This window comes from Oryza glaberrima, chromosome 12, assembly GCF_000147395.1.
Source record: "Oryza glaberrima chromosome 12, OglaRS2, whole genome shotgun sequence".
Taxonomy (NCBI): Eukaryota; Viridiplantae; Streptophyta; class Magnoliopsida; order Poales; family Poaceae; genus Oryza; species Oryza glaberrima.
The window spans coordinates 23850461-24134691 of NC_068337.1; the positions used below are offsets into that span (position 1 = coordinate 23850461).

Consider the following 284231-nt stretch of genomic DNA (forward strand, 5'->3'; position numbering starts at 1 on the left):
AGGAGATGACAAGAACGAACAGATGCACCCTTGGTAAAAATAGTAACAAAAAAGATAAAAATGAAAAAAAAAATCCGGCCCTCCGGGGCTTCGGAGAATAGAACACCGAACTTCCTTGCCTTCGTTAGCGTTGCTAAACTATAGAGAGGATAAGGGAGACGACCTCTTGTAATGTAGTATGAACTGTTGCTGGCTCACTGGCTGATGGATCTCGTGCGACCACCGCGGAAGCTTCTAGAGGCTTCTCTTATTCTCTCTTCTTTTTGTATTATACTACATCTATCCTAAAATAAGTGCAGCCGTGGATATCCGTATCCAACGTTTGACCGTCCGTCTTATTTTAAAAAAATTAGTCACCCTATTACGTCCTCCATACATTCTCTCTACGATTTTCCACTCTTCGGAGTTCATCAGAGTGTAGGGGAAAAAAATTGACCATTATGGGGGTAAGAGAGCAAAACTCCAAACCCTTTGCTCTGGCTTGAACAAAACAACACCACCAAAAAATCATTAATGATTAATGATTTAAGGGTCCGTCTATGGCTCCATCATGACAGGAACGACGACCTCGATCGCAAGTGTGCACCAAAAAATCATTAATGATTAATGATTTAAGGGTCCGTCTATGGCTCCATCATGACAGGAACGACGACCTCGATCGCAAGTGTGCACCAAAAAATCATTAATGATTAATGATTTAAGGGTCCGTCTATGGCTCCATCATGACAGGAACGACGACCTCGATCGCAAGTGTGCTCCTCTCTTCCTCAGATCCTCACCTCTCAAAGGTACTAATTAACAACTTTGTTGGTGATATGGGCCCGGGGGGTCCCCGGTCTAGGGGAAAGAAAGCCCTTTCCATATGGCACGTAGGGTGGGCCCAGTTCCCCCGAGTGAGTCGTGCCCTCGAAAAGGGAGCGACCATTCCCCCCCTCTCGGGCTCAGGGGTGCCCCGTCACACCCCTCGGGCCCGAGGGGTTGGATCGCCCTGAAGCCCTCGCTCGGCTGCCATGTGGCGGCTGTGTGAGGGCTTGAGCGGGCGGGAGCGCCGTGCGCCAGGCGCATTTATGGGTGGCGCCCCAACCGCCCCCGTCGCATTTAATGCGGCGTGGCAGGTCGTGTGCCGCCCGCCGATAGACGTGCGCTTGGCGACCGCTTTTTGACCGGTCTGTGACCCGACGACGGATGGATGGGACAGGCAGCAGTGCACCCACGTCCCGTTTCGTGTCAGGCGGCGTGGGGGCTGGTATGCCCCGTCCCATCATGCGCAGGGGAAGGACATGCAGGTCGCCACCTCCCACGCGCGTGTGCCCACGAAGTTGCCAAACATTTAATAGGGAATGACAGCAGATGTCCCCCGTATCAGACGAAAAGCTTCGGAGGGAGCCACCCAAGAGCGGCTGCGTGGATCGTTTCCGGCCCAAGGCATGAGATGTTTGTTAATATAGGCAATGTGGGCCCCTTTCCTGTGAGGAGAGCGTAGGGGCGATGCATGTGGTATCCCCTTCATCTATAAAAGGAGGACCGTGCCCAATGAGTAAAGGGAGGTCTCTTAGAAAACCGGATTCTGGGAAGAGGCCGGCAAAGCCCTAGCTAGCACTCCCAGGATCTGAAGTCTTTGTAACCACACGAAGAACATCATACAAACAGGAGTAGGATATTACGCTCCATAGCAGCCCGAACCTGTATAATCCCTCTCTCTCGCTCTCTCGCTTTCCACCTCGCAAGCTTGACCCCCACTGACTCACTTCGCTCGCACGAGAACACGCTCTTGAGTATTGCACCCGGTCCCCCGGCCGAACTCACAAAGGGGGGTCTCACGGCCTCCCGCTAGAGAGGGTCACCCCTCGACAAGCTTAATTTCCTAACTGAGCATTGCATTGCATTGCATGTCCTAGTATATCATTTCAATTGAAGAGTGAATTTTGCACTAAATACTAGAGAGAGAGAGAGGGAGAGAGAGAGAGAGAGAGAGTAAATTTGACACTTACATGGACACTACTGACTATGACATTTGGACCAACTGAGTCTATAACTGTGAGTCAGGATATCAAATAATCGAGCCTCATTTTATGAAGTGTCAAAAAAAAAGTTCTCAGAACAAAAATATCACAAAAAGTATTTGTTTTTTTAATAATAACAAATGTTTTACATCCTGACCTCTGCTGTAAGGCACACAACAAAATGGATTAATGTAAAACTATACATTTAACATTATATTTATGCGCGGGATGATTTGTTGATATTGACTGATTCTCATCATATATATGGAGATCGATCTCAAGCTCAAAGATGAACAATCAGCTAGCTGCAGATGAAGGGGAGGAGGACAAACGAATTAGCAAAGGATATCTAAAGATTAATGGCGTACACATCGAAATAACCCCTCTCTCGCCTCGCTTGAAAATTGGAAAAAGAAAAAAAAAGTCCTGCTTCTGGGGTTTAGAGTTTTTTTAAAACCCTAGAATCTGAAAAGAAGTAGGAGGACTGCAACACTGGTGAAGAAGAATATTGTGGAGAAATAACAAAAAAAAGGAAAGGAAAATAAATCGGGTCCTGATTATAGTAGAGTGTTTTTATGCATAAAACTTATGTGTAAAATTTCTATGTATAAACTAGGACAGTGTATTACGGTGGGCCAGGCACACATTGGCCAGGCTAAACGCATTTGTACGCCTGGATCACTCACAAATGCTCGCCCATTAGACCTACCTCCATTGTCAGATGTTTCTTTTTCAAAGACAATAACTTTTGTTGCCCAAAAAACTTATGATGGTACGAAATTGGTCCAAACCTAACGATAGGCCACTAGCAAGAGAGCGAGATTACTTGTTATCTCTATATAAAATGGTGCAAGGACGAATTTGTGAAACACTATCTTGTTTTCCCCTGTTGTGACTCCTCCTTGGATTCAGCGGGGCATAGCGATCGATCGGCATAAATTACCCATATTAGAGCTAGTCTTCATCATTACCAACTTCTCTAATAATGAAGGACTGAAGAATAGTTCATGAAGGACCTTCATCATATCATCATCGACATTTTGGATCAGTGAAGGACCAAAGAATAGTTTATGAAGGCTCTAAGGTACAAAAGGGTTGAAAAACAGTTTATGAAAGCTGCAATATCCATTTCATTTAGGAGTGGATGGATTCATTTTATTCTTCTTTCGGGAATTGCATGCTTCGATGATATCTTCAAACATGAATGACTTTGGATTTGTCCCTATGTGTCATTAATCTAGTGTGTGGTTTCAAATGCAATGTTATTGCATACACATTGTATTTGAGTGGGGGGTGTTAAGTAAATGTGTAGTGGTTCGTGTCAAGGGTAGTTGCGTCTTTTCTTGTTACAGGATATTCTTGTAATTATTACATATTAGCCCTAAGGGCCTCAATACAAGGTGTTGTTAAATCCCTTCTCTATAAATTGACATATACATGCTTAATTATGTACTGAAATAGCGATTGTTATATAGAATCAGTTATAGCTTGGTATTATAGTATGAAACTAGTATAATCATATTGCGGTGCTACTATGACAAAACAAATTAACTGTGGCTTAAAAATTACATCTTATAAACATATACTTGACCTTGTAGTGTGATGCTATATCAGTTGTTTATCTGTTCTTTCTTAACATGCTCGTTTGGTATAGTGAACCTTACTCGTCATTTCTCTAAAAATAAAACCAACATCTTACCGTGCTCGAGCTTGCTCAGCAAATAGGGTCCACTGTGAGATATTAAGTATCTTTTTTCACTAGCAGCTGAAATTGTTGTTGTTGTTGTTTTCGTCGTCTTGTTAGTATTATACTATGATTTTAATCTGACATTTTTATACTCATTTCTTCAAAATTGAATACATCATGTCAGTAAAGAAAAACAAAAGAACAAAATACTTAATATCTTTAAATGTTAGTGAATATTTTTTTCATAACATAATAGATAATATGTTTTTTACGTAAAACTTTTATCAGAAAAAATATAATTTTAGCATATTGAGCAAATAAGAAGTAAACAATATGCTATAATTATACTATATTAGATTCAATAAATTAGGACGTAATTATTCTTGCCAGCAATGACATAGTTGCATATTAGGGTTACAACATGAAGTTATTCATATCACTCGTGAGCAATATCATAGCTGATATTTTTTCTAAATCTAAAAGAGAGAATGATGGAGCCAATCAATTGCGTAAAATAGTATCGCGATTAGTGCTAGGAGAGGATGGACATCTAATACTCAATAAGATAGTTCCTCTATATTTTTACATGTATCATATTATTTCTTCAGTGTGGAGTTGCACCCACCGTCTTATTTAGTTAGCGATACATATCAGGTAGTAAATCTATTGTTTTATTGCTAGAAATATCACGATTTGGGTTTTCTGCACAACAACATTTGATATTTAACAAACTATGCAGAAATGGATAATCAACAACAGTAATGGACTTCATCAGCTGCAGGAACTTGATTCTTAACACGCCATTCCTGCTTCGGCTTCGTCTTCTTTAGCCGATGATTGATTTCTTGCTCAACCTCCTGAAAGCGCTTCCTGTTCCGGAACCTCTGAACCCTTCTCTTCTGATTCTTTTTTAAAAATACCATAAGGACACCATTGAGTCTTCATGTCTTCATTGTCCTCTTGACCACAATCTTGGTTCACCGGGCCCAACCTCTGATGAACAGAAACTCTTGCCCGCATTAGCCGATTGCTTCTATCATACGATCAGCTTGAACTTTCCGCAATATTGCCGCACCCAGGACAGTCTTCAATAGATGGTAGCCTCATACCTTCATTCTAGCAAAATCTAAAGAACTCACAACCCCAATGAGGATCAAAACCACTGTCATCTCCTTCATAACGTCTCTCCTGCTGTTTGTCATACTTCTTCTGATACTTATTGATAATCCTAGCCGAATTCATCTGGAAACCTCTTGCTCGACCCCCATCGGCTGTTCGGCCAGCTGTATGCACCATATTGACAGGAAAAGGATTGCCATCAACCTTCATCGGCCTCTTGGAGTCATCAAATTTGATCTTGCCTCCCTCAATAGCCGCCTGGATCTGCTGCCTGAAGACTTTGCAATCATTGGTAGAATGAGACCCGGAATTATGCCACTTGCAATACCTCCTCTTGCTCAATTCTTCAGCCGATGGGATTGTATGACCAACAGGAAGTTGAATCTGTTTCTCCCGAAGTAGCAAATCGAAAATCTTATTAGCCTTGGTAATATCAAAGTCATACCTCTCTTCTCTCCCAGAACTTCTCACCCATTGGCATGGTATAACCTTCTTACTTCTAACCCACTCGGCCGCTGCTTTTTTTTCAATGCTAATATGTTTATTTCTATTCTCGGTATCTTAGTTTTTAGGTGTATTATTTGATTTTTTATATTGTTGGTTTTTCCTGTTTGATATTGCAGTACATGTTGCATTTGCAAGCATTACCCACCGGAATTTATTTCAATGCTAATTCAGGATACAGTTGGATGCTAGCAAGAAAAGTTAGCGTAGCTTAGCAAACTGTTTATAATTAGAAAAAAAACTCGCTTATAAAGGCAAGCTTAGCTCTAATTGCGAAGACAAGCTCGCCCAGGACGGAGAGCCAAATTGGCTAGCCTCCATTGACAAGCATGTAACTGAGAGAGAAATTGGTACCATGTGAGTCTAATAACCAAACAATGTATCACCTAGATAACCAAACAAGGTGCTTTGCTTTTGTAGGCTATAACCCTTATGAGCTAGCTTGGGCTTGCTAGGCTAGGCAATGTGATCTTATTCTTTTATTATGTAAGTTTTATGTAGTTTTTCCTAGTTTTTGGACTGTTATTGGGCTTATACTATTTGTACTCTTTTACTGTACATGTTGCATTCTAAGCCCATATTTTGATGTTTCTCTTGAGAGAATGCCCCTCGTTTTTTGTATCACTTAAAAGTCAATAAACACAGAGTAAATTTCACAAAACTACACGTTTTGTGGTCCAAGTTACAGAAAACCACACACACTTTAACACTTGTGTTGATGTGGAAACACGAGGCCTGGGAGATCTGCTTAACTCTAGTGCAGGTCCGAAACTTGCCTTTGGGTGTATGAGCATGCCAGTTGATTTGATCATGCAATCAACAAGAAACAAAGACAAAGAAACCGCGGTTAAACCCATAAACGATAGCCGATCGGCTAGGTGCCGATGACATATCATTTATCTTTAAGCCGATGTCATATATGCATCGATCGATAGTCATTAATAAGTAAGAAAGAACTAAATCTACTCGATCGGCTGTAGATATTAACGATATGTAATCTTTATGTCGATATATACTTAAATCAAGTGATTGAGATAGATCGGTCGTCATGCCGAGACAGTATAAATCACTTAGATCGAAATATATACTAACGAGAAGATTGTATATGTTCATAGCATAACCGATCAGATAGATCTAGCATGTATCGGCTAATACTCCGATATCACTCTATGTTAATATATTAAAGCAAGTAAAATATATTAAACGAAAGCCTAATATACTTAAAAGCAACAAGATCTTAACATAAAGGGCAGATTTAACATATCAATGAGGCATATGAGATAAATATGGTTAAATCAGGTAAGATCGGCTGAAACCCCGATACTACCCTAATCGGCAACCAGGAAGCAGGCTAGAGTTTGAGATTCTAATCACGACTCATAAGATCAAACTCAACTGATGCAGCTATAAGTATGAAAAGAAGGACAATATCTAGACAATCAAGCCGCTGGATGTGTCATAGAGTGGTGGATACCTTATATAATCTAAGACAACATCGATATCTAACCTGATCGGCTGCCTTCTATTGACAGATGTTAGCCGATTGTGGGTTAGGCAGCAATATTGCCATAGATTATATAAGATATATGATAAACAAGATTAGAGTATCATAAAGATGGAAGCACTAATCCCGAGAACGCAAGCCGCCATAACAAGTTTTACCTCTTGTTGAAGATCGAAACCGATGCAGCTCAACCCGAAAGCAAGAACTCGTCGAAACAAAACGAAAGTAAAAAGGGTGGCGTTGCGCCGAGATTGTATTGAACGTGTGTTAGTTTGATTACATAGGGTTCGGGTCTATTTATACCCGAGAATTAAAAAATATGTCCATATCGGACACGACTCTTATCTCTAACAAACTCTAAGATACCATAAGTCTTTGCGGCAGACTTTTGCCCAAACATATCTATAAGGAAATTACATAAAATATCCTAATTAATAGATACAGTTGCCTTCTCAGGACTCTATCCATGCGTGGCAATCTGTGTGAAGCACATTAACTCAACTCAATGACGTACACCGAGTTGTATTGTCGGAATCGGCTGTATTGGCTAGCCCTGTCTGACTCGAACTCTGCCGATCCTGACTGTAGCCGATTTGGATTGCAGCTGATTCTTGCTCTGTTTCCGCAACGATCTTCATCTTCGATTCTGCTTCAATCTAGTCTTTATCTCCGACACTGATATTACCAAATTTGGTCGTTAACAACTTGGCACTTAAGTATATATATTTTGGTTGTGTAGTTTCATAAAACCGCACTATCGATGAATGGATTCACCCGCGAGATGACGTGGTTGTTTCACCTAGGACGAGGACATGGCATCCTAAACTAGCCATTACACGAAATTAATAGGATGCCACGTTCTCATCCTAGATGGAACAACCACGTCATCTCACGAGTGAATCCATTCATCAATAGTGTGGTTTTGTGAAACTAAACTACCAAAATATATGTACTTAAGTGTCAAGTGTCAAAATGTGTGTGGTTTTCTGCAACTTGAACCATAAAACATGTAGTTCTATGAAATTTACTCATAAACAAATAAAAACAAGTTAGTAATATAGATCAATTAGTGATATGTCACTCTAGGAACATGCAAGTTCCGTTTGATTTTATACAAGAAAAAAAATAACAAATTTAACTCTAAATAGAACATGATGCCCATTCTCAGTTTTGCTGGCATTCTCAGCTTTGGTGGCTCGGGATAGGTATTTTGTATAAATGTTTCATCTTATTATTAAGGTATTCTCCTTTAGTTTTTTTTTCTATCTAGAAGTGGAATAGAGTAACTCGGTTGAAGGGTAATGATCATACATTGGTAATGCATTGTATGCCATTGATTCTTTCCCAATAAATGAAGACTTTTCCGTAAATAGTGCGTATTTGATTCCATTATCATATGATAATAGTATGTTTGTATTTATTTTAAATATATAGAATAGAGGAATCTTGATTTATCAAGTCTCATGATCGTATCAAGTCCTCATATAGATTACTGCAAGGTGTTTCAGTCCTGTTCTCTTGTTTACCACTCGTTCTGTCCTAAAATATAAGAGATTTTGATCAGATGTGACATATTCTAATACTATGAATTTGGACAGGCTCTATATGGTGTTTGAGTAATCAATCTGCACAAACTCTCTGTGGCGTTTGACTAATCTAGGTTGTTTCTCTTTTAAGTTCCTACTCAGCCCTCTTAGGTTCATTTCTAGCTTGTACCCTCACTGACGGCTTCAGGCCACCATGTCTTTTAAAACTCAATTGCTTCTTTTAATACAATAACATGTAATCCTTTTATGTGTTTAGAAAAAGAAACATATAAAAACGAATGCATATTAAATTTTTTTAGCAAACTTTTTATAAGCACTGATATGTCACATCGTGGTTCAATCTTGACTTTTTTCTTAACTTCTAGTTGACTCAATCAAGCTGTTGAGATTTTCTTTAGTAAGAAGTTTATAAGAAATTTTTAGTTCGTGTAGCATTACTCAAAAACAGACTAGTCCATGAAGCTGTACTTTTCTTTATCTTAACGTGCTCTTATTATTAACTCATTGGTTCGGTGCGATCATGAACCACCAGCAACTTTACAGGCTCCGGGAGGGGGTCAGCCCAAACGGACATTTGACCTGGGTCCCAATTCACACCTAAACGAGCAATCTTATGAGCACATCTGCATGGATCATTGCTTTGATTTGTCTAACCCCCCCCACCCCCCCGGACCATCATAGTCAGCTGACATCAAAGCACTCACCAGAGCAAAAAAAAAACTGTCTCAATAGCAATATGCGAAATCCCATGATTTGCTTAGGCAAGCTTCTGCTTCGGCATTCAACGCATCATGCACAGATTCAATTCTCCCTACTCCTGCTAACACACCACTTCCTTCATGATTCCGAATCACAAAACCCCAACCACCAGTCTTGCTGGCATCAAAGAAAGCACCATCTATATTCAGTTTCAGCTCACCTTGGGGTGGAGGACGCCAGGTTCTTTGCACTTAGAAGTTTGCCAGGTTTCTACTCCATCCGTTTTATAATGTATGACATTCTAGCATTACCCACATACATATAGATGTTAATGAATCTAAACATATGTAAACAATACTAGAAAGTCTTACATTACAAAACAGAGGAAATATCATGTTTCAGCAGTGATATCTCCGTAAACCATCTTCGTTCCTCGGGAGTCCTACTCTCATCCTCAGCGTTTATCTTATTTCTTGTATCCCACCAGTTTCAAAGTAGAACCGCCGTGGTCAGCCTGTTTGCAAACCTCCACCATGAAGCTGTACTACTGCCCTGCATAAACAATGAAAGCAAAAAGAAAAAAAAAAAGAGCTAGAGATACTCTCTTGCACTTGTTCATCTGGACCGTCTATTTCAGATCCAACGGCGATGGTGCCCTCAGCAAAATCCCCCTTGCTCACCTCCCGACGACCAGGCCTCCTCTCCGGCCAGCGGCGGCGCGCGCGCGGACTCCGGCGACCCTCGCCGCCGCGATAGGACGAAGTACACGGTCGCCATGGCCGTGGACGTAGCCTCACCGCCATGGAAGGAGGCGGCTGGCTGGAGCTTCTCATCCGGCTCTTCGAGCGCAGGGGTCGTATCCGCCGCTGCGACGGCGAGCCGCGGGCGGGCCTCTTCTCCGGCTCTCGTCGGCCCCCTATACCCGCCTCCCGGTAAGCGTCCGCGCCCACACGGCTCCACCTCTCCCTTCCCTCCCTAACAGCTGAACAGGAACCTGCAGAAATGGAGATCGAATTTGTCTTCAACTAACACAAAGCATAGCTACGAAATGGCACACTTTTTTTTTTTTTTGAGATGCACTTGATAGTGCAGTGGCAAGGGGTGTGTAGTTTCAACTATAAGGTTCCGTGTTCAATCCCCAACACGCTCACAATTTCTTCTTAAAAATTGTTTGGAGGGACATGTTTTGATGAGATCTGCATTACCTGAATCCTTTTCTGCATGATGCTATCCAGTAGGCTAATCTGAATATGCATGATGCTATCCAGTAGGCTAATCTGAATACTAGGACAGGATAGTGCCATGGCTTGACTTTTATTGTGACATAAGGCTTGACTTTTGGTTGTGGTAAATCTGAAAAACCGAACTAATTTTGCGTTTTGAGTTCACTTAGAAGGTTGGGAGCTCACCGGGTACACATCTTTTTCAAATGATATTTGCATGACATCGGTACTACTGTGTTGCTAACAGGTCAAATATGTTGCTGATATAGCATTTTGTATCGACAAAAGTCCAACAGCAGTGGTAATCAATTCGTACGTAGCATCGTTTTGACCTTATTGATCATCGGCTTTTTGACCATATGAGGGATTACTTTCACATGGACTGTTGAAAGATTTTTTTTTTCCCTTCATTTAATATGCAAAAAGAACTTTTTTTTTTCTCGCCAAACTTATATTATGGCTAATTCATGTTTAATTTGTAAGGTTGGGTCGATGGTAAGTTTGGTCAAATTCTTCAGAGAAATTAAAAGTTTTAAAAAGAAAAACCAAACAACAAAAAACATTATGTTTATCCAAATAGGTTACAATATTCTGCTGGTAACTACTTCCTCCGTTTCACAATGTAAGTCATTCTAGCATTTCCCACATTCATATTGGTATTAATGAATCTATCTAGATTCATTATGAATGTGGGGAATGCTAGAATGACTTACTGTGGGGAATGCTAGAATGACTTACATTGTGAAACGGAGGGAGTAGTAAAGAATTAGCAGCTTGATATAATATTTAAGACAACTCCCTCTTACATCTTACCTGACCCATGGTTCACATCCATCCAAAAAGGAAGGATCCTCCTTTTGGTTATCCATCTCTGGTGGACAAACATCAGTTGGCTTCTGTTGCTAATCTATGTCATGATTTTAATTCTTTTGTAGCTGATAGCTACTTCTACCAAGGACGTACTTTTGTTTGAAAATTATTAAGGTTGCAAATCCTGTCCGGCAGGCTTCCTGTCTTAATTATTCTCTGAAGAACAGCAGTTTCACACCTCCTGAGTTAAGCCTTTTCACTGGTAATAAATAAGCATTAGAAGAAGTTGACATTGCCCTAGTTGAATTCCAAAAGCTAAAATTGCATTTGCGTCTTCTATTGTTAACCCAAACTCTCAGAATCCAAGAAGCTAGATAGCAAGCAAGCATGGGGAGAGGCAGCGAGATGCATGGCCAATGTTTGTTCATCATCGTTTTCCTCATCCATTCTGTCCATGTCCTCCCCGGGTGCATAGCTCAGTCTAGTGATGAGCAAACACTGCTTGCATTCAAGGCCGCCATCTCCGGTGACCCAAACGGGGTTCTTGATACATGGGTCACTACCAAGGGAAGCATGAATGCCACAGACAGCATCTGCCGGTGGCGCGGTGTGTCGTGCCGATCCAGGCAGCACCCTGGTCGTGTGACAGCGCTGGAGCTCATGTCATCCAACTTGATGGGTGTGATAAGCCCAAGTCTGTCCAATCTTTCCTTCCTCCACACACTCAACCTCTCCGGCAACCGTCTCACTGGTGGCATCCCGTCGGAGCTTGGCCAGCTACCTCGCATACGGGTCATCAGCCTTGGTGGGAATTCTCTGATCGGTAACATACCTGTGTCTCTCACCAATTGTGCTCGACTCACACATCTCGAGTTACCACGGAATGGATTGCATGGTGAGATTCCAGCGAACTTCAGCAACTGCAGGGAACTCCGGGTGTTCAATATCAGTGCAAACAGCCTGTCTGGTGGCATCCCCGCATCATTCGGGTCACTGTCGAAGCTTGAGTTCTTGGGCCTGCATCGGAGCAACCTCACCGGCGGCATCCCACCATCATTGGGTAACATGTCCTCACTGTTAGCTTTTGATGCCAGTGAGAATTCCAACCTTGGAGGTAGCATACCTGACACTCTGGGTAGACTCACAAAGCTGAACTTTCTGAGGTTAGCTTTTGCTGGTCTTGGAGGGGCAATTCCATTCTCGTTGTATAACATTTCATCCCTTACTGTACTTGACTTGGGAAACAATGATCTGTCTGGTATGCTGCCGCCTGACTTCGGCATCACCCTCCCGAGAATCCAGTTTCTTAATCTGTACAACTGTCGGCTCCAAGGAAGCATCCCACCATCGATAGGAAATGCGACGAAACTCCGTCGGATCCAGCTTCAGAGCAACGGTCTGCAGGGAATTGTGCCACCTGACATTGGTAGGCTGAAGGATCTCGATAAGCTGAACCTTCAGTTCAACCAGTTGGAGGACAAGTGGGACAAGGACTGGCCACTGATGGCTGCCTTAGGGAATTGCAGTAGGCTTTTTGCACTGAGCCTCTCAAGCAATAAGTTTGAAGGTGATCTGCCGGCTTCTCTTGTCAACCTCACAATTGGAATAGAGAAAATCTTTATGAATGAAAACAGGATAAGCGGTGCCATTCCCTCGGAGATTGGCAAGTTCAGAAATCTTGATGTTCTTGCTCTTGCTGACAATGCACTGACGGGCACCATACCAGACACAATTGGTGGTCTCAGCAGCATGACCGGGCTAGATGTCTCAGGCAATAACATATCCGGTGAAATCCCGCCAATGCTGGTTGCAAACCTTTCTAAGCTCGCTTTCCTGGACCTATCAGAGAATGACATGGAGGGAAGCATACCTCTGAGCTTTGAGAGAATGAGCAGTATTGCAATCCTGGACTTGTCTTACAATCGGTTCAGTGGCATGTTACCGAAACAAGTTCTGAGCCTCTCGTCTCTAACCTTGTTCCTGAACTTGTCTCACAACACTTTCTCAGGTCCAATTCCTTCAGAAGTTGGCAGATTAAGCAGCCTTGGGGTTCTCGACTTGTCAAACAATAGGCTGTCTGGAGAGATACCACAGGCGCTAGCTGGGTGTCAATCGATGGAGTACTTGTTTCTGCAAGGAAACCAATTTGGTGGCAGAATTCCCCAATCTCTTGTATCTCTGAAAGGGCTTCAACACCTTGACATGTCACAGAATAACTTGTCTGGTCCAATTCCAGATTTCCTTGCAACTTTTCAGTACTTGCGATACTTAAACTTGTCCTACAACCAGCTTGATGGACCGGTGCCAACAACTGGAGTGTTCAATGCTACGAAAGACTTCTTTGTTGGTGGTAACAGAGTTTGTGGTGGTGTTTCAGAGTTGCAGCTACCGAAATGTCCTGATCGCGCTGGTAAGGGCTCACATAGATCAAGAACTGTGCTGATTGTGTCAGTTTCTGTTGGATCTTTCGTGGCTCTAGTCCTCATCGCAGGCGCCCTTTTTGTATGTGTTCTGAAGCCAATGAAACAGGTTATGCAGAGTAATGAGACATCTCCTCGACCATTATTGATGGAGCAACACTGGAAATTATCCTATGCAGAACTACATAGGGCTACTGACGGGTTCTCTGCAGCTAACCTGATTGGTGTTGGAAGCTTTGGCTCAGTGTACAAAGGAGTTGTAGGCTCTGAAGAGGAGGAAGTCGCAATAAAAGTCCTGAATCTTCTGCAGCATGGAGCCGAGCGGAGTTTCTTGGCTGAGTGTGAGGCGCTAAGAAGTGTTCGGCATCGCAATCTTGTAAAGATCATCACAGCCTGTTCGACCGTGGATCACTATGGTAATGATTTCAAAGCTTTGGTGTATGAGTTCATGCCTAACAGGGACCTGGACAAATGGCTCCATCCGACCATTGATGATGATGATGAGAGTTTCTCACAGGTGTTAACCATGTCTGAAAGACTGAGGATTGCGCTGGATGTTGCTGAAGCTCTCGATTACCTGCACCGCCATGGCCAAGTGCCCATTGTTCACTGTGATCTGAAGCCAAGCAATGTCCTTCTTGACAATGACATGGTCGCCCATGTAGGGGACTTTGGGCTGTCACGGTTTGTGCTGGGAACAAACAACAATTCCATACAGTATTCTAGTATTTCAGCTGGGATCAAAGGCACTGTCGGATATATTCCTCCAGGTAATTAGGACTCTGAATTCTAAATACTACCACATCTACATGACAAACATTTCATGAAATACCTGAATAATAACGCATTGACGATTTTATTTCTGTTAATGTTTTCAGAATATGGAATGGGTGGTGAAATTTCAGTGGAGGGGGATGTCTACAGTTACGGAATCCTGCTGCTTGAGATGTTCACTGCAAAGAGGCCAACAGATGATTTGTTTCAGGGAAGTAGAAGCATCCGCAGCTATGTTGCAACGGCTTATCCTGACAGGGCCATGGAGGTTGTTGATCAAGCAATGTTGCAGCTTAAAGAGAAAGATATGTTTGAAAAGAAGACTGAAGGATGTATAATGTCAGTTCTCAGAGTGGCGCTGCAATGTACAGAGGACTCACCGAGAGCAAGGATGCTCACAGGATATGTCATCAGAGAGCTAATTTCTGTGAGGAATACTTATGAAGGTTAGTTGCATCTACACTGTTTTATCAGCTCTATGAAGGTCCGTTGCATGTCAGTGCTGAAACTTCTGTATCCATATGCATTCTCGATGCTACACTACTGGGGGCATATATGATGATGAAATAAAACCACCTAGTATAGCTGGAGAGAGAAAGATATAGAAAAATTGTAATAGGTGTACTCTTGATGCTTGTTTTAACAATTCATTTGTAGCCTACATAGTCCAATTTATGTACTATGCAGAAAACTCAAGCTTTTGTTAGAATTAGATGCTTCTCTTTCCTCTCAAAGGTGCAAAAATGTATGCAACCATTGTTCCTAAATAAGTGCAAATGGGCCCAATAAGTGGAGCACAGATAAAAGAATTACAGCACTAATGTTTTCTGCTGCCTGTGTACAGATACAGTGGATTATCCATGATCAACCAGATTATTCTGATGGCAACTTGGTGCTTGCATTTCCCTGAAATGAGCACTAATGAAGTAATTTCCAACCAAACAATTTCAACTCTTCAAATCTGCAAGGTTAGCTGCACCTGCCAAACGAACAAACCAGGTGGTGTTTGATTAATCTGGGTTTTGCATGGATTAGCACCTGAAGCTGTACTACCTTGCATAAACAATGGTCAATGCACATGCTCCTGGAAAGCAAAAGAAATGGTCAGTCATCATTAACAATAACATATTTACTTTGGTCTTGTACCATCAACACATAAGCTTACTAGGTTAGACCAATTCAAGCCCAGATTCTTCCTTTTCATACAGAACTTCCTTTGATTTAGATGAATTCAAGGTCAGGTTTTGTTTGCATAATTAATCCAAGTGGTTAATTCTTCTAAAGCCAAACATATTATATGCAAAGCATTTTTTCCTTCCTGTCAGATCAAGCTACAGAAACCTCATTCTTTACATCATTAAGAGCACACTTTACCTGCCTAATTACCTGCTTAGCAGCTTAGGTATCCTATTCTCCCATCATTATTTTTCACTCCCTTTCTAGCTGTCACGTTTCCATTGGATAATAACCTGCCACGACACCATTCAACGGTGATAGGCTCTCTTCAGAAAGTTTTTGAAAAATTATATGTCCTGATCTTCAAAAAAAAAACAAGAGAAATTTAATACAGAAAGGGAAATCCTTATGCTCTAGCGAGCTAAAAAGTAAAAAAGACAACATAAATTAATAAAAAAGAAAGTCTTGGTGACGAGGAAGTTTTCAGAAAGAACCAAGGATCGCTGGCACATCAAGCAACGGACAACACGCAGCGGTAAAGTCAAATTACAGGTGTTCTAATTAGGCACATAACCCGGTCATTAGCGCGTATTGACACTAAACCAAATTGCGCTCATCTGATTACCCATTTCGCGCGGCACGAATCTCGATGCGATCGGACGGTGCACGGCCGGTCGCAGGAATCTCGATGCGGAGACGTGGCACGTAGTATAAAGATTGGAGGAGAGCTTTAGCCTAGCTTAGCTTAGCTTAAGCTTAGATGTGAGATGGCAAAGGATTACGTGCTGATCGCCGCATCCATGGCGGCGCTGGTGGCGATCTCCGCCGTCATGCTGGCCTGCTCCAACCGCCGGCGACGGCGGCGGCGGCGGTCACCGTCGCAGCGGAGCATCGACGACGTGGAGCTCGGCCGGGCGGCGGGGCTGGACGAGGCTGTCCTGGCGGAGTACCCGACGACGGTGTACAGCTGCTCGTCGTCGTCGGCGGCGGCGCCGGAGGAGGCGGCGGCGGCGGCGGTTGATGCCGGCGATGGCACGGGGTGCGCGGTGTGCCTGGCTGAGTACGAGGACGGCGACGAGCTCCGGCGGCTGCCGGGCTGCGGCCACGCGTTCCACCGGCGGTGCGTCGACGAGTGGCTGCGGCGTCGGCCCACCTGCCCGGTCTGCCGGTCGTCGCCGCCGGCGAGGGGCGCTGCCGCCGCCGCCGCCGCTGCCGGTGGTCCATCGTGACAGCGTCCGGCCAATGCCCAATGGAGTTTAATTTGTTTGTGGCCATGCATTGCTGCAAAATGCAGCACGGAGAAAATGCTTTTTTAACTTCGCCATCGATCGTGAAAATGCTTTAGAGTAGATGATATGTACTCCCTCCGTCCCACAATATAAGGAATTTTAAGTTTTTGTTTATAACGTTTGACCACTCGTCTTACTCAAATTTTTTTTTGCAAATATAAAAAACGAAAAGTTGTGCTTAAAGTACTATAGATAATAAAATAAGTCACAAATAAAATAAATAATAATTTTAAAAAAATTTGAATAAGACGAGTGGTCAAACGTTGCAACCAAAAACTTAAAATCTCTTATATTATGAGACGGAGGGAGTAGTAATTAATTAAGTTTGTGTTTTGGACATATGTGATTAATGTATATGAAATCATTGTATAGATTAAAGTTTTCGTGATGAACAATTAGTTATGCAAGCTAATGATGGAAATGAAACTGGTGAAGTAGTGTTTTGTTTGGTGAAATATATGTAAGGGATTTGATGGGCCACTCAGCCTGACGGTGGTCGGCCTGTGTGGTCATATAGGGCTGCTCTATAGTCTGACCGGCAGATTTTTTATTGAACGTTTAGAGGTGATTGGAGTTTGGTTGAAAATTGGAAGTTTGGTTGAAATTGAAACGATGTGACGGAAAAGTTAGAAGTTTGTGTGTGTAGGAAAGTTTTGATGTGATGGAAAAGTTGAAAATTTAAAAAAATATTTTGGAACTAAACACGGCCTGAATTTGTGTTTCATGTTAGTTGCTTAATGTTTATGGATTATAGTTATGTTTCATGTACGTGTCATATAGTGTTTCTGTTTTTGTGCTAATTGTCACTGATGGGATCAGGAATCGACTTGGGTGAAGATAATGTCCAAACGATAAGATCGTGCGGAACGCTAAGGCTAAAAAACAATGCATATAAAGGTTAAAACTACATATGGCATAGGTTTCGCCTTGAAGTACGACTTATGTTTGAAAGTTGAGACATCAGTTATTTGGAGGCACTTAATAAACACATCTTCTTCTCTGACAGGCAGATACCGCGCTCAATAACAGTTAGAGAAGGGAGATTCAGCGGTCGGACAAGCAAGTCAAGGGTGGTCGGATTAGCGATAACAAGGCGATTAGACCAGGGTTTACATTACCGTCGGTAACCGCGCAGTTACCGCTCTTACCGCGGGGTACGGTAATAGAAATATCACGGTAACCTCCTTAAATTCAAATAAATTTAAAAAATAATTTGAATTTTTGATAAATTTTACACGGTTTTATACGGTTTTTCATGTTTAACGCTGTAACCGTGCTTACCGCCGGAGCGCAGTAACCCCGGCCCCGGCGGTTTGGGAAACCCTGGATTAGACCAGTGACTAGGAGGAAGGATTTGATGTACAGGGCGGCACACACCATAAGTGGGTTTGCAAAACCGCCGGTAACCGCGCGCGGTTACTGGGCTTACCACAGGGTACGGTAAAAGGAAAACCGCGGTAACTCCTTAAATTTAAATAAATTTTAAAAATAATTTAAAATTTTGATAAAATTTACACGATTTCGTACGGTTTACCACGGTTACCGTGGTTACCGTGCGGTAACCGTGCTTACCACCGGAGCACGGTAACCCTGCCTCAGCGGTTTGAGAATCCCTCCATAACTGGGCCGATGGACCCAGCTGTCCATTGCATGGATCTGCACTTCATTCATATGTGTACGTACTGAAGAGTGTACTTGATTCTGTAGGATGCAATGGAAGATTCAGATATATACGTACTGCTTGGTGCGAATTAAATTAACGATGGATGCAGAATTCTGTGCATGCTAGTATCGTGCAGATGAGATCATAACAGCTGGTCGATTGGTTTATATAGATAATGCAGGTGCAAATGGAAAATCTACTCGCGTATCATTTTGCATTGTTTTCCATTTTTGAGTGGCACCGGCACCAAGTAGCCAGGTGACGCAGACGAGAAGGGAATAATTAACTATTTACCACTCTTATGAGTGGTGCTAAATTATTTGCCATTATACCTACATGTTATAGACATATGAGGGCCCATATGTCATAGACAGCGAGTGATAAATAATTAATTGCCACATCTTAATAGTGGCAAGAAGTTAAATGTCCCGAGGAGAAGTTGCGAGAAACGGTATATTTATAAACGAAAAGTAATTTGTGAATAAAACTTTTATATGCATGTTCTTAGCGATCTAAAAGCAAAGGTTGAAAAATAAACTTCAATGAAAATACTTCAAAATCAGCTCCAAATTTAAGGTTGAAAATTTAAATTTTGGCTGATAAGCATAAGCATAAGAAAAAGATGAGTTGGTTGAGACATGGCATGGATAATAAGTAAAGTGCAATTGTTGGTTTTCCGTATCAAACATTTGATCGTCCGTCTTATTTAAAATTTTTTTAAAAAAATAAGTCACGCATAAAGTATTGTTCATGTTGTATCATCTGATAACAATAAAAATACTAATCATAAAAAAATTAAATAAGACGGACAGTTAAACATTGGATGTGGGTGAAAGGGCAAGCAACCTAGTGGTTGTAGTGACCTGAATAGCACCCTAAGGTCCTGAGTTCAAATCTCCATAGAAACAAATTTCAGATTGGGTTATTTGAGGGCTAAGTTCCTTATTTGATAGGCTAAGTTCCTAGTTTAAAAAGTTTCATAAATACCATACTCTAAAAAATAAGGTTTCATAAATACCCTTCTCTAAAAAAAATAGAAAAAAATGTTGAACGTGGAAACTCACAACTGCATTTAAAATAGGACGGAGGTAATACTTCCTCTATCTCAAAATATAAGATGTAGTGTTTATGGTAGAACTCATCGGGAAAGCCTGAGAGACGGTGGTTTACCCTGTGGCGGGTTTGGTAGAACTCATCGGGGAAGCATGAGAGACGGTGGTTTACCCTGTGGCGGGTTAGTTGAATGTGACACATCATAATACTATAAATCTAAACGGGGTATTAGGATGTGTAACATTCAATGAAAACCTTTCATATTTTGAGACGGGGAGAGAAAAGAACAAAGGAAACCAGTCAAAGAACGAGCACTCTAATTCTGTTCAAACCCAAAACTACCACAAAAATATATATTTTGGGACTGTTCGAACCCAAAACTATAAAAAAAATACATATTTTGGGATACAGAACAAAGGAATCCAGTCAAAGAATGAGGACTCCAATTCTGTTCAAACCCAAAACTACCACAAAAATACATATTTTGGAATAAGGAGAGTACATAACACCTAGGAATACAGTCAATGAACGAGGACTCGAATTCTGTTCCAACCCAAAACTACCACAAAACTACACACAGAAAACCAAACAAATGTCCAATCAATCAAGGACGTAGTAGTAGCATGAGACGCAGGGACCAGAAAACAGTCGGTGTCTCGCCATTAGTCATCAGTCTCCCTCTCCTCTTCTTCCACTTGCCTAGTAGCTGGAGCAGCTAACTTTCATGGCCCAATGCAACCACAGCCACTCACCCTCACCCTCGAGCTGTCTTGCACGCATCGTCGATTACTAATTCTTCCAATTATCCATCGCCGGAATCTTGGTTGGTTAGTTGATCAGCTCGCTCGCTCGTCGCCGGTGAGATGGAGGTGATGACCATCGTCTTCATGGTCGTCAGCGTCGGTGCCATCGTCGCCATGGCCGTCATGCTCCACATGTGCGCGCGCAGCGGCGTGCCCGCGGCGGCGGCGGTGGCGAGCACGCGGCGGCGACGGGAGACCGCCGGCGGCGGGGCGGCGGCGGGTGGCGGCGGCGTCGTGGTGGTGGTGGAGGCGGCGGCCGGTGGGCTCGACGAGGCGGCGATCAAGGCGCTGCCCAAGGTGGTGTATGGCACGGCGGCGGCGGCGGAGAGCAGCTGCGCGGTGTGCCTCGGCGAGTACGGCGGCGGCGACGAGCTCCGGGTGCTCCCCTGGTGCGCGCACTCCTTCCACCGCCACTGCGTCGACCCGTGGCTGCGCCTCAACCCGACGTGCCCCGTCTGCCGCACCTCGCTCGCCGACCAGCCCACACAATCATGACTACTACTCCCTCCATTCCAAAATATAAGGCACAACCCTCTTAACCCAAAGAGCAAGAAATAATTAATATTATCTTGTAGTTTGAATCATCTTAATAAATATAATGCATGCATCCAATAAAATTAGAGGATGTGAGAGTGAAGGATTTAACAAGTAATAATAATGAAGAAGATGCCATAGTTAATTATATACATGTATGTATACCTTATATTATAAAACATCTAATAAAAAAAGTGGTTGTGCCTTATATTATGGAATTGAGGGAGTACTATGTAATCATGTAAACCGAGCAGAGCATATACACTGTGAAAAGGGCTCGAAGACGAATTTGAAATTCAATCTCCCCCAAATTCCATTTCGTTCAAACCATCGATCTACAATGTTCAAACACAAGACACAACTTAGATTACATCACTACTAGTATTACACAGGCATTACCGGGGAATATATCCAAACCACCCTGCCTGATGGGTTGATGGATAATCTTAAATGGATGGATAAGAGGATGCACATCCACATCCAACCTTATTCATAGATAGCTAATCAAGTCATTACACATAATACAGCACAGGTACAAACACAGACAGACGGACGGACAGACGACGGTATATATGTCCTAAGATTAATGTGCTTACAGCAAGTTAGGCATGATAAGAGATATTATGAGCATGATGGGTAGGGTACACGTATGTATGTATGTTGCTGTGCCACACCACAATCATACCATACATACAAGCAAGCTAAACTGATGCAGAGCCTAATAACCGGCTGTCACCCAGCAACGTCAGTTCCTTGGTCGATTTGATTACACAATGCAAATGCGAATGATTCCTAAAGGGCGTACATCACGGACAAGGGGAGGAGGATGATGATTCGTTGGGGGGTTTCATCTTCATCTTCAGGTGCACTTCACGGCAGAGGCACCAGCCGGCAGCTGCCCGTTGTTGACAGGGGATGACTCCTTGGCGGGGGCGGCGGCGGAAGGCGGCTGGCTGTCCTGGTGAGGGCCTTTGTCCGCGGAGTTCTCTACTGGAGCAGCAGCAGCAGCTTTGGGTGCGGAAGGCTCAGTTGGGTTGCTTGGTGGAGCAGCTGCTGCTTCAGGTTCAGCTGGCTTTGCATCCTCTTTCTTCTCTCCTCCTTCCGATGGTGCTGGAGGAGCAGCCTCAGATTCAGCCGGTTTTGCATCTTCCTTCTCGGTTCCGGCTGGTGCTGGAGCAGGAGTGTCAGCGTCTGCGGTCTTGCTGGCATCTTCAGCAGTTTTCATCTCCACATCGGTGTCTTTTGGAGCATCTTCGCTAGGGGCCTCCTTCGCCTCTTCAGCAGGCTTTGTCTCTACATCAGTCTCCTTTGGAGCATCTTCGCTAGGGGCCTCCTTGTCAGCTTCAGCGTCTTTCGCTTCTTCATTTTCGGTGGCCTCCTTTTTCTCCTGCTTGCCCTTTCTGCCAGATGAGTTCCTAGAACGTTTCGGGATCTTCTCCCCTTCTGGGCTATCGAAAGCCTTAACTTTCTCGCTAATGCGAGCAGAGCGCCTTGGAGTATCACCTGTGTCCAAGTGTTTCTTAGATAAAGCAGAGAGACTGCTGCAGTCATCGTCATTTCTACTAAACCTAGTGAAATTTCAAGGCAGCACTAAAGAAGGAAATTTATCTAGTGGGTACCAGTTCCCCAATCAAACTCTGAGGATGCAGGGCCTCCAGGGTGTGCCTTCAGATACTGGCTCAGCTGTCTCTTGTTCTTAATCTCTTCTCCAGTTGGTGAAACAAAAACAATCTCAAATCTCCCCCCTCTCTGGGGAGTAAACTACAATAGAAAGAAATCAAGGATGTTAATTGATGCTATCAAATGATGAATGTAATACATATGCCTACAAACATTTCTTTGTAACATTAAACAAAATAAACACATCAACATGTCCCCAGCAACAGATTGCTGAACAAAGCAGATCCTAGTGCTATCCAATGCTTAATAGTGAATCGACAACCTTCTACGAGGCAGGCATCCTATTCAAGTCCCCCTAATATTGTCAGACAAAGCAAGCTTGCATGCTTGATACTACTTTTGAAGTTACATGGTTAACAAAGAATGCCACAAAAAGAATTAGCATTGCCCTTAGACAACTACCAATAAAGAACAATCCCGTAGACTTGTTTGTGCACAACAGCAAAATACCAAATCCGACTTCACCCATAATTACTGATACTTGCTTGTATTAAGACATCTTCTACCAAACTAGTGAAAGCTGTGGATAACTAGTGGCTATTGCCTAAACAGAAATTATAGACTAACAATAAAATGGTAAAATGTGACAATCTCAAGAAAATTGTTTTAAAATGATCCTAAAAAAAATACAAATCCAACTATATATAATAAAAACAACTGCCAGCTGGCAAACACTGCTGCCAAAGTGACCAAATTCAAGAATTAATTTAATTGAATAAACAGTTTCAGAAAGGTAAACCATTCTGCAATCCATATGGTTTACATCTCCAGAATTAATCATATGGACTAATACTTTCACCATGAATGATTGAATTGCACAAAACTAAATCTAATACTGGTATTTGGTGTTTCGACTTGGTTTCATAGGCAATATTGCTTCAACTTCTCAAGTTACTTCAATTAATTGTCTCCAGCAAAGTATATTAAAGAGATATAGTACATTACAGAATCAATAAGTACTAACCAGGTTGACTTTAACATGAATATGACTGCAGAATATTAGGGACAACAAGTTACTGCTATTAATGGTATTGCTTATCAGTAATACCCTACTTTATGCACAGTATGCACAAAAGGGCTCCTTTTAGGCAGTAAAACACAAAGTTAACAAAAAAAAGCCCAGATTCAGTATTGGGAAGTGACACTGGCTTCAAACACAGTTATGAAGAAAAAGAACAGAGTGAGACTAAGAACTCTGCCATGAGGAAAAAGAGATTTATCTCCATTTGTGAAACATAACAAAAGGCAACAGACATGTCGAAGGCAGCATGTTCTGCATTTGCAGTTATGTAATAAAAGAAAACCAATGCTTTTGTAGCACAAAAGCGCTGCTAAGCTTGTGCGGTTGTACCAACTTCAAAAATGGCACTTTCAAGGGGCATTTCACCAATTTCTAGTAAAATCACATAAATGTAAACAGTTTGTAAAACAGAACTTCTGGTGAAGTGGAAAAACAGAAACACCACAAGCACCAATGACAAGGTAACCACTAATTTGGCAAGCATGCCAAATGTCCACAAATTTAGCAAACCATTTTATTCCCCTTTCAAACAAAAATTTAGCAATAGATGAGTAAATGACAAAAGCACCAACCAGAATCCCACCTATATTGCTTTAAAAATAAACTCCAATATCCATCCATGTAAGCAATAATAGATAATGCCAACTATACCACAAAAAAATAGGTCGAGTTCCAACTAACTAACAAAACAAGTAGGTAATGGGCCTACCTGACAAATTTAGGTGTTACTGGCTGAATTCAAGTCACAAGCAACCTCGATCACCCAGCACAGTTATTATCCAGGGAAAATAGAAACAGATGGTAGGGAAACAGCCAAACTAAACTGAATAGTCTAGTTGATACATTATGCATGCTTCTTTTATCCAGTAGAAAATCCAGGGAGTCGAGTCACCATAAGCACACAAAGTATCAAGTAAGAAGTTAACAAGTTCCTGAACTCAAGAAGGTCATTGTCGCTGGGATTTTCTGATGCGACCCTAGAGGAATAGAAAAGGGCTAAAGAGAATATCTAAGTGGATGAGTGAGCAGAAGCATTCCAAACCGACACCTTATTTTAGACAAACATAACATATTCTCAGGGAAACAAATGACTGCCAACATGTGACACACCAGTGCCCTGCTCTGTTACATCACGCTTTGCATTTTTCAGATCACTCTGCTCAAGCAGTGCCTCCTTAACAGTGCTAAGCTCTAATAGTAATACTAAAACTAAACCTAAGATATTGCCAGATTCCAAAATAAAGTACAAATATGAATAACGATCTCGGTGCACTCCCTAATCCCACTAAATGCAATTGCAGCAGCTCACAGCAGCAGAACATTTCCCATTTCGGCTTCACTACAAATACTACACAGTTAAAGAGTTCGCTAATGAAGTACCCCATATGCTTATCCCCTAACAACAAACTAAATGGCAAAGCACTTCCCAACAGGGGCAGACCTGCACACCAGTACTCAACCAACGCCATGGAATATTCCGACCAACGATACAACCACCTCGTAATGCAGAGCGGCAGTACGAGCCGAAATTTGGGAATCAGCCTACTAGAGCTTAATCGAGCTCGGAAACTCTCAATTCTAACACTAATCACCCGAACAGCGTACGCTCCACCAAACCAAGTAACCTACTCACGGAAGTGGGTGAGACGTAATCCAACTATAGCAGACAAGCTCCAACACTGCTCGCCCAGCTCGCGACGTGTAGATACAGCTCCAATCGAGCTCAGCGAACTCACGTGACTAACAGATATACAAACCCTAGCTTAATCTTCCGTAGCTGAGCACGTGAACCCAATCGCACAAACCCTAGAACTGAAAAAAAAATATGGAACGACGTAAGCACCAAACCCCTAAATTCAAAACCCTAGATCCACCTCGAATTCGACCTCCAACTCCCTCAATTCCTCCCACCAACACCCCCCAGCCGCTCGAATTCCGCCCCAATTCGACGCAAAATCGAAGCGAAGCATAACAAAAGCAAAACAGCAACCGAATTAAAGCAGCAGTTGAAACCAAAGCTTAGCTATTATCTCGTCTCGAACCTTCTTCGTCCACCCCTCCGGCGCCGGCATCTCCACGGACACCACCTCCTTCGCCGCCGCCTCCGTCACCTCCGCCGCCGTCTGCGCCGCCGCCGCCTGCTGCTGCTGCTCGTCGCCGGCCGTGGCCATGGTTTCGAGTTTTCGCTTCCCGCTCGCAACGCAACGCACTCTCGCTTCGAGAAAAATGGAGAGAGAAGAGACGAGACGAGGAGAGAGAGGAAACGAAACGATAGACGTGTGGGGATTTGGGGATTTTTATATCCGCTTCGGATTTTTTTTTCTCTTTTTTTTTTATAAATAACGGCTCCATTTGGGAGGCCGTGAGGGGACACGCGCGGATAATACCCCCAAGTGACAGCTCCCCACCCCGGCCCTCCCCCAATGACAGACCGGTCCCACCGCCTTCCTCGGGGGAGGGGGCCCCACGTGACAGTGGGATTACGGGTGGGTGGCTGGGTGAGTGGGTGCTCATGGCGGTTCGGGACAGACGTGGACGGCCGTCGTGGGGGAGGTTGACGGCGTTGGACGGAGGAGAGGCTCTGTGGACGCGGTCCATGGACCCACCCTAGTGTGAGTGGTAGCTTAGACAGGGGGTGGGTGTGTGGTCCATGGACCGGGTGTAGGGGAGGAGACGGCGGGACTGAGAGGCGGGCGGCAAACCGGATTGCAGAGGAAGCCGTTGGAGTCCGCGGATACGGGAAAAAGGGCGCGCTACGCGACGCGGGGGGAGTGACACGTGGGGCCCATGGGCCGCCGGGCCCACCTGTCACGGGGATCCGCGCCTCGTACTGCCGCGTACGCGAGGCTTTTTTCCCTTCTCGGACGCCACGTGGCGGACCTCGGCCCGGATAACGGTGGGCCGACGGAGGCCACGTGTCCACCCCGCACGCGCGCGTCGTGGCCCGTGCCGTAATAAAAAAATATATTATTATTATACTATTATAAAAAAGATTTTTCTGACATAAACGTTCAGTTGTTTGACTGTTGACCACTTGTCTGGTGTTAGTTGGGCCTTGTGGGTTGGGCTTGGGAATTATCTGGGCCAGAATGGTGCAGTGTCAGGCCCATTTGATTTCATGTCAATGTCAATATGAAGAGGAGGATGCTCAGACCTACTACAAAATGTTGATGTGACTAGGGCGAACTGTTTAGTGGAAGAACAATAAATGGCATTAAGAAAAGTAGCCTGATTGGGGAGCTAACTGAGCAGAGATGGATCACCAACCAAACCATATGGATGATGATCATATCATAAGTTCATAACCCTGATGAGCCAGAGCTTGATTCTGAATGCTCATCACCATTTCAGCTAATTAACTGAGCATGAACATGATTGCTCATTTCAGTTAACTCTACTCACACTGACACTGCTTGAAGGAAATACACTAATTTCTGGTAATCCTCAGTCATTATTAACAGCTTTAACAACATCTAATCAGTGCAGGAGCTGAAGAGGAGAATCCAGTCATTCCAGGATTTCAAACTCATATGGACGAGGAGATCGGCAAATAAAATGGCGCACCGTTTGGCTAAGGAAAGCCTTAATACGCGTGCTTCTTCTAGCTGGATAGAGTCAGCACCGGAGTTTTTATTTTCTCTGTTATCAGAGGACTGTAATCTGGATGCTGTAATTTGAGTTTTCCTTGCTTTCCACTCTCAAAAAAAAAACATCTAATCAGTGCAGTATATGTTTGTTTGATACGGCATACATTCTTTTTTTTTTTGGGGTGATAACTGCAAGGCTCTGAAAGTGAAGGGAAAGCAAAGCTAAGGTGGTCAGTGGTTGGTTGCTTTCATTTCTTTACACTTAGTAGTGTTGGGGGTTCAGAATTCAGACTTTTTTTTTTATCTTGTTTCAGGACAAGTAGTCACAAGAAAGCTAGGGTTCCTCATGTCTCTATTGTATTGTCCTACCAGCTACAATTCAATCTATGGTTATGCAAAGGCTGATGCTGCGTCACATTCAGTCCCTGTACTCATACTGTGTTTAGGTATATCTGTGTACCAATACAAGTGTTATAGCTTAATTAATAAGGTTCAGACAAGAAAACCACTACCCTCTTGTGGAGGTGTACTGTGTGCCTGACTTTCTTCTGAAACTTCATCTTCAGAATATATTCTCTGACCATGATTATCCTGACTAATTCTTTTGTTTATTCAGAGTTTCAGACCTAGAATTCTTGGTGGTAGCTCTTCTTTTTTCCAAGAGAATGAACTTAAAATGAAGCATGTCACATGTATACTTACTTCCATTGAACTGAATCCATTTGCAGGTGCCAAGGTACAGTAGGTGTTGAACTGAATGCACTGAACTTTTCCTAAGCCAATAAGGTTAGCAACAGCTTTCAGAATGAAAAGTCATTCATCAGCCAAAAAAAGAAGGCACTCTGCACTTTTTCTAAGCCCTGCAATTGCCGTGGCAAGTACTACAGACTGACTGCAAATTTGCTTGGCAAAATCCAGTGTGGATTACACAACAATACCATGTTGGTTGGTAAAGCTCTGAACTTTCCTTCTCTTTTGCAGGTGTTCCCTCCTTTCTGAATGGAAATTAACCTGATGTGATTGTGGTGAAGAGTATCATTCAGAGATAATGCAGGTGTGGTCAAAGACCAGGAAAGGTTGAGATCTAGTTGCATTAAGAAATGCTTCACCTTTTGCTTTAAGAATCCAATTAGTAAATTAACTAAGCTGGCATCACTCGCTTTTCATGTTACATTATCCTTTGCTGCTTGATTAGATCACCTATGGCCCATCTGACGAGCATGCACACAGTTAGTAGTTGACCAGGGAAGAGAGTGCTGCCAAGTTGCCATTAGCCAGCTCACACTCTGCACAATACAATACTACAGCTTAAAAATTCAGAGAAAATTTTAAATGCGAAAATAAAGAAGGATTATATTCCATGTCAGAGCGTTTAAAACCATGCCAAATGGCCCTTGATTGGAGATTAGGCCAAACCAAAATGCATCTTAATTATTTTAATGTTTTTCACGGGTCACAAATACATAGTTTGACATTGACCTGTCAAATGGATTCACATCCAAAGCAGGCATAAGAACACAGTGTACGAACCCTTTCGGCTATTCATCTACACTGGCAGTTCATCTGTCGCATTCATGAGAAATATTTGCTTGACAATAATTCGTTCATTTTGATGTATTTTTTGTGTTTATTTTTTTTTTAAAAAAAACACGTTCTTGTTTTGTGGTGGATCGGCGTCGACCCAATACGGGTCAGTGCCGATCGTGCGCCGGAAAGGTAGGGGTTGACAATGAAAGGTTGGGTTCTAAACAAATCTTTTCACTGATGGAGACATTAAACTACTCATTATCTTAATGATTTTGTTTTATCACAAAGATGACAGACATTAATTCATTGGACACAAACCCAAAGTGTTATTGTCTAGCTCAATCAGTGTATTTCACATCTCATAGGACTAAATTTTCCTTGGTTCACACATGATGCTTCTTCAGTCCAAAATTTCAGAACCTTTGTGATGAACATGTGAGATTAAACCAGCAGGAACATGTATTAGAAGATAACAAGGGCTTAATTAACATAATGATATGGTTCAAGGATTACAAGTTGAGCACAAGCCACTTCACAGGTGAAGATAACTAGGAGCAAACACCCTTTCTTTCTTTACAAAATGAAAGCTCTAAAACCTGGAAGGGAAGGTGAAGAAAAGTAGAAAACATACACCGAAGGGGGGGGGGGGGGGGTCACCTATACTAGTCAGTTCATCATAATTAGACAGCAAAAAAACAGTGCAAACTAGAAACGAAGCCAAATCTTTGATCTGGTTCACTTCACAATTCGCCCTGAAAAAGAGGCTCTCTATATGTTAAACATTAGGGCAGGCACTTCCATGGTGAGTTATATGGCGGCGACTGCGGGTCCTAGGGTAACCTCCATGGCAGGAGGCGGCTCAGGCCAGGAGAACTCAAAGGGAGCTTCAATGGCAGGTAATGGAGCAGGCAGCGGGATCTCCTCGGGGCATGATTCGGTGTAATGGAACTCGATCTGGAGACGGTGGTGCAGTGGCGTCGATGCTATGATACCCTTCTTGATGTCGGCCTGCAGCTCGCGGATCGGGATGGCAGCCAAGAAGCTCTTGATGTACTCTTTGCATGATTCTTTACCCTTCGACACGAGCTCGCACTCTTCAGTGTCAGTTCCGCTGTCCTGATCAGTTGATGAGCTATCTGACGAATCCTTCAACCGCCTGCTGGAATCAGGGTTGGCTTCTTTCTTTTCAGCAGGTACTTTGTGAATTGTAGTGTTGTCGTCAAACTTCAAGATGTAAGCTTGGCTGCAACCTTCATACAGCCTCTCACCAAGTGTATCGATAATGTAATATGCGCCAGCCTCAACCTTGAGGACGAAGAAATGGTCATTCCAGCTGACAATATATAGAGTAGGTTTTTCAGTGGAGCACTCTGCTGCTCGGCTAATCTCATCCCATATGTTGTCAAATGACATTGCTCCATCAAGGAAATCGAATCCACTTCCATCCTCAGTACTTTCAGGCTGGAAGAACCCAATGAATGACCTGTTGGGGGAAACTGTGAGTGGGCGGATCTTGGCATGAAGGACAGTTTCAAGATCAAAGTGCTTGTCAGGAAATCGCTCTCTGTATGTCTCGTTCTCACAGAGTTTCCTCCATTCCAGAGACCCTTCTCGGATAAGGCTATCAAACTGCGAGCGGATTGGCATCAGATCCTGGTTTGCTTCAAACCAATCTGCAATGACAGCTACAAGTGCTGTACAGGCACTCTCCCCTGCAGCTCGTTCGCTTCTCTGGTCAATTGATGCAAAGAACACCTGGGTAGACAACCTCAGGTGGCCATCACGACTAAGTACTTCCTTTGACTCCCAATTCCCGACTACAAAATTATCATCACCAAATATTGACACCATACTATTGATGGAGCTATCTGATCCCTGCAGAGTGAGAAGATGATATGCTATAAATAATGAATGGTCCAACGATAATACAGGTCCAATATTGATGTCATATGATGAACAAAAAAATGAAACTAAAGACTCTTTCACAAGATATCGAGGAAATAAGTACCTCTAAAGCATTTCCGTCAGAAGTGGTCAATAATCGCCGATCGTAGTCAATGTCATCACCTCCCTCTTCGTCATTCCCCTTCTTCAGTAAAGGTTCCCCTTTATTCTTCAGTACCTTCAATAACCGTAAATTCAATTTCCTCTTCTTCTTCCAGGGAAGCAGACTCCTCCGCGATACTGAAACCACAGGTTCTTCAGCAGTGGATGAGGCCTCTTGCTCTACAGAATAACCCGCTTCAGATTTCCGGTGACTGTAGTATATCCAGTCCTCATGCTCTCCATCAATCCTTGCATGTGCATAAAGTAGGCCACCGGCATAATTCACAGACTGCAAGGAACCATAGCTGAAGGATTTCCTGACAGTTGAACCCCCTAAGCCATCATCCCGCTCTCTATCATCTAGATCTTCGTCGAGGGAGTCAGTATCAGAAGGGTATTCAGCACCATCACTGTGAACATAGCACTTATCCTCACTGCCATCATCATCTCGGTTAGTCTTTTTGGACCTCCGTGTCGACACTAGATCTGTGAGAATTTTTAGATTTCTCAGCCCCGCTTTAATGACAGAAGAAACCTCATCTTTGCTGGAAGGAACAGAGTCACCACTGGAAGGTGACAATGGAGCGGTAACAGCAGAACGCTGTGAAGCATCAGGTGATTGGTGAGGAGGTCCTAATTCCACCAGGCTCAAAGTGAGCTGAAAAAAGGATATTAAAGTCAGGAAATGGATGACCATTTGAGGAGAATCAGAAACAAAAAATAGTATTGGCATTCCAATGTAACTGGTTTATAGCATCGTATAACTGACATACATGAAGTGATGGGGAAGACTCGGATGAACCGTTTGGCACCGACAATGGGAGGATTATCTCGACTTCTTCAGAAGCAGATGTGTACTCTGCTAGGTTCAGTGAAGCGGTACCCAGAATCAATTCACCCTTTGGCCCTTTATTTGAATCCTGTAAGGACAAAAGCAAAACCAAGGAAGTTAGACTAAACTCAAGGGAGAATGCCAAAAGAAGTATTGTTCCGCTTGTTTATATAGATAACTGTTTGGTTAACAGCATGTAAAAGCTGAAATAACCCCCAGCTTTAGCTTTGTTCAAATAACGTTAGCTGTAATAACCCATAACTTTAGCTTTGATTCTTGCTCAAATAACGTTAGCTGTAATAATTCCCAACTTAGCTTTGTTTCTTTCTCTTGTCAGCAGAGATCAAATAATATTGAAACACGAATGACGATATATCCAAAGCAAACAACGCGACAAAATGAGAATCTCGCCTATCAGTCGAATCGAACACGACAAAACGGTAATTGCATCATAATAAAAATTGGCACAGGAAAAGACAATAATCCTTCACAATTCATGATTGGCTAATTTCACCTTTTGTTTCCAGAACAATAAGTAGATGTTTTTTGGCATTTCCTGATTTGCCGTCAAAACTTCTAAACGGATAAAACAATTATATGCTTTCTGATACATTGAACCTAATTTATGCTAGCCAAGCTATTAAATAAGCAGCATAATTGTTTGTTGATCCGAGAGGTACTTACCATACATCCAAATAACTCATTTTCTTAAAACAGAAACGATCTAGCTTGAAATGTTTAATTGTTTGAGGTTGTCATGTAAAAGTATAATGATCAAGGCACGTCCAATAAATCCACACTCTGGCCACAACAATTTGCTGATAACTTAATCATCGCCAACAAAAAAAAATTGTAAGAACCCAACCAATCAACCATCATATCATCGCCAAAGAAAGGTACAAAGCCAAAACCAACCACCAATATAAACCAGTAGCATGCAACACTGTTTCTTTAAAGCTCCTTAAATCATCATCTTTTTTACAGTGAGGACTGGTAAAAAATAAAACCAATTTAATATTATTTATGGTTCTGTTAGATCCAAGCGAATTGAAGGGAATTACCAATAAACCAATGAGACTTGACTTTTTCAAAAGAAAAGTCAAAACTTTCGCTGTCAATGTGACATGAATGATAAGATAAAAAATTATCAGCAAGAATCATTCAAACAACCAAAGCAAAACAGATTAAATTGATCATTGGACGAAAACTAACATGACAAACAGCAATTGTTCCATCCAATCAAACCAAAAGCACTCATTGAAGGCAAAATTTCGTCCTCTTTATTTCACACAACCAACCAACCAAACAAACAATGAAACCAAAAAAAAAAAAAAACCCTCCATTCTAGATGAAAATCCCATTCTAGGCAAAATTTCACTCTTTTTATTTCACACAACCAACCAACCAACCAAACAATGAAACACACAAAAAAAAAGTCCATTCTAGATGAAAATCCCATTCAAGGCAAAATTTCATTATTTTTATTTCACACAACCAATCAAACAATAAAACAAGAACAAATTTTATTCTACCTAAAAAATTGAAACGCGTCAAGGAGGCAAAACCAAGAAAGAGGAGAAGAGTGAGAAGAAGAGACGGTGGCTCACATTGACGAAGACGGAGAAGGCGAGGTCCCACGGGTGGAAGGCGGCGCCGGACTTGCGGTGCGACGTCGCCGTGAACGTCTCCACCCTCTCGAACTCCTCCTCCCACGCCACCGCCGCCTCCGCCGCCGACTCCAGCCGCGTCCGGTTGCTGTGCATCACCCGCCGCAGCGACCCCAGCGGCGACGCCTTGGGCCCCTTCCACCTCACCTCAACCGCCACCTTCGCCTCCGCCACCGGCGACGAGCTCGCCGTCGCCGTCGCCGTCGCCGTGAGCCCCTCCGCCCGCCGCACCACCAGCCTGACACGGAACTTCCTCGCCGGAGGCGGCCACGGCCACATCCTCGCCACCATCAACCCCCCCCCCCCCCCCCTCAAAAGAACTCCCAAATCTTCTCTTCCCTCCAAAAGAACACGCGATTTTCTCAAATCAAAATCAAGATCGAATTGGCGAGGGGGGGACAGCGCAAGAGTGGATTTTGGCGGCGGAATTGGGATTAGCGGAGAGGATCTGTGTCGGGGTCGGGTTGGGATTTGGGATTGCGAGGGTTGGAGATTGGAGATTGGGACGGGAGGAGGAGGTGGAGGAATATACGAGGAGAGGAGAGGAGAGGAGAGGAGAGATGCATGTGATGTGAGGAGGAGGAAGACGACCAAATTAATAGGGGAGGTTTCTTTTTATTTTTCTATTTTAATTATTTTATTATTATATTTTTGTTTATTTTGTTATTAATTGTATATGTTTTTTTTTGTTTTTATTCTGGGGGTCAGAGGTATCGGACAAGTGGGCCCCACAGGCCGGTTTTGCCTTGCTGTCGTTTTATTTCACTTCACCAACTTATTTTTTGTTTTGAATATTACCAATTAATTAATTCTTTATTAACTGCTTTTTGGATAATCCTGATTAATCCGGTTGATTAGTATGTTAGTTAGAGTCTGTTAATCGCGCCGTTTTCACTAATCTTGATCCTATCTTTTAGTAGACTCAACCAGGATTACCATTTTAGGTGGTGTTTAAAACCGATGAAATTGAAGATTAAGTTGGCACACGTAAAACAAGAAAATTTATTAGTACACGATTAATTAAATTTTAATTATTACAAACTTAATAAATATATATATATATATATATAATATTTTAAAGCAACTTATATATATAAAGTTTTCGCACCGAATGTACTGTTTAGTAATTTGAAAAACATAGTAATAGAAACCGAGATAATTTTAATCTGTTTGGTGTTGTGTATGTATAATGGGTGCTTTTTATGGATTTGTATTTTTTTTTATTGAGTTTAAAAATAGCAAGGCGGTAAAATGCAAAGAAAGGAAATACTTAATGAGGCGAGATTAAAATACTTATCTGAAACGTTACACACGCTCAAGGTAAGATAATGTGGATTTTTTTTTTGTTTTCTATAACTTCATCTCTGAAAATGGTCCATCAATATAGTAATTTCCTTTCGGCTGGTGTATTCGTTGTAACCACCAATTTGTGTTACACATGATCATACACTAATATGGTATAACAGCAAATTAAATGAAACAAATAATTCACTTTCTCCCTCCTCTTTTCATATTAAAAATAGTCGGTTTCAGGAAGCAGTTATACGGCACATGTGTAGTTTGTAAAAAAAAAGGACACATATTCCAGCAGAACTGCTCTGGAATGTAGCAACGCAAAGCAGAGTAGCAATATTCAATGCTCATTTTGTTGATAAGTACATGGTTTTATACTTGGAATTTAACTCAAAAATATAAAATAATGCCAAGAAATATTTAATGGTACTTATTATGGCTATACTTTCAACAAATTTTATTACGATAAAAAAGATAATTAAAGATTCTTAAAGGCGACTCTTATATACATTCGTGAGACTTGCACCCACCAAACAAATAGTTTCATCAAATCTGTTGTTCATGCATGATATAGATTCCTATCATATAGACTGGATGCGTCCACTTGACTGGCCGGTAAAACTACTTAAAATCAGTGGCAGAGGTTCTTGTTTGTTGGAGTAGTTTTTTTTTTCACAGTAATCTTTTCTCTGCTTTTCTTTTCGCATTTGGTTGTTAGAGAGGTTTTCTCCCTCCTGGTAAAGCCTGTCTTAATTGCGTTGTGTAACAAAAACATTTACTCTTCTAATATATTACTAACATGTAATCCTTTTGCGCGTTCGAAAAAAAATAGCAGAGGCAGCTATATATATATATATATATATATGGGTACACGCCTCAACCCCAATTTTGTTTTACACAATACCAAATATATAATTTTAATACTATAAAAATGTATACAAATTATACACAAACAAGAAATCTAGCTGTTCAAGAAAGTTAAAAAGTTATTTGTATTATTAGATTTAAACTTCCATAAATATATGCCATATTATAGACTCGTTTGATAATTTATTGATCAATATCACTATTTTCAAAATCATGCAATCTAATTTAGAGTCTGAATTCCTTGACGAAAATTCTCGCTCTGCCAATGCTTAACAACATGAAGGTATCTTGACCAAAAATTGAGTGATTGATTTAGAGGAAATGGAAATGTTTCTATCGTTGATGGGGAGTGATAATCGCTGGGTTGAGTACACCGGTTGCTGCGTTCGTTCTTGATTGTAGCCTTTATTTAACTATCTACCTTACAATGCACTGAACGGCGGGCACCATCTCAATTAGGGACAACAGCAAGCTAATCTCTTCCTTAATTAGCTAAGCTAACCTCACTAATTACACCATTGAATAATTAAACTTTTATGCCTCTTGTGTTGTATAAAATCATTTTGATTTCTTTCAAGGCAAAAATATATGTGCAACCCCTCTTTTCCACGTAAGTAGCCAAAATTTTCTTATATTTGTGAAAGGAGTGAGTAATTTGCAACATACATGAATTTTATACAATACGATGCAAACTAAGGATGTATGTTTGCTAATTAACAAAACAAATTAAATCGAGGTTAGAAGGAGACAAATTGGGAGTCTGGCTCTACCACATAATTATTATGATTATGTGGGTCACCTGGTCAAAAAGCTCTAAAAAGCGGCAATAGTAGAGCCAGCCAAAGGTCCAGGCAATTATTTTAAAGCTAAGCGTGTGTTTGTGCTTGTGGATTACTCTTGATGGTGATCTAGACAAGCCATTAAACTAATGACGTCGTGATTACAGGTGTTAAATTGGACATACACCTCGATCGATTCACCATACGGAATGATTACTTGTTTTGAATTCGGACCAGTACAACATGTATTATGTATACAAATCCACTCAAAAAAAAATCAGTCAAAAGATATAGTACTACTTTTTAAACAAAATTAGCTAGGAGCTTTGGCATTTCACAATATAGAACCTTGTTGCAGAGGTAAATAATAATCCCAAATATCCTACACATAGGTTATGTTCTTTTTAGCTGCTTCACTACACTATTGCCATGGATTATTTCATCCACAAAATTTACCCCTGAAATAAATTAGATAATCCGTGTCATAGTGTTTTACATACGTATTATCTCTATTATCTCTCATAATTAAACAGTTTATGGTACCAATAGTTTCCTTCAGTAAACAAGCACTACTCCTAGGTAGTTAGTATAGGTACATGAGGAATTAAAGGACAGGGATGATCTGTAAGGTTAAATTCTTGATGCACCAATAAACTGGTCCATGGAAGAAAATGCGATGGCCAAGATGGCAGCCATGCATGTGCATTTCACAGAAGAATTTTTCATCCCTTGGGTTATGCCCAGCTAGCTAGCTGGCCATATCAAGAATATGCCTGCCTGCACACAAAGGCTACAAGCAATTCCAAGCCAGGGAGTTGGTTTCCTTTCCAAAGGGGATTCATGGCATGTGTGGTACCAATGGTCCATTCCAATCTTGTTGCTTGCAATGGTATACATGTCAATGGTTCGGGAGAATGTGTAGCCTTTATCTTTCCAATATTATACAACTCTATTATTTGTTTATTGACTTATCAGTCGTTGTAACAAAAAATTGAATTTTAAAACATAATTTTAGAGTTAATTGTAAGATTTTTTTTAAAATTTATTTTTACCATTACTTTTTAAGTCGCTAAAAAAAATATAATAGTTGTATCCATTTTTTTCTTACTTTATTTTCCATGGCTTATTAGCTTAGATCAAACGTTAAGACTGATAGTGCTCTCCAGCCACATATACATATATACATATATATATACATATATACATATATATTTGCCATAATTAAGTTTACACGTTGGTATTAAATCCTATGGTTGACTCCTCTTTTGAATCAAGAGGTAAATCCAACCATACCCTAGCTTAATTGACTCGGCTACCATTGCTTGTGCCACACAGCTATGAGAAAAAAAATAGTATTCCCTCCGTCCAAAAAAGATGTATTTCTTGATATTCACCTTCAGTATAAACTTGTTACTTTACAAAATACAATATGCACATAATGTTCATCATCATAATTAATTTTGAGCAAATCCGTAACCAAGCTAGCTATTTTTATTTTTTGTATTACCCATGGTGGGAAGAAATTATTATAGACCACTAAAAGTGATGACACATCCACCACATAGAATTCCTCCTCTTGTGTTGCTGAAATCTTAAAGTCCTCAAAGGCGTGTACCCCACCCATTTTTCCTCATGCAGAGGTGTCAACCACAGCAAGTGTGATGGAGGGGTACCCAAAAGGTCAACTAGCACTACCACCAGTGTACACACAATGGTGACCTACACACAGTAGTTGGTGCCCATTTAATTTCTTGAGATTGTAGCAAAGCCCCAAGGATGTCATATGCTTGTCTGTAGCCATAGGGATATATGGATTGGCATGCATTTAGATGGACATGATGATGTGTTATTTTGTTCTTGCAAGCTAGCAAGTGTTTGATGGATAGGCAGGAATATACTTTTTTTTTCTTTTTATGGTTTCTTCTTTTGTTCAATATAATGATTGCGTCACGAGTAATGTTTTCCTCTAATAAAGACAGATGTCATATTCGTGCGACAGAAGTAGCATAATACGTGGAGAGAAAACTTAATGACTAGCTTGTTTGACAAAGGAGATCAATGGCATATTTTTGGCTCTAACTTTCCACGTTGATGTGGTGTGTGATAAGAATTGTATAAGTTTATTCATCATTTGAGCAATTACACAAACCATATGCCCTCCAGCTACATGTGTGCATGTGTGGTCTTTTACTTTGTTCTAATAATAATAAAAATAAGTGTCTAGTTATTAAATTGTCTTAAAACGTTTAAAAAAAGGCCCCAAACCTACTACTTCTACGTTCGGTATGACGAACGTTATATGGCTTATTCTGCTATAAGAGGATACTTATTTGTTAACAAGAGATGTACTTTTTTTGGATGGCTATATAAAAGAGCTTATGTTTTTTTTCATCATTAATTAGTTGTTTTTTTTATCTCTGGTTGAAATCAAAAGAGAAGAGAAGGTGAGGTGACAGCCATCATCAAGCTGAGTGAGGCAGCAGCCGGCGTTGGCGTTTGGAGATGACACGCGCCAATATCAACCAAATTAAATCTATCCAGAAGGGAGTATTAAGATAACATAAGTTTCTTACGTACATATAGCAGCCAAAGTTACAATGGTTCCTATTAATTAATTGTTTCTTTTGGCCTAAGTAAGATTGTGTAAGCACAAGCCTAGCACTACAATCTGTCTTAGCTAAGCTAAGCTAAAGGTGATTAATTTATTAGTCATCATTAGTCCATCACCTGATTAATTCCGTCGTCTCTCTGCTTTATTAATTGCCCTTTCCGCGTTCCATATATTGGATGCATATATACATATGGATAGATATATATATACATGTACTGAATCAGATAATATGGGGCGACAAGATAGTCATTGGTTAGTTTATATATGCTGATTAATTATGAGCTGTAACGCCTTATCAGGCAAAGATGTAATCTGTGACTAAAACTTTTATATTTATATATATGTAGTAGCAATTTAAAATCAAACGCTGAAAACTAAATTGCGATGAAAAAAAAAGCTCTACAATTAAGTTTCAAAATTCAAAATTTTGTTATGGTTTATAATTAAGTTGATGGGCAAACGATAGGAGTTCAAATCTATATATATATGTTCATTCTAATGTGATCAAAATGGTATCCATCCGTTTCACACTGTAAGTCATTCTAGCATTTCTCATATTCATATATGTCTAGATTCATTAACATCAATATGAATGTGGAAAATGTTAGAATGATTTACATTGTGAAACGGAGGAAGTAAATTAATAATTACTACTAATGGATTTCCATACGGTAAATATGTTTAATTGTATTTTCCATGGAGAATATTTTAGTTATTATTTTCATACACACAACTTAAGATTAAAAAAAATGCAGCTAGTAGCATATATGCATGGATATATTTGTGCCAATTAGCAAGTGGATCGTACAGGGAGACAAGACAATAACTATGACAATTCTACAATCTAACCGGCTGTAACCTGCATAAATATATGCTCGCAGGTCCATGGAGTTTTACTTTGGCCCAGCAATGATTCCGGCATGCAGCTAGCCAGCTATTGACATCGCTCCATATAAATACCTGTGTGTGGCAAGGTACATAATTTACTTGCTAGAATCTATAAATTATCTTACTTTTGAATTTTACTAGTCATCTTTACATATGAGTTAGGATATATCTCATCACTCGGTAGATATATATTTTATAATAAAACTTGGGTGTACTACTACCCCTCCGTCAAAAGATAAATAAACCCTGGTTTATATACCTGGACACATGTAGAGGTCGAATGTGAATCATTTCAATCATTTGTTAATTCATTCATTAAACTAGTAGAGCAATTAATTAATGAACGGTATTGCTATAAATATGACAACATATTTTTTCTCAATTCTCAGTCGAAATTTTTCTAAGCCTTTGATTGGCTGGAGCGCCGCTTTTTTCGGTGGCATTGGTCTCATCAATTGCATTTGATTGGCTCGAACACTGCTTTGACCGTAGATCGTTGGCACGTACTTTCACATAAGTAATCAATATATGTAATTTTCAATGCAAAATATTAGAAATTATATTGCACTTACATTATAATTACATTATACTTACATATGTAATTTAGAGACTTACATATGTAATTTTAGGACTTACATTGTAAATACACTAAAATTACATATGTAATTTAGAGATTTACAATGTAAATATATACCGACTATTTTTTGATAAAAAATATAGCGCTATAAATATAGTTACTCCCTTGAGGAATCAAGAGTTTAGATAAAATAATCCAATAGGATCAGGTGTGCGATTCAACTGAAAAATAAATAAGTTAATTAATTGTCTTGGTGGAGCCGAGATGATGAAGATGTTGTTGTAGGTCCTTCAGCCTGAGGTAAGGATTGAAACGATTAATTAATTAAAGAAGATATCACAAAGTGCATATCTTACATATCAACGACAACAGGAGAGACAAGACCTTCATCCATGTATATGCCCAATTGTCCAACGGATGATCATCATCTGCGTTGGGCCCACACGGCAGCGGCTATAGCTTAGCCACAAGTTCAGTCTGTCCACATAATTGCAATGCTCTTTTTTACTTCCATCCACATCTTAGCCCCCATTTAGTCATAGCAAAAGTAAAAAGGAAAAGGTTGCCTTTTGATTTGTGTTCTTTTTGCCTTTGTATGTTTCAAGAAAAAAGTGTTTATCTCAATTAGATATGTCATCATATTTAGTCATAGGAATGAGTGTATGTGTATTGTAAGCGCTTGCGTTTTTACTGTGTTTCTTTAAAAAAAAAAGATACAACAAGTCATTTATCTCTTAGTGTCCATCTACATACTAGTATTCACATGGGTTCACTTCTGTAAGTATTTTATGATGTTCGCAAATTGCTTGTCCCTCTGCTCATCACCATTGATTCATTGAACAAATGTTAGGGGTTTATTTTTTTTCTGAACAATTTGGGTGTGGTTAGCTATAATCGTCTTTGATCCATACATATGCTGAAAAAGAAAATGCATAGAATTAAGCTAGCTGTCCTGCATCTAAATATGAAAATAACTAAGCAAAAGAACAGACAAGTAATAAACATTTGAACATAGAATTCAGAAGTGGTATTCGATCGCGTGAGCAAACTAAAAAGTCAGACATGTCACATTCGTCCTCAAAACATGCATGCACGCATTGAAAATTCTATAATTTGCTAATTAGATATTTCTCAAAGCAAAAGACTTGCTAATTAATTAGTAATTGAAACATGCATCACGATCCAGTCATTTACCGGGATGTGACGCATTGGGGGCAGTTAGGCAACCTTTTTTCAAGTATTTGTACCTTACATCTGATCTTATGTACTGTCCCGAACAATAATAAAATTGCTATCTATGCACCTTTCGTCGTCTATTTCCAACAAATACTAGGAGAATCATATTTAATGCATGGGTGAAATCATATATGGCTATGTTTAGATCCAAAGTTTGAATCCAAACTTCAGTCCTTTTCTATCACATCAACATGTCATACACACATAACTTTTCAGTCACATCATCTTCAATTTTAACCAAAATCTAAACTTTGCGCTGAACTAACACAGCCTATATGTACAATTGTGAACGTACATTTCAGAGTTTTTTAATAATGGAATTTGGTTCCAGCTTTTACTTAATAACAAGTTGGGAACTTGGGATATGACGAGGAGTCCAAAACTAAATTAAACAGCATAGAAAAAAAAGACATTTAGTCAGAAACATTTGAGAGCTCTCGATTGTAGTTTTACTAAGTTCATGATTTTTTTAATCCCTGGTGCTTTAAATGGCTCAAATAGGAATTTTACAGGATTTTCATATGATTTAGGCCACACTGGTTTTGTATGGTTGGGAGAAAACTTTTAATCACACGTAAAATAAAACTCATTAGCACATGATTAATTAATTAGTATTAACTATTATAATTTTGAAAAAAAATTATTTGAATTTTTAAAGAAACGTGACGTTTACCAATTCAGAAATCGTGCTAACATAAAGTTGTCGTTTGAAGTTGCTGAAAAGAAGTCCATGTTAGTTCAGTTCCTCTCCTCCAGAATCGCTCCAAATTTCCTCCAATCCGAAGAACCCATGAGCGTGTGTAGAATCGGTGTGCACCGACTCTAACATATTTACTCTATCCGTTTTATATTACAAGTCGTCCGACTTTTTTATAGTCTTTGGGTGTGTTTAGTTCACGCCAAAATTAGAAGTTTAGTTGAAATTGGAACGATGTGACGGAAAAGTTAGAAGTTTATGTGTGTAGAAAAGTTTTGATGTGATGAAAAAGTTGGAAGTTTAAAGAAAAAATTTGGAACTAAACTCGGTCTTTGTTGAAGTGAGGTGCATATGTTGTAACTTGACAAACAGGAGAAAAGCCGGCCGGGCTTGAAAGCTGAATTGAAGATGAGCATGAACCACTACTGTAACACACACAGTTTTGCCTTGGTGGGGAACAAGAGGATATAGTGCCATCACCATGCATATGACTATCTTCATAGTACAACACCACCAGTAGCTAGACATATCTAAAGCTATTTGTTGCAGAGCTGTTTGGATTGGATCATTGGAGTGGATGGATGGATGTACATGTTGGATTTGATGGGTCGTCTGAATGTTTTTGTTGTTGGTTATGGTGATTGTTGCCAGCCTGCTTAGCTAGAGCCTAGAGGGCATACAATTGGACACTTTGGATAGACAGGCCAGACAATGCTATCCACAGATAGTGCTGGACTGCTGGTGTTGGCTGTACATGTACATGAAGATGATGATGTGCTAGGAACCTTTCATTTCAAAAAAATGAACTTGCACAAACATTTTGCATGCATGCTAAACCTAAAATAAATAAAATACCCCCCCCCCCAAGTTTTGTCTTACTAAAAAATGTGTAATGTAGTACCATTTATTTTGTTTTATCGAAGGTACTTTAAACATTAATTACTTTTTCTCATATTTACTTAAGCTTGTGGATAAGACGAGCGTTCAAACATATATTCCAAAATCAATGAAATCATACATTAGAAACTAGAGGGAGGGAGTATGTAGGCTGCTTGAAATAAAAAAAAAAACTAAACCAATATATCTACACACGCGGTGCGTACTAGCGTGTGGAAGCTCTATTATACTTCATCCATTTTAAAATATAGCAAACTATGACTATCAAAATTAGAGTGATTCACATTTATTTGCCCGCGAAAACAAAAATAATAATAATGTTATACTAGAAGAATCGATACATACTCGATGGAAAAGAACTAAAAGGCCCATGAGATTTCATTTCGGTAGCAAAGCCTCCCCAAGATAAGCCCATTAATATATGCTTATGCGGGCCTAGCCGAGAGTGCAAAAGAAGCCCATGAGAGTATTGAGCCCAACCTGGCCAGCGTGTATGTGAGTGATATCACGGGCCAGTCACGTCACGCCACGTGCGCACGCACTAATCCGTTTCCTCTGGTGATTTCTTGAACTTCCGGGGGGTGTTTTGGTAAATTCGTAGAGACGGGAGAACAGGGGAATATCCAATGGCGGATCCTCCTACACGATACCACCCTCCTCCCCTCGTTACTATCGCCAAACTAAAAATTTTCACTTAACAGCGCTGTCAATCTGTCATTCCTCTCTTAAAAAAATGCAGTGTCACTAGAGCAGCTAATGATACTCATCCGTTTCAGATTTCAAGTCGTTTTTGATTTATAGTCAAACTGTTTTAAATTTAATTAAATTTATATAGAAAAAATAACATTTTGAACACAAGATAAATATATCATGAAAATATATTCAATTATCGAATTAATAAAACTAATTTAATATTATAAATATTATACTATACTAGTAAAATAATACATGTGCTTCACTACGGATAAATTTTTTGTTTGGTTAAGTATAGATTAGAAATTTTAATGATAATTAAGATGTATAAAAACCACTATTTGCATATTGATATACCCATATTCTCATAATACTCAAGATGGGCATGGATGCCTTGATGATCAAATGACTGTGAGGACTGTGGTAGGATGTGTCCCATGATTGGACTCATCCAGTTATGGTGGACATTGGCAACGAAAAAAACCAGAACAATAGCGACAACATGGTCCCGAGAGAGAGAGAGAAATGACAACGGCGACCTCTGATGGTGAACACGATCGGATGAGTACATCAAAACGTGTTCCCGGACAAGGGGGTTCCGGTTTCTTTGAACGCGCACTATGTGACTCATTCATAGATGGTGACAGTTGGCAAAAAAGAAAACTAAAACACCGGAAACGCGACCGACCAGACGTGGTCCCAACATAGAGAGAAACAACAACTGCGAGCTTTGGTAATGGACATGGTCTGGTGAGCGCATCAAAACGTGTCTTTGAACGAGGGGGTTCCGTTTTCCTTGAACGTGCGGAAGAGAGGGAGCGCAAGGAAGAAGAGAGGCACTGGGAGGAGGGGCGCCAAGAAGGAGAGCAGCCGCGGAGGGAGGGGGATCACGAGGGAGAGATGGGGGCTTCGGGAGGGAGGGTGGGAGGCGGATACGAAGGTGTGCCGGAGTGAGTGAGGGAGGCGGGACGAAGCGGAAGCGGAGAGGTGGGCGGCGCGTGGGAGGGAGTCGGAACGGACGGATGAAAAAAGAAAGGAGGAAGCCTTACATATTTTTTAATTAGGGGTATAGGTATAGATTTGTATACAAACTAAGTTAAATTTGAAACAGCCAAAACGAATATTGGTTTACTTAAACGTCATAGGATCGGTGAGAAATTAGGCACGCCACGTCAGCTGTTTTTTCAAAAAAAAAACCCGTCATATTTTGTGAAGTAACACGCATGCCCAAATTCGCGTGTGCCATCCGATCTCGGTGAGGCAGGGATCCAACTGTACACGTGTCCCAGCATGGTGGCTGTTTCATCACCGTAGGATCGGGGAGACAGAAATGAACGGCTCAGATCTCCTCAACCGATGCTCCCACATAAACCCTAGCTAGCGTCGCTCCTCCCTTCCCCTCGCACGACCTGGCGGCGGATGCGCTATCCTGTTGCGCTACCTCCATCCCTCCCGGTGCGCCGCTTCCGCTGCTCCCCCTCCCCTCCACGCTGTGCTTCCTTCCTTCCTCCTCTGCACCTCTTCTTTCCCATCGTTCAGAGTCAGCGAGTCATGGTGGAATCGATACGACATGATGGTGTTTGTCCTGCATCCCAGCCCTTTCCTCAGCATGGATTTGGGCCTTGCTGCCGCCGCAAGTTGCATGCATTCGATTCAAAAAAAAAGTTGCCAGCGTTGATTCATTACCAGCATGAGGGCCTGCGCTGCGCTGGTTTACTGCTCCTTCGTCATCATCGTCCAAAGCACCATCAGCGACCAGGTAGGCAGCCTAATTTCCTCCCATTCAATTTATCTTTGGCTAATAGACTCCTGTGTGTCTTGTTGTAAGAAGAGGAATAAATAATTGGGGTGTCGCCAGTAAAATTATTAGAAGCAAATCTAAGTTCATTCTCAAAATACATTTGTTCCTGCAACTTTGTTAATTATAATGTCCTATATATTTCTTTTATGTCAGTTAACTTCAGCGTAGATAACTTCTCACTAATAATGACAGAATATTGTCAGGGATGTACAGGTTAAAGATTCTTACATGGTCCTTAGCTTCATAATGAAATCCTGATGTACATCGGTTCATGTACATGCCAATTTTTTCTGGAATCCTAACAAATTTGGTCTACAAGAACACATGCTTTGAAAAAATTCTGATTTTTTGTTATTCTCAGTTACACTGATTCAAGATTGTAGATATGAGTATATGGCATGGTACTACATGGCAGTTATGGTTTACTTTTCCAAGATATGCACTTCATAACATACAAAGTTATTGGAGAGTACAAGTTTTGATGTTCTTGGCTCCGCTGCCCTTTTCCTGTAGGAGTAGATGCTAATGAGTGAATTGTGTAGTAATGTCAGTATTCCTTCATTGTTTACCAGGGAGTAATATTTGGTGAATACGTCAGCGAGTTTTCTTGCAGCAATGGAACTTTCCTGTAGCCACCTTTATGTGCTTCTGTTTGGAGGTATGAATGTTTTCTTATTGTCTTCTCTTGGTGATATATGTGGCCTTCAGATTTCTTATCACATATTTTTAGTTTTTGTTTCATGATAGCATATAATGTTTATACTATGAGTAGGTTTTGCCTCAATTTCCTTCCCAATGCAGCAAATCGTATTTTATTTTTGAATTTGTTGAGCTCGATATTTTTACACACAGTAGAAATAAACATGCATTGATAATATCCTTTGTAGACAATATTATATTGGTAATAGTGATGCATACGTCATAAAAAAAATTATCTGTAGACCTGGCAACTTGGCATATGACCCCTAAATTTGGATCGTGCAGTTCTTTTTCTAAGACACAAACCAAAAGGTCTTTAGGACTCAGTATAGACTGATGATTGTGCCAATACTAAGGTAATGATATGATTTCATGGCGCAAGTCTTTTATCCTCATATTTGGAGACTCCATTATTCTACGAGTCATATCTTAATGACTAAAGTGGGCTGATGTTGGGTCTATAAGTCAAGACAGTAATCACATATGTTGCACATCTAGCAGAAAAAATCTCTCTCCGTTGAAGATTTCAATATTGGTAAGAAATTTACTAAACCACAGTAACTACATTTTTAAATCAGTTTAGGCTCTATTGTAACAAGCTAACACCTTTTCTTCCACTATAACCATTTCTAAGCTACTAATATTGAATATTTAATGGAACATTAATTCCATAGATTAGCATTGTTTGCAGGGTGTTTCAACAACACTCTACTATTTACCCAAAAGGATTAAAGCCACAGGTACTTCTAAGTTCTAACCTACATAGTACCATCCTCGCTTGATTTGTTAGTCCATACGGAATGACAATACATATGTGCCACCCCAAAGGTCCAAGCCTCCATATCTCTAGCTGTGTGGTACTCTTTTCTTCTTTGATCATAAATTTTTATTTTAATTTATTGGTGTGATAAAGCTATATGCACTTCAAACAATTTTAGATGAGACATGCCATATGTTCTAATAAGGACGCAATGTGATGTTATTTCTATACAAGAATTATTCCTGCTTTTGTTTTTTCCAGCTCTGTATGGTGTTGGAATTTTCTAATGACCCATCCTTCAAGATTGATTATTTGTTTTGAAAATATTCTTATAGAGTTGACTTCAAGATATGATTTCATTAATCTTTTTTTATTTAATTGATTAAATGTTCTGTTTGCCCTCTTCTAGGAAGACAGATATTTCAACATGGTTTCTTTGATGAGTGTTTTGTTCTACTTGCCATATATACTCATCACGTAGCAATATATGGATGACCTCCAAGCATGCCCTTAGACATGATTATGTAGGGGCTACCTTAGTACTCAGTGGCACTATGCAAAGGAGGTATCACTTCATGTACTAAACTGTTGCAAGTACGTAATGTGATGCGTTGTTGTTTTCACAGAACTAAGCACTAAAATTTTCTTTGCGGTGAAGTGCTATATATATATGTGAAAGATTCAATTAGTTAATGATGAAGATCTCTATGACAAAAAAGTTGAAATTCTCTGATCACCTAATAATTTCCTTTTGTCACACTGTTTCTTCTCTAATCTATACCCCCACATTATGTAAGCACCATTGTCCTCTGTGATTGTTATTTTTCTGTAAATGGGCATGTTTGTACAAACAATTATCTGAGCAAACGGATTATATTCGCATTTAAATGTTGGTGATATATAGTTGTAATGTGTATTCATATGTAAGTATGCTTCTGACATAATGCTTTTTTAGATAATGTTAGGATATATAATGCTTAAAAGTTGCAACTATATACACGTTGTTTTGATTATGATATCACAGCTTCAAACATTCTTTCCTACGCACGCAGCGTAGCGCGTGACTCTTGCTAGTTATAATATGAAATCGGAGGGAGTAGCGTTTTAGAGTGAATTTCAATAAGATACTTTTTTTTAAAAAAAAATCTGCACGTACATCACCGAGGAACATGTGGGACGCGTACGTCTACCATTTCTCTCTCCTTGCTGTAGGAATGACATGTGGGACCCACACTTGCATCCTTTCTTATCCGAGTGACATGTGGGCCCCGCTCGGTCTCTCTCTGGTTCGCTGCGACCCGACCCCGACCCAAGTCACCCAACCCGATCAGATGAGAGATCCGACTCGTCGCCGTCGTTGCCGTCATTAAACCGGCTTTCCATCTTTCGCCTCGACACCCCCACCACCACTCCTCTTCCGTTTCCTCTCCTCCTCCTCTTCCTTCTCTCCTCCTCGATTCAAAACCAAAATCAAATCAAAAAAGAAAAAAAAAAAAGGTGAAATCCCTCACGCCTCGCGTCGCCGCGCCGCGCCGGGCCACCGCGACGGGGCGCAGATCCCACCGCCGCAATGCCCGCGACCCCCGACGACGACCCACCGGCGGCGGCGAGCGAAGCCCCGTCGACCTCCTCCGCGGCGGCGGATGAGGACGACCGCGTCTTCCTCGTCCTCCACAGGTACGAACGAACCCTAGGGCTAGCCCTAACCCCCACCACCCCCCGTAGCTTGGATCGGATCGGGTGGGTGGCTGACCTGACCTTGGTGATGGGGTGGAATGCAGGTGGTGGAGGGAGGCGCAGGAAGGGGGAGGGATCGAGGCGGCCGGGGTGCCGTACGCCGCGGCGCCGTCGGGCCCGACCTCCTACGGCATCGGCATGAAGGTGCTCAGCATGTTCATCTCCGACCAGGCCTTCACCCTCCGCCGCGCCGACGACCTCCTCCAGCCCGACGCCTCCGCCTCCAACGCGGCCTCCTCCAGGACCTACGCCCTCGTCGCCGCCGACCTCTTCTCCAAGGCGCGCGCCTGGTGAGAAGACAAACACACGCTCGCTCTCCTTTCACCTCCACACGCGATGATGATAGATGGGTTTCCTATGTTTTTTTTTTACAACTTCTCCATAGGTTTGATCCGATGATCCTATCGCGCTACATTGAGAACCAGTCGCGAGCAATGCATAGTGTGTTAAAATCCATGGTTGATGATTACTGAAGGAGTAGGGTAGCGGCTACGTTGTACTGTTGATCGCCTCATGTGGTATTGTGAATATATGCAAATCGTAGCTACACTTGCTTCTGAAATCGACTCACATGGTGCTGGTTTCCTTGCTGGAGCTTTGGACAGGGGTTCTCCCTTGTGTTACATGTTTCTGTAAGAGGAAAAACAGCTGCACAGAACTAGATATATTAGATCGCTCATGGCTGGTCTTGTCATGACATATTCCACGTCCAGTTGTTTATCCTCGTGTTGATGTCTAGGGTTTATTACTATGGCACGACGTGGAGGTGGTTTCTAGTGGTGCGCCAACCATTATGGTCTATAATTTGTAATTAATATACGAGGCATCCCCATTAACTTCCATGATAACAAGTTGTTGCATTAGTGCAAGCCTTATTTTAATACATTCCCGTGAAGAGATTCACAATTAATCCTATGAATCAACATTCCCTAGTTCTCTGACATCAACTTTGCATCGAGGCATTGAAGCGGATAATTACATCTTCTATCTAGGATACTACTAGTAGCGGCATTGCTGAGTCTACGCTATTTAGTTTAATTTATCCATTCTATTAGAACTTAGATTTTCCATGCTGGCGACTTTCAGTGAAGGTTCACAATTAGGCTGTTGCATTGGAGCCTTCAACTGATTGATGGATCATAGCAAGAAATAATGCACTTCTTTGGAAATGTTTCGAGTCTGAACCATGTAAAAGTCTCTTCTTCTGAATATAAGGGATTAAACTATAAGCACTAATATGTCAACAGAATGCTGCATTTATGAGTTAGGGCTGGCAGCTATCTAAAATATGCACAGCTGCCAGGTACTATTACACTTCCTTTTGTTGCTTGCTTGCTCTGATGACTTTACTTTTTCAAAGCCTAATTGATTTCTTGATTCTTTTTTCATGTAGGCATATTGATTCTGGCAAGAATGCGGGGAAAAAATCATTGTCTATCGAAGAAGGATCTGTAAACATTTACCCTATAATGCTCAGAGTTTCAGTCACGCGAGATACAAATGCACTAACCGTGAAGATCAGCAAAAAGGTCTAGTTATTTTCCATTTTATTCATCTATTAATCACAGATTTTGTGTTCTGAAGGATGAAGTTTTGGTTTAGTAATCTATCCCTAGAAAAAACTTTTCACTTTGTTCTAAACATTTCAGGATAATTCTGCTGAGAACTTTAAACGGGCAAACAAGATTTTGACTGCAGACTCTGAGCCGGTATTTTTTTTTCTGATGATTTGTTTTTCAATAAGTAGGATGAATGCTCAAATTATTTTACTTTAACATGTCCATATTGTCTTTAGGTTCATATATGGGATTTCTCTGGACGAACAACTTTTATATTGATGAACGAATGGAATCGAATGCCCCAAGACACTCGGTCTTCTGATCAGGAGGTCAATCTTATTACTACTACCTTGTCATATTCTAAAATCAATTATTTAATTGTATGCAACTTCAGAACATTCTCCCTGCTTACTGTTGCCTGGATGTTTACTACTACTTAAGTTATATTTCAATATGAACTTAGTCAACCCCTTTCCACTCCCACCAATTTTCTCCAAATGCAGTCTATTTGCAATTTGATTTGCTGAAACTTGAGGGAATAGCTAGCAGGCTATCCACATGTCATAGCCAGGACCAACCACTGTATATATGCAGGCATCTAAATCATATATATATATATATGTATGTATTTCCGCATGTCATAGCCAGGACCAACCACTGTATATGCAGGCATCAAATAAGTATTTCCGCATGTCACTAAAACGTGTGGGACCGGTCTCACTCAAAACATGCAAAATGAACTTTCGGATGAGGATTGAACTTTGGCCCATCACTATATCGTTATATCCGGTAACAATAGTTACTCTTCCAATACACGTGTGCTGCTAGTTAATCCAGACTGACCAGGCATGATTAAGTTCAGATAAAAACCTGACATTTCTGAACTTATGGTATCTGCTAGGTTTTGTCCACAGTTTCGTCTTTCATTGTCACTAGCTACTACCTCCCATATAATGTTCTTCGTAGCATGTTTTTTTTTCTTATCCTTAATTCTTCTTTTACATGTTCAGATGCCTCTAGAAATACACTTCTATGATCTGTCAGAACCTACGGCAAATGGTACCAATGGGAAAAAAGATGAGTTAGCATTAACAATGAGTCGTTCAATGAGCAACGGCAGCATCATGGGCATGGATCTGGATTCAAGTGGAAGCTCTAAGCAAGTTGGCACTGGTTTAATAGGACTAGACAATCTTGGAAACACATGTTTCATGAACAGTGCAGTGCAGTGCTTAGCTCATACATCCAAGCTGGTTGACTACTTCCTTGGAGACTTTTATAAAGAAATAAACCATAATAACCCACTGGGGTTGAAGGCATGTTGAAATTCCTTTCCACATAGACATACTTCATGTATTATGCGAATTTATTATTTTGCTTCTTGAACTCATTAGAACAATGTGTTAATGTTAAATAGGGTGAGCTTGCGTATTCATTTGGGGATTTGTTGAGGAAGCTATGGGCTCTGGACAGGACCCCTGTTGCGCCTCGCCAATTTAAAGGAAAGCTTGCGCGCTTTGCCCCCCAGTTCAGTGGCTTTAATCAACATGATTCCCAGGTTAGTTAATTTTATTTTTGAGAATACACAGTTTTTCGTCACTTCCAAACACACACCCTGAATTATATCTTATGGTGGACCCTATTCTATGATTTGCAATTTGTTTGCCACTTAATCCTAGTTCCTACCTATACCAGCTTCTGAATCAAATACCCTAAATTTCTTAAGTTCTGGTGCTACTCTGCCAATTTGATTGATAAGTGCTCCAAACCTACGATTTTTAGGGTCTATTCTATTTCTTAAAAATATATTACTCCTACATTTCTATTTGGTATTTTTGTGATAAACTTACATAATAGACACCTAATACCTAAATGATTTTGTCTACCGATGGTTCTTTTAGGAGCTTCTGGCTTTCTTGTTGGATGGACTCCATGAGGACTTGAATCGAGTGAAATGTAAACCATATTCTGAAGCAAAGGATTCAGATGGCCGTCCAGATGAAGAGGTCGCAGATGAGTACTGGGGAAACCATATAGCCCGGAATGATTCTATCATAGTTGATATCTGCCAGGTTAGTTGCATATGATTGCAACGTCACTCACACACACAGAGAGAGAGAGAGAGAGAGAGAGAGAGAGAGAGAGAGAGAGAGAGAGAGAGGGAGAGAGAGAGAGAGGGAGGGAGGGAGAGAGGGAGGGAGGGAGGGAGGGAGGTAGGGAGGTATTGCTCAGATCCCATGTATATAAATTTCACCATTACCTGATTCAGATGAAACTTTACATTGTTGATTGCCATCTTTACATTGATTTGCACAAGTTCAGATATTCTCTGTGTTGATAATACTTGTCCTTTTGGATAAGGACACGATCTCCAAAAAATAACTTTGACCACTATTTTTTATTACAATTTATATAGAAATATCTATAAATATATGATTTTATTGAAGTGCTACCTCTGTTTTTTGAACCTTTTCCAAGTCAAACTTCTTTATGGTTTGGCCAAGTTTATAGAAAAATATAGTAATACTTTCAATGCGAAACAAAGGAACTATCAAAATATGTTCAATGTTAGATGTAATGAAACTAATTTGGTCGATAGAGAAAGGGTAGCGTAGGACAAATAAAATTCCCTTCTCTAGTATTTCTTGTGATACCATCGATATACTTGTACCCTTTTTGCATGTGCTGGGGTGGTTGTTGCATTATTGTTTCTTCTGCCAAAATGGACACATGTAAGTCACATGGTTTTATCTCCTGTTGATCATCTTTTGGTGCTCCATTGACAGGGTCAATACAAGTCGACGTTAGTTTGCCCTGATTGCAGGAAAGTATCTGTAACATTTGACCCATTCATGTACCTGTCTCTGCCCCTGCCTTCAACAACTATGAGAACAATGACTATAACAGTCTTCAATACCGATGGGACTACTGGGCCATCTCCGTATACTGTGAGTGTGCCGAAATCTGGAGATACAAAGACTCTTATCGATGCATTAAGCATTGCTTGTTCCTTGAAAGGCGACGAGCGCCTTTTGGTTGCTGAGGTATTTTCCTTTTCCCTACATTATCATTATAATCCCGAGTGCTACTGAATATGCCTTGCATACTTATTATTTGATGATCTCTACATAGGTCTACAATAGTGCACTTATCCGGTACTTGGAGGAACCTTCTGAAGTCATCTCCTTGATCAGAGATGGAGATCGCTTAGTTGCATATAAACTTCCAAAAGACAGTGAAGATGCTCCAATAGTGGTGTTCAGAAACCAACGGATGGAGTAAGTACAATCTCATTTTTTACGTTGTGTTGATCTAACTGTCTAAGTTGGGTATTAAATATATGAATGTTGCTGTTTTTTATAAGCAGGTCCACCCTCACTAGTTTTGGCAGAAAATCCTGGAAGTCTTTTGGTACACCCCTTGTGTCAAGTCTTCCTGACACAATCAATGGGAGTACGATCTTTGATCTTTACCAAAAGGTTATGACTCCATTCCGAGTACCAAAAGATGATAGTTCAGATGCTGACCACATAATTGGCAAAAGCAGTCCTGTGGAGGAAACCACGGACGTTGATATGAACTCTGATGCAACAGAGTCAACCGGCATAAACAATAACGATTGTGACGATGAAACAATGACTGAAGATGGAATGCAATTTTACTTTATCAATGAGAGGTTTCCAGACCAACGCATGAAGATAGAAATGGACCAACCTATTAGACTTACTGCTTCACAGAAGCGACTGCATGTGGTTGTGTGTTGGCAGGACAATGGACTAGAGCAATACAATTTTAGTTCTTTAGATAATCTTCCAGAGATCTACAAGGCTGTCCTATTCTCAAGGAGACCACAGGAGACATGTTCTCTATATGCATGCCTTGAAGCTTTTATAAAGGAGGAACCGTTAGGCCCAGAAGACATGTGGTATAATTTTTTTATTTTTTATTTTACATTTTTCAGTGTTATATTTTGTAGTGGTTCTACTTTTCCTTTCTTTATAAGATTAGAGATGATTCTTTACCCAAGTAAAGATGTTCTTCTTTCCTTTTGAAGTCTTTCGACGGATATAAATTTCCAATTTTCTTTGTACAGGTATTGCCCAGGCTGTAAAGAGCATCGCCAAGCTAGTAAGAAGTTAGACCTTTGGAGGCTACCGGAAATCCTTATAATACACCTGAAAAGATTTTCATACAGTCGATATACCAAAAACAAGCTAGAGACATGTGTGGACTTCCCGGTTCATGATCTTGACCTTTCAAAGTATATCGGTAGCAGGGGGCAACAGATTTCCAACCACTATCGACTGTATGCTATTAGTAATCACTATGGAAGCATGGGAGGTGGTCACTATACTGCATATGTTTATGTAAGTGTTCTTTCCCCCAGCGATCATTTTCTGTTACTATTAATGCACGCTTGCTTGTGTGACTTGCATACATCGGTTTGTATGATTGAGGGACTGGTATACTCTTTATTTTGACTATATTTTGCATTTGAGGTTTGAGCCAGAGCCTCTTATGATTAATTACTCATATTTTTGGTGCAGCATGAAGGTAAGAAAGGGTGGTTTGACTTTGATGACCGTCATGTGGGTCCTATAAGCGAGGAGAGTATAAAGACATCGGCAGCTTATGTTCTTTTTTATAGGCGGATACAGGGGGATGATAATAGGTTAGATGATACAGAAACAGGAATAGATTCTTCTGATTGTACAACATGAGTAGTGTCGGCGGCTTTCTTTCGAGTCCTTCCAGACATTGTATAGGGCGATTGGTCGGGGAGACAGTTTTGGTGCGCTGCTGCAAGGATCCAAAGCGGCTGATCCGAGAGTTTAAGGTAAGAAGTAAGATGGAGAGGAGCAGCAGCAGCAGCAGAAACCGTCGTTTTTGCTGCATCATGGGACAACAAGGGTGGGAAGAATTGAAGGGAGGGTGAAAACTGAAAAGGAACGGAGACAAGAAAGTAACAGATGGGAAGATGGATCTGCTTGTCATGGAATATGTGGGTACGAAGAAAAGGCGATGTGAAGAGGAGAAGCCGACAGACCAGAGAGAGCAGCTAAACTGTTGTAGTAGGTTTCGATATACCTGATACATGTGTTTCCTCAACCCAAAGATTTTTTCTAGGGCTGAGAAAGGGAGATACAGAATTTGTCGTCGTTGTAGTTCCCTTGCTGCTGCTGCTAACTCGTTTCTTTCTTTTTCCTTTTTGTTTCTCCATTGACTTGTCTTGTAAAACTGGTCCTGATAAATTTTGGCTCGTGCTGCCGAGAAAGGTGGCCCTGGAAATTCCAATACAATTGAAACCGATCGATTTTGGTCTGATTATTACTACCTGTCGACTGTTGAGTGATGCTCTGCTCTATATACTACTTAACCTGTCGATCTGGCGTTGTAGAATCAAGAGCAACTAGTAGTCGTACTAGTGGTTTATTCTTGTAACCTGAGCGGCAGCCACCAGGACAGCAGTAGCAGCTGCACAGTGGAGATGTCAATGGTGACAGGACCCATCAAGCTCAGCAACAGGGAAAAATGAAAGGGAAAAGGCTAAGGTAAGGTAGCTGCACGTATGCGTTGCGTGCGCAGCTTCCTCCCTCTATCTCGTGCACTCCCTCTGTAAAAAAAAAACAATGTAAAAGGTGAATTTGGTTCGTTATACTGGGTAATATCACATTCTAATTTGGGTTGGATTCTTTTCTTAGGATAAAGAGAGTTTATCAGGCGACACTATAGGCTGACGACATAACATGTTTGAAAACTCGAGATTATAAGAAACAGTAGCCATCTAATAAGACTCTAGGTTAATATTGTTCTGTTTGGTGGCTCGAGATTCTGAGAAGCAATCATTAATTAGTTAAAAAAAATTCAGACTTGTGGCTCTGAACCCATTTTCTATGTTCTTTAAAGTACAATTTTGTTGTAATCGTAGATAAAAGTCTAAATTTTTGGAGAAGCTTCAACTATCAGAAAAGAAAAGAAAAAAAAAAGAAGCCAAGGCGACTAGTGCACTGCTGTCACGCACGCACGCGTGCAATTGCAAATGTGCGATGCCCTGCTGCTTTCGCCGCAGCTTCGATGTACATACCGGTAGAGCTAAGATGGCTCGCTTTCAACGCCCATGTCTGCATCATCTGATACATACATGCACGCATACGGATACGTAGATATAGGCCGTGTTTAGTTCACAGCCAATTTTTTTTAAAAATATACGGACACACATTTAAAGTATCAAACAAAAACTAATAACAAAACAAATTACAGATTCCGCCTGTAACCTGCGAGACGAATTCATTAAGCCTAATTAATCTATCATTAGCAAATGTTTACTGTAGCACCATATTGTCAAATCATGACGTAATTAGGATCAAAAGATTCGTCTTGCAATTTACATACAAACTGTGCAATTGGTTTTTTTCATCCACGTTTAATGTTCTATGTATGTGTCCAAATATTTGATGTGACGGAATTTTTAAAAGTTTGAACGGAACTAAACACAACCATATACGCCACATGCATAATTGCATACGTATATATGCACCAGCTACTCTATATATAGCAGGAGTAGTAGCTAAAGTCGAAGAAGAAGACGAAGACACCGCCGTGTCGCATATTATCTCTGATCTCCGAATTAATCGATCTAATTTAACTCGGTATTTTCGATGTGCTGAAAGGGATTGGTTTTGTGCGAGCTGTTATCAGGGCTACAAAATACGATCGGTATTAGTCAAGATACAAGATATAAACCACTCACTAGCTCGCTAGCAGCTTCGTCATGATAACCGAGCGTTTACCGACGAAAATTGCGATATCAGGACAAAATTGCGATAAATCTTAGTTTGAACTTTTTTCAAAAAGAAAATAAAGTTTGTTAATTTATCGAGCAGTTCTTAAACACGGATCGGACCGGCTCGAAAAGACCGATAACCAAGCAGTTATAGTCACATTCACATTTTCAAAATTTGTCTGGTAGCTGGGATCGTGTGGCCAACTCAAATAATTACATTCACACGTCGCAAAAATATAATTACATTTATATTACATATACATAGTAGGGACGCAAAAGGGCCGACCCGCGAGTTTAAATAAATAATAATTTATGGGTTTTCGTATCGCAGCCCGGCTTGCCACATCTAAATATACAAGCGGATCGATCAATAAACCCATTTATAAGTCAAATTCATAGTTAACCCGCTAGTCAAACTCGTGGGTTATGCACTATTTCTACCTATAAGCGGGTTCACGGGTAAACCCACTTGCACCCCTAACATAGGTGTCTGTCAAGCCCAAATAAATAAATAATAGTATTTCTCCTAGATTAATAATTCTTTGACTATAATAATTTCTAAAATATTTAAGAAAATAGATTAGTACTAAAAATACTTTAAAAATTATATATTTATTGATATTTCTCTATCTATTATAATATAAAATAGTGGTTAAAATTGCTTTTTCAGATTATATTCTTGGTCAAAATAATAAGTAGTACTACCTCGGTTTCAGGTTATAAGGTTTTCTAGCATTGCTCATATTTATATAGATGTTAATGAATTTAGGCATATGTGTGTGTGTATATATATATATATATATATATATATATATATATATATATATATATATATATATATATATATATATATATATATATATATATATATATATATATTCATTAACATATATATGATGTGAGCAATGCTAGAAAATCTTATAATATGAAACGGAGGAAGTAGTATTAATTTAGAGGGAGTAAAAATGCTAGAGCATCTCTTATGATCGACATCTATCTATATATCTACAGGACTACACCGCTAGCTTTTAGCTAAGCCAGCCATCAGCATCGATCATCATCATCATCATCATATCTCGCCCATGTCGTCTACCTGATCTGTAGACTGTAGTGCGCTCTGCAGTCGATCCCTCCGATCCGATCCGATCCTTCAGGTCAGGTAATACCTTACCTAGTGACCCACTTGCAATCTTCCATGGTGATCCTTAATATAGGAGTAACTTCATCATCGGTGGGTGCCACTTCATTTGGGTGTCTGTTGGGAGCATAGTGGGGTTTCCTCCGCCACAAAATTCTCCCTATATATAAATATATTCACAAGTATCCCTAGAACCAAAATACTCTAGGGATCGGGTTTCCCTAGAGTGAACCCTAGGGAATGGCCCCTAGGGAAGCATTATACGGGAACAAACTGGTTCCCTTGGGTTTTCTTGGTAGAATCTAGGGAAAGAAGCTTTCCACGTGTTCCAAAAGGTAGGGATTGAATGCCACCTGAACAGAAAAAATCCAACGTGGAAAGTGGTACAGCACCCTAGGGAACATTTTTATTGGAGTAGTTCATTTAGAAATTAATACAGATTAATTTAGCTCTTGATTAATCGTTGATTAGTTTTATTTGTTTATTTTATTTCTTTTGCAAACAACCAGTAAGCATTCCAATCATATTTTCATCAACTTGCTTGAACAAAAAATATATATACTGCATTACAAAGTTAATCTCAACAGTAAAAATTGCGAGTACATGCAGAGTTGCCCATCGAAAAACAAAAGAAAAAAACACACACACGCATAGGGAGAGTACATCCAGAGTTGAAAATTGACGAACACTTAATAGATTGTGGCTTTGCTCTCTCAAAAGTCAAAATAAAACACAAATATAGCCTTCTGCAGTAGTTGTATCCAATTGAAATGGTACGTAATAGCACTTCCAGAAGTCATCAAGCTGCAAAATGAGTAGGAAGGTTGAAGAAAATAAGTACTTATGGAAATCTGCAGCTACATACGTGGGATTCTCTATTTGTTCAATATAATAAGCACATGATTTCTAGCTTTGATTACTAACCGCAGTAATATGATTCATATATCAAGTTTTGCAAGCGTAGCTCAAGTTCTTGACTTCTCGGCCTTACTGATCTGCATCAAGCACAGAATCCATCAAAAATCAAAACTTCAAAATATGCACAGGAAAATATCTGCTCGAGTACCTTTGCTAAATGCTAACTAGAGAGCAGCTCGGCAACACCACGCTGCACAGGTCGCCGTGGCCTTGATTCACCCCTGTCCCGGCGTTGCCTCTCAGCCGCAAACAGATGCAATCAGCCCACGCCCACCACGGCCTTCAGGAGTGCTGCTGCAACCACCCTCGAAGGTCGAAGCTCCTGTCGATCTCTACTACTTGAGGGTAGATTTGGTGGTGGAGACTGGAGAGGGAGTTGATTTGGGGAGGAAGAGATGAAAGAACATGTTGAAGGAAGAACAAAGAGGAAAGTTTAGCAGTTTGGGGTACTTTATTACTTTCCAATGGAAAGAGAATATGGTGCACAGTCCAAATTTTGGATTCACAAGGCGGGAGAAAATATTACAACCTTTCCACGTGGTTGGTTTCTGAAAAAGACAGTGGACCCTGCCACCGTGGTTCTCCTATCAATGCCAACTGTACTAGTTTCCCTAGGAGCAAGCAAAAACTCTAGGGATCATCTCAGTTCCCTTGAGTTTTAGTTTCGGCTCTAGGGAACTTATTATCCCATTGGGTTCTAATTAGGGCTCTAGGGAACATTTGAAAACCCTAGGGACCCCGTGGAATTCCAGTAGTGTGTGTGTGTGTGTATATATATATATACATACATACTTATACTATTAAACTTGCTCTTTAAGGATCATACACAAGAACCAACAAGTATTTACGATCGAAGAAAGTACACAGTGTAAGACATGGAAAATGGAAATTAAGGATCACCATTTTTTTTCTCACGAAAATGAAAAAAAAAGATTACACTTAATATATTAGAAAAAAAGCAGAGTTTTGGTTATATATACAATGCAACGGCCAAAAAGACTAGTAAAAAGTAAAAGAAAAGTTAAAAAAACTGAAAAGACTAGTAAGTTTAAACTATGAAAAATAAGTTGCTACTTTTTACTATGAAAATAGCAACTTATTTTTCATAGTTTAAACTTACTAGTCTTTTCAGTTTTTTTTTAACTTTTTTTTTACTTTTTACTACTCTTAGCAACTTATTTTTCATAGTTTAAACTTACTAGTCTTTTCAGTTTTTTTTAACTTTTTTTTTACTTTTTACTAGTCTTTTTGGCCGTTGCATTGTATATATAACCAAAACTCTGCTTTTTTTCTAATATATTAAGTGTAATATTTTTTTTTCATTTTCGTGAGAAAAAAAAATGGTGATCCTTAATTTCCATTTTCCATGTCTTACACTGTGTACTTTCTTCGATCGTAAATACTTGTTGGTTCTTGTGTATGATCCTTAAGAGCAAGTTTAAATAGTACAGCCCACTATTAACTCCAAATCATTTATAGTCAATTCATATAATAGCTGCTTACTATACTATTAATATCTGGTCCCACCTTTCATACACACATTACATCTCGGAGTCTGTGCTGCAGCTGGCTACAGATCTGTAGCCCGATGTTCTTCTCTCTCTTCCTTTATCTCTTTAAAATATGTTTATAGCTGGCTTATAGCATGCTATTGTACCTGCTCTTGAACTTTTTAAACTTGAGTCTTGGTATTCCTAAATATATTGGGTTTTGATGCACTAAAAGAACACATGTAGATGTGTCTAGCTACTGTCACATCACTGTAGTTTGAGTTAATGTCGTTATAAATATTTTACACTAGAAAGTAGGAGTAGTGATGAAAGTTGTCTCTAAGAGCAAGTTTAATAGTATAGTCAACTACTAGCTCTAAACCATCTAGAGCTAATATAATAGCTAAATCATACAATAGTTGCTTACTATACTATTAATACCCGGTCACACTTGTCATACACTCGTTACGTCTTGGAGTCCGTGCTGCAGCTGGCTACAGATTTGTAGCCCGCTGCTCTTCTCTCTCTTCCTTTATCTCTTTAAAATATGTTTATAGCTGGCTTATAGCCCGCTATTGTACCTGCTCTAACAAGACCATGCTGATGTCCAAATCGACTTGCATGTACGAAGGTAATACTATGAGAATCACACACTGTCAAAATAAGTATACAACTTAATTAATTACCACGCACGTATTAATTCAAGGGTGTTGAGATATATATGCCTCCGTTTCAAAATATATATAATCATTTCTAGGTTAATTTGGAAAAAATATCTCTTTTCAGCCACCTCATTAATCAAAATTTGATTTTTAAATTGATAGATTAATTTCCCAAGATTTTGATTGGTTGAAATTAATAATGCTTGGATTATTATGCATTGAAACTAGTGTATTAAAAAAATGCTGACATTGTGGTACATATTTTAAACATAAAAATGCTTATATTCGAGTATTAATGACTGAAGACATTACCCAATGATACTCACAGTGTTCTATAAGATTAATAAATCATGCATCCAATTAAAAGATGCAACGAAATTATCAATATCTGTTTATAATTGTGCCAGCTTTGCTAGCAACAACATCCATATAACCAACTAATAATAATTTAGTCTTGCAGGTCTAATAAGCTAGAAATTAAACTGAATATCTCGAGGCCCCAAAAATCATCGATGAGAGCTAGCAATACGAGTAGAGGTCATCTGGCGCCTGTCGCACTTATTACTGTATTAGATCAGGACGCGTCTATTGCATATTTATTTGTAGTTCAGGTCCAATGCAATTTAATTTAATTTAGTTATGGCAGTGGTCTCACATCTGTACTTGAGCATACATACGTCCACGTCGATCGATCGATCATCAGATACATATAGGAGTAATATAATTGATTAGTATAGATGATTTGATTTTGCTTGTAATTACTGGAAACCGTATGCTGCACTTGCCTAATTAATAATTTAACTAACTAACCCTTTTCTTTTCTGCGTTTTCACAGCGCTTTTCGACGTATCGTTATTGATATCGACATGCTGAAAGTTGCAGCCATGACAAGGCATCGATCTATATATAATAATATATCCGTATTTAATTTGCATATCGTTACTCATTGCTGACTCGACGTTGATGTGCCAATATCCTGTCTCCCATGATTCCTTTTTTTTAAGAATTGAGCTCTGGTCCAGGCAATAAGAATGTAAATGGATCGTACTTAGAGTATATTCTAATCAAAATCGTCCACATTTATTTAAAGAAACTCTTAAATAACCCATTCGTCCTTAAAAAAATCAATCTTTTTTTTTGAGACGGAGTAGTAGTCCTTAATTTTTTGGCAGTTTCTTCAACGTTGATATAACATTTATCTCGAAAACTATTTGTACTTTCTCCGTCCGGCAATAAATTTATTTTTATACCCTTCTATTTGTATCAAAATAAGTTTATTTTTAGAGTAATCATCACATCGAAGTTTGTGAAAGTAGAAAATAATTGTATTGGGAATAGAGAAAGTGATAGAATAGTTGTATTAGGATTTGATAAAGTAGGAGTATTCTAGTCTTTTTGTTTTTTATTGGTATGTGCGGAATTGGTAAAAAATAATCTTGTTTTAGGATGAATGTGATAAATAAATGCACCCACCTGTCATTAGTAACTTGGAGTAACTACTACTCCCTCCGTCCCACTTCCTGGTATATATCACATCCAGTCTTAGGTTTTTTTTTGACGGAGAAAGTACATTGTTTGCTCCTTGGCTTATTAGCCATAACCTAAATTTAAATATTAAAAGCTTAATTTTAGAGTCGAGTTTGATATTTTTTATCATATATTATTTTTCCAGTTGTTAAGAACAAATACATATTATAAAACTGTTACGACTTATAATCAGTTATATAAATATTTACACTACTAGCACCTAATAGGAGGTTATTGTCTGACAGAAAAAATAAATAAATTGGTGGCATCCAATCTGCCTGGAAATGTGGTGAAATTATTTCAACGTAAAGTAGTCAATGGAATGAGTAATATATATTGGCACACGCATGCACAGAGAAGTAGACAATGACATTATCACATTAACAAAGTGAACCTTTTCTTTAAGACTTAACAAAGTGAACTATACATATGGCTAGCTAGAGTGATGAGAGTAGAGGTGGTGGCTAGCTCATGAGCTGATGAACAGGGCAGGCAGGGGAGGGATCAAAACTGTCCTGTCGAAGTGACGCATCGTGGGTGCTGTCTGTCTGTGTACTGCATTTCCACCGGCTCACACATCCATCCATCACTCAGCCAGTACAACATTTCATTTCATTTCATCACTCAGCCACTGTGCTCCTGGCTCTGTAGCTCTTCTGTACACATGTCCCCCTCTTCTCTCTCTCTCTCTCACTCATCCTCGTTTAATTAGTTTTGCCTTTTTGCCAATCAAAAGTACTCCCCTCACTATCAAAATATAAGCATATTTTTCAGTGCTTTTCGTCAAGACTAATTAAGAGAAGTTGTGAAATTAAATAAGAGATGTGTATGTTTGGTTGAGACGAGAAAATACATAGCCGGAAAATTAAATGAAAGATGATTATGGTTGGTTGAGATGAGAAAATGTATAGAGAAATTATTGTAAATAATAGTTTGAACAGATTTTGAAAGATGTAAATTATTGTATTTTAGGACAAATCGGAGGGAGTATTGTTTGTTTTTTCAGTTCTGAATTGCGCTGCTTTATTATTAATTATTTTGTGTATGCACATTATTAATTATACCATGTGATTGATCTTATCGACTACGTACATTAATTCATGCACGTGTTGACCCACCTCTTCCTCTCAGATCTTATCTCTAATAGTATTCTCGCTATTCTTTTTGTGCATATATGTAGGTCATGCTAAGATCATCATTCGTTCGGCCATGTTGCACACGCTCACATCCTGGCTCAATTAGGCCTACGACGTGGAATAGAAGTAGACCACAACATGTTTTTAATATGTAATGTGATAATTGAAACTATGCAGCACCAACGTACTCGTTGACAGCGAGACGTCCATTGTGACTTCATCAATCTTAAGATATATGGCCCAGTTTTTTAGAGGTGCTCGTAGGGGTAGTGTCTACATTCATAGGGTTAAGTGTACGCGTGTTGTAAGTTTCTGTGCTTGTACTGTGTTTCTAAAAAAGGTAGATCAATAACACTTTAGCTACCATCATTACCTATATACTCCACCGAAACTAAGACTAGAAATATTCAAATAAGCACAATATTTATAAACTCGATCACACAAAAAAAGAGTCTATCTAAAATTAAATAAATCAAGATATATAGTCGATCTGCAATTGCATGGTTGGGTATACTGATCCACAAACGACACATGTGTATATATAGGGTGTGTTCGGCACCCCCTTTTTCCAACCACTCTCTTTCGTTTTCCGTGCGCGCGCTTTTCAATCTGCTAAACGGTGTGTATTTTACAAAAAATTTCTATACGAAAGTTGCTTAAAAATCAAATTAATCTATTTTTGAAAAAAAATAGCTAGTACTTAATTAATCGCACGCTAATGGACCGCTTCCATGATTATTGCTCCGGATGGGAACCCGGATGCCCGAATACAGCCATAGATTATAAGGGAAAAAAACCTTTCCCTTTCTCCCCCACCCTCAATTATTTTGTGGCCAAGATCAAAATTCAAAGGTGATATGGGATAGAAATGATTGCAAGCATTGAACACCAACGACAGGATCCCGTTGAAGGCAATATCAACGGCCCACAGAGACCACCACTAACTGAAAAAACGAGCTAGCTAGAGTGGTAGTCAACGTACAGGATCAGGCAGGATCATATATATACTACGTATATGCTTATATTGTGGTATATTGCGTACACACACAAATTGCATTGACTCCTCTGTCCATCGTCGTTGATTAAACTGTGCCTGTGTGTCCTCTCTCAACGTTCACGTCACAACCCACAGGTTCGTACATTAATTAGCAGATCTATCAGCTAGCTGCCTCTCTGCTTAATAGTATTGGCCAACACGATTGCATGCACAAGCTAGATAGGTGAGAGAAAGAGAGAAAGAATTGAACTTGAATGGCGGCATCATGATGGAAAATTGAGGTACACAGCGAGTACATGTGGATGCGTGTCTACTTAGGTTGCATTTGGAACAGATTATTCACTGTATTATTGTCGCATATAATCTATTTTATTATAGTGATAAATTAAATATTTTAATAAACAAATGAAAGTAATTTATTTTACGGGATGCTAAACGACGAGATCCTGTCCGCACTACATGTGCACGATATCGCCTTGTTTGTTTCTCATGCTCGTTGCTTCTCATCGTCCCCTCCACGTACCTACCACCGCTGCCCTATCCGTTGATAGACAAGCACCTCAGCCGGTCCTCAGCTCATACCGCTACATGGTCCTAAGCCCCACCTTAGCCTCCGCTCCACCACGTACGTTTTAGGCGCTTGTCTTCTCCTAAGAAACACATGATGGATGCAGGCACGAGGTTTATGTTGGGCCTAGGGAGGGGAAGACCAGATGCAATGAGATGGACAATGAGGGTGCTCACAAGCTAGCGCATCGACTGCGGCGGCGGTCATAGGTGGAACAGGTCAATATTGATATTGGCACGGTAGTCGAAGGTGGGAAGGGGAGCGAGCGGTGGAAGGATAGGGGAACAGCTCATGCTAGTGCTGCCAGCTGGAGGACATGCTCGAGGCCTCACCCCTTGAGGTGAGCACTTGAGTGGCTCCTCATGCCTCACCCTAGAGCTCAATCTACATAGATTCGCTAATATGTTTTTTTTGATCTATAGTATATATAGTCATCATGTTGCTTGTGGATGCTAGGTTGAGTCGAGGTTATCTCTTTTCTTTTCTTTTTTTCTTACGGATCTGCATGTACTAGGTCTAATATCTAGCTGGTACAAGGCCTAATACGTACCTTGGTAATAAACCCGATACCATATGTTAAATCTTATATTCACCTAGTATCATATCATTCGAGCGAGATACTGTAATTTTTTTATTATGATTGTGACGAGGTTCCAAACGTTAGTTAAAGAAGAATGAAGAGGTATGATGATTCAATTACGACGATGTCGCTACCTGGTTTAATATTTAGGTTTGAAATTCTGGGAATTTTGCTCCCCCTCCTCTCCTATAAAAAAGAAAAATCTTTCTGCAAACATTGAATTGGTTTAGCTAGAAGTCATGCAACGTCCTCGACTTATAGCCCTCCTTCACTATTCATAAGATTAGGCCCGGTACACCATAAAAAAAGGTTCCGTACATCCCCGATCTCCCTCTAATGGCATCCATTTCTATTCGATCTGCACCTGTTTTACTCTATCGATTGATCTTAGCCTTTGATCTCTGATCTGAGCGCTATAGGCTATGGCGTATATACTTGGTACTCCAAATTGATTTTGGAGGTTCAATTTTCTCTCCAGTCCTAATAACTAACTAACTAGCTAGGACAGGTACCACCATTTTGCACATGGTTATTCAATATATTCAACTGGTACAGACTCGCAATTAAATTTGTGTCTTACGGTTCATAAATATTAACAGTCATGTTTCAAATGGAACTTGTTGCTACTTATTATATGCATCCTATTTCATTTTTTTTTTGGTTTTTCTTGGGGTAAAAAGTAGACTGCAGTAGTTGTATTATTTCTTATTTTTTTTACTTCCTTCGATCCTTTTCAGTACAATGAATCTGGACAGGGTTGTCTAGATTCGTTGTATAAGAAGGGGTGATGTCACCTATTAGGTTGAGTTTTTTTTTTAACGGAGAAAGTATGTACGAAAGAACAACATGGATAACAGTATCTGTGACCCACAGCAGAAGGCCACCACCAATATTGCAGCAGATACAGGAATGTAGGAAACTAGCTACAGCCAAAAAAAAAAAGTCATATATCCTTCTCAACCGATCAAAGACTAATTAAGTATTGAGATGTTCTGTCTGGTGGTTGTACGGCACTGCCTCTGTTCTAAAGCATAATAGTCAATATTTAAAAATTTTAACTAATAGTTGAACTAATAATAAATAAGTTTAGCATTATACATGTAGTATAATTAGAGTTATCTTTAAAAATTATTTCCATATATTTGATGTTAATTTCATAGTCGTCAATATATACTATGTTATGAAAAAAAAATCAATGATCAAAATATAACATTGGAGATTTTGTAAAAAATAATACACCTTATATATATAATACTTAAAACAGAGTACTCGGCTTTGCATCTACGTAGAAAAAAAACATTGATATCAAAGCACTAATTAATTAATCTATACTCTTTAAAAGAAGGTAGTGATGGTAGTATTGAATCTGCTATCCACCTATTTCCATTAAAATTTTGCAAACTACCCTTTGGACTTCTTTTTTTTTTGCGGGGACCCTTTGGACTTCTTAATGTTAAGAAACAATTAAGTCTAAATGTATAGTCATACATAGATCAAATTATACATGGTTACTATTCCCTATGGGAGAAATAAATGATGGGTTGCACACTTCATGGTAAATATACTTATTTTTATGTATTTTAGTAATATAATATATATTATTTATCTATAACAAAGCACGGGCATTTAGTTAGTTATATATAAAACACGGAAGGGAAATATCCTCCAAATCTATATACTCCATCTGTAAAAAAAAGAGAATCTAGGACCGAATGTAACACATTCTAGTACAATATATGAATCTGGACATATATTTGTTTATATTTATAGTATACTATGATGTATCACATCCGATACTAAGTTGATTTTTTATGGGATGGAGGGACTATATAAGTTAGATTTCATCGGTCCTCAGCTATCCTTGAGGCTACAGATATCTATATAGATACGCAATTAATTAATACAGAGATGAGTCAAATTTAACTTGTTACCTTCGTAATGTCGTGATCACTACATTTTCCGTACGCACGTATATACTTGTTAGCCAGACAACCACAGTGGAATATGAAAGAATGGACAGCACAATAATAGCGATTATATTAATTCAACTAACTCACCCCATCAGCAGTTAAGTTAAAACCCTAGGATTCGTGTCTACATCAGAAAGGACATAGTTGTCCTCTTCACCGTCTGAATTAACCTTTTGACCTGTCGGCCAAGGAGAGCAACGTGTGATATATGATGTGCACGATTAAAAGTGAGAGAGACAAATCATTGTGTAAAAAAATGGATGGATTGGCTTATACATAACATGGGCAGGATTTTCGTCTTAGATCATGCGAATTTTAGACTGTTGGATCTTCATTTAACACTGCAGATAACTGATCGATCCTTATGCATGGTCCCCATATGCTAACTACAATCCAAGTTGTTCCTAATTCCTGATTTCACTAGTACAGATCCTTCCATCTGTGACGGCCCATAACAAGACTGGAATTTGCGGGCCGTCACAAGGAAGTAATCTCAATCGGGCCGAAGTTTCGCCCGATTGAGTATGGTCGCACAGCCATGGTATATCGGCATAAAACTAAAACCCGTCACAGATGACACTTATCTGTGACGGGCTATAGTTGAGGCCCGATTGAGATGAGGGTTCCATATCTCAATCGGGCCCTAAAAGAAGCCCGTCACAGATGAACCCCTCCAACTAGAGGCCCGATTGAGATAAGTTTATTGCCCGTCACAGATGACACTCTTTTTTGACGGCCTTTTATTAAGGCCCGATAGAGATTACTTGTATGCCCGTCACGGTTGATTGTTTTAGGGCTGTTACAGATATTTGTTGCACAGTATAAATACCCCCTACCACCTAGTGTAACTGTATCCCACTGTTCACTATTTTGGTGGGAGGCTGTAGGGGGCGATTTTTTGTCCTTTTTCCAAGGAAAACAGAAATTAAATTCCCAAAAGTGATCAAAATGGATCAATCAAGTGAGTAATATAAATCATTAATTGAGCAATTTCATCATGTCTTACTTTTGCAATACTGATCTTATAATATGTGCCTCTAATTTGTTTTTTTTGTAGCAATTGATCGAAGTTGGATGTATGTCAAAAATTTGAAACGTCATTCTACGGAGTACCGAAAGGGCGTAATAAATTTTATGAACGCCGCGGAGGAGGATCGGATAAGAAGAAACAATGATTACATGTGTTGTCCATGTGCAGATTGCAAGAACGAGAATATGTTTGATAGCGGAGAGGACGTACACGGTCATCTGATACAACGAGGATTCATGGAGGGCTATACATGTTGGGTGAAGCATGGAGAGCAAGAATCAGGAAGTGGAGCAGCAGCAGACAGAAGTGGTGCGCATAATCAGGAAGATGAAAATGAGCATGACATGTTTATACCTTCTCCATTGGGCGGTGAAATGGTTGATGTGGATCACGATCTGCTGCAAGACATGTTACGTGACGTTGAGGACCTAGCCCAGAATGAGAGAGATGGAATGAAATTCAGCAGGTTGGTAAGTGATTCCGAGACGCCTTTATACGCTGGATGCAAAGTAAAACACACTAAGTTATCAGTTACCTTGGACCTAATGAAGCTGAAGGCAAGTAGTGGATGTACAGACAAGAGTTTCACAGATCTTTTAGGAATTTTGAAGGCTATGCTTCCTGTTGAGAACACATTGCCCGAGACGACATACGAAGCAAAGTAGGTTCTGTGTCCACTGGGGTTAGAGGTCCGTAGAATTCACGCTTGTCCCAACGACTGCATATTGTACCACAAGCAATATGCGGACTTGGATGCTTGTCCTGTCTGCAAGGCTTCTCGATACAAGCGAAAGAAAAGTGATGACGAAGGAAATAAGTCAAAGAGGGGTGGTCCGGCAAAGGTTGTGTGGTATCTACCTATCATTGATCGTTTCAAGAGAATCTTTGCCAACCCGAACGAAGTGAAGTTAGTACGTTGGCACGCCACGGAAAGAGGAAATGATGGTATGCTTAGACACCCAGCGGATTCGATTGAATGGAGGAATATAGATCGAAAACACAAAGACTTTGCTGCCGACCCTAGAAACATGAGGATATGTCTTTGTACGGATGGCATGAATCCTTTCGGTGACATGAGTAGTACTCACAGCATTTGGCCAGTTCTTATTGCGAACTATAACCTCCCGCCATGGTTATGCTTTAAACGGAAATATATTATGTTGTGCTTGTTAATCCAAGGTCCAAGGCAACCCGTCAATGATATCGATGTATTCCTGGAACCTGTTATCGACGATCTGGAGATTCTTTGGAAAGAAGGTGTGGAAACTTGGGCTGCATATGGTCAGGAGAACTTCAAGCTAAGAGCTCTATTGTTCTGCACCATTAATGACTACCCTGCACTCGGTAATCTTTCCGGACAAACTATAAAAGAAAAGAAGGCATGCTCCAATTGCAAGGAATATACACGAAGCCGGTGGCTGAAGAAATCATGAAAGATGGTATACATGGGTCATCGGAGGTGGCTCCCGCTACGTCACACATTTAGAAGAAAGAAGAAAATTTTTAATGGTAAGAGAGAACTTCAGCCTGCTCCCAAAGATTTGTCCGGAGATGAGGTCCACAATATGGTCAAGGACATAAGCAATGAGTTTGGGAAGAAAAGAAAACGTAGCAAGACAAAGGAGAAGGGTATGTGGAAGAAAAAATCCATATTTTGGCGGCTACCTTACTGGAAAGATCTTGATGTCTGTCATTGCATTGATCTCATGCATGTAGAAAAGAATGTGTGTGAGAGTTTGGTTGGCCTGATGTTGAATATTCCCGGGAAGACAAAGGATGGGTTGAACGCGCGCCTTGATCTATAGGACATGAATATTCGCAGCGAACTCCAGCCCATACGAGATGCAGAGACAGGTAAAGTGTACCTCCCTCCAGCCTGCCACACACTGTCGAAGGATGAGAAGATCGCAATGTTATCATGCTTGAAGGATATTAAAGTTCCATCGGGCTGTTCAGCGAGGATAAGTAAGTATGTTAAATTGGACGATCTAAAACTTGTTGGAATGAAGTCTCACAATTACCACATGCTAATCACACAAATCTTGCCAGTTGCTATCAGAGGCATTCTACCACCGAAAGTGCGTCACACGATCCAACGTCTGTGCGCCTTCTTCAATGCAATTGGACAGAAGGTTATAGATCCAGAAGATCTAGATGGGCTGCAGACCGATATTGTGAATACCCTCTGTCACCTGGAGATGTTTTCCCCACTGTCTTTCTTTGATATAATGGTTCATCTCCCTGTTCATCTGGTGAAGCAAACAAAACTATGTGGCCCGGCTTTTCTAAGGGAAATGTGGCCGTTTGAAAGGTACATGGGAGTTCTGAAGTTGTACGTTCGTAACAGAGCTAAACCCAAGGGGAGCATCATTGATGGGTACACGACCGAGGAGGCTATTGAGTTCTGTGTCAATTACATGTCCGATGCCGATCCTATCGGAGTTCCAGCGTCTCGTCACGAGGGAAGGTTGTCAGGTGTTGGCACAATCGGAAGGAAAAGAATTAGGCCCGATCAAGCGTCGTACGCGCAGGCTCATTACGCTGTGCTCCAACATATGGCAGAAGTTGGCCCATACTTTGAGGAGCACTTAGCGAAAATCCGAGATGAGAACTTGGGGCGATCTGATGCATGGATTAACAGAGAACATAATTCTCGGTTCAACGAATGGTTCAAGAATCGTGTGACAATGTCCACGGATGTCCCAAATGAGACAGTACAGTTGTTGGGGATGGGACCGTCTTGGACCATAGACACATGGCAAGGATACGATATAAATGGATACACATTTTACACCGTCAAACAAGATGATAAAAGCACAGTGCAAAACAGCGGCGTCCGTATAGATACATTCCAGGATCAAGTTGGGTCAAACACATACTACGGCCGCATTGAGGAGATCTGGGAGCTAAACTACGTCAAGTTCAAGGTTCCTTTGTTCCGCTGCCGTTGGGTGAATCTACGCACTGGTGTCAAAGCCGACAAGGAAGGTTTCACTTTAGTAGATCTATCTAAGGTGGGATACGCCGATGAACCATTTGTACTTGCGAAACAGGTCGAGCAGATATTCTACATAAAAGACCCTTCAAACAAGAAGATGCACATCGTGAGGGATGGAAAGCGCTGAATTGTAGGAGTTGACAACGTCGTCGATGAAGAAGAATACAACCATAATCTTCATGTAAGACCTCACATTGACCTTGACGATGATCCCCAAGAGCATGTGGCATATGCTCGTTCAGATCGTACCGAAGGCATAACCTTGTGACTGATGCATTTGTACTTATCTATTGTAATGAATGAAGTATTTTGTTTTATTGCAAAGACTTGATATGTGTAGTCATTAATATGGCTAATTTTTTTTATTACAAATGACCAAAATAAAAGTTGTAGATCGTGATGAGAGGATCAACTTTGTTGTTGACCATATTTCAATTTGAAATCATTTAGTATTTACAAATGTTGTTAATTAGATTTGTCATATTGTCGAAATCAATTTCAAGCTGTTGGGAAGATCTTCATGCCAAATGCAGAAGATCAACGAGTATACGAAGCTATAGTAAGTGTCTAGTCAAACTAGATGTTCGCATTGTTTCCCATCGTGCAGTTTATTTGACCCCACTAAATTGTAATGCAGAAGGAGTTGGTTGCCGAGCAACAAGCCTCGCAATAGGCCTGCTCTCAAAGACGCGAGGACGACCTCCTCATGAAAGCGTTGGGCAACAAGAAACACAGTGGACGGACACGGGGCGTTGGGTCTTCTGTTCCATGGAAGTATGGATTTCCAGACTACGCGTGGCAGTACAAGAAGCGGAGTTCCAACAAGGCGGAGAAAGATGCACGCCTTGAAGCCAAGATCCGGGAGTCGATACGAGCTGAGCTGACATCTGAATTCAACGAAAAGCTCGAGTCGATGAGGGCCAAGATTAGGCAAGAGATCCGAGAAGAGCAACAGATCCCCCAGGCCGCCGCTGCTGCTGCGCACAAAGAGTTAGGAAGTCCCACCGAAAAACGCAGCAGTTGCGCATCAACTGAGTTGGCGAAAAATCCAACATCGGTCGACAGCGCCGTCGACCACATAACGGTAACCGTGAACTTACTCAATACATGAAAGACGTAACGAATCCATATGATATATAATATTCTAAAAAAATTGATTAATCTATCGCAGGAACCAACGAGCTGCACCCTCACAGTTAGGGTGATGTTGACCTTCACTGTTCCAGCAGCCGAGGGACTTGCGTACAAGCCGACCCCAGAGATAAGAGTGCATGGAGCGCAACTCAGAGCCAACTGTGCAAAAGTTCAAGTCGACTCGGTGAAGCCTGAATACGAGCTGTTCCCTCTGAAGTATCCACCGAACGACGAGGTCCTCTCACTAGGAAATGCCCGTGGTATCTTCATCCAATGGCCCAAGGACCTCATTGAGATCAGGGTTACAGCGAGGCCAACCACTGCACCAGGCGGTCGTCCACCAAAGAGACCCGCCTCTGCTCCTTCAGCCCCTCCTGCTCAAGATCGTCATGCACAATCTTACGATGTGCAGTTGCAGTATGACACGGATTTTGGGAAGGACCGAACGGAGGCCGACAGCAAGGCGATTCATGAACCCCCATCGATGAAGAAGAGCAGGAAGACGCACTCTTCCCCTCAGAGAATTACTCTCGATAAACCCGAAGCAAAGGGGAGAGGAAGGGGAGGAAAGGTGCAGGCCTCGCTTCTAGCTCCAAGAAAGCTAGATCTGGGCAAGGGCCAGGAAGAGACTAAGGGCAAAGAGGTCAAGAAGAAATACGTCGCTCCGCAGGAGTTCCAACTAGGCATGCCATTGGTTGAAGATGACGTGCTTGCCGCAATGGGCACCGCTTGTAAGGACCTTCACTTATACTACATGGAGAAATCTAATGCCAGGAAGCCAAGTAAAGCTACCGATATCCTTGGACAGCACGATGGAAAGCCATTCCTTGGTCCAACAAATTATATCGTGGTCGACTTCAAGGATCTTTTTGACCTCTACAGGCTCCGAGCGGTGGACACAAGCCTCCTTAAGTGCTACTCCTTGTAAGTATTGTCGCCCAACTCATTCTGGTAATAACAATCGGTTTAACTTGCTTACAAGATCGTTGATCCTGTGTGTAGGTTAAGTTGGCAATGGTGTCAGAAGCATGCACCGGAAGTTGCCTTCCTTGATCCACAAGTGGTCACTGTCACAAATCTCCAGAATGACCGTAAAGGAATGGTCAACTACATCTACGACACCTTGTGGTCCCGCCGAGACAAGGAGTACATTATGTGTGCCTATAATCAATAGTAAGTGTGTTAACTAAATATACACAACAGCATGACACATTCCTTGAGTACTTAATTAACTTTCACTATATTAATGCCGCAGTGCCCATTGGATCCTTCTGGTCATAACACCTAAATGGAGTACATGTCATTACCTGAACTCCAGAATTGATAAGAACGCATATGATTGGACCCCAATTCAACTAGCGATAGATGAAGCGTGGGCCCAATACGTGCAAAGAGGAGGCCTCAGGAAGACAGGACATGACACCCTCATCCACAAAAAAGACTTCCCGGTGAAGCAACAAATAGGTGACCAGTGCGGATTCCATGTGTGCCACAACATGCGACTTCTGTATAGAGAAAAGGTGAAGACTTTGGCTGAGTTTGAGGTCGGTGGTCTCAATTGTGATAGACTAACTACATATTAGTACTTATATATGATCGATCAACTAATCTGGAATTATGACAATGTAGGGCACAATAACCAAGTCTCTGACTACCAGCTTTGAGGAGGTTCGCGAGGAGATAGCCAGCTTCATCCTCCGCAAAATAATTAACCCCAAAGGAATGTTTAGGCTTAAACTAAAATGATGAACAATGTTGAACTTCTATGTTTAGGCAATGATGAACACTTATTATGCAACTGTGATGATGTAACTGTGATGCTTATATTTATGTATATATTTCATATGTTTATGTTAAGACTTGCTAAATAAATATTTGATCCAATTAACTCGGTTTTGCAGGTGAAATATGATAAATATTTGAATGGATGTGAAATATGTGAATGGATGTGAAATATGAGATGGCTGTGAATGTGTGGTTGTGTGAAATATGTTGATGTCTGTGTATGTGAATGCATATGTATGAATGGGTGATGCTGGAGAGCTGGAGATATTGGATATCTGTGTTTGTTTCTGTCATTTTTGCAGCGGGCATGGCTAGCAAAGGCCTGAGGCTAGCCAAAAAACAAAATTTATTTTTTTTGTGGATTATAGTCATCTGTGACGGGCCATAACTAAATGCCCGATTGAGATGAGGTCATCTGTGACGGGCTCTAGCTTAGGCCCGATTGAGGTCACTAGTCATCTGTGACGGGATCTAGTTTAGACCCGATTGAGGTCAGCAGTCATCTGTGACGGGCTCTAGTTTAGGCCCGATTGAGGTCATCAGTCATCTATGAAGGGCTATAGTTTAGGCCCGATTGAGATGAGTATCATCTGTGACGGGCTCTAGTTTAGGCCTGATAAAGGTTAGTAGTCATATGTGACGGGCGCTAGTTGTGGCCCGATAGAGATAGGTCATCTGTGACGGGCTATAGTTTGACTGGTTGTCTGGGTCAAAGCTATCGGTGACGGGCTTTACTTAGGGCCCGATTGAGATATATTCATTCGTGACGGCCGTTTGCCCGATTGAGATAACTCTTCACATCAGTGACTTCTAGCCTGTGACGGACGCTGTGCTCGATTGAGATGGGGCTTACCGCCCGATTGAGATGAGGGTATCCGTTCTAGTGTTTCCTTACCAGTCCATGACTGAGTCTCCACACCTTCTCCCTATCTCGCCACCGTCCCTCTCTGCCATCTCGAAGCTAGCCTGGATCGACTTGATGAAGCCTACCGATGCACGCAATATATTGTCGAAAAGTAAAAAAGTAAAATTACACTAATAGAATAGGTATGTATAATCCTGCGTTTTAATTTGTTACTTTAATAACTTGAACTTGACGGCAGACGTGTTCAAATTAACCACATTTAGTTCTTTTATTCCACAATGATATATATATATACAGAGCTATGCATACAATTGCAAAATTACGTCAAACTTTTGTCTAGCTGTAAATAAACTATCTGTGGTGAATATAGATGCCGTCTTAAAAAGTCCGAGTGCCGATATCGAGAGCGTACTATGAGCACGATCATTTCAAACCTCAAAAGTTTTACGCAATTACCCGAAAAAGACCAGGGTAATTCCTCAAGTGTATTTGATGGGAATCGATCAGTGGTGTTTTGTCAAGGTTGCAAAAGGGATTTGACAAGCGCCGTGGTCGATGGGTCATACACCATGACAAGATCTGATAGACCAATTGATAGGGTTGCATGAACTTATTTCTTGTGAAGATCAAATCACTTGCCATATTTGGGTAAGAGAGGAACTAAAGTCATCGTTGGGTGTTCCCTCTCCCAACAATCTTTCCACTTTTGGATACCCCAGCTTATCAAGAGGGTTAATTATGAGCTTTGGACTGCATCAACATATCTGTGAGTAGTCATCATCAGCATTGTCATCCACACAAAACTAAGCATCATTTAGTCACAGGTTTTAATTCTTGCACAACCTGTGTGTGCATGCATTCTAGAAACAAGAGAACACAAATAATGAAGATACTAATAAATTAAAATCATGAGACATGTATAGTTATTTATCTTGAGAACCCTTATTTTTTATTAAAAAAATAGATTACATCCACAGCCTCTGCCGTTAGACAACCGGATATGGCGAAAACCCCTTAGGAAGAGCATGCACAACTGATCATGATCACTATGGTGTGTGTAGTTGTAAACCCCCCCCCCCCCCCCCCCCCCCCCCCCCCCCGGGAATCCCTCCCCCCCAATACCCCCACAGGTTATGGAGGATTTATATATCTGTCGCTATAATTACTTCGGTAACCAATAAAACCATATGCCTATTATTTGCCTTAACTTAAAAGATTTTTCACCAACATGTGATATACATTTCGACGCGCTAAATATTAATTGGATTGAATCCATTCGATTCAATTTGCTGCAGGTAGTACTGGATGGAGTTATGGCATATATATATATATATGACCAAGTGCAGTGCAAGGAGCAGGGGGGCCCCAAGTACTGAGGGTATGTAGGGCCATGCAGAAAAGGGACTTGAATCTGCAACGATGTAGTAGTGCTGTGTGTGTGTGCTGGCTTTTTGCACTTGTGTCGACCTTGCTCATGGCCGGCATCATATTATGCTAAGATTATGTCAGGTAGCATATATAGTGATACATGCGTTTACAGTGGTTTTCAAATAAATACATACATAATATATTTTTCACGAACGCAGAAAAAGATCGCACATCATTAATTAGAAGATAGCAAGGTTTTAAGACACACATAATATATTTAAATTAAGAACCATCTCAATATATAAAATTATCTTCGAATCTGAAACTAAATTAGGATAATATATAACAATTGGTCATATCCAAATGTATACACACATATGTATATATGGCACGATTGTTTTTTTTAAAAAAAAATGTTGCAAAGCTGGAGAAGTGTCCACGTTAGATCCATAAAAGAAAAAACAATAATGTAAGCAGCACCATCAATAACATGTCTTTTCATCAGCTATTTTCTTTTTCTAAACAGTGGATTTATTTTTCCCTGTTCTTAATTATATAGGTGCTTGAACTATTTTTGCGCATGCAAACTCTATGAATTTTGATCATGTGTGACAAAAAGAGCCTCATGAATATAATATAGATATAGATATAAATATACACAACTAGCCTATTACATACACATGCATGTTACGACTTGTATAATTAAGCTACATATCTGAGTATAGTGTTAGATATTGATCTTGCATCTCATTCACTGCAAAGCTACGAACGTATAGGGCATATAAAAAAAACTTTGTTGAGATGTATAGGGCGTGGTTAACATAATTTGAAAGGGCCTTAATTAACTGTTAAATATTTAATTTATCCATATAATTAAATCAATAATCTGCTACAATAATAATCCGCTCAATGGTCTAAATTAAAATGGCCTTACTTAATTAAGTGAAATACCTCTATTATATTATTATACCTTGGAAGCAAGTATCTAGTACTCAAGTTGGAGCAAATCTCATCATTTTGGTAAGATCTTAGCCGATAGAGCATGGGTACTGTTGCGAGTAGCAGTGAGCAATCAGTTTGGTAACTCCAAATACAGTACATATACATATGAGCTTTGTATATACTATCAAATTGCCTATGCGTTGCAATGGCAAAAAAAAATATAAAAAAAATCATCTTATGCTCACTGCACGCTCATCATTTGAAGAATATGTAGACTGGTCGGCTCCCCTTCAACTATATGGGTTCCTTCCCTGTAGATCTTACCAAATAATATGGATATTATTTTTGTATAGATATTGTTCTTTTGGGGGGCGTTTAAATTTATTGAGCATGTAGGTTTCACCAACACGGAGGGTCCATATGTTAGTGATATTCACTGCCACCGCCACTACCTTTTAAAGTAGCATAGATATGAATAACAGACTTTCTAGGGTTCCTTGAGAAGGTGCACAGAGGTATCAAATCTTTTCATAAATTTGGTATCTCCACAGTGAAAATATATCACAAACTAGCACTGAAAATCACAATACTTTCTCAAAGACCGTAAAATCACTCTTAATATGTATATGGAGTTTAAGTTGTAGATAGGTAATACAAAGGAGGTGAAGGGTATCTGCTGCCACCACCCACTCATTGTTGCAATCATGGATATATAGAACAGCACAGCTAAGCTAGAGCATTTCACATGAGCCACAAGAAATAAAAGCACTTGCTAGCTATGCACTGTAGCAGCATTGCCGCTTTGCTTTGCTTGCTTGCCCCCACACGCTCTCTCTCTCTCTCTCTCTCTCTCTCACTAGCTAATTAGCTGCTACTACATCTTCCATCTCTCTCCTCTCTCTCTCTCTCTAGAAATAAGGAAGGAGAGAAAGAGAAAGAGAGAGAAAACCAGAAAAGAGGAAAGTGAGATAGCTCAATTTCTCCTTCCTTCCTCTCTCCATCTAATCTACACATGCACAAATGTTGCAGCTGATATATGGCTTAGCTAGCATATGCAAAGCAAGCCTTCCTGCAGTCTAGTCACCTCTCAAGCTACATACTCCCAGTACTGCTTCATCTAGCTCTCTCTAGTAGCTAGCTCTATCATCATCGATCATCCTCCTCTCACCGGCCGGCCAACCCAAGAAGAGATTATTCCTCTTCATCTTCTTCTTCCTCTCTGTTCATCACTGGCTTCGGTGGCGGCGGCCGCGGCGGCGATCGATCAGCTGTGAGAAGAAGAAGAAGAAGAAGAAGAAGAAGAAGAAATGTCTGCCCAGATCGCTCCGGCAGAGCAAGTGTGCTATGTGCACTGCAACTTCTGCAACACGATTCTCGCGGTAAGAGATATATATGTCCTGCCTGCATCTCTACCTGTATATCATTTGCATGCATCTCTCTCTTCTAATTTCTCTCTAATTTGCCTGCACATGTGTTGATGTGTAGCTAGATCTGCCTTCATGAGAGAGTTTCATGAAGTGATTGGTCTGGCTCATGCATCTGTCCTCTTCCAAGTCTTATGTGATGTGTGTATATAGCTTTTGATTTGAAGTGTGTGAAAATTTGATCATTCTTCTTGTTTTGTGTTGGTAATTCTTCTTGTTTCGCTTTGGTTGCTCCTTCTTCTAATTTGATTTCTTCTTTCTTTATCAATATTGTTGATTTCTTGAAGACTGAAAGATTCTCACCAAAAAGAGAACCATGCTCTCCCTGCCCTGCAGGATATTATGAATTCTTCTTTCTTCAGATTTCACTGTTATTCACAAATTCCATTTAATTAAGGTGGATTCATTTTCACTCCAGAAACATTTGCTAGAGAATCCACAATATATACAACATATAGATGTTCTTCTTCTTTTTCCAATGTTTCTCCTCTAGTGTTTTTCAGTCTTCAAAATTTCCAATATTTTCTCTTGTAATTTTTTTTCAGTTTTCTATTGACACAGTATTTTCCTCATGCATAAAACATCAGCATGATCCTTGTGTAGCACACTGTGAGTCGGTGGTTTCAAATTAATCGCCTTGATTTTTGAAACTAGTATCTGGAGAGAAACAGTGTTCCACACTAACAAACAAGAATCAAAATAAAACCACACAGTATTACGGTGTCTACACGCATGTGCCTGCTTGCGCCTTACTTGTGCATACATCTATGTGCACGATATTCCAAAAAGATTTTCATAAAATAATTTATTTTTACTTATCTTTGATGATCCCTTTCTTTTCCCACATTGCTTGCATGAAGGGCTCTTCCTTTATCTTCGCATTATTTTTGTCTCTTTTGGGTTGGAAATTGAACTACACATGAATTCATATTTTGTTTTCAAACATATATTGATTCATTGATTAGTAAGTTCCTATATGACATATATTGATTTATATTGTGTCTACAAGATATCTTTCTCAGAACTCGCAACCATGTCTAGGATGATGTTTTGCACACATGCCTAGCTAGATATATAAATAAATCTGGTGGATGGACTGATCAAATTAATTACAAGGATCTCTGATTTTTTTATCTGAACTATTCCTTGGTTTATTATCAGAAAATTCCTCAGTTTTACATGTGCATATATATGCAAGAGGTTTGAAAAAAAATCGACACCATGTAATAATAACACAGTATAATCCTATTATTGTTAATCAAGAATCCTCTTCTGAATCGAAGTTAACTGAAACACATCTTGCTATGCTACTGCTTATGTGCCAATATATAATTATTTGTGCATGAAAATGTCTTACAAGTTAGAACAAGAAGATTTAGAGGGGGATCGGATTAATTAATAAGATCTCATATAATATAATTTCAGAGAGAGTGGAAATTAAAGGATGTTTCAGTTGTTTTTACCTTGTGAATAACAATAATTAATCTATCAACTTATATACAAATCATCAGCAATACATCGATTTCGCACTATCACAGGAACATGCAGCTAGATTTGCATGCACGGCATATATAGATCGATGCATGTCAAGATTGTGAAATGATGGAATTAATATAATTCAGCCTTTTATTTTAGATGGAGCTTAGAAAATAAATTGAATCACTAATGAAAAAAAAAAGAGGTGCAATATAATATTCAGTATCCATGTGAAAACATGAAAACTATTGCAAACAAAACGGAGGAGATTATATATAATATTGTGCGAATGGATTTAATTTGGTTCCTCTATGATTAATCTACACATCATGCTTGCATATATACATGGTAGCCGATAAATAGAAGTGACTCTAGTAAGTGATGGACTGCTCAAAAGTGATCTCTCTTTTGTTCTTGGTTTAATTTGGTGCGAATATTGCAGATAGATCAACCTTAATTTTATCATAGATCTGGGTCATCAAGGATAACACATCATCATGATTTAGCTTTTAGAGTGATTTACATATAGTATATATAGATTGATAGTCTAATACACACGCGTGTTTTATTAAAAAAGAATAAGCTTTTTTTGACTTGTTGATGGGTTTCACTAATTTAAGCATGGCTCGAACAAACGCAGTAGTGTACCCGTCAGTGGTACGGTTAGTGGTGTTATGAACGATCAGATCTAATTAATTAACAGAGTGGCCAGTACAAATGTCGACTGGTAAGCTAAATAATCATGATCTAGTCAGTACATCTGGTACTGTGTGTATGCATGTGTTCAGAATGTATAGAAGGGAAGTTTTTTTTTTTGTTTTTTTTTCACACATTGTATACTACCCAACTAGCTGAAGTTCAAGTTAAACCTAGCTTATAAGACAACTAATTTAGTGTTAATTAAACATGAGTTTATATTTTTCATTTTATTAGCTAACTTGAAACTTGTCGTCAACCATGTTAAGTTTACTTAAGCTAGAACGCAAAAGCTGAAGCAAGATTTATGGTATGATTAACTAACTAGGGTTTACAGGATATATAGGATCAATATATGTCCAAGTTTAACTGTAACACTTATAACTACTGATTTTATAATTAACTAAGGCCCTGTTTAAATCCCACCCCGAATTTTTTTACCCTATCACATCGAACGTTTGAACACATGTATGAAGTATTAAATATAGACTAAAAACAAAATTAATTCCACATATTGTGACTAATTTGTGAGACGAATCTTTTAAGCCTAATTGCTCCATGATTTAACAATGTGTTGCTACAGTAAACATTTGCTAATAACGGATTATTTAGGCTTAATAAATTCGTCTCGCAGTTTACAAGTGGATTCTGTAATTTGTTTTGTTATTAGACTATGTTTAATACTTCAGATGTGACACGCCAAAACTTTACACCCCTGAATCTAAACACCCCCTAAGCTGTAATAAGATAGGAGTAGTATTTCTAAAGGACATGCACCACCAGGTAGGCATGCATAGCATAGAGCTATATATACTGTACCAATAGATGAGCATAGCATGCATATGCTATACATAGCATAGAGCTGTGAATGTGCAAAATCTTGTGCATGTGAGTGTGTGAAGTGGTCTCTGCATGAAGTGTCACTATCTGCTCCATCTTTTCCCTTAGTGTAGGGGACACACATCTCTGCTCCTTCACTAGTTTAACATATTTTGCCTTGTTGGGCTGAGAGATGGGGGCAGACATTGTACACTGTAGCTGGGAAGCCAATGAGCATACTCTTTCAAAGCAATGCATATATGAATTTTTACTTCTCATACTCTCTCTGCCAATACAGACATGGACTGTAGATGAACTTTTCAATCCATATCTTGGCCTTTTAATCAATTGTATGTGTATATATGTGCATGGGCAAATTAAATAAAATAGCAGCCCTACATACACAATGATTGTTAGGGATCATGCATGGGATAGTTTATTATTTGTTATGGGAGTGAGTGCCCAAAAAGAGATGAAAAGAATCAAACTGATCAAGCCATGATTCTCATCTATCTCAGCTAGATTGAGTGAGTGTGATCCTGCAGCAGCTGCATGCTCCCAAAAGAGAAAAGAATGGGGAACAAGAGAACAAAAGTGATCAGCTGTATGCAGGTATTATAAAAGGAGGAACCAATGGTGGTTCAGGCCAGAGGGTGCAAGCCTCTGATAAAAGTCATAAACTGGGTCAGCATAACATGTTAAAGCTAGTACTATAATAAAAACAACCACAAAATAAAAGTAGGGCAAGAAAAGTCACTGATCAACACAACCCTGCTGTGAATCTCACTATCAGTGCTTTTCAATCTACCTTGATATCTGACATTTATCCACTGCTTTTTTCTCTTATTCATGTACTGTTCTCATGTGGAACTTTATTACCTCATGTTAATCACACTAATCACAATGAACAGTGCCGCTTCTTCGTTTCATTAATTTCTTGCATGTGCTCACGCAGCAGAAGCTACTCTAGCAGCAAATACCCTTCATGTATTAAATGCCAGTAATCTAATTATAGCATGACTCTTGGTTAATTACTACCTCCGTCCCAAAATACTTGTCGATTTGAGTTTTTATTTTTAACTTTTGATCATTCGTCTTATTTAAAAAATTATGGAACTATTATTTATTTTGTCTGTGATTTGCTTTATTATCAAAAGTATTTTAAGTATGACTTAATTATCTTTTTTTTATATTTACACTAATTTTTCAAATAAGATGAATGGTCAAAAGTTACAAGAAAATAGTCAAAGCAACCACTAATTTAGGATGGAGGTAGTACTTCATTTGTATTAAAATATATTAACCCATTATCTATGAATCTGAACATTGTCCATAGATTCATAGTTAAAAGTTGGTATATTTTAAGAGATGGAGGACTATCTATATTCTGATTAATTATATACGCAGTAATTTAATTAATTAGCTACTACATATATATTAATTGTTGCATATATATATGATGATGCAGGTGAGTGTCCCAGGAAACAGCATGCTGAACATCGTGACCGTCCGGTGTGGGCACTGCACGAATCTGCTGTCAGTGAACTTGAGAGGACTGATGCACTCAGCCCCAGCACTACAAGATCATCATCATCATCATCTCCAGGTTTAATTAATTAATTATTAATCATAAATATTTCACCCAATGAATATATAGTAGGTGATGTGCCTACACTTGTTGTCTGAGTTGTCTCTGCTATCCATTATCTGCATATATACATAACCACACACCACACAAATTATAGTACTATAATTTCTGTAAGAGACTGTAATTAACCATCGTATCAGTTAACCACCAACAAGCTAAGCTAATTAGCTAGGACAGATTAATACGTATGTACTTGTGTGATCGATTGTGACATGTCATTGCACGCCAAGCTCCTATAGCAAATAGTAGCTTTTGTTTTTGTTGTTGATGATGTGTTGCTAGCTAGCAGAAAAAAGGCTACTGTAGATATGCCGATCGATGCTGCCAAGCATGCACAAGTCATGTCTACAGCGATTCTCATTACTCATGCTATGTTGCTAGTAGCTAGCAAAACAACAAGTTAATCTAACTACTGTAGCTCATATAGCTAGGCATCTATCTACAAGAACAACTTTGCATGTTTTACTGCACGCACGCATGCATAGATATGAATATCCATGCAAATATGACCAATTAATTTATGGAGATATGCATATGGACGCATACCTGTGTTTTACACTTTTTAATTTACTCCATATATCTAAATACTTAAATAAATTAGATAACAGCGCCCTCCATCCTAAAATGTACTCAATCCTTTCTAAAATGTTCTATTATTCAGTACTATAGATTACAATATTTTGATATGAATGGATACATAGTAACTTGTTCAGATTTAAATCTGAACAAATTTGTAGCTAAAAGTTACTGCCCTTTAGCATGATGAAGCGAGTATAAACATATTAATGTTAGATTTGTTTTGATTAGTAGTTTTGATCAGTCTTTAATTATACTGCAGGAGAGTGGTCTGAGCGGATGCTTCCGTGATCAAAGTGGCTATCCGGAGTTTGGTTTTTCTGCAGCTTCGTCGTCTTCCAAGCTCAGGCTGCCTCCTGCTGCTGCTGCCATGGTTTCCTACTCGCAGCAAAACCAGCAGCTCGAGCAAGCTCTCCATGCTCGCCGTAAGTTAATTAATTGCATCGATCTCCTTATATATTCTTTTCCTTATTCATTTCCCTTTTTTTTTTCTTGGCCTGAACCATGAAAATGTACATGCATATATACATACGATCATGAATATTGATCGACGTCCATAGTTAATTACTTTCATTGATGTTGATTAACAAGGGATGGGTATATATATTAATCGATACATGTGCTGACCATATATATACTCCAAGTAATGTAATGCATGTGATCGAGTTACTGGTTTTAATCCTCCAATATAAATATTTATTTCTACATCCTGGCCATCGTATACCTTCAGCCTGTAACAGATTTATTAAGTTAGTTTTTTCATACTATATATGAAAACAGCTCCAGAGAAGAGGCAAAGGGTACCTTCAGCCTATAACAGATTTATTAAGTGAGTTTTTTTTTTCACTTTACTTTGTGTTCATGCGTTCTCTGGATAAATTGTTAGCTATAGTTGACTGAAGCATCTGTGGGTTATTAATGTTTACTCAGGGAAGAGATACGAAGGATCAAAGCAAACAACCCCGACATTAGCCACAGGGAAGCCTTCAGCACAGCAGCCAAGAATGTAAGCATTTTGCATATATATGTTGTCATGTCAAGTATAGTGTACTTCCCTCTGTCCCAAAATATACCCAAGATTTCTTATATTTTGAGATGTAGGGAGTATATTGTAGCACGTTTAAATTATAGTCGTAGTGCTAGCTAGCTAGCAAACAAAACATATATTTGGGATTTGCCTCGCGCTGTTTAATTTTGTTTTTCTAGTTATTTAGTCACAATAATTTTGGTTAAATTATGTGCATATATATATCCAATCCGTAAGATATGGGGATGTCGTCCATATTTCTTATTGAGAAAACTAGCTAATTAACTAAAGTGAAAACAAATAGCGTCTAATCCATAATGCATAACATGATACCCAATGATCAATTTTTCACTTTGTCCATAATGCATCATGTGGGGTGCTCATACATAGCATCTCTTCTTTCAGCTGACCATTTATACTCCTTTAAAAGACACTAGTGGTGATTCACTGCCACCTACCACTCCTTTTGCAGTTTTTACAAATTATCTCCTGATATTTTCTGATATTATGGAATAGTTCAATATTTGTTTCAAACAAGTGACTGGCATATTTAAATAAGCAACTAAATGATACTAACATATTTGATAAAAAAATGTATTTTGTCTATAACATATTATAATATATTTTCTTTTACTAATAGCTAAGCATGTTCATTTTGCTAGTTAAATTAAATGTGAATAACCTGGATTCCATACTCACTTGGCTCAAAAGGGGGTTAATCTAAGAATTATGTTACTAAAAGGTAGTTACAAAGTGTGTCCTCACAAAAAGTTGAGGTTATGCTGGTAGATCTTAAACTTGTTTTTTTAAGTGAGCCTTCAATTTCTTGGTGCTAAGTTTCAACTAATTAATTCCAAAAAAAAAAGTCATCCTTTTTCAAGAAACAAATTAATTAGGAACTCAAAATTTTCATTTCTTTTGCATGCAGTGGGCACATTATCCAAACATCCATTTTGGCCTAAGCCCCGGCCATGAGGGTGGCAAGAAGCTCGTCGACGTCGACCCCATCCCAACTGCTCCATCTTCCAAGAAGATCCAAGGTTTCTACTCATAGATTGAGGGGATCAATCTGCCGACACCGATACCGCAAATAGGAGGAAGAGCATCAAGAGCACAAAACATATATATACTGTGAGTAAAGAAGCAAAGGAAAAAAGAAAAAAAATGCTGCCACCTTACCTTTGTTCATGACCAAAAAACTTGTGAAGACGTACGTCATAAGTACATAGAAGAAATCAACTCATATAGAGTGAAAAAAACATACAAAAAATCAAGCTACTATAGCTCATCGATCGACTGAAAGGCTGAATAAACCATTTGACCATAATGTTGTTACATGTATAAGTATGTTTGAAGCTAGCTAGCTGGCTAGTTCTTTATTTCCTCTTTATGTCTTCCAATGAAATTAATTTGCAAACATATTAACAGCACTGTCGACGGATGCAAATCAGTGAAAAACACAGTATTAATTCAGGTTTTTTTATCATTTCTTAATTAGAAAAATAATACATTTTTTACACATATGGATGGCTATCACTTTTGATTTATAGCTCTAGTTATTTAGCTAATAATGCATTATTCAAGATTCCCTAGGGCTCGCGACTATGGAGTTCGCTAGATTCATGTTCATTTGTTTGTACTAGAAATATTTGATCACCCACTCCAAATATTAATTTTCACCTCAAAATGCCTAATTCAGTTGGTGGGAAGTACTGGTATATACTAACACATAGATTCATGGATTAGATCTTTGCTTTAATTTTGTGTGTTATTTTTCTCAACTAAATTGATACCTATAACACCTCATAGGTATATCCATCCCACATTTTTAAAAATACAAAAACACAATTGTACCTTTCCTTATGACAAAAAAGAGATGAATTGGATGAGAAAGATGTATAGGCATGTGTATATATATATATATATATATTTCACAAGAATGTGCTTATCCACTTGTGTTTCATGTATAATCCATCTGTTCAAAAATATAGTATTTTGACTACTCGAAAACAAAGTTTTAATTGATCCTAAATTTCTCTTATACTATTTCGCTTACAGAATCATAGTAATATGGCCTAGTTTAATTCCCAATTTTTTTCCCAAAAATATCATATCGAATCTTTAGACACATGCATGGAGCATTAAATGTAGATAAAAAGAAAAACTAACTGCACAGTTTGCATGGAAATCGCGAGACGAATCTTTTGAGCCTAATTAGTCCATGATTAGCCATAAGTGCTACAGTAATCCATATATGCTAATGACGGCTTAGTTAGGCTCAAAAGATTCGTCTCGCGGTTTTTAGGCGAACCATGAAATTAGTTTTTTCATTCGTATCCAAAAACTCATTCTACATCTGATCAAACATCCTATGTGACACCTAAAAATTTTCTTTTCGCGAACCAAACACACCCTATGAAGTACTAATTTCAAACATGGAACAATCCAATAATACCATTTTTTTAATGTTACAATCAACCTAAATATATGTTATTGGATATTGTCGGTCAAAGCTCAATATTGGATCATCAAAATGTGTCTTATAATTCTTAACGCATGGAGGGAGAGCAGAACGATGATGAGTGTTTTTTTTCAAGATCCTAAGTCTTAAGCATATTACTCTCTATAATACAAAATCCCAGGTTAATTAAGAAGTTGGCTCTCTAGCTATTTCGAAAAACCCGGTCCCCAATACTTCCACTCAAACAATTAAACACCTCAAAACTGTAGCGTTCGCATAAATTGCTCTGTACTAGGCAATATTACCCCTGCAGGATCCCAGCAGCCAGATCAGAGCCTGTTTTGGAACATGGGAGCGTGTGGTTTTCTGAATCCTCATGTTCATCTGACGGTCGAGCTCATGCATGGCTCATTCAATGTGTCACAGCCGGCCAGCAGCAATGTTTCAGAGCTCTCTCTCTCTAAGAAAACCATACTACTAAACTAGGGATGAGAATAGAACGGATAATGCTAATAGCGTATTCATTTTTATTTTTTTACCAATTTACCAGATACGAATATGAATAGCTTGGATTCGGAAACAAACAGGAGTACGATTTATCTCGAATATGATCAGATACGAATACGAAAACATTTTTTTTTCTCAGAACACAGAAACCACCTCAACTTTTAATAGAAAGAAATATCATCTTATATAATTAGCTCGTTTTATATAAAATATAGCATAATTTATAAAAAAATTAAAAGTTTAAATAACATTAATAGTGTGGACTATTGTTAAGAGATGGGCTATACTAATAAAAGTCTAAAATGGTAGATTGAAGGTCGTATAGTTATAAAGAAATTAAGTATTTTTATGGCTTCAGCGAATATCCGAATAGCACGGTTTCACCGGATATCCGTATCCATCGAAATCCCTAATATCTTATATGTATTCGTATCCGTATCCGAACTATTTGTTCCAAAAGATATCTATATTTATTTTCTCCGGAGTGAACAAACACTATCCGCTTCGTTTTCATCCATAGACAAAACCATCGATCCTACGCGGATATATATATTGGCAATTGGCACCAATTAATCGATCCGGCCATGAGTAATTAAAAGTTTGCTCCAGTTGACTGCAGGCATAGTATGTAGGATTGCAGAGATTAATTAATTTAGTTTCTGCCAATTGCGTGGTCATCACCTAGCTAGCTCGGATCTCCATGCAACTGCCAAAACAAACGAAACTGTTGCAGCTACTCACTCCAACTAGCCACAGCCCCATGCTTGTTTCAGGTTCAGGTTCAGAGCCAGATGGCACATGGCATTAAGGTAGGTAGCTATAGCTGTACAGCTAGCTAGCTAGTACTCCTACTAGCTCCGGCACGCCGGCAGCTGGCTGGCCGGAGTACGGCCGGCCGGGCAGCCGCCGCACGGTCCCCCACACACATGGAAGATGATTAATTCCATCATGGAGATCGTACTATTGCATAAACTATTTTTTCGGATAAGGAAATCTCTAAATTGCAAGTGGACCATAGCTTCTACAAAAATCACTATTCCGGAGGACAGTTCAGCGCATGCAAAAATGCATTATCCTATGAGACCCCTTAAGAGACCCGCCTGTGATGATAGGCTATTTTCGTAGACATTAAGAGAGGACCGTATGCGAAAATCAATTTTTCCATACGGACATTTCTCTCCTCCGCATGCAGTTCACACAACAGTTACCCCTACTTATTTTTCTCCATGCACATCCGGCCTCTCCGCATCCCCTTTTTCCTCTCTCCCTTTTTTTCTTTCTCTCCTTGTCTTCTACTTTCTCTCCATTTCACTTTTCTTCTCCTCCTCCACTTTCCCCTCCTCCTCTTTCCTCCACTTCCTAGCGGAGATGGCGGCCTCAGGGACGAGCGGCGCTAGTGCGCGAATCCAGTGGCCTCGTGGCGGATCCGACGCCCCCGTCCTCAGGAGTGATGCCGGTGCGCAGATCCAGTGTCCTTGGAAGGCAGGAGTGGCCTCAGGCGGCGGTGGCGGTGGTGGCCTAGTTCTAGGCGGATCCGCCATCGGCGCCCACGGAAGCGACAAAATTGCGCAGTTCAGGGACGATGGGAGCGGCAATAGTGGTCTCAGGCGACGAGAGTGGCGGCGGCGGCAGCCTCGGACTAGGTGGATCCATCACCGGCACCCGCGAGAATAGATCCACCCAATCCGGTCGGGGACGGTGGGAGAGGCGGCGGCTGGCTTGGGCAGCAGGAGCGAGTGGCTCGGGTGGCAGCCGCGATGACGACAATGATGTTAGTGGTGGCGACGACGATGACGATGGTGGTGGTGGCGACTGCAACGACGACGTACGGCTTCGAGAGCTAGGGTTTCGAGATAATCACGGAGCTAGGGTTTGTGGATGAATCGGGGAGTTAGGGTTTATTGTTTTCGCAGGCGGTCGGCATAGGTGATCAAGATTTTTCGCATGCGGTTGCATTGCTCATATGGAAAAATATTAATTTTTGCATATACCTGGATGCAGGCGGACCACCTAGTTGCCTTAGAAAAGCGATTTTAACCGTCTGAAAAAAAATACTCAGTTTATTACTAGTGTCATCTTCTCCGGCCGGGCGGCTCCGACGCTTTCGGGCGACACACCTGCAGTCTGGCAATTTCTGAAGATTGCAAACAAACATACGTACAGGCCGGGTCTCGAATTAAAATCCTGATCTGCTCTGGTTGCTGTGTCATCTGCACTATTGTCGCTACTGCCTCGATATATATGTCAAATTTGAAGTCGATACGATCGATCTCCATTGATATCACATGCATACGCATGCTGCATGCGTTCATGGCCCAGTGTACTAGCACTAATAGTAGCTACGTACTCCCTCAGTACTCGTAAAGGAAATCGTTTAGGACAGCGACAAGGTCTTCAAAACATAACTTTGACTCCTTGTTTCTATAAAAATATTTATTGAAAAGTGATATATGTATATTTTTATGAAAGTATTTTTCAAGACAAATATATTCATATAATTTTTACATTTTCAAACTCAACATCTTAAAAGTTATTCATGATTTATATTTCCAAGGTTTGACTTAAACATTGCCATAAACGATTTACTTTGTGAGTATGAAGGGAGTACTGGAGTAGTACTATACCTCATCCAACAGAATTGAACAACGCATTCCTGAATCTCTGAATCTCTGATGATATCTGATCAACATATCTAGAGCTAGCTAGCTTCTGATATATACTGGAGTATATTGATCCGTGCATTAACTGAATCACTGATCGACTGCACGAGAGCTATCAGCTATAATTATGCTGATCGATGCATTGTGTAATGCATGTAATGCGCTTGCAGATCGATGATAATTATGCATCTTTCGGCGCTATATATATAGGATCGGAGTAGCAAGCTAGATGATCAATTTTAATTAATATTCTTGCTTTTAATGTAAATACTGTCTATGAGGCAGCAATGGCAGCATATGCATGTGTAAAGGCATGCACGGCGAGCAGAGGAACTAACGGCGCCTGTGGCATTGCACTCAATGCGCATGTTCTTACGCATTTTTTAGGATGTATGCAGATTTACTGCTGAACAGTATCTGTTTCTAATAAGTTAGACAATTAATGAAGTTATATATACCAGAGAGAACAGTATCTTAAATAAATTGTACTTACGAATACATTAATATATATGCAGATTTACTTCTGAATTCAGTTTCTGCGAGTACCAAATTTTGTTTCTGCGAGTACCAAATTTTGTTTCTCGATACCTATATCATGACCTATATTCCATAATATAGCATACCTATATCCCATAATATAGCAGTCCAGTACTTTCGATACTAGATTGTTATATTAGAGTCAGAGGTAGTAGTACTAAATAGTAAAGCTATATGCTCGTTTATTCGTCAAATCAATGAGTTGGGGAATCCTCTGTAAGGTACTGCACATGCAGTATGTGTCTCTGACAAGTGGGCTCGGAGCAGATGGGACCCATGTGTCAGTGACACCTACTACAAGCGCAGTACAGCGGACAATTTACAACCCCAAGGAGAGGAACGAAGATCAACTCGCTCAAGTCAATCAAGATCAGCTAGTGAATTAATCACTAATCAGTCAATCAATATGTAGAATCGTAAAGGGTATTTTCCACCCTAAAATCTAGCCAATAAGATAAGAGGCTTTCTCACTTATATTATGTCCCTTACTCTTTAAAAATCAATGAGGGACCATTTAACACAATCAAATAATTGGCTGCGCCGGCTAGCGACAGCGAGTGACCGATAGATAGATTTGACGTTTCATAAGGAGCACCAGTGATCAAGTGATGATCAGGCTACATTGCCCGCGTACGTGCAGCCTTTAGCCATGGGTGTGTACTGTCTGCGGCAACCACTGCTGATTTATCGAGCTTCGATTCAGTTGCATGTGTAATATCATGTGTCATTTTTTTCTCGGATCAAACTTTTAAAACTTCGAAAGAACATGGAACTCAAACTTCTCTGTTCCTTGGATTAATATTGTTAGCTAGAGACGTTTCAGGTAGGCAAATTAAGGATATTTCTGCTGTTGATAGATGTTCAAGTTTCCCTTTGTTTTTATTTTCTAAACCAAACGGTGGTTTTGCAGAGCTTGATGACCCATTCAAGTTTATTTCCTCTACTTTCATGTGCATGTAACTGAAGATGTAAATGGAGCTTATTTATTTATTTTGTTGTAAACTCTGAAGATAGTGAAATTCCGTTTCCTGCAGATTCAGCAATTGACAGCCTTTGGGACTTTCAGGTGTAGATGGTGTGGACAGGAGGACCGAAATTAAACTGAATCGAGAAAATCATGGTCCATTGGCAGCCCAGCCCATGACCTGAAATTTACCTCTCATTAATAGCAACCTCGGTGTGGCCCATTTGGTCATTTTTTGTGGGCCCATTTGGCGAACTTTTCATAGGCCCATTTGGATTAAAAATGTACATGAAGGCCCCTCATGTGGCCATTGAATTACAAAGTCGTCGCCTAACCGCAAAACCAAAAACCAAATATGTCATCTGTCATCTTACAAAACTAGATCATTTTTTATCTTTAGTTGGTTTTGATTCCGGTTTTATCCGATGTGGTAGCTGAGTTAACATGGGACCCACGTGGTCCCCACACGCCAGCCTCTTCTTTCCCTGGCCTCCTTCTCTCCACCCTCTTCCTCTCTCCTAACCTCTCCATAGGTAGTGGTCGGCAGAGAGCAGCTAGGCACGGCATGGCAGCAGGCTATTGCGGTAGGCGCTAAACCCGATGGAACTATTTTCTCTCCATTTAATCCTCCGTGGTGATGCAATTTTCACACCACCCCCGTCTCCTAATGGGAGGATTCACCGCGGGGAATCAGGGGATGGGGAACCATTGCCATCCCTAATTTGGGTGATGCATCAGCACTTCTCTCTCTCTCTCTTCCTTTTTTTTTTCTGGGCCATCTCCCGTTTCTCGTCTTTATATCGAGTTTAATCGGCACACAGTAAAGCCAATATGGCCACACACATGGTGGATAATTAGTAGACTCGTTAGCACCTGGAAGAAATAATTCTTTGCGTACATATATATATATATATATATATATATATATATATATATATATATATATATATATATATATATATATATATATATATATATATATATATATATATATATATATATATATATATATATAGGAAATCGATCTAGCTAGTCCAGCTTTATTTCTTTTTCTGGTTCATTAATCTCTGAACTTTTCTGCTAATGAAGCGCAGCACATGAGTAGCGAATGAAGCACCATCAAACCGTGCATGCATGTAAGCCAAACATCATTTCTGAAGACGAAGCTGGAGAGATTGGAGACTAAGAGCATGTTTGTACAGCTCTAACTCCTAAATTTAGCTTAAGGAATTAAGTCTGTAGTGTAGTTGTGGAGCTGCCTAAACTCAGCTACACAACTCTAGTATATTTTATGAGTGAGCTCCACCTAACTCCATTCCCAGTTTTGGTGGAGCTAAAACTGTTTGGCTGAGCTCCAGCTTCAGGAGGGGTGGAGCTGAAGCTGGAGCTGAGTCAAACAGACCCTAAAACTCCGATCCTGTTAGGAAACGATAGGCGAACAAACGATAAAGAACAATAGATCAATCACAAAAGACACGAGATTTAACGTGGAAAACCCTCCCAAAATAGGAGAGAAAAAAACCACGGACGCCAGCCAGCAAAATATCTTCACTATATCTGAGGTGAGATTACATCGCCGCACGGCGGCTTACAAGAGGTATATATATATAGTGGAATCCTAAAAGGGATGATGATCCGTACCGCGGGGGCTCCGCCCCCGCATCCCCGGGCGTCCCCAGGCGCACAGCCCAATGGGCCAGCTTCAGCCTTCGCTCCGCTACGGCAGAAGCTGGTCTTTATTAAGTGCAAATGAATTTGGATCACAACTCAACAGATCCGAGCCAGACCTCTTTCTTCTTCTCAAGCACGCTCTGGAAATACGGCTCTCTTCTTTTTTAGATAATGATGGCTTTCTCTTCTTCATCAGGAATTTATTCACGACAATAAATTGAGGCTAATAGATTGAGCAGATTTTTAAATTACTCAGCTATATATGGCAGGCTGCCATGGAAATTGGATTCGGAAATTAATTAACCTGCAAAGACAATGAGCCAACAAATTTTGGCCGGTCCAGTACAGAACTGTGCAGTGGGCAAATTAAAGTGGGGATCGGAGATTAAAACTCCGAACCTCTTGACTTCTTTTTTTCTCCCCACATGAATGCATGTGATCTTCTTCTCAGGCACCCATGCATGGCTCCCTTCTCCTTTATCGATCACACTCACGCATGCATCCACATCTGATCGATCGAAGCTAATATATATGGCCACTTACATGGTGAAGAAATCGATCGATCGATCGCTCATCAGCATCTAAAGAAATTAATCTTCGTATACGAAAAACCTAGCTAGCCCTTTCTTTCTTTCTCGATCTGGTTCTTCGCATTCTCTGAATTTTTTTCTGCTAATCAACAGGGCACGTAATTAAGTATAATACTATTAGTACCATTGACCCGTTAATTGCATAAGTGAGCGATCGAAACATCATTTTTTAAGCCAAAGGGGTCGGAGTTTTGAACTCCGAACGAACCCCCCTCTGACGGTCATCGGCAACCATGTTCGATGATGCCGGCCGGACTCAGGGGTGGAGACTGTGTGGGGGCGGGGGGCCTTAAAATACCATCAGAGTCTCTATAATACCTTTCTAAAATTCTAATCCATATATTTATTGATGAGGGATTAATATAGATTTTATTTAAGGTTGTTAGAAGGCTTAAAAGGCTAAGAAGGCCCAACAAATCCTAACCCAATCCTAAATCTCTCTTAGTTGCTCCTGGTTATTTTGATTTAGCCCCCGCTATAATTTTATCCTCGCTCCGCCACTGGCGGACTCATGATCGACTCGCCGGAACGTACGTAATCTCTTGCAGCCTTCAATGCAGGGCTCTAGCTTAGCTTCAGGTGTTGAAACGCATCTGGCATGCAGCTTTCTCATCCATGGATGTTCATTCACTCTTAATTAGCTCGATCTGTCGACTGTAGCAATGCGTCTCGACAATTCAAGAGGCCCTAGTTAGCGGGGCCCATGATTGAGACTTGCATGTTGAGGCCCATCACTATAAGTAAGTCTCACTTGTGTCATTCCTCACCTTTAAATCGAGTTTAATTGGCATCTCTAAACGGCATTTGCCAGATATCTTCACCCCCATATCTCAGTAAAACCATCCAAGTCAGGTCCCATGGTAATATGGATGGATGCTTTGTCTAATATGGTATTCTAGTCAGAAAAAAGAAAAAAACATATGAAACCCATATGTAAGTGTACTTCCACCTTACCCTTCTGGCCCTCTCTTTCCCATCTCTCCACCACTCCCCTCTCTTCCCCAGGAGCTCACCGGCGGGGAGAGGAGCGGCGGCCAGTAGGGATGGCAATTGTGCCCGTTTACCCGTGGGTAAAAACTCTATTAGGGTTGGATTTGTTCTCCATTTTATACCCATGGATATCTTATTAGGTCAAAAGCTATGCCCGATGGATAAATGGGTATGGGTATGGGTAATCACTACCCATGCCCACTTTGCCCATTTACCCGCGAAGTCTAACTTACATGTAGGCGAGGAGCAAAATCCACTAGAATACATAAGCCACGTTCTTTTTCTACGGTTTCCCTTTTATTTCCCTTATTATTTCTCTTCCCCTTACTCCATCGCCACCAGAGGAGAGACACCACACCGAGGCGGAGAATATTTGATGTTTTAAGTTCGATTCGAACTTAGAAGCTTGTAGACTTTTTGTTCCACTGCTTTTGTTGTGGCGGGTAAACGGGCACGCCCGCGGGCACAAGGCGCCCACAGGCAATGGGCATGGGAAACCATCCTTACCCGTCATGTAGTAATGGATATACCCACGGGCACAAATAATCTCATGGGCACGGGTATGGGTAGACACTACCCGTGCCCGTCGCGCCCGATTGCCATCCCTAGCGGCCAGTGAGCTTGTCCACGTGAGGATGGTGGGAGGTCGGCGACGAGGGGGCTTCAGTTGTCCGTAGCGATGGAGGAGAGGAGTAGGAAAGTGAGGGAGCCAGTCGTCCACAGCGGCGACGAGAAGGAATACACCTTAGATTTGAGATGGGATGTAGGCCAATCATGGAAGAAGCTAGATGCAGCCCCTTCGAACCTGCTCACACACCGTCCTCCGTGAGACTAGGGCTCACTCACACGAGAAGAGAGGGTAGCATGGGTGGACTCGGGAGGAAAGGAGCCCCATCTCGAGGAGGCGAAGAGATGGAGGGGGGAGTCCAGTGGTGGTGGTGGTCCTTCCTTAAATTGCTTCCTCGTCACCACTCCAGGCGTCCTGTCCCGTCCACGCCATGCGCGCGCGCGGTTAACCTACTCATCGGCAACGTGCGTACAAGGAGGTGAAGTGGCGGAGGGGAGGAGTCTGGCGATGGTGGAGACTCTCCTCGCCCTGAGTAACGAGGGGGAGAGATAGAGAAAGAAAAAGGAGGGAGAGAGAGGAGTGAGAGGAGGAAAGAAGGGTGAGGATGATACGTCAGGCCCATTTTTGTTTTTTGTCATGTAAACGCCTAGCCAACACAAGTGGACCAGGTCAATTTGCCACGTCCGTGAAACCCAAAAGACCTAATTTAACCATGTTTTGCAAGTTGGCGTTTAAGATTTTTGGTATTGCAGTTTAGGGATGCCAATTAAATCCGGCGTAAAGATGAGGGAAGGTAAGTGGACTTATTCGCAGATAAAAAGGCCTACTAAGCCCACCCAAATTTAATGGGCAGCACGTAAGTCGCATTTTATTTCCGGCCCAATTAATATGGGATACACCGAGGCCGCAATTCCTTTCCGGGCCAGCATACATGGGCCGCACTGAGGCTGCATTCCCGTCCAAGTCCACGTAAAATTGCTGCGGTTTCTTCGGCTCGCTTTCCTTTTTCGTTTTTGATAGTTTCAGCAAGTATTCTTGAGATCAGAAGAGATGCAACAATGATTATTATACCTTTGGCTAAAAAAGTGCCCGCTAGAAAATTACACAAACAGAGTTTAAAAGCTAGCTAAAAACCACAGTTCGCTTCAAAAATAGTTTTTAAGGTAAAAAGGTGGAGAGACTCTACATTATAACCATTACCATATTTTTTTTGTTTGCCGTTGGTTAGCTCAAACCAACGTCAAATATTTGTGTAAGGAGGTAGTATATATTAATGGTGGGACAGTTTTACAAAGCTTCAGACAAACATAAGAAGTACAGACTTCAAAAACAAAGTGCAAAGTACAGAAAGGTCTTAGTTCAGCTCGATCATCCATCATCTGATGTGAGCGCGGTGGCTGCTGTGTTTGATGTTTGCTTCAAAATAGCTCCAGAAGATGATCGAAAGATGAACCCATGCATTCTTTTCTTTTTCTAGTTGATGAAAAAGCATGCAGTGCACTTAACAAATAATTGTTTTTTTTATTTGACAATGAATTATTTAGTTTGTACACAAAAGAATATTAGCAATGCAAGTATTCAGCACACTGAAAATGCAGAGTATATACACAATACACTCGGAATGCACTTGAGGATTGGTCATCCCACATAATCATCATGTGACAATCTCCGAAAGAACATCAAGTGAATAATCTATGAATGAACTGACAATCAAGTGATAATTTTTGTGGCGCAAGATAAACAAGAAGACTAAATTGTTTTAAACTTTTTTTATATAAAGTAAAAATTCCATGGTTTAAAGAGTCAACAAGCATGAATCAAATATACAAGTATGAAGATATATCAGATTTCAACTATAAATTGCTATCCACATATATAACGATGCGGCGATCAAAAATTTCAATTGGCAATGATCAAACTTCAATAGGAACCGCGATGCTATGCAATCCTATATCAAATTGAAATCCCAAACACGCAGTGCAAGTATATGCAATCTTTTTCTTGATTACACCCTCCGGCCGTTCTTAAAAAAAAATCAAATTCTGAACATGTGCTTCATAGCTAGGATATTTTTTTCTTGGACGAATGGAGTAACTATGTAGAATCCGAATAATGGTTTACCATCTCTTACCATCGCACAAAATCTACCAGAATCCCCATAAACTTTCACAAATTAAATTAACTGTTCTTTTCCTTTATCTTAACATGAAATTAACTGCGTGTGAATCAACGAATAATCGACATAACGATGATAAATGCATTCTTTCACCTGTAAAATCAAAACCAAAATAACAAAAGCACAATGGAATGGAGATCATCGGCACGGCAAAGAAGATGACACATCAACGATCGAGCAGGCATCAATCTGACTCCACAATTTTGTTTTTTCCCTATCAATTTCTTTTCTTTCCTCCCAATCGACAAAATTTTTGGAAAGAGAGAAGAACACAGCCAATTGCCAAAAAAAATTGGTCAATTGCGGCTAAATTAATCACAAGATCGAGTTATCTGTCTTCTCTTTTCCCAAGAAAAGGGAGGAGAAAAGCCAAGAAACCAACAACCGTGGTGAAGGAGAAGAAGAAGAGGGCGGCGGCGGCGGCGCCGTCGCCGGCGGCGATCACCTCCTGTCCTCTCGTTGTGAGGGGCTTCTCCAGAAGCCGCCGCCGTAGAAGCTCGCCCACACCTCCTTCTCCATGTCGACGAGGTGTTCGGCCTTGGGCGTGGCCGGGAAATCGGCGTCCACCTTCCTGGCCTTGGCGGCCGCGGCGGCCAGCGACCTCGGGGAGGCGATGTCCATGGCGCCCGTCTCCTTCGGCTTCGTGGAGCGGACGCGGCGTCGGCGCCCACCGCGGACGGCGCGGCGGCAGAGCGCGGCGGGAGCGCGGACGGCCGCGAGGACGACGAGCTCGGCGACGGCGAAGGGGAAGCAGCAGAACACCGCGGCGCACTCCGCCGCCGTCCCGCCCGCCACCTCCCCGCACCGCGGCTGCTGCTCCCGCGCCCGCCGCCGCTCCCGCTCCCGCCTCATCTCCACGGCCGGCGACCTCCTCACCCTCCTCGTCGCCGACAACCCGTTCCCCGCCGCCGCTAACGCCGCCGGCGACGCCGCCAACGCGCGGCGGCGGCGGTGGTGGTGGTGGTGCACCCGCGCGGGCATGGCGATCGGTGCCACTGCGGCCATGGCGGGCGGCGGGGGCTGGGTTGCCGTTGCCCTCCCTCCCTCCTCGAGATTCGTGCGGCGGAAAACCGACGGCCGAGATAGGATGCGAGAGAGAGAGGTGGGAAAGCGGTTGCGCGACCGAACCCCATATATACCATGACGGGTTCGCGGGCCCACCCGGATTCCTCGGCGAGGAACCCGTTAAACCGCTCGACCGTTTACCGGTTTGTGGGGCCCACGTGCCAGTCGCAATTACCCGGGAAGCGGAGGGGGAGACTGTAAATTCGTTAAATTATTTTTCTTTTTCGTTTTTTTTTTGTTTTTGATCGGATCGCCACTAGTGCGCCACATTTTTGCATGGGGCGTTTGCTATTTTAGTGCGAAGAACACGGCGGCGACGTGCGCGAGACGAAGCCCCCCGCGGGTTTGATTTGATTTGATTTTGATTTTGATTTGCTTCTTCTAGGGCGTCTCGGAGGCGTCGCATCGCGATCGATCATGGAGGTAAGGTGACGAGATGGGTGTTGGGTGTTTGCGATCGCGGGGTTGGTGGTGGATGCAGATGAGGTGTTCGATGTAACGCCGGGTGGTTTTGTTTGGTGCAGCAGAAGGACAGCGGCGGCGGCGGCGGTGGGTTGGCGCGGCGGTTGATGCTGGATGCGAGCGGGAGGGAGATGGACTCGCCGCGGTTCAGGGCGATCCTGCGGGCGACGAGCGGGCGGCGGAAGCGGGCGCCCGACGTGAAGAGCTTCTCGCACGAGCTCAACATTCGCGGGCCGCTCCTCCACCCGCTGCAGCAGCGGAAGCCGCGCGGGTGCGTGAACAGCCCGGAGGAGTTCATCGGCGCCATCAGGACAAAGTTCATCAGGCTCAAGGAGGAGGTCGACGCCGAGCTCGGGGTGTTCGCCGGGGACCTCGTCGGCGCGCTCGACAAGGCCGACGGGGACGAGGAGCGCGTCGCGCTCGAGGACCTGCTCGTCGTCGCGCAGCGGTGCGCCGAGATGAGCCCCGAGGAGCTCTGGGTCAAGTGCGAGTGCATCGTCCAGGGCCTCGACGACCGCCGCCAGGAGCTCACCGCCGGCGTCCTCAAGCAGGCGCACACCCGCGTCCTCTTCATCCTCACGCGCTGCACCCGCCTCCTCCAGTTCCGCAAGGAAGGCGGCGGATACGTCGCCGCCGACGACAAGCAGCACGTCCTCAGCCTGCACCAGCTCAGCGACCTCGGCCTCTACCCCTTCAAGGTCGCCGGCGGCTCCAGCGAGCTCGGCCGCAAGAGCACCTCCAGCTTGACCGAGCTCAAGGAGAGGCTCATCAGACGGAGGATGCTGGAGCACAAGCAACTCACCCTCGACTTCTCGGCGGGCCGTGTCATTTCGTCAGACACCGGTGGCGATTCCCCGGGCAGCGGCGGCAAGATCTCATCCTGGAAGAAGCTTCCATCCCCTGCCGAGAAGACCCTGCACAAGGTTACGGAACCGACAACGGAGGAGAAGACCACCCCTACAAAGAAGAAGGCCATTACGAGGAACAAGGTCGCCGTGGATGAGATCGTCGAGAGGATTGACGCGGCTAGCATTCACCCCGACGGATTGTCATATCTTGGGGACTCTGCTGTGAAGCTCGAGGTTCCATCTGGGTTCCCAGAGGCTCAGCAGATCATCGTCGACGGGAAGCCGAGGATGATATGCAGGATCTGTGACTTTGAGATCCCCATGGTATGCGCAGAAGGGCACTTCATAGTGTGCACATTAGCTGATCGGTGTGATTCCAAGGGCCTGAATACGGACCAGCGGCTGCAGAGGGTTGCCGAGGTGCTCGGGAGGGTTTTGGGTTGCTTTGAATCGAAGAGCCCGCAAACTGCAGAATGTAATCATAATGAGACTGCAAGAGGTAGCACGTCGAGTTTAACGGAATCCGATGGATCCATGGATCATGATATTCTGTCTCATCTGTTGACAGTGCCATCGACAGAGTTGTTTTCAGAGGTAGTTGCCTCTTCTTCCTCAAACAATAGTATCCTTCGAAGAAACAATTATAACTGCTCTGTTTTGATCATATGGATTGTGGACATTTTGCTGGTGAAATTGGCAGGGAGCACTCACACCGGCGTCAGGCAGCATGCCACAGTCACCATTGCTGACACCAAGAACTAGCCACGCAGAGTCACAGCTGACTAAACACAAGGCATTCGTGGAACTAGAGAACTTTCAGCAGGTTTGTGCATATCAACTTAATACTGATCCTTGTTTCATTAAATTCTGTTCTTGTCAGAATGTTAGTTGGAACATTATTCTTTTGAGGTTATGTTAAATTTTGCTTCTTCAGTGATCTAGACTGGTAGTTTACCATACTTGCAGGTTGAAAGCTTAATGACTATTGCTAGAGGCATCGAGAGAATAAAAAACTCTGAGTACAACTCGCTTGAGGACTTGAGCTCTTATCTAGAAGATCTAAATGCTGTCATTGACACAAGAAAAGTGGATGCCCTTGTTGTGGAGACATTTGGAAGAAGGATAGCTAAATTACTACAGTAAGTGCAATGCCAGTTTAATTGTTTTACATGTGTTTGTGCCCCTTAGCATCTTCAGATTTATTTGTCCTTAGCAGCGATATACGCATTGCTGTTTCATTACTCAAATTACACTACCTGAAAATATAGCCCTGAGTGTCTCGTTAACATTATGGCTTCTCAGGGAGAAATTTATTCAACTATGCGGACAAATAGAGGACTCAAACACTGATTCATTAGGTTCAATAGACGAAGATGGTCCTATGGAGAGTAGTGTAAGCTCGAGAACAAGCCAGATGAATGGTAAATTCAAAGATCGTACCTCAATTGAGGACTTTGAAATTATAAAGCCAATCAGCCGTGGTGCATTTGGGCGTGTGTTTCTTGCAAAGAAAAGGGTAACAGGAGACCTTTTTGCCATCAAGGTAATGGTCATTACACTGGGCCTTCAGATTCTTATTTGTGCCAATGTAGTAGTGTCCTTCTGGATCAAGTGCAATAAGAGTATAAACTTAAAAATAATCAATTTTGGCTTTTTAATTCTCCTTCTGTTGAGAAAAGGAAAGTGTTTGAGATCCTTTTAGTGTGAATTTTGAATTTTGATGAAACTAAATGGATGCTTTGCTTCAAGATTATTAGAGAACTCTTCAAATGAATAGACTAGGATAATTCGCCGGCCCGGCGAAAAAGAATAGACTAGGATAAAAAAAAATATAGCACTTACATAATTGAATTGCTAGCTTCGGTGGTGGCTTTTATCCTGATGGTTTCATCTTGAATCCAGGTGCTCAAAAAGGCTGATATGATCCGCAAGAATGCAGTGGAAAGCATCTTGGCAGAACGTGATATCTTAATATCAGCTCGCAACCCATTTGTGGTTAGTACTTCGAATGTTAAGTAAAATGAAATATTGGATTTCATTTAACTTCAATCTGTAATGGACAGGTTCGATTTTTCTACTCCTTCACATGTAGGGAAAACCTTTATCTTGTTATGGAGTACTTGAATGGAGGAGATCTGTATTCCCTCTTGAGAAACCTAGGTTGTTTAGATGAAGATATGGCAAGGACGTATATGGCTGAACTTGTAAGTTATGAGTGTCTTTTATTTCCTGAAAGTATTTTACAAACAACTAAATCAGAAAGGTCCATCCTTAGCCATTCCTTTATTTTAAAAGTTTTAATCGTAGGCATTTTTATTTCTATCTGTAGGTTCTTGCTTTGGAGTATCTGCATTCTATGAATGTGATTCATCGTGATTTGAAGCCCGATAACCTTTTGATCTCCCGTGATGGCCATATAAAGGTAATACTACCTTCTTATTTCTTTTCTTTCAATACCTATTACCTATTAGGTTCTTATGTGTTTAGTGTTGTTATCGGTGACTGATGATTAGATTGTCTGAGGAAAATTGTTGCTGTACTTTCAAGTCTTATAAGTATTTTTTTCATGCACTAGAATGAAGGCGGTTGTCTATTTCCGTGCAGTTGACTGATTTTGGGCTATCAAAAGTTGGTCTTATCAATAGCACCGATGATTTGTCTGGTCCAGATGTCAGCAATGTTCTTGTTGGTGATCATCAACCTGCAGATGCAGAACAACGTGCACAAAAGCGAGAGCAAAGGCAAAAACAGGCAGCTGTGGGTACTCCAGACTATTTGGCCCCTGAGATACTGCTAGGGATGACCCATGGTCTGTTTGCATCTTTTTCATAGAACTTAACATTTACTTTAAATTGTTTAAGTCAGTACTTTAGGGTGTTGAATTTATTACATATAACTTATGTTTACCTTCATCGAAAAGTGAAAATGCATCTTCTATTAAAATATATGGCACTCTTACATGCAGGTCCAACTGCAGATTGGTGGTCAGTTGGCGTCATTCTCTTTGAGCTTCTTGTGGGAATTCCTCCATTCAACGCTGAGCATCCGCAGGTAGTCTTCTATCCTCTCTAAGGCTCTGTTCTATTTCTTCAATTCCAACTTCAACTTCCTCGTTAAATGATGTATTTTTGACAAAAAGTTTCTATATATAAGTTGTTTTAAAAAGCAAATAAATCCATTTTTTAATTTTTTACAATAATTAATACTTAATTAATTAGGTGCTAATGAGCTTTCTTGTTTTGAGTGCGCCAAAAATATCTCTCCCAAGTCAGGGAACGAACGGGGCATGTTTGATAATATAGTGACAAGCTGGCTCTAACTAATTTGTTGGTACTACTAACATGTTGGTTGTCTGTTGGAACCATTCTAAGAGAGAATTTATTTACTGAAGAAGACGAATATTAGTTAGAGCCAGTTTGTCATTTAATTACTCCAATGTCTCGATGCTTATGGTCTATCAAAGGTCTTCCAGCAGTAACAAAACAATGTTGTTTATTTACAGATAATATTTGATAATATAATGAATCGGGAAATACCTTGGCCACAAGTACCAGAGGAACTGAGTTTCGAAGCATATGACTTGATTGACAAGTAAGTCAGATTTGGAAATAATTGCTATCAACCGTTTATTTCTGTTCATCGGTATTTCTTGGTGAATCTGTAGTGTTAAGTGTCCAACAAATCTGCATTCTACAGATGCTATTTTAACTCATTTAACTTTCATGTCAGGTTGCTAATTGAAAACCCTGTACAAAGATTAGGAGCAACTGGTGCTGGAGAGGTACTCGTTTTCCTTTTTCGTATTCCAGTTATACCTCTTATGTACACACCACTAACTGACATATGCTATTAGAGCAGGTAAAGGCTCATCCTTTCTTCAAAGATATAAATTGGGATATGATTGCCAGACAACAGGTTAGAAGCTAAACTAATGGGCAGTCTGAAAAACAGGAACCTCAAAAAACTGCCTCCAAAGAAGTTTCTGAACTGGATTCAATTTTTGTAGGCTGCATTTATTCCTTCTACAGATGATGAATATGATACAAGTTATTTTGCCTGTCGTCACACATGGGACGACCAAGTGAATGTAGCCTCTAACGACTACGACGATAGAAGTGAAACTAGTAGCATGAGTTGTGGCAGTAGTCCACACAGTTGTGATTATGAGGAAGATGTATGCTAGATCAATCCCTCTAAAATCCCCCTTCTGATTTAGACATCCAAATCATTATGTAGCCCACACCTCATACCTCTAACCTTTTCTAAAAAACATTAACAGGCGGATGAATTTGGTAGCATGGAAGAATTCGGAGCTCCATCACTGTCAGTGAAATATTCTTTCAGCAATTTCTCATTCAAGGTAACCCTCACCTGAAGTTCCCACGATATTTGAATCTTTTCCTCGGTTAGTAAGTATTTTTTTTCTTTTCCTTTGTAAACAGAACATTTCTCAGTTAGCATCCATGAACTATGATCTGATCACAAAGCATAACGAGGATCCCCTACAGTCTTCAAAATCTTGAGAGTATGCACTCCCTCGACATGGTAATGTCTCATTGTTGAACTGGTGTATCGTCCTTGATACCTTGATCCTGTGTACAGGGCCTGCAAATCAAGCTACTAAACTTACCATCTTGGGTCTTGTTAGGCAGGCTGCAGGAAGGAGCTTCCTCAACAGTGAACTCCCACAGTTTTGCTACAATTGTTTGGTCGATGACAAATTGATAATAGGAATTTCCTCGGCAAGACTGGTTCAAGTTTTTTTTTTTCTCTTCAGTTTCTCTCCAGTGAGCAAAGAGGTGCATTTCTTCATGGCAAATGCAATCTGTAATCATTGAAGAAGAATGGATAGGTAGCACAGGAATCATAGGAAAGATTGGCACCCACTGTTTTGGCAAAATAGGTATACCTTTCTCAAAACTTGTGAGTGGTGCAAGATTAAGTTGTTTGGTACTTTGGTGCAGTGTTTTTTTGCATCAATAGTAGAAAAAAAAGTTTCTAGCATATTTTACCCTACTGTATTTATTCTCATATTTATTTTATTGGTGTTGAGCCCCATTACTAGCTGAATTAATGATCAATGCCCTGGTTTAGTCCAATATATATATGCCAAAAATGCTTGTTGTGATTGGCAAATGGAAGTTGCAGATCTTACTCCAATATTCAGAAAAAGGCATAGGCATGTACCTGAGAACTCAAGGATGAATTCAGATTAGGAAAATACTTTACAGCTAATAATTACCAGTCTTTAACCTACACCATCCATGATCAACCACAAAAGAAGAGAACCCAAACGAGCCAGGAAATCACCACACACCACAAGAATTAATCTCTATACGCACATGTCGCAAATACCACAAGCTCAGACACAAAGAGTCCCCAAGAATCCAACCTCTCCAGGATAAGAGACATCACAGATCATTCGAAGTAATTAATTAACTAATGTAAACTGAATCGAAACATAATCCTTACAGGTAATAAATAAATCAACTAAAACCAAAACCCATCAAATTCGAGGCTGAGAGTTGCTTATTGATTTATTGATTATTATCGCAGTACTCTAAACTCTACTGCTGGCTAGAACGAAAGCTAAGATACAAACACAGCTAGTAGTGATCACATCTAGCTGCCACTGCAAACTCTGCAAGCTTCGTCTTCTTCCTGCAAATCCGAGGCTAGCTAGCTAGCTGGGTGTGATTGTATGACGCGTCGAGGCCTAGCGAAAGGCCTAGCCGGTGGTGAGGAGGAGGAGGAGTTGCCCATTGGCGCCGGTGAGGGGCGGCCGGCGACGTACCGGCGGCGGTACTCGTCGCCGTCAGACGACGGCTCCACCACGTCGGCGGCGAACCGCACCCTCCTCGTCCTCTCCCGCCGCCGCTGCGGCTTCTCCTGCTCCTGCTGCTGCTGCGCTCGCGCTAAGAATGGAAAAAGAAAGAAAAGAAGTTGAATGCTAGTGTTGATTTCGATTGGTCTATGGTGACTTTGGTTGGAGTTCGATCGATCGATCGATCTCACCGATGGCGAGCTTGAGGTCGGCGTGGAGGCGGCGGTGGAGGGAGTAGGAGATGATGATGATGCCGGTGGACGCGAGAGCCAAGGCGATGAGCCCCATCGAGCCGCCGCCGCGGTCCATGCAACGCCGCCGTCCGACGAGTGTGGGCGATGGCTGCTGCTTGAGCATGGCCGATGGGTATAAGAGGAAGAAGACGAGGGAAGAAAAGCCGTTTTTAGAAGGAAACACACATGGGGAATGCAGCATAAAAACATTCTCTTTTCGAAAAAAAAAAGGCATGCTGGCATGCATCATTTTGGCCTCTTAGCCATGCCTCCCTATGGTGTCGTCCAAGTTTTTACCAATATAGACACGACGAGCCCGGGATCGGACGAAGCGTACGTGATGGTTTTTCGGTGTATCGCACCGGTTCGACGACGTGTAAGGAGATATGGTGGACGTGGTGTGCGTTTTGTGTCATCTTGGTGTTATTGATGCCGACACGAGGGAGTTTTGGTGAAGCGTGAGGTTCACAGAGCATACTGGTGATGATGTGTAAGGGATACATATGCCAGCTCTAACTTGTGCTGGTATCTTTGTTTTATCGATGTGGATTTGAGACCTCGTGATCTTTTACAACAACCATTTTAAAGTTTTCATGAGTTAATTTGCTTACGAAATGTGATAATTAACCAATGGGTATGTAGTCATCAGATAAGATAGAGATGTATAATTACGTACCTCCTCCGTTTCATAATGTAAGTTATTCTAGCATTTTTCACATTCATATTGATGTTAATGAACCTAAATAGATATATATGTCTAGATTTATTAACATCAATATGAATATGAGAAATGCTAGAATGACTTACATTGTGAAACGAATGGAGTAACAGGCAATAGTAGTATTGTAGCAAGGGAGAAAACTTACCGGTTGTTGTGACATACTGAATCCATATGCTTTATATGCTTATCCAATTGTTTATTTGTTTACCCAGTGGAGGATGACGTTCATTTGATAGGTTATCTTTTTTCTTGAGGCACAAATTACATAGTTTAGTTCCCAAATCAGCTCAGAAAAAATGCACGCATTAAATCAACAAAAACAACCTTCTGAGAACAAAAATATAACAGATATATAGGGGTAACACTAACGGTATAATACATTTGGAAAAATATTAACTTACAAGTTTTTTTCCTCAATAATAAACTTTAGCTATGCATATGGAATTTGTCATGGGGAATTTTTAGGATAAATTGTTCCAGATCCTCTCCAGGACCAACACCATTATCCTAGGCAATAGATTCGTTATCAACCTTAATAAAATTGAGGGTACGAACAAAATAATACTCAATAAACTATGTAAAAATTAAGAGACTAAGAACATAAACAGACAAATTAGCATTGAAATTACATTAAAGGGCTATAATATACATTGCGTGCATCACACATATGGGTAAACCATGCCCATAGGTCTTGCAAAAAGGAAAGGAAAATCATGTGTGAGGGATAAGGTGTAAGACCCAAATCGTAACTTAAGTAAAATGGATTATGCATCAAACTATGGTGGATGACTAGTTTGATACCCCGGGATATGTAACAAATGCTTTGAACACATAGAATTTAGCAAAACTTGAAGGAGTTTGAAGCAACATCGTCTAGAATATATCTTTTCTGCAAGAATAGGTAAGACCAAACTAAAAAGTATCGGAGTAGTTCTGCAAAGTTTTTTTTCCACCGCCCTCTCCTAATCCTAACACTAGCAATATTAGATGTGTGTTACTCTATTTACCATGTTTTATTTGTGATTTTGTATATTACACATGTACTTGAATAGTGATTCAAGCTATATCTGAGAGGAAGGAAAGATAAGTATGTAATCATAAGGGTTATTTGGAAGAGCTAGCTACTGTAGTAGTCAATCAGACGTGGTTGTAGCTAGGAGGGTGGTAGCGGTGGTGAGATGGACTTGGGGAGGGCAGTAGTGGTGACGAACTGAAGTCATGGAAGACGGTCCCCCCCGGAGCAGTCAGGCAAGCCCAGCGGGAGAGGACATTGACACCAAAGCTTCGCCCTCTCCTGCCACTCCCCCATCGGTTTGCAGTGCGAAGTGCATGCGTCCCCAAAGCCAACTAAAGACAGTGCTAGTGAGCACCCTCACGAATCCCAACCCCACTCTTTCTCAGGCTCCAGGCGGAAGGAAGCAGCATGGAGATGGAGCTCCTAGGCTCAAGACGAGAGGACAACAATCACCGTCGTTGCACGACGATTGGATCTGGCCCCACAATGTTGCGTGGACTTCTCTGCCTCCATTGCTCTCGGGGGTGACATGCCCCTCCCCACTGTTCGTCTTCTCTCACCCTTCCTCGGCTCCGCCTCACCACTATTGCCACCCCTCCCGGGCTCCATTTCTTTTGGAAGGTGAGAGAGGAGGAAGAGAGAGAGAGAGAGAGAGTGGAGGTGAGAAAGAAGATGAGATGAGCAGGAAGTTGCTGATATATAAATTCCACCTGTTGACCTATCGAGTCAACATACCGTGTCAACCGAAAAACCGTTTCCCGCACCACCAAGGAGCACGTAGTAGACTTATTTTTCACCACACTACAAAGCTGAGTTTGAAACTGACCTCAAAAGTGAATGAATGTACATGCGCGCGCGGGCCGCATGGTCAGACAGACAGGCCTAATTCCCGGCCCAAGTTCCGGCCCATCCCCAGTTCACTCCGACGCCATTATGGCGGGATGCGTGAAATACCAAAATATTTTTTTCCCATCTCCCTCGCGAGGGTTCAAACTCCTCCCCAAAATCCAATCCCCAATCCCCCCTCCGCGCCGCCCCCATTCGTCTCCCCTTCTTTTCAAATCCCCTCTCCTCTCCTCTCCTCTCTCCTCGCCGCCACCGCCTACCTACCTCCGCCGCTGGAAGCTTCCAGAAGGTTCCGGGAGGCCGCGGCGGAGAGGCTTCAGGTGAGCTCCCTTGCCTCCCTCTCCAGTCTCCATCCGGTCGAGATTTGACCCCTCGCTGCCGAGCCCACCGACGCTCGCCGCCGTCGAGATCCCAGCTGCTCGCCTCCTGGGCAGCCCAGCCGCCGGATCGGGGAGTTGTTATTTCTTTTTTTTTTTCATGCCAAATGCGGGGCCATGGTTAGGGTCTAGTGCCCGATGCGGCGCGGCGCGGTTTGATTCGAGGGCACTGCACTGCTGCGAGTTGCGCAGCTCAGATCCAATCCTCTCACTTGCTTGGGATTTTTATGAACTAGATCCATACCCAATCTGCTGCTAGTGCAACTGCTAAAAAAACATTAATCCTTAGTGGATAACAAATTTGCTCTATCTTAAATGGTTTTGTTGGTCACATGGTTCTTCCTTTAGGGGTACAGGTTGAGGGAGAGGAAGGTATGGTTTGGTGAGGCACAGGAAGGGATGCGGAGCTAGAACATTGGATGCGACAATGGCTCAAGCTGCGGTTCAATCTTCTCTGAATGGTGACTTGTTGATTGGGAGGGCCGCGGGAGTTCCGAGGATGAAGAGGAAGACCCCCTCTGAACTCAGAGTAATTTGCCTTTAACCTTTATACTATGTGTCAACTACGGCTTCTTTAGTTTCACCATGATGTGATATTAGAGGAGATATTTGGTGAAAATGTGTGTGCGGTTTCAAGGGATTTCCATTTGATAAAAAGTATTCTCTAATACTGTTCTGTTCCAGATACCAACAATGCACATTTAACTATACTTTGTATAAGCACACCACAATATTTAAGGACAATTCATATCCTTGTAACTTGCAATGGTGCAGCCCTGATGCAATGAGCATGATACGTTATGCCATATTCAATTTCGACTGACGAAGACCATTCCCAAAGCTTCTAAAAAAAGTACTACAACATTGTAGTGCATCAAGTGATATTTGTTTTACTTAGCTAATGCTAGAGAAGAGTAATAACAATATAACATAGTCACTCCAAATTGCATTTAGGATAACTACTGTTATATATGCATGTTTCCTTTCCATGGCTGAATTGTTAATGACAATTAGTTCAATGGGGGCCAGTGTAAGAACACATATTACTTATTGCTGCTATCCAAGTGCTGCTTTTGGCATAAAACAGTACAGTTGCTTATGAATGCTGAAAATGTTCCGATAATTACTTATTGCAGGGAGAGCAATTGAAGCGGCGTGCTTCTGACAAGCCTGCTAATGACCAATCACTCCATTCTGCGGCATTTGATAGGTAGCTAATCTGCAATCTATTTTAGTGATGTTCCACTTTGCTTGTATGAGAAACTTAATATTTATATTATCGGTGTAGGGCAAGCAATGGGTTTCAGAACCCAGAGCAACCAAAAATATCGAAATACATCAGTACTCGTGTTACAGAGGTGTTCCCAGTAAAAAAATCTAGAAACCTTGGGAAGGAAAACTTCAAGGTCAGACATTGTGACATCATTTACTTTTATGGACCTTAAATTGTTCAGTGCTAAATGCCACATCTTGAAACTAGGATGCTTTGCAGAATAATGAGAAGGCTCCCAAGTCTGCTGATGCTGTGACAACTTCTGATTTTGCATCACCTTCACTCCCATGGTAATTATTTAACTAGATAATTTTATGTACTTGATGTTTTGCATCGTGTTTATGTTCTTATGTGGATTGTTTTTGCGAAAATTCAGTGGTTATGGTGACTCTGCTAAGTCGGACTCTGCTGTTCCATTACATACTGAGGCAGCTAAACCAAGTTTTAGAAAAGTTGAGAAATGCAGTGAAAATGCTTTGCGGAGTGTATCTGAGCTCCATATTGGTGATGAGCAGCAGTCTGGCACTAATAAATTTGATATGGTAAGGAGCACCAATCTATCTAGATCATCTTAGTATATATTGTTTGTGTGCTAATATTTCTAATGCTTTTTGATAGGAAAAAGTACTCAAAGGTTTTGGAGCTCGTGATGCTTTTGTGGCCTCTAAGCTCACTGACCCAAACATACAAGTTGGTGTTGTACCCTCGAAATCTTTGGATTTGTGCCCTTCTGAGATCGCTGTTCCAGGAAAAAGAGCTCCTTTGGATCTCACCCTGAAGACTACTTTGCAATTTGTTTCATCATCTTCTGTAAAGTGGTGGGTATTTTACTCTTTCTTGCCCTTTCAGCTTGTCAGTTAGATGACATATCCATCTCAAAGTAACAGTTGTCTGTTTGCTTGAATTGGTAGGATATCTTAAACCTGTAACTATAACCTCCTTGAAAACAGGTTTCATTTTAGCTCTTAAACATGGCATGCGAATATACACATAGAACAAGGAATAACAACTTAGTTTTCCTTTCAGATTATACACACATAAATCTAACACCAGCATTATATTTAACCAAAAAAAAAGATGACAAACATTTGCAAAATTGTAATTATATATATTTTTTAAAAAAGCATCTGCTTTGAAATGGCAGAGTATTTGGCAAATGGTTATGCACCATTATAATACCTCAAATAATGTTACATCTATAATAGTCCCAATAGATGGCATCTACGAATTAGGGGAATGGACTCCAAAACTTCTGCTTTTGGAGTGTTATCATGAAATGTGGCTGTTTTCATTTGAGGTTTTCTGCATAGAAGTGAAAAATTCTCCTGTCAATAACTCTTGTATGTTACAGGTGTCACAAGATAAGTACAAGTTTTGGTAGGAGCAGCATTGTAGGACCCATTGCCCAAAGTTATCATCATGGGTGTCAAGATTCAGGATGCTCAAGGCCTGAGAGAAACAAGGAATTCTTGTTCTCAAAGGCACTACAATCATGGGTATATCCACAATCCTTGTTGCCTGCTTCCATCATATCTGCAATGGTATCATCAACTGTACGAGGAGGTAATATCAAAACCTGAAACAATCCTGTAATGTTTTGTGGATGTAACTAAAATGATCTATCCCTCTGGTCATGTAGAAAGTGATTTTCTCCTCAAAAGGCATCAGGACTGGGAAGATTCATTTCAGAATCTTTACTACATGCTCCGGAAGAATCTGTTGAATATTTTTTATGGTATTTTCTTGCTCCTTGAATCCAACTGATTCATAGTAAGCTACATAGTTGGAAAAATGTAATATTGTGGCATTTGCTTAGTGTTTCACATGGTCTGCTTGCTTTTGTGCTGTTGTGCACTAAAAAAATTGCTGCTGCCAGGTTTTTATAGCAAAAAGTTTAGTTGGGCACGATAGTTATACAATAAGTAAAAACACCATCTATCTAGGGAAAACTATTAATTACATTACTTAAATTTAGTGCCAACACATGTGGTGCCTTTTGCTCAAGTCCTCATTTGCAGTTTTTAAATATGAGATGTTTTGTTAGACTATCTCTGAATTACTTGTTAATTACAATGAACATTTGCTTTACTGTTCTAGTTTATACGCCACAATTTGTTGCTCTCTTCATCGGTGGAAATTGTTTGGACAAGAAGCAGACCTGTAATGCGTACCTATCACAATCAACACGTGGGATACGATCATTGCTGCGAAGACATGTGAGTTCTTTCTGTTTCTCTATGCAATTACCATTTGCAATGCATGCATTCTCCTTTTTTTTCATACTTAAGACATAGCACTACATTAATCTGTTGTTGCTGATCAACCATTCTGTGAGGCGTGGTTTGATAAGCATCAATCCATTATGTTTAGGCCTGGTTTGAGTAAAGCATTAATATGTGATTGTCCCTTCTCCGAAAGCAGCTTCGGTAGTTCAGTTTGTTGTTTGAACTGAATTAGTTTTCTACAGTTGTTTAGTATAATTATGGACCGAGACAAGATTTTGGTATTATGATATCTAAAGGCATCAACTGCTGGAGGCAATTAAATCTTAAGGCCTTTTCAGCTTTGTACTAGCTTTTATGAATTGTTGGTTGCTTGGAATCATTAACCGTAGTACTTTGCATTGTTGTAGGGTGTTTGTTTTTCTATGCCTCTTTGCAGTACTGAAGTGGAGCAGGTTACAGAGGATGACCTGATTGAACTTTCAGAAATCCAAAAGCGCAATCTAGGCCAGGTTTCATTTTGCCCCCTCATCATTTCCCTTTTTTGTGTTAGTGGGGTTGCAGCTACTGACTGGTTGTCAATAAAATTGTCAAACTTGCAGGCGCTCCACATTGACGCTATGTCTGAAGTCGACAACACCACACAATCACTTCTTTCATTTATTGGCAACAAGAGTGTTCATGGTTTATATGACTTCTTGTTGAACTACAAGTAAGTTGCTTAAAACCTTTGCTGATCATCCTATTATATTTCTCCCAAAATTTTCTAGCTGTATAATATGTTCTTGTTGTTTTCAGGTCATTCTTAAATTCTCTATCTGCCACAGATGTCCCGGTGTTATATTCCCCGGTGCCGTTTCAAAATGGCTGCCTCTATATTCCAGAGGTAATTTGATTCGTTTCATTTCTGTCAACTTAAAATTTCTCCCTGCTATCATATGGCAAGTTTCCGTATTCTCATTTTTTGTACCAGATCACTTAAAGTATTTTCATTAAAACCTTTCTGAAAACTGTGTCTAACCGCCTAAAGGTTGCCCTGTACAATAGTAAAGCTGATTTAGAGGTCTGATCTTCTGAGCACACTTTTGCAGGTGAAATGCAAGGAGATGAGGAAGGCAGATATAGGCCGGGTTTCAGGTGCGTTTGATGCAGAAGAGACTGGATCTACTTTCGCTTCTGTAACGGGCAATATCTGCTATAGCATGGAAATAAAGGATCCCGTACTTCCTCCATGGGTTGTTTCTGGAATCTGCGCTGCAATGAGCTCTGATGCAAATAGCTTCGAATTAATGTACGTGCCATCATCTTCTCCGATGCAGTTTCTCAACCTCTTGCCATGTGCTAAATAAATCATTCTCATTTCTTTTTTCAGGATGGCAACGGAGCCTTCGTCGATGGGCTTAAACGCTGCCTTCAGCTGCGTAAGCTCAAATTCCCAGTCCAAGGCACATGCCTCTGAAGGCTGTGAATCATTGGGCATCCCTGAGGCCACATTGGTTCCCTCCTTGCGATCTGCATCTTCTCTGCGGCGCCTCAGCTACAAGGATGGCGAGTACATCGCATACACAACGGTGTGAGCTGCAACGCAACACCTCGAAGCCATAGCTGGGAATCAAGACAAGTACTCCTATTCGAGTCAAGTGCAGCCACTTTTGATGTTCTACGTCTACCAATGGGGGCTCTATCTGGTTGAGCTCCTCCCGTCAAGAAGCCTCAATGCCTCGTCCATCAGACAGGCAAAGCAGGCAGGCAGAGAAGCTGTTAGCTGCTGCTGGTTTAGTGGTTTTCTGAAAGGCACCGTGTCAAATATCTGGAATCATCTAACTGTTTTTGGGTGAGCCTGTAGATTTTCTACAGGACAATGAGCTGCTCTTGAAAGGTGCAGTAATTTATGGAATTGTACAGTGTATTTGATGCCCTTGACAGTGCATCCTTCGATGACTGATTGGGGGGTAGTGAGGAGGGGGAGTGACTTTTATGGCGTTCTCTGCTGTCATCCTCTCTAGTCTGCAAGATAATTGCACTTGATCTTTAACGTTGCAATGCAATTTAGCCTGTGATCAACTGTCCAAATCCATATACACGCCGCGCACAACCCCGCAAGCCAGCATGGTTTAAGCAAAATTCTATTAAACACAAATTAGGTACCACTGATTAAAAATAGCCCCTTCATTTCATTTCATTTCATTTTAAAGGCTAATCTCATAACGTAGTATATACATAACTGAAAGTTTATTACTATCAAGTAGCAATAAACTTCAAATGGAGAAACTTGTAAATATTACTGGATATCATTGGGCTGATCAGCGAGAAAAGCATTCTCCATTTGAAGCTTCCATGATCACAAACATTATATAAACAATCAAAATCTTGTTATAAGTTTTTCTCCTCTTTAATTAAATTGACCAAGTTTCCAAGTATAAAACGGTGAACTACATTACAGAAGTAGACATGTGTAACTAACTTTTAAAAAAACAGTGAATTACTCACGTTATATGGTCATGCACAGCAACGAACATGTGCAAGCATTGGGTCCAGGCATACATATAAGTTTCACACAATTACATGGCACATTATATTAAACTACATGCTCCCATTGATTTTGACGAGCCACAAATTGTTTGGTGTTCATCTCTTCTACTTTTCACAAAAAAATTGTGAAAATATACCTTTTTTATTGATTTTATAGGTATATACACGTTTAGAAGGGAATGACACAAATATAGAATGGAAGTGCGAGACCGGAGGGCAAGTGTGCAACACAGCAGTCTCGCGCGGTTCCCTTTCTTTTAATTGATTGACGATTCATTTCTTGTGTACAGTACGTGTATGCTGCTCTTGTTTATATGTCGTCTGTCCTGTTTGTCTGTCATTTGTGGAGAGAGATTAGGAGACAGATTTGCTTTTTATGGATCTTCCATCTCAAGAAAAACAGATTACCAGTTCTATAGCCTGAATGCAAATGGCGATCATGCTTTGGAGCACCAAATTATTTAATGCTAGAGCCCGAAGAAAAAAAAAGGCAATCTACATATAAATGGTCTTTGATTAAGGATTAATTTGATACTAATCAAGCAAGTCAAAGAAGATGTATTCGTCCTCAAAATATATTGAATTTTATAACGAAATCATTCACACTCTGCGGTAGAAAGCTTGAAGAGCAATTGTACATCCTAGACAACAAAGAGCTATCAAATGAAGACGCTTCCGCCCTGAAGCACCCATCTCTGTTGGCGGTGAAGGCGGTGGAGGAGAATCATCAATAGAAGCTGCCTCAATGCGCCCCAGGAACGATAGCGTCTGGCTTCTGTTTCTAGGTGCTGCAATTACAAAGTCAATGAACTCCATAATCTCTACTCTACTATATCTCTCATCTCTTGGTACCATTTCCTATATCAAATCAAAGAAAATAAATCATATTAGCCAATAACCACATTAAATCATTAGTTAACTATCAGTTTATTGCCCACTAACCTCAGAGGTATGAAGACGAGATGCAATTGATTTAGCAAAATCAAGGTGAGACATATCATAACTCTTACGATATTGTCCAAACAATTGATCCAGCAGCCGTGAATAACGCTCAAACATATACTCCAAATAATTCAAGAAACTCATAGCTCTTAGGAACTCTCTGTCAATATGAAATAATGAGACAACAATTAATATATAAAATAGTTGTGTGATTGAGGAGGAGCTCGTGTGTAGAAATAGTTATGTGATTGGCACAAACTAACTTATATCAAACCAATATTATTAGATGAAACCCAAAACACATTAAATCAAAAAACAACCCATTGCTTAATTTCTTCATTTTAATTTACAGCTATACTAATATATCCACACATATCTATGGACTAATTTGTATGGTCACTCAGAGCATATTTCACACTTGCAACGCAATTTGGACAATGAACGCTTCAGTTAGTTTCTTTGCCGTACTGCTATACTTACACAAATGGCTAATTAATTAGTCATTAGTCACTAATTAGAGGAAAGGGATGGAGCTAGGGCTTGCGCACTAACAAGCCCCAAATGTGGATCCGCCACTGAAATATTTGGATATTTGCTAACCCCAAGTCATGCCAATCAAAATGAAGCAATATTGTAGAAGAGAGAACTTACCTCTCGTGGCGAGATTTTGAATCCATATTCTTTTATCTGCTTAGCCAATGCCTTGCTTAGTGGGAGATAACATTCACGACGTAAGATTTGCTCTTGAGGTAACAACTCATGTAGGACATAGTTCAGTACCCATGTCAGCTCATCAACAACAGTAGGATTACAGTAACAATAGATATTCTGAAAAATTATAAGAATAGGTTATATTAGGTATATTAAACCTACCCCTCCGTCCCAAAATATAAGAGATTTTGGGTGGATGTGAGAAGTATCTTATTATAAAGTTGGTGCCCACTAACTCTTAAAGCTAAACATGTGTGCCACATCATCACCCACTAGCAATCATTATTTAAAGGAGGGAGTATCTTATTATAAAGTTGATGCCAACTAACTCCTCAAGCTAAACATGTGTGCCACATCATAATTTACTAGCAATTATTATCTAGAGTATTTTAAATATAATACAAACATGACATATCATTTACAATTTTATTGTATTTTTAGAACTCAATATGAAGCAATATCAAATCATTATATTCACATTATTTAAACATATATATATATATATATATATATATATATATATATATATATATATATATATATCTACCATTTTTATAATATATAATAAGCATTCATTCACATATCCCGCAGCAAAGCGCGAGGGTATCAACTAGTTATAGAAATATCAACTCACAAGTTTCTTCTCGATAACATTTTTAAGCTCTACATCTTGAACAATCAAGTAGTTGTGAGTGCAGAATCTTAGGATAAATTCTTTCAGTTCGTCACCAGGACCAACAGTAATATCCCTAGCAATAGATTTGTTATGGATCTGAATGGAGCCCAGGGTAACAATAACCTGCAAACAGGGTGGTGGGAAACACATCAAAATATGGGCTTAGAATGCAACATGTACAGTACAAGAGCACAAAATAGTATAGACCCAACAATGGTTCAAAAACTAAAACAAACTACCTAAAAATTACAAGATAAAAGAATAATATCACATTGCCTAGCCTAGCAAGCTCAAGCTAGCCCACAAAGGCTATAGGCTAAAAAAGCAAAGCACCTTGTTTGGTTATCTAGCCTATCACCTAACTGACCCACATGGTGCCAATTTGGCTCTCCATCCTAGGCGAGTTTGTCTTCGCAGTTGGAGCCAAGCTTGCCTTCATAAGCAAGTTTTTTTTTGCTAATTACAAACAGCTCTCCTTGCTAAGCTAGGCTAGACTTTTCTTGCCTAGATCCAGCTATACCCTGAATTAGCATTGAAATAAATTCTAGTGGGCAATGCTTGCAAATGCAACATGTACTGTAATATCAAACAGGAATAGCCAACAATATAAAAAATCAAATAAAACACCTAAAAACTAAGAGACCGAGAACAGAAATAAACATATTAGCATTGAAAAAAGTAAATTCTCGAGCTAACTATACATTGGTAATATCATCTTGATAAGCAAACCGTGCCCATATGTCCTGCAAAAGAGTTAAGGAAAAAAAAAACCTGATTATGAGGGATAAGTGTAGCGCCCAAATGTAGAGGATAATGAATAATACATATCATAAGGATGGTGGAGGACAAGTACAGTACCTTAGGACGTGCAATCAGTTCCTGTGAAACTTGAAACATCGCGAAACCAAAAGGAGTTTCAAATAACATCAGCTTAAATCCACAAGGACGCATAATTTTTGTATGTTGCCTGCAAGTGCAAGACCAAAGTTACAACATTTAATTCTTTTGTTTGTGATTTTGTATACCCCACATTTACCTCTAAGTGATTTAAGTCATCTCAAATGAAGGAAAGAGATTTTTTACGTACCCTTTTCCAAGAGGTGATGCACTAACATCAGAAGCTACAGGGCAACTATGGTCTACAGGTATCCTCTCTTCCTCTACAGTCTTTCAAAGAAGCTTATGTTTTAGTACATAATATTTGTGACAAAACAAACACAAGGGAGAAAACTAACCTCAGTTTTATATTTGCCTTGGACAAAGATTAATGGGGTGGGACTCCCATTGGTAGAGCACACTTGAAAAATTGCAGAGACAAAGAAAGTTAATCTTCATATCACTAAACAACTACCAATTGTTGCTCTAAACAGTTAAGTTAATGAGCATAACAATTCAATAAGATGTTGAGTTCTAAACTTGGTGGTTTACATGGTAGGAAACATTCAATGATTTCAAACTTCACATACCTTTTTCATAAATAGTCACAGGGAGATCCTTCTGGGAAACATTCATTGCAGGATTGAATTGAAGATAAAAAGTTGTTCCACTAACATCAATCAACTGGATGAAAATAGTATAAGGGAATGCATGGAGTAAAATCAAAATGTATAGCACAGATCACACAAACATCCATTTGATAAATATTTCCAATACATTCTCAAGCTAAAATCAAATTTCAACCATTTCATCCATCGACACAAACAAGCTAGAGCTTTAAAGTTTAAGAACATTGCACATCCCAGCATAGCATATCTACTTATCTATTATTGCTGGCTATTACACCAGCCTTATCATTCTACGTACAAGTTTAAAACCAAATATTACTCAGATTCTCTAAGAGCTCAAACTAATGCTAAAACTATATCCCGATGTCCTGTAACCTCACCAACATTTTTGAGTTTCATTCTTGCAGCAGTCAGTGAACATTTTAACCCCAATGTTAAACTTTGAATGCAACCTTAGGAAAAAAAATGTTTACATTATTACGGTATTGCATTGGTGGTTACCAACCATCTGGTCTAGCATATTACTATGATGAGGGAGTCCCCTACCTTCCACAAGCACTAAAAGACTTTCGTCACTTATGTTGTAATAAGTATAAGCATGTGAAATGTATAATGGCATGAAATGAAAACAATGGCAAACACATCCAATAATAATAAAAAAAATCATAATTATTGTCTGCTCAACGTCTCACATACCACCAACAACATTTCTTCATAATATGAATGACAGTCTGACAGATTAAGCAGTGGGACAAATATAGTTGAATTAAATGCATGGCTATAAATACTCACAGCCTGGTTGGTTTCCAAATCGGTGTTTGTCACATAAGTGCCCCAATGGAGTACCAACCCAGAATGGCCAAGCTAGGGAACACCTTCTTGTCTGCATAACGCAACAATGTGGAGTACATCACAACACGAACAAAATTAAGCACCCGCAAAATCAATCCTAGCTAGGGTTTATCTACCTACAGGTCTCGAGCTTCTTGTCCAACAAGGCGCGGTCGAGGGTTCCGGGGTCGGTGTCGAGCAAGATGTCGGAGGTGTCGGCGGCGATGGGGAATTTGGGGTTGAGTTTTAGTTTTCCTTTTACCCCGAATTTGTGTATCCACAGTTGGAAAACAGTCCATTTGATTCCCTTATTAAAAATATATGCCGAATCTAATTCATACCCCTAAACCATAAAACCGGGTAGGATGACTCTTCCAACTATTAAAACCGGTATAATTTGACTCCCTCATCGGTTTTGGAGGACGGTTTCACTGACATGACACTTTGACCTAGTCCAACCAACTAACTCAGCATATGGGACCCACATATCAGGCTTTAAATGTAGGATCGAACAAAACCAAACAAACCTACCAGAGGGAGTGAATGGTAGGGAAAACCAAAACCCAAAAACTTTTAGCGGAAATAAAAGTTACCCTCGAATCAATGGAGATCTCGATGTAGTCCTGTGGCCGCAGGTTGGACCGCTTGCACGCCACCGGTGTGACCGCCGTCTTGTCACCGGTTGGACCGCTTCCCTGCTGCCGGTGTGACCGCCACTATCTTGCCGGTTAGACCGCCAGTAGTACTCCGGTCAAACCGTCGAGACCCAGAAAAACACGTATCGACGAAACTTTTAAAAGTAGATTAATTTTATTGCATCAATATGTGTTTATGTGTCTAAAGCACTACTCTCCCAATTCACGAACTAGGATTGAAAGCTCGAAATAAACCCTAACTTTTCTCTCCCAAAAATCGATATATTCTAGCCTCAACCCCTCATCTATTTATACCTAAAATCCCTTACTCAAAGTAGGTGTAGAACTCCTATTCACAATAGGACTCAATCCCTCAATTACCAAATCAAACTACAATTTCCAAATTGCAGGGGCTGTTCACTTTAACGTCATTTTCAACCATATTGTTATTTGGCAAAGTTATCAAAAAAATATATATCTATATTTAGTTCATTGCCAAATTTTAGTAAATACATAGAAAAAATCATACCAAAATTTAGCAAAGTTTATTTTGGCAGCCTCGTAATCTCCTCAATCTCTACTCAGCCAAAGCCGGCCACAGTCCCTGGCACAGTCGGAGTCGATCTCCTCGAGCGTGAGCCGACGCCTTGCCAGCTAACCAACCGAGCCGGCGAGATTGACCCGTCGCCGCCGAGCCCACCGACGCTCGCCCGCCGTCGAGATCGCCTCCTGGGCCGCCCAGCCGCCGGATCGGGGACTTGTTGTTGATTTTTTTTTTTCATGCTAAATGCGGGGGCCATGGTTAGGGTCTAATGCCCAATGGCACTGCACTGCTGCGGTTTACTGCTTAGATCCAATACTCGCTTGGGATTTTGTGAACGAGATCCATACCCAACCTGCTAGTGCAACTGCTAAAAAAAACCATTATTAGGCCCTCTTTGTTTAGGCTTATAAGCCAACTTATAAGTCTAAGCCAAAACAAATAAGCAGCATTTTTATTTTGCTTTTTTGAAGCCATAAGCCACTCTAACACTATTAAGCCAAAAGCTAGGTTGAAGAAGCTTTTTTGGCTTATATGAGATAGATGTATGACTCCACCACTAAACTTAGGACATTAAATCCACTGGCTTATAAATCATATAAGCCAATAAGCTGACTTAAAAGTCTAGGCCAATAAACCTAAACCTAAACAAAGAGGGCCTTAATCATTTGGAGATAGGGTGTATATATAAGCCTTAGTGGATAGTAACAAATTTGCTCTACCTTGAACGTTTTTTTAGTTTGTTTTTTTTTGTCACATGGTTCTTCCTTTAGGCCTTCTTCAGTTATACCCGGATTCAATCCAGACCAGGAATGACAAGTATAGTAAGAAATTTACGTGGATACAATGAGAGACCGGGATTTATTTCGGGCCGGGAACCAATTTACTCATGATATGGACAATAAGGGACCGGGAATCAATCCACTAGTCAAGAGTTGTGTAACTAATCCGGATGTTTTCTTGTCCCTATCATGAGTAAATTGGTTCCTGGCCCGAAATAAATCCCGATCTCTTATTACATCTATCATAAATTTCTTATTATATTTCTCATTCCCGGCCCGAATTAAATCCAGATGTAACCAAACAAGGTCTTAGAGGTACAGGTTGAGGGAGAGGAAGGTATGGTTCTTCCTTTGTGTGTTAAATAAATCATTCTCATTTCCTCTTTCAGGATGGCAACGGAGGCTTCGTCGATGGGCTTAAATGCTGCCTTCAGCTGCGTAAGCTCAAATTCCCAGTCCAAGGCGCATTCCTCTGAAGGCTGTGAATCATTGGGCATCCCTGAGGCCACATTGGTTCCCTCATTGCGATACTCGCGGCATGCTTTTCAAACTGCTAAACAGTGTGTTTCGTGTTAAAAAATTTCTATATGAAAGTTGCTCTAAAATATCATATTAATCCATTTTTCAAGTTTGTAATAATTAAAACTCAATTAATCACAAGTTATTACCACTTCATTTTACATGAAACACTTAATTTTTATCTTCGTCTTTATTTTCAGGAGATTCAAACACCGTGTCGAGCTGCAATGCAACACCTCGAAGCCATAGCTGGGAAGCAAGACAAGCGCTCCTAATCGAGTCAAGTGCAGCCACTTTTGATGTTCTACGACTACCAATGGGGGGGTTCTTCTATCTGGTTGAGCTGCTCCCGTTAAGAAGCCTCAATGCCTCGTCCATCAGACAAGCAAGGCAGGCAGGCAGAGAAGCGGTTAGCTGCTGCTGGTTTAGTAGTTTTCTGAAAGGCACCGTGTCAAATATCTGGAATCATATAACTGTTTTTGGGTGAGCCTGTAGATTATCTACAGGACAATGAGCTGCTCTTGAATGGTGCAGTAATTTATGGGATTGTACAGTATATTTGATGCCCCTGACAGTGCATCCTTGGATGACTGATGGGGGGTAGTGAGGAGGGGGAGTGACTCTTTTATGGCGTTCTCTGCTGTCATTCTCTCTAGTCTGCAAGATACAGTAATCGCACTTGATCTTTAACGTAGCATTGCAATTTAGCCTGTGATCAACTGTCCAAATCCATATTGTTAACGGTCTATGAACTCTACTATATGGGAACACGCCCCGCAAGCCAGCATAGTTTAAGCAAAACTCTATTAAACACAAATTAGGTACCACAGATTAAAAATAGCCCATTCATTTCATTCCATTTAATTTTAAAGGCTAATCTCAAAACATAGTATATACTTGTACTGAAAGTTTATTATCAAGTAGCGATAATAAACTTCAAATGGAGAAACTTGTAAACATTGAAGTATTAGATATTATTGGGCTGGTCAGCGAAAAAAGCATTCTCCATTTGAAGTTTTCATGATCATAAACATTATATAAACACTCGGAATCTTGTTAAGAGTTTTTTTTCTTCTCTTTAATTAAATTGACCAAGTTTCCAAGTATAAAACAGTGAACTAAAGTAGACATGTGTAACTAACTTAAAAAAAAAAACGGTGAACTACTCACGTTGTACACTTGTACGGTCATGTACAGCAACGAACATGTGCAAGCATTGGGTCCAGGCATACATATTAAGTTTCACACAATTACATGGCACATTATATTAAACTACAGGCTCCCATTGATTTTGAAGAATCACAAATTGTTTGGTGTTCATCTCACCTACTTTTCACACTCCACAAATGACTGGAACAGAGGAAAATATTTGTCTTCCTTCTTGTTAAAGAAAGAGGTCCCAAATGAAAGTAATAAAATGTCTGCTGACTGCTACTTCGCATTTGTCATGTATTCCAGGGTAACCACATGTGCCATGATTTTCTACCCAAAACTGTGCAGTATTTGATACAAATACAATGGAACTATATAATCAGTGCACTTAAGGAGGGTGTGATTTAGTTACAACACCTTTTCCCCCCACACGTCGCTCTCGCGCGGGCGGCTCGGGGGGCGAAAACCCTAGCCGCCCGCGCCGCCGCAACCCCGCCCCCTCCTCCTCCTCGCCGTCGCCGGAGCTCGCTGGCGGCAAGCCGGCGGCGAGCTGGGAAGGCGGCGGCGAGGCCTTTCAAGCTTGGAGGCTACCAACTCAGCGCGGGGAGGATGGGGCATAGCCGACGACGGCGACCTCAGCGGCCGGAGGCGGAGACGGCAGGCCGGCGTGGGGAGGCGACGGATCCAGCGCCTCTGAGGCTGGATCTGGCCGGTACGGTGGCGCGACAACGTGACGGCGAGGGCGTGGCGGCCCGGGGCCTGCGGCAGAGCGGCTGCGGCGGCAGCTTCGCTGGCGTCGCCGCGGCGGCTGGAGGGGCGTCGTCGCTGTCACGGCAGCCGGGACTGGGCGGCGGTGGGGGCGCCGGCGCGGATGCCGCTGTAGGCGGATCTGGCCAGAGCAGCTCGCGGCCGCCATGTCTGCCAGACGGCGGCGGGACGCCCCGAGGCTGCCGCAGCCGGTGGCGTCGGCGGCGCCTCGCTCCTTGGCTTCCGCTGCCGGCGACGAGGAGGCGCAGTGGACGGTCGGCTAGAACGCTTGACGGTGGTGGCGCTGGAAACCTCGAGCGACAGCTGGATTCAGCGTTGCAGGTCCGGTGTCAGTGCTCATCATGGGAGAAGCGGCTATGCAAAGGGAGCTGGCGGCGGTGCGTCGTCTTCCTCGTTGCCGGTCAGCACCCTCTCCCTTCTTGAGCTCCTCCCCTTCTTTGTGGGGACTTTTGGTTGGGTTGAGGCGGCTACTGGTCAGCGGGGGAAGCTCAAGCGGCCGAAGCGACGTTGTCTAGTCCTGGGTTCTCCTTTGGCCGAACATGGCGAGGAGGCCAGCGGGTGGCGGGACGGAGGTGGCCTGGGCTAGCTCTCAGGGGAGGAGCGGTGGGATGCAGCGAGCTGGCGGCAGGGTTCTGCGGCAAGTTCGGAAGTCGGCCGGCGGAGGGGCGCCGGTGCGGTCTTGGTGGAAGCCATGCGCTGCCAATGCTTGTGTGGTGGTTACTGAGTTGATGGGCGACAAACTATTTGAAAGTTTGCAGGCGAAAGCCTCGCTCGGTGATCACCGGGCCGGCAGCGGCTACGCCTTCGGGTGTCGTAACCCTCTTGGGGGCGCTGTCGTGAGTACCTCTCCCCCTTTCTTGGCGAGTTCTCTTTAGGTGAAAACCACATCTTTCTTAGATGGGCGATGGCGGCGTCCTTGATATCGTGACCTCCTTGGGGGCATCGTTTTTTGGAGTCTCGCATTTGTGGTGTTGTTTTAGGCCGGGCGGCGATCGGCCACGCTTAGCGGGGCTCGTTTTGGTGCTCGGTTCCATTTTTCAATGGTTTGTGTTTGTGTGGTTAGCGTGTGGTTCTTGGAGGTGCCTCGTGCACATTCGTCCTCGACAGCTTCTGTCGTGTTTTTTTTAACTTTATTTCTTCTTAATATACTCGGATGGCCTCCGTCGGCCTTTCCCGGCGAAAAATCAGTGCACTTAAGAAAATACGAAAGTTGGTTGGGATCTTCTTGTCAGTCAGAGATCCTTTTTATGTAGTAGCTTCAGAACTGTTCAGCGATGCAAGAACTGGAAGTATTCATTAATCATGATGTACTAAAATACCGAAGAAATTTTTTTCTTTAAACATCAACAAATGATACTATTTCGAAAATTGAAACTACAGAAAAATGCGTGCTTATCCATTTCAGCCCATTAAGATAGAAAGATTCATTTTGGCAATATTAATAAATGATTAAAAGCTACTACCTCCGTCCCAAAACAAGTGCAGCCGTGGATATTCGTGTCCAACATTTGACCGTCCGTCTTATTTGAAAAATTAATGAAAAAAATTAAAAAAATTAGTCACACATAAAGTATTATTCATGTTTTATCATCTAATAGCAATAAAATACTAATAAAAAAAATTTCAAATAAGACGAACGGTCAAACGTTGAACGTGAATAGTGTAAAACTGCACTTATTTTGTGACGGAGGGAGTAACCATTAAGAAGCAGAAATATATTTGTCAACAAGTTCACAAACCACATACCTCACTGACGAACGTTTGTAGAAAACATCAGCACAAGAGAGTCAAGAGGAGAAAGGGTAATCTATGAGTAAATTCTGTTCATCAAACCACAAAATATCCTTTAAGATACATAAAAATGCCAGATCTTTATTGCTATCGAAACTGGTTAGTCACTTCAGCCCTCTTTGAGAGAGTTTAAAATTCTGAAAAACAACTGGTGAGAGGCTAATTGGTAAGAATCTGGAGAAGCTGTGAAATCCAACTTCTAGCTAGCTCCTAGTTCATTTTTCGGATTCTACAACTACCGCTTCTCAAAATCTAAATGAAAAACACATTTAATTTTTATAATAATGATGGCAGAAACACCTATAAGTTTTATAATAGTAGAGATAGAGATGTGAGATGATAGAAACACTACAAATCTTTGAAGTTGTAAAAATAAAGATTGATGATTCATCTCTTGTGTACCGTACTTGTATGGTGCTCCTGTATATCTGTTGTTTGCCATGTTTGTCTGTCGTTTGTGGAGGGAGACTAGGAGACAGATTTGCTTTTTATGGATCTTCCTGTGTGACGGAGGAACTCAACGTGAATTGTATTATCACATAGTATTACATATATAGGCATCATCCATTCCATATACTCTCTACCGATTCATGACAACAATATCGGGAGAATAAGAAAGGATAGCCAATCACATGATACATGCCAAAATCAGTCTAACACTTCCGTCTCAAGGAAAATAGATTACTAGTTCATATAGCCTGAATACAAATGGTGATCATGCTAGAACCTGAAGAAAAAAAAGGCAATCTACATGCAAATGGTCCTTAAATAATGAATTCAAAGATGTATTTGTCCTCAAAACATAGTGAATTTTATAACTAAGTTATTCACACTTTGCGATAGAAAGCTTTAAGAGCAATTGTACATCCCAAACAACAAAGACCTAGCCAATCCAAACGAAGATGCTTCCGCACCGAAGCACCTATCTCTGCTGGCGGTGAAGATGGTGGGGGAGGAGAATCATCTATAGAAGCTATATCAATGCGCCCTAGGAACGATAGCTTCTGCTTCTGTTTCCAGGAGCTGCAATTATGAAGTCAATGAACTCCATGATCACAGCTCTACTGTATCTCTCGTCTCTTGGTATCATTTTCTATACCAAATCAAATAAAATCAATCATATTGGTCAATAACCAAATTAAATCAGCAGTTAACTAACAATCTATTGCCCACTAACCTCAAAGGAACAAAGATGAGACACAATTGATTTGGCAAATTCAATGTCGGACATATCATAGCTCTTACGATATTGACAAACAAATGATCCAGCAGCAGCGAATAATGCTCCGACATATACATATACTCCAAATAATTTAAGGAACTCATAGCTATTAAGAACTCTCTCTCAATCTAAAATGGTGAAACAACAATTAATATATAAAATAGTTGTGATTGAGGAGCTCGTGTACAGAAATAGTTATGTGATTGACACATAATGACATATATCAACCCAATATTTTTAGATGAAACCCAAAACACATTAGATCAAAAGACAACCCATTGTTTAATTTCTTCATTTTAATTTGCAGCTACTTTATTTATTAATACGCAAGTTTTTCTCAATAATATGTAACTATTTTGCATAATTTTTTAAAGTAAAACAATTCTTTTTTCCTATCTATCTTTTTTTTAAATCTTACCACCGCTTAGAATAGGGAAACTTTCTAAAACATTTTCTGAGAAAGTGAAATTTAAAAGTTAGTTATGTAACATTCGTCCTCAAAACATAAATGCGTGTGGTAAAAAGCTAGTTTTATGTTTGCGACAATATCACGTAGAAATCACTATATACACACTATATTACTATAAAAGTTAGTGATGGTGTCATCATCTCGCTTATTCTCATTATGAATTTTAATAAGTAATTCTTTAGGTTTGTAAGATTATGAAATAATTAAATATAAATGTATAAACATATATAATATCAAATTAAGGTGAATATTGTATATAGCAAAAAGGTTATCAACATATTTCATGAAAAATATATTTTATTTATTCTAGACAATATTAATATATTTTCTTTCATCCGCAGTAAAGCATGAGCAACTAGTATATACATACACTAATATATATTGTAGAGCCTTAGGATTTCTTTCTTATTCTGGCCTCTAAAATTTCAGTTGCCAATATGGTGTCCCTTATAACTTTATACAGTATAAGCCTAATTGGATTATTGCCATGTGGCATACAAAGCCAACTACGACCAGAAAATATCCATGAAGTTTCTTCTAGCAAGAGGTTAAATATTTGCTTTGAACAATTTTATTTATATTTATCTTATTTTAAGATAAACGACTTAGGAAATATATCTTCTATGAAGAATATCTTCTCATAGTATAAGGGCCCATTCATTCCAGCGTTTTGCTTTTGATTTTTGGCGGTTCGTGGTACGCAAAACGAGACAAACTATTAGCACATAATTAATTAAAAATAATTCTTATAAACTTGAACAATAGATTTATTTGATTTTTGAAAAGAAACTTCTACCTAGAAAGTTTTTGCACAAAACATAATGTTTACCAGTTTGAAAAGTGTGCTAACGGAAAATAAGAAAGTTGTGGTTTAGAGTGGAAGGTTAGAACTCGGCCAAGCTTACAAGTCTTACGATGGACATTGTCGAGGAGTGATACTCTCTAGCGGGAGATCGTGAGATCCCCCCTTTTGTGAGTTCGGCCGGGGGAAAGGGCTCGCCTCTAGAGATCGCGTATCTGCCCTGAGTGTTGCTAATCGCGTGTGGGCGAGAGGATTATACAGGTTCGGGCCGCTATGGAGCATAATACCCTACTCCTGTGTGTGGGATTAAGGTTGAGAGTTACAAGGGTTCCTAAACTCCGGAGAGCGTTCCTGCTTCTCTTCTCCTAGAGCTCAGGTCTGCTGAGAGTCGTCCCCTTTCTCGGTGGGCAAGGTCCTCCTTTTATAGCTCAAGGGGATACCACATGCACCGTCTCTACCTACTCTTCTGCAGGGTGGGGACCCACCCTACCTTGACCGGATCCCGATCCGTGCCTTTGCCCGGAAGCTAAGCCGCAGCTCGTCCTTGAGCGGGACCTAGCGCCGTCCCCCGCCTGACACGGGGGACAGCCCTGTCATTCCCTCATAAATGGGTGAAGACTTGTGGTGACCATCCTTCTCGTGGAGGGAGCTCCGAATCATGCTCCGATGGGACGGGTCATACCTACCTCCACTCCGCCGGGGACAGAGGCGACGTGGGGGCACGGCCGCCCGTCCAGTCAGACGTGACCGGCGACAGGCCGGTCACAGACCGGTCATTCCTGACTAACGTGCGTCAGTCAGGCGGCACCGCACGTCTGCCCTTACCGCATTTAATGCGGCGAGGGGCAGTTGGGGCGCTGCGCGCATTGATAGCGATACAGCCTGGGTCCCCTCCCGCTCGCTCCCCCGCCACGTGGCAGTTGGGCAGGGGCCTCGGGGCAAAGCGGCGCGAGGGCCCGAGGGGCATGACGTGGCACCTCGAGGCCCCCCGGCCGCTTCTGCGATTCGCGAGGTGCGGGGGTAGGGCCAGGCTGTAGGGCCACGCGGCAGGATGGGAAGGTAAATTCCCCTCACTCCGCATACCCCCAGGCCCATATCTCCGACAGACATACTCTCTCCGCCCCATAAAACTAATATAGTATTGGATGTAACACATCCTAGTACTACGAATCTAGACATATCTATATCCAGATTCATTGTATTAGAATGTGGCACATTTAGTCCTAACGGGATGGATGGAGTATCTAGTTAAATAGTTTTAAAGAAACATGTAAGATATTTGTTGGAAGTGCCACAAAGTAAGTAGCAAAAGAGTAATTACTCTGTGAGTAGTATGTGGGTGCATTTCAATACAACAACTTATAGTCACTTGGAGCTAGCAAACCCCTTACACCTCCATATAGTTTCGCAAAAATAAATGAACTAATGTACCACATCGCTAGACGTCGCCAACTAGTCGTGTAGAACCCGCCTCCACGGATATTTGAAAGATTTTTTTTTTGGTAAATTATTTTCTTTAGAAAAAACCAACAAGGTGGCAGAATAAACTATTTTGCCACGCTAACCGTATTGACGTGGTAAGATAAAATTATCGTACTAGCTACTACTAGCATGACAATGTAATGTGGGGTGGCATGGCTAAAACGTTTCAGATTTAAGAACAAGTATTGAGATGGTTTATTTTCAGATGGCTCATCTATTTTGCCTCCCTAAATTTCTTTTATCACTAGATTGTGTCGTCGTGCCGTGTCGGCTAGCCCACCGTATTGAGGCAGAGACATAGGCACGGCCCAATAGTCAGGCGGGGCCGGCACGGGCTGGACACCAGTTGGATCGAAACCCCGTGCCATGGGCCAGGCTATCGGTGTTTAGTTCACGCTGAAGTTTGGTTGAAATTGGTACGATGTAATTGAAAAGTTGTGTATGAAAGGTTTGATGTGATGGAAAGTTAAAAGTTTGGAAAAAAAACTTTGGAACTAAATAGGGCCCAAATCTTTTGGTCATCATAGAAAGTATTGAGATGATTTATTTTTAAAATTTAGAAAATAATAAAAATTTAAGATGCAGTAGGTCAAGGTGCTGCTCCTGTTTGTCTGTCGTTTGTGCAGACTGGAGACCAGAGGGAGGTTGGGAGACAGATTTGCTTTTCATGAAATCTTCCTCGTCAAGTAAACATTGCATATCCCATTCTCACACAGGTGTTGGCGTACTCCAATTAGTCCATCATTAATATTCTTAGACTATTGCAGGTGCTGAAGGAAACTTGTAAAATGATGTGGTCAGAAGACTGCTTTATTGGCATTACCTGTGTCACAGAGCCCCTGATGGTGATCAACCTCTGGATAAACATATCATCAATCCCTGATGGTGATCAACCACTGGAGTAGTAGAAAGCATCTGCATGCAAATGGTCTTTGTTTAACAGTTCAAGGATTAGCTTGAGATCATAGTATTAACCAAGCTATTAATTCCTTGCAGTCAAAGAAGATAGTGGAGTACTCCTACAAAACAACAACTCTCTCACACACACAAAAGATTCTTCTTTTCTTGATTCTTCAAAATCAAAATCCTTCTTTTTTGCAGCTCTCTTTTGTCTCATCTCTGCTCCTCTTCTTCTTCTTCTTCCCTTTGCATTGCTGTCTCCTGCACTGCAGCAGCAAAGCTGCCATCACCAACCCACCTCTCCTCCTCCTCCTCTCAGCTCTCTCTGCTTCTCTCTCTCGCCGCCGTCGCCTGTGAGCCATGACCGCCGCCGCCGTCAACGCCTCGCGCGTCATGCGTCGCCGCGCCGCAGGCGAGGACCTGGGCGACGGCGGCGATGGCGACGGCGACTTCTGGGCCGGTGCCGCCCCCCGCCTCTACGACTTCTCCCAGCAGGAGCAGAAGCCGTTCTTGCCCGCGCCCGCGCCCGCGCCGCCGTCGCCCGCGCTCGTCCCGGCGTCGCCGCCGTCCCCCGCGGCGGAGTCGGTGGCGCCGTGCCTCCTCACGCTGCAGTGCAGCGGCGTCGGGTGGGGTGTCAGGAAGCGGGTCCGGTACGTCGGGAGGCACCACCACCTCGCGCGCCACCACGCTCCCGAGCGCGCCGTGGACGCCGCGCGGGACGACGACGAGGCGAGCTCCGCCAAGGCCAAGAACGAGAGCCCGAAGGAGGAGGCAGCGGCGGCAGAAGAAGACGACGACAACGTCGAACACAAGGTGGCGGTGCCCACCACGTCGGAGGAGAAGAAGAGGAGGAGGAGGAGGAAGCGTGGCCGTGGCCGTGTCCGTGGCCATGGCGTCGCCAAGCGTCCCAAGAAGGAGGAGGAGGAGGAGACGAAGCTCTCGGCTCCCAAGGCCGAGCAGCTCGAGGAGGAGGAGGGCGCCGCGGTGGCGGCGCCGAGCGGCATGATCGACCGGTGGAAGGCGACCCGGTACGCCACCGCGGAGGCGTCGCTGCTCGCCATCATGCGCGCCCGCGGCGCGCGCGCCGGGAAGCCCGTCCCGCGCGGGGCGCTGCGGGAGGAGGCGCGCGCCCACATTGGCGACACGGGCCTCCTCGACCACCTCCTCAGGCACATCGCCGACAAGGTGGCGCCCGGCGGCGCCGAGCGGTTCCGGCGGCGGCACAACGCCGGCGGCGGGCTGGAGTACTGGCTCGAGCCCGCCGAGCTCGCCGCCGTGCGGCGGAACGCCGGCGTGGCCGACCCGTACTGGGTGCCTCCTCCCGGATGGAAGCCAGGGGACCCCGTCTCGCCGGAGGGCTACTTGCTGGAGGTGAGGAAGCAGGTGGAGAAGCTCGCCGTGGAGCTCGCCGGCGTCAGAAGGTCTCCTCTTTTGATCTCTTTTTCCCTTCTCTTCTATTGCTGCTTCTGATTCTTGCATTGCTGATTCATTCATATGCTACTTTGTTTAATTTTTGTGGTAAAATTGACTCGTGTTGCTATGAATTTCGCATGAAAGGCACATGGATCACCTCTCTTCCAATGTGAGTCAAGTGGGCAAGGAAATCAAATCTGAGGCTGAGAAATCCTACAATACATGTCAGGTGATCATACTACACACTTTGATGTGCATTTTGTTTTCTCGATTCACACTAAATGGTTTTATATGCAGTACGCTCATTAAACTAGTCATTTGTGTGCACATGTCTAGCCCTGGTTTGTGTGTTTTGAGTTACTCTGAAGCCAAATTTTGATCTTTGTGTTGTGATGGGAAACTGCATAACAAGGTTTTGCTATGCAATGGCCCATTTGTGGGTCTGTCACCTATGTCAATGCACACTTGCAGTTCAGCAATCTTTTAGAGTTTACTTGTCACATTGTTACATCTTTCAGTTTAGGTAGAGAATCTAGTTCTATTTCAAGTTATAATCTTCTGATACACTGGAGAAAAGGAAATTACTTTCACTGTTTATCTTCAGTTTAAATTTGCACTCTGGAAGAACACTAGCACAGTGATAGTATTGCTCTTCATGCATTTGTCTTTCCATGACTAGTTTGCATCTTCTTTTGTTTTTTTTTACTAACTGCATCTTCTTTTGTTACACGAGTATTTTAGTAGGGTGGTAATAAATGAATGTGATGATCTTATTTGCAGGAGAAGTATGCCTGTATGGAGAAAGCCAATGGCAATCTGGAAAAGCAGCTTCTGTCCTTGGAGGTACACCGAAACTAATCACAACTATTTATCAGCTTTCAGTTTCAGTAGCTCTTTGCTCTATTTCAACATACTAAACTACAGCTGTCATGCTTATCAAGTTGAATCTGATTTGGTCCAAGTTTTTTCTAATCATATTCAATCTCTACATTAACTTGATCATGTTGAAACAATGTTGTGGTTTATTTTCAGGAGAAGTATGAGAATGCAACACACGCAAATGGCGAGCTGAAGGAGGAGTTGTTGTTTCTCAAGGTATTTGAAACAATCTTCTCAACCTGTACTAACCATGTTTACTTACATCTCAAATCATCAACATAATCGATGATATATTGATAATGTGATCACTTATGCATGTAAAGCAAATGGCTTGAATATATGCAAACAGTATTAATGGGATTTGTCTTGCAAAACACTTTCATGAATTATATAGTTTCATTGTTTTGATTCATGTCCTGATACAAAATTATTGTCAAAGTCCTGTAATGTAATATGAAGCATTAATTTGGGACCTTCAAAAGCAAAATACAACCTATATTTTGGGACATAGAAAGCATTTTGTATCTGCATTTACAATGAAGCTTTCATACAAGATTATGTGTCTGTTTTGCAAAGCATTCATACAAAGTCATAGTCACAGTCATGTGTTGTAATATGAAGCATTTATTTGAGACATTCAGAACTAAAATACAACCTACTTTTTTTTGCAAGGAAATACAACCTACATTTTGGGACTGAATGTATTTTTGTATCTGCATTTACAATGAAGCTTTGATAGATACTGAGTCTATTTTGCAGGAGAAGTTTGTGAGTGTGGTCGAGAACAACACCAGACTGGAGCACCAGCTGACTGCTTTATCCACTTCTTTCCTGTCTCTAAAGGTACAATAATTACTACTATTTTATCTCTGTAAATTCACCAGGCCATGAATGGTTCAGTAGTTTCCATGGTTTACCCTGGACAATTTTTCTTGATTACCTATTAGCAGTGGTATTAAACCAGTGATGATTAACTCATGAAAATATCATCATTTACATAGGAGGAACTGCTCTGGCTGGAAAAAGAAGAAGCTGATCTGTATGTCAAGGAGCCATGGGAAGACGACGATGAAAAGCAAGAACACGATGCCGGGAAAGAGGCGAAGGACGACGATGTCGCCGGCGTCGGTGCAGCCAACGACCAGCCGGACGTCGACGGCGATGGCACCACCACCACCAGCAATGGTGGCAGCGGGAAGAGAACATCGAGGAAGTGCAGCGTGCGCATCTCCAAGCCGCAGGGCGCGTTCCAGTGGCCGACGCCGAGCCTGCCGTTCTCGCCGGAGCTCGCCGCGCCGCCGTCGCCGCCGCTGACCCCGACGGCGCCCGTCGTCGCCGGCGCCGCCAACTTCGCCACCATGGACGAGCTCTACGAGTACATGATGGCCGGCGGCCTCCCCACGCCACCGTCCACCACCAGCAACGCCGGGAAGCTCCCCTCGCTGCCCGCCGCCACGGCCTGCGCCACGACGCCGCCGGTGAAGACGGCGGACGCCGCCGGCGACGTGGGCACCGAGCTGGCACTGGCCACTCCCGCCTACTGACACCCCCATCGCTGGCGATCTCTCTCATCGATCGGCAGCTCAAGTTTTGGCTCACCATTATACCAACCAGTCACTGATCTTAGCAAGAAGATGAAGATAGCAAGAAGAAGAAGAAGAAGAAGAAGAAGATTAGATTTACTACTGATGATACTTTCTTGGGTTAAAACTACAATTTAGACAGCTTTCTTGGTTCGATCTCTTTCGTTAGGTTAATTCAGGCTTGATGATCTTAGGTCGATTTTGCAGCTTTGCGTCTGCGTTTTTTGGATTTCTGGGAGACATTCATTTCCAGCGATCTCTCTAATCCTAATTTCACAGCTAAACACTCTCGCAGTATGAAAGTTTGTCTGATGTTTGTGATGAAATGCATTGACCGCTTCTGTGATTCGTGATTGGGCTATTTGTAATGTTCAGATGGTGAACTGTGCATGTTGTGGTTCAAATTTTCAGTTCCTCGCAAATTTCATCTGGAATTTCTCTTCGAATTCGTCTGTTTCATGTGAAAAAGTGATGGAATCATGGAATGAAAAGGTTGTTTTGCCGTTTTTGCAATTTTTTTTTTTAAAAAAAGATTGTTGATAACTGGGCAGTCTGGGCTACCACATATGCCCCAAATTAACATGCTGTGTTCGCCGGGGAGGATGTGATTGATTAAGTATTAGTTAATTTTTTTTCAAAAGTGATCAATATGATTTTTTTTAAACAACTTTCGTATAGAAACTTTTTGTAAAAAACGCAACGCACCGTTTAGCAGTTTGAAAAGTGTTCACGCGGAAAACAAGAGGGGAGCAAGACATGAGGGATGTAAAATGGACTTATTCATTTTCACAATGTTTCTTATTGGGCTAGAACGTTCGGCCCAAAAGAATACTGGAGGCCTATAGCGTTCTCTGTAGGCGGCCCACTTTTGACCGGGGCCCACCTGCCGGAAACCACGAAACTGCCCGCCTCGAAATTCGAACGAAGCCGAAAAAAATTGAAAAAAGAAAAAGATCCCCCGCCGATTCATTCCGAAACCCTCTCCACCGTCTCCGGCGAGCCCTCCACCGCCGCCGCCGCCGCCGCCGCGAGATGGAGGCGAAGATCTCGTCGCTGTGCACCGCCCTCTCGTCCGTGCTCAACCACGCCGACGACTCCTCCCGCGCGCTCTCCGACGCGCTCTCCCGCCGCCCCATCCATCTCGGTTGGTACCACCACCACCTCTCGTCCCGGCGTTTCTCTCGACGCCGTTAGGGTTTGGGGATCCTATGCTCACGCGGTGGGGGTATCGGATACTGCGCCTGCCTGTGATGCAGAGTCGGCGGCGAGGGGGTTCCTGCAGGGGCTGGAAAGGCGGTCGGAGGCGGCGGGCGCCGACCTGTCGCGGCTCGAGTCGATGGCGTTCGGCACCGTCTCCTTCGAGGAGCTCCTCGGCCACTGCGGCGAGGCGCTCGCCATGTTCTCCCGCCACGCCGACGCCATCGAGTCCCGCCTCGTCGCCTTCGGCTACGTGCCACCCGGTAGCACCAACTCACTCCCCCCATGGGAGATTCTGAACCCGATCGTGTCAATTTTTTTAAGCTCTTGGTTGAGAATTGCAAGTTTGCTGTGCTTCTTGTAGACGAGGAGGCGAGCGAGGATGTGGAGGAAGATTGGGATGTCGAGAAGCTTCCCGGGGTCGCTGGGAATGGGTGCTTTGGTGGAACGAGTTCAGTGCTGAGGTCCAGTAGAGAGATGGAGGATGATGACGATGCATTGTATCCTTATGTTTGGTTTGATTGTTTGTCTTCCTTTTTCTGTTCAGGATAGTCTCTGATTTGGTTGCTTTCGCTTCTGCGTATGCTTGATCTGATGGAATGGTTAGATACAGGACGTCGAAATGTATAGGGACTTGTTCATTCAGCTTATATTCTGTGGCTAGTTTTAGTAGGTTCGTGCACCTGCAATTCTAATTCTGAATTTGGAGGTTTGGTCATTTAGCCCCTGTTTATTCATGTAGCAGGTGTACAACACCATTATTAGCTATGAGCCTATGACTCTATGAGTATTTGTTGATTTGTTCCTCCTGTTCTATTAAATCTTCCTTCTTTTTTTCATTTTTCCATACATTATTTGAGACACGCAGTACATCATAAATTAGATTGGTCAGGGAGCCAGGGGCTCACTGTTCGCGATTATATGAAAAATATAGTACCGTATTACCAACAATTCTGATGTCTGAGGGGCTTTTATTTATTCTTGGCAAAAGGGTGCAATAACTATAATTCTAGTAGTTTATATAGCGTAAGCTGTCTTTGTCCGCAATCTTCTGTTCTTCACCACAACCGTTCAGCATTAAAAATTTGTGCTTGCATATATTTGTTCGGTGGTTTTATATGACGAAAATGAGAAGCGTTGAGTTCTTTCTTGACCGCCAGTAAGATTTGAGAACTCCATGTCACTAAAGAATCTTGGCTTCTCAGATGCTTGTCTAGCTACCTTGTCCTCTCAAGGTATGTCACACTAGAACAATATCGTCGTTACAACTGTTTGCATGGTACACCTCTTTGTTGGCATCGATAATTTGCTTAAATTTTGCAGACAGTGGTTTATCTGGAAGCACAGAGATACTTTACAGGAAACCTGAAAGGTATCTAAAGGAATTGTAGATTATTTTTGTATTGCTACTAGCCTACAATTGCTTTTCCTCAGTGTTCTTTTGTACCTATCAGGTTCATTACTTCTTTGTTTCTAAAAATGACTTGTGATGCTTCTCAGTGTTGCTGATGTTGAAAACAAAGTAAATGATGCCGAATCCATGATTCCCCCGAAAGAAACAAATGGTCAAGGTGGGCAGCAGCGATGTCTTCCTGACTAAAGAGATGGTTTTTGATCATTCTGATTTTTTTCACTGTTGAATTTGTTAAGGTAATGATGCACAAGGAGCCATAAAGGCATCCAAGGAGGAGTATGAGAAATTACCTCCGTACATGAAGACTCTTGCAACATGGGAGGTCTGTTTTTCCTCAATTAAGTGGGAATTCTCATATTATTTTTTGCATATTAGCTATTGGTGATGGTAAAAGATCATGGTACAGATTACTTAAAATGAAAATACTAAAAGGAGAATATTCTGCAATGTCAAGAGTTTCCTGTTTTGTCTTAGTGAGACTACCTCAAAGAAATTTACCATATTGCTTACCTTTCTGCTACCTTATTGCATCAGGAATTGCAGGAGGCAATATCGAAATTAAACTCATACTTCAGCAGTGACAAAACTCAGGGCAATGTTGCATTGAATCAAGATGATGTTGGAGAGATTGGATTGGGTATGTGAGTTCCCTTAAGGTTTAAATGTCAAGAATGTCGAGCTCCCATAAAGAGCTTCTCATTGGGTTACTATTTTTTGTTCGATTGATGCATGGTCATACATTATTGTTTCACTGCTTCAGAAGTCTATAACTATGAAACTTGATATCCCGTATAATTACCTGTTATGATCTTGTCTTCAATGACACAACTAAATGTTTTACTCTGTTGTTCTTTCTAGGGCGCAAAGGAAGATCCTACTTGTTGATCCTTCTGCGGATGAATCAGTTGGCTATGGAGAATATTGATGGCTCGATCTTCTACAATATACGCAAGAGCGACTCCTAGCTAGGCAAGGGGGTCCCGACCGCTGGGACCTGGAATGACTGTGTGAAGTTTGTTTTCCATTTTTTAAGAAAAGAACATGTCCTACAATGTAATATGTTGAAAACTCGGATTGCTGAAAGGATACTTCAATTCAGAGCTGGGAAGTGTTTTTTTAGCTTCGCCCTGCTCCTGTGAGAACGTTTTTGGGACCCTGGTTTGTGTTATTATGAGAACTCATGATGTATATTATTTTGGTTTGTCCATTTTTTGTGTCATTGTTTGTGTTTTTTTTTGTTGTGTGCCAAGTTCTCAATCTTGATGTATGCACATCTTCAATATCATATCAATATATCATGCATGCCAAGCAAAAGAATGGGAATGTGTTGACTTTATTCATGTTGCAGGATCTGACCAAGGTCTTCAGCATTTCCCACTCAAGAAGACCTCGAGTGCAAAAGGTACATGGAAATATGAATTTTCCCAGCAGAAGCTGGGATATACTCTAGTGAATTTACACATATTACAGACCTTATCTTCATTATATATCTATTTAATATTCACATTCATTCAACTAGGTGCTTATACGAAATATGACCTTACACTATAATTTATACAATTTAAAAATCAATATATGAATTGAATTCTTCAAACCCATATGCCTGGCATGCAATACAGAACGCAGCAGCAGGAGTCCCTTTCAGCCAGGTTTGTTCAAAGTGTGGTAAAATTGATTTTGGAGCATTTCATCACTCAAGGCTTTGGTACTCTGCTCCTTCCCTAGGCCACAAATCCTGATGAAGATGATGAACCGTATATCTCTTCCGCTTGCGCCACCGGAACATACACCACGTCGGTCAATGAGCTGTGGGTCCGGCCATAGAAAATGTACACGAATACTCCCATCACCAGCCATACCCCAACTCTCATCCATGTCCCTCCACTGAAGGCAAGGTGACAAGATTCAGAATTGAGTACAAGCTTGAAGCATATGACAGTTCTGAAGATAAGTACATGTGAGCAATGGACCATGACTTACCCCAAGTTTACTAACAAGTATGTGTTCACGAGGATGCACATCACCGGCAACAACGGAACGAAGGGGCAGATGAATCCTGCAGCAGGAGCAGCACCAAGATGTCGTGATATTAGGTAATTTCGTCAATAGAATCTAGTGTAGACAAGGTGCAGAGATGTGTTGTTATGTAAGTACCTCCAGAGTGACCAAATGAGTGCCTCCCGTCATCTTGGTCGATATAGCAGAGGACACCGAGACCAGCTAGGAGGAGTAGGCCACCAAAAACACAGAAGAAGCATCGCAAAAGGCTGACATGGCATGGAAGTGATGCATATATCAGAGTGATGAGTATCTTGGTTGCACATGGTAGGGGGATGAAATGTGTACAATTTGTACTTACAATGGCAAGAATGTGAAAGAAGCTGATGTTGTGAGGACCACAACCCCTACACATACAGATGATATGCTGCAAACAGCTGCTTTCCGACGCTTTGACTCCTCCACACCTGAAGGATTTACAGAAAAGCTGATTACTAAACTCAAGAAATGTACATCTACTTAGGAATGTCAAATAGACTAAGAAATGTACATACTTGTGTCTTGCTTCTTCTCGATAAGGGTGTCATTTATTGATTCTACCACAGATGACAACTGTTCATGATTCGCATCTACAGGAGGACCCCTAACCTTTTCCTCATCATATTCTTGGCTCAAACGGAATGACGCTTCCAGAGAAGATGGCAGGGGTACCTCATCTGGAGGAGCATATCTGAGGATCAAGATGGACACAGCAACTATAGTGAATGCAAGGAGTGTGCCCACACTGACCTGCAACCAAAATTAACTCTTTTTGCTCAGGCTAAAATTTCTGGTATTGTTTAGATACATAAAATTGCAGAGTATGCTAAAATATTCTCTGAAGGGAGGTCTGGTCATCAATCACATGTACCAAAGTACATCAAAATTCTCAAACGAAAACTACTTTGCAGTAGTTTCTAGATCCTCACCATTCCTGCCAGTTGTGACACATCCATGAAGAAGGCCAGACAAGCTGCACATATGCCAGTAACAATTGTGCTCTTGACAGGAACTTGTGTCCGCTGGTTGACATCAGAGAAGAAGGATGGCAAAAGCCCATCGCGTGCCATGGCCATCAATATTCTTGGCTGTGAGATAAGTAGCAAACCATAAATTCTCTAAATTAAAATATCTGTCTCAGCCTAAGATTATGGTTGTACTATGTACATGTTGGATGAGAGAATACACATATCAATTTCCGATCCTCTAATCATGACATGTTATCTGTAGAAAGATACTTATGAGAGCAGACAATGTTATCAAGATTCCAGATTTAACGACTAACAGTCATGTAGCACTAAGAAACAACGAAATCTGTGGGGCTGTTGAACATTGGTTCAACTTAACTGATGAGCACACAGTTATACTACATCACAAAATTAATACTTGCTCATATAAAAAAAATTCTACTGTGATGAAATTTACTAAACAGAAAACATCAGCCTATATCAGTTACATATGGGGAAATGGTTGCATTTATAGGGGGTATTGACTATGATCATTTATGAATTGCAAATTTGCAATCATATAAGTTCCATCACATATTAATGGAGATTGTCGTATACCTGTGGCAGAATCGATCCCATCAAGGTTGAGCAAAGAGCAAGAACAGCACCAGTTGTAACAAGGTACCTAAACAAGATAGCCCCTTAACTGCCTCAGTTGGAAGCACAGTAGATCAATTATAGTAGAAAAAAAAGAGACAAAAAAAGTCCATACATGGCCCAGTGCATCCCATGTCTTGCAAAGGCTGATGATATAGGGGTATCTGGGTCCATAGCGAAATATGGTACCAGACCAACGATAACAACTGAAACCAACATGTATAAGGAACAGCAAACTGACAATGCTGTTCCTATTCCCAGTGGCAGATCTCGTTGGGGATTTTTCACCTGTTGTTAGGATGAAAGAATTCCCATTTATCAATACTGGCACTGATCTAGCAAATAGATGGATATTAATTGGGGAAATATGATCAGTCCATACCTCCTCGGCAGTGCTAGCAACTGAATCAAAGCCTATGTAGGCAAAGAAAACAGTTGCTGACCCAGCAAGCATTCCGTTCGCCCCATAAGGGAAAAACCTGAGGCAAAAAAAAAAAAGGTTAAGTGCACCACTCACCAGCTAGAGAAAATCCAAAGCACCAAGAACGTTTCGCATTACCCGCCAGCCACCTTATAGCCGACCCATCCTGTTTGGAAGCCAATGTAACTGCCGGCTATAATAACAAATAGCATCACGAAGCAATTTAGGACTGTCACAACTCCTTGTACAAATGAGCTCTGCGACAAAAATTAAAGAGAGTAAATATCACATGTGGTACTTCTTGAAAAAGAGAGAAATATACTTCTGAATTAGAGAAGCAAGTGAGACCTCTTTTATCCCCTTGCATAGCAAGGCGGTGACAACGAGAACCAGGAAAGCCGCACAAGGATCGACAACAACATCAAACCATGGAAGCTCATGGCGTGCTAAAAACCATGGTAGACTATCCTGTCCTCCAAAAAATAAAGCCTGAAAAGACAAATATATACTGTTAGGAGGGACGCAAATATTCAACCATTAATCAACATGCTGCAGGAACAAGAGTGGTACAAGGGAAATCCTACTTACCAGATTGGGAGAAATGCCACGGGCAACAGCTGATCCGCCGATGGTGTATTCCAGTATCAATGCCCAACCAATCAGCCATGCAACTCTAAAAAAAATATAACATTGGACAATGTTAAGAACGCCCAATCAATGGAGCAAGAGAGGGCTATTCATGAAAAATGTTTACTCTATTGTGTAGGTAAATTACCCTTCGCCAACGCAGATGTACGAATAATGGTAGGCACTTCCTGCAGAAGGGCAGCGACTAGCAAGCTCTGCATAACAGAAAGCTGAGAGTGCAGCTGCCACTCCAGCTATCAGAAATGAAAGTGTCAATGCCGGCCCAGCATGCTCCCGAGCAACTGTTCCCACAAGAACATATACTCCAGCTCCAATTGTTGAACCAACACCTGATAGATCATGAAAGGTTTCATGAACAATAAATTCATAGAAGCTGTATAAAATGTGGAAAGATATAATTAGACTTGTGGTAATTCGTTTTCAACTACTTTACTTCAAATTTAGCAGACATCAAGCATGTTATTTGCTTCAATAAGGTAGTAAAGTAATATTTAGGCATCTACCCACGGCCCACCTACCCAGCACATACCCAACAAGATTAAGGTAGAAGCAAAGCAATAATTCTCCAAAATATTGCAAGAATCCATATCGAGATAAAACCATCATTCCCATAATTAAGGAGATTTACCAAGTACTACCTCCGTCCCAAAATGGAAGCTATTTCTAGCTATGAACCTGGAGAGGTACATTTTCGGATGGTAACAGATCATGCCGGGCATCTGAATTCCGTGTTTGAATCAAAACTGTCTGTCTGAAACGCAGACTACCAGAAAACTCTATCTAAAAAGTTCATAATCCACAAGTTGAGCCGTTTAATAAGGACTAATATATGTGACACCCGGCCAATCAAAGACTCACAAACTTTACAAACCAAATCAAAACAATACAACTTTATATAACTTGTAATACTCAGCAAACATGACAACGAATTAACGAAAATCCAAACAGACTCTACCGAGAATCCTGCACCAAAAAAAAAAACAAAAAACAAACACCACAACAATTCAAGCATAGAGATCACACCTTTCCCAAGCAATAATCACTCAAATTTAACCAATCTGCACACAGGAAAGGAATAGAGAGAGAAAGCAAAGGAAGCAGGAGAAAAGGTTCGGACCAATCGCGACGAGCTGCGTAACGGAGAGCTCCTTGGCGAGCTGGTGGCCGCCGGCGGCGCGGACCCGGTCGGAGTCCACCTGCTTCCGCCGCATCAGCGCCCTCATCGCGCCGCCTTCCTCGAGCCCCATCAAGATCCTACCCCGGGGAAACCGTGGATTCACACCCCAAGAAGCCGCCAAAAAGGCGCGATCTTTTTTTTTTCTTTTTCTTTCTCACCCGCACACGGCTCGATCAGCGAGCGGATAACGGCGAGCCGCCGGAGCTCGTCGGCGGCGGCGGAGCTAGCTAGCTCCCCGCGTGCTCCTCTTGCTGCTGCTGCTCTCTCCCTTTGCTTGAGCTATGGGGATTCTTCTTGGGAGGAAGAGGAGAGGAAGGAGTAGAAGCCTCCTCTCTCTCCTCTTTATTTCATTTCAAGGCAGCATTTTTATTTTAAAAAATGTAATATAGTACTTATTAGTAGTGAAATTAATAATTTGTGCCCAATTAGTTGTTTTGATACTTTCCTAAAATAATTATAATTCTATATTGTTTAGTAATATATATTAAGGTTTGAGAGGATGTGTATTTGTGTGTAAAATAAGAAGAAATTCGAATAAAAAATGATCAATGAAATCATCAGTATTCTATTGTAACAACTAATTTAAGATAAATTTAAACTCTATAAATATAATTATTATGGGATATAGACAGTATTTTGACACATTTTTAATAAGAAGAATAGTAGTAGTAGTAGGTGAAATTAAATACTGTTTTGGCTAGACAGTCTGACCCAATTAAGTTCTTTGTTATCAAAGGACTTAATTATGCCAATCGATTTTGCTTTCCTCACTGGAACAGTGCACCGAAACAACCGGCTTTCTGACTGACAGGTGGGTCCAACTCAAAGTTGAGCTTGGAGACCCCACATCTCAGTGACATTGTGTCTGAGAAGAATCTACCAGGAATTTGGCGGGCTTAACGCAGGACCAAAACGTGTGCTAAGATTAGTAGTTGAGCTTAAGAAATTCATAATCCATGTGCAACCTTTGGTGCTACTTATAAGCTAGACTTAATTACCAACACGCAATAATGTTGCCTCGCCATTAGTTTGCAAATTTTGTTGACTCGGCAAATGTTGGTTTGGCTATGATTATTAATTTTTGTTGGTGTTGTTGTGATGAACAGGACATATGATGTAGAGATTGAAAAGCAAAAGGCTATTATTTCTAGAGCCAGAGGTCGCTGTCCCCCAAAATTAAGTTTGATTTCATTTTCTCTTTACGTGTCCAAATGGGCTAATTAGCAATCCCTTGTTGGCATCATCTAGGTTTTTTATATAAAGTTCCAATCTACCTGTTCCCAAATACGGCAAGACAAGACAATTTCTCTTGTATTTAGATTTCGGAACACGGCTAATAATTTAATACTGTATCTTGCTGGATTTTATGAATATATAATATAGTTCTTATCTTGATGTATGCATCACCACGAGAGAAATGCATGGAAGAAATGCGATGCTCTTGAGATCTACATCATATAATTGAGATGTCACTGTCTTACAATTGGCCTACTAGCATGAAGCTACAGGTTTTTCTTTGACAATAACAGCTGCAAGATGCTGACTCAGCAAATATAGGCTGGTTACTTTTTTAGTAATGGAACTTATTGTGGACTTTACATAAAAAATTACAGCCAGTTGTTAGAAAGGTTCCAGGACAAATGACTGTTTAAGTTATAAAATTATAGCTTGAAAAGAAAAGTGAAAACTACCTTGACACCAATATAAGAAGAGATATATTCGTCTATGATTGATCGGAGTATGTATAACCGTTGTTTCTCCTAATAGGTTATAAAAATATTGTTTATTTTAGAACTTATAAGAGTATTGCATGTATTAATTACATGTCTTCCTCAAACTAACAAAGCAGATTTTTTGAAATCAATTATTGATCTTTTTATGGATTGAATTTTGCTCCCATCACCGCTAGCGACAGACTCAGTAAATATAGGGTGGTTGTAATTAGTAATGTAAATTATAAATAAATATTATATATATTCGGGAGAGTATGTCGCCGACCAATTCCACGTGTCCAAGCTGTTTCGTTCTTATCCAATAGGCTTGCGTTTTGCTCGCTTGTGGCCTAAATTAATCAGGCAGTTGGTGATTAGCCAAAGCACGGGCTAATATGAACTTTGACAATATGAATAACTAATTAAGTGGCCAGGATGCAACACGTACGCCAACTTGATCTTAACGCGTCATGCGAGTATATATATATATGCAGCTCTCTATATACACAGTAAAATCACATGCAAGCATGTCTTGCCACTAAGGACACTTTACTGCCTTTAGTACTTAATTAATTATTAATTAAACTTTTATTTACTCAACACTTGCTAGCTAATCATTGGGGGTTTAATTGGCAGGGCAATACTACTGCCACTGGGTGGTATTTTTCATCTACTGCTTGTCTGCACTTGTTCTATCCAAGTACAGAGATCACAGAACAGAAGATCATATTAGATTAAAAACAGAAGATCAGAGCTCTGCAAAACTAATTATCTGGTCTAAGAACCTGTAAGATTCTTCTATTGTAAACTACTAGTCATTGGTTACTTCTGAAAAGGTTTGTCTGCATGAGAAGCAACATTTTATACTAGTACTACTATATAGGAGTATCATACTATGTTCTTCAGGATGAGAGCCTTGTCAAAATTGGCCTCAATTATCTCCCTTCCAGAAGCAAAAGGAAGTGCAATTATGCAAGAAAGGAATAAAAGATTTTTTTTCTTTTTGCAGTCTTGTAGTGAAAAGGACATGGTCAAAGAAAAGAACATCAGGTGTAGCCAATAAAGAGAAGGAAAAAAACAGTTAGATGTGGACGACATGAAGGTAGCGACCCGAGTTCAGAAGAGAAAACTTCAACAATAAGATATTTTCACTGCTATTAATTTCTCTGCAGATGGTTGCGGGCCTCTTTGATGATGCATGCTTAGCCCACGTACGGTGAGATTAATTTGGGCCGAGATGCAAACGAGAAGGTGTGGCTTGGGCCTGATAGGAATTTGCAACAATTTAGATTGATAGATGCTGAAAGTATTGTCATGGATCCAAATAATCATTCAATTAGCAGCCAAATTTTAAATTAGCCTAAGTGTTTTTTCATCATTTCCTATTTTTCTAGTCACTAGAAAAAATACCCATACATTGCAACGGGTGAAATCTATTATAATCTTATTATTGTTATATGGTTTAGCTAAGATGAAATTTACTGTGAGAGTTCGTTTGGATATATATATTTTTAGAAAATCATGAGCTGCAGTTAGCAGTCTGATCGTCTCAAGAAAACATGCTAGTTTTTTAAACAAATTTATTATATGATTTCTTTTGTATTACCAAATGTGAACGCTCTTAAAAAACAACTCAAATACGGATATGTATTTCTAAAAACAAATGAACTTAAAAACCGACTCATACACGGATGACGTACCAAAATACCGGCAAAAACATTTTTAATTTTTATAATAGTAGAAATATATCCTATAAAATAATATTCCCTCATTCCTAAATTAATCATCATGTAATAGAATCTAAAATTTCTCATCATCATATAACTGCATAGACATGAATTTCATCGGAATACAATTAATGCAGTACAGGAGAATGCGTGCATGCTAGAAAATTTCTCATCATCATTGAGGTTTTAATCGATGCATGCATTGTGAGAGAATGTGTACATGGTGTCTTAATTGATGTGATTTAAATTTTTCTTGGTCTTGATACAATTTGGAAATGAGGGAGTAGTTGCCTTCGTAGAAAAGTTATACGGTTTATCAGTCGTATCCCAACCATATACTTTACAATTCTGACAAATTAAAAAAAGAGAGAGAATGTCTAAATTTACTCCCTTACATTTTAACCCCAATAGATCGATTCTTACTTTTCAATACAAAAAGGGCATCCAACATAACTGAAATATTGGAGTCTACGCATACATGTACTGAAGTACTGAACGAACTACTGACCAAAGATTAAGAAAAGGGCATCACTGAGACTGAAAGACAGCATCAGGCATGCAAGAACTGAAAGCTCAACTCTGCATGATTGATTCGCATTTGCATCTATGGCTATCTGCTGTCTACTAGATGGTTAGACGTCGACGGATTCACAGCTGGGCTGGCCGTCCATGTCGGAATATCACTCTTTCAGATCAGGACAAGCCGGCGGTCATTCGTCATCGGAGATCGGCGGGCCGCCGTACCGGATCTGGCGCATCCTCAGCATCCGCGGAATGGTCTCCGTTAGCCATGAGAGGCGATGGCCTTCTTCGTCGACTCCGTTGAGCTGATCGGCCGCGCCATTTTTCACTGTCGACACAAAAGCAAATTCAGCTTCGGTAAGTCTCGAGTGCAGTAACATATGCAGGTAATAGATGTGAAAATGATGAGGGTAAGTGGATTTAGGAAATTTTGGTGCAATTATGGACCAATGGTCAACAGGTCAAGGAACCTATCATGCAGGTAAGCTCAAAACCGTGTGCTCGCAACACCAATCAAGAGGACATGTTGCAAGTGGAGTACGGCAATATCATATATTCATATACACAAAAAGCTATCTGTTGGTTGTTAATTTAACAAACAAAACCTCTTTCCTTATTCAGTGGGCGTCTCCTATGCCAAACTACTGATTTGATAGGCTAACAATTAGGCATACATTGCACACTTGCAAGTAATCAATGCCTAAACCGTACATTTAGCCTCTTAGATCATGTTAAAGCAGCAACAAGTCAAAATAACTATTACTCAAATTTCCAAACTGTAAAAATAGTCTGTACCAATGTTCTGCAAAATAAATACTGCAGAATTTGCTACTTACCCGAATGCCGTGAGTAGGGAATAGCGCGGTAATATGTGCAGTCTCGGCCATCTTCCGTGGAATAAGGGGGGCCGAGAATGTCGAGAATTGCACACGGCGCAATAGCTCGAAACCGGTGCATGTTCCCTCCTGTTGTAGGATACAGGACTGATGTATCACATGGTGCTGTAAAAACGCCATTCACCACTCTCTTTGCCAACCTCACTGCAACAATGAACTCTACCAATATCAGTATGGCGGAGGATGCATGATGGTGAAGACAGACGACCGTTAAAAAGTGTCGAATTGTTCAAAAGCTTACATTGATCACCCGACGATGAACTACAACTTAAGGCAGGCTCAGGATCAACCCAATCATACGACCTTATGTGCAGCGATCCGATAAGTAGTTTACTGAACACCGTCATTCCAGGGTGATCATGCAGTGGGATGATCGCATTTCGTGGTAAGAAGAAGATAATCATCTGGCACGGTAAGAAGAATGTTAGAAAATTTGTTTTAGACATGAGCCATTTTGATACCAGAAAAACATATCGTGGTAAATCTTGAATTCAGTTAGTTTCGTGCACTGCCTGCTACTTACCGTAAAGTTGTCGCATTCATATAATGTAGTGTTTTTAATGAGCGGGATTCCTTCGTCATCATCTCTAGCCGTGAAGAATTCTTGGTCTGCCCTAAGGCCAACATCTTCGGGTTTCATTTTATCTGCAAATAGCATCACAAGCGATTCAAATTCAGTTAATTCAGCTCATCAAACAGACACAAACTACCCACATATACTGTATAGGCATGGGCCATAATATTTATTTTGTTAGGACAAAAGGCTATCCGTTGCTACCAGGTGATAATTAACATGTGCTAAAGGAAGAAAGTTCAGAACATTTCATCTGAACAATTTCTGCAGGCAAATCCATACCCAACCAAAAAAAAAAAAAAACTGTACACCTCATCAACTACAATTCAACAAAACATGTCGAAACCAGTAATCTTACTACTAGATTGTTGCATGCACGAACAAATAAAAAAATCCAGCTAAATCTGCATGATAAACTGGAACATGAACTGCATGAAAGAAAGAGAGAGGGGACTCACCGAGCATGGAGCAGAGCAGGTCGACCTCGCCGGGGGCCGGGACGGTGCCGGTGCCCCTGAAGACGGCGCGGCAAGCCCGGAACAGCCGCTGCAGCGGCGACGCCTCCGCCTGCACCCGCCTGCTCCCCCCGGCCCCCGCCGACGGCGCCACCGCCACCCGCCTCCTCTTCACCGGCGGCGCCGCCTCCACCCCGCCACTCCTCTCCTCCTCCACCACGCCGCCGCCATCGCGGCCACCTCCCCCCCTCGATCCCCTCCCCACCTTCATCAAAGATCCAACCAAGAACAACAGCAACAAGAAGCAAGAAGCAGCAAGAATCAAGAATCAAGAAGCAATGCGTGGAGGAGGAGAGGTGCAAGAAGCAGCGAGGGAGGGAGAGATATACTGGCGCTAGAAACAGGGAGGGGAGAAACTAGGGGCAGCATCAAATCCATGGACAGCGACGTGAATACCGCCGCTGGGTTGGGGATGCAAACCCTCCGCGACGGGAGAGAGAAACCGGATTTTATTTATTTCTTCTTTTTTTTTTTTGGCGCGAGAGAGAGAGAGAGAAACGTGGCGGTGGTTTTGGCGCGCCCGCCATTTGTGGAAGGCGGAAAGCAAAACCGCCGTCTTCCTACCCAAATCCGGTATTCCACGGAACACAGATTTTCTTCTCTATTCTCCGTATCAAATCTGGGGAGCATTTCATCCTGCTTAGTAATACTGTAGTACTCTCTTCGTCCTATTATACAATGGATTTTAGGTGAATATATGTCCAGATTCATCGTAATAAGATGTGTCATATCTATCCAAAAATTTTTATATTATAAGACGGAGGGAGTATCAAATTAAGTTGAAACTGAAGGTTGAGTAGGTGCACTAAAATGAGAGATTTATTAGTGTATGAGTAATTAAGTTTTAGTTATTACAAACTTGACGAATATATATTTGATTTTTGAAAGTAATTTCTTTATAGAAAGTTTTCGCATGGAATGTACTAAACAATAAACAGTACTCCACCCTTCCTAAATATAAGGATTTTACTCCTTCTGTCCTATTTTAAATGCAACCATGAGTTTCCGTGTCCAACTTTGATCGTCCTCTTATTTGAAATTTTTTTATAATTAGTATTTTTGTTGTTATGAGATGATAAAATATAAATAGTACTTTACTTATGACTTATGTTTTAAGTTTTTTTAAAAAAAAATTAAATAAGACAGACAGACGGTTAAAGTTGGGCGCTGAAAACCAAGGCTGCATTTAAACTGGGATGGAGGGAGTAGTATAGTAACGAGAAAAGAATGGGACTGCCCAATTTGTTAATCCAAATCCAAATATCTAATCAAGCTATAGTAATAAGCTGGACACGGATGACTCTTCAGCAATGGAAGAGTCGCCATCGCCGACGGCCAGTGGGGTGAGACTAGTGAGAGATACTGACAGACCAGGTGGATCTCATCTGGAGTTGCAGTTCAATTGCATTGCTTAATTTTCTTGCAAAAGTTAGTAAAGTGAATCTTGCAGCTGATGAAATTGCAAATTGCAACGCATCTCATGATAATGTCCCGTTTCTGTTTTTTTTTTCCCTAAATTAGATCAGTTGGTTATGTGCCTTTTTTGCTTGGAAGAGTAAATGTGATCTCAGTAAAGTTCTTGCATGTGGCATATAAGGAATTCTTTTACCAGTTCTTTGGTTCATGGGCTTTCTTTAGCTTTGTTGCCACTTTCATAAACAGAAGATGAAAGTGGACACTGAATTATCTCATATATGGGCACTGTCTGACGGCACCATCGTTTCATTTATGTTTATCCTTATACTTATCCCTACGACTTACTAGAAAAAAAACATAACTTATGGATAAAACTTTATATACTGTAAAATAAACTACAATAGAAAAACCACAAAATCAAATTTAAAACTTATTTTTCAAATTTAGATTTTTGACTTATGAGTATAAGTATAAGCGAAACAATGGACAGTGAATTATCAACGTGTTTGTTCTAACGAATGCAAAACCAACTCCAAAACCTGTCACTGATATAAGCTTTTGTGATAAATTTGGAGGTAATTCCAATGATAAGTTTAATTGTTGTAGTAGGAGTACCATTTACTACTACCTCACTCCTAAAATACTTATCACTTTGAGTTTTTGTTTATAATATTTGATCATTCGTCTTATCTGAAAAATTATGAAATTATTATTTATTTTGTTTGTGATTTGCTTTATTATCAAAAGTAATTTAAGTATGACTTTATAATTACATTAATTTTTTAAATAAGAAGAATGATAAAGGTTGCAAAGAAAAAAATCAAAACTACAACTAATTTGAGACGGAAGAGTAACAGACAATTAAAGTACCAATTAATTACTGTACGAGTTTGGTTAGCAGGAGGACACAGACAGGACAGTGAGGACAAAGTGGCAGTAGTACTGCTCGTGAGTGAACCACCACAGATCGACAGGTGGCACTGCCACGTGTCCCTGCTCCTCAAAGGTGGGCCCACAAAACCACCTAGGAACGTACGAATGGATGGATCATCAATCAAAGGATAAACGGATGAATGAATGCAGTCGCCACTAGGAGTAGCTACTCCTACAAGGTACAGTACCTTACCTGTACAGGCCAACCAACCTCTTCTCTATCCATTCAGCGTCGATTTTTTTCATTTAAAAAATAAACCATTTTAAAATTTATTTTGAACCTTTTGGAAACAACACTAACACCAGCAAAAACGACGTGACCAAATAACGGTGTCACACTAGCAGACCGACGTAACAGTGTTGTTTTACCACGAGGCGTAGCCAAAAGATTAAGATCAAGTTTTGAATGAGTTTATTTTTAAAATTAAAACTTCAAAAAAAAATATAAAGAAAAACTCCAGCCTCACACATTTCACACGCTGCTGTTCTGTCCTCAGCTTCAGGTCCAAACGAAGAGAAGGAAGAGAGATTTTTTCCAGGGCAAGGCACCGACAGCAACCTGTCAAAGCAAACAAGATTCCAGCACCAACAAAGCATCAGCTGTACCACAAAACAATGGGCATCAGGAGCAGTATTTCTCCAAACCACACAACGTGCCATATACAAACACGGCGTTTCACTCACGCTATAATTCTTGCACCCATCACATGCAAATGCTAATGACACTACGACAGTAGGAATGAATGACCCGGCTCCAACAGTTGGATGATAGTAAGATAGTAAAGTAGAGAAAAGAAAACCGCCCTCTCAACCATTGTGGGAGAGTTGACCATGTCCCTATATTTTACAATGATTGACACAGTTTTGACCGAGTTATGTGTTCTATATTATATTATAATTATGCTATTAAGATCTTTTCGGGTTTGTATTATGTTCAAACTCTTTAAGTTTAACCAAATTTATAGAAAATAAAATAACATTTGCAATACCAAATTAGTTTCATTAAATCCACTATTAAATATATTTCATAGTATATTTGTTTTGTTGGAAATACTATTATATTATTCAACAAACTTGCTTGACTTGAGAAAATAATATAACACCTTATAACAGAGGGAGTACATAGTAAGATAGCTGGTTTTAATATATAGATCAAAATACCCTCATTAATATCTCAATCACAGGAAACATGGTAGGCAAACCTGGTTAGACAAGTAAGATGAGGAAAGTTTAGGGAAAATGTATTGACATTTGTGAAATGACAATGTATTTATTAGTGATTAGAAACTGAGGGAGTAATTGTGTACCAGCCTGTTGCAAGCTAGCTACCTCCAGTCATGTTCATCAACAGAGGCAGCTACTGCCTAAGCTGTCCAAGAACTGACGAAACCATGTGCAAGGAGCCGGTCACGCAGATCAGCCCAGTGTCGCCATCTTCTTGGGTCTGAAGCAGCCGAGAGGCAACCCTGATCAGGTCGGACGAAAATGGCGTGCAACATCCAATCAGCATGGGTTTGTCACCGCTCAAGGACCGGGATGTCGTGGGACGGCTGGCGATGATCGGAGCTTCAACGCCGGTGATCGTCCCTATGTCCGAGTAGCAGCTGATGCCCTGGCTTTGTGCAGCAGCCATCCATATCTCCTTCAGTGATGAAGCTGGCATAGACCGGGAGCGTCCTCCAGCAATGCTCGCCTCTGTCAGCAATACAACATCTGGTCTTGGGCCTGTAACAAAAAAAAAAAACGTGCCTTATAAGCAAACAAAAAGATTTGATTGCAATTCTCGCCCCAAATGAAGGGAAATGGTTTTTTGTATGGCGAAGAATGACATGGATTGATGGGATGATAGTATCCCTAAGGTCTTCATGAGATGGCATTCATGAATTTGTGCTTAAAATCAAATAATAAGCCAACTGATCCGATGCGTGTGGATTTGAAATGTTTAGAGTGGGAAAAATCTTGCCTGACAGAAGCTGTTCAGCAAAGGCCAAGTGTTCTTTGTCATTGGCCATTCCAACAACAAGAGCCAAAGGTCCTCTTGGTTGGACAGTTTTTATCACATCTGATAAAGCCTTTGCTGATGCCTCGGTATGGGCTGAAAAGTTTAAAACATTAGATGAATGAAGGGACATTAAGGAGGAAAAAAACTTAAGAATAGCTCATTGTAAAAGACCTCCATCAACAAGTACACTGGATGTTCCATCAAGCCCAAGTACTGAAGTCTCCTCTTTTGTAAGAAATTGGCTTCTCCCGGGCAGTTGTGTCTTCTCTAAACCAGCTTGGATTGATGTATTAGAAATATTCCATCCTTAACTTCCCAAAGCCATTTGATAGGATGAAAACAGATTAGAATTATGCCAATAACTCAACGACTGTAAGGTGGAGATGCAAATGAAGAATCACAAAGAAAAAATCTTCAAGAGAGAGAGAGAGAGAGCACACTAGTAAGCATTCAATCTTCTAATACGGTAATATATGAAAGCAAACGCACAGTAAAAGAACAAGTGAACAGTGAACACCCATCTCAGAAAAGAAAACCCACACACTGCAATAAGTACACTTCAATGGAAGTGACCAGATCATCCATGAAGAATTTTGATAGGCATGATGGCATTCTTATGGTTTTACTACCTAGCTCACGGAGACATAAAGCTGTGCAGCAAGCTGTTACAGCATTCTGGCGCTGATGATCTCCCAGCAACTGGAGTTTTAAATCTTGCAATTCAATAAACTGCAAATATAATCGTTTGGACTTGATAAGTAAAGAGAGAGAAATCAGTAATCCCCTACTTATTTCTGGAGAAATAGATAAGGTTGGCAATGGAACTATACCAATGGAATATCATTTGAAATCTCGATGACAATGTCACAGCTTTGATAAGGTTTTCCACAATCCCAACCAATGCATCTTGTGATGCTCCTGATGCCTGGATCGCATGCAGATATTACGGGAGATTGTGTTAAGAATGCTCTATCCCGGAGAATTTGCTCGATATCTGGGGAAAATGGGCCACCAATTATAACCTGAAAATATTTGGTATGCAGACAGCAAACTCCATGTCAGGAACCATACAGGTAACCTGGAACTGTGGTGACATTGGTCTGAACACAATGCAGCAGCATCACTTGATATGTAAATAACATTGCAAACAACTCAACAAATTTAATCACATAAACTCTTGCTAGAAGTGGCACATGTGAGAAGTGCTTGCAATGAGAATATTTTAGCCATGCTGGTCATGCTCATGCCTCTGGAGGAATGAAGCTTCACATATAGAACTTACACTTAGAAGAAAAACAGGATTTGTCTGGTAAAATAGTTTGATAACAAGTACAAAATTAACATAGAAGACAGTAATCAAAATATGATAAGAGAAAAGCAATACAAAATTAATCACTCAATCAGAATATAAGCTGGAATTACAAGCAAAAGCAAATTAATCATGATGAACATGGAAAGGGCCAAAGATGAGAGAACAACATAACTGGTCGCTCCTGCTTGATGATTCCAGACTTTGCCACTGCTATGCTTTGTAAAGAACCACCCAAAGCAGCCAAATGTTCTTTCCCTACTGTTGTTATGACAGATGCAGCTAATTCAGTACTTTGTATGACGTTTGTGGCATCTCTAGCTCCACCGAGGCCTGCCTAGGCAACCAATAGAAAGAAGAGCCAATAATTTGTCACAGTAGGTGCAAATGCTATAAAGTTGAATTCAATAATCAGTTTTAAACCCTAGAGGCCTACTTTTGATTAGTGCTAGATCTCAATAAAAGAGAACAAAATCAATAGTTAGAACCGACTTTGGAAATACAGACATCCTACTCTCCAAATGAGGCCTAGAAATATTGCTAACTCTTAGAAACTTGTTCTTCTGGGAACTGCCTTATGTCAAACCTATTATTTAATTGTGAGTAATGCCTTGCAGTAGACACCTAATATCATATTGTTAGCCACAATATCAGCTGTATCCAAATTCTGTTGTTACATTGGAAGATCGGAGATGATGAGATTGCACAACTGATGCAAGGAGCAATTATATAGAAAAGAATATTAAAGAGAGAACACTTGAATCATTCCTAAAGATATTTTGAATTTGAGACAGCAGCCCCCACGAAAGTTTTTTTTTCCCCAGTAGGGCAGGTGCATTCCTGTTATTTCATTTCCACATTTTGTAATAGAAGTGCATAGGTGCTAGACAACTTTTGTGAAAGCAAAATTGATTTCTACTCCACTTTTAACATTTTGAAGCAATATATATATATGAAAACAAACCATAAGAATTATAAAACATAGTAGCATCACTATCCACCAAAAAAGTTAAATAACTTACTTCGACAATAGCAATGTCAACATTTTCTTGTGAGAATAGAAGATATGAGAGAGCTGTGAAAACCTGCAGAACCATAGCAGTACTTTCTAAGCTCATGGTCATCAGAAGTGAAATATGAGAAATTAATGCCTGTCAATATTTCTAACATGACTAAATATGCTCAGTGAGTGCATTTTGGTTAATCTTGAATTGAGTGAGAACATAGCAACTGTACAAACTCAATACATTATCAACCAAAGAAAAGTGCAAATGTTAACAAACAAAAGTAACACTGATGTAGTAGGGCAGTATGAGGACTCAGAACACAGCTTTGCTAAATGATCACAGAGTAAAATGCAATTAACAACAAAGTGTGGTGCCCATTTTTTCCTTATTGCTACAGGCACCATCATGCTTTCCTATACTAGCAGTTGGACATGGACTTAAACCAGCAAGTTCATGTAATCATGTTATATTGGCAAATATATTTTGGTATGAAATAGTTTTGCCATTGTGTACATGAAAATTAGACTACTTACTCAGAAGAGATGAAAGAAAAGGACAGCAGCAACACCATAGATTCATGAAATGATCTGAACTAATAAAAGAAAAACCATAGATTCAAGAAAGCAGTTACAAAATAGACTTTGTTTATTTCATCTTGCATGCATTATTGCTGTTTTTTTTTCAATCGAAGAATCCACCAGCATATAATAATTCTCTGAGGAAAAAAGAGAGAATACCTCAAAGTGAGTCAGGGCTCCATCTTCTGATTCTATTGATTGACCAATGGCTTCTTTAGCATGACCAAAAAGATCCCTCAACAATTCAGCTGAAACAGGACCTCCACTTTGTCCAACAGAGATGCGTTCACGAATTGTTAGAAGATGTGGGCTGCAACCATAGTTTAATGCATTATAATTATCACTTAATTGTAATTCTACTCCAAGGAAATCAACAAAGCTCACTTAAGTATAACTCTACAATCTAGATACGGTGAGTAAATGTTTGAAACAACTCAAGATGAAAGGAAACAACACAGAAATATATCATAGATCCTTCACATCCTCATTGTATAGCGAACAGTCAATTAACAAGATACATTTTCCAACTAGAAAAAGTAAGTGATTAAATAATCACAATGATGTCGTGGAGTACCTAGTATAGCATCCAACATTGTAGCCTTGTTCCCTCATGATATTGGACAGGAATGCAGCAGTTGAACCTTTCCCCTTGGTGCCAGCAATATGAACAGCCTATAACCACATCAGTTCAGTTTCACCCAAATATCCATCGCATTGCTTCCATGCAAAGTGAAATCATGATTCATATGCAAGGTGGATGCCTAATGCTTGAAACAAGCAAATGCCCCAGCAAAATCACGCATTATCCCATTCTTATATTTTTACTAGTTTCTTGCAAGTTTCAAGGCAAAGCTGTGAGGCTGTGGTAGTAAGGAGAGGGTGGTGGGGGGTCTCACCGGGAAGTGGGTGTGGGGGTCGCCGAGGCGGCGGAGGAGGCGGCGCATGCGGCCGAGGTCGAAGCCGTCGTCGGAGTCGGTCCCGGCGCCGCGCGGCACCCCGGAGCGCTCGTAGTTGCGCAGCCGCTCCATGTACTCATAGAACTCCCCGAGCTGGCCATCCTCCCCGCCGCCGCCGCCGCCGCCGCGGGCTCCGGCCATCGCAGTGACGAGGCCGCGGCGGGCGCTGCCTCGCAGCAGGCTGCGAGACCGGAGGAGCGAGACGGGGAAGCGGGGGAGCATGCGGTGAGGCCGTACTGCCGTCGCGCCGGCGGCGGCGGCGGAGTTCGCCGGAGGGAGGAGTGGAGGCGCCGCCGTGTCGTCGGAGAGGTTGTCGCCTTGTCGGGGATGAGCCGCTCGCCGTCTTTTTGTTGGCCCACTACTTTTTAGTGGGCCGTAGCTTGTGGACGGCCCACTACGTTTTCTCCATTTCTCAATCTCATTCTTGGGCCGCAGGCGAGTTACAACACTTTACCGGCTCAACACAGATGGGCCGCAGGTAGACCGAAAGCCTCGAGAATAAGATCATCTGTCGTCCCTTAACTTTACAACAAGATTGTTTAACTCGTTTATACATTACTAGTATATAATACTCCCTCCGTTTCACAATGTAAGTCATTCTAGCATTTCTCATATTTATATTGATGTTAATGAATATATATGTTTAGATTCATTAATATTAATATGAATACGGGAAATGTTAGAATTATTTATATTACGAAACGGAGGAATTACGTAATAATAACCATGTATGGTGGTGTAGCCAATTATTTTTCACCCAACATTTCGTCAGGGATGTCAGGAAGTGATTGTTTGCTGTCAGCCATTCAGCTTGATGACCCTAAATCACTGGACCCTCGTCATGGTAGTACTTGTTTTGCTTGTAGCAATGCCTAGCTTTCATTTGCATATCGACACAGTGATCTCTTGTCGTGCCAATCCTAAGTTCTTCGTAGGTGATAGCTGATGCTATAGATGCACTAGAGGTGGAGTAATTTACAATTCATTGCAATGTTTTGGTTAAAAACAAAATCTTCATATGATAAACTCAGTTTTTTTTTTTTTTTGTAAAACCTGCAGATCCCACTTTAGGCTAATGGTAATATCAGAAGCAAAAGCAATTGAACTACAGTAAGTTACTCCCTCCGTTTCGAAATGTTTGACGCCGTTGATTTTTTACCACATGTTTAACCGTTCGTCTTATTCAAAAAATTTAAGTAATTATTAATTCTTTTCATATCATTCGATTCATTGTTAAATATATTTTTATGTACGCATATAATTTTACATATTTCACAAATAAAACGAACGGTCAAACATGTGCTAAAAAGTCAATGGTGTCAAACATTTCGAAACGGAGGGAGTATGTCCAAACTTTGTTCGACATGGTTCATGCAGATCATCACAGACGCTCTTAAAGCTAGAAACCATCAAGGACGGCATGTGATCACCAATGCTCACGAGCTCTCACCGTTGCTGCAAGCCTGAAATTGTCTGGATGCTGCATCTGAAGCTACCTGAAGCAAAGCAACACTGCAAGATTTATCCCATGGAAGGTAAAGCTCCACTTGTTTCTTCCAGACTGGAAGCTGAAGCTCATCAGTTGATCAGAATAGCACGACGTGCTAGCTGGTCAACTCCTGGACTACAGCTTCACTGCTTCAGCAACAGCTCAAGTTTTTATATATTATGCTCTCTTTTTTTCTCTCCTGCCTGCAGAAGATAAATTTTAAAGACTTGAGCTCACAAAGCATATTCCAGGATCTCTTTTTCAAGAGTTGTTACTTTTCTTGCAGGGATTCTTGGATCATGACATGTTTCTTGGCAGCCTGTGTGGTCTTGACAAAGATTCACTTCTCAGAAAGCGATGTGTAAGTAGAAATCTGTTCTGCTATGGAAATTATGGACCAGTTTTTGAGTTTTGACCCCTGCACAGAGATGATTTGGCTCAACTACCCCATCCTTGGTGAATCACAGCCACAAATTTCTTCTATTTCAAATTCTGAATTCTGTGACCTGCACTCCTGGTTTTCCAAGTAAGTGTGAACTTCCCATGATTTGCAACCTTGAAAATGAAATGCATGCCTAACATTCAGCTCTAAAGAGGAAGAAGAAATACATGGACACACAATGTCATTTTCATTTGATATCCACCAACCTCATGGGAGTTAGGAGCACCTAACATCTTCCTTTTTCTCTTTTGCCATGGGCCCCACATATTATGCAAGCAAATGGGTAAGCATCATTGATCAACTCCCCTCTACCATGACATGAACACATAAACTCCTGCTAAATCTTACTCAAGAAAATGGACTTTCCATGATTCAAAATGAGGAGATGTTTGCAGCTAAGGTGACCACATCATGGTTGTTAGGGTAGGAGGAATACCAGTTAAGATGTGCTTGGAGTGAAGAATTGCAAATATATTCCATGTTCATACTTGATTGGCACGATCAAATCAAGATTCCAATGAAACACTTTAAATTTCCACTACTCCTACTGCTCCAGCCTCCACATGGTTTGCATTGAGTTCTAAGATAGTCAGTGCTCAGTACCATGTTCTGTATGATGCAGAGACATTGGCATTAGGAGTTGGTGCATTTCTGATTTCAGTAACATTGCATATAATATTACATACTACTACAGCATACAAAATCTTCTTTAACCTTTTGCATTGGTTGGCTAAACTATTGTTACACTCCATGTCAAGAATGATAGTAGTACTGACTAAGTGGGATTTGGTAAAAGTAAAAGGTTCATTGAATCCAGACATAGTTGCACACAATTCCAGGTGAAGAAATAACTGTGGCTTAAGAGCAAGTTTAACATTATAGCCAACTACTCTAAATCATCTATAGTCAATGTAATAGCTAACTCATACAATAGTTGCTTACTATACTGTTAATACCTGGTCCTACTTATTATACACACATTATATTTTGGAGTCCGTGCTGCAGCTGGCTACAGGTCTGTAGCTCGCTGCTCTTCTCTCTCTTCCTTTATCTCTTTAAAATATGTTTATAGTTGTCTTATAGCCTGCTATTGTACCTGCTCTAATGGTTCAGCTTTTTTTTAAAAGAATACGTAAAAGCCTTGCGTATCTTTTGTAGGATTAAGAGAAGGGGAGTTTTAAAACTTTAGCTGAAAGGAAAAACAAGGGAACAAACAAGAAAGAAAGAAAGGAAACTTTAATGGTTCAGTCACACCTCGTCTCAAGAAATTTTCCTCTCCACGCTCTTCTCAGGATTCATCCAAATTTCAAAGAGCTTTGGGCAAATGGTTGGATACACCCAAGTTCCTTCACAAATTATTCAAGAGGATTGAATTCTTTGTATATTTATTTGTTTATGATGTTTTATAGCATTCCAAAGGAAAAGTGTATGCTGAACCAAACTAAATCAAACAAAATTAATAAACTGTGAGAATCTTGCAAGTAGCCTCCAGCCACCATCTCACCAACCACAGCCTCTCACCTACTCTGATCCTCCATGTTTACTTGTTCCATTTGTTTAATTTATGGAGAAAAAGACCATGCTTGATTGGTCACTATAGCTAATAACCATGTTATATTTCTCTCAATAATTATGTGCCTTTGGGCTCTAAAAAAAACTATGTCACATTTGCTACATGAATACATTATACATGCATAGCTAGCTAGCATTAGCTGATAATACGATGGGTAAACCATAATTTAATCGGCGTGCCTCATCATGCATAACCGTGGAAAAAGGTGGACAAGCTTTCCCAAAGGCGACTTCGTTTCGGTGGAAACACAATTGGCTTGAGTTGGGTACATAATCATAGCTATATAAATATTTTTTTCTAAAATAATGCGATATGTAAACCTTATCTAACATTAAACAATTGTTTATATGAGAAATGAGACCAGGGGTCTTCCGGCTAGCTCCACAAGGTGGTTGGCTAGACAACCTGGGTATTTGATATTAAGTTCTTCCCTAATATTTGTGTTTTTTAGTTTGGTCAGAATATGTTGTAAACAACAGTATGAAAAAAAAAATCTATATGTTATTGTTTCCTGACAAGACTGCTATTATGGTGGTTGATGGGCAGTGAAAACAGATCAAACTTACAACAAATAATCTGAAAAATGTTTCTCCATTTTCTTGAGAAAACAAACCAAATCACAACCCATGTATACTTGAAACTACAAATGGATATTTTAGCCACCGAGATAATTACATAATAATTTCTAATGTAGTTCTAATGATGCAATTGAGATGATAATCATAATAGTTAAAATGGTAATTTTATCATTCAACATTTGATATCTCGAAGTACCACATTTGCACACAAAATTTTGGTACCTTGGGATACTAGGTACCTCGAGGTACTAAATTTTACACTAGAAAATACCTCGAGGTACTAAAAATTTGTGATACCTCAGAGTACCAAACGTTAGATGGTAAAACTACTTTAGTTAAAATATGCATGTTATAGTACTATGGGAAAAGGGGCAACTGTAAAAATCCCATAAAATTGATGTGTAAATGTGTTTTTCATCGAAGGGAAAAAAATCAATATCCCACCATAGTCTAATGCCCTGTTTGGCACAACTCGATCTTATTTTCAAGTTTCTAAATGTTATTCAAAATCTTATTAATGTAATCACAAATCTAAATCTATAGAAATTCGTGAAGCTAGAAATACATATAAAAGAAAACATAAATAATCATACCAAACAACACAAAACATAAAGAAAGAAACAATCCCAAAATATCTATACTTATTTTAAAAGGGAGTAGTGGCGGTGGTGAGCGATAAACTGGTAAATCTGCCACCACTCCCACCACCAACTCCCTTCCCTGTAGAAAGTAAAATGACATGCGGGGTCAGAAGTTTCACATGGACCAAAGAGCTTATATGTCAGTAATAAATATATATAGAAATAAGAATTATGTAGGTAAAAACTAACGATAACAATAGTTTAATAACAAATTTTAATTAAAATTCCGTTACAACACAGTAACAATATATTACTCCATGAAAAAGATGAAACTTTTCATCTAAAAAACCGTGCACCACCAGATCGATCTCACCAACCCCCAACCCCCACCATCCAAAAGCACACTCTCACACATCACAAAAAACCAAGAAAAAAAAAAGCAAAGCATATATATCCTCTCTTATAAATAAGCCCTCCCAAACCCCTTCTCCCTCCCGTCCGTCCTCCTCCTCCTCTCTTCCATCGCCGCTGCTCGCTTCCTCCCCCTCTCCCACGGTAAGCCCCGCGCCGCCGCCTCTCTTCCTCTCCTCTTTTTTGCGTTCGTGCGTCGATCCGTGTCCATTCGCGTTGCGATCCTGTTCGTCGTCTTGATTGGATGCATGGATGGATTGATTGATCGAGAGTCTTTGTTCCGAGTTGATGGGATCCGATCTGAATGATGTGTGGTTAGGTGCTTAGATCTGGGGGATTATGCTCCGGAAATGGAGTGGAAGATTATTTAGATTTTTTTTTTGTTTCTGTCGGTGTGTGTTGCATAGGTCCGGTTACGATTGGATCTGCGGTTCTTCCGCCGAAAAAGTTTAGGTTTTATTTTAAATTTCAAGTGTTCATGCCAAGCGTGGTTTGTTCACTACTCACTCGTCTATCCATCCGGTGGTTGGGTTTTGGATCTGATGCTGAGGTTTAGTCCGGGTTGACTTATGTTTTTCTCTATTTCTGTTCTGATATTCTATTATATACTAGAAAAATTGCCTGCTCGTTGCAAACAGGAAAAATTAAAATTACATAAACATTGGTACCTCCATTCAGTTTTATTGGGCATATTTTGATTTTGAATAATCAAACTCTGAAATTTTGATTTTTGACCAACAATTGATAAAAAGTTTATTTAATAGATTTATTATACTTCAACGTGCTTTCACAAAAAAAAGGTTTTATAAGTATTATGAGTTTAAACATGAATATGCATCTGGTCCTGATGTTGACCATTCCTCTGGGTCTGAAGATTGAAAGAACAAAAATTGCAATAGAAGAGTAAACAGTAATATCTCAGCTTTTGTCCCTTTTGTTGTATCCAGAAAGTTCTATAAAAGAATATTGATATGTTAAGAGAATCTAGAATGCAATAATATTTTGTTTGTCAGGACGCTCACTAACTCACCTTAATTCTAGGAATGCTTCACACCTGACATGAACACTTCAATTTTTTTAAGTAGGTAAAGAAATGCATTACGGTGTACTAGACCGTGCGATCTGTACATGTAGGATCGTGCTTCCAGTACTATCGCATCTACTGTCATTTGGTTTCCATCTCAGTGTTATTGATTAGAAGTTAGGAATTTTCTGTATGTTAATAATGAATTGTTGTTTGTATGGTATGCCAAACAACACCCATCAACTTTGCTGCGGGCAGGTGTGAGAGGGACAGTGATCTCCCACCAATTTTAGTTGGTCTTATGTACCCACCCTTTGGGGCTCAGTCCTACATTCTAGTGCTGGTTGGTGGTGTACCTAACCCATATACTATTATTAGTTTAGTTTATTCTTCTAGTGCCACTGGATCTGGTGATATAACCCCATCTATAGGGATCAGAAGATTTGTGGGAGAACATAAAACAGAAAAAGTATGTTTTAATAGTTGGATGGCATAAAATGTTTTTGGATAACCGCTTCAAACGCGATGTTAGTATCCGTTCAGTTGGAAAACAGTGGCATGCCTTTCATTATCGTGTTTTTTTATTTAACAAGGAGTTCTACATCTAGTGGTTAGAATATGGATCTGAGTAATCCTGTTAGCTAAATCATGAATTTTCCTATGTATTCACATGGCATTTATTTGAATCAAACTGATGGTAGTACAATTGTATTTTTTTTATAGAAAGATGGCGTCTCACATTGTTGGGTACCCCCGCATGGGCCCCAAGAGGGAGCTCAAGTTTGCCCTGGAGTCTTTCTGGGATGGGAAGAGCAGCGCTGAGGATTTGGAGAAGGTTGCGACCGACCTCAGGGCCAGCATCTGGAAGCAAATGGCTGACGCTGGGATCAAGTACATCCCCAGCAACACCTTCTCGTACTATGATCAGGTTCTTGACACGACTGCCATGCTTGGTGCTGTCCCAGAGCGCTACTCATGGACTGGTGGAGAGATTGGGTTCAGCACCTACTTCTCGATGGCTAGGGGCAATGCCACTGTCCCTGCCATGGAGATGACCAAGTGGTTTGACACCAACTAGTAAGTCCTTTGCTTCCATTTAAGCTGTCTGACAGTAACATTTTATTTAGATTTCACATTCAACATTTTGCTAACTGCTGCTGTTGTGCCTTTACAGCCACTTTATCGTCCCTGAACTTGGTCCCAACACCAAGTTCTCCTACTCTTCCCACAAGGCTGTGAATGAATACAAGGAGGCTAAGGCGGTAAGATACTAGGATTACATCTTACGTCTCTGTCTGGTTCATGATTGTTTTCTCTGCCTGACTACATAGGCGTTGCTAACACATTCTTATTGTCATTAATGTCTTAGTTCGTAAAGTTACTTATTAGTTTAGCGTGTTTCTTTCTGCTATTATAGTGCATTTGCTTAATAATTTTGTCCTAGAAAAGAAATTCTGATGTACATTAAATGGCATGCTTACCATGATTTTTTTTTTGAAGATTGTCACTCCTTCAGATTGATGGCCTGTAAATCACACGCCCTCCAAGTGACAGTTTGTTTAAGTTCAGTGTTAATACTCGTGTCCAAGCAAATTTTTGGCCCATTGTTTAGTATTTTGAAACTAGCAATTTCAGATTTGCAAAGACTAAAATTCACTTTACATTTATGAAATAATGTTTTTTTAGCACTATATGTTGTTTCCATCTTTCTCAAAAGATGTCCATGTTGTTTGTGGCGAAATTGTCTGATTTTACCTATGCTTAATTGGTGAGTTTACCTGAAACATGCTTTGGTTGAATTTACTATCTTGTTCCAGTTTGTGAATAGTAACATTTCTATTTTTAAGCATCAAATTCTGAATTAAGTAGTATTCCTTCTGGATTGAAAATCATAGTGTTTTCTTAAAAATTAAGATGTAATCTGGTCGTTTGTATGTCTCATGTAATTGTTCTTCATGCAGCTTGGCGTTGACACCGTGCCAGTACTTGTTGGACCAGTTTCATACTTGTTGCTCTCCAAACCTGCCAAGGGTGTAGAGAAGTCGTTCGCTCTTCTTTCCCTTCTCAGCAGCATCCTTCCTGTCTACAAGTAAGTGTACAAACAAGTCTATAACTGCTGCTAGCGCTAAATCTTCAGTTCATAATTTGATGCATGATGATTTGTAGGGAGGTTATTGCTGAGTTGAAGGCAGCTGGTGCTACATGGATTCAGTTTGATGAACCCACACTTGTTCTTGACCTTGACTCTCACCAATTGGCTGCATTCTCTGCTGCATACACAGAACTTGAGTCGGCACTTTCTGGATTGAATGTGCTTATTGAGACATACTTCGCTGACATTCCTGCTGAATCATACAAGTATGTTTATTTCCTGTACTATCGTATCATTACCAAACCCGCCTTTCCTTTAGCATGCTTTTTCTTTTTAGTGGCAGAACACTGATACTGCCTTTTCACTGCAGGACCCTCACATCCCTGAACAGCGTGACTGCTTATGGTTTTGACCTTATCCGTGGAGCCAAGACTCTTGACCTTATCAAGAGTGCTGGTTTCCCCTCTGGAAAGTACCTCTTTGCCGGTGTTGTGGATGGACGCAACATCTGGGCTGATGATCTCGCTGCATCTCTCACTACCCTTGAGTCTCTTGAGGCTATTGTTGGAAAGGGTAAGCAATTAAGCATGAAGTTATTATATCTGTTATATTTTAATAGGTACAATTTGCTGTATCCAATAATATCCTCAATTTCTGCACATCCAACAATACCTTTCATTTCTGCAGACAAGCTTGTGGTCTCGACTTCCTGCTCACTCATGCACACCGCTGTGGATCTTGTAAATGAGACCAAGCTCGATAGCGAGATTAAGTCATGGCTCGCTTTTGCTGCCCAAAAGGTGGTTGAGGTGAATGCCCTTGCTAAGGCATTGGCTGGACAGAAGGATGAGGTATGGTACTCTCTTTCACCCTTTATTTATTCTCTCACCTCTTAGTAAGAGATCAGGCCTAGTTCTCAATATTATTCGGAGAAACTTCTGCTGCTGCTCAGCCTTACTTTTGTACATTTGTAAACAATATTGTACAGGCTTACTTTGCAGCAAACGCTGCTGCTCAGGCCTCCAGGAGGTCATCACCTCGTGTGACAAACGAGGAAGTCCAAAAGGCTGTAAGTACCTTGCGTTTTTGGCCAGCATTTGCTGATTTCATATCAACATAACTTCTCATGTTTTTCTTAAACACATGATATTGTTTGTGAAGGCTGCTGCTCTGAAGGGGTCTGACCACCGCCGTGCTACCAATGTTAGCGCTAGACTGGACGCACAGCAGAAGAAGCTCAACCTTCCAGTCCTTCCTACAACCACAATTGGTTCATTCCCACAGACTGTGGAGCTCAGGAGAGTCCGCCGTGAGTACAAGGCAAAAAAGTGAGTAACAGTCCACATCAACGCTTCACTTGTTTCCCTTCTTTCGTCTATATTACTCATAGCAAAATACTGCTACAGGATCTCTGAGGAGGAGTACATCAGTGCCATCAAGGAGGAAATCAGCAAGGTTGTTAAGATCCAGGAAGAGCTTGACATCGATGTCCTTGTTCACGGCGAGCCTGAGGTCAGTATCCTTCTGTACTGTTTGTGTTTTCTAGACTTTGCACTTGGCTGTTTGAGAAAACAAAATAAATATATTTATTGAAGCATTAACAAAGTTTGGTTTGTTCTGCATTGAAGTAAGCTAATTGGCATGTATTTTATACTTTCAGAGAAACGATATGGTTGAGTACTTCGGTGAGCAGCTTTCTGGTTTTGCATTCACTGCCAACGGATGGGTGCAATCTTATGGATCACGGTGTGTCAAGCCACCAATTATCTATGGTGATGTGAGCCGCCCCAACGCCATGACTGTGTTCTGGTCCAAGTTGGCGCAGAGCATGACCTCTCGCCCCATGAAGGGAATGTTGACTGGTCCCGTCACAATCCTTAACTGGTCTTTTGTCAGGAATGACCAGCCGAGGTCAGTGCCTGTTGTTGATAATGTAATCTAATTTGTTCTGGTTGTGAATGAGCATTCTTTTCTGAGTCTGACATTCATACGCTGGCTCAGGTTTGAGACATGCTACCAGATTGCTCTTGCCATCAAGAAGGAGGTCGAGGACCTTGAGGCTGGTGGTATTCAGGTTGGTCCTGTTCTATAATTTGGTTCTCAAGAGAATCCGCAAAACATGATCATCTTGCTTACGTTTTTTTAATGGTCCTTTGCAGGTCATCCAAATCGATGAGGCTGCTTTGAGAGAAGGTCTGCCACTCCGCAAGGCGGAGCATGCTTTCTACTTGGACTGGGCTGTTCACTCCTTCAGAATCACCAACTGCGGTGTTCAGGACACTACCCAGGTAATTTGCCTTGATTACACTGTTGCTGGAGCCTCGCATTGTCATCGCCTATCTTCTGGAGCTAAGAAATTTCTCTTTGACAGATCCACACCCACATGTGCTACTCTAACTTCAACGACATCATCCACTCCATCATCAACATGGACGCTGATGTGATCACCATCGAGAACTCCCGGTCCGACGAGAAGCTGCTCTCCGTCTTCCGCGAGGGTGTGAAGTATGGTGCTGGCATTGGCCCTGGTGTCTATGACATCCACTCCCCAAGGATCCCGTCCACAGAGGAGATTGCGGACCGCGTCAACAAGATGCTCGCGGTGCTCGACACTAACATTCTCTGGGTGAACCCTGACTGCGGTCTCAAGACCCGCAAGTACAACGAGGTCAAGCCCGCCCTTACCAACATGGTTTCGGCCGCCAAGCTCATCCGCACCCAGCTCGCCAGCGCGAAGTGAGGATATCCATAGCTGCAAGTTCCCTTCGGTTGCGAGGACGATGCCGTCATAGCCATCTGTTTTTGAATAATCTGGGTCCAGTGGATCCAATTGTCTGTGGTTAGGTTTAGTCAGTCTCGGTGGGAAGATCCCTCATACCCGTTTTACTTTTGAATCAATTTGGTGGTTTTTGAGGCAGTTTGTCGGTGTATTTGTATTGTATGTAATCTGAGTGGGAATCAGCAGTGTTTCATCTGCATCTGAATCGTTGCGGATCAAATTACAAAATTTTCAAGGAGAGTTCTTGATGTTATGGTCTTCCAACTACCGAAGTGTTTTGTGTCAGTTGTTCACCTGAGTTGAGAGTGGTTGATTTCTGATGATTCCTTGCTGGTGGAGATCACTTTGCATTTTATTTAGATATAAAGCCAATCACTTGAAATAGTTAGATGTTGGGATTTGAACACATTGTTGTAAGCATGCAACATTAGCAAACTGTTCATGGTCATTTCTGGTCTGGTTGCTTGGATCAGGACATGAAATGGATTGAAAGTGGAACAAAAGTATGCTTGCAATGAGCAGTACCATTTTGGTTAGTGTGGTCTTTGAGTGTATGCATTTGCATTGCAGGTGGTGTTAATTTACATGTAAATCTCATTAGCTTAACAAATACTGTACTTAATTACATATCACAATTGGCAAATTCATGCTCTTTTTCGTCAGAGACATGAGAAGAGTGGCTGTCTTACTTCTTTCTAGCTACCACGGTGCGACACGGGACATGAGTCATGACAAGCACCGTCGTATGGGTCCACGCATGAAACTATTAAAAACCTATTAAAAAAGTTTTCTTATAATGTGAAACGGGTGTTCCATCGGTTGCTCATATTTCCTAATAAATTTAAACAGCTTATTAGGGAATAAAAATTATTTTATACATAAAACTTTTATATATTTGTTCGTAGCGATTTAAAAGTGAATGATAAAAAAAATTACATTGAAAATATCTCAAAAATCAATTTCCAAATCAAGTTGAAAATTTTAAGTTTTGGTTTATTAGGCGAACCAACTGGGGTTTATTGGATCATGACATGTTTCTTGGCAGCGTGTGTGGTCTTGACAAAGATAGTGATGTGCAAGTAGAAAATCCATGGAAATTATCGACGAGTTTTTAATTTTGACCCCAGCACAGAGATGATTGGCTCTATCTACTACTCCATCTTTGGTGAATCACAGCCATAATAATTTTTTTTTCTGTTCAAAATCTGAATTTTGTGACTGCACTCCCATTTTCACCCAAGTAAGTGTGAACTTCCCCTGATTGCAACCTTGAAAAAATGAAGTGCATATGCATAGAGTCAGCATAACATTTCATTATCCACCAACCCCCATGGGAGTTAGGAGCGCCTAACATTTCTTCTTCTTTGATATCCACCAACCCCCATGGCCCCACATAAGTAAGCATCATTGATCAACTCCCCTCTACCATGACATGAACACATAAACTCCTGCCTAATATTCTCAACAAAATGGACTTCCCATGATACAAAAATACTCAACTTCATGCATGCAAAATGAGGAGATATTTGCAGCTAAGGTGACCCCATCATGGTTGTTAAGAGTAGGAGGAGCACCAATTGAAGGATTTCAAGTATATTCCATGTTCATTCTTGATTGGCACGATCTAATCAAGATTCCAGTAGTTTCAAAAAAGAAAAAAAAAAGAAAATCAAGATTCCAGTGAAGCACTTTAAATTTCCACTACTCCTACTGCTCCAGTCTCCACATGGTTTGCATTGAGTTCTAAGATAGTCAGTGCTCAGTACCATGTTGTATATGATGAACATTCATTTGCATTTGGAGTTGGACAAAAGGAGTTCTGCAAATGTAAACTGAGTTTCAGACTTTTTATACATTTCTGATTTCAGTAACATTGCATCTACAGCATAAACGATCTGCTTAACTTTATGGCTAACTTTATACATTGGTTGGCTAAACTCTTGTTAGAGTACTTCCTAAGTGGGATTTGGTATAAGTAAAAGTTCATTGAATCCAGACATATTGCAGACTATCCCAGATCGACAAAAAACTGTGGCTTGAAAGTTCAGTCACACCTCATCTCAAGAAAATTTCCTCTCCAAGCTCTTCTCAGGATTCATCAAAAGTTGGTTAATTTACTGAACCCAAAGCCAGACACAATTTTAATTTTTCAAGGAGCTTGGATCCAACACTGATGTGATTAAAAAACCCCAAACCTGGATCAAATAAATCTTGCACTACTACAGTAGTACTCTACTGTACTAGTACTGCAACTACAAACAAGACACATGAAGACAATGTCACGTGAAGATCTGCCATTGGTCCGTGCTGCCTCCAATGGCGATAAAAAACTGTTTACTTTGTCGGTAACTGTAATTAGCGACTGATAATTCGTGTTTACTTATTATAAGCTTGAGGCTCTATATGTTGCAGGACAGCATGGACAGCAATCATGCAAGAACGTGCTATCACAGTCAGTACTCACAGCCTCTTGTCCCTTTCTATGGGAATATAATAGTCCCTTCAATTCTTTTTCTTAATTTTTCTCCTCTAAAATGAATGACTGAATTGTCTAAATTAAGTTGTATGCGAGATTGTTTGTGCAGCATTTTAAGGTAGACTATAGTGGAGAATTTGTTGGTGTTCAGTTTTCTCTTTTGAGAAATAGTGTCATCAGTATGTTTTACTAGCTTATACCCAAAATTTCCCTACTTCCTTATTTATCATTTAAAATTGGCTCTTCCACTGTGTTTTCATAATTTTAAGAGGGTGGGTAGACAGGAATCAAAGTGGTAAAGAGCTTTAGTAAAATGTCTAGATCCCTCACAGATTCCTTCACAAATTATTCAAGAGGACTGAATTCTCTGGATACAAAATATTTCTTTGTTGATCGTATCTCATATCACAATCCATTGGAAAAGATGGAGGGTAATTCCAAAGGAAAAGTGTATACTGGACTAAACTAAATTAAACAATTTTTAAACTTCACACAAAATGAAACTATGACAACCGTGCAAGAGCCTCCAGGCCACCATCTCACCAACCACAGCCTCTCTCACCAACTCTGCTCCTCCAATTGTTAATTTAAGGAGAGAATGACTTTTCTTTTAGCTAATAACTATACTAATACTATATATGTGCTCAATAATTACGTGACTTTCGGCACTAAAAAAATGGAGTTACATTTGTACATGTATAGCTAGCTAGCATTAGCCCATAATACGATGTGGTAAACCATTATTTAATTTAGTCGTCATGCCTCATCATGCATAAACGTGGAAAAGGCAGACAAACTTTCTCAAAGGCAGCTTTTTTTGTTTTTGGTGGAAACACAATTGGCTTGAGTTGGGTACATGATCATAGCTACACACAGAAAAAAAAACTTCTGAAATAATCAGATATGTAAACCTTAGCTAACAATAAACAATTATTTTTGAACAGCTTGGTCAGAATATATTTTCAAACAACAGTAATGAAAAACAGGTCAAACTTACAACAAATAATATGAAAAATATTTCTCCATTTTCTTGAGAAAACAAATCAAATCACAACCCACATGTATATTTGAAACTACTATTAAAAATGGATATTTTAGCCACCGAGATATTACATAATAATTTCTAAATTAGTTTTCTATGCGGCAAGAGATGAGGATCATAATCATTAAAAGTAGGCATATTATGATACTATGTTAAGTGGAACAAGTCCTAATTTGTAGTGATCCATCATTTAACCTGGACAATTAATCTCTACCCACACTAAAATGGTGCAAGCCTAGCTACACATCATACACAGAAAAACACAATATTGCACAATCTAGAGATGCCGTAGACTCGAATAGTCATTTTCCATGTAAATATGATATTATAATTAACTCATGCGTAGGCTAATGTAGCAATAGGGATATGGACATTGTCAAAAGTGGTTTAAAAGAAGGTTAATTATGATGATATGTGGTAACTGGAGCACGACCTAATTTACGGTGATCATCCATAACTTAACATTGACAATTACTCTTACCGACAATAAAAAAAGGTTCATGACTAATGAAATACTACCAGATTTGAGTATTGTACTGCACAAGCTGGTGTACTTGCACGACACAAACTTGTTTTCAGATAAATATCCCATACTGCAATACTTTTGAATACATATTTTTGTAAATGGAGATGTCATTGGAGCGGTCCGAAGAACTATGATGACATGGTAACTCAAGTACGACCTAATTTACAGTGATCATCCATAACTTAACATTGACAATCAATCTTACGGTCTTACCAACACTAAAAAGGCTCATGGTGAAATGAAATGCTACCAGATTTGAGTATTTGACATGGGACACCCCATACCAACTTGTTTTTAGGGGGAAAATAAATATTTAGGACTGGTTTTGTCTGGGGCTTGACCTTAACAATTTTTGCTAATGTTAAATTTTGGCATAGCCTCTTTTGACAATGTAATACTATTAAAAATACCAAATTTTTGTAAGGCCAATTTAGGCCACAAATGAAACCAACCTGAATCTCTTTTATTAATATATTCTTATTCTATATCCTTTATAAATGAATTTCCCTAAAAAATTAGCCCCAATCCTATATGCTTAATCCATAAATTATTCTAACCATCAACTAAAAAAACCCTAAAAAAGTTTATTCTTGCAATTGCTCATGATACCCTCTTGTAGCTCATAGGTATATTTTTTCTAAAGTTCAATATTGTCGACGAGTGATACTCGCGGACCGGATGAGTAGAGTATTGGGGTACGTTGGAACGAGGGTTTACATAGTACGACATCAAAGCAGACAAAAGGCAAGGATTATACTGGTTCAGACCCTTATCAGGTAATAGCCCTAGTCCAGTTTATATGGGATTGATGATGATGAGAACAGATTACAAAGAGAGTAGTCAAAACAGATGATACCGACGAGATCGTAGTCGAGGGTTTCGACGAGATCTCTCGGCGAGTTGGCTCCGCGTACTCCAGCTTCATAAGCTTTGGTGGGTGTGTTGGTGAAGAGATTCTGATCCGAACCTCTCCCAAGGGGTCCCCTTTTATACCGTGGGTCATCTTGATCCTCAAGAAAGGTTTTGAGGATATCGGACCTGGGACGATATAACGGAAACTTTATCCCTTACGAGTAGGACTTTATAAATCACTTGACCCGTAAAGATATTTTCCTTAATTTGAAGTAACTTCCATACGACATATATGTAAATAATCCGTATATGTAAAGGTATACCATATCGGTATATTTCACAAGTCGCAGGATAGAAGGTATGTCTTATCTGTAACCCTAACAAATATCCCTCTTACTAACTAGAAATAAAATAATTAGTTCAAACTCCCAAAATGGTGCTATCTATATAGACACTATATATATTACCATTTGCAAAAAAAGAAGAAGAAGAAGAAGAAGAAGAAAAATATTCCCTTCATTTTTATCTAGTTGACGCGGGTTAGTTCCATTTTGCACTAACCAACATCAAATTTTTTAAAAAGGAGGGATTGTATATTACCACAATAGTTTTTAATACATACATGGGAAAGGCCAAAAGTCGCATAACAACAAAAGGGTAAATGTGCTTTTCATCGAAGAAAAAGAAGTTCAAAATCTACCCTTAGTCCAAATGATCATGACAAACAAAAGAGGACATAATCCCTGCGGTTCCATAATTCTTGACGTCCTTACCAATGACACAGGGCATCATTTTTTCGCTTATGCTTATATTTATCAGCCAAAATTTGAATTTCCAACCTTAAATTTGGAGCTGATTTTAAGGATTTTTTTTATCAAAGTTTATTTTTCAGCCTTTGCTTTTAGATCGCTAAGAACGCACATATAAAAGTTTTATTCACATATTACTTTTCGTTTGCAAATATGCCATTTCGCTTATTCAGAGAATAAGTGAAACAATGGCTCCAATAGTCTTTAAAATATATCTTTGATTATGTTTTTATCTTAAATATATATACATATATAATAAATAAATATAATTTTACTTTTATCATAATATTTTTGAAAAATAAATATCTCTATGGATATTGTTCTATTACATTTATAAACTAAATACTTTTAAAGTTATTTGTACTTCTAATCAAATTTATAAAAGTTTCACCTCGACCGAATTATGAAACCGTTGCGAGTATAAGAGAAAACACAATCTTAACAAAACATTAAGATGAAAAGGATGAAACTTTTCATCTTAAAAAACCGTGCACAAAACACAATTCTAATAAGTACTTAATTCGTTTTATATTATAAGATTTTCTATCATTTCTTTTATTTATATTTATATAGATATTAATGGATTTATACGTAATATGAAACGGAATGAAGTAGTAAAACATTCAGATGAAAAAGATGAAACTTTTCATCTGAAAAACCGTGCACCACCAGATCAGCCTCTGCTTTCAGATCTCACCAACCAACCAAAAAAAAAAAAAACTCCTCTCTTCTTATATAAATAAGGAACTCTCCCAAACCCCTCTTCTCCGTCCTCCTCCTCCTCCCTCGCCGTCCGCCGCCGCCGCTCGCTTCCTCCCCTCTCCCACGGTAAGCCCGCGCCGCCGCTCTCTCCCTCTCCTCCGTCACCCTTCCCTTCCTCCGGATCGGCCGAGTCTGTCAGCGACGGAGACCGCGCCGGGATCCGTGCCCATTCGCGTAGTAGCGGCGAGCGACGGTTTTTTTTTTTTTGCCTGCAAAGTCGGTCGCTTTCGTGTGGCGTCGGGTCGGGGAGAATGGATCGATCCTGTTCGTCTTGATCGGATGGATTGATCGATCAATCGATCTTGGTGGGATCCGATCTGAATGAGGTTTTTGGGTTAGGAAATGGAGTGAAAGATTGGACTTTTTTTTTTGTCGGTGTGTTGCACGGTTCGTTTAGGATTGGATCTGTGTTTTCTTCCGTGGAAAATCTTCCATTTTTCACTGCAAGTGCACATTTGTGGTCTCTTCAGTACTTGTGTTTCTAAACCCGGGGGGTTTTTGGATCTGACACCGAGGTTTAGTCCGTGTTGTCATATGTTTTTTCTCAAATTCTGTTACGATATTCTCCTATTATAAATGCATTACGGTGTACTAGACCCTGTGATCTGTGGAGTACATGTTAAGGTCGTGCTTCCAGTACCATCGCATCTACTGTCATTTGGTTGCCATCTCGTATTATTTGGTTAGGAATTTGCAATTGCCTGCATGCTAATAAATGAATTGTTGTTTGTATGGCATGCCAAACAAGATCCAACTACTTTGCTGCTGGTGTGAGAGGGACAGTGTCTCCCACCAATTGTAGTTGGTCTTATGTACCCACCACTTTGGGCTGGGTCCTACTACATGCTAGTGCTGGTTGGTGGTGTACCTAACCCATATACTAGTATCAGTTTAGTCTATTCTTTTAGCACCACTGGATCTGGTGATATAGCCCCATGTATAGGAATCAGGAAGATTAGTAGAACAGAAAACACAAAAGTATGCTTTAATAGTTGGATGGCATATACCTTTATTCGGATCACCGTTCCAAATGTGACGTTAGTATCCGTTAGTGGCATGCTTTTTAATCTAACAAGGCGTTCTTCATCGTGTGGTTAGCATATGGATATGTGTAATCTTGTTAGCTAAATCATAATTTTCGTATGTATTCACATGACATTTCGATGAATCAAACTGATCGTAGTACAATTGTTTCTATAGAAAGATGGCGTCTCACATTGTTGGATACCCCCGCATGGGCCCCAAGAGGGAGCTCAAGTTTGCCCTGGAGTCTTTCTGGGATGGGAAGAGCAGCGCTGAGGATTTGGAGAAGGTTGCGACCGACCTCAGGGCCAGCATCTGGAAGCAAATGGCTGATGCTGGGATCAAGTATATCCCCAGCAACACCTTCTCGTACTATGATCAGGTTCTTGACACGACCGCCATGCTTGGTGCTGTCCCAGAGCGCTACTCATGGACCGGTGGAGAGATTGGGTTCAGCACCTACTTCTCGATGGCTAGGGGAAATGCCACTGTCCCTGCTATGGAGATGACCAAGTGGTTTGACACCAACTAGTAAGTACTTTGCTTCCATTTAAGATGTCTGACAGTAAACATTTTATTTAATTTTTATATTCAACATTTTAGCTAACTGGTGCTGTTTACCTTTACAGCCACTTTATCGTCCCTGAACTTGGTCCCAACACCAAGTTCTCCTACTCTTCCCACAAGGCTGTGAATGAATACAAGGAGGCCAAGGCGGTAAGATAATAGAATTATATCTTTACATCTCTGTCTGCTTAATGATTTTTTTTCTCTGCCTGACTAGATGTTGCTAGCACATTGCTTAATGTCATCAATATCCTAGTTCATAAAGTTATTTATTAGTTTATTTTGTTGCCTTTTGTTATGATGCTAATTCAAACATCAAGTTTTAGTAGTGATCAATTGTTTCTTAGTTGTGCATTTATATAATAATTTTGTTTAGAAAAGAATCTGATGTAGATTAAGTGCTGGCTTGTAAATTATGTTTTGGAAGATTGTCACTTCCACAGATTAATGGCCTGTAAATGACAAGCCCACCAAGTCAGTTCGTTTCTTTAGTGCTGTATTAATACGGCCAAACAAATTTTGGCCCCTTGCTTAGAATTTTGAATGTAGCACTTTCAGATTGACTATGACTAGAGTTCACTTTAAAGGTTATGAAATAATTTTTTTGCACTATATGTTGTTTTCATCTTTTTTCAAAAAGCTGCCCATGTTGATCTGTGGCAATATTTTTTTTTTCTAATTTCACATATTCTTTATTGGTGATTGGTGAATTTACCTGAAAAGTTCTTTGATTAAATATGTTATCTTGTTCCAGTTTGTGAATAGTGGCACTGCTGTTTCAAGCATCAAATTCTGAATTTTGTTGTAGTCCTGAAATGAAAATCACAGTGCCCTATTTATTAAGATGTAATCTGGTTGCCTTAATGTCTCCTATGTAATTGTTCTTCATGCAGCTCGGCGTTGACACCGTGCCAGTACTTGTTGGACCAGTTTCATACTTGTTGCTCTCCAAGCCTGCCAAGGGTGTAGAGAAGTCGTTTGCTCTTCTTTCCCTTCTCAGCAGCATCCTTCCTGTCTACAAGTAAGTGTACAAACAAGTCTATAACTACTGCTAGCGCTAAATCTTCAGTTCATAATTTGATGCATGATGATTTGTAGGGAGGTTATTGCTGAGTTGAAGGCAGCTGGTGCTACATGGATTCAGTTTGATGAGCCCACACTTGTTCTTGACCTTGACTCTCACCAATTGGCTGCATTCTCTGCAGCGTACACAGAACTCGAGTCGGCACTTTCTGGATTGAATGTGCTTATTGAGACATACTTCGCTGACATTCCTGCTGAATCATACAAGTATGTTTATTTCCTCTACTATCGTATCATTATCGAACCTGCTTTTCCTTTATCATTCTTCTTTTTATAGTGGCAGAACACTGAATACTGCCTTTTCACTGCAGGACCCTCACATCCCTGAACAGCGTGACTGCTTATGGTTTTGACCTTATCCGTGGTTCCAAGACTCTTGACCTTGTCAAGAGTGCTGGTTTCCCCTCTGGCAAGTACCTCTTTGCTGGTGTTGTGGATGGGCGCAACATCTGGGCTGATGATCTCGCCGCATCTCTCACCACCCTCGAGTCTCTTGAGGCTATTGTTGGAAAGGGTAAGCAATTAAGCATGAAGTTATTATGTATGTTATATTTTAATGGGCACAATTTGCAGTATCCAATAATATCCTCAATTTCTGCTCATCCAACAATACCTTTCATTTCTGCAGACAAGCTTGTGGTCTCGACTTCCTGCTCACTCATGCACACCGCTGTGGATCTTGTAAATGAGACCAAGCTCGATAGCGAGATTAAGTCATGGCTTGCTTTTGCTGCCCAAAAGGTGGTTGAGGTGAATGCCCTTGCTAAGGCATTGGCTGGACAGAAGGATGAGGTATGGTACTCTTTTTTGCCCTTTATCTATTCTCACCTCTTAATTAGAGCCTGAGCATAGTACTCATTACTCAATAGCATTTGAAGAAACTTCTGCTCATTTATACATTTGTGAACAATATTGTACAGGCTTACTTTGCAGCAAACGCTGCTGCTCAGGCCTCTAGGAGGTCATCACCTCGTGTGACAAACGAGGAAGTCCAAAAGGCTGTAAGTACCTTCTGTTTTTAGGCTGCATGCTTGATTCTATTCAACATAACTTGGCCTGTTTTTCTTAATATCATGTTATATTGCTTGTGCAGGCTGCTGCTCTGAGGGGGTCTGACCACCGCCGTGCTACCAATGTTAGCGCTAGGTTGGACGCACAGCAGAAGAAGCTCAACCTTCCAGTCCTTCCTACAACCACAATTGGTTCATTCCCACAGACTGTGGAGCTCAGGAGAGTCCGCCGTGAGTACAAGGCTAAAAAGTGCGTAACAGTCCACATCAACGCTTCACCGTTTTCCCCCCTTTTTTTTTGTCTATATTGCTAATTATAATTCCTGCTACAGGATCTCTGAGGATGAGTACGTCAGTGCCATCAAGGAGGAAATCAGCAAGGTTGTTAAGATCCAGGAAGAGCTTGACATTGATGTGCTTGTTCACGGCGAGCCTGAGGTCAGTATCCTTCTGTACTGTTTGTGTTTTCTAGACTTTGCACTTGGCTGTTTGAGAAAACAAAATAAATATATTTATTGAAGCATTAACAAAGTTTGGTTTGTTCTGCATTGAAGTAAGCTAATTGGCATGTATTTTATACTTTCAGAGAAACGATATGGTTGAGTACTTCGGTGAGCAGCTTTCTGGTTTTGCATTCACTGCCAACGGATGGGTGCAATCTTATGGATCACGGTGTGTCAAGCCACCAATTATCTATGGTGATGTGAGCCGCCCCAACGCCATGACTGTGTTCTGGTCCAAGATGGCGCAGAGCATGACCTCTCGCCCCATGAAGGGAATGTTGACTGGTCCTGTCACAATCCTTAACTGGTCTTTTGTCAGGAATGACCAGCCGAGGTCCGTGCCTGTTGTTGATGATGCAATGCTAATTATTCAGGTTGCGATTGAGCTTTCTGTTGAGGCTGACATTTTCACACTTGCTCAGGTTTGAGACATGCTACCAGATTGCTCTTGCCATCAAGAAGGAGGTCGAGGACCTTGAGGCTGGTGGTATACAGGTTGGACCTGTTCTATAATTTTGTTCTCAAGAGAATACGCAAAACATGATCATCTTGCTTACGTCTTTTTAATTGTCCTTTACAGGTCATCCAAATCGATGAGGCTGCTTTGAGAGAAGGTCTGCCCCTCCGCAAGGCGGAGCATGCTTTCTACTTGGACTGGGCTGTTCACTCCTTCAGAATCACAAACTGCGGTGTTCAGGACACCACCCAGGTAATCTTTCTTCCATCAGACTGTCACTGTAGGCTTTCAATATCATCACCAATCTTCTGTAACTTAAACTGAACAACTTTCTCTCGACAGATTCACACCCACATGTGCTACTCTAACTTCAACGACATCATCCACTCCATCATAAACATGGACGCCGATGTGATCACCATCGAGAACTCCCGGTCCGACGAGAAGCTGCTCTCTGTCTTCCGCGAGGGTGTGAAGTATGGTGCTGGCATTGGTCCTGGTGTCTACGACATCCACTCCCCCAGGATCCCGTCCACGGAGGAGATTGCGGACCGCATCAACAAGATGCTTGCGGTGCTCGACACTAACATTCTCTGGGTGAACCCTGACTGTGGTCTCAAGACCCGCAAGTACACCGAGGTGAAGCCTGCCCTCACCAACATGGTTTCGGCCGCCAAGCTCATCCGCACCCAGCTCGCTAGCGCGAAGTGAGGATCGCCTTTGCAGCAAGTTCCCTTCGATTGCGAGGAGGAATGCCATCATAGCCATCTTGTTTTTGAATAATCTGGGTCCAGTGGATCCACTGTCTGTGGTTAGGTTTAGTCAGTCTCTTGGGGCCAAGATCACTCATACCCATTTTACTTTGAATGAATTTGGTGGTTTTTGAGGCAGTCTGTCGGTGTATTTGTATTGTAAACTGAGTGGAAATCAGCAGTGTTTCATCTACATCTGAGTTGTTGCGGATCAAATTACAAAATTTTCAAGGAGAGTTGATGTTATGTTCTGCCAAGTACCCAAGGCTTTTGTCTGGTTTTCACCCGAGTTGATAGTTTTCTGATGATTTCTTGCTGTGTTATCACTATGCATTCTTTTACTCGTGCTTATGTGCTATTCATGATGATATATAAATCCAATCACTTGAAAGACTTCCATGTTGGGATTTGAACACAAATTGGCTTACTTCTGTAGGCATATTCAACAATAGCAAACTCTTCATGTTCATTAGGAAATGAAATGGATTGAAAATGTAACAAAAGTATACTTGCAATTAGTAGTACATTTTGGTTATTAATGTGGTGTTTCAGTATACACATTTGCAGGTGTTAATTTACATGTAATCACATTAGCTTAATTACATATCATTCACATTTGGCATCTGTTTGGTCAGAGACACAAGAGTCAAGAGCTCAAGGTGCGCCACACGGAGACGATGATCCCGACGAGCACCGCCGCCGCCGCCGCCATGTTCACCATCAGCCTCCTCTCCTCCGCCTCCCTCCTCCCACCTCCGCTCGCCGTCGCCGTCGCCGGCGGCCGCTCCTCCTCCGCTGCTGCCGCTCCAGCTCGACCCATTTCTTGCGCCTCCTCTCTCTTCTCCTCTTTCCTCTTCTGCTTCGAAAGCGGCGTAGTCGCCGGTAGCCTTGGATCGCCGCCGTTTGCTGCTGGACTTGGCGCAGGAAGCGGCAGCCGTGGCGAGTCTTTTGTGCTCGGCGGCGACGAGGATGTCGGCTTGCCGGCGGCGGGCTTTGCTGGTTCAGGGGTGATAGCCGGAGGCGGGGTCCAATACCGCTGTGACGGTTGCTGCGGCGGCGGCGGTGGCGATGGCGGCGGTGGCTTTGGCTTTGTTGGTTCCGGAGGAGTCACTGCCGTTGGAGACCAATAATCCTCTGGCGGCGGTGGCAGCGGCGATGGCGGCGGCGGCGGCGGCGGCGAGGGCTTTGGCTCGAGAACACGTGGCATCTTCACCGGAGCTCGTGGTGGTGGTGGTGGTGGCTGCGGCTTTGGCTCGACGACGGCAGGGGTGTCCCCCGGAGTTCGTGGTGGTACTGTAGGCGGCGGCGGCGGCGGAGATGGTGGTGGCAATGTTGGTGGCGGCTGTGGCTTCGGCTGCACAACGGGGGGCTTCACCGACGGTGGACGTGTCGGCGGCGGCGGCGGCGGAGATGGTGGTTGCAATGATGGTGGCGGCTGTGGCTTCGGCTGCACAACGGGGGGCTTCACCGACGGTGGACGTGGCGGCGGCGGTGGCGGCGGAGGAGGAGGTGGTGGTGGCAATGACGGTGGCGGCTGGGGTTTCACCGGAGGTGGACGGTGCGGCGGCTCAACGCGCGTACGAGTACGAGGAGGCGGCGGCGGCGGCGGCACCGGCGACAGAGCCGGCGGCGTCTTGAACTCCGGCGACGTCGCCGAGGACTCGTCGACGTCGACGGCGGCGGCGACGAGGGGGAGCGTGATGATGAGCTTGTGGTCGTCGAACCTGGCGCGGACGGCATCGGCGTCGCAGTTGTCGGGGAGGCGGAGGTCCTTCTTGAAGCGCACCCACCTCCCCCCCCTCGCCGCCGGCGGCCGCTCGCCGGTGGCGCGGAGCATGCCGTGGTTGTCCACCTGCACCCTCACCTGCTCCTTCCTGAACCCCGGGAGGGCGATCTCCACCACGTCCTGCTCCTCGCCGGCCTGTCTCCACTCCACCTCCGGTTCCACCTCCTCGTACACTCGCCGCTGCTCCATCGCCGCCGCCGCCGCTCGCCGGAGTTCGATGTGTACACGTCAACTAAGCTTGCTTTTGTGACAGCGACGTGTTGTAATAAACATTATATTACACTTTATATAGATGCATGCAAATGTGTTGTGAGAATGGAATTAGATAGATAGCTTGGATTGGTTGATGGAGATGGCAGGAGCATATGCAATGCAACCTGGGTTAGGTTAGCTAAGCTAATTAAGGTAGCCATGGATGGAGATGGAGTGAGCTTGATGCCATGGGTGACCTCCTTCCTTGGGGCAAGGACATATGCTTCTTTACTTCCAGGGGTGGATCCAACGTGGATGTAGGGGGGACTCATGGATACCCCGGAGCACCCCTTCGATTTTTTCACCATAAATGATAAACTAAAGGTCCCTAAATAGCTGGAGATTGAAGAAACTGTGTAATTGAGCCCCCCCAATTTTTTTTTCCTGGATCCGCCCCTGTTTGCTTCCTTCATGGCAGATTTTTTTTTTTTTGCTACACCTGGTGTATTGGATCTTGGGTAATACCAAAAGTTCATCATAGTTGGGCCAATTTCAGCCTATTTGTTTTTTTAAAAAAAGAAACAATTTTGAATTGGCAATACTTCATTTGAAGTTCTTAGGGAGAAAAAAAATATGTTAGTGCTGATTTTATTATCATGTAGTATTAGTAATAAGCATCTGTGTAAGGTGTTTGTCTATGTCCATGTGGCTTGGATTTGGGTAATACCAAAATCAGAATTGGGCCTGTTCTGTTGGGCATTGGCCTTCCAGGGACAGCAGCCTTTTTATTTTCTTTTTAACGAAGAATTTTGAATTGAGAATGTTTGTTTTGAAATTAGTTCTTCAGATTTGATATTTCTTTTAGCTGCAATTCCTTTCAGGGAGAGCAGTCTTTCTTTTTGTTTTAAAGAAGAATTTGAAATTGACCATTATTGTCCTGAAAAAAGTTCTTCAGACTTGATGTTACTTTTAGTTGCAATTCCATTTCTGTTTGTTTTAAACAATAATTCGAAATTGACAATATTTGCCCTCAAATTAGTTCTTCAAGCTTCATGTTTGTTTTAGTTGCAGTTTGCAAAGGTACTTCTTCACTTTCCAAGTTTTAAAGTTGTACTTCTTTTTCAGCATAGTTCTTCATGAGTCTTATCTCTTCAGCCTACCTAGCAAAACTTAGTAATTTAGGCATGTTTTTTTTTTGGTGATAGGGAGGAAACCATATTGCTAATCCCTTTTTCTTCAGTTAATCTTCTTGTCAGTTCTGAACTGAAGCTCAAACAGAAGGGCACAACGATTTGTACCAGAAAACCAAAACCATCTGGGACTCTGTGCTTGAAAAGTAGTACTGGTAGCATTATTCAGTTAAGAGATGATGTACACATCCCATGAGTCAAGTGTTTGCAGATCAAGCAACCAGACAAGCAAAGCAGACGTGGAGAATCTGTTTGCATCTTGGGGTGGATCAAATTCTGCATAATTTTTTAATACTAGTCCAATACCAGTACAGGCTGCTGATTTGTTCACACGCTGGTCACCCCCTCTGAAGATATTGTTCCTTGGATGATTGTCCTTGCTGGATAAAGCTCCTTGCATAATGGAGCACAGTTAACAAGGGGGAAGGACAATAAGTTTCACAAGTATCAATCAGTTATATGATGGTAATATAAGGCATAAAGGCTTTTCCGGCACGCGGAAAATTAGTAGGAATGTCTCAAGAATTTCAGAAAAAAAAAATCTCATTCAAGGAGTTAGGGAATTTCAGAAAATTCAGAGTAGAAGACAAGATCATGTGAGATCAATCAACTGTACAAAAGAGGTCCCCAGCTTGTTAGGACAATTCCAAGCTGGGATTCAATGAATAGTCCTAGATCAGGGTACCAGGCTACAAAAAGAGTAAAATGCACCAGCGGTCCTTAAACTTGTCAGCAGGTTTCACTTAGGTTCACGAACTTGCAAAGCGCATATCGAGATCCCTAAACTTGGTTTATTCTATCATCCCGGTCCAAACCCGCGTTTGACCGTGGTCTTGCCTACGTGGCACACCACGTGGACGATGAAATGGATTTTTTTTATTTTTTCTCCCTTCTTCCTTCTCTTTTCTCTTTTATGAAAAGACGATGACGTGTATGAGGCATTTTCATCTTTTCGACAAGGAAGAGAGCAAAAAATTTTAAAAATCCATGTCATCGTCCACGTGGCGTGCCATATAGGCAAGACCATAGTCAAACGCGGCTTTGGACCGGGATGATACAATAAACCAAGTTTAGGGACCTTAATGTGCGCTTTGCAAGTTCGTGGACCTAAGTGAAATCTCCTGACAAATTTAAGGACCGCTGGTGCATTTTACTCCTACAAAAAAGTCAGTCTAGTGATCACAAATCCACTTGTACTACTACCCACCATGCATTGTGTTCATCATTTCTGACAGACAGGCACTGGCTCACTAGAATTCTCACTCCTGTTAATAAATCAGAAACTTAAGTTGCAAATGGTGGTTCCTTCTTGAGATGATCATCTTGATCTTCCAGAAGAACTTGACTGGAGAAGAGAAGAGACAAGGTGTTGATGATCCTACTGTAACTCATGGATCAGGAGAAGATATATAGTCACCTGTGATAGCTTATCTGAATTTCTTACTGCGTGGTTCCAATCTAACAGTAGCATCTCCTGATGTTGAGACCTCGATTAGATGGATGGATGTTGAGGCTAATAGTTGTTCATCCGTGTGGTGCCAATCTGACAGTAGCATCTCCTGGATGCTCTTGTTCATGGAATGGCGTGTCGTCCATGCATTGGTCAGGCAATTTGACAATTTTTTCATCGTCTAGCAGAGAGGATATATGGTCAGGAAAGAGTTGATGAGATGAAATTGCAGTTCGAGTACGGTTATACTGCCGTCTTACCTGATCCAATAATTGGATGGAGAATGTTGTTCCGGTAAGTAAACAGTAACAAGTTGTGAATTTTCATTATCTGCTAGCTAGAGTGTCAGCTCTGAAGAATATATCAGCATATGTAGAAACATGATGAACATTAGTTTCAGCTGATTTGTTTTCTTGTTACTGTCATACATCTCTGGTAATAATAGAAATGGGATAGGTTTTCCACTCTGTCTGAAAAAAATAATTCAGCTGATATTCCAATCTCCCTCACCTCACCTGCTGAATTCCCATAGCCAAATAAATTGATTCCATACCACCTATTATAGGGGATAGAAAGGGGAGAGGTTTTCCTCTCTGTCTGGCCAAAAAATATTTCAGCTGATATTCCAATCTAACTCACCTGCTGAATTCCTATAGCCAAAGAAATTGATTTATTAGACATACTCCCTCCGTTTCGAAATGTTTGACGCCATTGACTTTTTATCACATGTTTGACCGTTCGTCTTATTCAAAAAATTAAAGTAATTATTAATTCTTTTCCTATCATTTGACTCATTGTTAAATATATTTTATGTAGGCATATAATTTTACATATCTCATAAAAGTTTTTGAATAAGACGAACGGTCAAACATGTGCTAAAAAGTCAACGGTGTCAAACATTTCGAAACGGAGGGAGTACCAATTATTGTATCTCCAGATTAGTGAGCTGCATCAGAAAGTAGTATGCATGATGGAATCAGAGAAACAGGAGTAGCAGCTGCAGCATCTCTCTTCCAAACCTTTAAATACTAATCCAACAATGTTACTTTTGCTTACCAGATAAGTTAACACCACAATGAATTATCAAATCCCAAATGGTACTGAATCAACACAATATAATATGGCATATAAGTTGACACAAATGCAAACGACCACCACAAAGTGATAATTTAGTCCAAAGAGAACATAATAAAGGAAGATGAGAGGAATTCAGAAGAAGAGTTTTGAGTCAGTCAGTATCAAGGTCATGTGATTGATGATTCAGCATCCCTTGAGGCTCAGTGGCCTAATGAGCTGCCACTTGTCCTAATGACTCCACATTTTCCTGTCAAATTCCACACTAACTCTGAAACAAAGCTCAAAACACAGAGCAAAAATCAAAGACCAAAACTTCCATCTTTCTCTCTAGACCAACCAAGAACACTGCATTTCCAGTACCAAAATAAAACAAGAAAAACAAAGAAAACTACTCCCTCCGTTTCAGATTATAAGATGTTCTGACTTTGGTCAAAGTCAAACTGCTTCAAGTTTAATCAAGTCTATAGAAAAAATAGTAATATTTTCAATCCAAGCTAATTTTATTATAAAAATATATTTAATTATTAATTTAATAAAAAACTAATTTGGTAATGTAAATATTACTATATTTGTCTATAAACTAAGTCAAACTTAAAGTAGCTTGACTTTGATCAAAGCCAAAACATCTTATAACCTGAAACGGACAAAGTACAAGACAACTACAAGTTCCCAGCTTTCTCTTCCCATTTCGATTGCGGCCATCTATGCCATCAAAATCGTCGTAGCTTCACTACTCTCTCCCAATCATCACTAAGCTCCAACCTCCTCTCTGTCATCTCCCATGGCGGCCTTCTTGCGAACGCTGCACCGGCGAAGAACGCGCAATGCCGCCGCCGCCGCGTTCTTGGCTCTCGCCGTCGTCGTCGTCTTCTTCTTGTCCGTGTTCGTCGCCACGCGGAATGAGGCTGACATCTTCTTCAGTGGCGTCGCGGCGGCGAGCTCGTCGTCGCCGGATTCCTCGTCCGGTGGGTGCAGGGAGCTGCAGGCGCTCGACGGCGATGGCGCGAGGTGCCGGTATCTGCGGGCGCACGCGCCGTGCGCGCCGGTGGGGTACGTGGACTACCTCCGGCTGCTGTACTGCGGGTTCGGGCGGGCGCCATGGCTGGGCTACGCGGCGCTCGCGCTGTGGCTGCTCGTGCTCTTCTACCTCCTCGGCGACACGGCGTCGGCCTACTTCTGCGCCTCGCTGGAGGGGCTCTCCGCCGTGCTCCGCCTGCCGCCGGCGATCGCCGGCGTCACGCTGCTGTCGCTCGGGAACGGCGCGCCCGACGTGCTCTCCAGCGTCGTGGCGTTCGCCGCGGGGGCACGCGGCGGCGACGGCGGCGGCGGCGGAGGGGAGGATGCCGGGGATGTTGGCCTCAGCGGCGTGCTCGGTGGCGCGCTGTTCGTGTCCACCGTCGTCGCCGGCGTGGTCGCTATCGTCGCCGGGCGTCGCGGTGGTGGCGAGCCGGTGATCATCGAGCGGCGCGGGTTCGTGCGCGACGTGTGCTTCCTCCTCGTGGCGCTCTGCTACCTCCTCGCCGTGCTGCTCACCGGCGCCGTCACCGTCTGGTCCGCCGCGTCGTTCCTATCCCTCTACGCCGGCTACGTCCTCCTCGTCTGGACCTCGCACTGCTGCGCCACCGCCTCCGACGAACTCGAAGTGGACGACACCAAGCAGCCCACCTCCGACCTCGCCGCGCCGCTCCTCGTCGTCGACGACGACGACGCGTCACCGCCTCCACTCCCCGTCTCCTCCTCCTCCAAGCCCACCTCCGCGCCGAGAACGTTCGCGCGCCGCCTCGTCGACCTCCTCCACTCGCCGCTCTACCTCCCGCGCCGCCTCACCATCCCGGACATCGCGGCGCACCGGTGGTCGAAGCCCACCGCGGTGGCCACCGCGCTCCTCTCCCCGCTCCTCCTCGCCGCCACCACCGCGCCCACCACCACAGCGACCACCCTCCTCGCCGCCACGCTCGCGGGCGCCCTCCTCGCCACCGCCGCGGCGGCCACCACGGACGCCGCGTCCCCGCCCAAGAGCCGCTCGGCCCGCCTCCCGTGGCTCGCCGGCGGGTTCCTGATGTCGGTGCTCTGGTCGTACGTGCTCGCGCGGGAGCTCGTCGCGCTGCTGGTCTCCATCGGCGTGGCGGCCGGCGTGGAGGCCGGCGTGCTGGGCGCGACGGTGCTGGCGTGGGGGAACTCGCTGGGCGACCTGGTGGCGGACGTGGCGCTGGCGACGCGGCGCCGCGACGGCGGCGCCGGGGCGCAGACGGCGGTGGCGGGGTGCTACGCGGCGCCGGCGTTCAACACGGTGGTGGGGCTGGGGCTGTCGCTGACGGTGGCGGCCGGGGCGCGGCACCCGGAGGCGTACGCGGTGGAGGGCGGGGCGGCGGTGTACGTGGCGGTGGGGTTCCTGGCGGCGGCGCTGGTGTGGGCGGTGGCGGTGCTGCCGGCGAGGGGGATGAGGCTGGACGCGGTGCTCGGGGTGGGCCTCCTCGTCATCTACTTCGTCTTCCTCTGCGTCAGCCTCGCCATTCTCACGCCATTGCCTTCACCACATTAACTTCATTTTTCTTCTTTGCAAATTGAATTGCAAAGATGATGATGGTGATGATGCTAGATTGGTTGGGTTGGTTGGTGTCAAGTGTTAATTTGGGTGATTAGTTATTAATTAATTGCATGGTATTTTGTTCATGCAGAATTGGGAAGATGAAATGCTTTGTAGTAGTATATGACTTGTCATGAAATGTAAATAGAAGAGCACATATAGATGCAATGAAATAATACATAGTAGTACTAGCTTTTTCACCGGAATGGTTGAATAGTGAGATGATTTGTAATAATTATTCGAGCATATAGATGAACAATTTAAATACCATAAAGTTATAAAAATGAATATGAGATAGTTTGCTATATATATATATATATATATATATATATATATATATATATATATATATATATATATATATATATATATATATATATATATATATATATATATATATATATATTTGGAAAACTACGTAATTTAAAAGTTCAGAAAACGTGCGCATTCTATTAGTCTGAAATATATACAAATTTCCGAAATGTTTTCTTTTCTCTGTGAGTACGTACTACTGAACTAGTACAGCATACAGAATGTGTACTCTACAGTGACTGAAGCGTGTAGCTCGATCAAACAATTTGATTAGCGGAATTTCGTAGTCATTAAATTTGTTTTTAGTGGCTGGGCCACAATAATAATTTGATTTTAGTTGGACTTGCAGAGTGGAGTCCTTGCTGGGCTTCGTTTTCTAGTTGCATTACACGAACGTGTATGATACGATACGATTGCCTATTTGCCATGTGCTTCTCACTCTGATACGATTCCCATATCTGACATCTAGTAGTCATCAACTATATCTAATCTCGTGGTTGTGACGATTATATTACTGGTAATTAGTTACTTAAGATCTTTGTAAATCACTTGACAACGAGGCACCAGTGGTCTAGTGGTAGAATAGTACCCTGCCACGGTACAGACCCGGGTTCGATTCCCGTCTGGTGCATTTTGTTCTTCTTTTATTTTTCACAGTTTTTCAAATTTTGGCCTGATTAAAAAAGAAAATTTTTGGGTGTTACATTATATGTCGGAAGGAGTTTTTGACACGAATGAAAAAACTAATTTCATAACTCGCGAAAATCGCGAGACGAATCTTTTGAGCCTAACTAATTTGTCATTAGCACATACGGGTTACTGTAGCATTTATAGCTAATCATAGACTAATTAGGCTCAAATGATTTGTCTCGCGATTTCCTCTAACTGTGTAATCAGTTTTTTAATCTATATTTAATGCTTCATCCATGTGTCCAAAAATTCAATGTGATATTTTTGGTAAAAAAAAGTTTTGGGAACTAAACCAGGCTTTAACACCGAGTTTTTTTAAAAAAAAAAATCTTTTTCCCTTAAAAAGGAGAGAGTTTTATACCCATCAAATTTTAAATCAGAGTTTTTTTTAATTCCTTCTCCCTTAAAATGAAGAGGATTTTTGTACCGTTTCCGAGTCGGAGCAGCAGTCTTGCCCTGGCTATTTACGTGCACGTGATCGAACTCAAACAGTGGATGGATCGATCACCCGGGATGTCACGGCGGCGGAGGAACGACGGCGGCGAGGCCGATGGCCGCGCCAGCAAGACGGCGCGGCGGCGGCCGGCGCAGACGACGATGAAGCACCTCTACCTGGTGCTCGACGACGGCGACGAGGCTACTACTACTTACACCATCCACAAGCTCGACGTCGACGACGACGCGGGCATTATCCACGCGCCCGACGTCGACCGGCCGGCGACTCGGTTCGCGGCGGCGCCAGCGGCCGGTGGTGGCCAAATGCACTTCCTCGCCATGGCCGGGAAGAACATCGTCGCGGTCGACGGCCAGGGTGGCGGCCCGACGGCCGTGTACGACACGGAGGCGGCCGCGCTGACGTTCGCGTCACCCCTCCCGGGCCGTCTCTCCTCCTCCGGCGCCGGCCTGGCCGTCGTCGTCGAGGACGGTGGCCACGGCGGCGGCGAGGCGCTTTACGCGCTGACGTCGCTCGGCGAGCGCATGCCGGCGTCGTTCGAGGCGCTGTCGTGGGCGCGCGACCCTTGCGCGTCGCCGTCGTCGTTGCTGTTCTCCTCCTCCTCCTCGCCGGGGCGCCACTACTACTGGTCCTGGAAGAACGTGGCCGATACGCCGCCGCCGTTCGCCGAGGAGGAGGCCGTCACCGCCTACGCGGTGCACCCCGACGGCCGCACCATCTTCGTGTCCACCACCGGCGGCGGCGGCGGCGGCACATACTCGTTCGACACCGAGCGGCGCAAGTGGCGGCGCCACGGGGACTGGGTCTTGCCGTTCCGTGGGCAGGGCTACTTCGACGGCGAGCTGGACGCCTGGGTCGGGCTCCACAGGGAGGTCCACGGCCGCGTCTGCGCCTGCCAGGTCGCGTCCCGCGGCGACGCGCGGCCCCCGGAGTACAGAGAGACGCTCGACTACGACAGCGTGTCGTCGTCGTCGTCGTCGTCGAGAAGCAAGAACCGGTGCCAACGCGCCACGCTCACCTACATGGGCGACGGCATGTTCTGCGCCGTGGAGACCTGTGAGACGCCGCCGACATCGTCGTCGTCGTCGGAAGGAGGTGGTGGCGGCGGCGGCGTGGAGGTCCATGTCACGGTGTTCGGGCTCAAGTACAATCGCCGGGGCGAGCTGCAGGCGAGGGTTCGCCGCGCCGCCGGCGCGTTCCCACTGCCCAAGCAACATGTCCCATCGTTTTCTCCTGTAGCCTTCTGGATGTAGCAGCTGCTTGCAGAAATTTTATTTTTATTTTTTTAGACTTTTTTATGTATTAATTTTATTGATATACCTTTTGAAAACATATTTCCGAAAATTTTATGAAGTAGTTTGCTTCTCTTGCATTACATTGTGGAATATGATCAGATCAATAGTTTCATGCAAATTAAAGTCTTACATGATGATATTTCGGCCACTACACACCAGATATTGCCCCCAAAAAAAATGATTGCACAAAGTTAACATATGGCTGGACAGTAGATTTCACCTTTTCTTTTTATAGATGTCCCCCAGCTTCTATTAAACTTCAACAGATGTACACACACAAAAAGCAAAGTCTACTGGGTATATATACTTGTTTACAGTACACAACAGACTCAATATTGCTATAGTAAAAAAACACTCATATCCACACCAAAACACCACCCAACATCTGAATCCCTGGAATCATTCACAAGCAGCAATCAACATGGTTAGCAGCTTCTGAGTATTACAGATTGCATTGATGTTTAAAGAAAGACCTTAAGCCTCTTCCGGATTGTGATATAAAAAAAAGGCCAACACACAAAAGGCTAGCGCGTCTGGTATATTAGAAGTAGCACATGCAAAATCGGTTCATGAACATGCAAAAGGCTTCCAGGTTGTGATAAGCTCCACTTTCAGAATACTTGTACATAAGAGAACAACAATAAAGTTGAACTGGTAAGAATGGCTGTGGCACATGCGCACAAATTCACAGACAAATGAGTAGAGAGTTTGGTCATAGTAAGGGGGTGTTTGGGAGAGAGGGGCTAAACTTTAGCCCCTCTCTAAAAAACATAAGTCCCTCTCATAGGGATTTATGTTTTTGTGAGAGGGACTAAAGTTCAGCCCCAGTTTAGTCCCTCCAACCAAACACCACCTAAGGAATCATGAATACCATCACGATCCTTCTGTACAGACTGGCCTTAAGTGACTGAAAAAGGTGTTTCAGTGTCTGCCCTGAATAAGCTGAATTGTGCAGGGCTTCAATTCGCGTATATGAACAGAGTGTTGTCAGGGAAATGATCAGTTGAGTTCTTTCAATGTCACTTGTAAATGTCTGCTGTCTTCGTGGTCAACCTTTTGGATTCCAGAATCTGTGTGGCTTTTAGTGAATTGACCTGAACATTAGCACAAGAAATCAGATGTATCAAACAAATGCGTACATGCGAAGGTCTGATTTTTGCTAGAGTCTACAGATTCACTACACACCAAAAGCAACCAATGGTATAATACTATAATGCAACTAAGAAAGAATATGAAGATTAGAAGACAAGCAGTACTCACTTTAGCGTATATCGTTGCTTAAACATCACCTTCTGGAAATCGCCCATGAGTCTTGGAAAATTCTGTGCAACTATAAGTACAAATACATCCTCTTTTGCTCTTGCACTGTGCTGCCTGGTGTTTCTGAGAAGTTTAAGAAGGCCACAAATGTCATCAGAATAATAAGCTTTCCTTCCTGTGGCAGGATCAATGAAATCAAGTGTTTCCTTCAAATGCGTATTTCCATCTGGAGCTTCAACACCCTTCTTCCATTTGGTGTATTTACTGAGTTTGGTCTTAATTTTCTCGTACGTTGGATTATCTGTTGTCTCCATTTTCTCAAACATGTTATGGAGAGACATGAAGTGGGCAGCTGCTTATCCATCCTTCAAAGTGATATAGTCCTCTGCTAAACTGTCATAACCTCTGGCACAACGATCAATCAGCTCAATCCACTGTATAATGTCCAAAGGCAAAGTGGTGACCGAAACAAATACCTCCTCGCGAATCATCTTCACAAATCTATCTGTATCCTTTTCAATGTCACCATCCTCAAGCTTGTTAATCACTCCCTTTGACAGATTACCAAATCTCATGTTACCACAGGTATCCATTAGAAAATTTTCCGATGTAAAATGGCCACCAAATGTCAGTCCACCCCTGTGAAAATTCTTGAGTAGTACATATGCGTTCCTGATCTTGCATTTCACTTCATTTGACGTTGTGTAAGAAATATGTCTACACATATTCTTCTCTTCTTCTTCAGTTGATGTGCTTGCTCCTTCGGTTCTAGTGGATTTGTCCATGGAATCTGTTCCGGTGGCGACTTGACTTGAGGTGTTATGGTTTGAAGAATTAACCTGTCCTTATTGAACTTGCAGTAGTTCCTCAGGCTGGTATACATTGTTTCATCCATTTTGCAGACGAAAAGATTATGGTTTAGATGGTATGCCTTTTCTTCAAATGCCCTGCCATACTCAAGTTTCCTTCTTACAGATCTTCTTTGGTAACCATAACATGGTCTTAATTTTTTGCTTCTTGATACGATAGTGTCCCTTGGTCCTTGACTTGTTGCTGGAGTCTTGATTAGAGCTTGAATAGCCTGTAAATTATTTGCCATCACAATGATTAACTAAGATCAATTGCCAAAATAACAATCAGCAGATGTGTTTCCATGTCAAAATTTTTTTTCACAAGATAACCAATCAACAGATGCAGCTATTTGCCTATCAAGACATTCAAATTCAGCATATGAGCAGATAATACATTCTAGGACAAATCTTTAAATGTAGCAATGCAAAATTAGTGCTCGCTACCTTCTTGAGAGAGAGAGAGAGAGAGAGAGAGAGAGAGAGAGATGCTAGCTACTTACAGGTGCATCATTTTCTGGGATCTTTATTCCTTGTATATAGCAGTCGTCAATCCATTGGATGTTAACCACCTTCTTGCCTTCACCGTTCCATATCAGAACAGCTCCCTCCGAATAGTCTCCCTAGCAATTTGAATTAAATGTCAAGAACGAAACATGTGTTACACTAATAAAAATCAGTAGTAATTTTTTTACCGCCATAGCAACATGAGTGCAGATGTCATAGTCTATTGATTGCAGTACGAAGCCTCCTAGTACTTCAATTTTCCTTTTGCTCTGCATCATTTAGTTCAGAATGTTAATAAAACCTGGAGGAAGTAAATTGTTATCAATGGACTCCCATGCTGACAAGCCAGCCATATTAGTGGTAGAAACCAAAATGACATGCTGCACAATTTTACAGGGTTTCAAAATTGAACGCAGATAAATCTTACAGAGCCAATCAACAAAATTAGATACGATTCGACTAACAAAATTCGATAAAGGAACCTTAGATACATTAGTGAAGTATAGATTACTCCTCTAATTCGTTATCAGGAAAATATATGGAGATAAATCCTCTAATTCTTTATCAGCTTGTACCCTTCAGGCCCAAAGAAAGGGAAGGACAAGTCACAAAACTCACCAGATTCTCAAATAGACAAGCAGTTTGGAATTTTGGTGCATACTAGGAATATGGCTTGCTTAGAAGGAGTAAATACTAAGGGGCTGTGTAGCAGAAAACTAAGATGGACTGGAAATGAGTGATTGTGTGATATGTTCCCTACTGTTGATAATCATGAGCGTAATGTTTCAATCTTCAGAGCACTGCTTTCAGGTAGAAAGAACGCAATCTTTTCGCGGTAAGTATATAAAATGGAACTTGTTTTTTACCTTGACATTAGATGAGATGGCATAAATATCAAAATATGCACACGCTGAAAATGCAGTACGAAAAGGAGAAGTTCCTGAGAAGATCTGGTTGACAGACACAATACTTCTGTAAAATTGCTGATATGTTCAATTTAGTTTAAATTCTATCATTCCATAAAAGTCACATGTGTAGATTCCTTAACCTGCTGATAATTTGACTTCATCCTGATAGCCTAGGCACCGATAATTAATCTTTAAAAAACAAGTGTAAGGAACAGGATGTGTGCTGTGTGCATGTTGTGGCCTGAACTAAGGCAGTAAAAATCAATTAAGCTCGATGTCCAGTTCCGCATTTCCCTTAAACCCTAACTCTGCAATTCGATGAAATTGGGGAACACACGCCGACATGTGAACTATGAGCAACTAGAACTGGGGACATTATCTCACCTGTTCTTTTAGAAGGTGTGGGAATCCGTGAAGTATGAAACGCATCCCGGCGAAGGGGCGATTGATTCTGCCCCCGCGATCTGCTCCCGCCGCTGATCCCTCGCCGCTGATATGGCCTCGCGCCTCGCGATCGATCCCCGACTCCTCATCGCCGCTTCGGCGTCCAAATCCGCCGCCGCTTCGGGCTCCTCCCCCGGCCGTGGATGTATCCCCCGGCACCGCCTTGTTCTTGAGCCCCGCCGCGTATCTCCCCACCACAGCCGCCGCCGCCGCTAACGATTTCTCCCCATCCGCAGCGGACCGCTTCCCTGTCTCTGCCTTGACCTTCAGCCCCACCACCGGCTTGCGCTCCTCCACCTCCCCCGCGTATTTCCTCCTCGACCCCACCTCTTCTCCATCCACCACCGCCGCGTCGCACCCCTCCTGCTTCACGGTGGCTTTGCTCCGCGCCACCGCCGCGTCGCATCCCTCCTGCTTCACGGTGGTTTTGCTCCGCGCCACCGCCGCGTCGCACCCCTCCTGCTTCACGGTGGTTTTGCTCCGCGCCACCGCCTTCGCTTCCCCCCCCCCCCCCCCCCCTCTCCGACCGCCGCGGCTCCCTCCTCCGTCGCCGCTTTGGCCCGCGCCTCCGCCTCCGCCACCGCCACCGCCACCGCCGTAGCGGGGTCCCATCAGCGGCGGCATGACCTAGCCGCGGCGCTTGGCGAATTGGGGGCGAACTGCGAGAAGCGAGCGGGAGGAGGCGAGAGGCGAAAGGGGAGGGGAGACGAGCGGGAGGGAGCGGAAATTTCGAGTTCGTTGGGCTATTGGCTACTTGCTGAGCTGTCCTTTCGTTTTGTCTACCCGGTCCGGATGGGGCCTTGTGGGTTTTTCACTTTTTCTTTTTCTTTCCTTTTCTCTCTCTCTGTTTTTTTTTTTGGTGACGATGGGAGTAATAAAACAGTAAATTCCTTCTATTTTCTTGCGGTGAAAAATTCCTTCAGATATCAGTATCACGGCCAAAGGTGCCACAAACCTACTGAATTTAGGCGGTTCCAAAAACAAAAATTTCCACGTTGTCACATCGAATGTTTGATATATGCATGGAGTATTTAATGTAGGCAAAAAGAAAAAATTATTACACATATTACATGTAAATTGCGGGACGGATCTTTTAAGCCTAATTGTATCATGATTTGACAATATGGTGCTACGGTAAATATTTGCTAATGACGGATTAATTAGGCTTAATAAATTGTCTTGTAGTTTCCTGACGGAATCTATAATTTATTTTGTTATTAGGCTACATTTAATATTTTAAATATGTGTCCATATATCCGATCTGACAACCAAACCCAAAAATTTTCCCCAACTAAACAAGCCCTTAGGTGGTGTTTGGATCCAGCGACTTAACTTTAGTCTCTGTATTTAGACACTAATTTAGAGTATTAAATATAGATAAATGAAAGCTAATTTGCGAGATAAGTTTTTTAAGCCTAATTAATCCATAATTAGATAATGTTTACTGTAGCATCACATAAGCTAATCATGGATTAATTAGGCTCAATAGATTCATCTCGTGAATTAGTCTAAGATAATGGATGAGTTTTATTAATAGTCTACGTTTAATATTTATAATTAGTGTCCAAACATCCGATGTGATAGGAACTTAAACACGTTGAACGGTACTCCCTTCCTCCTAAAATAGAAGGAATTTTGGGTGATGTGACATACTATCCTATAACTTATAAATATGAACACAAATCCTTTATATTCTGAGGCGGAAAAAGTATTACTAATTAGTACTAATATTTCGTTGCGGCAACATACTGACATGTACATACGCAGCCCGCCTTGTCAGGTTTGCCCCCATCAGCCACTGCCTTCTCACCACAAGCTCCGTATACCCCACCGACAACATCGACACACCGCTGCGTGCTCGTCGGTCAGCTGAAGGAAGATGAAGCCCCTATGTGGAGATAGAGGTGGTGTGTGGCTTCCGTTTTCCAGCGATGGTGGTGCGGCGAGGGGCCAGGAATGATAATGATAAGGTGAATTAGGCTTGGGTAGCAGCGGCTATTCACATTAATAGACGACTGTACGGCTCGGGCGTCCAATCAATTTGGAGAAAAATAGAACGCTGATGGCAGCGCCCGATTTACGTGCAAAACTATTTTAAAATGATTTTTCTCTTAATTACTTATCCAAATCATGATCCGATTGTACAATTAAATTCGTTGCAATTAAATCTTCAAAACAAGACCACACATGGATATATTCCGACGAAATTTTTTTAGCTTATTATTAAATTATTTTAAATGTTGCACGATGTTCCACCAAGTATATCGGAATTGATTCACTAAGTAGATCGAAAATGTTTCGCTTGTTTAAATCAGGTGTTGTTTCACCGTATATAAAAACAATGTTTCAGCAAATAGCTAAAGAATGTTTTAATTCACAGCAACATTTGATCCATACGTAGTGAAACATTATAAGTACACTAGGTGAAATATTTTTCGGTGGAACAAAAAATAAAACGAATTCCCTTAATAGGGGTTCCCAAAATATATAGGTTTTTTTTTTTTTGCAAAAATAGCTAAACGACGACGACGACGACGGCGGCGAGGCCTACCGGCGACATCACCACGACAAGAGGCCGCGGCCGCCGGCGCCGCCGCAGCAGAAGCATCTCTACCTGGTGCTCGACGACTGGGACAGAGGCTACAGCATCCACAAGCTCGACGTCGACCTCGACGACGCCGGGGTTATCCACGGCGGCGGCGGCGGTCCAGCCGTCCGGTTCGCGGCGCCGGGGTCGTCGTGCGACGCGCGGTTCTTCCCCATGCGCGGCGACAGTGTCGTCATGGTGTCCGACGCGGCGCCGACGCTGGTGTACGACACGGGCGCGGCCGCGCTGACGGTCGAGTCGCCGCTCCCCGGCCTCCTCGCCGGCGGGATGGCCATCGCCATGCCCGGCGGCGAGAGGCTGTACGCGCTCACGTCTCTCGGCGAGCGCTTCCCTCGCGCCTTCGAGGTGCTGTCGACGGGCGGCGGCTGGTCGTGGAAGAACGCGCCCGTGGCGCCGCCGCCACCGCCGTTCGAGGAGGCCGTCGCCGCCTACGCGGTGCACCCCGGCGGCCACACCGTCTTCGTCTCCACCTCCGGCGACGGCGGCGGCGGCACGTACACGGTGGACACCAAGCGCGGCGAGTGGAGGCGGCACGGTGGCTGGCTCCTGCCGTTCCATGGCCAGGGCTTCTTCGACGCCGAGCTCGACGCCTGGGTCGGCCTCCCGCGCCACGGGGACACCATCTGCGCCTGCCAGGTCCCGTCCCGCGGCGGCGCGCGGCCGCCGGAGTGGGACACCATGGACGATGACGACGTGGTGCCGTCGTGGAAGAAGAGCCGCCGCCGCCCCGGCCGCCGTCGACGCGCCACGCTCACCTACATGGGCGACAGCAAGTTCTGCGTCGTCGACAGCGTGGAATGCGACGGCGACGACGGCGGCGGCGTGGTCACGCCGCCGCAATGTGAGGTCCATGTCGCCGTGTTTGGGCTCAAGTACAACCGGCGGGGAGAACTGAAGGCGACGGCTCGCCGCGCCGCCGGGTCGTTCCGAGTGCCCAAGCATTTCTCATGGTTCTCTCCTGTGGGCTTCTGGATGTAGACGAAGCCATATATAAGCAAAAAACTGCAATGCAATCTACAGTATATATTGCGATTCAGATCAAGGAAAAAAGAAAACTAACATTCAGAATGCTAATCAAACAGTGCTTTCCTTTTAGTGAAGTGTAGCATTCTACAGTGCTTTAGGGGGTGTTTATATCTAGGGGTGTAAAGTTTTGGCGTGTCACATCGGATATTATATAGGGTGCTGTATGGGGTGTTCGGGCACTAATAAAAAATAATTACAGAATCCGTCAGTAAGCCTCGAGACGAATTTATTAAGCCTAATTAATCCGTCATTAGCCGTCAGTAAGCCTCGAGACGAATTTATTAAACCTAATTAATCCGTCATTAGCAAATGTTTACTGTAACACCACATTATCGAATCATGTAGCAATTAGGCTTAAAATATTCGTCGCAAATTAGTCACAATCTGTGAAATTACTTATTTTTTTAGCCTATATTTAATACTTATCAGGTGTTTAAACTTTTGATATGACAGGGTGTAAAATTTTTGGGTGAGATCTAAACAGTCCCTTATTTATAGTTTCTCAAAGTTCAGTCATATGCTTGTAAGAATGTAAGTTGTATAATATCCTTTTTGAGTTTTGACAACCATTAATACAATGGATACAATGGAGAGTTTTATCTGCATTTTGAAATAAACAAGAAAGAAATTCAATGTAACAGAGTATCTAGTCCCAGCAACTAGTTACACATGCATGCTGTCCTGTAATGCCACAATCTTAACTCACACAAGATGCTAACCATGTTGATTGTTTGAATCACCGATTACAGAGAACAAGGGTTTCAAACGGCCGGTTTAAATTGAGAAAACCAACGTTTGCAGCGGAAGATAAAAAACCTGGTACCCATGATACCAAGAACGTGCTGCCTTGTAGTACTGAAACTTCTTATCATAGCAGAGAACTTCAACTTCCATGCTGATACATAACACTAAGGATTTTTATGACCACATAAGAGAAAAGTACATCCAGAAATGGTACAACTTTTTAACCATTCCATCACCTTATCACAGAATTTACACCATTCAAAGTCATCCATGTAAACTGCTGCCTATAATTTCTGTATACTAAAGATTGCCACCATACAATTCCTGAAAAAACGGATGGCTTGATGCACATCGCAAAACAAACAGATATGTTTATGTAGGAACAACATAAGGCTCTTTGTAGTCCTTCCACCAAGGAAAGAAGAGAGCAATGATTGCCACAACAAAAACGAAAAGAAAAACTGGATAGTGAGAACGGTTTGCATTTCTTTTCTTGCCTCCAGTCTTCTTCTCATTCACAGCTTGACATTCTTGACATGGAGATTTGGCTGCACCATCAAAATCCTCATCATCATCGTCAGCCGGGAACTTCAAATCTTCTATTAGGGCATCAGTGTTTTGCATATGGCATTGATTTTCCTGCCGAATTGAGTCCCAAAATTCTTTTCTTTCCTTAAGCTCACTGTTTTTTCTGAAATGAAGAATATTAGTACCTGGCCCTGAGCAGTGTTGTATAGCTGGACTTTCAAGTGGTGGGTGACCATCTTGTTCTGGGTCTCTACAGAAGGTGCAAGAATGGAGTTGCTTTCTTGGAGTAGAATTCATCCTCATGTCACCTGATAAAACCTGTGCCCTGGATATCTGAAATAAAACATGAGACAAAGTGAGAGAGATGTAAATTCATTTAATTCTAAGGAAGTTATGTCTTCAACCCAAAATCATGTCAAATATAAACCACTGAAAGACAAATCTTCAGCACGCTAATGAAAATGCATATCCAAACAATTAACATATATGTGGATGGTATATGAAAGTGACATCAAAATATGTTCATGCTATTTGGGGCTAAGGAATGGAAATAATATGTTAAAGAAAAGCAAGTATTTAATCATATAACACATTTGACATTTTAAGTAGATCAAAGCTGCTATGAGTTTCTGCCACATACCTGAGAGCAGTGATTCGTTTCATGCGCTGCTGAACAGACATAACATGGGCCAGCAACTCTTGTTGGCACATCTGACAACCTCCTGTCTGGCTTAATTGGATCAACAGAGCTGAAATGTGCCATCAAACCTGAAGCCTCATGACTATCTGGAATAACAGTGCGAAATAAGTCATGATTGGACATTCCATGTGATTTGTCAGATTTGTTACACCATAGCCGCCGCCTTGCACGTGTGCTTCCAGAACCACATTGTCCCACTGAATGTTGAGAATCAAAATCAGTAGACAAATGAACAGAGTTCAGGTCACAAGAATGTGAATCACATGAACCATCGTCTCTGATATGCGCATCATCCATGAGAGAATGTGAATATGAACCCTTTCTGCCATTTCTTACAGAATAGTTTGCTAACTGACTCAAATTATTGCCATGCCCACTCTCTTTTTGCCTGCCAACAAGTAGCTTAGCAGTCTCAGATGCCTTGAAAGCTGCAATGCTGATGGCTGGCATAGTGTCGTCCTGGAATTGTTCCATAGCATGGATAATACTACTGATCTCAGAAGATATAATGCCTAGATCCAAACCCTTCATGATGGAATGTATCATTTGAATCGATGAAATAATCATCTGAGAACTGCTTGCCTTAGCACTCTCATCCAGTATCTGTAAGCCCGATCGAATCAAAGATCGGCCATAAGGCTCAAGCATCAGTGGATTTTGTGTCAGCAAAACAACCACCAAGTTTAAGTGCGCGATACTCTGAGCATGCGCCTCCTCTAGGGCCCCTGAGACTTTCAAGCAGACATCATTAACCAGCTCGTTAGACGCAAACCGCCAGTTGTTGGATTGCACAAGCGCGGCGACACAAAGAGCAGAGCCAAAAGAGTTGCTCTCCACCTTAGTGCTCATCAGACAATCTGCAAAGGGACGACAAAGCGAGCCAATGATCGCGCTTTTCAACGCTTCCGTCGCCAGAGGATCAACAACGTACCGCGATAGCGCGCAAACAACCTTGGAGCAACCAACGGCATTCCGCGAGGACATCATCCTAACGATTGCCGAGACAATCAGGGCGATGTGCGGCACAATCTTGCGGCCGTGCGCTTGCGCGGCGGTCTCGAAGATGCACAGCATCTCCTCCTCGGAGAAGGAGCATGGCTTCACGGGGTCACAAACGCGGGCAAGAAATGGCGGGAGCGTGTTCGAATCAAGCTCCTTCACATACTGTCTCAGGCCACTGAAGGCAGCCTTGTTGGTAAGGGGATCCATCACCATCAGAGAGAGCGCGCCCCCTGTCGATACGAAATCCAGCATCAGAGATTGCCGCAACTCGCAATCGATTCAACCGCCCACAAATATTTTCTATGGAGCAAAGAACTAAAACTACTACTCCTAGTCCTAACAAGGGTTTAAGGCAAAGAGGAAAGAGCTTCGAAACCTAGAAGAGGGGAGAAAGAGCGGAGAGGGATGAGAGGGATACGGGGTGCTCACCGGCGGCGAGCGGAAGGAAGAGGAAGCGAGCAGGAGGGGGACGACGCCGGCAACGCTGCTTCACCCTCGCGGGATGGAGATCGGCGGCGGAGGAAGGCGGCGGGGCGGGGCGGGGCGAAGTCGATCTCCGCCTCCGGGAGTCGGGTCGAGTAGGGCCGTCGGTAGGAGTCCCAGGCCCATTAACGCAAAGGCGGTATGGGCATTTTTAGTTACCCATGGCCCAACTTGTCGCTATTAATCTGGACACAGTTAATATCTAGATTTATAATCAGAAGTTGTCTATGTCTAGATTTGTTGATAAAAGTTAGTTTATTTTGAGACGGCGAGAATAAATCTAGATGTTTTTTTAGATACAAGAAAAGCGGTGCATACTAGGGTCTGCTAGCCTCTCAAATCAAATGCTAAGTCTTTATGGTTGAAGTTGAAGTGAGCTCGATGAATCGTTGATGCATTTCTTTTAAGTTGCCCTAATGGCTCAGTGGGCCAGATAGCTTTGGTGCAACCGAATAGGTCAGAGCTATTGTTTTTCCAACCTGGTCTAGACTTGTCCGAATAGTTTGTTTTTCAAATGGCTGGTCAATTTGTTATATACAAATTTGACGCGTAGGACAATGAATTTGTCCAGCTCAACTTCAATAGGCTGAAATGACTAGGCAAGCTGGACTATCCGGATGAAGTTGATCACCAATGGACCGAACAAGTCTATGCAATGTACTTTCTATGGGTTGGATTAGCCAAACAATCACCAGCTAGATAGTCCGGTGAAGATCGAACTATCTGCCCTTTTATAGCGCAACTGCTAGTTGTTGCAGTGACCATCGCAAAAGTTTTAAGGGTTAGACTATGTCCTATGCACTTCAAAGGCAATGTTTAAAAATGGCTAGTTTGTGTAGTTGAGGTATAAATATACAGTGCTAGTCGAGACTATAAATACCCTATGCTATGTACCTGTTCCTATCTCTTGGATAACATTGAAACTTGAGATAACTCGTGGAGGACTTAAGCTTTCAGAGTGATTACTTGAGCGAGGTAGTGGCTTTGTACGCACTCACAAAAGAGTAGTGCTGAGTAGCTTCAAGTGAAGTTTTCATCTTGTTATTCATGGCATCTCTTAAGGATTTTGTGGAAGACCCGATGATCTTGGGAAAGGCTTGGAGAGTTGGAGTTTGGCTTCCATAGTGAAGAATAGCTATACAAAAGAGCGGCTATGGACTTTGTGACCATAAAAAGAAGTGAGACTATAATGTAGAGTGCTCCAATGAGGACTAATAGATTACTGAGTCTATGATACCTTGCTAAAAAGTCTCCGTGTCTCCGTGCTTGATCTTCATATCTCAATCTCTCTACTGCTTGCAATTACATTACTAGAATTGAGTAGGACTTCAAATAAGTTAAAAAAGCTTGTGCCATGCTAGTTTTGAACCCTACGCATGTAGTAGCTTTTGTTTATCACAATTGAGTGTAATCTCAGCCTTTAGTTTTTAAATCTCTATTTAGCCCCTCTATGGCATGTTTGATGCTATAGCTATCATGGTAACAGGGCCTACCCCTTGGTAGGGTAATTAAATTGCTCTGTATATCAGTCATGTTTTAAAAAAATTAAACAAAACTTTAATCTTGTTAAAACTTCTCCCTTTTTTTTAATCATGTGGTTACTAGGCTTACTACCGAAAGGAGTATCCTTACCGTGATAAAGGAAAGGAAATCTTGATTGTGCTTCGTATCCAATGCTAGGGGCTGTTCATGAGTTGGTGCATTTTTCCTTAGACCCACGACTTTATTAGTCAACCCATACTCCCCCTCTTTTTTTTTTCTTCCTGTAAAACCCATGTTGTCTTGATTTTCTAAACAAAACATAGTTTTTGTGAAACCAACCAAGTTGGCGTGTCTATTATGTCGAGAAAAACAATAATGCAATGCCATAACTTGTAAACTATAAGCCTAGAAATTAAAGCCATGAACTACAACGAGCACACACTAACATTGTACAGTGGTTGCTGAAGGGTATTATATGAATAGAATACATACAATTTAAAAAGAATTGATGATGGAAATGTTGCCTTTTATAATCACTGAACTAAACAAGAACCCTCTTTGTTTCCTTGTGGAAGAGAACATCTGCTATTAACCAATGCATATGCAAGGAAGGAAGGATACCTCATTTCTATGTGCCCCTGCTCATGGAGTGTGACCAAACTGTCCTCATGGCATCCAAAGCTATATATTTCTATTAATGCTATTCAGGTCAGTAACAGCCAAGAGGCTCTGCACACACAGTTCGTCACCTTCCAAACTGTCCTCATGGCCCTGTTTGGATCATTAAACGTAGATTACTGACAAAACCCATTCCATAACCGCTAGGCTATTTTGCGAGATGAATCTAACGAGGTATATTAATCCATGATTCGCTACAGTGATGCTACAGTAATCAGCCGCTAATCATGGATTAATATACATCATTATATTCGTCTCGCAAAATAGTCTAGGGGTTATAGAATCGGTTTTATCGGTAATCTACGTTTAATACTCCTAAATAGCAAAATTCTGTAGGGCTATTTAATAGCTCGGAGAATCCAAACAAGGCCATGGTTGCACTTGTTTCTTTCCATCATCACTTAACTCAATCATTTGCTTGTCAGCTTATAAACTGCTATAGAAAATTAAGTTTTAAAACTTAAGTTGATTTCAAGGGGGTTTTCATATTTTTATTTTTTAGCTTTTACTTTTAAATCGCTATACAGGTATATATGAAAAATTTACAAATAAATTATTTTTTCTCGATGATAAGCCGTTACGGCCTATAATCAACTATAGGTTAAACAATGAGGTTATTCTTCGAAAACAACTAAAGGCACCATTCTTGTGAAAAAGCTTTGGAAGATGAAGTGTAGTAGCAGTACAAGTTCAATTGCCTGAAGAGCAGGTAAAGCCAGAGAGATCAAAGCAGCAAAAAGGCCATGACAACATCATGGAGTATATATTCAGATTCACCTCCTCTTTTTCTTCAGCAAGGAAAGGGAGGTGCAATATTACAAAAAAAATCTGCAGCAGTTTGTGCTGTCCTTTTTGGAAGGAAGTAAGGAAAAGGGGGTCCAAGAGGAGGTTGGCTCACACAATGAGTGACACAATGCCCTGCTGCCTTGCTTTGCTCAGCTTTGCTTTACTTTGCTTGCGTAGGTAGGAAGAGGAAGAGCAGAAAATGGAGGGAGAGCAGTATGAAAATTTGGCAGCAAAATTGGCAGGCGCCAAACATAATAAATGAAATGAATAACTGCAACTAATTTGTTTATAGATTTAGATGGATGTTTCGGATATCTGTAACGATAATGTATAACTTTATTTGTCTAACAAGTTTAGAACCACACATGATACACCTATGCAATACCGGTGTTGTAAATTGGGCCCATATGTCATGTACATGCAAGGGAAAATTTATAGTTTTGAATTAAAAAAATGCTATTTATAGTTTCACGAAATACCTACTTTTGAACAAATAATTACAGTAATGTGAAATTTACTCAATGGAAAAAGTGCAAGAACTGAGTTGAATGGGAGAAGGAATATGAAAACAAAACCAGATTTGCTGCAGATTTACGCATTCATTGTGATAGATATATATCCCCAATATATATATTGACATTGTTTTTCCTAATACTAATTTCTTATTAGAAGGAAAAAACACACACCAAAACACATAGTCGAGCCCAGTTCGTTCCAGGCTCAAGCCTAGCCAAAGCCACAGCTCACCACAGCTCGTCAGTTAGGGCATGTTTAGTTCGCAAAAATTTTTGCCACGCATACCACATCAGATATACGGACACACATTTAAAGTATTAAATATAGTCTAATAACAAAACAAATAAGATTCCACCAGAAAACTACGAGACGAATTTATTAAGCCTAATTAATCCGTTATTAGCAAATGTTTACTGTAGCACCATATTGTCAAATCAGGGCGCAATTAGGCTTCAAAGATTCGTCACGCAATTTCCTGGCGAACTGTGTAATTAATTCTTTTTGTCTACGTTTAATACTATATGCATGTATTTAAACATTCGATGTGACAGCATGAAAAATTTATTATCGCCAGTATTGAGTACTTGCTCGGCTCGGCTCACGAGCCGACGGCTGGGCTCACTGAGCGAGCCAGAGCAATCCGGCTCAGATAAAAGCGAAACCCTCCCTCCCCTCTCCAAGCGGAAACCTACCCCCTCTTCTTCCTCCGCTTCTCTCTCTCTCTCTCTCTCTCTCCTCTTTCTCTCTCCTCAACCGTGCGGCTGCCTCCTCCTCGTCGCTGGGCATGGATGTGCACCCGCCGAATGCGGCCGCCTCCTCGCTGGAGGAGTTGTTCCCGCACCAGCCCGCCACGGTCAGTGCTCCGGGCCTCCTAGCTTTGTTGCTTCCCCCTTTCTTTCCCCCCTTCTTGCTGTTGCTGTGTGTGTGTATGTGTGCTTTGGTATAAGTTTTTTTTTTCTTGCCAAGAACCGGGCGTGGTTGGGTTGCTCTTCTGTGGGGAGGAGGAATTGGGGAGGAAGATGGTTTCTTTTTCTTGGGGAGTATTGGATGTTTTCTTTGGGGATTTTCTTTTTTTCTTCTTTCTAAATTGGGGATTTCTTGGGAGTTTTTGTGTTGGGGGTTTTGGGGGTTTTTGGTACAAGAATTTGGTGCGGTTGTGGTGGCCTCTTCTCTAGTTTCTTGATATTATTGTTCTAGGACCTAGGGTTTGGGTTTTTTTTTTCCTTTCACTTGTGTTCTTTACCGTTTAGATGAATTTTCTCCACTATTATGTTTGCATAGAAGAAAATGGGGGATTTTCCTTTGTTTCTTGAACTATCTTACCTTCCTATTCATGCGTGCTGCATTTCCTCGCCCTTTTCTTCACCTTTTCCTACCTATAAATTGGAAAGAATTTTTTTGGTTCATAGAGAAACAAATATATTTACAGTTGTTGAGCAATTCATTCAGCCGCACACTTTTTTCCAGCAGAGCTTCATAGGGAAAATAAACAAGACTATGTTCATGCCAATCTTGCATCTTGTTTTTGGCTATCTTAGTTGTGAGGTCACAGGGAAGAAATGCATGTATTGCTTTGTGACTTTCAATATCGATGTGTGTATATGTTATTCCCTTACCATCACTGTCATTGCATAGACGTGTCCATTGTAAAAATCTTCTTTCGTCGATGGGATGATGTGCATGCAAGATTGCGACAGCCAATTTTTTTTACTTTGTCAATTCGGGTGAAAAACCTTTATTGTTGCCGGAAACAATTGATAAGAGGCACTGAGCTTTATCCTAATTTCTTTTAGGCATTGTTCAATTTTATTGTGTAATTCTAAAGCTTTACTGTTAGAATTCAATAAAGGGCCTACTGCCTGCATCCCCATGTGAAATGTGGTTGCCTAGCTCTCTTTTGGTTTGGAGTTTCTTTTGGTCTGTTGCAGGTATAGCATTTACTGCAATTGATCCTATTGTGTGCCCACTGCCCGCTATAGTGTTTAATTGCAAGTTGTAACTGAGTGATTGCTGTGGCAGTTTTGTATTCCTTGCCACAATTACAAATTGTAGATGCTGCACATTCTATCTTTGAGGGGCCATAAATTTCTTGATGCTTGAGATATATGAACTTCAAGTTTGTTACCGCTGTATACCAGAAACAGCTGATACTGACCCCTGGAATTTTGTCTTTGCTAATTTTTGTCAGAAAAAAAAAACTTTTGAGGAATTTAATTGCACCATGCTTCAGCTAACTTTATTTTTTGATTTTGGACCTCCATGCATGTCTTGCTGTAATCTAGTAGAACGAGAGCTTTGTAAAGCTATAATTCCTTCACTGTTATGTAATTTAGTTTTTAAAAGATGGATAGATAATTGTTTCGCCATTGCAATCTTGTCTAACATTTCTTTACTTTGCAGGAAAGTGATAGAAGTGGCATAGAGTGGCTCTCTGTCTATGTAGAGGACTGCTTGTCAACCTCTGCATCCTGCACAAACCCTGTCTCTGCAGAACTACCGCCTATTACAATGGCAAGTCAAGGTGCTGCAAAACCAAAGTTACCACCACGCTCATCTACCAATGCAAGAAAAAAGAAAAGGAGCCTGGCATCGGTCATAAGCGACACTGATGACCAACATTGTATCACGCTGTTTGTCGAGCCACCGCTACTCCTGCTCGATCATAAGGACTGGCTAGCAGAGAGTGAGCTTATCCTCCCCAAGAAGGACAAAGATGAAGAACTTGTCCAAGAGCAAGAACAAGAGGAGGAAGAGAATTACAAAATGAGTGCAGGAATGCAATTCCAGCAGGAGCAACTGGTGATCACTTGTAGCTATTGTTTGTCCAGCCAATCACCACAGTGGTGGGATGGTCCATCAGGGCCTACCTGCGATGCTTGTCGTCTGAGGATTGAGGCGAGGAATGGGCACACCACCAGTTCCAAGAAGCGCTATGGCCAAGAGATTGACAAAGAACAGGACATAGGAAAGCGGCGAGATAAGAAGAAGATCAAGAAGGCTGTTTATGTGAATGATGAGCTGCTATCGGAGGAGCCAATGAAGAGGTGCACCCATTGCTTGTCCTACAAGACGCCACAGTGGAGGACCGGTCCCTTGGGGCCTAAGACGCTATGCAATGCTTGCGGTGTGAGGTTCAAGTCTGGCAGGCTGCTGCCGGAATACAGGCCTGCTAATAGTCCAACTTTTGTGAGTGACATACACTCCAATTCTCATAAGAAGGTCATGCAGCTGAGGAATTCTGTTCCACACCCAAGGAAGTGAACTGGTGGTCGGGAACGTCTCGATCTGTTGCGTTTAGTTTTAGGAACTCTTCAGTTGTAGAAGTAAGCTGATAGTGAAGAACATCTTAATCTGTCTCATTGAATTTTAGGCGGGCTCCTTGGTCGTAGAAGTGAGCTGATGATCACATCTCAATCTGCTGCATTGAGCTTTTAGGGGCTCTCAGCCTTAGATGCTGAGAAAACGAAAGCAGAATCTAGTTAGGCGTCATGAACTCTTTGTTAGCTCTAGCCGTTTTTTAACTTGAGAAATTAATCTGCTAGTTGTTGGAGATCATCAGTTTAATACCAATGGGTGGTTGCTACCTTTGTTATCCCACCATTGTCTTGCAGCATGCTTGTTCTGTGATACTCGCTGAATATGTTTGCAAGATGGAAATCAGAATTCAGAGCAGCCTCTTAGACTATGTTCTGTGATACTTGCTGAATGTGTCTGCAAGATGGAATGAGAGCAAGCCTCTTAGATTATATCCTGCACCATCTATGATCTTTGCACATACTTCAGCCATGCCCCTTTTGGCCTCTTCTCCATATGTTCATAATTCTCATTATAGTAGTATTTGTCATTCTTTTCTGAAGTGGAATGAGAGCTTCTCATTGTGTGGTTTTGTTGGTGGGGTGCAAAACCGCAAATCGTATCTCCTTGGACATGCCATGAGCCCCAGATAGATTTAGGGTTCATGTTTCCTGTTAGTGTGCTAAAATTCAGGCCAATCACCTGAAAATTGCAAGCTACATGGTAAATATCTTGATTAATAACTGTTATAGTCCACCTAATATCTGATCTTATGACAACAAAATCTTAGCAAATGCAACAAAATCATAACTGATTGTTTTCCTGGTAGCAAATTCTGCTCAACAGTAGATCAGATAGACTGCATGAATCAATGCCCTGCAGATTTCAGATTTTTTCAGACCACAAAGTTGTCTTCAATTCAGAAATCTCTCTGCAGGCTCTACACTTGCACACTGAGACAATTTCCATGGCTGGAGATGATGAACAATGATGCAGCTGTGCTTGTAGTCTTCTTCTGTCCACTCAAAAGTTAAAGCAAAGGAAAGGAAGGTCTAGTCCAGGCTACCTTTCTGCTGTTCTTTTATCATGTTGGAGCCTTTTTTGGTTGCACATGGTTGGCCCTCTTCTGCCATATCCATGCTTGCAATTTTACTGACAATTAAAGCTCTGTAAATCATAAATCATGATGGCCGAGAAGCTCAATCCTGTACTTGTCTGAAGAAACTCACCCATGCCGCCATGCGTGTTCTTGCAAGTTAAAAGCTCACTCTTTTTCAGTTCATAGTTTTGCTTGCCTTTCCCTAAATGTCAGCAGAGAAAAGGCAAAGCTGTATACTCCCTCCGTCCAAAAAAAAAAAAGGCAAATTCTGAGTTTCCGTGCCAACATTTGACTCTCCGTCTTATATAATTTTTTTTATAATTAGTATTTTCATTGTTGTTAGATGATAAAACATGATTAATACTTTATGCATGACTTATCTTTTTAATTTTTTTTCATAATTTTTTCAAATAAGACGAACAGTCAAACGTTGGACACGAAAACCAGATTTATCTTTTTTTTGGGACGGAGGGAGTACATTGGATCAGCCTTGTCCTTTGTCGCTGATGCTATGAATGATTTATACCACTACAAAAATAATAAAGCAGTAGAAACAAGAAAGTCAAGTGCCTAGATAGGAGTAGTAGCTTAGACAATGGACAATGCTAGTCTTGTCTGCAAGTGAATTCACTGAAGATGCTCCTAAAAACTCACCAAAGATGTTGACAAAGTTGGTTTCTTGATTCAGATTAATCCCTAGAAGAAGCAGCTATTGACCTTTTTTTAAATAAAAAAAATTAAAGCAAAACTATAGATCAGGTCAGGTCAAAATCAATGTGAGCGTGGCTCCATTTCTACAGGACCAAGGTTGTGCATTTACTAGTAGTAACAGGTAACTAAACCAATGAATGATGGTGTACTGCACCCTGGCAATGCCAACAGGCAACAGCCAAAACAGTTCCTGGAACATGAGCATAGCCTGCATTGCACCTTTTTGACTGATGTTGGCTCCTTTTCTCCTGCAAAAGCCAGTTAGCAGCAGCAGCAAGGACTAGGAGCATCAATGTTCATCAGTACTACTATTTTGTATTTTCTCTGTCAGCCATGGCCCATGGCCCATAAACTGGTACAACCCTTATTTGGGCCTGATGTCATTCTTCAGAGCACTACTGCTCTCTTGTGAGAATATTTATGGTTCAGACTTTAGAGAAAGATCCAACATGAGACTTGTTCTCTTATGAGAATTTGTGGTTCAGAGAAAGATCCCAAAACATGAGACTTGGGCTGTGTTTAGTTCCTGAAATTGGGGAGAAGTTTAGGAAAAGTTGATAGTTTGGAAAAAAAGTTAGGAGTTTATGTGAGCAAGAAAGTTTTGGATGTGATGTGATATGATGGAAAGTTGGGAGTTTGGGAGAAGTTTGGTGTGAACTAAACAGGGCCTTGTTCTCTTATAAGAATATTATGGTTCAGACGAGATCCCAAAACATGAGACAAATCATATGATGCTTTATTTCATTCACACTGGCTGACAAATGCCCATGTAAAGGGTTCTGATATACAGGGAAGATAAAATGTAAACTGTTTAACACTACAAGGCTAACACACTGTGTTCCCCATTGCTACACAAGCAGAACAACTTGAAAATGGCAGGACAATGTATGTTTAATCACACAAGCAGAGATACCAAACTTTTATTCCTGTGGATTCCCGGAGATTGTGCATTTCATTCAACCACCATGTTTTCAGCTTCCTTCTTGATGGACTGGAAGAGCACCGACGAAAGGTACCGCTCACCAAAGCTTGGGAAGACAACCTACATTGAGGGAAAGGTGTTAGTGTGGGGATGAACATGATGAAACAAATCGACAATGTTGTCCATGGGTTTATCCCGTCATGGCCTCGGGTCATGATAAATGTGGAGATAGTGCTTGTTTTGGACGGCAGTTCGTTCTATGCGAATTGAAATTATAGATGCCACAATGACAAAACAAGAACTCAGATTCGTTAGCTTTTCCTCTAGGTCACTGGAGTGTAAATTTGGAGTATATCTGTACTGCTGTACATTTGGACTAAAATACCAAATGGATAAACAAATGCAGGTGCAGTCGAAGTAGCTTTAAGCCACAGGGCATTAGAAATTCAGAGGTAAGAAAAATGAAACGCTTACAACAAAAAGTTTTCCTTCATTTTCCGGCCTCTGAGCGAGCCTAACAGCTGCTGCTGCAGCTGCACCTGAAGATATTCCAACCTACAATTATTTACATCACTGATGACTTCAGCAAAGGTACCATCCGAATGATCCGTACATAGAGAGGCTTAACAAAAGCAATTTGTGTACCTACAGATTAATAATAGAGCACAGAAATGAACATCAAACACAAATCTTACCAGCAACCCTTCTTTCAATGCAAGAGCCTTTGCCATCTCGATAGCTTCATCACTTGAAACCTGTCAAACAGTTCAATGCACCAAACGTTCATACCAGATTAAAAGAAGCAGATATTTGCTAAGACATCATGAATAATATAGATCTAGTACCGACTACTATTCGAATGAAGAAAAGTAAAGCTATGGATCAAGTGAGAGAAAAAAAACATGGTGCTAAATTATATATCTGTCTTTCTACAGCTCAACTTAATACAGAAGCATAACATACTTGTACAGTTTCATTGATGAGGTCAACATCCAGGACCCCAGGAACAAAACCAGCTCCAATTCCTTGAATCTTGTGTGGCCCTGCATTAGAAGTAAATGGTTCACAAGATCCCTTCTTCAAAAGGATATTCTTTTCTATTGAGAGGTACAAGGATACACTATTGAACCCAGAAAATGAGTCCTTAGGGAGCACATCAACAATCATCAACCACATGATAATTCCAATTTCAAAATGCAGCCATCCAATAATTAAATCTGCTCTCCCTCCTCAACAAGATATTCACATGACTAAGTCCCAGACAACCACAAATCAAAGATTTTGTTTTAGCTTTTGGCTGTTGTGGGAAAACTAAAGTGCGGCAAACAATTTATTATTTTTTTATTGACACAACCAGAAAATGAAATAAAGTCATGACATGGAATTAATGGATGACTCCTTATTACCAGGCTTTCCACCAGATAAGACAGCGCTCTCGACTGGCTCCACACCATAGATCTTACATAAGAAAAAAAATAAAATCAGATACTATTCTTTTCCTAAAGGAACAAATGCTGGAACTTTAATTATTCAATGTGGCAAACCAAAACTGTAGTATAGAGCTTTTCTGGTCCTTACCTTGATATCAGGATTTTGCTCTCTGAGGTATCGTCCAGCTCCAGTAATAGTGCCACCTGTCCCAATACCAGAAACTAAACCATCAACTTTACCTCCTGTTCCTTTCCAGATTTCAGGTCCAGTGGTCTCGTAATGGATCTGCATAATAACATCCCAGTATGAGTCCACAGAACACAAATATAAACAAGGGTATTAAAATGTTAAATCATGCTACACCTTTGGGTTAGCAGGGTTCTCGAATTGTTGGAGGATAAATGAGTTGTTTGTCTTCGCTGCCAGTTCTTCTGCCTTTTGGACAGCTCCTTTCATTCCCAAGAGTGGGTCAGTAAGTATCAATTCAGCACCAAAAGCCTTCAATATGATTCTCCTCTCCATGCTCATGGAGGCCGGCATCGTGAGTACAAGCCTGTAACCCTTTGCAGCAGCCATGAAGGCCAGTCCAATGCCTGTGTTGCCACTAGTTGGCTCAATCAGCACACTCTGGCAATCATTGACAGACAAAGCAAAACATCAGTAAAGCCAGATCTTGCGTTCTTAACTATATGGAAGTTATAATAGATTTAGCTTTACTAGCAGTTTGAAGAAGTGTTTACCAACAAAAAAAAACTGCTAACTTACTATCACATAAAAAGCATTGTAAAATTCCCTTATTTAAATACTACCTCCTTCCCAAAATATAAGGAGTTCTAGGCTTAGACACGGGTATTAAGAAAGTATGTGGGATTAAATGGACGAGGGTTTGTGATTGGTTGGGAAGAGAAAGTAGGTAGTGAATTTGAATGGTGGAAGGTTGTGATTGGTTGAGAAGGGAATGTAGGTGAAGAAGTTGTTATATTTTGAGACAAATTCTGAATGCTAAAAGTTATATTTTGGGACGGAGGGAGTATGCTTTAAGCTACTAATTGAATCATGCAGATGGCAACTGGAAATATAAAAATTACTTTGGTCAACTGGCAATATAAAAATTACTTTGGTCAACTGGCAAAGTATCTGCAGAAATAAAACACCTAGATGCAGGAGAAAACGAACAATACTGCAAACAAGGCCACATTCATCATTCATGACTCCTAGACACGGCAAATATATTAATCTAGAAGAAGCATGGTATGTCAAAATATGCTGCTATTGAAAATAATATGATTGTTCTTATAAAGAACAAGCAGATCGAAAAACTTCAGTGATGCAATGGAGCCGTGATCTTATTTGGCTGAAAAAAAATTTACTTGGTCATCTATTCTTTAATAGCATAAGTACTACGAAAACTATTTCTAAAATAAGACAAGACAAGGTCTATTGTACATAACTAGCTAGAAACATATGCTGGTTCATCTAGTACTAATCAGTCCATACAGCAGGTTTCCATTTAATGAAGAAAATCAATTTATTTTTCCAATAAAATCAACTAAACAAAACCAATCTAGGCCCAAGCATCAATCATTAGGTTATCTCCATTGCAAAAATAATGTTTAGTAGCCTCTTCATCAAGAATAAATTAGGGAAACATGCCACAACGTGAGATGGCAGAATAACAGCTATCGGATAACTTATGATTATGCAATCGAGTGACAGCTGGGGATCACATTTCGTTGCCTTCTGACTTAGATAACGCGAGGAACACCTTATTCATTTTCTATAAAATATCTAGACCAATGCAGTAGGTGAATGGTCCATTTCTTATCAATCTAACTACTTATTTGAGCTTTCGCACATGCGCCGGTCAACTCAAACTCTCTGCTATGCACGCCCTTTCATCAGCAGATCAGCTCCAACATACTATCAAACCGCAGTGGGATCCAACAAATAAATAAATGAACAACATTCACATTGATGCAGGAAGAACAACTAGTTTATAAGACCAAACTGTTCCATTGGTACAGAACACCGAAATCATTAAAAAAAATCCTCACCTTGCCTGGAGTGATCAGCCCCTTCTCCTCTGCATCAGTGATCATACTGTATCCAATCCTGTACAAACCCAACACAACCACACATCAAAATTTCATCTCAAAATCCAAGATGCAAGTAAGAGCTCTAATCATAAACAGCTGAGAACTAAACAGAGAAAAATCACATCTCCATTCCGGAAACAACCACAAATAACCGATTTTTCAGACGTAATCCACCACCCTAACATGACAAGATGATAAATTTCAGTAGAGCTTCACCTATCCTTGACGCTGGAGCATGGCTCCATGGACTCGAGCTTGGCCGCGACGCGCCCGACGCACCCATCCGTCACCCGGTTGAGGTACACCAACGGCGTGTTCCCAATCAACTACAGCACATCACAAAAAAGATTCAATCTTCTTCTTTTTCTCTCTCAAATCACATCCCAATACCAATCCAAAAAAATGCCACGACGATGAAGAACAAGAAACCATTTTGGCGCTCGCTCACCTCGGTGACATCCTTGGCGATGGTCTCACCCATTATCCCGTCAGCAATCTGAAACAAACCAAATAAAAAACAAAAATCAAGAACACACACACAAAAAAAAAAAAATCACCCTCAAAATCACCACATCAACCCAGAAAAACTCCAATCCAATCCAATCCGAGACAACAGAGAGGGGGGGCACTGCCTACCGATCTGACAGCGAAACAACAACAATCCTTGCTCCTCCTTGGGAAATGGCGGCTCGTGGAGTTGGAGGAGGAAGCATCAGGACGCGAGGTTTTATACAGGAGAGGAGGAAGGGGAGGTCCATGACTGCGCGGGAAGGCGCGGTCCACGGTGCACCGTGTCACTGCAGGTGGGGCCCGCAGGAGATAGCCCCGATGGCCGGTGTACGTGGACCGGGGGAGGGGCGTTCGTTGAACCTGGACGGCCATGGTTTGCCAGAAGGCAGCAACGAGAGAGAGAGGCGATCGAATTCAGTGAGCTGTGGCGTAATTGCCCAAGCCACAGCTCTCTCTCTCCCTCTCTCTCTCTCTCTGCCTATAAATAAGTGTTTGCAGCTACGAAAATTCAATCGTGGAAAAACTATATGGGATAATCCTATTGATTTATTTATGGTATGCAGGATATAGAGGCTTCGCAAATTCGTTTGTTGTCGCCTGTGGGACATCGATATCAGAGTAGAATTGTTTAGGCTCGTACTCCCTATGTCAAAAAAAAAAAAACCCCACTTCTATAAATGAATTTGGACATAGTGTATGTCCAGATTCATATCTAGAAGTGAAGTTTTTTTTTACGAAGAGAGCACAATATATGTCTATTGTCGATACTTTTTTGAGATCAGTATATAAAATAGGTGGTACTAGATTAACGATGGGCTAGATGGTTAATAATGAGCATATATGTGCAATAGATGATACAAGTATAGTGGTATACTGCTACAGGTAATTTGTTACTATGTGTCAGTTCAATTGTACACTTTTAAATATTATTACTACTATATCACAATATGATACTTGAGTGTTTTTACTATGGGAGACTCCCCTGCTGTGTTTTGGTTAAGAGTGAGCCCTTCTCATATGAGTGATTCTTACTCCCCCGTCTCAAAAAAAATTCAACCTAGGAGGGGATGTGACTCTTTTTAGGACAGTGAATCTGGATAAATAGTAGTCTAGATTAATTGTACTAGAAGGGGTCACATCCCCTCCTAAGTTGAGTTTTTTTTATGGAGGAAGTATACTACTCCCTTCATTTCAGGTTATAAGACTTTCTACCATTGCTTACATTCATATATATATATATATATATATATATATATATATATATATATATAAAACGGCGGTAGTACTATACATATGATTGGGTATGGGTGTTTCTTATAATAGTGACTTTCAGATAATAAAATAATATCCCATGTTTTTTTTAAAACTAAATAATATCCGATGTTTTTATTCCATTATCATAAAGAAAAAAAATCCCATGAATGATATCATTGCCGGCGGTTGCCTGTGGCATGCAAGCAGTTGGCAGATTCTTCTCGTCTCACAGCATATTGTCCCTTGGCCCTTGGGCATTCCAAATTTCTACCAATAATTTCATTCTAAGAACTAAAGTCGACGTCGCCATCCCGGTGCACGCACGCCGGCCATGCTAGCTTGCAGATAGAATTGGAATAGTTAGCCAAGCCAACTCCAACCAAAGACCCTACACATCACCATCCTATCCGTTCTACACGATGAAATATTCACTCCATTTCTAATATACGTTGTCATCGATTTGTAGTGCGTGAACAGTGATTTTATTAAAAAAATGTAAATATAAAAGAATATATGTAAGTCATACTTAAAGCAGCTTTAATGGTAAAAATAAATAACAACAAAAAATATTATTATTATTACATATTTTTTCAGTAAGGTTAAAGATAAAACATATGTACGGAAGTTAATGGTGTCATACGCTAAGGGGGAAGGGGATAGTGCTAATCTATTCGGTCGCATAGAGAAATACTGTCATTTTTTTTAAGAAACACAGTACAAATGACGCCCACAACGAGTAATGCCATTTTATTTGGCTTATATATATATATATATACACATTATACCATAATCATTATGATTATTTGTTTTGAATAATGGGTGCGTTTAACCATATATGTGAAAATTGATGTGGTCAAATTCATTTGTGTAACATAGTATTATACTACTTTTGTAATTTTATATTTACGTAAAGAATTAGTTAGAGAAAAAAACATTAATCCTCTGCAAAATTCTGTCCCTTCCCATAAAGAGTATCTTGCACTCTTTCCCATAATATTTGTTTTGTGGGGCTAAGGAAAAATATTCTTGTATAATGGAGTAGTACAGTTGGCAGTAAGTCTTGGAACCAATTAATTAGTTGACCAGTCCCAGTTAAAAAAGTCAAAGTCTTTATACAAATCCAAATATCCCATCTACGTACACTTTGCGTGGGAAATCAACATTCACCTGCATAAATCCATGGACAACAGATCGATCTAATTATTCAGAGTAGTCAATTGGATTTGGAAAGATAGTGATAATATTCATGTCCATTCAAACAAACAAGCTCGCATTTCAACCCAAAACGAGATTGCAAACCGTGAGCGAGTGAACCTCGGCAGTTTGCTGCATACACATCGGTGGATCAACCTCATGCAGGTTTTGGTCCAGGTACAGCAGATCACCGAAAATGAGAGATTGATATTGATTGATTCAGCTTCATATGGATCGATCATTCTTATTAACTTTACGTGCCTTTCATCAACCAGCCTCATCTTTGCATTTATATTTATGCTTACCAGCCAGAATTTGAATTTTTAATCTTAATTTAAAGTTGATTTTAAGTTTTTTTATCGAAATTTATTTTACAGCCTTTACTTTTATATATCGCTAATAATACATATATAAAAGTTTTATTTATAAATTATTTTTTATTATAAATATATCGTTTGGCTTATTCCCCGAGACCGTTAGAATTTGTGAGAGCAAGAATCATGCATATAGATTAATCGACGTCAAATATCTTTGCTCGTGGCATGCTATCCTTGGCCATACAGTATATGTATACCACTGCAGCTTAATTATGAAATGATAATGATCCATATCAAGAGATGCCATGCGATCAAATCATAAAATACATAAAAGTACACATGTATGCATGTGTAGATATGTTTTGACAGCATGACGCTGATATAGTTATACTACTCTATACCCCGCGCGTTGCCGCGAGCACTAAATATTGGAAGAATTAGATGGAAAGTTCAGTACAACAATCATAGGGTTAAATCGTATCCTACATGTTTTTTTAACATTGGGCATGGCATTAGGTTTATACAAATCTCAGCCTACTCATATGAGAATATACAAAACCACTAAGAATAAAACATACATGAAGAAGCTCTGTAAATCAGTAGGATCAATCAGCAGAACTGCAGAAGAGATAACCAAGTTGCACATGTCCGGATAGGCATCATTTGTGGCAAAACAGAGTAGTTGTGATAATATGTGAGCACGTCTCCTGCAGTACCTACTTGGTAATCCTGAAATAGTAGGCGCTGTTGAATTTTGCATCAACGCCTAATGGAAATTTCATCACCATGTAAAGGAGCTACAAAATAAACACTAAAATGAAGCCAAAGCGCATAGATCGTTCAGTTTAGTTCTGATAGGAACATAGTTTAACTCTTGAGCTTATAAAGTGGAAATTTTATTCCTTTCATTGTCATATGTCATACCTTGTTAAACGATAGAAATTCCCTCATATAATATTAAGTAATATTCTTCTTTATATGTCATTCTTGATCTGCAATAAGTAAAATGAACTCAGATCAAATATACTTGTCAATCATTACCCGATAGTATGAGACGTGAATTTGAGGTCTCTATCTCTACATAAAACAATAAGAAATGGGACATTTCCTATTACCATTCAATAGGAAGTTGAGGGGAGAATATCTTTTAACAATGGGCTGTCCAAATAGAATTAAAATTTAGCAGTACAATGTAACAAAATGGTTACTCATGTTAACATATGAGCAGAGGAGCATTAGAACTGTGCTTATCTATATCAACAATAAGTAATGATAAGAACTTACCACCATATATCCATGTGGATTATAGAAGTATGTAAGTTTAGATATTACTTATCTAATTTGTATGTTTAGCTATGAATGTAGGATGGTTGGATATGTAGAAAGATAGAAATCAGATATATCAACTTGGGACAAAAGAAAAATCAAACCTGAGGTGGTGGGAACCATATTTAAGAATGCTAAATTTATATTGAAATGGGGTAATTTGATGTGCATACATGACTTAAAGCACATAATTTACATGTGAACAGGAAGTAAGCTACTTTGAAAACATAGCTGAACAACATAAGCACTACAGTTTCTTTAGCTTGAAATAAATTCAACAGTTGTTATTATGTATTGTTGTTAAGTCACTCCTTTCAAAAGAACCATAGAACTGCAAGAGGACTGCATTACTAAAATATATATATGAAGATGGTTCTGTGTTGTGCACTCCGTTGATGACAGATACACTTTAATAAATCAAAGAGCATTGAGAAACGCATTAGCAAGTGTAGGTTGTCTACTGGATGTAATATGGAAAATTCAGGCATAAAAAAGATTATACTAAACAGACTACCAGAGCATAAATTGTAAAACATAAATACCTTGTAGTAAGAAAGCTGATCTATTGGACATGGGTATCTGGGGAGAACTGACAACATTGGCTTAATATATCATGGAAAATGTCAGAATACACAACATTATGTGTCTTTCTTTCATACTCAGCAGAGTTATTTTCAATGAGGATTCGTAATCCTTTTGGAGATGTTACGCGGGAGAAGGCAACATAAAGCTGCCCATGAGAGAACACGGGACTTGGCAAGTAAACACCAACCTTGCTAAGTCTCTGTTCTTGGCTCTTGTTTATCGTCATTGCATATGAAACACGCATTGGAAATTGACGACGTCTCATCTTGAAAGGCCATTTCGGGTCTGTCGAAACAGAAACAATTCTAGGGATATAAGCTTTAGAACCTTTAGCGCTCGCTTCCTGTTATTATTTGGGCTTCAATTACACGATGAGTGAGCTGCGTCACAATAAGTCTAGTTCCATTGCATAAGCCCTTGGATGGACTCAAATTTCTAAGTAACATTATTGGGACACCAATCTTAAGTTGTAAATGGTGATCTGGAAGGCCACTCATGCGAACCGTGTTGAGAAACTCTGGAGGATACAGGTCTTGAAGAGTGCAATAGTTAGCTGTGGTATCATCAATTGTATCAAAGCTATAATATGACATTTCCTCATTAGCTATCTGGCCAATAATCTGAGCATTTATAGCAGCAGCCACCTCATTTGTTGGGGCCAAAATTGCTCGCTGACACAAATAGGCTAGTAATTCTGAGGCATCTGGTGTTTACTCATAGACAAAAGAAATTAAACCTGCAAGGTTTCTTTCCTGAGCAGGTAACAAAAGATAGATAAGTCATTTCTAGAAAAATCTCTGGAGGTCCACCTCTCCAAATACAGTCTCAATAGGATGAGGCCCGTGATTCTGCAGCCGTCAAAAATAACCTAGTTCGATTCCATGACCGGAAGGCAAAGTTATCAAGGTTTTAATTTCGCACAGAATTCTCCATCTGCATTCCACGGTGTCACGCCCGCCAGCCTACCTTAACGGCGCGGTTAGTCGACGCGCTTGACACCGCCATCGTCTAAGCTATCCACCCTAATGTCCTATGTGGCATTCCTATACTAACCACCTCGTTGAAACCAGTTGTGGACCCTCAGATATTCGACGTTTCGCCGAAACAACCGCTGCTTCATTGCCTCTGGTAAGTCATTTCTAGAAAAATCTCTGGGGGTCCACCTCTCCAAATCCTGTCTCTCTAGGGTGAGGCCCGTGATTCTGCAGCTGTCAAAAAAAACCTAGCTCGATTCCATAACCGGAAGGCAATGTTTCTTCAAGGTTTTAATTTCGCCAACGAATTGTCCATCTGCAGTCCAAGTGTCGTGCCTGCCAGCCTACCTTAACGGCGAGGTTACTCGACGCGCTTGACAGCGACATTGTCTAAGCTATGCACCGTAACGTCCTATATGCCATTCCTATACTAACCACCTCATTGAAAACCTGTTGTGGACCCTCAGATATTCGACGTTTCGCCGAAACAACCACTTCTTCGTGGCCTATGGTAAGTCATTTCTAGAAAAATCTCTGGGGCTGCACCTCTTCAAATCCAGTCTCTCTAGGGTGAGGCCCGTGATTCTGCAGCCGTCAAAAAAAACCTAGCTCGATTCCATGACCGGAAGGCAAAGTTATCAAGGTTTTTATTTCGCACAAAATTCTACATCGGCGGTCCATAGTGTCGCGCCCGCTAGCCTACCTTAACGGCACGGTTAGTCGACACGCCTGACACCGACATCGTCTAAGGTATCCACCCTAACGTCCTATGTGCCATTCCTATACTAACCACCTCGTTGAAAACCAGTTGTGGACCCTCAGATATTCGACGTTTCGCCGAAACAACTGCTGCTTCGTGTCCTATGGTAAGTCATTTCTAGAAAAATCTCTAGGGGTCCACCTCTCCAAATCCAGTCTCTCGAGGGTGAGGCCCGTGATTCTGCAGCCGTCGAAAAAAACCTAGCTCGATTCCATGACCGGAAGGCAAAGTTATCAAGGTTTTAATTTCGCACAGAATTCTCCATTGGCAGTCCATAGTGTCGCGCCCGCCAGCCTACCTTAACGGAACGGTTAGTCGACGCGCTTGACACCGACATCGTCAACGGTATCCACCCTAACGTCCTATGTGCCATTCCTATACTAACCACCTCGTTGAAAACCAGTTGTGGACCCTCAGATATTCGACGTTTCGCCGAAACAACCGCTGCTTCGTATCCTATGGTAAGTCATTTCTAGAAAAATCTCTAGGGGTCCACCTCTCCAAATCCAGTCTCTCTAGGGTGAGGCCCGTGATTCTGCAGCCGTTGAAAAAAACCTAGCTCGATTCCATGACCGGAAGGCAAAGTTATCAAGGTTTTAATTTCGCACAGAATTCTCCATTGGTAGTCCATAGTGTCGCGCCCGCCAGCCTACCTTAACGGAACGGTTAGTCGACGCGCTTGACACCGACATCGTTTAAGGTATCCACCCTAACGTCCTATGTGCCATTCGTATACTAACCACATCGTTGAAAACTAGCTGTGGACCCTCAGATATTCGACTTTCGCCAAATCAACCGCTGCTTCGTGGCCTATGGTAAGTCATTTCTAGAAAAATCTCTGGGGGTCCACCTCTCCAAATCCAGTCTCTCGAGGGTGAGGTCCGTGATTCTGCAGCCGTCAAAAATAACCTAGCTCGATTCCATGACCGGAAGGCAAAGTTATCAATGTTTTAGTTTCGCTAAGAATTCTCCATCTACAGTCCAAGTGTCGCGCCCGCCAGCCTACCTTAACGGCGCGGTTAGTCGACGCGCTTGACACCGACATCGTCTAAGGAGTCCACCCTAACGTCCTATGAGCCATTCCTATACTAACCACATCGTTGAAAACCAGTTGTGGACCCTCAGATATTCGACGTTTCGCCGAAACAACCGCTGCTTCGTGGCCTATGGTAAGTCATTTCTAGAAAAATCTCTGGGGGTCGACCTCTCCAAATCCAGTCTCTCGAGGCTGAGGCCCGTGATTCTGCAGCCGTGAAAAAAAACCTAGCTCGATCCCTTGACCGCAAGGCAAAGTTATCATGGTTTTAATTTCGCTAAGAATTCTCCATCTACAGTCCAAATGTCGCGCCCGCCAGCCTACCTTAATGGCGCGGTTAGTTGACGCACTTGACACCGACATCGTCAAAGCTATCCACCCTAACGTTCTATGTGCCATTCCTATACTAACCACTTCAATGAAAACCTGTTGTGGACCCTCAGATATTCGACGTTTCACCAAAACAACCGCGGCTTCGTGTCCTGTGGTAAGTCATTTCTAGAAAAATCTCTGGGGGTCCACCTCTCCAAATCCAGTCTCTCGAGGGTGAGGCCCGTGATTCTGCAGCGGTGAAAAAAAATCTAGCTCGATCCCATGACCGCAAGGCAAAGTTATCAAGGTTTTAATTTCGCTAAGAATTCTCCATCTACAGTCCAAGTATCGCGCCCGCCAGCCTACCTTAACGGCGCGGTTAGTCGACGCGCTTGACACCGACATCGTCTAAGCTGTCCACCCTAACGTCCTATGAGCCATTCCTATACTAACCACATCGTTGAAAACCAGCTGTGGACCCTCAGATATTCGACTTTCGCCAAATTAACCGCTGCTTCGTGGCCTATGGTAAGTCATTTCTAGAAAAATCTCTGGGGGTCCACCTCTCCAAATCCAGTCTCTCGAGGGTGAGGTCCGTGATTCTGCAGCCGTCAAAAATAACCTAGCTCGATTCCATGACCGGAAGGCAAAGTTATCAAGGTTTTTATTTCGCTAAGAATTCTCCATCTACAGTCCAAGTGTCGCGCCCGCCAGCCTACCTTAATAACGCGGTTAGTCAACGCGCTTGACACCGACATCGTCTAAGCTGTCCACCCTAACGTCCTATGAGCCATTCCTATACTAACCACATCGTTGAAAACCAGCTGTGGACCCTCAGATATTCGACTTTCGCCAAATCAAGCGCTGCTTCGTGGCCTATGGTAAGTCATTTCTAGAAAAATCTCTGGGGGTCCACCTCTCCAAATCCAGTCTCTCGAGGCTGAGGCCCGTGATTCTGCAGCCGTGAAAAAAAACCTAGCTCGATCCCATGACCGCAAGGCAAAGTTATCATGGTTTTAATTTCGCTAAGAATTCTCCATCTACAGTCCAAATGTCGCGCCCGCCAGCCTACCTTAATGGCGCGGTTAGTCGACGCACTTGACACCGACATCGTCAAAGCTATCCACCCTAACGTTCAATGTGCCATTCCTATACTAACCACTTCATTGAAAACCTGTTGTGGACCCTCAGATATTCGATGTTTCGCCGAAACAACCGCAGCTTCGTGGCCTGTGGTAAGTCATTTCTAGAAAAATCTCTGGGAGTCCACCTCTCCAAATCCAGTCTCTCGAGGGTGAGGCCCGTGATTCTGCAGCCGTGAAAAAAAACCTAGCTCGATCCCATGACCGCAAGGCAAAGTTATCAAGGTTTTAATTTCGCTAAGAATTCTGCATCTACAGTCCAAGTGTCGCGCCCGCCAGCCTACCTTAACGGTGCGGTTAGTCGACACGCTTGACACCGACATCGTCTAAGGAGTCCACCCTAACGTCCTATGAGCCATTCCTATACTAACCACATCGTTGAAAACCAGTTGTGGACCCTCAGATATTCGACGTTTCGCCGAAGCAACCGCTGCTTCGTGGCCTATGGTAAATCATTTCTAGAAAAATCTCTAGGGGTCCACCTATCCAAATCCAGTCTCTCGAGGCTGAGGCACGTGATTCTGCAGCCGTGAAAAAAAACCTAGCTCGATCCCATGACCGCAAGGCAAAATTATCATGGTTTTAATTTCGCTAAGAATTCTCCATCTACAGTCCAAATGTCGCGCCCGCCAGCCTACCTTAATGGCGCGGTTAGTCGACGTACTTGACACCGACATCGTCAAAGCTATCCACCCTAACGTTCTATGTGCCATTCCTATACTAACCACCTCATTGAAAACCTGTTGTGGACCCTCAGATATTCGCCGTTTCGCCGAAACAACCGCGGCTTCGGGGCCTATGGTAAGTTATTTTTTAGAAAAATCTCTGGGGTTCCACCTCTCCAAATCCAGTCTCTCGAGGGTGAGGCCCGTGATTCTGCAGCCGTGAAAAAAAACCTAGCTCGATCCCATGAACACAAGGCAAAGTTATCAAGGTTTTAATTTCGCTAAGAATTCTCCTTCTACAGTCCAAATGTCTCGCCCGCCAGCCTACCTTAACGGCGTGGTTAGTCGGCGCGCTTGACACCGACATCGTCTAAGCTGTCCACCCTAACGTCCTATGTGCCATTCCTATACTAACCACATCGTTGAAAACCAGTTGTGGACCCTCAGATATTCGACGTTTCGCCGAAACAACCGCTGCTTCATGGCCTATGGTAAGTCATTTCTAGAAAAATCTCTGGTGGTCCACCTCTGCAAATCCAGTCTCTCGAGGCTGAGGCCCGTGATTCTGCAGCCGTGAAAAAAAACCTAGCTCGATCCCATGACCGCAAGGCAAAGTTATCATGGTTTTAATTTCGCTAAGAATTCTCCATCTACAGTCCAAGTGTCGTGCCTGCCAGCCTACCTTAACAGCGCGGTTAGTCGACGCGCTTGACACCAACATCGTCTAAGCTGTCCACCCTAACGTCCTATGTGCCATTCCTATACTAACCACATCGTTGAAAACCAGTTGTGGACCCCAGATATTCGACGTTTCGCCGAAACAACCGCTGCTTCGTGGCCTATGGTAAGTCATTTCTAGAATAATCTCTAGGGTGAGGCACGTGATTCTGCAGCCGTAAAAAAAAACCTAGCTCGATTCCAGGACCGGAAGGCAAAGTTATTAAGGTTTTTATTTCACACAGAATTCTTCATCAGCGGTCCACAGTGTCGCGCCCGCCAGCCTACCTTAATGGCACGGTTAGTCGACGCGCTTGACACCGACATCGTCTAAGGTATCCACCCTAACGTCCTATGTGCCATTCCTATACTAACCACCTCGTTGAAAACTAGTTGTGGACCCTCAGATATTCGACGTTTCACCGAAACAACCATTGCTTCGTGGCCTATGGTAAGTCCATTCTTGAAAAATCTCTGGGGGTCCACCTCTCCAAATCCAGTCTCTCTAGGGTGAGACCCATGATTCTGCAGCCGTCGAAAAAAACCTAGCTCGATTCTATGACCGGAAGGCGAAGTTGTCAAGGTTTTAATTTCGCTAAGAATTCTTCATCTGCAGTCCACAGTGTCGCGCCCGCCAGCCTACCTTAACGGCGCGGTTAGTCGACGCGCTTGACACCGACATCGTCTAAGGTATCCACCCTAACGTCCTATGTGCCATTCCTGTACTAACCAACTCGTTGGAAACTAGTTGTGGACCCTCAGATATTCGACGTTTCGCCGAAACAACCGCTGCTTTGTGGCCTATGGTAAGTCTTTTCTTGAAAAATCTCTGGGGGACCACCTCTCCAAATCCGGTCTCTCTAGGGTGAGGCCCATGATTCTGCAGCCATCAAAAAAATACCTAACTCGACTCCATGACCGGTAGGCGAAGTTATCAAGGTTTTAACTTCGCTAAGAATTCTCCATCTGCAGACGACAGTGTCGCGCCCGCCAGCCTAGCTTAACTGCGCGGTTAGTCGACGCGCTTGACACCGACATCGTCTAAGGTATCCACCCTAACGTCCTATGTGCCATTCTTATACTAACTGCCTCGTTGAAAACCAGTTGTGGACCCTTAGATATTCAATGTTTCGCCGAAACAACCGCTGCTTCGTGGCCTATGGTAAGTCATTTCTGGAAAAATCTCTGGGGGTCCACCTCTCCAAATCCGGTCTCTCTAGGGTGAGGCCCATGATTCTGCAGCCGTAAAAAAAAACTAGCTCGATTCTATGACCGGAAGGCGAAGTTATCAAGGTTTTAATTTCGCTAAGAATTCTCCATCTGCAGTCCACAGTGTCGCGCCCGCCAGCCTACCTTAACGGTGCGTTAGTCGACGCGCTTGACGCCGACATCGTCTAAGCTATCCACCCTAACGTCCTATGTGCCATTCCTATAATAACCACCTCGTTGAAAACCAGTTGTGGACCCTCAGATATTCGACGTTTCGCCGAAACAACCGCTGCTTCGTGGCCTACGGTAAGTCGTTTCTAGAAAAATCTCCGGGGGTCCACCTCTCCAAATTCAGTCTCTCTAGAGTGAGGCCCGTGATTCTGCAGCCGTCAAAAAAAACCAAGCTCGATTCCATGACCGGAAGGCAAAGTTATCAAGGTTTTAATTTCGCACAGAATTCAACATCTGCATTTCACGGTGTCGCGCCCGCCAGCATACCTTAATGGCGCGGTTAGTCGACGCGCTTGACACCGACATCGTCTAAGCTATCCACCCATATGTCCCATGTGCCATTCCTATACTAACCACCTCGTTGAAAACCTGTTGTGGACCCTCAGATATTCGACGTTTCGCCGAAACAACCGCTGCTTCGTGGCCTATGGTAGGTCATTTCTAGAAAAATCTGTGGGGTCCCACCTGTCCAAATCTGGTCTCTCTAGAGTGGGGCCCGTGATTTTGCAGCCGTCAAAAAAAACCTAGCTCGATTCCATGACCGGAAGGCAAAGTTATCAAGGTTTTAATTTCGCACAGAATTCTCCATCTGCATTCCATAGTGTCGTGCTCGCCAGCATACCTTAATGACGCAGTTAGTTGACGCGCTTGACACTGACATCGTCTAAGCTACCCACCCTAACGTCCCATGTGCCATTCCTATACTAACTACCTCGTTGAAAACCAGTTGTGGACACTCAGATTTTTGACGTTTCGCAGAAACAACCGCTGCTTCATGGCCTATGGTAAGTTATTTGTAGAAAAATCTCAGGGGGTCCACCTCTCCAAATCCAGTCTCTCTAGGGTGAGGACCGTGATTCTGCAGCCGTCAAAAAAAAGCTAGCTCGATTCTACGACCGGAAGGCAAAGTTATCAAGGTTTTAATTTCGCATAGAATACTCCATCTGCATTCAACGGTGTCATGCCCGCCAGCCTACCTTCATGGCACCGTCAGTCGACGCGCTTGACACCGACATCATCTAAGCTATCCACCCTAACGTCCCATGTACCATTCCTATACTAACCACCTCGTTGAAAACCTGTTGTGGACCCTCGGATATTCGACGTTTCGCTGAAACAACCGCTGCTTCGTGGCCTATGGTAGGTCATTTCTAGAAAAATCTGTGGGGTCCCACCTCTCCAAATCTAGTCTCTCTAGAGTGGGGCCCGTGATTCTACAGCCGTAAAAAAAACCTAGCTCAATTCCATGACCGGGAGGCAAAGTTATCAAGGTTTTAATTTCGCACAGAATTCTCCCTCTGCATTCCATGCTGTCGCGCCCGCCAGCCGACCTTAACGGCGCAATTAGTCGACGCGCTTGACACCGACATCGTCTAAGCTATCCACCCTAACCTCCCATGTGCCATTCCTATACTAACCACCTCGTTGAAAACCAGTTGTGGACACTCAAATTTTCGACGTTTCGCCGAAACAACCGCTGCTTCGTGGCCTATGGTAAGTCATTTGTAGAAAAATCTCTAGGGGTCCACCTCTCGAAATCCAGTCTCTCTAGGGTGAGGACCATGATTCTACAGCCGTCAAAAAAAAGCTAGCTCGATTCCACGACCGGAAGGCAAAGTTATCAAGGTTTTAATTTCGCATAGAATACTCTATCTGCATTCAACGGTGTCGCGCCCGCCAGCCTACCTTAATGGCGTGGTCAGTCGACGCGCTTGACACCGACATCGTCTAAGCTATCCACCCATACGTCCCATGTGCCATTCCTATACTAACCACCTCGTTGAAAACCTGTTGTGGACCCTCAGATATTCGACGTTTCGCCGAAACAACCGCTGCATCGTGGCCTATGGTAGGTCATTTCTAGAAAAATCTGTGGGGTCCCACCTCTCCAAATCTAGTCTCTCTAGAGTGGGGCCCGTGATTCTGCAGCCGTAAAAAAAAACCTAGCTCGATTCCATGACCGGAAGGCAAATTTATCAAGGTTTTAATTTGGCACAGAATTCTCCATCTGCATTCCACGGTGTCGCGCCCGCCATCCTACCTTAATGGCACGGTTACTCGACGCGCTTGACACCGACATCGTCTAAGCTATCCACCCATACGTCCCATGTGCCATTCCTATACTAACCACCTCGTTGAAAACCTGTTGTGGACCCTCAGATATTCGACGTTTCGCCGAAACAACCGCTGCTTCGTGGCCTATGGTAGGTCATTTCTAGAAAAATCTGCGGGGTCCCACCTCTCCAAATCTAGTCTCTCTAGAGTGGGGCCTGTAATTCTGCAGCCGTCAAAAAAACCTAGCTCGATTCCATGACCGGAAGGCAAAGTTATCATGGTTTTAATTTCGCACAGAATTCTCCATCCGCATTCCACGGTGTCGCGCCCGCCAGCATACCTTAATGGCGCGGTTAGTAGATGCGCTTGACACCGACATCGTCTAAGCTATCCACCATAACGTACCATGTGCCAATCTTATACTAACCACCTCGTTGAAAACCAGTTGTGGACACTCAGATTTTCGACGTTTCGCCGAAACAACCGCTGCTTCGTGGTCTATGGTAAGTCATTTGTAGAAAAATCTCTGGGGGTCCACCTGTCCAAATCCTGTCTCTCTAGGTGAGGACCGTGATTTTGCAGCCGTTAAAAAAAAGTTAGCTCGATTCCATGATCGGAAGGCAAAGTTATCAAGCTTTTAATTTCGCACAGAATTCTCCATCTGCATATCACGGTGTCGCGCCCGCCAGCCTACATTAATGGCGCAGTTAGTCGACGCGCTTGACACCCACATCGTCTGAGCTATCCGCCCTATCGTCCCATGTGCCATTCCTATACTAACCACCTCGTGGAAAACCAGTTGTGGACACTCAGATTTTCGACGTTTCGCCGAAACAACCGCTGCTTCGTGGCCTATGGTAAGTCATTTGTAGAAAAATCTCTGGGGGTCCACCTCTCCAAATCCAGTCTCTCTAGGGTGAGGACCGTGACTCTGCAGCCGTCAAAAAAAAGCTAGCTCGATTCCATGATCGGAAGGCAAAGTTATCAAGCTTTTAATTTCGCACAGAATTTTCCATCTGCATTCCACGGTGTCGCACCCGCCAGCCTACATTAACGGCGCAGTTAGTCGACGCGCTTGACACCGACATCGTCTAAGCTATCCATCCTAACGTACTATGTGCCATTCCTATACTAACCACCTCGTTGAAAACCAGTTGTGGACCCTCAGATATTCGACGTTTCGCCAAAACAACCGCTGCATCGTGGCCTATGGTAAGTCATTTCTAGAAAAATATCTGAGGGTCCACCTCTCCAAATCCAATATCTCTAGGGTGAGGCCCGTGGTTCTGCAGCCGACAAAAATACCTAGCTTGATTCCATGACCGGAAGGCAATGTTATCAAGGTTTTAATTTTGCACAGAATTTTCCATCTGCATTCCACGGTGTCGCACCCGCCAGCCTACATTAACAGCGCGGTTAGTCGACGCGCTTCACACCGACATCGTCTGAGCTATCCATCCTAACGTCCTATGTGCCATTCCTATACTAGCAACCTCGTTCAAAACCAGTTGTGGACCCTCAGATATTCGATGTTTCGCCAAAACAACCGCTGCATCGTGGCCTATGGTAAGTCATTTCTAGAAAAATATCTGGGGGTCCACCTCTCCAAATCCAGTCTCTCTAGGGTGAGGCCCGTGATTCTACAGCCGTAGAAAAAAAACCTAGCTTGATTCCATGACCGGAAGGTAAAGTTATCAAGGTTTTAATTTTGCACTGAATTTTCCATCTGCATTCCACGGTGTCGCGCCCGCCAGCCTACCTTAACGGCGCAGTTAGTCGACGCGCTTGACACCGACGTTGTCTAAGCTATCCATCCTAACGTCCTATGTGCCATTCCTATACTAACTACCTCGTTGAAAACCAGTTCTGGACCCTGAGATATTCGATGTTTCGCTGAAACAACGGCTGCTTCGTGGCCTATGGTAAGTCATTTCTAGAAAAATCTCTGTGGGTCCACCTCTCCAAATCCAGTCTCTCTAGGGTGAGGCCCGTGATTTTGCAGCCGTCAAAAAAACCTAGCTCGATTCCATGACTGGAAGGCAATGTTATCAAGGTTTTAATTTCGCCAAGAATTCTCCATTTGTAGTCCACAGAGTCGCGCCCGCCAGCCTACCTTAACGGCGCGGTTAGTCGACGCGCTTGACACCGTCATCGTCTAACCTATCCACCCTAACGTCTTATGTGTCGTTCCTATACTAACCACCTCGTTGAAAACCTATTGTGGACCCTCAGATATTCGACGTTTTGCCACAACAACCGCTGCTTCGTGGCCTATGGTAAGTCATTTCTAGAAAAATCTCTGGGGGTCCACCTCTCCCAATCCAGTCTCTCTAGGATGAGGCCCGTGATTCTGCAGTCGTCAAATAACACCTAGCTGGATTCCATGACCGGAAGGCCAAGTTATCAAGGTTTTAATTGCACACAGATGTTTCCATCTACATTCCACGGTGTCGCGCCCGCCAGCCTACATTAACAGCGCGGTTAGTCGACACGCTTTATACCGACATCGTCTAAGCTGTCCACCCTAATGTCCTATTTGCCATTCCTATACTAACCATCTCATTGAAAACCAGGTTTGGACCCTCAGATATTCGACGTTTCGCCAAAACAACCGCTGCTTCGTGGCCTATGGTAAGTCATTTCTAGAAAAATCTCTAGGGGTCCACCTCTCCAAATCCAGTCTTTCTAGGGTGAGGCCCGTGATTCTGCAGTTGTCAAAAAACACCTAGCTGGATTCCATGACCGGAAGGCCAAGTTATCAACGTTTTAATTGCAAACAGAATTTTCCATCTGCATTCCACAGTGTCGCGCCCTCCAGCCTACATTAACAGCGCGGTTAGTCGACGCGCCTGACACCGACATCGTCTAAGCTGTCCACCCTAATGTCCTATTTGCCATTCCTATACTAACCACCTCGTTGAAAACCAGTTATAGACTCTCAGATATTCGACGTTTCGCCGAAACAACCACTGCTTCGTGGCCTATGGTAAGTCATTTCTAGAAAAATCTCTGGGGGTCCACCTCTCTAAATCCAGTCTCTCTAGGATGAGGCCCGTGATTCTGCAGCCGTCAAAAAAACCTAGCTCAATTCCATGACCGGAAGGCATTGTTATCAAGGTTTTAATTTCGCCAAGAATTCTTCATCTATAGTCCACATTGTCGCGCCCGCCAGCCTACCTTAACGGCGCGGTTAGTCGACGCGCTTGACACCGACATCGTTTAAGCTATCCACCCTAACGTCCTATGTGCCATTCCTATACTAACCACCTCGTTGAAAACCAGTTGTGGACCCTCAGATATTCGACGTTTCGCCATAACAACCGCTGCTTCGTGGCCTATGGTAAGTCATTTCTAGAAAAATCTCTGGGGGTCCACCTCTCCAAATCCAGTCTCTCAAGGGTCTGGCCCGTGATTCTGCAGTCGTCAAAAATCACCTAGCTGGATTCCATGACCGGAAGGCCAAGTTATCAAGGTTTTAATTGCACACAGATGTTTCCATCTGCATTCCACGGTGTCGCGCCCGCCAGCCTACATTAACGGCGTGGTTTGTCGACGCGCTTTACACCGACATCGTCTAAGCTGTCCACCCTAATGTCCTATTTGCCATTCCTATACTAACCATCTCATTGAAAACCAGTTGTGGACCCTCAGATATTCGACGTTTCGCCAAAACAACCGCTGCTTCGTGCCCTATGGTAAGTCATTTCTAGAAAAATCTCTAGGGGTCCACCTCTCTAAATCCTGTCTTTCTAGGGGGAGGCCCGTGATTCTGCAGTCGTCAAAAAACACCTAGCTGGATTCCATGACCGGAAGGCCAAGTTATCAAGGTTTTAATTGCACACAGAATTTTCCATCTGCATTCCACAGTGTCACGCTCGCCAGCCTACATTAACGGCGCGGTTAGTCGACGCGCTTGACACCGACATCGTCTAAGCTGTCCACCCTAATGTCCTTTTTGCCATTCCTATACTAACCACCTCGTTGAAAAGCAGTTATAGACCCTCAGATATTCGATGTTTCGCCGAAACAACCACTGCTTCGTGGCCTATGGTAAGTCATTTCTAGAAAAATCTCTAGGGGTCCACCTCTCTAAATCCAGTCTCTCTAGGAGGAGGCCCGTGATTCTGCAGCCGTCAAAAAAACCTAGCTCAATTCCATGACCAGAAGGCAATGTTATCAAGGTTTTAATTTCGCCAAGAATTCTCCATCTGTAGTCCACAGTGTCGCGCCCGCCAGCCTACCTTAACGGCGCGGTTAGTCGACGCGCTTGACACCGACATCGTCTAAGCTATCCACCCTAACGTCCTATGTGCCATTGCTATACTAACCACCTCGTTGAAAACCAGTTGTGGACCCTCAGATATTCGATGTTTCGCCATAACAACCGCTGCTTCGTGGCCTATGGTAAGTCATTTCTAGAAAAATCTCTGGGGGTCCACCTCTCCAAATCCAGTCTCTCTAGGGTCAGGCCCGTGATTCTACAGTTGTCAAAAATCACCTAGCTGGATTCCGTGACCGGAAGGCCAAGTTATCAAGGTTTTAATTGCACAAAGAATTTTCCATCTGCATTCCACGGTGTCGCGCCCGCCAGCATACATTAACGGCGCGGTTAGTCGACGCGCTTTACACCGATATCATCTAAGATGTCCACCCTAATGTCCTTTTTGCCATTCCTATACTAACCACCTCGTTGAAAACTAGTTGTGGACCCTTAGATATTCGACGTTTCGTCAAAACAACCGCTGCTTCGAGGTCTATGGTAAGTCATTTCTAAAAAAATCTCTGGGGGTCCACCTCTCCAAATCCAGTCTCTCTAGGGTGAGGCCCGTGATTCTGCAGTCGTCAAAAAACAGCTAGCTGGATTCCATGACCGGAAGGCCAAGTTATCAAGATTTTAATTGCACACAGAATTTTCCATCTGCATTCCACGGTGTCACGCCCGCCAGCCTACATTAATGGCGCGGTTAGTCGACGCGCTTGACACCGACATCGTCTAAGCTGTCCACCCTAATGTCCTATTTGCCATTCCTATACTAACCACCTCGTTGAAAACCAGTTATGGACCCTCAGATATTCGACGTTTCGCCGAAACAACCACTGCTTCGTGGCCTATGGTAAGTCATTTCTAGAAAAATCTCTGGGGGTCCATCTCTCCAAATCCAGTCTCTCTAGGATGAGGCCCGTGATTCTGCAGCCGTCAAAAAAACCTAGCTTGATTCCATAACCGGAAGGCAATGTTATCAAGGTTTTAATTTCGCCAAGACTTCTCCATCTGTAGTCCACAGTGTCGCGCCCGCCAGCCTACCTTAACGGCGCGGTTAGTCGACGCGCTTGACACCGACATCGTCTAAACTATCCACCCTAACGTCCTATGTGCCATTCCTATACTAACCACCTCGTTGAAAACTAGATGTGGACCCTCAGATATTCAACGTTTCGCCAAAACAACCGCTGCTTCGTGGCCTATGGTAAGTCATTTCTAGAAAAATCTCTGGGGGTCCACCTCTCCAAATCCAGTCTCTCTAGGGTGAGGCCCGTGATTCTGCAGCCGTCAAAAAAAACTTAGCTGTATTCCATAACCGGAAGGCCAAGTTATCAAGGTTTTAATTGCACATAGAATTTTCCATCTGCATTCCACGGTGTCGCGCCCGCCAGCCTACATTAACGGCGCGGTTAGTCGACACGCTTGACACCGACATCGTCTAAGCTATCCACCCTAACGTCCTATGTGCCATTCCTATACTAAACACCTCGTTGAAAACCAGTTATGGACCCTTAGATATTCGACGTTTCGCCGGAACAACCGCTGCTTCGTGGCCTATGGTAAGTCATTTCTAGTAAAATCTCTGGGGGTCCACCTATCCAAATCCAGTCTCTCTAGGATGAGGCCCGTGAGTCTGCAGCCGTCAAAAAAACCTAGCTCAATTCCATGACCGGAAGGCAATGTTATCAAGGTTTTAATTTCGCCAAGAATTCTCCATCTGTAGTGTCACACCCAGAAATTCACGGACCAGAATTTCTAAGCTGAATGTGCATTAAATCCCTGTCCAGGACCAGCCAAGGCACACAAACGACAATTGTTGACATATAGATCCACGTCTTACAAAAATATAAAAGTTTACAAATGCAGCGGAAAAGATAAAACGAACTAAACTCGGAAGCTTGACTTCAGCAGCGGGGCAACTCCATTCCACAGGCAATCCTTGACGGCAGCGACGAAACCAACCTCTCTGAGACGGCTCCAACTAGAAAGATCTTTAGCTCTAGTGTGGGGGCAAAGAGAGCAAGACTGAGTACTACGCACTGTACTCAGCAAGTCATACCGGAAGAGGAGGTATGATGCAGGATATAACCAAAGGAGGCGAGGGGTTCTTTTGCACAAAGCCAGCATTTAAAAGCAGTAGTTGAAAGCAGTAAAACAACTGTAGTAATTAATCAATATTAACCAATCACTGTCCAACGCTACACCACGTTGCAACAGGCCCAACCAACCACCTGAACTACACCAGTTCATTAAGCTAAACTAGGGGTGAGACTAATCACGGTGAATCTGGTTGATCGCCCATAACCGCGGGCACGGCTATTCGAATAGTTTTACTCTAGCCAGAGGTGTACAACTGTACCCACAAGACACGATTCCACACATGTCGCCATGCCCCGAAGTATCACCATGATACTGCAAAGGGGGAAATCGTGACAAGACCCTCCACATAACCCTCCCCTAACCATCCACATCATGCTAAGGTTTCACCCCCACCCCTCAAAAGGCAGTGGGCGGTCCCCTCTTGCGCCGCGGTGAATCCAGCAGCTGGACAACCGGACACCCCGGCCGACCCAACTCCATCACGCCCACCCTCGCCACCGGTGCCTAGGAAAGGGTCGAGCTATACTTCAGATCAAGCACTTACCCACTCTCGCTTGTGGTAAGCACGGTAAGTCTCGCAGGGTTTCCCGTGAACCGGTCCTTAACTGCCATGGGTGCGACCAGCAAAACCATGCACCCACAGCCCACCATTCAGTGTATTTTAATTAACTAACACCATTGCGGTGGCACCAATCCAAAACTATGCTAATAATCAAAGTCTATGCTTTAATGTGATTCCCTTTTTGTGTACTAGTAGGACTAAGCGTGGCTAAGCATTTCCTAAACCAACATCTAGTCATTTGAATACCCAAGTTGTCAATGGCATAAGGAAATCAATATATGGCTGAGTAGTATGACCCATCCCACGTGATATTGTAAAAGAATGCAACATTTAATAGAAACGTGGGATATTGGTAAATTGGGTACAATATGATCAAACGTATTGCATGACTTGCCTTGCTCTCGAACTGATGAGACCTCAGCAACGTCTTCGAGAAACCGCGGATCGACGAAACGGCCGAAACCTACGCGACAAACAAAGCACACAAGCAAAACATGCTATAAAACTACTGAAACAGGAAACAAAACCATTTTTAATAGATTCTTTGCATTTTTATGAATTTACTGAGACTTGAATGGACTTAAACGGAGCTCGGATGAATTACTTATGAATTTTAGAAGATAAACTGTGTTTTTACTAATAAAGAAAAAGTCCTTAATTAATTATTGCGCAATAATACCCAGGGCTGACGTCATCCAAGGGGGGGGGGGGGGCGGCGCCGACAGGCGGGGCCCACGGGTCAGCGCCTCAAAGGGGGTCGGTCCACCGTGGACCGGGACCACGCAGGTGGTCCACCGCCGGTCCACGGGACCGACGGTCCAGATCGGCCGGGAGGCCGATCGGACGGCACGGCGGCGGCTAGGCACGGCTCGGCTCGGCTTCAAAACCGGCCTACCGGCCATGGCAACCGGCGGCGACGCGCACGGTCGCCGGCGACGGCAATCGGCGGACGCGGGAAGCGACGGCGGACGGGGTACAGGACGCGGCGTCGACCGAAGGCGACGGCGAGCGCGTGGAGAGAGGCGGCGCAAATGAGAGAGAGGGGAAGAGGAAGGAGGGGGGGATCCTCACCGGCGAGTATGGCGGCCGGAGCGGAGGATGAAGGTGGCGGCGACGACCCGGCGATGAGGAGGGGCGGACGGGCGGCGGCGGCACCTACGGAGGGAGTTGAGAAGGATTAGGAGTAGAGAGAGTGACCGTGGTAGCCACCATTGTTGGCCGGAGACGAAGGAGAATGGATAGCTCACTGGCGTGCGAGGAGAACCGGGCTCCGGTGGGGTGTAGCGGAAACCGAGCGGCGGCCGAGGTGGCTCACGCGGTGGCAATGCTAATGGCGGCGGCGGCTTGGCGCGGTGGCGGCTCTAGCGGCTGCGGCACGCGACCGGAGGTGGCGGCAAGCGGCCGCGCTAGTGGCGAGCGGCGCGGCAGCGGTAGGAGGCACGGGAGAGCGCGGCGAAAAGGGGAAAAGGGAGAGGGGGATGCGGGGAAGCTTTATAGGGGCTCGAGAGGGGCGGACATGGCCGGGAAATCCCCCGATTTGGCCGGCGACGTGGGGGGAGAGAGAGAGAGAGAGAGTGGGGGGGGGGGGAATTCAAATCGAGTCTCGACAAAATCTCTGGGGGCCGGTAAGTCATTTCTAGAAAAATCTCTGGGGGTCCACCTCTCCAAATCCAGTCTCTCTAGGGTGAGGCCCGTGGTTCTGCAGCTGTCAAAAAAACCAAGCTCGATTCCATGACCTGAAGGTAAAGTTATCAAAGTTTTAATTTCGCACAGAATTCTGCATCTGCATTCCACAGAGTCTTGCCCGCCAGCAGTGGCGAAGCCAGGATTTAGAGATGGGGGGTGCCATCTACGAGACGTGGTAATTCACTTAAGGTTCAGTGAACAGTGATTTTGTAGTGTTGATGCATGATCGGTAACTCGATATCATACATGTTACAGCGATTAGCTACAAGAGAGAACAAGAACCCATATATCATGATTCGCCAATTTAAAATTCAGTAATATTTTTAATATATGGATGATTGAACAGTTTGTTCCATTAATTGGAGTCTTGCAATCACTTCTAAAATGATAAATCAGTTAGCTAAGTCATTTCATAAGTCAGTTGTCCTATATCCTATATAGTTAGTCTCATCTGTAACTAATGATATAATTAATAGCTAGATTATAAGTGCTAATCATCCTTGGGAGAAGAGAGGGGAGGGGAGGTCACATAGGGGTTAGGGGGGTGTTGGCCCTCCCTGGCCCCTACGGTGGCTTCGCCACTGCCCGCCAGCCTACCTAAACGGCGCGGTTAGTCGATGCGCTTGACACCGACATCGTCTAAGATATCCACCCTAACGTCCTACGTGCCATTCCTATACTAACCACCTCGTTGAAAATCAGTTGTGGACCCTCAGATATTCGACGTTTTGCCGAAACAACCGCTGCTTCGTGGCCTACGGTAAGTCATTTGTAGAAAAATCTCTAGGGGTCCACCTCTCCAAATCCAATCTCTCTAGGGTGAGGCCGGTGATTCTGCAGCCGTCAAAAAAAACCTAGCTCGATTCCATGACCGGAAGGGAAAGTTATCAAGGTTTTAATTTGGCACAGAATTCTCCATCTGCATTCCACGGTGTCGCTCCCGCCATCCTACGTTATTGGCACGGTTAGTCGACGAGCTTGACACCGACATCGTCTAAGCTATCCACCCTAACGTTCTATGTGTCATTCCTACACTAACTACCTCGTTGAAAACCAGTTGTGGACCCTCAGATATTCGACGTTTCGCCGAAACAACCACTGCTTCGTGGCCTACGGTAAGTCATTTCTAGAAAAATCTCTCGGGGTTCACTGCTCCAAATCCAGTCTCTCTAGGGTGAGGCCCGTGATTGTGCAGCTGTCAAAAAAAACCTAGCTCGATTCCATGACCGGAAGGCAAAGTTATCAAGGTTTATTTTCGCACATAATTCTTCATCTACATTCCACGGTGTCGCTCCCGCCAGCCTACCTTAATGGCGCGGTTAGTCGATGCGCTTGACACCGATATCGTCTAAGCTATCCGCCCTAACGTCCTATGTGCCATTCCTATACTAACCACCTCATTGAAAACCAGTTGTGGACCCTCAGATATTCGACGTTTCACCGAAACAACCGCTGCTTCGTGGCCTACGGTAAGTCATTTCTAGAAAACTCTCTGGGGGTCCACCTCTCCAAATCCAGTCTCTCTAGGGTGAGGCCCGTGATTCTGCACCCGTCAAAAAAAACCTAGCTCGATTCCATGACTGGAAGGGAAAGTTATCAAGGTTTTAATTTGGCACAGAATTCTCCATCTGCATTCCACGGTGTCGCTCCCGTCATCCGACCTTAATGGCGCGGTTAGTCGACGCGCTTAACTCCGACATCGTCTAAGCTATCCGCCCTAACGTCCTATGTGCCATTCCTATACTAACCACCTCATTGAAAACCAGTTGTGGACCCTCAGATATTCGACGTTTCGCCGAAACAACCGCTGCTTCGTGGGTTACGGTAAGTCATTTCTGGAAAAATCTCTAGGGGTCCACCTCTCCAAATCCAGTCTCTCTAGGGTGAGGCCCATGATTCTGCACCCGTCAAAAAAAACCTAGCTCGATTCCATGACCGGAAGGGAAAGTTATCAAGGTTTTAATTTGGCACAGAATTCTCCATCTGCATTCCACGGTGTCGCACCCGCCATCCTTCCTTAATGGTGCGGTTAGTCGACGCGCTTGACACCGACATCGTCTAAGCTATCCACCCTAACGTCCTATGTGCCATTCCTACACTAACTACCTCGTTGAAAACCAGTTGTGGACCCTCAGATATTCGACGTTTCGCCGAAACAACGGCTGCTTCGTGGCCTACGGTAAGTCATTTCTAGAAAAATCTCTGGGGGTTCACCTCTCCAAATCCAGTCTCTCTAGGGTGAGGCCCGTGATTCTGCAGCCGTCAAAAAAAACCTAGCTCGATTCCACGACCGGAAGGCAAAGTTATCAAGGTTTTAATTTCGCACATAATTCTCCATCTGCATTCCACGGTGTCGCGCCCGCCTGCCTACCTTAATGGCGCGGTTAGTCGACGAGCTTGACACCGACATCGTCTAAGCTATCCGCCCTAACATCCTATGTGCCATACCTATACTAACCACCTCATTGAAAACCAGTTATGCACCCTCAGATATTCGACGTTTCGCCGAAACGACCGCTGCTTCGTGGCCTACGGTAAGTCATTTCTAGAAAAATCTCTGGGGGTCCACCTCTCCAAATCCAGTCTCTCTAGGGTGAGGCTCGTGATTCTTGTGCTGTCAAAAAATACCTAGCTCGATTCCATGATCGGAAGGCAAAGTTATCAAGGTTTTAATTTGGCACAGAATTCTCCATCTGCATTCCACGGTGTCGCTCCCGCCATCCTACCTTAATGGCGCGGTTAGTCGACGCGCTTGACACCGACATCGTCTAAGCTATCCACCCTAACGTCCTATGTGCCATTCCTACACTAACTACCTCGTTGAAAACCAGTTGTGGACCCTCAGATATTCGACGTTTCGCCGAAACAACCGCTGGTTCGTGGCCTACGGTAAGTCATTTGTAGAAAAATCTCTGGGGGTCCACCTCTCCAAATCCAGTCTCTCTAGGGTGAGGCCGGTGATTCTGCAGCCGTCAAAAAAAACTTAGCTCGATTCCATGACCGGAAGGGAAAGTCATCAAGGTTTTAATTTGGCACAGAATTCTCCATCTGCATTCCACGGTGTCGCTCCCGCCATCCTACGTTATTGGCGCGGTTAGTCGACGCGCTTGACACCGACATCGTCTAAGCTATCCACCCTAACGTTCTATGTGTCATTCCTACACTAACTACCTCGTTGAAAACCAGTTGTGGACCCTCAGATATTCGACGTTTCGCCGAAACAAACACTGCTTCGTGGCCTACGGTAAGTCATTTCTAGAAAAATCTCTCGGGGTTCACTGCTCCAAATCCAGTCTCTCTAGGGTGAGGCCCGTGATTCTGCAGCTGTCAAAAAAAACCTAGCTCGATTCCATGACCGGAAGGCAAAGTTATCAAGGTTTTATTTTCGCACATAATTCTCCATCTGCATTCCACGGTGTCGCTCCCGCCAGCCTACCTTAATGGCGCGGTTAGTCGACGCGCTTGACACCGATATCGTCTAAGCTATCCGCCCTAACGTCCTATGTGCCATTCCTATACTAACCACCTCATTGAAAACCAGTTGTGGACCCTCAGATATTCGACGTTTCGCCGAAACAAACGCTGCTTCGTGGCCTACGGTAAGTCATTTCTAGAAAAACCTCTGGGGGTCCACCTCTCCAAATCCAGTCTCTTTAGGGTGAGGTCCGTGATTCTGCACCCGTCAAAAAAAACCTAGCTCGATTCCATGACCGGAAGGGAAAGTTATCAAGGTTTTAATTTGGCACAGAATTCTCCATCTGCATTCCACGGTGTCGCTCCCGCCATCCGACCTTAATGGCGCGGTTAGTCGACGCGCTTAACTCCGACATCGTCTAAGCTATCCGCCCTAACGTCCTATGTGCCATTCCTATACTAACCACCTCATTGAAAACCAGTTGTGGACCCTCAGATATTCGACGTTTCGCCGAAACAACCGCTGCTTCGTGGGTTACGGTAAGTCATTTCTGGAAAAATCTCTGGGGGTCCACCTCTCCAAATCCAGTCTCTCTAGGGTGAGGCCCATGATTCTGCACCCGTAAAAAAAAACCTAGCTCGATTCCAAGACTGGAAGGGAAAGTTATCAAGGTTTTAATTTGGCACAGAATTCTCCATCTGCATTCCACGGTGTCGCTCCCGCCATCCTTCCTTAATGGCGCGGTTAGTCGACGCGCTTGACACCGACATCGTCTAAGCTATCCACCCTAACGTCCTATGTGCCATTCCTACACTAACTACCTCGTTGAAAACCAGTTGTGGACCCTCAGATATTCGACGTTTCGCTGAAACAAACACTGCTTCGTGGCCTACGGTAAGTCATTTCTAGAAAAATCTCTCGGGGTTCACTGCTCCAAATCCAGTCTCTCTAGGGTGAGGCCCGTGATTCTGCAGCTGTCAAAAAAAACCTAGCTCGATTCCATGACCGGAAGGCAAAGTTATCAAGGTTTTATTTTCGCACATAATTCTCCATCTGCATTCCACGGTGTCGCTCCCGCCAGCCTACCTTAATGGCGCGGTTAGTCGACGCGCTTGACACCGATATCGTCTAAGCTATCCGCCCTAACGTCCTATGTGCCATTCCTATACTAACCACCTAATTGAAAACCAGTTGTGGACCCTCAGATATTCGACGTTTCGCCGAAACAAACGCTGCTTCGTGGCCTACGGTAAGTCATTTCTAGAAAAACCTCTAGGGGTCCACCTCTCCAAATCCAGTCTCTTTAGGGTGAGGCCCGTGATTCTGCACCCGTCAAAAAAAACCTAGCTCGATTCCATGACCGGAAGGGAAAGTTATCAAGGTTTTAATTTGGCACAGAATTCTCCATCTGCATTCCACGGTGTCGCTCCCGCCATCCGACCTTAATGGCGCGGTTAGTCGACGCGCTTAACTCCGACATCGTCTAAGCTATCCGCCCTAACGTCCTATGTGCCATTCCTATACTAACCACCTCATTGAAAACCAGTTGTGGACCCTCAGATATTCGACGTTTCGCCGAAACAACCGCTGCTTCGTGGGTTACGGTAAGTCATTTCTGGAAAAATCTCTGGGGGTCCACCTCTCCAAATCCAGTCTCTCTAGGGTGAGGCCCATGATTCTGCACCCGTAAAAAAAAACCTAGCTCGATTCCATGACCGGAAGGGAAAGTTATCAAGGTTTTAATTTGGCACAGAATTCTCCATCTGCATTCCACGGTGTCGCTCCCGCCATCCTTCCTTAATGGCGCGGTTAGTCGACGCGCTTGACACCGACATCGTCTAAGCTATCCACCCTAACGTCCTATGTGCCATTCCTACACTAACTACCTCGTTGAAAACCAGTTGTGGACCCTCAGATATTCGACGTTTCGCCGAAACAACCGCTGCTTCGTGGCCTATGGTAAGTCATTTCTAGAAAAATCTTTGGGAGTTCACCTCTCCAAATCCAGTCTCTCTAGGGTGAGGCCCGTGATTCTGCAGCCGTCAAAAAAAACCTAGCTCGATTCCACGACCGGAAGGCAAAGTTATCAAGGTTTTAATTTCGCACATAATTCTCCATCTGCATTCCACGGTGTCGCGCCCACCAGCCTACCTTAATGGTGCGGTTAGTCGACGCGCTTGATACCGACATCGTCTAAGCTATCCGCCCTAACATCCTATGTGCCATACCTATACTAACCACCTCATTGAAAACTAGTTATGGACCCTCAGATATTCGACGTTTCGCCGAAACGACCGCTGCTTCGTGGCCTACGGTAAGTCATTTCTAGAAAAATCTATGGTGGTCCAGCTCTCCAAATCCAGTCTCTCTAGGGTGAGGCTCGTGATTCTTGTGCCGTCAAAAAATACCTAGCTCGATTCCATGATCGGAAGACAATGTTATCAAGGTTTTAATTTGGCACAGAATTCTCCATCTGCATTCCACGGTGTCGCTCCCGCCATCCTACCTTAATGGCGCGGTTAGTCGACGCGCTTGACACTGACATCGTCTAAGCTATCCACCCTAACGTCCTATGAGCCATTCCTACACTAACTACCTCGTTGAAAACCAGTTGTGGACCCTCAGATATTCGACGTTTCGCCGAAACAACCGCTGGTTCGTGGCCTACGGTAAGTCATTTCTAGAAAAATCTCTGGGGGTCCACCTCTCCAAATCCAGTCCCTCTAGGGTGAGGCCCATGATTCTGCAGCTATCAAAAAAAACCTAGCTCGATTCCATGACCAGAAGGGAAAGTTATCATGGTTTTAATTTGGCACAGAATTCTCCATCTGCATTCCACGGTGTCGCTCCCGCCATCCTACCTTAATGGCGCGATTAGTCGACACGCTTGACACCGACATCATCTAAGCTATCCACCCTAATGTCCTATGTGCCATTCCTACACTAACTACCTCGTTGAAAACCAGTTGACGACCCTCAGATATTCGACGTTTCGCCGAAACAACCGCTGCTTCGTGGCCTATGGTAAGTCATTTCTAGAAAAATCTCTTGGGGTCACCTCTCCAAATCCAGTCTCTCTAGGGTGAGGCCCGTGATTCTGTAGCCGTCAAAAAAAACCTAGCTCGATTCCACGACCGGAAGGCAAAGTTATCAAGGTTTTAATTTGGCACAGAATTCTCCATCTGCATTCCACGGTGTCGCTCCCGCCATCCTACCTTAATGGCGCGGTTAGTCGACGCGCTTGACACCGACATCGTCTAGGCTATCCGCCCTAACGTCCTATGTGCCATTCCTATACTAACCACCTCATTGAAAACCAGTTGTGGACCCTCAGATATTCGACGTTTCGCCAAAACAACCGCTGCTTCATGGCCTACGGTAAGTCATTTCTAGAAAAATCTTTGGGGGTTCTCCTCTCCAAGTCCAGTCTCTCTAGGGTGAGGCCCGTGATTCTGCAGCCGTCAAAAAAAACCTAGCTCGATTCCACGACCGGAAGGCAAAGTTATCAAGGTTTTAATTTCGCACATAATTCTCCATCTGCATTCCACGGTGTCGCGCCCGCCAGCCTACCTTAATGGCGCGGTTAGTCGACGCGCTTGACACCGACATCGTCTAAGCTATCCGCCCTAACATCCTATGTGCCATACCTATACTAACCACCTCATTGAAAACCAGTTATGGACCCTCAGATATTCGACGTTTCGCCGAAACGACCGCTACTTCGTGGCCTACGGTAAGTCATTTCTATAAAAATCTCTGGTGGTCCAGCTCTCCAAATCCAGTCTCTCTAGGGTGAGGCTCGTGATTCTTGTGCCGTCAAAAAATACCTAGCTCGATTCCATGATCGGAAGGCAATGTTATCAAGGTTTTAATTTGGCACAGAATTCTCCATCTGCATTCCACGGTGTCGCTCCCGCCATCCTACCTTAATGGCGCGGTTAGTCGACGCGCTTGACACCGACATCGTCTAAGCTATCCACTAACGTCCTATGTGCCATTCCTACACTAACTACCTCGTTGAAAACCAGTTGTGGACCGTCAGATATTCGACGTTTCGCCGAAACAACCGCTGGTTCGTGGCCTACGGTAAGTCATTTCTAGAAAAATCTCTGGGGGTCCACCTCTCCAAATCCAGTCCCTCTAGGGTGAGGCCCATGATTCTGCAGCTATCAAAAAAAACCTAGCTCGATTCCATGACCAGAAGGGAAAGTTATCATGGTTTTAATTTGGCACAGAATTCTCCATCTGCATTCCACGGTGTCGCTCCCGCCATCCTACCTTAATGGCGCGATTAGTCGACACGCTTGACACCGACATCATCTAAGCTATCCACCCTAATGTCCTATGTGCCATTCCTACACTAACTACCTCGTTGAAAACCAGTTGACGACCCTCAGATATTCGACGTTTCGCCGAAACAACCGCTGCTTCGTGGCCTATGGTAAGTCATTTCTAGAAAAATCTCTTGGGGTCACCTCTCCAAATCCAGTCTCTCTAGGGTGAGGCCCGTGATTCTGTAGCCGTCAAAAAAAACCTAGCTCGATTCCACGACCGGAAGGCAAAGTTATCAAGGTTTTAATTTGGCACAGAATTCTCCATCTGCATTCCACGGTGTCGCTCCCGCCATCCTACCTTAATGGCGCGGTTAGTCGACGCGCTTGACACCGACATCGTCTAGGCTATCCGCCCTAACGTCCTATGTGCCATTCCTATACTAACCACCTCATTGAAAACAAGTTGTGGACCCTCAGATATTCGACGTTTCGCCAAAACAACCGCTGCTTCATGGCCTACGGTAAGTCATTTCTAGAAAAATCTTTGGGGGTTCTCCTCTCCAAGTCCAGTCTCTCTAGGGTGAGGCCCGTGATTCTGCAGCCGTCAAAAAAAACCTAGCTCGATTCCACGACCGGAAGGCAAAGTTATCAAGGTTTTAATTTCGCACATAATTCTCCATCTGCATTCCACGGTGTCGCGCCCGCCAGCCTACCTTAATGGCGCGGTTAGTCGACGCGCTTGACACCGACATCGTCTAAGCTATCCGCCCTAACATCCTATGTGCCATACCTATACTAACCACCTCATTGAAAACCAGTTATGGACCCTCAGATATTCGACGTTTCGCCGAAACGACCGCTACTTCGTGGCCTACGGTAAGTCATTTCTATAAAAATCTCTGGTGGTCCAGCTCTCCAAATCCAGTCTCTCTAGGGTGAGGCTCGTGATTCTTGTGCCGTCAAAAAATACCTAGCTCGATTCCATGATCGGAAGGCAATGTTATCAAGGTTTTAATTTGGCACAGAATTCTCCATCTGCATTCCACGGTGTCGCTCCCGCCATCCTACCTTAATGGCGCGGTTAGTCGACGCGCTTGACACCGACATCGTCTAAGCTATCCACTAACGTCCTATGTGCCATTCCTACACTAACTACCTCGTTGAAAACCAGTTGTGGACCGTCAGATATTCGACGTTTCGCCGAAACAACCGCTGGTTCGTGGCCTACGGTAAGTCATTTCTAGAAAAATCTCTGGGGGTCCACCTCTCCAAATCCAGTCTCTCTAGGGTGAGGCCCATGATTCTGCAGCTATCAAAAAAAACCTAGCTCAATTCCATGACCAGAAGGGAAAGTTCTCATGGTTTTAATTTGGCACAGAATTCTCCATCTGCATTCCACGGTGTCGCTCCCGCCATCCTACCTTAATGGCGCGATTAGTCGACACGCTTGACACCGACATCGTCTAAGCTATCCACCCTAATGTCCTATGTGCCATTCCTACACTAACTACCTCGTTGAAAACCAGTTGTCGACCCTCAGATATTCGACGTTTCGCCGAAACAACCGCTGCTTCGTGGCCTACGGTAAGTCATTTCTAGAAAAATCTCTTGGGGTCACCTCTCCAAATCCAGTCTCTCTAGGGTGAGGCCCGTGATTCTGTAGCCGTCAAAAAAAACCTAGCTCGATTCCACGACCGGAAGGCAAAGTTATCAAGGTTTTAATTTGGCACAGAATTCTCCATCTGCATTCCACGGTGTCGCTCCCGCCATCCTACCTTAATGGCGCGGTTAGTCGACGCGCTTGACACCGACATCGTCTAAGCTATTCGCCCTAACGTCCTATGTGCCATTTCTATACTAACCACCTCATTGAAAACCAGTTGTGGACCCTCAGATATTCGATGTTTCGCCGAAACAACCGCTGCTTCGTGGCCTACGGTAAGTCATTTCTAGAAAAATCTCTGGGGGTTCACCTCTCCAAATCCAGTCTCTCTAGGGTGAGGCCCGTGATTCTGCAGCCGTCAAAAAAAACCTAGCTCGATTCCATGACCGGAAGGGAAAGTTATCAAGGTTTTAATTTGGCACAGAATTCTCCATCTGCATTCCACGGTGTCGCTCCCGCCAGCCTACCTTAATGGCGCGGTTAGTTGACGCGCTTGACACCGACATCGTCTAAGCTATCCACCCTAACGTCCTATGTGCCATTCCTACACTAACTACCTCGTTGAAAACCAGTTGTGGACCATCAGATATTCGACGTTTCGCCGAAACAACCGCTGCATCGTGGCCTACGGTAAGTCATTTCTAGAAAAATCTCTGGGGGTTCACCTCTCCAAATCCAGTCTCTCTAGGGTGAGGCCCGTGATTCTGCAGCCGTCAAAAAAAACCTAGCTCGATTCCATGACCGGAAGGCAAAGTTTTCAAGGTTTTAATTGCGCACATAATTCTCCATCTGCATTCCACGGTGTCGCTCCCGCCAGCCTACCTTAATGGCGCGGTTAGTTGACGCGCTTGACACCGACATCGTCTAAGCTATCCGCCCTAACGTCCTATGTGCCATTCCTATACTAACCACCTCATTGAAAACCAGTAGTGGACCCTCAGATATTCGACGTTTCGCCGAAACAACCGCTGCTTCGTGGCCTACAGTAAGTCATTTCTAGAAAAATCTCTATGGGTCCACCTCTCCAAATCCAGTCTCTCTAGGGTGAGGCCCGTGATTCTGCAGCCGTCAAAAAAAACCTAGCTCGATTCCATGACCGGAAGGCAATGTTTTCATGGTTTTAATTTCGCACAGAATTCGCCATCTGCATTTCACAGTGTCGCGCCCGCCAGCCTATCTTAACGGCGCGATTAGTCAACGCGCTAGACACCGACATCATCTAAGCTGTCCACCCTAATGTCCAATGTGCCATTCCTATCCTAACCATCTCGTTGAAAACAACTTGTGGACCCTCAGATATTCGACATTTCGCCGAAAAAACCGCTGCTTCGTGGCCTATGGTAAGTCATTTCTAGAAAAATCTCTGGGGGTCCACCTCTCCAAATCCTGTCTCTCTAGGGTGAGGCCCGTGATTCTGCTACCGTCAAAAAAAACCTAGCTCGATTCCATGACCGGAAGGCAATGTTTTCAAGGTTTTAATTTCACCAAGAATTCTCCATCTGCAGTCCAAGTGTCGCGCCCGCCAGCCTACCTTAACGGCGCGATTAGTCGACGCGCTTGACACCGACATCGTGTAAGCTATCCACCCTAACGTCCTGTGTGCCATTCCTATACAAACCACCTCATTGAAAACCTGTTGTGGATCCTTTTCCGGTGAAATTGATTGAGGGGAAAGGATCCCCGTGATCCACTCTACCTTTTCCCTTTTGGAAACATCGTCTAAATCGCTTTGGAAATTCGCGGATTCGATCTCGAATCGGATTCGTCTCTCTCTCCCGAACCCTAATCTTTCCTTCGTGTCGCCGGTCGCCGTTGGCCTCCGTCGCCGCCTCCTTGCCCCTATAAAAGCACCCCTAGGTCCCTGGGTGAGCGACCTGAATTCCTTCTTCTTGAGAGACATCACTCCCGATGGTATATGCGTCTTCCGGAAAGCAGCGGTGAATTCAAGCCAAGTAATAGGTTCAGCAGTAGTCCTGTTAAGGCGGAAGTGATCCCACCACTCAGAGGCAGGGCCATGCAGTTGGTGTGATGCAAATGAGACCTTCTCTTGATCAGTGCACTGAAGCAAATCCAACTTCTTCTCTATGGCGTGCAGCCAATCACCAGCTTCAACAGGATTAGTGGTGCTAGAGAAAGTGGGCGGCCTCATACAAAGAAATTTTGCTAACTTGTTCTGGGGAGGTGCATGGTTATTTCCCTGGTTCTGCTGGTTCTGGAGTTGCTGCATCATCATGTTCATAAGCTGTGCCTGTTGAGCCAGGACTTGGGCAAGTGTGGGATTCTCTCCATTGTTGTTGTTGTTCTTGTTGATGTTGGGGCCATTCCCGTTGGTGCGAGTGAGCACCATCTGGCATGGGCAGGAGCACAAGAAGAGAAACCGGGGAAAACTACTTAGGACAGAGAATTAATTTTTCCACTAACTTAACTTTCATTGATCTTAACTGAGTTTCATTATTACAAAACTGAAGACTCTCACACCACTAAACTCACCAACTACCTAACACTCGAAAGCAAACAAACGCATGCACTTACATCCCACCACTGATGTAAATCACATGCAAGACCCACACACAACCAAGCTTAAAACAAGCAAACTAACACAACGATCTAGGACAACGGCTTGACAAGGCATTCTAGGTCTTCCGGGCATCGGAGTTGATTGAAGGCTCGTTCGGCTCATCTCCATCATCTTGAGTAGCTCCCCATTCGACCTTTGAGTGGGTGCGCTTTGATTCTTCTCCTTCATCATCATTTACGTTGACGATCGGAGGATTCACTAGGGCTGGGGTAACTTCTTTCTCCACCACACGGACCTTTGGCGCCAATTGGTAGCGAGGGACGAATAGAGCTCTCTTCCTTGCGGTAAGACGAACCCTGGCCTTCTGCGGCGGTGCTTCTCCCTTCAATGTGGCTAGTTCCTTCTCCAAACGATCCACCTTGTCTTCTAGCTTGCAAATCTTACCACGATTCCGGTCTTCATGATCTTGAGCTGCTAACACAATCTCTGCGCGGGTCTCATCCATAGCCCACAGCATCTCAACCAAATGCCTTGTGGTAGCGTCATTCTCAATCCCCTCAGTCTCAAGGTAGCTGCCACGGTCACTTCCCTGGGGTTGGCGAGGATGGTAGCGATACTCAGTGTCGGCCAACTGATCACTGTAGCGATCGCGGAGTTCTCCTATGGCGATCCTTGCCACCTCCTGACATGCATGAATGTAGTTTCCTCCTCCAGCTTCGAACATCACTGATGGGATATCTTCACTATTACTGTTCAAGGTGACTTTGACTCGGCACTTCTCTTCATCACGATCATGAGGAATCTGGGCATATAAAGGGGCAGTCCCAAATCCTATGGCAAAGGACATCGTACACAACTCCTGGACAAATCCCTCAACACCAAACAAGTACTCAGGCTTGTAGCGCGGCATCTAAAGATAATTGAAAGGAGGGAGTTAAGACATTTATCCAATTAATAGCACAAGTTTTTGGATTAATTTGAATAAAGTTAGAAAATCAAAGTAAAAGGTAAGTAAATAAAGTAAACCAAGCTTGCAAGATAAGTTGAAACAGTTGGAAACAAGGTCACAAATGTTGCACTTTTGAACAACAAGTTCCAAAAGAAATAAAAGAAAGAAAGTTATAAAATCAACATGCTAACAAGATTAACTAAAACAATGTTGTAAAACTTTTGCTGGTAAATGAGCCATTAGTACAGTAATAGATGTACAGTACTAATGACACTGGAATAAATTTTGAATGAGAACCACTAAAAGAGATTATGAAGTGCATGTGCTATTAGTTTGGTTTAATTAAAAGAGAAAGGGAGGAGAACAGTTCTACTTTTCCAATATTTTTAGAGGGCTTCTATGGGTAACCATTTGGCATAACCTAGGGTCAAGGAGGCTCTGATACCAACTTGTCATGCCCGGAATTTCTATCCAAAATTCCAAACGCTTACATGTGTGTGAACCCTCGTCCAGGAATTAGCCGAGGCACACAATAACAAATTGATAATAGAGTACAATTATTACTCTAATTAATAAGCCAATAAAATGTCATTACAGAGGTAGATAGTTCCTCTCAATCAATAAAGATCTAAGCAGCGGAAAAAATAGGATAAACGGCGCAGGCGACTCCACTCCACAGGCAGCTTGACCAGGGCTACACCTAATCCTCCACACCATCAGCATCACTGTAGAACTCCTCCTCTGATGAATGATTGCAAGGTGAGTATATGACATACTCAGCAAGCCACGCAGCAAATATGCAAGTGCACAGGATAACAAAGGACGGCATAGTAGGGTTTCATTTGCATAAACAGCATTTAATAAATATTTCAGAATTTAATAAAATAGTTAAGTAATATTTAAACAATATTAATCCAACGCTATACAACATACCCTGTTGCATAGGCCCAACCATTCTGAACAACCATCCCGGCTGCACAGTTCTATCTCCAAACCAGGAATATACCATTCCAAACCAGGAGCTAATCAAATTATTACCAGTTATAGCATCTTTTATTATGGTGAGAAGTGTGAAACTAATCACGAAAGACATTGTTAGACTCGCCCATAACCGCGGGCACGGCTATTCGAATAGTTTAAACTCTGGCCAGAGGTGTACCACTGTACCCACAAGACACAGCCCCACAACATGTCACCATGCACCTCAATACCACCATGGTACCTCGGAAAGGAGCTGTGACAGTACCCCTCACACAACACAATCCACCACAGCGCACCGTTCCTGGATCATAATCACCCCCTTATAAACAAGGCATGGACTCCCCAGCGACCCCCGTGGGCTTATCTCCGCCACTTCTTAGTCTAGTGCTCCGCAATGAACCATGCTATACAAAAGGTAAAGCCGTTTCCCACGCTGGCTTGTGGTTGGCACGGTTAATGTTTCACAACCGAAACTCGTGAACCGGTCCTTAATTGTCATGAGCATGACCATCAAAACCATGTGCTCACAACCCACCATTATCAAGTTTTAATTGGCAAATTAATTAATTAACCAATCATGATTAACCATCATGAGCTATCATTAAGCCATCATTAAATAATAGTGAGTCATAAGTTGTCCCAATAGTGTGCTAATGTTTCTAAGCATGGCTAAGCAATCATATCTAATATCTAGCTGAACCAATATATAAAGCCCAACTAGTCAAGTTATAATAACCCAAGATATCAAGGAATAAAGTAATCAAGAACAAAAAGGGCCATAACAAATAATAGGTTAATTCCACCCAATGACATTCAAAAATAAATGCAATAGTTGAATAGAAACAATAGCTTTAAACGGGATCAACATGCTCAAAGGGTTGTTTGAGATTTGTGTGACTTGCCTTGCTGGCCTTGGGACTCTTCAAATTCTTCTCCTGCGAAAACGAACTCTCCGGAAACGTCGGAATCTAAACAGAAAAGAGCAAAAACACCAAAACAGCACATAAACAAGCATGAACAGTACATGTGGCTATTTTTAACATGTAGATCTCAATTTTAGAAAAATTTAGAGACTTGAACCAACTAAATCCGAGCTAAGATGAATTAGTTATGAATTTTTAAAGATTAAATCGGATTAAAACACTTATATGGATTTTAATTGAATTATGACGCAATAATGAATTATTTTTGAAAAGAAAAAGGGGATTATTGCGTCAGCGGCTAGGGTTTGCGGTGGACCGGGTGCACGGCGGCGGTTCAAGAGATTGGGCGGCCGAGATCGATCCTAACTACAACGAATGGCCGAGATCGATCGGATCCACCGCGGCTCATGGATGGACGACGACGATGACGTCAGCGACGACGTCACCACCGGCGGCGGCTCGGGCGCGCATGCTCTGTCACACCCCAAAGTTCTTTCCCAAGCCTAAATTGAAGTTATAATTGGTCTCAAGAAAATACTTGTGTAAATCAAGAGAAAACCTTAATAAAGTAATACAAATAATAATCGAATCTGGCATGTGGAATTTTTCTTGAGTTCTACATGTCGAAATTCACTAACAGGATTTTTACTGGAATTTTCAGAGCCCTAGAAATAATTTTAACCAATTAAAATCGAGCATGCAATATTTTAAATCCCAGGGAAATTCTTTTCCTCCTTTTCTTTTTTCCTTTTCCCTCCTTTTCCTCTTCTTGGGCCGTCGGCCCAGTCCACCCCGCCGCGCGCGCGCCCTCCTCCTTGTGGGCCGGCCCAAGCCGCCCCTCCCTCTCTCCCCGGGACGCCGACAGGTGGGCCCCACCTGTCGGGCCCGTCTCCTTCCTCCAGCCGGCGCCGCCGCGCCCGCAACCGCCGCCGCGCCCACGCCTCCGCCTTCTCCGGGCCGCGTTGGCCATGCCCGCGCGTGCGCTGCATCTCCTGCACCCACTTCCCTCTCTCTCGCACTCGCGCCCGCGCCCGAGATGGCCAGGATTCGATTTTCGAATCCCGCCTCTCTCTCCTCCCCCACTGCCCACGTTGGCCGGCAAAATCTCACCCTACCGGCCACGTCCGGGGCTCCCCTCCCCTATTTAAGCTTCCCCGTCGCCCCCTCTCGCTTTTTCCCCATCTCGCCGAACTCCCTCGTGCTCCCCATCGCTCCCGCGCTGTGCAACCACCCCCCGCCGCCGCCGTTTCCGCCACTCTGGCCGCCGCTAGCCGCCGCTAGGGTCGCCGCCGCACCGTGCCGTCGCCGCCGTCGGGTTCGCGAGGCTAAGCTCCACCCCGGCCGCCCCTTCCCCGTCGGGATTCATCGCCGGAATTTGCATCCCCTCGCGCTCCGGTGAGTTCAACCTCTACCGCCGCCTTCGGCCATGAATGCCGGTCGCCGTGGTTCATCTCCCTTCCTCTAATCTCTCTCTTCTCCTTCCTTAGGGCACCCCGAATCCCGTCCGTCGGTTGCCGTCGTCCTCCCGTGGCTCGTCGTCGCCGTTCGCCGTCGTCTTCCTCCGCGCCAGCCACCCTCGGTGAGGCATCCCTCCCCTCTTTTCCCCTTCCTCCCCTCCTAGTGCCGCGCCGCCGCTTCAAGTCGCGCGCCGTCGCCTTCGGCCGCCGCCGCCGTCTCCTGTGCCGCCGGTCGCCGCTAGCCCTGGCTGGCCGGCCGGCTTTGATGCCGAGCCGAGCCGGGCGGCCGCCTCTATCGCCGCCTGTCCGATCCGCCCCGGGGGCGATCTGGGCCGTCGGTCCCGTGGACCGGCGGTGGACCACCCGTGTGGTCCCGGTCCACGGTGAACCGGCCCCCCTTGAGCCGCTGCCGAGTGGGCCCGCTTGCCGGCGCGCCTTTCCTCCCTCTCCCGAGCCGCTGACCGGTGGGCCCCGCTTGTCGGCGCCGCGCCTTCCCCCGTGCTGACGTCAGCCCTGGAAAATATTGCGCAATAAATGATTTAAGGACTTTTTGTTATAGTAATAAACACAGTGAATCTTCTAAAATTCATAACTAATTCATCCGAGCTCCGTTTAAGCCCATTCAAGTCTCAGTAAATCAAGAAAAATGTGTAGAATCCATTAAAAATGGTTTTGTTCTCTGTTTCAGTAGTCTTATAGCCTGTTTGCAATGTTTGCCTTGTATGTCGCTAGATTCCGGTCCTTCCGACGCTCCGGTGTACTTCGAGATAGTCGCCGAGGTTCCTCCAGCAGCAGAGCAAGGCAAGTCATGCTTGCCACTTGAACATGTTGATCCTATATTGGAAATGCTCTTAAGTTTTTCTTCAAATACTGCATCGTTTTATAATGTTAATATGGGTTGTTTACCTATTGTCGTAGCCATGCTATTGTGGTACCATGTCCCTTTGTCAGCTTGGGGTTATAACATGAATAGATTTTGGACTAGGAATTGCTTAGCCATGCTTAGTTCCACTAGCACACAATGGGGAGATCTCATTAAAATATAGACTTTAGGTTCAATTGGTAAGGTTGGTTTAGTACCACTGTGTTGGTGTTGGTTAATTAAAATGAATCACATGGTGGGCTGTGGGTGCATGGTTTTGCTAGTCGCACCCATGGCATTTAAGGACCGGTTCACGGGATGCCCTGGAAGAACTTATCGTACTTACCACAAGCCAGCGTGGGCAACGGCTGGGCTTGTAGTGTAGCTTTCCTCTAGTCGACGCTTCCAGGCAAGGGTGGGCGTGATGGAGCGGGGCGGGCCCTGCGACGGCCTCTGTCGCTTCCGGATTCACCTAGGCATGAGAGGGGACTGCCCGTTGCCCGCTGGGGACGGGGGTGAAACCTGAGATGTGGTGTGCTTGGCTAGAGGGGGTTATGCGAAGGGTCCTGTCACGGCCTCTTTCCGGTATGTCGTGGTGGCATGTCGGCGCACGAAAACGTGTCGTGGGGCTGTGCCTTGTGGGTACAGTTGTACACCTCTGATCAGAGTAAAACTATTCGAATAGCCGTGCCCGCGGTTATGGGCGGTCAACCAGATTCACCGTGATTAGTCTCACCCTAGTTTAGTCTAATGAAATTGGATAGTATAGGTGGATGGTTGGGCCTATTGCAACGTGGGATAGCGTTGTACAACGGATGATCAACATTAATTAATTATGGCAACTGTTTAATTCTTTCAACTTCTGTTTATAAATGCTCGCTTTATGCAAATGAACCACTCTAGCTCCCCTTTGATGATTCCCTGCATCATACCCCTATTCCGGTATGACTTGCTGAGTACAGTGGGTAGTACTCAGTCTTGCTCTATTTTTTTTCCAACCCCAGAGTACGAGTATGTGTCAGATGGAGGTTTCTCCGAGGAGTAGGCTTCGTCCGTGCCGTCGAGGATGCCTGTGGAGTGGTGTTCCCGCTGCAGTTCTAGTCAAGGCTTATGTCACGCCTGGAATTTCTATCCAAAATTCCAAACGCTTACATGTGTGTGAACCCTCGTCCAGGAATCAGCCGAGGCACACAATAACAAATTGATAATAGAGTACAATTATTACTCTAATTAATAAGCGAATAAAATGTCATTACAGAGGTAGATAGTTCCTCTCAATCAATAAAGATCTAAGCAGCAGAAAAAAAAAGAATAAACGGCGCAGACGACTCCACTCCACAGGCAGCTTGACCAGGGCTACACCTAATCCTCCACACCATCAGCATCACTGTAGAACTCCTCCTCTGATGAATGATTGCAAGGTGAGTATATGACATACTCAGCAAGCCACGCAGCAAGTATGCAAGTGCACAGGATAACAAAAGGATGGCATAGTAGGGTTTCATTTGCATAAACAACATTTAATAGACATTTCAGAATTTAATAAAACAGTTAAGTAATAATTAAACATTATTAATCCAACGCTATACAACATACCCTGCTGCATAGGCCCAACCATTCTGAACAACCAATCCCGGCTGCACAGTTCTATCTCCAAACCAGGAATATACTATTCCAAACCAGGAGCTAATCAAATTATTACCAGTTATAGCATCTTTTATTATGGTGAGAAGTGTGAAACTAATCACGAAAGACATTGTTAGACCCGCCCATAACCGCGGGCACGGCTATTCGAATAGTTTTACTCTGACCAGAGGTGTACCACTGTACCCACAAGACACAGCCCGACGACATGTCACTATGCGCCTTGATACCACCACGGTACCTCGGAAAGGAGCTGTGACAGTACCCCTCGCACAACACCATCCACCACAGTGCACCGTTCCTGGATCATAATCACCCCCTTATAAACAAGGCATGGACTCCTCAACGACCCCCGTGGGCTTATCTCCGCCACTTCTCAGTCTGGTGCCCCGCAATGAACCATGCTATATAAAAGGTAAAGCCATTGCCCACGCTGGCTTGTGGTTGGCACGGTTAATGTTTCACAACCGAAACTCGTGAACCGGTCCTTAATTGTCATGAGCACGACCATCAAAACCATGTGCTCACAACCCACCATTATCAAGTTTTAGTTGGCAAATTAATTAATTAACCAATCACGATCAACCATCGTGAGCTTCCATTAAATATCCATAACTGATAGTGAAGCATGATTTATCCCATTAGTGAGCTATTGTTTCTAAGCATGGCTAAGATCTATTATAAGCATCTAGCTGAACCAAACCAATATATAAGGTTCTAGCTAATCAAATTATAACCCATAGGAAAATAAAGTCATCTTTGGCCATAATTAAATGGGAAAGGCTCACCACCCGGTGACATTCGAAAATAAATGCACAGTTGAAATAAATAGAGAATTTAAATATAGGATCAACATGCTCAAAGGAATTGTGTTTGGGATCTGTGTGACTTGCCTTGCTGGCCTCGGAACTCCTCAAATTCTTCTCTTGCGAAAACGGACTCTCCGGAAACGTCGGAATCTAAACAGAAAAGAGCAAAACACCAAAACAGTACATAAACAAGGATGAACAGTACATGTGGATATTTTTAACAAGTAGATCTCAATTTTAGAAAAATTTAGAGACTTGAACCAACTAAATCCGAGCTAAGATGAATTAGTTATGAATTTTTAAAGATTAAATCGGATTAAAACACTTATATGGATTTTAATTGAATTATGACGCAATAAAGAATTATTTTTGAAAAGGAAAATAAGATTTATTGCGTCAGCGGCTAGGTTTGCGGTGGACCGGGTGCACGGCGACGGTTCACGGGAACGGACGGCCGAGATCGATCCATCCAAAACGAACGGCCGAGATCGACCGGTCCACGGCCGGACCACGGCGGACGGCATCGATGGCGTCAGCGGTGACGTCATCTTCGGCGGCGGCCGAACCGCGCGAGCTCGCCGGCGAAATACGGCGCGGCGGCGCGAACGGAGAGCACCTACAGGTAGCGGACGGTACGGCGAACTCACCGGTGACCAAAGAAGCGGCGGAAGAACAACGGACGGCGACAGCGGCGAAGAAGAAGCGGCGGCGACCTCCGGCTTGACGACGGCGACGATGTTTCGGCGGTCGACAGCGACGGCGGAGTGGCGGACGAGGACGGCGACGCGACGGCGACCACGACGGCGGCCTTCCCGAGCGACGGCGACGACCGGAGCGACGACGGCGCACGGCTGGAGCGACGGCGGCGACGGCGGCGCTAAGCTACACGGTGCTAGGGCTCTACCGGCGACGAGAGGCGAAGGCGAGGGTGGCGACGGGTAGCGGAGACACCAGGGATCCTTTTATAGGGGCAAGGACATGGCGGCGAAGGCCCACGGCGGCCGGCGACGAGAAGGAAAGTCTAGGGTTCGGAGGAGAGAGACCGATCCGATTCGACCTCGAACCCTCGAATTTCCAAAGCGATTTAGATGAAGTTCCAAAAGAGAAAAGATAGAGGAGATCGAGAAGATCATTTCCCCTCTATCGATTTCATCGGAAACGGAAAGGATTGGCTGGATTTGGAAGGAGATGGCGGCGGCGCGGTGCTAGGGTTTCGGGCGGCGGCGGCGCGAGGAAGACGAAGACCTGACAGGTGGGCCCCACCTGTCAGCGAGCGGGAGCGCGCGCGCGAGCGGCGGCTCGGCTGCGGACTGGGCCGGCTTGGGCCAGAGAGAGAGAGAGAGAGAGAGTTTTGGGCCGACTTTCGGCCCAAAGCCAAAAGAGACTTTTAAAAACCTTTTTCCATTTAAATTATTCATGAAATGCAATTCCATTTATTAAAAATACTTCCTTGGCTCAAATAAATCCCAGAAAAATCTAGGAATTATAGAATCAAGCAAAGTATTTAATGAAATTTTATCTGGCCCCATTTTATATTGGAATTTATTATTTAAAATTAGATCTTCTCTTCTAGGCTTTTAAAATCATTTCTAATAATTCCATTTAAACAACAATTTATATATTTACGATTTTTAGGGTGTGACAGCTTAGCTCCTGTTGTCTTTCGTTTTTCCGCTGCACTTATGTAAGACTTTTATGATGTTTGTAAGACGTGGATCTGAATGTCAACATTGTCGTTTGTGTACCCCGGCCGGTCCTGGACGGGGATTTTAATGCACAATCTGCTTGGAATTCTATTCGGGAATTTCTGGGCGTGACATGCTCGCCGGCGAATGACGGTGCAACGACGCGAATGGATGACACCTACGCGTAGCGGACGGCACGGCGAACTCACTGGTGACCAAAGCGACGGCGGACGAGCAACGGACGGTGACGGCGTCGAAGAAGAAGCGGCGGCGACCTTCGGCTTGACGATGGCGACGGTGTTCCGGCGGTCAACAGCGACGGCGGAGGGGCAGACGAGGACGGCGACACGACGGCGACCACGATGGCAACCTCCCCGAGCGATGGCGACGACTGGAGCGACGGCGGCGCACGGCTGGAGCGGCGGCGACGACGGCGGCGCGAGGTCTCACGGGGCTAGGGCTCCACGGGCGACGAGAGACGAAGGCGAGGGTGGCGGCGGGTAGCGGAGGACCTGGGGGTGCTTTTATAGGGGCAAGGAGGCGGCGACGGAGGCCCACGGCGACCGGCGACGCGAAGGAAAGGTTAGGGTTCGGGAGAGAGAGATGAATCCGATTCGAGATCGAATCCGCGAATTTCCAAAGCGATTTAGACGATGTTTCCAAAAGGGAAAAGGTAGAGTGGATCACGGGGATCCTTTCCCCTGAATCAATTTCACCGGAACGGAAAGGGGCGGCCGGATTTGGAATGGCGGCGGCGGCGCGGCGCGGCTAGGGTTTCGTCGGGAGGAAGACGACGACCCTGACAGGCGGGCCCTACCTGTCAGCGGGCGGACGCGCGCGCGGGCGGCGGCTGCGGGCCGGCTTGGGCCGAGGGAGAGAGAGAGAGAGAGATGGATTGGGCCGACTTTCGGCCCAAAGCCAAAAGAGACTTTTAAAAACTTTTTTCCATTTAAATTATTTATGAAATGCAATTCCATTTATTAAAAATACTTCCTTGGCTCAAATAAATCCCAGGAAAATCTAGGAATTATAGAATCAAGCAAATTATTTAATGAAATTTTATCTGGCCCCATTTTATATTGGAATTTATTAATTAAAACTAGATCTTCTTTTCTAGGCTTTTAAAATAAATTCAAACAATTCAATTTAGACAACAATTTATATATTTGGGATTTTTAGGGTGTGACAGTGTCGCTCCCGCCAGCCTACCTTAATGGCGCGGTTAGTCGACGCGCTTGACACCGACATCGTATAAGTTATCCACCCTAACGTCCTATGTGCCATTCCTATACTAACCACCTCGTTGAAAACCAGTTGTGGACCCTGAGATATTCGACGTTTCGCCGAAACAACCGCTGCTTCGTGGCCTATGATAAGTCATTTCTAGAAAAATCTCTTGGGCCACCTCTCCAAATCCAGTCTCTCTAGGGTGAGGCCCGTGATTCTGCAGCCGTCAAAAAAAACCTAGCTCGATTTCATGACCGGAAGGCAATGTTTTCAAGGTTTTAATTTCGGCAAGGATTCTCCATCTGCAGTCCAAGTGTCGCGCCCGCCAGCCTACCTTAACGGCGCGGTTAGTCGGCGCGCTTGACACCGATATCATATAAGCTGTCCACTCTAACGTCCTATGTGCAATTCCTATACAAACCACCTCATTGAAAACCCTTTGTGGACCCACAGATATTCGAAGTTTCGCGGAAACAACCACTGCTTCGTAGCCTATGGTAAGTCATTTGTAGAAAAATCTCTGGGGGTCCACCTCTCCAAATCCAGTCAATCTAGGGTGAGGCCCGTGATTCTGCAGCCGTCAAAAAAAAAACCTAGCTCGATTCCATGACCGGAAGGCAAAGTTATCAAGGTTTTAATTTGGCTCAGAATTCTCCATCTGCATTCCACGGTGTCGCTCCCACCAGCCTACCTTAATGGCGCGGTTAGTCGACGCGCTTGACACTGACATCGTCTAAGCTGTCCAACCTAACGTCCTATGTGCAATCCCTATACAAACCACCTCATTGAAAACCTTTTGTGGACCCACAGATATTCGAAGTTTCGCGGAAATAACCACTGCTTCGTAGCCTATGGTAAGTCATTTCTAGAAAAAACTCTGGGGGTCCACCTCTCCAAATCCAGTCAATCTAGGGTGAGGCCCGTGATTCTGCAGCCGACAAAAAAAAAACCTAGCTCGATTCCATGACTGGAAGGCAAAGTTATCAAGGTTTTAATTTGGCACAGAATTCTCCATCTGCATTCCACGGTGTCGCTCCCGCCAGCCTACCTTAATGGCGCGGTTAGTCGACGCGCTTGACACCGACATCGTCTAAGATATCCACCCTAATGTCCTATGTGGCATTCCTATACTAACCACCTCGTTGAAAACCAGTTGTGGACCCTCAGATATTCGACGTTTCGCCGAAACAACCACTACTTCGTGGCCTATGGTAAATCATTTCTACAAAAATCTCTGGGGGTCCACCTTTCCAAATCCAGTCACTCTAGGGTGAGGCCCGTGATTCTGCAGCCGTCAAAAAAAACCTAGCTCGATTCCATGACCAGAAGGGAAAGTTATCAAGGTTTTAATTTCGCACAGAATTCTCCATCTGCATTCCACGGTGTCGCTCCCGCCCGCCTACCTTAATGGTGCGGTTAGTCGACGCGCTTGACACCGACATCGTCTAAGCTATGCACCCTAACGTCCTATGTGCCATTCCTATACTAACCACCTCGTTGAAAACCAGTTGTGGATCCTCAGATATTCGACGTTTCACCAAAACAACCGCTGCTTCGTGGCTTATGGTATGTCATTTCAAGAAAATTCTCTGGGGTCCACCTCTCCAAATCCAGTCTCTCTAGGGTGAGGCCCGTGATTCTGCAGCCGTCAAAAAAAACCTAGCTCGATTCCATGACTAGGAATGAAAAGTTATCAAGGTTTTAATTTGGCACAGAATTCTCCATCTGCATTCCACGGTGTCGCTCCCGCCAGCCTACCTTAACGGCACGGTTAGTCGACGCGATTGACACCGACATCGTCTAAGCTATCCACCCTAATGTCCTCTGTGCCATTCCTGTACTAACGACCTCGTTGAAAACCAGTTGTGGACCCACAGATATTCGACGTTTCACCAAAACAACCGCTGCTTCGTGGCCTATGATATGTCATTTCTAGAAAATTCTCTGGGGTCCACCTCTCCAAATCCAGTCTGTCTAGGGTGAGGCCCGTGATTCTGCAGCCGTCAAAAAAAACTTAGCTCGATTCCATCACCAGAAGGCAATGTTTTCAAGGTTTTAATTTCGCCAAGAATTCTCCATCTGCAGTCCAAGTGTCGCGCCCGCCAGCCTACCTTAATGGCGCGGTTCGTCGACGCACTTGACACCGACATCGTCAAAGCTGTCCACCCTAATGTCCTATGTGCCATTCCTATACTAACCACCTCATTGTAAACCTGTTGTGGACCCTCAGATATTCGACGTTTTGCCGAAACAACCGCCGCTTCGTGGCCTATGGTAAGTCATTTCTAGAAAAATCTCTGGGGGTCCACCCCTCTAAAGCCAGTCTCTCTAGGGTGAGGCCCGTGATTCTGCAGCCGTGAAAAAAAACCTAGCTCGATTCCATGACCGGAAGGTAAAGTTATCAAGGTTTTAATTTCGCACAGAATTCTCCATCTGCATTCCACGGTGTCGTGCTCGCCAGCCTATCTTAATGGCGCGGTTAGTCGACGCACTTGACACCGACATCGTTAAAGCTATCCAACCTAACGTCCTATGTGCCATTCCTATACTAACCACCTCATTGAAAACCTGTTGTGGACCCTCCGATATTCGACGTTTCGCCGAACCAACCGCTGCTTCGTGGCCTATGGTAAGTCATTTCTAGAAAAATCTCTGGCGGTCCACCGCTCCAAATCCAGTCTCTCTAGGGTGAGGCCCGTGATTCTGCAGCCGTGAAAAAAAACCTAGCTCGATTCCATGACCGGAAGACAAAGTTACCAAGGTTTTAATTTCGCACAGAATTCTCCATCTGCATTCCACGGTGTCGCGCCCGCCAGCCTACCTTAATGGCGTGGTTAGTCGACGCACTTGACACCGACATCGTCAAAGCTATCCACCCTAACGTCCTATGTGCCATTCCTATACTAACCACCTCGTTGAAACCCAGCTGTCGACCCTCAGATATTCGACGTTTCGCCGAAACAACCGCTGCTTCGCGTCCTATGGTAAGTCATTTCTAGAAAAATCTCTCGGGGTCCACCTCTCCAAATCCGGTCTCTCTAGAGTGAGGCCCGTAATTCTGCAGCCGTCAAAAAAAACCTAGCTCGATTCCATTACCAGAAGGCAATGTTTTCAAGGTTTTAATTTCGCCAAGAATTCTCCATCTGCAGTCCAAGTGTCGCGCCCGCCAGCCTACCTTAATGGCGCGGTTCGTCGACGCACTTGACACCGACATCGTCAAAGCTATCCACCCTAACGTCCTATGTGCCATTCCTATACTAACCACCTCATTTAAAACCTGTTGTGGACCCTTCGATATTCGACGTTTTGCCGAAACAACCGCCGCTTCGTGGCCTATGGTAAGTCATTTCTAGAAAAATCTCTAGGGGTCCACCCCTCTAAAGCCAGTCTCTCTAGGGTGAGGCCCGTGATTCTGCAGCCGTGAAAAAAAACCTAGCTCGATTCCATGACCGGAAGACAAAGTTACCAAGGTTTTAATTTCGCACAGAATTCTCCATCTGCATTCCACGGTGTCGCGCCCGCCAGCCTACCTTAATGGCGTGGTTAGTCGACGCACTTGACACCGACATCATCAAAACTAGCTGTCGACCCTCAGATATTCGACGTTTCGCCGAAACAACCGCTGCTTCGCGTCCTATGGTAAGTCATTTCTAGAAAAATCTCTAGGGGTTCATGTCGCGTCCCAAATCGACCCTAAAATACATCCTCTAAATTATGCCTAGAATAATTAAAATGCTTGTGAAAGCCTTCAAAAATTAAAATGTGCAAAGTTAAAAGTCAAATAGGGCTTGGAGGATTTTTGTATATTTCCTAAAAGCCTAAAATGTGTAAATAAATTTTAGTGGAATTTTCAGAGCACAAATAATAATTATTAAGAAATAAACAAAGTTAAAAAGGTTTTATGAAAAGAAAACCCTAAAAATCACCCTCTCCCCTCTAATGGGCCGAATTCGGCCCATCTCCCTCCCCCTCTCTCCTATCCCCCGCGGCCCACTCGGCCCTCCCCGCGTGCGCGCCGCTGACGGGCGGGCCCGCCCGGCACCCTCGCTGACAGGTGGGGCCCACCCGTCATCCCCTTCCTCCCGCCGCTCCCGCCGCCTCCCCCGCGCCCTAGCGCCGCCGCCGCCGCGGATCCCGCCGCCTCCCGCCGTCCCTGCATGCAATAAAGTGGGGGGAATCACTCCCCGTGATCCCCTCTCCCTTTCCCCCCATTTTTCCCTCTCTCTCTCGCGTTCAAACGGGCGGATTTGCCCCCGCAAATCTCGCCGGCGCCATTGATGGCGGCCGGACCTCCCGCGCCGGTTTCCTTCCCCTCCGGCCGCCCTCTCTCACTCCCAACCCTATATAAACCCTCCCCGAGCTCCCCACCACCGTTTCCGCCACTCACCGCCCTCTCTCCTCGCCGGAATCGAGCTCGCGCCGTCGCTCTCTCTCTCCGCCGTCGCCGCCGAGCTCCGGTCCGCCGCCGTCGTCGCCCCGGACCACCTCCCACCTCGGCGCCGCCTCCTTCGGCTTCGCCGCATCCGCGCCGACCTCGTCCACCCCTCCGTTTCGCTCGCCGACCGCCGGAGCGCCGTCGACCCCGTCCACCCGAGCCGCGCCGCCGCCTTCCTCCGCTCCGGTCGCCGTTTCCGTCGTCGCCGTCGACCCGGGGTGAGCCATGGACCGCCGCTTCGTTTCCCCCTTTCCCTCCCCTCTCCCGGCCGCCGCTCCGCCGCGCCTATGGCCGCCGCCGGCGACCATAGGGGCGTGGGCGCGCCGCCTCCCGCCGGCCGCGCCGACGTGGCTGCCGCGTGGGGCCCGGCCGTCAGCCAACCGTGCCCTCGGGTGCGGCTGACGCGTGGGGCCCACGGCGCCGGCCGGTGTGAGCCGGGTGCACCCGGTCCACCATGGACTGTGAGGCTGCCGCATGGGTCCCACTCCCGTGGACCCGGTCCGCGCGCCCTCTCTCCCGGCTGACGCAATAAATATATTTTTAAATTAAAATTTAAATGAAGAAATTCGTAAATATTCATTTAAAGAGCATATAAACTTCAAATGGCCATAACTTGGCCATTTGAACTCGGAATTGGACCGTTCAAGTCTCTAATTTTTCCTTAAGAAGTCAAGAACCCATTTTTGTGCTTTGTTTCTGCTTGTTATATGGAGTTTATTAGAGTAAAAGCCCTTTTCTTTTCCGTTGGTCGTGTAGACGCTGCAGCTTCGGAAGATCCGCTCTTCGTGGAGGTTGAAGCCGACGTTTGGGAAAGCGAGCAAGGCAAGTCACATCATCCTTGAACATATTGAATCCCAGTTTATAAAGTTATTTTGATTTAAATTATTGCATTACCGCTTTATTTAAAATTCCCGCGTTATCACTGTTTTATTTAGCCATGCCTATTTACCTTTGTTATGAACTTATTATTGTTATTGTTATTATTACCTTGTTCACCCTAGGATAAACAAAACCCCAACTAGTGGGCACTCTATTCATGGTTCCACTAGTAAGAAGTTAGGTAGATGCTTCGCTGATTAGTTAGGCAACATTAGGTGGTTTTATAACTCTAGACTTTGGGAATATTCATATCACCTGGACATATTGGAATGGTTGGATTATTGTGGAATTGGATGCACACCTCCCCCTCTATTCAAAACCCCCAAAATGATTTTAGGCTGGGCTCGGGGTGCATGGTTTTGATGGTAGCACCTCGGCCACACAAGGACCGGTCTTCGGGCCTCTGTTGCAAAGCACTACCGTACTTCCACATGCCTAATGGGTAAGGCTTAGTTTGTGGCTCAGTCTGGTTATAAACAAAAGTACACGGATGGAGATGGACGAAGTCGGGGGTCGATGGACATCTCTAGGGCAAATGAAGGCTACACGAGCTGCGGCCCGGTAGTCGAGATGTCATGGCACAGGACCGGTGTCCTGCTGCTAGGGGCTCAGTCCTGCCTACCTGTCCCGGGGGTTCCGGCCGTAGGTGGAGTTGGGTCGGTACTCTTGTCTATGGCTAGGATGGGTTGGAAACTATGTCACGTCTTCCGTCCGTATACCGTGGTGGTATGTGGCACGTGGTTACGCGTGAGGAAGATGTGTCTTGTGGGTAAAGATGTACACCTCTGATCAGAATATAATCTATTCGAATAGCCGCGCCCTCGGTTATGGGCAAGCCGAGCAATGTACCCAAGTTAGTGTTTTAATTCTTAAAACCTGCTTAACAACTAAAATGTGGAATGGTTGGCCTGGGTTGGCTTGGGACGAGCTGGGACCCAGGGTCGGGTTGCCAGTTCGGTCTGAATCATCGTAGGCCTTGGGTTAAGGCAAGTTCGTGTGGGTTCACGACCTTGTTTAATAATATTAAATAGTTCTAGGATCGTGTTTTAAATTTAGCTTTGAGCAACTAAGGGTCTTTTAAATGCTGTTTTTGCAAAACCTAACCCCTATACTATAACTCCATTGTACTCCTTTGCACTTATGCTGCACTTGTGGGTGTGTCTTGTTGAGTACGGTGGTTGTACTCAGTCTTGCTCAATTTTTCCCAAACCCAGAAGAGGAGCCCCTGGATGATGAAGGCTTTGGTGTCTAGCTCGTGCCTGCCGTCAAGCGCCTGTGGTCGTCGCCTTAGTCTTCCGCTGTTTTCCGTTGTCTTTGAGTGTGCTGGGCCATCGCTGCCCATGTAATAATTAACTATTTACGCTTCCGCTTATTAAACTCTGAATTGTATCAACTTCTGGTGTACCTTGCCTCCTGGGACAAGGAATAATACACGTACGTAAGGAACGCCCGTTGGGCTATTTCCGGTCGTGACAGTTCACCTCTCCAAATCCAGTTCTCTAGGGTGAGGCCCGTGATTCTGCAGCCGTCAAAAAAAACCTAGCTCGATTCCATGACCGGAAGGCAAAGTTATCAAGGTTTTAGATTCGCACAGAAATCTCCATCTGCATTCCACGGTTTCGCGCCCGCCAGCATACCATAATGGCGCGGTTAGTCGACGCGCTTGACACCGACATCATCTAAGCAATCCACCCTAACATCCCATGTGCCATTACTATACTAAGCACCTCGTTGAAAACCAGTTGTGGACACTCAGATTTTCGACGTTTTGCCGAAACAACCGCTGCTTCATGGCCTATGGTAGGTCATTTGTAGAAAAATCTCTGGGGGTCCACCTCTCCAAATCCAGTCTCTCTAGGGTGAGGCCCGTGATTCTGCAGCCGTCAAAAAAAACCTAGCTCGATTCCATGACCGGAAGGCAAAGTTATCAAGGTTTTAGTTTCGCACAGAATTCTCCATCTGCATTCCACGGTTTCGCGCCCGCCAGCATACCATAATGGCGCGGTTAGTCGACGCGCTTGACACCGACATCATCTAAGCAATCCACCCTAACGTCCCATGTGCCATTCCTATACTAAGCACCTCGTTGAAAACCAGTTGTGGACACTCAGATTTTCGACGTTTTGCCGAAACAACCGCTGCTTCGTGTCCTATGGTAAGTCATTTCTAGAAAAATCTCTAGGGGTCCACCTCTCCAAATCCAGTCTCTCTAGGGTGAGGCCCGTGATTCTGCAGCCGTCAAAAAAAACCTAGCTCGATTCCATGACCGGAAGGCAAAGTTATCAAGGTTTTAGTTTCGCACAGAAATCTCCATCTGCATTCCACGGTTTCGCGCCCGCCAGCATACCATAATGGCGCGGTTAGTCGACGCGCTTGACACCGACATCATCTAAGCAATCCACCCTAACATCCCATGTGCCATTACTATACTAAGCACCTCGTTGAAAACCAGTTGTGGACACTCAGATTTTCGACGTTTTGCCGAAACAACCGCTGCTTCGTGGCCTATGGTAGGTCATTTGTAGAAAAATCTCTGGGGGTCCACCTCTCCAAATCCAGTCTCTCTAGGGTGAGGCCCGTGATTCTGCAGCCGTCAAAAAAAACCTAGCTCGATTCCATAGCCGGAAGGCAAAGTTATCAAGGTTTTAGTTTCGCACAGAATTCTCCATCTGCATTCCACGGTTTCGCGCCCACCAGCATACCATCATGGCGCGGTTAGTCGACGCGCTTGACACCGACATCATCTAAGCAATCCACCCTAACGTCCCATGTGCCATTCCTATACTAAGCACCTCGTTGAAAACCAGTTGTGGACCCACAGATATTCGACGTTTCGCCGAAACAACCGCTGCTTCGTGGCCTATGGTAAGTTATTTCTAGAAAAATCTCTGGGGGTCCACCTCTCCAAATCCAGCCTCTCTAGGGTGAGGCCCCTGATTCTGCAGCCGTCAAAAAAAACCTAGCTCGATTCTATGACCGGAAGGCAAAGTTATCAAGGTTTTTATTTCGCACAAAATTCTCCATCGGCGGTCCATAGTGTCGCGCCCGCCAGCCTACCTTAACGGCACGGTTAGTCGACACGCCTGACACCGACATCGTCTAAGGTATCCACCCTAACGTCCTATGTGCCATTCCTATACTAACCACCTCGTTGAAAACCAGCTGTCGACCCTCAGAATTTTGACGTTTTGCCGAAACAACCGCTGCTTCGTGGCCTATGGTAGGTCATTTCTAGAAAAATCTCTGGGGGTCCACCTCTCCAAATCCAGTCTCTTTAGGGTGAGGCCCGTGGTTCTGCAGCCGTCGAAAAAAACCTAGCTCGATTCCATGACCGGAAGGCAAAGTTATCAAGGTTTTAATTTCGCATAGAATTCTCCATCTGCATTCCACGTTGTCGCGCCTGCCAGCCAACCTTAATGGCACGGTTAGTCGACGCGCTTGACACTGACATCGTCTAAGCTATCCACCCTAACGTCCTATGTGCCATTCCTATACTAACCACCTCGTAGAAAACCAGTTGTGGACCCTCAGATATTCGACGTTTCGTCGAAACAACCGCTGCTTCGTTGCCTCTGGTAAGTCATTTCTAGAAAAATCTCTGGGGGTCCACCGCTCCAAATCCAGTCTCTCTAGGGTGAGGTCCGTGATTCTGCAGCTGCCAAAAAAAACCTAGCTCGATTCCATAACCGGAAGGCAATGTTTCTTCAAGCTTTTAATTTCACCAAGAATTCTCCATCTGCAGTCCAAGTGTCGTGCCTGCTAGCCTACCTTAACGGCGAGGTTACTCGACGCGCTTGACAGTGACATCGTCTAAGCTATCCACCGTAACGTCCTATGTGCCATTCCTATACTAACCACCTCGTTGAAAACCAGTTGTGGACCCTCAGATATTCGACGTTTTGCCGAAACAACCACTGCTTCGTGGCCTATGGTAAGTCATTTCTAGAAAAATCTCTGGAGGTCCACCTCTCCAAATCCAGTCTCTCTAGGGTCAGGCCCGTGATTCTGCAGCCGTCAAAAATAACCTAGTTCGATTCCATGACCGGAAGGCAAAGTTATCAAGGTTTTAATTTCGCACCGAATTCTCCATCTGCATTCCACGGTGTCACGCCCGCCAGCCTACCTTAACGGCGCGGTTAGTCGACGCGCTTGACACCGACATCGTCTAAGCTATCCACCCTAATGTCCTATGTGGCATTCCTATACTAACCACCTCGTTGAAAACCAGATGTGGACCCTCAGATATGCGACGTTTCGCCGAAACAACCGCTGCTTCGTTGCCTCTGGTACGTCATTTCTAGAAAAATCTCTTGGGGTCCACCTCTCCAAATCCTGTCTCTCTAGGGTGAGGCCCGTGATTCTGCAGCTGTAAAAAAAAACCTAGCTCGATTCCATAACCGGAAGGTAATGTTTCTTCAAGGTTTTAATTTCGCCAAGAATTCTCCATCTGCAGTCCAAGTGTCGTGCCTACCAGCCTACCTTAACGGCGAGGTTACTCGACGCGCTTGACAGCGACATCATCTAAGCTATCCACTGTAACGTCCTATTTGCCATTCCTATACTAACCACCTCATTGAAAACCTATTGTGGACCCTCAGATATTCGACGTTTCGCCGAAACAACCACTGCTTCGTGGCCAATGGTAAGTAATTTCTAGAAAAATCTCCGGGGGTCCACCTCTCCAAATCCAGTCTCTCGAGGGTGAGGCTCGTGATTCTGCAGCCGTGAAAAAAAACCTAGCTCGATCCCATGACCGCAAGGCAAAGTTATCAAGGTTTTAATTTCGCACAGAATTCTCCATCTGCATTCCACGGTGTCACGCCCGCCAGCCTACCTTATCGGCGCGGCTAGTCGACGCGCCTGACACCGACATCGTCTAAGCTATCCACCCTAATGTCCTATGTGGCATTCCTATACTAACCACCTCGTTGAAAACCAGATGTGGACCCTCAGATATGCGACGTTTCGCCGAAACAACCGCTGCTTCGTTGCCTCTGGTACGTCATTTCTAGAAAAATCTCTTGGGGTCCACCTCTCCAAATCCTGTCTCTCTAGGGTGAGGCCCGTGATTCTGCAGCTGTCAAAAAAAACCTAGCTCGATTCCGTAACCGGAAGGTAATGTTTCTTCAAGGTTTTAATTTCGCCAAGAATTCTCCATCTGCAGTCCAAGTGTCGTGCCTGCCAGTCTACCTTAACGGCGAGGTTACTCGACGCGCTTGACAGCGACATCATCTAAGCTATCCACTGTAACGTCCAATATGCCATTCCTATACTAACCACCTCGTTGAAAACCAGTTGTGGACCCTCAGATATTCGACGTTTTGCCGAAACAACCGCTGCTTCGTGGCCTATGGTAAGTCATTTCTAGAAAAATCTCTAGAGGTCCACCTCTCCAAATACAGTCTCTATAGGATGAGGCCCGTGATTCTGCAGCCGTCAAAAATAACCTAGTTCGATTCCATGACCGGAAGGCAAAGTTATCAAGGTTTTAATTTCGCACAGAATTCTCCATCTGCATTCCACGGTGTCACGCCCGCCAGCCTACCTTAACGGCGCGGTTAGTCGACGCGCTTGACACCGACATCGTCTAAGCTATCCACCCTAATGTCCTATGTGGCATTCCTATACTAACCACCTCGTTGAAAACCAGGTGTGGACCCTCAGATATTCGACGTTTCGCCGAAACAACCGCTGCTTCGTTGCCTCTGGTAAGTCATTTCTAGAAAAATCTCTTGGGGTCCACCTCTCGAAATCCTATCTCTCTAGGGTGAGGCCCGTGATTCTGCAGCTGTCAAAAAAAACCTAGCTCGATTCCATAACTGGAAGGCAATGTTTCTTCATGGTTTTAATTTCGCCAAGAATTCTCCATCTGCAGTCCAAGTGTCGTGCCTGCCAGCCTACCTTAACGGCGAGGTTACTCGACGCGCTTGACAGTGACATCGTCTAAGCTATCCACCGTAACGTCCTATTTGCCATTCCTATACTAACCACCTCATTGAAAACCTGTTGTGGACCCTCAGATATTCGACGTTTCGCCGAAACAACCACTGCTTCGTGGCCTATGGTAAGTCATTTCTAGAAAAATCTCTGGGGGTCCACCTCTCCAAATCCAGTCTCTCGAGGGTGAGGCCCGTGATTCTGCAGCCGTGAAAAAAAACCTAGCTCGATCCCATGACCGCAAGGCAAAGTTATCAAGGTTTTAATTTCGCTAAGAATTCTCCATCTACAGTCCAAATGTCTCTCCCGCCAGCCTACCTTAACGGCGTGGTTAGTCGACGCGCTTGACACCGACATCGTCTAAGCTGTCCACCCTAACGTCCTATGTGCCATTCCTATACTAACCACATCGTTGAGAACCAGTTGTGGACCCTCAGATATTCGACGTTTCGCCGAAACAACCGCTGCTTCGTGGCCTATGGTAAGTCCTTTCTAGAAAACTCTCTGGGGGTCCACCTCTCCAAATCCAGTCTCTCTAGGGTGAGGCCCATGATTCTGTAGCCGTGAAAAAAAACCTAGCTCGATTCCATGACCGGAAGGCAAAGTTATCAAGGTTTTAATTTCGCTAAGAATTCTCCATCTACAGTCCAAGTGTCGAGCCCGCCAGCCTACCTTAACGGAGTGGTTAGTCAACACGCTTGACACCGACATCGTCTAAGCTGTCCACCCTAACGTCCTATGAGCCATTCCTATACTAACCACATCGTTGAAGACCAGCTGTGGACCCTCAGATATTCGACGTTTCGCCGAAACAACCGCTGCTTCGTGTCCTATGGTAAGTCATTTCTAGAAAAATCTCTAGGGGTCCACCTTTCCAAATCCAGTCTCTCTAGGGAGAGGCCCATGATTCTGCAGCCGTCGAAAAAAACCTAGCCCGATTCCATGACCGGAACGCAAAGTTGTCCAGGTTTTAATTTCGCACAGAATTCTCCATTGGCAGTCCATAGTGTCACGCCCACCAGCCTACCTTAACGGCACGGTTAGTCGATGCGCTTGACACCGACATCGTCTAAGGTATCCACCCTAATGTCCTATGTGCCATTCCTATACAAACCAACTAGTTGAAAACCAGTTGTGGACCCTCAGATATTCGACGTTTTGCCGAAATAACCGCTGCTTTGTGGCCTATGGTAAGTCATTTCTAGAAAAATCTCTGGGGTCTACCACTCCAAATCCAGTCTCTCTAGGGTGAGGCCCATGATTCTGCAGCCATCAAAAAAAACCTAGCTCGATTCCATGACCGGAAGGCGAACTTATCAAGGTTTTAATTTGACTAAGAATTCTCCATCTGCAGTCCACAGTGTCGCACCCTCCAGCCTACCTTAATGGCGCGATTAGTCGACGCGCTTGACACCGACATCGTTTATGGTATCCACCCTAACGTCCTATGTGCCATTCCTGTACTAACCACCTCGTTGAAAACCTGTTGTGGACCCTCAGATATACGACGTTTCGCCGAAAGAACCGCTGCTTCGTGGCCTATGGTAAGTCATTTCTACAAAAATCTCTGGGGTCCACCTCTCCAAATCCAGTCTCTCGAGGGTGAGGCACGTGATTCTGCAGCCGTGAAAAAAAACATAGCTCGATCCCATGACTGCAAGGCAAAGTTATCATGGTTTTAATTTCGCTAAGAATTCTCCATCTACAGTCCAAATGTCTCGCCCGCCAGCCTACCTTAACGGCGTGGTTAGTCGACGCGCTTGACACCGACATCGGCTAAGCTGTCCACCCTAACGTCCTATGTGCCATTCCTATACTAACCACATCGTTGAAAACCAGTTGTGGACCCTCAGATATTCGACGTCTCGCCGAAACAACCGCTTCTTCGTGGCGTATGGTAAGTCCTTTCTAGAAAAATCTCTAGGGGTCCACCTCTCCAAATCCAGTCTCTCTAGGGTGAGGCCCGTGATTCTGCAGCCGTCAAAAAAAACCTAAGTCGATTCCATGACCGGAAGGCAAAGTAATGAAGGTTATAATTTCGCCAAGAATTCTCCATCTGCAGTCCAAGTGTCGTGCCTGCCAGCCTACCTTAACGGCGAGGTTACTCGACGCGCTTGACAGTGACATCGTCTAAGCTATCCACCGTAACGTCCTATTTGCCATTCCTATACTAACCACCTCATTGAAAACCTGTTGTGGACCCTCAGATATTCGACGTTTCGCCGAAACAACCGCTGCTTCGTGGCCTATGGTAAGTCATTTCTAGAAAAATCTCTGGGGGTCCACCTCTCCAAATCCAGTCTCTCGAGGGTGAGGCCCGTGATTCTGCAGCCGTGAAAAAAAACCTAGCTCGATCCCATGACCGCAAGGCAAAGTTATCAAGGTTTTAATTTCGCTAAGAATTCTCCATCTACAGTCCAAATGTCTCTCCCGCCAGCCTACCTTAACGGTGCGGTTAGTCGACGCGCTTGACACCAACATCATCTAAGCTGTCCACCCTAACGCCCTATGTGCCATTCCTATAGTAACCACATCGTTGAAAACCAGTTGTGGACCCTCAGATATTCGACGTTACGCCGAAACAACCGCTGCTTCATGGCCTATGGTAAGTCATTTCTATAAAAATCTCTTGGGTGAGGCCCGTGATTCTGCAACCGTCAAAAAAAACCTAGCTCGATTCCATGACCGGAAGGCAAAGTTATCAAGGTTTTTATTTCGCACGGAATTCTTCATCGGTGGTCCATAGTGTCGCGCCCACCAGCCCACCTTAACGGCACGGTTAGTCGACACGCCTGACACGGACATCATCTAAGCTATCCACCCTAACGTCCTATGTGCCATTCCTATACTAACCACCTCGTTGAAAACTAGTTGTGGACCCTCAGATATTCGATGTTTCGTCGAAACAACCGCTGCATCGTGGCCTATGGTAAGTCCTTTCTCGAAAAATCTCTGGGGGTCCACCTCTCCAAGTCCAGTCTCTCTAGGGTGAGGCCCGTGATTCTGCAGCCGTCGAAAAAAACCTAGCTCGATTCCATGACCGGAAGGCAAAGTTATGAAGGTTTTAATTTCGCACAGAATTCTCCATCTGTATTCGACGGTGCCGCTCCCGCCAGCCTACCTTAATGGGGCGGTTAGTCGACGCGCTTGACACCGACATCATCTAAGGTATCCACCCTAACGTCCTATGTGCCATTCCTATACTAACGACCTCGTTGAAACCAGCTGTGGACCCTCAGATATTCGATGTTTCGCCGAAACAACCGCTGCTTCGTGGCGTACGGTAAGTGATTTCTAGAAAAATCTCTGGGGGTCCACCTCTCCACTTCCAGTCTCTCTAGGGTGAGGCCCGTGATTCTGCAGCCGTCGAAAAGAACCTAGCTCGATTCCATGACCGGAAGGCAAAGTTATCAATGTTTTAATTTCGCACTGAATTCTCCATTGGCAGTCCATAGTGTCGCGCCCGCCAGCCTACCTTAACGGAACGGTTAGTTGACGCGCTTGACACCGACATCGTCTAAGCTATCCACCCTAACGTCCTATGTGCCATTCCTATACTAACCACCTCGTTGAAAACCAGTTGTGGACCCTCAGATATTCGATGTTTCGTCGAAACAACCGCTGCTTCTTGGCCTATGGTAAGTCATTTCTAGAAAAATCTCTGGGGTCCACCTCTCCAAATCCAGTCTCACTAGGGTGAGGCCCGTGATTCTGCAGCCGTCAAGAAAAACCTAGCTCGATTCCATGACCGGAAGGCAAAGTTATCAAGGTTTTTATTTCGCATAGAATTCTCCATCGGCGGTCCATAGTGTCGGGCCCACCAGCCCACCTTAACGGCACGGTTAGTCGACACGCCTGACACCGACATCGTCTAAGCTGTCCACCCTAACGTCCTATGTGCCATTCCTATACTAACCACCTCGTTGAAAACCAGTTGTGGAACCACAGATATTCGATGTGTCGCCGAAACAACCGCTGCTTCGTGGCCTACGGTAAGTCATTTCTAGAAAAATCTTTGGAGGTCCACCTCTCCAAATCCAGTCTCTCTAGGGTGAGGCCCGTGATACTGCAGCCGTCAAAAAAAACCTAGCTCGATTCCATGACCGGAAGGCAAAGTTATCAAGGTTTTCATTTCGCACAGAATTCTCCATCGGCAGTCCACAGTGTCGCGCCCGCCAACCTGCCTTAACTGCGCGGTTAGTCGACGCGCTTGACACCAACATCGTCTAAGGTATCCATCCTAACGTCCTATGTGCCGTTCCTATACTAACTGCCTCGTTGAAAACCAGTTGTGGACCCTTAGATATTCGATGTTTCGCCGAAACAACCGCTGCTTCGTGGCCTATGGTAAGTCATTTCTGGAAAAATCTCTGGGGGTCCACCTCTCCAAATCCAGTCTCTCTAGGGTGAGGCCCGTGATTCTGCAGCCGTCAAAAAAAACTTAGCTCGATTGCATGACCGGAAGGCAAAGTTGTCAAGGTTTTTATTTCGCACAGAATTCTCCATCGGCGGTCCAAAGCGTCGCGCATGCCAGCCCACCTTAACGGCACGGTTAGTCGACACGCCTGACACCGACATCGTGTAAGGTATCCACCCTAACGTCCTATGTGCCATTCCTATACTAACCACCTCGTGGAAAACCAGCTGTGGACCCTCAGATATTCGACGTTTCGCCGAAACAACCGCTGCTTCGTGTCCTATGGTAAGTCATTTCTAGAAAAATCTCTAGGGGTCCACCTCTCCAAATCCAGTCTCTCTAGGGTGAGGCGCGTGATTCTGCAGCCGTCAAAAAAATTCTAGCTCGATTCCATGACCGGAAGGCAAAGTTATCACGGTTTTAATTTCGCACAGAATTCTCCATTGGCAGTCCATAGTGTCGCACCCGCCACCCTACCTTAACGGAACGGTTAGTCGACGCGCTTGACACCGACATCGTCTAAGCTATCCACCCTAACGTCCTATGTGCCATTCCTATACTAACCACCTCGTTGAAAACCAGTTGTGGACCCTCAAATATTCGATGTTTCGCCGAAACAACCGCTGCTTCGTGGCCTATGGTAAGTCCTTTCTAGAAAAATCTCTGGAGTCCACCTCTCCAAATCCCGTCTCTGTAGGGTGAGGCCCGTTATTCTGCAGCCGTCATAAAATACCTAGCTCAATTCCATGACCGGAAGGCAAAGTTATCAAGGTTTTAATTTCGCATAGAATTCTCCATCTGCATTACACGGTGTCGCGTCCACCAGCCTACCTAAGCTATCCACCCTAACGTCCTATGTGCCATTCCTATACTAACCAAATCGTTGTAAACCTGTTGTGGACCCTCAGATATTTGACGTTTCGCCGAAACAACCGCTGCTTCGTGGCCTACGGTAAGTCGTTTCTAGAAAAATCTCCGGGTGTCCACCTCTCCAAATCCAGTCTCTCTAGGGTGAGGCCCGTTATTCTGCAGCCGTGAAAAAAAACCTAGCTCGATTCCATGACCGGAAGACAAAGTTACCAAGGTTTTAATTTCGCACAGAATTCTCCATCTGCATTCCACGATGTCACGCCCGCCAGCCTACCTTAATGGCGTGGTTAGTCGACGCACTTGACACCGACATCGTCTAAGCTATCCACCCAAACGTCCTATGTGCCATTCCTATACTAACCACCTCGTTGAAATCCTGTTGTGGACCCTCAGATATTCGACGTTTCGCCGAAACAACCGCTGCTTCGTGGCCTATGGTAGGTCATTTCTAGAAAAATCTCTAGGGGTCCACCTCTCCAAATATAGTCTCTCTAGGGTGAGGCCCGTGATTCTGCAGCCGTAAAAAAAAACCTAGCTCGATTCCATGACCGGAAGGCAAAGTTATCAAGGTTTTAATTTCGCTAAAAATTCTCCATCTACATTCCACGATGTCACGCCCGCCAGCCTACCTTAACGGCGTGGTTAGTTGATGCGCTTGACACCGACATCGTCTAAGCAATCCAACCTAACGTCCTATGTGCCATTCCTATACTAGCCACCTCGTTGAAAACCAGTTGTGGACCCTCAGATATTCGACGTTTCGCCAAAACAACCGCTGCTTCGTGGCCTATGGTAAGTCCTTTCTAGAAAAATCTCTAGGGTCGACCTCTCCAAATCCTGTCTCTGTAGGGTGAGGCCCGTTATTCTGCAGCCGTCATAAAATACCTAGCTCAATTCCATGACCAGAAGGCAAAGTTATCAAGGTTTTAATTTCACATAGAATTCTCCATCTGTATTACACGGTGTCGCGTCCACCAGCCTACCTAAGCTATCCACCCTAACGTCCTATGTGCCATTCCTATACTAACCAAATCGTTGTAAACCTGTTGTGGACCCTCAGATATTCGACGTTTCGCCGAAACAACCGCTGCTTTGTGTCCTATGGTAAGTCATTTTTAGAAAAATCTCTAGGGGTCCACCTCTCCAAATCCAGTCTCTCTAGGGTGAGGACCGTGATTCTGCAGCCGTCAAAAAAAAAGCTAGCTCGATTCCATCATCGGAAAGCAAAGTTATTTAGCTTTTAATTTCGCACAGAATTCTCCATCTGCATTCCACGGTGTCGCGCCCGCCATCCTACCTTAATGGCGCGGTTAGTCGACGCGCTTGACACCGACATCGTCTAAGCTATCCACCCTAACGTCCTATGTGCCATTCCTATAATAACCACCTCGTTGAAATCCTGTTGTGGACCCTCAGATATTCGACGTTTCGCCGAAACAACCGCTGCTGCGTGGCCTATGGTAGGTCATTTCTAGAAAAATCCCTGGGGTCCACCTCTCCAAATATAGTCTCTCTAGGGTGAGGCCCGTGATTCTGCAGCCGTAAAAAAAAACCTACCTCGATTCCATGACCGGAAGGCAAAGTTATCAAGGTTTTAATTTCGCACAGAATTCTCTATCTGCATTTCACGGTGTCCCGCCCGCCAGCATACCTTAATGGCGCGGTTAGTCGACGCGCTTGACACCGACATCGTCTAAGCTATCCACCCTAACGTCCCATGTGCCATTCCTATACTAACCACCTCGTTGAAAACCAGTTGTGGACACTCAGATTTTCGACATTTCGCCGAAACAACCGCTGCTTCGTGGCCTATGGTAAGTCATTTGTAGAAAAATCTCTGGGGGTCCACCTCTCCAAATCCAGTTTGTCTAGGGTGAGGACCGTGATTCTGCAGCCGTCAAAAAAAAGCTAGCTCGATTCCATGATCGGAAGGCAAAGTTATCAAGCTTTTAACTTCGCATAGAATTCTCCATCTGCATTCCACGGTGTTTAGCAAGGACTGGGAGAGATGTTTGCCCTACGCCGAATTCTCCTACAACAACAGCTTTCAAGCAAGCCTAAAGATGTCACCCAATGAGGCATTGTTTGGTCGACGATGTCGTACCCCGCTAATGTGGTCCGAGACTGGAGAACGGGCGGTATTTGGACCTGACATTATCCAAGAGGCCGAAGAAAAGGTTCGCTTGATCCGTGACCGTCTAAAAGTGGCACAATCACAACAGAAGAGTTACGCCGACACCCGAAGAAGAAACCTGGAATTTAAGGAAGGAGATTACGTTTATCTAAAAGTTTCTCCGATGAGGGGAACAAAAAGGTTCAAGGTCAAAGGAAAACTAGCACCAAGATATGTGGGACCTTTTCAAATCATCGAAAGACGAGGAGAAGTTGCCTATCAGCTACTGCTACCAGAAAATATCGCCGACGTGCACCCAGTTTTCCATGTGTCTCAGTTAAAGAAATGTTTACGAGTGCCAGAAGAGCAAGCTCCACTGGAAGAGATTCACATTAGCAATGATCTCACGTATCCAGAACACCCGATCCGGATATTGGACGAAGCCGAAAAGAGGACTAGGAGCAAAGCGTGGCATATGTACAAGGTACAATGGAGTAATCACACTGAGGACGAAGCCACCTGGGAGAGCGAAGAATTCCTGAGGACGGAATACCCGCATCTATTCGAAAGCTGGTAAGAAATCTCGGGACGAGATTTGTTTAAGGGGGGTAGGTTTGTAACACCCTGAAAATTCGACCGAAGAAATCAAAACACTAAAAATACGGATTTTCAAAAACTTGTTAAATAAACTGCATCATGCCGATTTTGTTCGACTATTTTATCGGATTCGGATTTCGGAGTTCATAGATTGCAAATAAAGAACAATTGATTAGGAATAAAACCCAAAAATTAAGTAAGCAAAATAAATGACTAGAATATAACTTAAAATAAGGATGAGGTGAGATTGGAAGTAAACGAAATGTTGTCGCGACCACGGTAGCAATAATTAAATTTTAGTACGATGGAATAAGGATTAACCCTAATTAAAAATTCAAATAAATTATATAAAAATAAAAATGGGTAATATTAATTTTAAGTAAATCCATTAGTTGGAATGACACAAATGTTGAGTAAAATTCATGAATGCAAAGATTAGAAATTTTAGAATCAAATTTATAGGGGAAATAAACTAAAAGTGGAATAAATAAGAAAATGCACTGTTCATTATGGCGAAGGTGTTCGATCGCGTCCCTAGCCCTAACCCCTCCCCTGCCGCACGCGCCGCTCGCCCGCCGCGCCGCCGTCGCCATCGTCGCCGTCGCGTCGCCGTCGGCCTCGTGCACCGCGCCCGCGCGTCCCATCACCGTCGCGTCGCCACTTCCGTGCCGCGCCGGCGTCGCGTCGCCGCCTCGCGCCGCGCGCCGCCTCGAGCCCCGTGCCGCCCCTGCCGTGCCGCGCCCTCGAGCCCCGTGCCGCCCCTGCCGCGCCGCGCCAACGTCGCCGCGCCGTCGCCATCGCCGTCGCCCGTCGCGTCACCGCGCCGCGCGCCCGTCTCGTCGCCGCACGCCGTCGCCATCCCACCCGGCCGCCCTGAGCCCCGTGCCACCGTCGCCGTCGCCGTCGCCATCGCCTTGCGCCGCTGCCGCGCCGCCCGTTCATCGTGCCGTGCCCCGTGCCGCCTCGCGCGTCGTGTCGCCCTTCCGTCACGCCGCTCGCTCGCCTCCCGCGCGTCGCCGTCATCTCGAGCACCGCGCCGCCGCGTCGCCGTCCCATCGCCGCGCGCCGTCGCTGTCGCCGCGTCGAGCCCCGCGCCGCTATCACGTCGCCGCCCGCGCATCGCCGTCGTCCCGCCCATGCGCCGCCGTCGCGTCAAGCCGCCGCCCCTCCCCCTATCCTTCTCCTCCTCCTCTCTATACGTACCCCCCTCTCTCCATTCTCCCCCACTCCATTCCCTCCTCCTCTCCCTCTTCCCCTCCCCCACGCGCCGCCGTCGTCGTGCCGCCGCGCCGCCACCTTCGAAGCCGCCGGGCCATCGCCCCGGAGCCGCCGCGCCGTGCGCCGCCGTCGCCGTCGTCGCCGCCGACCGTCGCTGCCGGTAAGCCGCCGACTTTTTCCCCTTGCGTCCACCGCCGTCGCCGCCGGGAGGGAGGAAGGAGCCGAGAGAGAGAGAAAGAGAAAAGAAGAGAGGAAGAGAGAAAGAAGCCAGGAGGAAGGAGAGAAAAAGAAAAGGAAGGAAAGAGAGAAAAAGAAAAAAAAAGGGGAAAAAAAGGAAAAGAAAGGAAAGAGAGAAAAAGAAAAAGAAAAGGGAAATAAATAGGAAATTAGGGGGAGATTTAACACATTTAAAAATATTAGGAATTAATTATAGGATTAACTAAAAGGGTAGTATTTATAAAATAATACTATAATCGTAGATTATTATAGGTAATCTTTATAAGAAATCAATCCGTGGTAGTAATTTAGACGTAATTAATAACTAAACAATTAGCTGAATTCTTATAGACTATTATAGATTATTTTTGAATAATCTCTAGAACTAATCGACTCACGGTATAAATTCGGATTTAATCACTAGGAATTTTAGTCGTATATTATATTTAATCGTTTAGTGCTAGACTAAAATTAAATCGTATAATATTATAATTTTAGGATTCCGTCCGATATTTAGCTTGCGATAGAAATTTCCAACCTATTAAATGGATATAATGCTCGGGTAGATTAAATTAAAAACTTATGATAACAAAATATTTATACCCGCAAAATAGTTTAGGATATAAAAATCGAAATTGGGTTTGCCTTAGTTCGGGAATAGTAAAGTTAATATAAAAGAATCGACTTACGCGTTCGACTTCCATTTGGATTTATTTGGATTTTTATTTGAATTCTAACCGAATTCAAATCAATTTTCGCACGTAACTATAGAGCCCGAGAGAGTTGCAGATCCAAGTGAAGGCCAAGACCCGCAAGACTTTGAGCAAGGCAAGTCATCACTATTCTTTGAACATGTTGATCCCAATTGCGAAATTATTTTGTTTACAAATAAATTGCATGCAATGATGAACATCCTACTTGTGATTATGCCATGCCTTGATTATTGTTTACCCCTTATGCCTTCGTAACCATGTTTACGTATGAGTCCCTAGTCAACTATGACAAATGCTTAGAAATGCTACTCTAGATTTATGCATACTCATATTTATCAAATGCTATATGCTTGGGCAATTACCTTTGGGAAGGTAATTGAGATACGGCATGTGGAGACATGAGCGCCACATTGCCATGATATTGATGACATGATTTGTGAAAGGAAAATGAAACTAAACAAATGTTTTCGACTGGGGCGGATGGAGGATTTGGGTGGTATCCGGAAAAAGGCTAGTGCCGTCCCTGGTCAATTAAGGACCGAGCCATGAAGTTAAGCATGAAACGACCCCCGTACAACCGTACTTCTCGAATAGGTATAGACAAAGCGGAGTAGATAGCTGAGCGGAGGCAGTATCCATGCATAGTGGTTTCTTGATGTGTGAGGCAGGGGCTCTACGGTGGGGCAGCCATTGGTAGGACCGCGGGGCGGATGTCTATAGTGGTGTCGCCATCGGTAGGACTGCCATGTGAGAATCTAAACATAATTATAACTTAATGCATGTGTGAGTCTTCCCTTCCCGGGTGCGCCAGAACTCCTCTCACTGCTAGAAACCGTGTACGCCTAGAGTGTATGAGGATGTAAAGTTCATGGAGCGGGTACTGCCAATGCGAGGTTATCGAAAATCTTTGCCGTGACGCGTCTCATGTGTTGGGACGAGGCTCATGTGTTGGGCAGTTGCGGAGTGCGGGTAAAGTGTACATC

The 284231-nt window shown here is 43.0% G+C and overlaps 23 protein-coding genes, 1 long non-coding RNA gene, 1 other non-coding gene and 1 pseudogene across 38 annotated transcripts; 13 read left to right on the top strand and 13 right to left on the bottom strand.

Annotated features, from left to right (window-relative positions):
- Nucleotides 1-9575: 9575 nt before the first annotated feature.
- On the top strand, nt 9576-15518 carry LOC127757423 (probable LRR receptor-like serine/threonine-protein kinase At3g47570). Of its 5 annotated transcripts, XM_052282928.1 has the most exons (5): nt 9576-9995; nt 11292-11358; nt 11456-14286; nt 14395-14736; nt 15135-15518. In XM_052282928.1, the coding sequence occupies exons 3-5, from the start codon at nt 11484-11486 to the stop codon at nt 15152-15154; spliced, it is 3165 nt and encodes a 1054-aa protein (XP_052138888.1). In that variant the 5' UTR covers nt 9576-9995; nt 11292-11358; nt 11456-11483; the 3' UTR covers nt 15155-15518. The 5 variants fall into 5 exon arrangements, with proteins under 5 accessions (XP_052138888.1, XP_052138887.1, XP_052138886.1 ...); XM_052282927.1 differs by lacking the exon at nt 11292-11358; XM_052282926.1 differs by having other exon boundaries at nt 9576-11358; nt 15135-15517.
- Nucleotides 15519-16213: 695 nt separating this feature from the next.
- LOC127757424 (E3 ubiquitin-protein ligase EL5-like) lies at nt 16214-16872 on the top strand. The gene has a single exon (XM_052282929.1). It carries the CDS (start codon nt 16234-16236, stop codon nt 16693-16695), a length of 462 nt encoding a protein of 153 aa, XP_052138889.1. The 5' UTR covers nt 16214-16233; the 3' UTR covers nt 16696-16872.
- A 3219-nt stretch (nt 16873-20091) lies between these two features.
- LOC127757041 (E3 ubiquitin-protein ligase Os03g0188200-like) lies at nt 20092-21187 on the top strand. Its single transcript, XM_052282456.1, has one exon. The coding sequence runs from the start codon at nt 20335-20337 to the stop codon at nt 20767-20769; it is 435 nt and encodes a 144-aa protein (XP_052138416.1). The 5' UTR covers nt 20092-20334; the 3' UTR covers nt 20770-21187.
- A 96-nt stretch (nt 21188-21283) lies between these two features.
- LOC127757040 (methyl-CpG-binding domain-containing protein 11-like) lies at nt 21284-25791 on the bottom strand. 2 transcript variants are annotated; one of them, XM_052282455.1, is made up of 3 exons: nt 25552-25791; nt 22428-22557; nt 21284-22311 (listed from the first exon to the last, which is right to left on the bottom strand). In XM_052282455.1, exons 1-3 carry the CDS (start codon nt 25678-25680, stop codon nt 21668-21670), a joined length of 903 nt encoding a protein of 300 aa, XP_052138415.1. In that variant the 5' UTR covers nt 25681-25791; the 3' UTR covers nt 21284-21667. The 2 variants fall into 2 exon arrangements, with proteins under 2 accessions (XP_052138415.1, XP_052138414.1); XM_052282454.1 differs by having other exon boundaries at nt 22428-22569.
- Nucleotides 25792-29051: 3260 nt separating this feature from the next.
- Nucleotides 29052-33742, bottom strand: LOC127757563 (uncharacterized). Its single transcript, XM_052283102.1, has 4 exons — nt 33109-33742; nt 31443-31589; nt 30632-31327; nt 29052-30498 (listed from the first exon to the last, which is right to left on the bottom strand). The coding sequence occupies exons 1-4, from the start codon at nt 33457-33459 to the stop codon at nt 29431-29433; spliced, it is 2262 nt and encodes a 753-aa protein (XP_052139062.1). The 5' UTR covers nt 33460-33742; the 3' UTR covers nt 29052-29430.
- Nucleotides 33743-48355: 14613 nt separating this feature from the next.
- On the top strand, nt 48356-55590 carry LOC127757489 (ubiquitin carboxyl-terminal hydrolase 8-like). Its single transcript, XM_052283004.1, has 13 exons — nt 48356-48643; nt 48748-48993; nt 50097-50232; nt 50353-50412; nt 50499-50591; nt 51273-51578; nt 51680-51820; nt 52164-52334; nt 53049-53306; nt 53395-53540; nt 53630-54187; nt 54356-54629; nt 54810-55590. Exons 1-13 carry the CDS (start codon nt 48537-48539, stop codon nt 54981-54983), a joined length of 2670 nt encoding a protein of 889 aa, XP_052138964.1. The 5' UTR covers nt 48356-48536; the 3' UTR covers nt 54984-55590.
- A 3141-nt stretch (nt 55591-58731) lies between these two features.
- Nucleotides 58732-59538, bottom strand: LOC127758106 (uncharacterized). Its single transcript, XR_008013587.1, has 3 exons — nt 59251-59538; nt 59109-59179; nt 58732-58988 (listed from the first exon to the last, which is right to left on the bottom strand). It is a non-coding gene; the product is annotated as an uncharacterized LOC127758106 (long non-coding RNA).
- A 19512-nt stretch (nt 59539-79050) lies between these two features.
- LOC127757457 (protein YABBY 6) lies at nt 79051-87199 on the top strand. The gene is made up of 6 exons (XM_052282962.1): nt 79051-79533; nt 84038-84175; nt 85056-85218; nt 85574-85622; nt 85724-85799; nt 86749-87199. Exons 1-6 carry the CDS (start codon nt 79462-79464, stop codon nt 86872-86874), a joined length of 624 nt encoding a protein of 207 aa, XP_052138922.1. The 5' UTR covers nt 79051-79461; the 3' UTR covers nt 86875-87199.
- An 11935-nt stretch (nt 87200-99134) lies between these two features.
- On the bottom strand, nt 99135-100046 carry LOC127756962 (uncharacterized). Its single transcript, XM_052282355.1, has one exon. It carries the CDS (start codon nt 99947-99949, stop codon nt 99386-99388), a length of 564 nt encoding a protein of 187 aa, XP_052138315.1. The 5' UTR covers nt 99950-100046; the 3' UTR covers nt 99135-99385.
- A 278-nt stretch (nt 100047-100324) lies between these two features.
- Nucleotides 100325-106401, top strand: LOC127757680 (probable serine/threonine protein kinase IRE). Of its 5 annotated transcripts, none has more exons than XM_052283245.1 (17): nt 100325-100432; nt 100534-101913; nt 102020-102142; nt 102286-102458; nt 102622-102862; nt 103222-103314; nt 103383-103523; nt 103649-103741; nt 103924-104128; nt 104285-104370; nt 104822-104910; nt 105049-105100; nt 105178-105234; nt 105326-105493; nt 105599-105679; nt 105762-105864; nt 105968-106401. In XM_052283245.1, exons 1-16 carry the CDS (start codon nt 100427-100429, stop codon nt 105840-105842), a joined length of 3069 nt encoding a protein of 1022 aa, XP_052139205.1. In that variant the 5' UTR covers nt 100325-100426; the 3' UTR covers nt 105843-105864; nt 105968-106401. The 5 variants fall into 5 exon arrangements, 4 of the variants coding, with proteins under 4 accessions (XP_052139205.1, XP_052139206.1, XP_052139208.1 ...); XM_052283246.1 differs by having other exon boundaries at nt 105972-106401; XM_052283248.1 differs by having other exon boundaries at nt 104297-104370.
- Nucleotides 106402-106988: 587 nt separating this feature from the next.
- LOC127756496 (uncharacterized) lies at nt 106989-107586 on the bottom strand. Its single transcript, XM_052281839.1, is given in 3 exon segments — nt 106989-107234; nt 107335-107511; nt 107514-107586. Coding segments are annotated over 3 exon segments (486 nt in total). The 3' UTR covers nt 106989-106998.
- A 2528-nt stretch (nt 107587-110114) lies between these two features.
- LOC127758181 (uncharacterized) lies at nt 110115-115902 on the top strand. 3 transcript variants are annotated; one of them, XM_052283802.1, is made up of 15 exons: nt 110115-110278; nt 110684-110864; nt 111472-111545; nt 111624-111741; nt 111816-111898; nt 111985-112150; nt 112227-112426; nt 112960-113171; nt 113248-113343; nt 113706-113824; nt 114241-114342; nt 114433-114542; nt 114629-114716; nt 114922-115121; nt 115203-115902. In XM_052283802.1, exons 2-15 carry the CDS (start codon nt 110763-110765, stop codon nt 115405-115407), a joined length of 1875 nt encoding a protein of 624 aa, XP_052139762.1. In that variant the 5' UTR covers nt 110115-110278; nt 110684-110762; the 3' UTR covers nt 115408-115902. The 3 variants fall into 3 exon arrangements, with proteins under 3 accessions (XP_052139762.1, XP_052139764.1, XP_052139763.1); XM_052283804.1 differs by having other exon boundaries at nt 111828-111898; XM_052283803.1 differs by having other exon boundaries at nt 110692-110864.
- Nucleotides 115903-116962: 1060 nt separating this feature from the next.
- Nucleotides 116963-123482, bottom strand: LOC127756421 (uncharacterized; annotated as a pseudogene).
- An 8744-nt stretch (nt 123483-132226) lies between these two features.
- LOC127757721 (protein AMEIOTIC 1 homolog) lies at nt 132227-136313 on the top strand. The gene is made up of 6 exons (XM_052283288.1): nt 132227-133511; nt 133648-133732; nt 134284-134346; nt 134536-134598; nt 135142-135225; nt 135384-136313. The coding sequence occupies exons 1-6, from the start codon at nt 132451-132453 to the stop codon at nt 135924-135926; spliced, it is 1899 nt and encodes a 632-aa protein (XP_052139248.1). The 5' UTR covers nt 132227-132450; the 3' UTR covers nt 135927-136313.
- A 583-nt stretch (nt 136314-136896) lies between these two features.
- Nucleotides 136897-139880, top strand: LOC127756668 (uncharacterized). The gene is made up of 9 exons (XM_052282028.1): nt 136897-137109; nt 137222-137425; nt 137527-137662; nt 138327-138397; nt 138486-138534; nt 138663-138733; nt 138813-138898; nt 139111-139213; nt 139435-139880. Exons 1-9 carry the CDS (start codon nt 136998-137000, stop codon nt 139539-139541), a joined length of 939 nt encoding a protein of 312 aa, XP_052137988.1. The 5' UTR covers nt 136897-136997; the 3' UTR covers nt 139542-139880.
- Nucleotides 139881-139890: 10 nt separating this feature from the next.
- Nucleotides 139891-144804, bottom strand: LOC127756667 (cationic amino acid transporter 2, vacuolar-like). Its single transcript, XM_052282027.1, has 14 exons — nt 144404-144804; nt 143414-143615; nt 143227-143311; nt 142987-143127; nt 142777-142895; nt 142600-142696; nt 142333-142505; nt 142179-142245; nt 141543-141701; nt 141129-141363; nt 140936-141041; nt 140731-140843; nt 140557-140632; nt 139891-140460 (listed from the first exon to the last, which is right to left on the bottom strand). The coding sequence occupies exons 1-14, from the start codon at nt 144531-144533 to the stop codon at nt 140298-140300; spliced, it is 1866 nt and encodes a 621-aa protein (XP_052137987.1). The 5' UTR covers nt 144534-144804; the 3' UTR covers nt 139891-140297.
- A 3366-nt stretch (nt 144805-148170) lies between these two features.
- LOC127756669 (plant cysteine oxidase 2-like) lies at nt 148171-150847 on the bottom strand. The gene is made up of 5 exons (XM_052282029.1): nt 150353-150847; nt 149844-149965; nt 149562-149724; nt 149261-149464; nt 148171-148752 (listed from the first exon to the last, which is right to left on the bottom strand). The coding sequence occupies exons 1-5, from the start codon at nt 150618-150620 to the stop codon at nt 148613-148615; spliced, it is 897 nt and encodes a 298-aa protein (XP_052137989.1). The 5' UTR covers nt 150621-150847; the 3' UTR covers nt 148171-148612.
- A 3140-nt stretch (nt 150848-153987) lies between these two features.
- LOC127756220 (dihydrofolate synthetase) lies at nt 153988-158918 on the bottom strand. Its single transcript, XM_052281616.1, has 10 exons — nt 158551-158918; nt 158229-158326; nt 157814-157964; nt 157092-157154; nt 156245-156406; nt 155591-155782; nt 155390-155489; nt 154932-155066; nt 154722-154853; nt 153988-154483 (listed from the first exon to the last, which is right to left on the bottom strand). Exons 1-10 carry the CDS (start codon nt 158830-158832, stop codon nt 154116-154118), a joined length of 1683 nt encoding a protein of 560 aa, XP_052137576.1. The 5' UTR covers nt 158833-158918; the 3' UTR covers nt 153988-154115.
- Nucleotides 158919-163691: 4773 nt separating this feature from the next.
- LOC127757099 (5-methyltetrahydropteroyltriglutamate--homocysteine methyltransferase 2) lies at nt 163692-181698 on the top strand. Of its 3 annotated transcripts, none has more exons than XM_052282520.1 (14): nt 163692-163828; nt 165432-165785; nt 165883-165970; nt 166670-166797; nt 166875-167066; nt 167171-167373; nt 167488-167651; nt 167789-167869; nt 167962-168128; nt 168207-168312; nt 168461-168711; nt 168802-168874; nt 168960-169088; nt 169172-169827. In XM_052282520.1, the coding sequence occupies exons 2-14, from the start codon at nt 165436-165438 to the stop codon at nt 169538-169540; spliced, it is 2301 nt and encodes a 766-aa protein (XP_052138480.1). In that variant the 5' UTR covers nt 163692-163828; nt 165432-165435; the 3' UTR covers nt 169541-169827. The 3 variants fall into 3 exon arrangements, with proteins under 3 accessions (XP_052138480.1, XP_052138482.1, XP_052138481.1); XM_052282522.1 differs by lacking the exons at nt 165432-165785; nt 165883-165970; nt 166670-166797; ... (8 more) ...; nt 168960-169088; nt 169172-169827 and adding exons at nt 177247-177600; nt 177699-177786; nt 178530-178657; ... (8 more) ...; nt 180813-180941; nt 181032-181698 and having other exon boundaries at nt 163748-163828; XM_052282521.1 differs by lacking the exons at nt 163692-163828; nt 165432-165785; nt 165883-165970; ... (9 more) ...; nt 168960-169088; nt 169172-169827 and adding exons at nt 175954-176112; nt 177247-177600; nt 177699-177786; ... (9 more) ...; nt 180813-180941; nt 181032-181698.
- Nucleotides 181699-181936: 238 nt separating this feature from the next.
- Nucleotides 181937-183692, bottom strand: LOC127757101 (leucine-rich repeat extensin-like protein 3). Its single transcript, XM_052282523.1, has one exon. It carries the CDS (start codon nt 183414-183416, stop codon nt 182088-182090), a length of 1329 nt encoding a protein of 442 aa, XP_052138483.1. The 5' UTR covers nt 183417-183692; the 3' UTR covers nt 181937-182087.
- A 4149-nt stretch (nt 183693-187841) lies between these two features.
- LOC127756639 (cation/calcium exchanger 1-like) lies at nt 187842-189914 on the top strand. Its single transcript, XM_052281996.1, has one exon. It carries the CDS (start codon nt 187918-187920, stop codon nt 189676-189678), a length of 1761 nt encoding a protein of 586 aa, XP_052137956.1. The 5' UTR covers nt 187842-187917; the 3' UTR covers nt 189679-189914.
- A 681-nt stretch (nt 189915-190595) lies between these two features.
- Nucleotides 190596-190666, top strand: TRNAG-GCC (transfer RNA glycine (anticodon GCC)). The gene has a single exon. It is a non-coding gene; the product is annotated as a tRNA-Gly (tRNA).
- A 2378-nt stretch (nt 190667-193044) lies between these two features.
- On the bottom strand, nt 193045-198281 carry LOC127756423 (uncharacterized). The gene is made up of 6 exons (XM_052281755.1): nt 198201-198281; nt 196382-196900; nt 195278-195358; nt 195086-195205; nt 193735-194815; nt 193045-193568 (listed from the first exon to the last, which is right to left on the bottom strand). Exons 1-5 carry the CDS (start codon nt 198279-198281, stop codon nt 194420-194422), a joined length of 1197 nt encoding a protein of 398 aa, XP_052137715.1. The 3' UTR covers nt 193045-193568; nt 193735-194419.
- A 2497-nt stretch (nt 198282-200778) lies between these two features.
- Nucleotides 200779-203640, bottom strand: LOC127756680 (protein SINE1-like). Its single transcript, XM_052282044.1, has 3 exons — nt 203479-203640; nt 201988-203279; nt 200779-201680 (listed from the first exon to the last, which is right to left on the bottom strand). The coding sequence occupies exons 2-3, from the start codon at nt 203260-203262 to the stop codon at nt 201192-201194; spliced, it is 1764 nt and encodes a 587-aa protein (XP_052138004.1). The 5' UTR covers nt 203263-203279; nt 203479-203640; the 3' UTR covers nt 200779-201191.
- Nucleotides 203641-207686: 4046 nt separating this feature from the next.
- LOC127757999 (uncharacterized) lies at nt 207687-210922 on the top strand. Its single transcript, XM_052283596.1, has 2 exons — nt 207687-207847; nt 209395-210922. The coding sequence occupies exons 1-2, from the start codon at nt 207779-207781 to the stop codon at nt 210253-210255; spliced, it is 930 nt and encodes a 309-aa protein (XP_052139556.1). The 5' UTR covers nt 207687-207778; the 3' UTR covers nt 210256-210922.
- A 1891-nt stretch (nt 210923-212813) lies between these two features.
- On the bottom strand, nt 212814-217512 carry LOC127757559 (cysteine synthase). Its single transcript, XM_052283098.1, has 11 exons — nt 217184-217512; nt 216996-217043; nt 216764-216873; nt 216506-216563; nt 214815-215078; nt 214599-214736; nt 214427-214478; nt 213984-214063; nt 213716-213775; nt 213495-213575; nt 212814-213140 (listed from the first exon to the last, which is right to left on the bottom strand). Exons 1-11 carry the CDS (start codon nt 217427-217429, stop codon nt 213051-213053), a joined length of 1227 nt encoding a protein of 408 aa, XP_052139058.1. The 5' UTR covers nt 217430-217512; the 3' UTR covers nt 212814-213050.
- Nucleotides 217513-284231: the final 66719 nt, after the last annotated feature.

Coding starts and splice junctions, on each gene's coding strand:
- LOC127757423 (XM_052282928.1), top strand. CDS start 11,484: ATGGGGAGAGGCAGCGAGATGCATGGCCAATGTTTGTTCATCATCGTT. Junction 14,287..14,394: donor TGTCGGATATATTCCTCCAG/GTAATTAGGACT, acceptor TAATGTTTTCAG/AATATGGAATGGGTGGTGAA. Junction 14,737..15,134: donor TGTGAGGAATACTTATGAAG/GTTAGTTGCATC, acceptor GCCTGTGTACAG/ATACAGTGGATTATCCATGA.
- LOC127757424 (XM_052282929.1), top strand. CDS start 16,234: ATGGCAAAGGATTACGTGCTGATCGCCGCATCCATGGCGGCGCTGGTG.
- LOC127757041 (XM_052282456.1), top strand. CDS start 20,335: ATGGAGGTGATGACCATCGTCTTCATGGTCGTCAGCGTCGGTGCCATC.
- LOC127757040 (XM_052282454.1), bottom strand. CDS start 25,680: ATGGCCACGGCCGGCGACGAGCAGCAGCAGCAGGCGGCGGCGGCGCAG. Junction 22,570..25,551: donor CGGAGGGGTGGACGAAGAAG/GTTCGAGACGAG, acceptor TTTCTATTGTAG/TTTACTCCCCAGAGAGGGGG. Junction 22,312..22,427: donor AGAGTTTGATTGGGGAACTG/GTACCCACTAGA, acceptor ACTTGGACACAG/GTGATACTCCAAGGCGCTCT.
- LOC127757563 (XM_052283102.1), bottom strand. CDS start 33,459: ATGGTGGCGAGGATGTGGCCGTGGCCGCCTCCGGCGAGGAAGTTCCGT. Junction 31,590..33,108: donor CCTTCTCCGTCTTCGTCAAT/GTGAGCCACCGT, acceptor TTGTCCTTACAG/GATTCAAATAAAGGGCCAAA. Junction 30,499..30,631: donor CTGACGGAAATGCTTTAGAG/GTACTTATTTCC, acceptor CTCACTCTGCAG/GGATCAGATAGCTCCATCAA.
- LOC127757489 (XM_052283004.1), top strand. CDS start 48,537: ATGCCCGCGACCCCCGACGACGACCCACCGGCGGCGGCGAGCGAAGCC. Junction 48,644..48,747: donor GTCTTCCTCGTCCTCCACAG/GTACGAACGAAC, acceptor GGTGGAATGCAG/GTGGTGGAGGGAGGCGCAGG. Junction 51,821..52,163: donor TTAATCAACATGATTCCCAG/GTTAGTTAATTT, acceptor TGGTTCTTTTAG/GAGCTTCTGGCTTTCTTGTT.
- LOC127757457 (XM_052282962.1), top strand. CDS start 79,462: ATGTCTGCCCAGATCGCTCCGGCAGAGCAAGTGTGCTATGTGCACTGC. Junction 84,176..85,055: donor ATCATCATCATCATCTCCAG/GTTTAATTAATT, acceptor ATTATACTGCAG/GAGAGTGGTCTGAGCGGATG. Junction 85,623..85,723: donor GCCTATAACAGATTTATTAA/GTGAGTTTTTTT, acceptor ATGTTTACTCAG/GGAAGAGATACGAAGGATCA.
- LOC127756962 (XM_052282355.1), bottom strand. CDS start 99,949: ATGGCCGCAGTGGCACCGATCGCCATGCCCGCGCGGGTGCACCACCAC.
- LOC127757680 (XM_052283245.1), top strand. Junction 102,863..103,221: donor GAGACCTTTTTGCCATCAAG/GTAATGGTCATT, acceptor TCTTGAATCCAG/GTGCTCAAAAAGGCTGATAT. Junction 105,494..105,598: donor GTTGTGATTATGAGGAAGAT/GTATGCTAGATC, acceptor AAACATTAACAG/GCGGATGAATTTGGTAGCAT.
- LOC127758181 (XM_052283802.1), top strand. CDS start 110,763: ATGGCTCAAGCTGCGGTTCAATCTTCTCTGAATGGTGACTTGTTGATT. Junction 111,546..111,623: donor CATTCTGCGGCATTTGATAG/GTAGCTAATCTG, acceptor TTATCGGTGTAG/GGCAAGCAATGGGTTTCAGA. Junction 114,343..114,432: donor AAAAGCGCAATCTAGGCCAG/GTTTCATTTTGC, acceptor TCAAACTTGCAG/GCGCTCCACATTGACGCTAT.
- LOC127757721 (XM_052283288.1), top strand. CDS start 132,451: ATGACCGCCGCCGCCGTCAACGCCTCGCGCGTCATGCGTCGCCGCGCC. Junction 134,347..134,535: donor AGCAGCTTCTGTCCTTGGAG/GTACACCGAAAC, acceptor GTTTATTTTCAG/GAGAAGTATGAGAATGCAAC. Junction 134,599..135,141: donor AGGAGTTGTTGTTTCTCAAG/GTATTTGAAACA, acceptor TCTATTTTGCAG/GAGAAGTTTGTGAGTGTGGT.
- LOC127756668 (XM_052282028.1), top strand. CDS start 136,998: ATGGAGGCGAAGATCTCGTCGCTGTGCACCGCCCTCTCGTCCGTGCTC. Junction 137,110..137,221: donor CCGCCGCCCCATCCATCTCG/GTTGGTACCACC, acceptor CCTGTGATGCAG/AGTCGGCGGCGAGGGGGTTC. Junction 138,398..138,485: donor AGCTACCTTGTCCTCTCAAG/GTATGTCACACT, acceptor TAAATTTTGCAG/ACAGTGGTTTATCTGGAAGC.
- LOC127756667 (XM_052282027.1), bottom strand. CDS start 144,533: ATGGGGCTCGAGGAAGGCGGCGCGATGAGGGCGCTGATGCGGCGGAAG. Junction 142,697..142,776: donor GGCTATAAGGTGGCTGGCGG/GTAATGCGAAAC, acceptor TTTTTGCCTCAG/GTTTTTCCCTTATGGGGCGA. Junction 142,506..142,599: donor TTGCTAGCACTGCCGAGGAG/GTATGGACTGAT, acceptor TCCTAACAACAG/GTGAAAAATCCCCAACGAGA.
- LOC127756669 (XM_052282029.1), bottom strand. CDS start 150,620: ATGAAGGTGGGGAGGGGATCGAGGGGGGGAGGTGGCCGCGATGGCGGC. Junction 149,966..150,352: donor CCTGCTCTGCTCCATGCTCG/GTGAGTCCCCTC, acceptor TGCTATTTGCAG/ATAAAATGAAACCCGAAGAT. Junction 149,725..149,843: donor ATGAATGCGACAACTTTACG/GTAAGTAGCAGG, acceptor TTACCGTGCCAG/ATGATTATCTTCTTCTTACC.
- LOC127756220 (XM_052281616.1), bottom strand. CDS start 158,832: ATGCTCCCCCGCTTCCCCGTCTCGCTCCTCCGGTCTCGCAGCCTGCTG. Junction 157,155..157,813: donor GAGCCCTGACTCACTTTGAG/GTATTCTCTCTT, acceptor ATGGTTCTGCAG/GTTTTCACAGCTCTCTCATA. Junction 154,854..154,931: donor CAGTGTACTTGTTGATGGAG/GTCTTTTACAAT, acceptor TAAACTTTTCAG/CCCATACCGAGGCATCAGCA.
- LOC127757099 (XM_052282520.1), top strand. CDS start 165,436: ATGGCGTCTCACATTGTTGGGTACCCCCGCATGGGCCCCAAGAGGGAG. Junction 167,374..167,487: donor TGAGGCTATTGTTGGAAAGG/GTAAGCAATTAA, acceptor TCATTTCTGCAG/ACAAGCTTGTGGTCTCGACT. Junction 168,313..168,460: donor TTGTTCACGGCGAGCCTGAG/GTCAGTATCCTT, acceptor TTATACTTTCAG/AGAAACGATATGGTTGAGTA.
- LOC127757101 (XM_052282523.1), bottom strand. CDS start 183,416: ATGGAGCAGCGGCGAGTGTACGAGGAGGTGGAACCGGAGGTGGAGTGG.
- LOC127756639 (XM_052281996.1), top strand. CDS start 187,918: ATGGCGGCCTTCTTGCGAACGCTGCACCGGCGAAGAACGCGCAATGCC.
- LOC127756423 (XM_052281755.1), bottom strand. CDS start 198,281: ATGTTGTCGGTGGGGTATACGGAGCTTGTGGTGAGAAGGCAGTGGCTG. Junction 195,359..196,381: donor CACACCTTCTAAAAGAACAG/GTGAGATAATGT, acceptor TAAATGATGCAG/AGCAAAAGGAAAATTGAAGT. Junction 195,206..195,277: donor GCACTCATGTTGCTATGGCG/GTAAAAAAATTA, acceptor TCAAATTGCTAG/GGAGACTATTCGGAGGGAGC.
- LOC127756680 (XM_052282044.1), bottom strand. CDS start 203,262: ATGGTGATGGATCCCCTTACCAACAAGGCTGCCTTCAGTGGCCTGAGA. Junction 201,681..201,987: donor AAACGAATCACTGCTCTCAG/GTATGTGGCAGA, acceptor GTTTTATTTCAG/ATATCCAGGGCACAGGTTTT.
- LOC127757999 (XM_052283596.1), top strand. CDS start 207,779: ATGGATGTGCACCCGCCGAATGCGGCCGCCTCCTCGCTGGAGGAGTTG. Junction 207,848..209,394: donor TCCCGCACCAGCCCGCCACG/GTCAGTGCTCCG, acceptor TTTACTTTGCAG/GAAAGTGATAGAAGTGGCAT.
- LOC127757559 (XM_052283098.1), bottom strand. CDS start 217,429: ATGGCCGTCCAGGTTCAACGAACGCCCCTCCCCCGGTCCACGTACACC. Junction 214,479..214,598: donor AGCAAAATCCTGATATCAAG/GTAAGGACCAGA, acceptor TTCTTATGTAAG/ATCTATGGTGTGGAGCCAGT. Junction 214,064..214,426: donor CTTATCTGGTGGAAAGCCTG/GTAATAAGGAGT, acceptor CTTCTAATGCAG/GGCCACACAAGATTCAAGGA.